Raw genomic sequence first — 231041 nt, forward strand, 5'->3', positions numbered from 1 at the left:
TCCATAATGAAGGGATGAAATGTCATGAGAAATATAAAATTTACCTTTAAATATTTAAAATATTTCAGAAAAAAATGATGGAAGATTAGTAATGGTTAAATCTAGGTAATGAGTATACAGGTGTTTCTTACAGTATTCTCTTTGCCATTCTGTACACCTGAAAATTTTCATAATACAAAATTCCAATAAAGCAGTTTGCTAACATAAACACAGTGCAATTATCAAATTCAGGAAATTATCGTTGCTGCAATTATCTTATGTACAGCCTATATTCCAATTTTGCCAATTGTCTAGTACTGCCTTTATGCCAACTTTTTATTTCCAGGATCCAATTCTGAGTCACGTTTTGCATTTACTCGTCATGTTTCTCTGCTTTCCTCCAGTCTGAAACAGTCTCTTGACCTATCTTTGTTTCTCATGGCCCTGACATTTTTAAAGAATAAGGCTCACTGTTTTGTAGAATGTCCCTTAATTTGCAATTATATGGTTGTATCCTCAGGATTTGGTTCCCAAATACTACAGGACTTTTGCAGGAGTACTACATGTAGTGACCTTCTCTCTTTTTTTTGAGACAGTTTCACTCTTGTTGCCCAGGCTGGAGTGCAGTGGTACGATCTCAGCTCACTGCAACCTCCTCCTCCTGGGTTCAAGCCATTGTCCTGCCTCATCCTCCTGAGTAGCTGGGATGGCAGGTGCCTGCCACCATGTTGACTAATTTTTGTATTTTTAGTAGAGATGGGGTCTCACCATGTTGGCCAGGCTGGTTTCGAACTCCTGACCTCAGGTGATCCACCCACCTCAGCCCCCCAAAGTGCTGGGATTCAGGCGTGAGCCACCACTCCCAGCCTGTTGTGACCTTCTCAGTACAACACGTCAGGAGGTACCACATGTCAGTTTGTCCTATTATTGATGATGTTGATCTTGGCTGTTTGGTGGAAGTGGTTTCTGTCGTATTTCTCCAATGTAAAGACACCTCTTTTTCTCCTCTGTAAATGATCAGTCATCTGTGGCAGCTTTGAGACTATGTAAACATCCTGTTCCCCAACATTTCACCCAATGGTTTTGGCACCCACTGATGATGCTTGCCTGAATCATTAGTACTTCGATGGCTGCAGAACAGTGATTTTCTAGCTTAATCTTTCCTTCTACATATATTGGTTGGAAATGGGCCTTCCAAAGTGTTTGCAAATAAGATTTAACGAGCCTAAAGTCTGGAGACGGTGGGATTGCCTGGTTGGATATGAAGATGGATAACATCTTCATATCAATAGGTATGAAGATTATTTTTTATAAAAACGGCATCCTGCCATGCTCACTGTTTTATAACCTGCTCCTTTCATTTAATGAGACCTTTCCATTGTATAAACAGGCCATGATTTGTTTAACCAATCCCTTACAGGCAGACACACAAGTCTTTTTCAATTTTCTTGCTACTGTAATCTTTATTTATTCTTCTTTTCCCATTTATCTGATTGTTTCCTTAGGATAAATTGGAGAGATAAATTTGACTTCCAAGATCAAAGCCAAATCAGAAGGATTCAAGTCCTGCTTGAGTCATAGGCAGCAGTGTTGGACAGCCTCTTGTTTTTCCTTATCCGTGTCTTATTCCTGCAGCCAGAATGAAGCTTGTTAGGAGACTGCCTCCCTGCCTGACTGAGCTGACTGTGTACCAAGCGTGAAAGCCAGGTTTCAACTAATGACTCACACCAACTATTGCCAATAAAAATGATGTAAGACTCCAGGTAGGCACATTGACATTTTCTAGACATGAATGTTAGAGCCCACGTGGTCCAATATCCTGTCTCCAAGAAGCCAGAAAGAAAAAAAAACATGAAGAATGGAAGGATTTAGAAGCCACTCCGCCTAGGGATAGGGAAGGAGATGGCCCGGAGATGCTGCACAGGGTTAGACAGCGCGATGGGGTAATACAAACACAAACTTTGCAGGCAGGTGATTCAAATCCTGTAATTTGGAGCAAGTGACTTCACCTCTTTCAGCCTTGGTTTTCTCGAGTGTAAAATGGGAAGATAATGCCTACATCATAGAGTTTTGAATTGGATAACAAGTCCCGTGGCTGGGCGCAGTGGCTTACGCCTGTAATCCCAACACTTTGGGAAGCCAAGGTGAGTGGATCACCTGAGGTCAGGAGTTCGAGACCAGCCTGGCCAACATGGTGAAACCCCATCTCTACTAAAAATACAAAAATTAGCCAGGCATGGGCGCCTGTAATCCCAGCTACTCGGGAGGCTGAGACAGAATTGCTTGAACCCAGGAGGTGGAGGTTGTAGTAAGCCAAGATGGTGCCACTGCACTACAGCCTGGATGAAGAGTGAGACTGCATCTAAAAATATATATATATTTTATATTTATATATATATTATATATGTATATTATATATAATATATAAAAATATGTTATATAATATATATGTTATATATAACATAGATATGTTATATAACATAGAGATGTTATATGTTATATATAACATAGAGATGTTATATATAACATAGAGATGTTATATGTTATATATAACATAGAGATGTTATATAACATAGATATGTTATGTTATATATAACATAGATATGTTATATAACATAGAGATGTTATATGTTATATATAACATAGATATGTTATATAACAGATATGTTATATAACATAGATATGTTATATAACATAGATATGTTATATATGTGTTATATAACATAGATAGGTTATATAAACAGATGTTATATATCATATATGTTATGTAACATATCTATGTTATATATCATGTTATGTAACATATGTTACATATATAACATGTAACATATATATGATATATGTTTTATATAGCGTATGGAACATATATGATATATATGTTTTATATAGCGTATGGAACATATATGATATATATGTTATATATAGCATATGGAACATATATGATATATATGTTATATATAGCATATGTAACATATATGATATATTATATGTTATACATAGCATATGTAACATATATGATATATGTTATACATGTTATATATACATATATATGTTATATGACATATATGTTATATATGTGTTTTATAACATTATGTTATATAACATATATGTTATATATAATATATGTTTTATAACATGTTATATAACATATATATGTTATATAATATATATTATATATACATATTATGTATGTATATAAAACGCACTGATATAGTGCTCTTCAGTTAAGAGTCCCAAGAGCAAATGTTATTCACCACAGGTGACTCGACTGAAGAGACTCCATTACAGGGACATCTTAGATGGTGTGGCAGAGTTAAGAGAACAGGCAAGGGGTGCAGAGGCACCCAGAGACTAGTGACAGTAGGAAGCCATTGTCACCTCTAGGGCTGAAGGAACGAGCAGAGGGAAGATGTTATCAGAACCCAGAAAGAGCGAGAGCCATAGAAGGAGGACCACTTAGCTGGAATTGTAGTTGTAGTTGCTGCTGGTGAAACAGCATCAAAGCAAAAAGAAAATGAAGAAATGCCCAGTGCTCTCTCTCCTCCTGCCCTCCAATCCCTTTCTAGGGCCTCCCAAGGCCAAGTTCATCCAGAAACCAGCTGACAAGGAATGCAGGGTGATGCAGACCCATCCAGATTCAGGTTCCTGTTTAACTGGCATGGCATCAGGGACACTGACTGCCTTCAGCAGCACACACAGCAGAAACCAGTCATCCTCCAAGGCTGTGGCAGAACAGGGTTCCCAGAGAAGCTATAGCATGAGAAAGGCAAAAACTTAAATGGTCTCAAGTGGATTCCAGCCAGAAACACAGGTAAACAAGCCATCAATTCAGGGACACCAAAAGGCGTTAAAATTCATTTAAATTCATCTAACTCAGCCACTCTTGTTTTAGAGATGAAAGAAGAGCAATTCAGCATGAGTAACTAATTTACCTAAGGTCATCTTCTACTTAGTTACAAATCCAGGACAAGAACTGAAATATTTTGATTCCACAATCAGCTTTTTTCCCTATAACCCTTAGTATTGCAAGCATAGATCAGAGTGAGTTGGTTTTTGCTAGAGCCATCAGTGCACTTGTTCCTAAAGCTGCTAAGCCAAAAAGGGTTAATTGTCCCTTGTAAACTTTGCCTGACATAAGCTATAGGAAACCAGAGTAGACTTGTCTTTTGTTGGCTCAAGCAAGTAAGAGGTGCGGTCTACAGATCTCAAGGAATAACGAAGGAGAAATCCGCTCCAATTTCAAGTTAAAATTAACAGCCCAAGTTCAAAGTGAAACTTGGTAAGGAGAAATGAAGCTGAGCATCCTTAAAGGTGGTGGTGGTTGCTTGTTGGTGTCATTGCTGGTCTGCTCATTTCATTTCTCTGTCACTGCAAATTGCAGCCAGGTTTCTTGACATTTATTGAGCACCTACCATATATTCAGCTCTGTGCTATATGCTGGGGATACCAAGATAAATAGGATTCCCGTCCTTGAAACATTCCTCTGCCTATTTCTTTATTCTCTCCCTCTCAACACATGTACATATACACACAAAAAGTCAACCCCAATAAGCACTTACATCTTTCTACTGATGACGGAAGCATCACTGGCATGAGTTTGCATCACATCCAATTATTTTTACAACGATTACCTATAGAGATGAGCCTGTGTGTCTTCATCCTGCAGGGCACGGAGATTATCACTCCTTCCTCTCATTCCCCTTAGCGCTTTATATAGACCTATGTTATCACATTTATCATCCTGTCTCCTCCATCAGAGTCCCCAAGGGCAGAAGTCACATCCTGGTTATCTTGTAGCCCCAGTACCCTAGTGCACTGCTTGGCACATAGTAGGTGCTCAATACATGTTTATTGATTACCTGGTGAGTGGATGAATTGTTGAATGAATAGATTATAAAAACATGGATGGATGCGTGAATGATCAGATGAGTAGGTAGATGAGTGGATACACAGATGTTTAGGTGAGTCAATGTGTGGAAAATATTTGAGTGGATGGATAGTTGGACGTTGGGTGCATGGATGGATGGATAAATGAATGGGTAGATAGATGGATGTTTGGATGGATAAGTAAATGGACGGGTAGATAGGTGAGTTGTTGGTGAATGCATAGATGGATAAATGATTTTAAAGATATTTATCTGGCCGGGTGTGATGGCTCAAGCCTGTAATCCCAGTACTTTAGGAGGCCAAAGTGGGTGGATCACCCAAGGTCATGAGTTTGAGACCAGCCTAACCAACATGGTTGAAACCCTGTTTCTACTAAAAATACAAAAATTAGCTGGGCATGGTGGCACATGCCTGTAATCCCAGCTGAGGCACAAGAAGCGCTTGAACCCAGGAGGCAGAGGTTACAGTGAGCCGAGATCATGCCACTGCACTCCAGCCTGGGCAACTTAGAATAATATCTACCCTACCTACCTCCTAAAATAATGCCATCCTAAGTAAGAGGTTATAATAACTGCATAGTGTGGTGAGAAAAAAGTGTTAGGATCAAAATCCCTGAGTCCTACCTTGGCCAAAATTTCCCTACCAATTTTGCCTCTTAGTAGCTGTGTATATAATAACTTGAACAAATTCTTTTTTTTTTAATTATGCTTTAAGTTCTAGGGTACGTGTGCACAATGTGCAGGTTTGTTACATATGTATACATGTGCCATGTTGGTTTGCTGCACCCATTAATTCGTCATTTATGTTAGGTATTTCTCCTAATGTTATCCCTCCCCCATCCCCCCACCCCACGAAAGGCCCCGATGTGTGATGTTCCCCGCCCTGTGTCCAAGTGTTCTCATTGTTCAATTCCCACCTATGAGTGAGAACATGCGGTGTTTGGTTTTCTGTCCTTGTGATAGTTTGCTGAGAATGATGGTTTCCAGCTTCATCCATGTCCCTACAAAGGAAATGAACTCATCCTTTTTTATGGCTGCGTAATATTCCATGGTGTATACGTGCCACATGTTCTTAATCCAGTCTATCATTGATGGACATTTGGGTGGTTCCAAGTCTTTGCTATTGTGAATAGTGCCACAATAAACATACGTGTGCATGTGTCTTAATAGTAGCATGATTTATAATCCTTTGGGTATATACCCAATAATGGGATCTCTGGGTCAAATGGTATTTCTAGTTCTAGATCTTTGAAGAATTACCACACTGTCTTCCACAATGGTTGAACTAGTTTACACTCCCACCAACAGTGTAAAAGCATCCCTGTTTCTCCACATCCTCTCCAGCACCTGTTGTTTCCTGACTTTTTAATGATCGCCATTCTAACTGGTGTGAGATGGTATCTCATTGTGGTTTTGATTTGCATTTTTCTGATGGCCAGTGATGATGAGCATTTTCTCATGTGTCTGTTGGCTGCATAAATGTCTTCTTTTGAAAAGCGTCTGTTCATATCCTTTGCCCACTTTTTGATGGGGTTGTTTGATTTTTTCTTGTAAATTTGTTTAAGTAAATTGTAAATTTCTTGGAAATTGTAAATTTCTTATAAATTTGTAAAGTAAATTTGTAATTTGTAGATTCTTAATATTACCCATTTGTCAGATGAGTAGATTGCAAAAATTTTCTCCCATTCTATAGGTTGCCTGTTCTCTCTGATGGTAGTTTCTTTTGCTGTGCAGAAGCTCTTTAGTTTAATTAGATCCCATTTGTCTATTTCGGCTTTTGTTGCCATTGCTTTTGGTGTTTTAGTCATGAAGTCCTTGCCCATGCCTATGTCCTGAATGGTAATGCCTAGGATTTCTTCTAGGGCTTTTATGGTTTTAGGTCTAACACTTAAGTCTTTAATCCATCTTGAATTAATTTTTGTATAAGGTGTAAGGAAGGGATCCAGTTTCAGCTTTCTACATATGGCTAGCCAGCTTTCCCAGCACCATTTATTAAATAGGGAATCCTTCCCCATTTGTTGCTTTTGTCTAACTTGAACAAATTCTTAACCTCTGTGGGCTACCTTCTGTTCAGTTCTAAAATGAAGGTGATACAGTAGACACTACCCTAAAAAATCTGGTGGTTATTGTGATAATTAAATGAGATAATGTACTAATAGATGTGGTAGTGCTTTGTCACAGCAAGCAATTATGGTGATGAGAATGGTGACAATGATGGATAATATAGGTGGTTGTCATCTGGCCAGTGTCCATAAGGTAGAAATATAGTGTCTTTCCCATTGAGCTTTGCCATTCTAGACCCAAATCCTCCAGCCTCAGCATTCCCAGTTCCCTAGACTAGAGGTGGTCCCACCTACTGCAAGCACTTCATCTTTCTCCTTCCCAGGATTCGGTCATTGTCTGCAGCAGCTGTGCCTGTGGGACCTGAGCCCGCTGTTACGAAGGAAAGCATGGGGATGACTCAGGGAGGGTACATCAGAGCAGTGTGGGTGGAAAAGCCTTCACTGATGAGTTACTTTCTGAAGTACTCTTGTATTTATTTTCTTAGATATCTGAGAAACACATCTGCAGTGCCAAAACATTCATTCAATACTTACTTAATGAATGCCTTCTTTGTGTCAAGCACTGTAATTGCTGGGGAAACAAAATTGAATGATACTTGCTCCTACCCTCAATTGACCCTGCTGGTCTGTGCCTTCAGGAGGTTGTAGGCATTCCAGGACTTAGTCCAGTTACCCAGGGCCCAGCACAATGTCAGAACATGACAGGTGCTCAGTTCACTTCTGTTGAACTGATGGATGTTAGTCTAATGGGGGAAGCAGGGAAGTTATCAACAACTTTAGAGAAAACTGGGAAAACAGAGGGAGAGAGCACGTACTGCAAAACAGAGCTCATGATCAGCTCCCTAGGGGAGATGGCACCTAAGCTGAGTTCTGAGACAAACAAGAATAAACCACAAGAAAAATTAGGTGGGAGGGGACAGAGGTTGGCAGAAAGCCATCTGATGCAAACTTAGCTTTTCCTGTCTTCTGGCTTTCTCTTCTACTTAACTTCCACCTGCCTCTCCCTGCACAGTGGATGAGGGTTTTGTTCTCCAATGGGAAAATAAGCTTCACTAAATACCACAGAAACATCACTGTGAAGCCTGCTCTGGTCTCCTGTATGGAGGGCAGGTGGGAAATGACGGTGGGCCTCCCTGCAGGCTTGACAAGCCAAGAAGAAAGGGGGCATCAGATGCCGACAAGGAGCAGGGACCAGAGAGCAAGAGAAGGTGGAGAGACTGCGGGCAGAAGCAGCTCCCATTCCTGCACGCACTCTGTGAGGAACACAGGGCCAGGGGCAGAGTCCACAGAGTCCCAGAAACAGCCTCTCCTCTGGGCTCAGGTTAACATTGGACAAAGGCACCGAGCCTTACGTGCCTAGGATTTCAGAGCAGGTGACGCAGCCACTTTTGACACCTGGTGCCTGTAAATCAGCCTGGAGCTGGGCTCAGGGCCAGCTGCATCTCTCCTGGAGCAGAGCATGTGCTCCTCACTGCTCAGGACAAATCCAAACCCCTCAGTATAACATGAGTGGCCTCCACCTACCCTCCAGCTCCATCTCTACCCACTTCTCAGCCTTCATCTACACTTGCCTCCAGTTCCCCAAACACCCCATTTCTCTTCCTCCAGACCTCTGCGTGGCTGTCCTCTCCACCTCAGACACTCCCCCAGCCCTGCTCCTTCAGATGGCTGATGCCTGCTCCTCTTCTAGGTCTCAGCTTAGAAATCTCTGCTTACAGAAGTGCCCATGATTCCACCTGCAGGTCCAAATGAGCTGCCTCTCCTTCACGCTCCCGTCGCATCCTCTGTCTCCTCTTCAATGCCCCTCACACTGAATGTTAATTGCCTCAATACGTGCCCTGTCCCCCACTAGGGCTCCCTCCGGGCAGAAGCCAAGTCTTTTTCATCCTTACATCCCCAGCACCTAGAGCAATGACAGGCCCGTGTGAATGTGCCAGGCTAAAGGAGCAAATGAATGTTCTCCCTCTTACGGGGGCCACTGAGGGATCAACTGATCAGGACAGAGAGGAACCAAGGCTGCACCTCAGTCTTTCTTTGGGGGGCCAAGAGTACTCCCTATACACGGAAAACCATGCCCTTATATTCACAAAGGGCTTTCACAAACCTGTCTATTCCGCTTTCCCACCACCCCCGAGGTAGGTATCAGTCTGTGCATTTTACAGATGGGGAACCTGTGGCCCAGAGAGGCCAGGTATGCTGCCCAAGCATGCACATTGGGAGATGGCAGAGACTGCTGGCCCCTGGGGCTGCCTGCCTCCAAGCTCAGCACTATTCTTCCTGGCTCCTTTGCTCTCCCATCACAGGGCTCAGACTTCTGGGATCACTGAGTGGAGCCCGCTAGCCAGAGATTGGAACACACAGTTGCTGCTCAGAGCCCTCCAGTGACAGGTTAACCACTCCACAAGGGACCCTGAGGGGCTGTCTGATCTGCCTCCTTAGTGTGGTGTGAGATGCTCAATTCTCCCACAGCCCTCCACACACACATATATCTAAACCTGCACCCCATGGCTCTCGGGATGCCCGTGGGTATCAGTCCATGTCCATTAGGAAAACAGGATGGGGATGATGACAGAGAATTCCTTACAAGTATCAGGAGGGCTGAAGCAGCAAGTGGAGAAAAGTGGCATTGGCCAGAGACCATAAGCGCCACTGATGCTGCTGCCAGGGGAGTGACTGTGACTTCTACATTCTTCCCCATTTCTGATATCATTGCATACAGGTGTCTTTATCTTATTTTATTTTAGGTAAGGTCTGGCTCTGTTGCCCAGGCATGTACAGTGGCACGATCTCGGCTCACTGCAACTTCCTCCTCCAGGATTCAAGCAATCCTCCCGCCTCAGCCCCACAAGTAGCTGGGACTACAGGCGCACACCACCACTCCCAGCTAATTTTTGTATTTTTTGTAGAGATGGGGTTTTGCTATGTTGCCCAGACTAGTCTTGAACTCCTGAGCTCAAGTGATCCACCTGCCTTGGCTTCCCAAAGTGCTGGGATTACAGATGTGAGCCACCACACCAACTCAGTGCCTTTCATTTGCAAAAAGTAACTGGAACCCAACTGAGAAGGGAGTCTAGAAGACACAGTTTCTCAGTGGCAATGGTACAGAAAAAAAGGATTAAAGGGCAGGTATGGAGCTGAACACCAACAGACAACAACTGACACAGCATTAGGGCCACTAGAGCTTAAGGTGATATCCCCAATAGGCCCTTGTTAATAAACATACGCACCATGGACCTTCGTCATGTTTTCTAGCTGTGCTGCACCTTTTTACAGTCTTCATACACTTGAGGCCTTCTTGCCTTCTATCCCAAATGGAGGCTATGATTTCACTTTGCCAGCCTCCCTTGCAGCTAGGAGTAGGCATCAGCTCCACAAATCAAGCACACAAGCAGGAGCTGCTGGAATGAAAATGAGCACGTGAGGAAAGAAGCACCATGCAACATCCGTGTTCTGGGAGGTGGCTGTGGCTGCAAAGCTGTGTTCTTGCTGGAGAAGGGGTGGTGGGACTGGGGCAGCATTCACATCTCAGTCCCATTGAGTCCCTGGTGCAAAAGTGGTCATGAGGGTACAACTATTCCATTTAATACTCAGTGGTGGCAGTTTCTTCATCAGATCAATTCTGCAGCAGAGTTATGAGTCTGATTCTCCAGCCTTCCCAGTGATTCTGAGTTACCCAAAAATCTTTTTAAACAAACATTAAAACTAAAGTATAATGTCTTTACAGAAAAGTAGGCACATCATGAGTATACAGCTCAATACATTTTCATACAATCATCACACATGTCAATAAGCAGAACATTACCAGTACCCCAGATATGCACCCACACTGGCCTCTTTCAGTAACTCTCTAAATGTAATCACTAATGTAACTTCTAATGCCTTAGACTTATTTTGCCTATTCTTGAATTTCATATAAATGGAATCATGCAGTATATGGTATACTCTTTTACAGATGGCTTATTTCACTCAACATTATGTTTCTGCTACTTGCCAGTGTTGCTATCAGTGGCAGTACTTTGTTCATATTCATAACTGTATAGTATTCCACTGTATGAGTAAGCTGCAATTTACCCATCCGATTGTTGTCGGACATTGGGTTATTTCTATTTAGCCTTATTACAAATAATGCTGCTATTTGCATTCTTATACATGTCCTTTTTGTACATTAGATTGCTGGGCAGCCACGTGAGGGGAGGCAAAACTGGGGCTAATTCAGATTTTTTTTTTTTACTTTAAGTTCTGGGATACATGTGCAGAAGGTGCAGGTTTGTTACATAGGTATACATGTGCCATGGTGGTTTACTGCACCTATCAACCCATCATATAGGTTTTTAAGCTCCACATACATTAGGTATGTGTCCTAATGCTATCCCTCCCCTTGCCTCCCACACCCTGAAAGGCCCCGGTGTGGGATGTTCCCCTCCCTGTGTCCATGTGTTCTCATTGTTCAACTCCCACTTGTGAGTGAGAACATGCAGTGTTTGGTTTTCTGTTCCTGTGTTAGTTTGCTGAGAATTATGGCTTCCAGCTGCATCCATGTCCTTGCAAAGGACATGATCTCATTCTTTTTTTATGGCTGCATAGTATTCCATGGTGTATATGTGCCACATTTTCTTTATCCAGTCTATTACTGATGGGCATTAGGGTTGGTTGCAAGTGTTTGCTATTGTAATTAGTGCTGCAATAAACATACGTGTGCATGTGTCTTTATAGTAGAATGATTTATAATCCCTTGGGTATATAACCAGTAATGGGATTGCTGGATCAAATGGTATTTCTGGTTCTTGATCCTTTAGGAATCACCACACTGTCTTCCACAATGGTTGAACTAATTTACACTCCCACCAACAGTGTAAAAACATTCCTATTTCTCCACAGCCTCACCAGCATCTATTGTTTCCTGGCTTTTTAATAATTGCCATCTGACTAGCATGAGATGGTATCTCATTGATTTGCATTTCTCTAATGATCAGTGATGATGAGCTTTTTTCCATATGTTTTTTGGCCGCATAAATGTCTTCTTTTGAGAAGTGTCTGTTCATATCATTTGCCTATGTTTTGATGGGCTTATTTGTTCATTTGTTTTTTATAAATTTGTTTAAATTCCTCGTAGATTTTGGATATTAGACCTTTGTCAGTGGGTCAATTGCAAAAATTTTCTCCCGTTCTGTAGGTTGCCTGTTCACTCTGATGCTAGTTTCTTTTGCTGTGCAGAAGCTCTTTAGTTTAATTAGATCCCACTTGTCTATTTTGGCTTTGGTTGCAATTGTTTTTGGTGTTTTAGTCATAAAGTCTTTGCCCATGCCTATGCCCTGAATGGTATTACCTAGGTTTTCTTCTAGGGTTTTTATGGTTTTGGGTTTTACATTTAAGTCTTTAATCCATCTTGAGTTAATTTTTGTATAAGATGTAAGGAAGGGGTCCAGTATCAGTTTTCTGCATGTGGCTAGCCAGTTTTCCCAGCACCATTTATTAAATAGGGGATCCTTTACCCATTGCTTGTTTTTCTCAGGTTTATCGAAGATCAGATGGTTGTAGATGTATGGTATTATTTCTGAGGCCTCTGTTCTGTTCCATCAGTCTATATATCTGTTTTTGTAGCAGCACCATGCTGTTTTGGTACTGTAGCCTTGTAGTATAGTTTAAAGTCAGGTAACATGATGCCTCCAGCTTTATTCTTTTTGCTTAGGATTGTCTTGGCTATATGGGCTCTTTTTTGGTTCCACACAAAATTTAAAGTAGTTTTTTCTAATTCTACAAAGAAACTTAGGAAATTTTAGGGAAAAAAAGGTGATTTGGGGACAAATGTTTCCTCAAACTGGCTTTAAAGCAAGTAGAGGCTGAGTGCAGTGGCTCATGCCTGCAATCCCAGCACTTTGGGAGACCAATCACTTGAGCCTAAGAGTTTGAGACTAGCCTGGCCAACATGGGGAAACCCCATCTGTATAAAAAATACAAAAAATTACCCAGGGGTGGTGGCACACACTTGTAGTCCAGGAGGCTGAGGTGGGCGAATCATCTGGGTCCAGGAGATCAAGTCTGCAGTAAACCATGATCATGCCACTGCACTGCAGCCTGGGGAAGAGAGTGGGACCCTAGCAGAAAGAAAAGGGAAGGGGAGGGGAGGGGAGGGAAGGGAAGGGAAGGGAAGGGAAGGGAAGGGAAGGGAAGGGAAGGAGGGAGGGGCCGGGTGCAGTGGCTCACACCTGTAATCCCAGCACTTTGGGAGGCCAAGGCAGGTGGATCACTTGAGGTCAGGAGTTTGAGACCAGTCTGGCCAACATGGTGAATCTCCATCTCTACTAAAAATACAAAAATAAGCCAGTCGTAGCGGTGCGTGTCTGTAATCCCAGCTGCTCGGGAGGCTGAGGCAGGAGAGTAGCTTGAACCCAGGAGGTGGAGGTTGCAGTGAGCCGAGATAGTGCCACTGCACTCCAGCCTGGGCTACAAAGCCAGACTCCATCAAAAAAGAAAGAAGGGGAGAGGAGGGGAGGGGAGGGGAGGGGAGAGAAAGAATCATTTCTCACAGTGGCCTTGGAGGCTGCTTCCCTGGGCCCACAGCATCCCCTACAATTAACGCCACATGCAGGTCAGGCTGGTGGTGAGTGAGGCCACTGGTCCTTCGCTGCCCTGGGACGAGGCAGAGTAAGCAGAGGCACTGCCTCCTTAAGCCTCAGTTCCCTCATCTGCAACAACCACACCAACCTCATAGGCTGCTGTGGGAATCCAGCTGATGACTGGTCTGAGGAAAGGGGAAGGAGGCAAAGAAACTAATGTGCTGGGAATGGTCTGTGCCAAATGCTTCCCAGCACTAGCTCGCTGAGTTCTCACGGGAATCTTACGAGGTGGTTCCCCTCCTGCTAGAGTTGAGGAAGCTGAGGCTGACCGAGGTTTAATAGCCTGCTGGAAGTTACAGAGCTGGCAAAGAGCAGTGTCCACGTCACCCAGGTCTATCGGACTTCCCAGGCCACTCTGAAGAGAGAAGGTCAGGGTTTAGTTTCTGGAACTACCTGGCTAGGGGAGCCCCTGGCTGCCCCTGAGCTCAACCCTCACAGGGTGACTGTGAGGACTGAATGAGTTCCTGGTTGTGAAGGGAAGGAGAACTAACATTTCTGAGGAGAGTCCAGTGATTTACACGTATGACCTGATTTAATTCTCACAGTAGCCTTGTAGGTGGGAGCTGTGCTTCCCATTTGGAAGTGAGGGCTGGATTGTTTCCTTCTAATTCTGGCTTTCCGGGTGTGTTATGAATGTGTAACACAGAAGACCCAGAGGGAATCCAGCCCCTAGCTGCCCTCACCCTTCCTGGAGTTTGAGTTCCTGGCCAGAAAAAGGCAGCCCCATCAGAATCACCCCGCGAAGTGGATGAGGAGGCTTGGTCGACCTGCCTTAAGGCCAGCCCTCAACTCATAACATTGTCTTTGTTCATACACACAGACACACACACACACATGCATACACACATATAGGCACACAGGCACATACGCACACATGCACACACAGAGATGCACAGGCATACACACACACACACGTATGCACACAAATACACATGCACGCACACACAGGCACATAAAAACACACATACACACACACAGGCACACAGGCGCACAAACACAGGCAAACATGCATGCACACACACACATGCACACACAGGCGCACAGGCGCACACAGGCACACACACGCATGCACACACAGGCATACAGGCGTACAAAAACACACGCATGCACACACACGCATGCACGCACACATATACATACACACATGTGCACCCAGCACAGCAAGCTTCCCTCCCAACTCCCCACCACCTGCTATCAAGAAAGCCATTGTCAAATACTCGAAATGCTAAAAGACTGCGTTTTTATTTTTCAAGGGCCCATTCCTAATCACAAGAGGCCACTTAGTCTGAGTGGGGCCCAGTAATGTTGATTAATGATTATGTATTTCTCATGAGAGTTGGGAACTCAACTTGTCTCTCGCCTCAGCACCCTCCCAGGGTGCACCATTAATCAGGATCGGCCACGGGTGGAGTTAGAGCAGTGACCATTAACCTTTTGGCAAGAGCGTGCCAGGTCCCCAGCATGGGAGCACCCCGGGTCCCCTCTGCAGTGGCCCCACTCCCGGCCCCTCCCACAAAGGGCCGGGGTGGGGAGTGAGGGAGCTTCCACCCCCTCCAGCTGCCTGCCTCTCCCCACGAGGACTTGAATATTAATAAGATCCTGCACTCCTCCAGATAGTTCATCTTAATGATTTTTAAGGGTTTTTCCTTAATTCCCTTTCTCTGTGTGACAGATACAAAAATTATTAATGAGTGAATGTTCCCAGCTTCTCCCACACACACTGTCTCTACAGGAAATTCGATCCTTGCGTATTCTGTGTCCCCCACAGGCCCCACTTCCTTCTGAGGAGAGCTCCCTTCTGGCCAGGCCTATTTCAAGTTTGAGGGATGAAGAATCCACACAATGGGGCTGACAGTGACCAAACTAGAGGTGAGGAAGTAGCAGGTAAAGGGAGAGAAAAGCTCAAATTCAAAAATTTGGGTGTGGGGAAGAGTTTTCTTGGAGGTGAGGAGTCAGGGGCTCTAGCACAGCCTCAGGTGTGAGGGTAAAATGAAACAAAGCAGAATGAGAATTTTAGGAAAACCAGACCACAAAATATTACATTGGTGCAAAAGTCATTGCAGTTTTTGCCACGTGATACTTGCATCCTCAGTTCATATCACCACTTTGGAAAGCTGATAGCTTCTACTACGGCTGAACATGTTGATACTCTGTGACCCCGCAATCCCCACTTCTAGGAATTAGGTACAATTAGTATATCCCCGTCAGATATGCATCCATATTCTCACTAAAGATGTATTCTAGAATGTTCATAGCGGCACTATTCGTTATATCTTAAAACTACCCAGCCAGGCGCAGTGGCTCACGCCTGTAATCCCAGCAATTTGGGAGGTCGAGGAGGATGGATCACCTGAGGTCAGGAGTTTGAGACCAGCCTGGCCAACATGGTGAAACCCCGTCTCTACTAAAAATATGAAAAAAAAATGAGCCGGGTGTGGTGACGCACACCTTTAATCCCAGCTACTCAGGAGGCTGAGGCAGGAGAATTGCTTGAACTCGGGAGGCGGAGGCTGCAGTGAGCTGAGATCACGCCATTGCACTCCAGCCTGGGCTACAGAGCAAGACTCCGTATCAAAAAACAAACAAACAAAACAAAAAAACACAACAAACTACCCAAATGCGCATCAATGGTAGAATGGATAAATAATGTCATATTCAAACCATAAAAGATGATACAGCAACAAGAATGAAAACACTGCAATTACATACAACAATGTGGATGGTTCCCACAAACATGATGTTCAATATTAACAAAAGAAGCCAAACACAAAAGAATATATATGGTATGAGTCCTTTTGTAGAATATTTAAAAACTAATCTATATGGGTACAAGTCAGGATAGGTGCTCACTTGGGGGGTTGATGATTGGAAGGGGGTTCAAGAGGCTTCTTCGGGGCTGATAATGTCACCTATTCTTTTTCCTGAGATGGAGTCTCGCTCTGTCACCCGGGCTGGAATGCAATGACACGATCTTGGGTCAATGCAACCCCTGCCTCCCAGGTTCAAGTGATTCTCCTGCCTCAGCCTCCTGAGTAGCTGGGATTACAGGTGCTCACCACCACACCTGGCTAATTTTTGTATTTTTAGTAGAGACGGGGCTTCACCATGTTGGCCAGGCTGGTCTTGAACTCCTGACCTCAAGTGATCCACCCGCCTCGGCCTCCCAAAGTGCTGGGATTACAGGCATGAGCCACCACACCTGGCCAATGTCACCTATTCTGATCAGGGTGCTAGTCGTACATGTGTGCTCTCTGTAAAAATTCATCAAGCTGCTGATCTGTTCGTTATACTTCTCCAAGTAAAGATGTGAATTGTTGTATAATTGGTTTTGTTGGCTGGGCTGTATTTATGTGAATGTGATACTGTGCTGGAACAATACTTTGTGTTTGCCAAACTCAATTTTCCTCCTATGCATGCAGAAAGACTTAGGTTTCTGGGCTTCCCTGTGGTTAGTGGGACCATGTGATGAGTGCTGTTAAATAGCATGTGGGCAGAAATGATGTATGCTGCTTTCAGCCTGGCCCCTTCAATCTCCTGCACAATCCTCCACTTAATCTTTCTCATTCTGTTCACTACCTGCAAAAAAGTCAGTGGAGACTCTGAGGTCCTGGGAGATGATGGAGCAATTGATAGTTCTTATTACAGCACACAAGAATTTAAAAATAATTCTCTGCAATAAATGAAAGGAGAGCTGGGCATGGTGGTTCACACCTGTAATCCCAGCATTTTGGGAGGATGAGGCAGGTGCATCACTTGAGCCCGTGAGTTCAAGACCAGCCTGGCCAATATTGTGAAACCCCATCTCTACTAAAATTCAAATAATTAACCGGCGTGGTGGCATGTGCCTGTAGTCCCAGCTATTTGGGAGGCTGATGCAGGAGGATTAATTGAGCCCGGGAGGTCAAGGCTACAATGAGCCATGATCATGCCACTGCATTCCAGCCTGGGCAAAAGAGCAAGACCCTGTCTCAAAAAAAAAAAAAAAGAAAGAAAAATGAAAGGAGCCTGAGTCCCTGAATAACTGCATGGAGCAGAGAGAGCCCCCTCCTGATCGCACCACCCCACCTGCCTATCCACATTGGACTGTGATTGATTGATTGATTGATTGATTGTGATTGATTGATTGATTGTGAAACAGAGTCTCGCTCTGTCACTCAGGCTGGAGTGCGGTGGCACGATCTCAGCTCACTGCAACCTCTGCCTCCCGGGTTTGAGCGATCCTCCCTCCTCAGCCTCTTGCATAGCTGGGATTACAGCCACGAGCTGCCACGCCCCACTAATTTTTGTATTTTTAGTAGAGAGGGGGTTTCATCATGTTGGCCAGTCTGAGCTCAAACTCCTGGCCTCAAGTGATCTGCCTGCCTTGGCCTCTCAAAGTGCTGGGATTACAGGTGTGAGCCACCATGACCAGCTTTGGACTCTGATTTAAACAAGAAATATATCTCTGTTGTAATATGCAATGGAGAGGGGATTTTTTGTTATAGTTATTGCCTAACTTGACTATCTGACTAATACCTAATATGCCTGACTTGGGTCCTGGGTCTCCAAGTGGAACCTTCTCTGTCTCATAAATGGGAATGGAAGTGAACATTCTTAGGGAGAAATACATATTCCTTACTCCTTGGGTTTCCAAAGAGAGGCAATTTCCTAAAAAGATAAAGTAAATAAGAAGTTCTTTTTTTTTTTTGTCCCAAGGGGAGGCAATGGGTGAGTAGATGAAAGAACCAAGCTCAGACTGTATAAAGCCATCTGGGCCTCTGGAAGCTGCCTTCTCTGCTTTTCCCCAGGGTGAGCCTGCTGCAGTACACACTGTCCTTGCCTAGCTGTGCCAGTGGCCAGGAAAGTCTTTCAAATTCTGGGGTTCAGTCTTAGAAAGTCCACATGGCTACACCCCTAAGTTATTATCTTCCAATCCAGCCTTTCTCAGAAATAGCACTAACATTTTTATCTATCTAATAATTGTGCTTATCTCAGTTGATTCCAAACTCAGAAAAAAAGGGGGATTTATTGACTCCCAAAAAACCAACAAAGACTAGGAAAGACGCTGTTCCCTGCAGCAGAGGCCCAGAAACTAGGACACATTAGAAAGAATCCTTTTTTTTTAAGAGACAGGGTCTTGCTATGTTGCCCAGGCTAAAGTTCAGTGGCTGTTCACAGGTGCAGTCATACGACACTGCGGCTTCAAACTCTGGGCTCACGCAATCCTCCCGCTTCAGCTTCCTAAGTAGCTTGGACAATGGGTGCACAACACCACACCCAGCTTGAAAGAATCCTTTTTAACAACAGAAGTCAGGAACGTTTCACAGGATTTGTTAAAGAACAGGGGCATAAAGCGACTGAAATGAGGGTTGGGATGGAGTTGAAACAGCACTAGCCATGACCCCTCTATTCCTTCCCAATTTAGATCAGCTTCACTTGTCTTTTACCTGTTAGGATTTAAAATTTCATTCAAGCAAAGAATACTGTGTCTAAAAATAGTTTGAAAATCTCTGATTTAGATCATCTTTTTGGTACCCTCTGGCCTAAAGGATCTTTGCACTTATATAAGAAATCCAAAATTTTATTTTTGCAATGTTTTGCCAATGACAGTGGTCTGTAACAAAAGTAGACCAATACTGGGATGTACAGAGAAGCCTAATGGTCAGCTTCTAAATTAGTTAAAGCTTCTTCAGGGAGCAAAGAAGAGATGCATCCAGGCTATCTTAGGTGGTGGAGTGATGGTGCTCAACCTTTTTTTAAAAATTTTTTTAAATTTTATTTTTAATCTATTTATTTATTTTGAGACCGGATTTTGAGACTGGCTAATTTTTGTATTTTTAGTAGAGACAGGGTTTCACCATGTTGGCCAGGCTGGTCTCGAACTCCTGGCCTCAAGTGATCCACCCACCTCGGCCTCCCAAAGTGCTGGGATTACAGGCGTGAGCCACCGTGCCCACCCATGCATGTTTCTGTGCTGGGCAGAGCCTGAATGGCTCACCTGAAGTGATGAAATGTGACTACCAATGTCCCTTGCCAGAGATAGAGTTGAGAGTGTGCCATGTCTGAAAGGCAGAAAGGGGCACGTTGCATTCAAGGAGCTGAGAGAAGATGGTGAGGAGGTTATACACTACTTTAAGGGGTGTATTAGTTTCCTAGGCTGCTGTAGCAAATTACCACAAACTTGATGATGTAAAACAATAGAAATTGTTCTACAGTTCTGGAGTTCTCCAGTTCTGGAGACCAGAAGTCTGAGCTCAAGGTGTCAGCAAGACCACACGTCCTCCAAAGGCTCAAGGGAAGAGTCTGTGCCTTGCCTCTTCCAGCTTCCGGTGGCCCTGGGTGTTTGGCTTGCTTGGCTTGTGGCCACATCACTCCAATCTCTGCCTGCATGGCCACATCACCTTCTCCTTTCTACATGCCTATGTTTTCTCCTCTTCTGTCAAATCTCTAATAGGACACTTGTCAATGGACTCGGGCCCACCAGGATAATCCAGGGTGACCTCTTCATCTCAAAATCCTTACCTGAATGACATCTGCAAAGACCTTCCATTTTCCAAATAAGGTCACATTCATAGGTTCTGGGAATTAGGACATGTATATGTCTTTTTTTTTTTTTTTTTTTTTTTGACAGTATCTCACTCTTTCGCCCAGGCTGGAGTGCAGTGGCATGATCACAGCTTACTGCAGCCTTGACCTCCTGGGCTCAAGCAATCTCCCACCTCAGCCTCCTGAGTAGCTGGGACCACAGATGTGCACCACCACGCCTGGCTAATTTTTTGTATTTTTTGTAGAGCTGAGGTTTTGCCATGCTGCCCAGGCTGGTCTTGAACTCCTGAGCTCTAGTGACCTGCCCTCCTCGGCCTCCCAAAGTGATGGGATTACAGGCATGAGCCACTGTGCCCAGCCTATATATCATTCAACACATTAGAGAGGGTATAGCAGAATTTGAGTAGTAGGTACATAGGAAATAATCTTAATTTTTTTTTTTTTTTTTTTTTTTTTTTTTTTTTTTTTTTTTGAGATGGAGTCTCGCACTGTCGCCTGGGCTGGAGTGCAGTGACACGATCTCGGCTCGCTGCAACCTCTGCCTCCCAGGTTCAAACAATTCTCCTGCCTCAGCCTCCCAAGTAGCTAAGATTATAGGCACCCACCACCACGCCTGGCTAATTTTTTGTATTTTTAGTAGAGACGGGGTTTCACTATGTTGGCCAGGCTGGTCTCAAACTCCTGCTCCCGCCTTGGCCTTCCAAAGTGCTGGGATTACAGGCATGAGCCACCGCGCCCGACCCTTAATTTTTTTAAAATAAAATCCACCTGCTTCCCTGAACTAGAGTCTTGCTCTGTATCTGGTGAGGAACTCTGATGAGCCTTTCTATGGCGGGTAGGTCCGACTCGCTGCAAGGCTTTTGTTTGGCTGAGTATAGAGGTTTGGGGCCAGAGAGCTAAACTGACCAAGACATTAGAGGGAGAGGCCACATGGGGGAAGGATTTGGAGAAGAAAGGGAGGGAGCTAGTTGATAGCTAAAAGGAATTTAGGTTATAAAATGTATTCATTTCTTCAACAAATATTTATCTCAAAAAGCTCACTCATGCCAAGCTTTCTGCTAGGTGTTGAGGATGTGATGATGAATGGGACAGACACAGCACCTGCCCTCAAGCATGGGAAGTCCCTTTCCCTGTGATGTTCAATGTCAACGCTCTCCACCCTCTCCCCCAAAATCTTCAGCAAAGCACACATTGCTTGCAAATGCTCAGCAGACGAGCTAGACTGAGGAGACAGAAGGAAATACTGTCTTGTCCTGGGCTGGAAGGAAGCAAAGCCAGAGGCTCCTCACAGGAGGCCCAACATGTGGCTTGCATGCTCTAGTGGGCCAGGTAGGGCTCTTTAGGCAGCCAGCATCCGTTTCCTCCTTCTTATGGCAAGAGCACTTTGATTTGCTTTTGGAAAATTTCCTCTCTCCTGTTGAGGGTAGCCATAATGGGACTGTCAATCAAATGTTTTTCCCTGAATTCCTAGCCACAGGAGAGGCACCAGGTCCAAGCTGGGTCAGTGAGTCTTGGGAGTCAAATCCTAAAAGGGAGAGATACAAGAATAGAATCAAAGACGAAGCTGGTTTAGCCCAGCAAGGGATGTGATGAGATCAATGCCTACTGCCTGAATCCCTGGTCCCCCATCCATGTGAGGGTTCTCAGCAGGCCCTTAGAATCTGTGAGCTATTCTATATCCTTCCAACAAATTATCTTTTGCTTAACTTAGCGAGGGTCCTTTTCGGGTACCTGCAGTCAGAAAACCCTACCTGATGCCTGTGATCACGAAAAGTCCCAATCCCTCCTCCCCAGTAAGGGGTCTGGGCACCTCCAAGAGAAAACTGGCTTACAGCAAATGAGGGCCTGGCTGTGGAGACAGAGGCATCTTGTTACATCCTTAGAGCCTACTTCTACATCAAGTCGGTAATGATCAAAATCCAGAGGCTCCCTTAAGCTAACAGTGACTGCCCTTAACCAACAAGGACACTTAGAGGATCAGTGCAAGCCCTCAGGAAAAGGCCAACACACTGACAGAGAAAAGAGAGATCAGATTCATCTGGGTCAGGTTAAGGCTTCAAATGACACACTGAGCTCAGTAAACATTTCCCAAGCAATCCTTACGCCTTGCACCTAGATTTAATTCTGTACTCCCTGTGGGTCTCTCTGGCCGTGATGACATGGCAGGGGTTTCTCCTTCTCTCTAAATACATGTGGATTTGTACGAGCCACTGGGGAATTCCTTGGGGGAGAGAAAGCTAAATTTATACCTTCAATTAATCTTCCCAAGTGTTCTTGCCCGCCTTCACTCTGTACCAAGTCTCCTTTTGCCCAAATCACCCCAGTACTCATACCCATTAGCAGATTACACAGTGCAGATAGAAGCTGCTTTGCTGCTCATTTATTTTAAGTATTTTAATTTTGAGTCCATTCTTCCCATTATCTCTAACCTGTTCTAATATCCTGTTTCAGGGGATTATGATTCCCTTAGATGAACAACAAAAAAATCATTCAATGCTCCTGGGAGACTTGGCCATTATTAGCTCTCTCCCTAAGCAGGACAAATTCCTACACAGGCCAAATTTCAGTTCAGTGCAAGAAACACTTAAGCACCTGTATGTGGCAGGCCTGTGCTACGCACTGGGAAACAGCTGTAAATAAGATGCAGTCCCTGTCCTGAGGATGGTTACAAGCCATGGGAGGGATATTAAGCAAATGATCACAGGTGGAACAAGCGTCAAAGGCAGAGATCAGGGTGCCAGTGGCTACGTGAGAAGACATTTCACCTTGCCTGCAGGTCTAATAGCCCTCTCCTTGATGAAATGACATTTAAACTGGGCCCTAAATGCTGGTGATAGAATCAAGAGAATTGCTTCTTCTTCACTGGGGCCTTCTGCAAAGCTGTTCACATTTCAGGAAGACATCATATTTTAAAAGTTCATTTTCATTCAAGTTGATGGATTTGGAGCTCAATGTTTTTTCCACAGAAATATACTTACAAATAGTGGCTAGGTTTCCAGGTTAGGATGCCAGCACCTAATTATCTACAATGGCTGCAGCACCAACAGCCAGAAATAGCATTTTACCCAGCTTGTGTGTGAAACACAGATCCCAGCCCTGATCACCAATGGAAACCCCTTCGAGAAAGCCCTCCTTTTCCTCACTGAGTGCCAGCAATTCTCTGTCTGGGGGGAGGTCCCTCCAATCCAGTCCCCAATCCCACTGCCTTGGTTTAAACCAACTCTTCCCTTAAACCTGCATCACAGCAACCAACACAAAATGTGGTCACTATCTCATTTCTCCTCTTTCCAGCCTTCTCCCTCTACTCCCCACGGGGCAGCCAGCTACTTTTTTGTTTTTTTGTTTTGAGAGGAAGTTTCACTCTTGTTGCCCAGGCTGGAGTGCAGTGGTACGATCTCGGCTCACTGCAACCTCCGCCTTCCAGGTTCAAGCGATTCTCCTGCCTCAGCCTCCCGATTAGCTGGGATTACAGGCATCTGCCATCAGGCCCAGCTAATTTTTTGTGTTTTTAGTAGAGATGGGGTTTTGCCATGTTGGCCAGGCTGGTCTCGAACTCCTGATCTCAGGTGATCCACCAGCCTCGGCCTCCCAAAGTGCTGGAATTACAGGTGTGAGACAGCACACCTGGCTGCCAGCTACTTTTTAAAGACCAAACATGAAGGCCTTTCAATGTTCCCCACTGCCCGCAGATTGAAGTTCAAGCAATCACACAAAACGATTTTCCTGATACAAGCCCCAATCTATCTTCCCAACCCCTTTCCCTGCCACTCCCTACCTGTATTCTACAGGTCCAGGCACACGGTTCTCTCTTCCCAAGTTTCTGCTCTTGCTGCTGCTGTTTCTAAATCCACCTAGAACAAGTGGCTTCCTCCATCTTGACCAGAACTGTCCATCAATCTTTCAAGACCTAGCCTCTCATCCAAGAAATTTACTTCCTTTTATTCTGGTAGTTTGGTGAATTGTATTATAATGACTTGTTTGCTTATTAAACAAATATGAGTACCTACAATGGGCCAAGCTGACTGCCTCAGTAGAAAGGACGCATCGTGAAGACAGAGACATCGTCTATTTGCATCTGCTTTGGCTTCCTTCACTGAAAAGCCACAACAGAGTTGGGTTCATATCCTGTCTTTGGCACCTTCTAGCTTTTTTTTTTTTTTTTTTTTGATACGGAGTTTTGTTCTTGTTGCCTAGGCTGGAGTGCAATGGCACAATCTCGGCTCACCGCAACCTCCACCTCCTGGGTTCAAGTCATTCTCCTGCCTCAGCCTCCCGAGTAGCTGGAATTACAGGTATATGCCACCACGCACAGCTAATTTTTGTATTTTTAGTAGAGATGGGGTTTCTCCATGTTGGTCAGGCTGGTCTCGAACTCCCAACCTCAGAAGGTCCACCCACCTCAGCCTCCCAAAGAGCTGGGATTACAGGCGTGAGCCACCGTACCTGGCCGCTGCCTGATTTTAATCAAGGGACTTGAAGCTTAAGTTTCCTCATCTGGAAAATGGGGATAATACTATTTCACAAGTTTGTTTAAACACAAGTTCCCAAATCCAGCTGAACGTCAGAATCAACTTCAAAAGTATGTAGAATGGGAATGAGCCAAGATACCTGCATTTTTTTAAAATCTCAAGTTTAATGCTTATGTATAGCCAGATTTTAAAAACCGTAAATTGGAGGCTTTTTCATAAAGTACCTGGCACATTAATGCTCAGTGCCCAGGTGTGCCCCGAACACGGCGTTCCTACTGGAACAAGCAGAGTTGATGTGAGATAAGGGGACCGTACGGGAAGGAGCCTAGGTTTAAACCACACATATAAATCGTGGGAAAGGCTGGGCACCGTGGCTCAGGCCTGTAATCCCAGCACTTTGAGAGGCCGAGGCAGGTGACTTGCCTGAGCTCAGGAGTTTAAGACCAGCCTGGGCCACATGGTGAAACTCCATCTCGAACAAAAATACAAAAAATTAGCCGAGTGTGGTGGCACACACTTGTGGTCCCAGCTACTCAGGAGGCTGAGGTGGGAGGATCATCTGAACCTGGGAGGCAGAGGTTGCAGCGAGCCGAGATCATGCCACTACACTCCAACCTGGGTGACAGACTGAGATCCTGTCTCAAAAAAACAAAGAAAGAAGAGACAGAGAGGGAGAGAGGGAGAGAAAGAGGGAGGGACAGGGAGGGAAGGTGGGAGGGAGGGTTAAGAAAGAAGTAAACACAGGACATGGTATTCCTGGCCAATTCTGATCACCAGTCACTCTGGAAGGCAAACAAGTGAACTGCCAGTAAACCCATTTGCTCAGCCCAGCCTTCTAAGAAAAAAACAGTATAAAGTCCAGAAAGGAGTAACTTCTTTCAAAGGTTAGTTATTCAGAGTGTTAAGTTACTGCTGAAAGTGTAAGAGGGGCAGGGACCTCAGAAACAGAGTTGGCAATAAACGAAGATGTTGGCAACTGCAACATTGCCTATTATTAGATCCATGTCATTCAAAAGGTAGCTTAGAACACAATGATACTGGCAATGTGTCCTTCTAAATAAGCGGGATCTTTTTCTATTGCTTCAGTATTTCCCCAGTAATAGAAGAGGGACATACATACAACCTGCTTCCTGTCACCTCACCTTGTGATGAGTGAAGTTGGCCTGTCGAAGGCCCAAGATACAGACTGGGATGTTCACCCTCGAGGAAAAAAAAAAAAAAGGGCTCAGGAATGTCATGGCACCTGCTATCTAGTCTGTGTGTGCCTTATGAGGAAACAGGATTAAACTAATTTTATAAAGTTCCAGGGCTCAGATCCATGGGTAGAAGCTATAAAAATGCCATAAAGCATGCTACAATCAGATATGACTCCTCACTCAAAGTTAGCAAGCATCCTCCTTCATTAAAATGAAAACCCAGGAATTCTGCATCCAGGAATTAATCCAGCAAAAAATACTGGGTACTTCCTAAATGCTCTTCAAGAGATAATTGGTTACACAAATTATGTGATATCTAAGAGACAGCAGAGCAGGGACATGGAAACTTAACACAGACAACCTTCAAGTTGCACATTTTAATTTACAATTTTTACCAATAAAAAGGATTAGTTTACAAAAAGGGAAGTCCTTTATACAAAATAAGGATTTTTTTTTTCCATTTGTAAAGAGAATCCACTGTCATGTTTTGCCTTGTCAAGTCAAAACTCAAATAGCTTGTTTTGGTAAAATTATTCCAGAAACATAATCCAGACAAAATCAATAACGTCATCAGCTTCCTAACCATGTTTAAGAGGAATAACTTCATGAACATTTTGCCCTGAACTGAAGAGTTCTAAATACTTGTAAACCTTTAGGAAAAAATGACTGCTCGCAGGCAGCTGACTGGTAAGAGGGTACACCAGAGACTCCGGGTCACTCACTGTCAGAATATTCTTATACATACAATGAGTCTCCACGCCTGTACAATGAGTGTACGTGCAACATAATTGGAGTAATGGCCTCTAAAATTTTACAAGTAAACTTTATTGTGGCCACAGATGAACAACAAAACATGACAGTTAAGGTTCAGACTCTCCCCACCTATTTTATCATATAAATTAAATATGGAGAGGTACACACAAACTCTATTCAAAATGAGAAGTTGTTTGCCAACTCTCATTTCCTAGGATAACACACATCACACTGTTTAAGAGTGGGGGAAAGAATAGTCATACTGTTAGAGCACAATGTTTCCTGAAAAGAAACTGATCAAAACGTTTGAAGCCTTTTTAGTTGCCTCAAAGTGTGACAGCCACTCAATACTGCTCCTAACAGTCTGCTTTCAGATAACGTCATAAAATAAAATAACTGTGTGAAAAGCCATGGCCTTCAAAAAACTTTATTTGGTTATGAGCCAAGCTCTGATAGGAAAAGCCCACCTACGAAAAAAAGGTGTGGGTATTTAAGCTGGTCTGATTCACAGAGCTTGTACATTCATGACTCAAAATAACACACCCTCAAACCCAAATGATTCTAAAGCCATTTCAACCTTAAATCATGTTATTCCCTTAGATGTGCTTACATTAGCTTTAAAAAATGATCTACGTGCAGAGAGGAGCTGCGCCTTCCTCACAATTAATTGAAACATGACCAAAAAACGGGGGATAGGCAAAAAAGTGACATTTAAATAGCGTATGAGGGTCTCTCCTCCTTTACTCAATGAACACATATCCAGAATGAGATTGAAATGGAATCAATGCCCAGGAGCCTCTCAAAGAGAGCATCTCCCTGTAGCCAACATGATCTGGATCCTCCTAACACAAAGCAACCCAACTACTCCAGCTACACAAAGCCAGTAGGCCTACATATGAAACGCAAAGGGGTTGCATCCCCCATGGTTTAAACCTAACCCATGTTAGCTGCAACTCCACTACAGTCTTGATCACTTAGCTCAGGAAACAAACACCCAGCAACAACCCTCGTATCTCATTAATACCAATCTGTGGCCCTCACTGACTCAGTGGTACTTTTTTATAAAAATATCTGAAGAAGTGGCAAACGGTTACAACGGATGTCAGGTCGAAGCAATTCCAAAAGCTGAGAAAACGCTTCATCCGCTGCTTGTCTTCTCCCCCTATTGCTACAGTTCTGCCACCAAAGGGGGAAAATTACGTGAATATGATTGTTGTGACCAAGCCTTGGCAAAAGTCAATAAATAACAGAACCTGTCAAGGGCAGAGCAATTTTATGGGCAACCTCTTCTAGTTGCAAATGTGGGGGTTGGGAAAAGTGGGAGAGAGGCATGTGTGCAAGAAAGAGATAAGGGTCCTTTTGGGAAGGGTTTGGTGACCCAGCCCCAGCTCAATGCCAGCAGACTAGGACCCGCTAAAACCCATTATTCAGACGGAAAGGGGAGAAGAGAAGACACCAAAAAATGTAGTCAGTTTTGCAATTTGCACAGTTGGTATTTGTTCTTCACAGCAGTAAGGACTTGAATGAGAATCGTGAAACTTGTGGAACACTTATATTTTTCTTCGGGATTTAAGAAACTTTGTCTCGTACTGAAAGACTACATTCAGTGTGGGTCAGGTCCAACAGTGTTAGCCAGAACGCAGTTGTTAAGTGCACCCAGCACTGGGAGGAAATGTGGCTTGAGAGGAGCGGCTGCCCGAGGCCGCCCCTTCACTGGTCTCCAAGTCGAAAGCCCTGGCCCCAGTTGTGTCTCCCGCCTCCGCCATTCTGATCAGCAGCTCGCCTCATGCTAGCAGGGGGCACACCAAATCCTGATACTCCTCCTCTCCTACTGGGCAGCCAGCGGTACCTGGTGCAGAAAGACGGGGACACAAACGGAGAGAAGAGAACAAAGTCACTTCCACATAGTTATCTGACCTCCGAGAACACCTCCCTCTCCTGCTGTTCCCATGGCACTTGTCATGTTGAAGGCAGCGAGGGACGTCTTATTTAACTTTGTCTTTTCTGTACTCAGCCCCATGACCTGACCACAGACGGCATTCGTTTTTCATGTTTCTTAAATGTATTCAGATTTCAGCTAAATTCACACTCTGAACGTTTTTTTCTCTGCTTATAAAAGTAATCCATGCAGAACAGTATGGAAACAAAAATATTACACCCACAAGCCCAGCAACCAAAGAATGACTGATAGCATCTTGGTATATCTAAATATGGCTCAAACTGGATCAAAGGATACAAAATACATTCACTTTCAAAGGCCAAATCCACAGCCTGCATGTTTGAGCCTTGCACAGCATTTCTAAAAGGCTCTCAGCTGAGCCCATCAAAGGAGACAGGGGAAGAAGGCTTTCTATGTTGGAAGTATGGGTATGTTTTAAAATTTATTCAGAATCTGCCTTCCAGGTACATTCTTCCCTTCTCACAGATGGTGGGAGAGCTGGGGCCCCAGACGGTTAGATGATTTCCCACCTTAAAATTAATAAACTAAGAGTTCACAGAACAGCTAAGAGAACTTAAACCCAAGCCTACACTCTCAATAGTATTTTCCAACTATTTCCCATCTTTGACTCTTTTATTAGTAAACTGAGAATGTGTTTAAACCTATTCCACTTAGCAGATCCTAATGTTTAAAATTTTGCTTGAAGGCAGAGAGCATGATCTGATACCTCCGCTTAAACCCTTCTTGGCAGCAAGAGTAAGTCATGACAGGTGACTTGTCCACAGCAGAAACCCTGAAGAGGACAGGCTTTATACTTGACCTTATACTAGAGCAGTTACTATGTGAATTTACTCAGTGATTATTGCCTTACACTAGGTGCTGCCTGCTTATAAATTCATCTGATCTTCACAATAACCCCATGAGGTAGGCATTACTATTACTCCTGTTTTATAAACAAGAAAATTGAGCCAACACTGAGTGAAGCGCTTCGAAAGTGACAGGATTCCAACCTAGTCAGCCTGGTTCCAGAGCCTGCGCCCTGCACTACTTGTTATACTACATGCATCCTGCCTGGGAAGGGACAGCAGTCAGTGACTGGAGTCTGTTTACATCATACTCGATACCTTCATGCCTCTTCCCAAAACAGACAACAACTCGGGTTTTTGTTTTTTTGTTTTTTTTTGAGACGGAGTCTCACTCTGTCACCAGGCTGGAGTGCAGTAGCATGATCTCAGCTCACTGCAACCTCCACCTCCCGGGTTCAAGCAATTCTCCTGCCTCAGCCTCCCGAGTAGCTGGGACAACAGGCGCCCGCTACCATGTCCAGCTAATTTTTGTATTTTTAGTGGAGCCAGGGTTTCACCATGTTAGCCAGGATGGTCTCGATCTCCTGACCTCGTGATCCACCCGTCGGCCTCCCAAAATGCTGGGATTACCGACGTGAGCAACCACGCCTGGCCAAAAACCCCTTTTAAACACAAAATTTAGTGTGTACAGAGAAGATATAACTACTCTAAATGGAATGGAAAATGGTGATACAAATGTATCAGCATTCCATTTAGAAAAGCAGTTATACCTTCCTATACTCACCTCCTCCATTTTAAACAAATACAGCTTTACCATTAAATCAAAATGTATTTTCCAAGTGCTGGTTTCTCAACATCCATGCCTTCTGGTACAATAATATTCCTCCAAAGTACATAATAAAATAGAACACTTGCTGGAGAAAATGCTAGGGCTGTCTTGCTTTGCTACTCACTCTAAGACAATATGGAAGCCATCTCCACTGCTTAAGTAGATAGTGAAATTAAATGCAAATAATTAGTATAAAAAGATACCCAATTATACATAATCAACAAAAATTTATGGTAATTTCAAAGCAGTTACTGCTTTTGCAAGGAGCTGTATTTTGTCATCTGATCTTTATGCAAAATTTAGCAGAAGGACTTCCCCCAACAGAGAAAGTTCAAGTGGAAGGCAGGCTCCAGGGCTCGCTGATTTTGCCACTAGAATCTTGTATCCTGTGTTGCCCACAACTGAGAAGTAGCTACAAGCCGTTAAGTTAGAATATGGCCATTTAAAGTAAAGTAACTGTTGGCTGCCCCCCAAAAGCACCAAGCTTTTTTTAATTGATGCATCTGCCATCCTACTTGATAAACCTAGATCAGAAAGCCAAACCTGCTGTTATTATGTCCTTTGATAATTAGAAACCAGATTGGTCATTTGTTTTTTTAGCCTGAAGGCAATTCAAGGCTCAGAAGAGAAACAAGTTTCTTTTTATTCTCTTAAAGAAAAACACACACACCACAACCACCAATATGGTATATCTCTGTATATTACAGTTCACAATTTGAAAAGTCTTTGAAAAACATACCCCTACCCTATAAAAGGAAGGGGAGAAAGAGGAGGCCTGCTCAAGTTTTACTGCCCTCACTGATCCCTTAGAGGAATGACAGAACTGCAAAACATTAAAATTAGCAAGATGTGGAAGGGTTTGGTTTGTTTGTTTTTTTAAAGCTTTCAAATGCAAGCTATTACTGCATATCCCTGATATGAGATTAGGCATGATTGTCAGGCAGGCTGTGACACCCAGATGGTGATTTAACTGGCCCGTTCTTCGACAGCCTTTTGCCTCACTGACAGAACGGTCACACGACTATTACATGCTTCTGGGTGTGTGCGCGTCTCCTCTCAGATCGTCAAAATCCTGCTCTCCTACCCCCACCTTTAGGAATATGGCAGCTAGCTTTACTTACCGAGAACCCGCTACTGTGCTTCCCAACAGTGTATCTTACCTCATGCAGTCCTGTGAGACAGGGGCTTCTCCCACAATTTACAGGCTTGCAAACTGAAGCTTGGAGGTTTGATTAAGTAACTTTCCCAGTATAAAAACTGCTATCTGAGGGGACTGGGATTCAAATCCAAGTTTGTCTCAAAAATCAAAGCTGTTGCCCTTACCAGCCCACTTCAGTAAACCCTAAAAGCAGATAAAGAGCACAAACTCCCAGGGGGTTGGGCCTATACAAACCTCAAGTCTCTCATTTTAACTCTGAACAGTCCTGTAAAATGTCTACTCCATAGTATTTAATATAAAAATGTTTAAAATTGCTGACCAACACGCTAACTTACCCTTCCTTGGGCAAAATCATGGGTAAAAACTGATGGGCCAAGAAAAGACACCCCACTAACCTGTGACTCTGCCCATTCACCAGCCTACTGTTTCGCACTCTGGAGTTGCATCAGGTCCCTCAGCAGGCTCAGAGAGCTGAGATGCCTCCTGTAATGTTGGAATCTAGTTGTCAGTGGTCCCTGGCTAAAAGAGTAACAGGAAGGCAACTGAGCCTAAGCTTTAATCCCTAACTTCCTGTGACTGTGTGACTAGGGTAAGTCACTTGTTGCCTCAGGTTTCTCCAGCAGATGGGGCATAGGGGTAAATCATACTCCTCATGGAGCTCTCATTAGGATGCACTAAGAACACAGGCAGTAAAATGTTAGATGAGACAGGACAAAAACACTTACAAAAACTGAGGTGTGGATAGAAAATTTCTTCCTCCCAAGTCCATTGGGTATCTGAACATTAGGAAAAAATAAAGATGTCCAACCAGATTTCCAATAAGCTCATTGATTACCCTGCAAAGAGAGCCAAATGAGTTTAAAGACATTCAAGCAATAGAGATGCACCAAGTTTTAACTAATAGCATAAGGAAGAGAGCCTTCAAGGCAGCCCATTTAGTCCCTGGGAGTCTGTGAGAGCTGACAATGAGCACTTTTGTAGTCTGAGTGGCAAATGCATTCTGAGGGAGACGGGAAATCAGTCCTGCTGAACCAATGAGGCCTGCCACTCTTCAAGGCCAGCAGCCCCTCTGACCTCTCTTTCAAGCACCAGCCCATCCTCAAAATATTGTTTTTGCTACTTCCTGCCTCAAGAGTTGGGGAAGTTGCAAAGCATGCTTCTGAATGCTTTCAGTCATGAATATTGTATTTATAAAATGTGGGCAAACATGAAGGCTACCAAGAGAGAAGCGTGGGAGTAAGGAAAAGAGGAACAATAAATGCCTGTTCCCCCTTTCCTGGAGCCATTAAGCACTTCTCCCTTGCCTCTTGTATCCTTGAGTGTAAGACACCACAGAGATCACTTAGGAAAGCCGACTTGCACCCTGAAATCAACGCTGACCTTCTTCAGTTTTCCCTTGGCTTACATACAGGTCACCTCAAGAGTGTATAGATCTACTGTTACTATTACAAATCCTCTTTGTCTTCACCTGCAACATGATTCCCGTCAGGGGCAAATCAACACCTGCAACTACTTCAGACTTCACCTTCCTGGGTGGAAGAGCAGCTTTGCCAAGTTCAGAACATGCTTTGCTCTAAACAGTCTGCTCCATCCATTCACTTCTCCCCAGCAATATGCAGAAGAAGTTAGGATCACACAGAGCAAATATGTCAGACACATGAAGAACCAGCAATATAAAAATGGATTGAAATATTAAAAGTAGTTTGTAGTATAAGAAATGGGAGTTCTGGCTGGGTGCAGTGGCTCATGCCTGCAATCCCAGCACTTTGGGAGGCCAAGGTGAGCGGATCATTTGAGGTCAGAAGTTTGAGACCAGCCTGGGCAACACAGCGAAACCTCATCTCTACAAAAAATACAAAAATTAGCTGGGTGTGGTGGTGCACACCTGTAATCCCATCTACTCGGGAAGCTGAGGCATGAGAATTGCTTGAACCTGGGAAGCAGAGGTTGCAGTGAGCCAAGATCACGCCACTGCACTCCAACCTCGGTGACAGAGCCAGACCCCATCTTGAAAAAATAAATAAGTAAATAAATAAACAGAAAAAATGAAGAAATGGGAGTTCTTAGAGAAGTTGCATCTTGGTATCCTCCCTTTAAAATTCTGACTGGATAAATTAAAGCTATTCCTATGTCTAGCTCTAATTCCTGACCAATAGACTAGATATTTGACCCTGGTTGGCCAAAAGTTCTGTATTATCATCCAGGCATGGTGGCTCATGCCTGAAATCCCAGCACTTTAGGAGGCCAAGGCAGGCAGATCATTTGAGGTCAGGAGTTTGAGACCAGCCTGGCAAACATGGCAAAACCCCATCTCTACTAAAAATCCCAAAAAAAAAAAAAAAAAAAAATAGCCGGGCATGGAGGCGGGCGCCTGTAATCCCAGCTACTCGGGAGGCTGAGGTAGGAGAATTGCTTGAACCCATGAGGCAGAGGTTACAATGAGCCAAGATCGCACCATTGCACTCCAGCCTGGGCAACAAAAGTGAAACTTCGTCTCAAAAAAAAAAAAAAAAAAGTTCTGTATCATCAAACCACTTGCAAAATTATATCCTATCTAAGAATCTGGATTTCTATGACCGATAGGCAGTTTCCAAGGCATTCTGGAAATGCCTTAAGAATATAAGACATAGTAATTTTATACATAGCTCTTAGAGGAGCCAACTCAGACAAAAATTAGGTCTCTGTTTGCCCAATCAGAATAGTGAATCCAGAAATACATATTTATTCCTGTACTATACACATAGGAACATACTGTGTGTAACAATAAGTTAACAAAATCACAACCATTCAAGGTTAAATATGCTTAAAGCCCTGCAATCTAATCAATTCAATCGAAGTGAAATTATTCCATAAATATAGGGTTCTAATGCGTCAATGTTGAGATTCTTTAAAGTTGTATAAAGGTTAGAGAAAGATAAAAACTAATGGAAATTTTCCAAGGATTAGTTTCCAATTAAATAAATCTAATATCACTTACGAGCCTCCGATGATATAGTTGAATCCAAGGATAACCCAGGGTAAATAGCAGGCCTAGGATGGAATGAATATATGCAAATGTGAGTAGCCACACCTGACGAGGACACAGCTACTACGGGGACTAAAGTGGGTAAGGATACACTGACAAGGGCTTTATATAAATCCTCTGGAAGGTCACTGCAAAATTTCTAGGATCAATCTAGCATTATTCCCACTATACTTAAACCTTCCTATCTAAAACTAGACTTAATTGTGTATTTGTAACTGGAAGGACACAGTACTTTGCCCACAGGTCTGATGCAATACAGGCCCTGCTGAACTGCTATAAACAGACAGCTTCAAAAAGCAGATGAGTGTCCTACAGATGCTACTAAAAGCAAGGCCCATGAGAGAATCACACTAAGATTCCAGCCAACAAATTGCTACAAATAAAATAAACATACCCCATCTTTTTAGGTTCTTCTTTTACATATCTTGCAAAATTCCTCTGAATTTTTATCTCATTATGCATTGATATCTTAAACTAATACTCTCCCAAATAAGAAAGCTCTCCAGATGAACTCAACATTTGAGCCCCTTACCAAATCCAAGACATCATACCAAGAGCTAAAGGAGTTGCAAGAAACTTCACAAACTAGGAAAGAGAGGGTTATACTCAAATAACTTTACAGCTACATGTGCTAAGTACTAAAGAGAAACACAAAGTATTGAAAAAGCCCAAACGTAAGACTAATTCTAGGCAGGAGATTCAGGAAATATGTTCAGTTCCAACTCAAATTAAGAATGGGTAGGATTTATACAAAGAAGAGAATCAAGATGTTACAGGTGGAAAATTGTGAAAGAATGTACAAAGAGAAGTGTTTGGGGGCAAAAACAATCTGTTTCAGCTACAGTATAAAGCAAATAACAGGGAACGAGGGAGGGATAAGAACAGATTTTTAAAGCAGGGTTTCACATGAGTTATCTCTCCTTCTCTCTAACACAGACACATAAGATCACTCAGGGACATAACCTTGAGGGGCCCGAGGTACAGAGGGAGTGAAGAAACAAAGGCCAGCAACGGACTCCAGGCTGGCTAATTAAATAGAGCTGGGATTGAGGAGGGCAGAAAGGGGCTTGCCTATGGTACACTGCTCTGCAGTGACCCCTTCTGGATGAGTCAGAAAGTACATCTCTGGACTGAAGAGGGATTTCTGCAGACAAATGAAAAGGACACTTTTCCAACCAAGGCAAAGTACCTTAAATCGTGTTCCAAACCAAAATGATACAATCATGTCTCTGTTCAGCTGGGCCCAGACATAAAGTACTGACATGATCAGAGGAATCATCAGCAACTGCAAAAGAAGTCGACATGTAAAAACCAGGCTCCAGAGGCACTTAAAAAAGGTGTACATCTACTATGCTTTTTACCCCTCCTCTTCACAACAATCCTCACCTGGGTAAAGGGAAACTCAACTGATCAGAATTATAAATTGATCCTATTATTTATCATACAATAAATATTACAAAATCCTATAATAAAATACAACAAAACTATATTATTTTAGATGGATTCAGAAATGTAAGAGTCAAGCTCTGTTATTTACAAAAAGTAAGCAACAAAGCATTACCATATAATCTCAATTTTTAAAAAACATCCATATACATGCCTAGAAAATACTAGACAACCACTGTTGTCACATGCCTAGAAAATACTAGACAACCATTATTGTCAATGTTCAAACACCAAAAAGAGGCCAGAAATGAGCAAGGAAAGCAATGATTTAGATAGCTCATGTAAGATCTTCAAAGATTTAGCTGACTTAAGATCCTCAAAATAAAACAGCTATAGGCCAGGCACGGTGGCTCATGCCTGTAATCCCAGCACTTTGGGAGGCCGAGGCAGGCGGATCATGAGGTCAGGAGTTCAAGACCAGCCTGGTGACATGGTGAAACCCCATCTCTACTAAAAATACAAAAATTAGCCGGGTGTGGTGGCGTGCATCTATAATCCCAGCTACACGGGAAGCTGAGGCAGGAAAATCACTTGAACCCGGGAGGCGGAGGTTGCAGTGAGCCAAGATCAAGCCACTGCACTCCAGCCTGAGCAACACAGCAAGACTCCATCTCATAAATAAATAAATAAATAAAACAGCTGTAATTCCATAATTTCAAAATACCACATAATTAACCCCATAGTTAATGCAATTTCAACTTCTGACAAAGGCCACTAATAGTATATTTGAAACAAATAAAAGGGCAAATAGATAGTTTAAATGGACACTTACCTGCATATCCATTGCTAAGCCAGTAATCTTGGTTTGTAAAGTTAAAGATCAGACATAAAAAAGCATTCTGTACCTAGTCAAGACTGATGTGGTTATTTTCCTCCCATTTAAAAGTTCACTTGGCCAGGTGTAATTTGGCTCATGCTTGTAATCTCTGTACTTTGGAAGGCCAAGATGGGAGGACTGCTTGAGGCCAGGAGCTCCAGACCAGCCTGGGCAACATAGCAAGACCCCATCTCTAATTTATATACATATTTTTTTAATTAAAAAAATTTTTAAGTTAATTCCAGTGTTCTGAAGGAAAATACTTTTCTATAGTTCAGATTGCTTAAAACATTCTACAACACAAAGGTATCTAATCTTCATTATGCATATTCCATTAGACGATACCATGACAAGGACATAGTAGAAATCAACAGCTTCCGCATATGACTTAGTCTGGTCATCTGGCATCCTTTTTCTCTGCTATTGCATTTTAACATCTCTCCTTCAAATAAAGGATGAAGATGCCTGTAGCCTTTGAAGGAAATAATCATTCTACTTACATTCTCAGGACTCTATAGCATGGTTAAAGTCCAAAATATTTTTTCCTTCCCTCAAAGGAGGGGGGAAAGGGCATCCACAGTGCCACATTTTCTGGCCCTCAGCCAAGTTTAAATGGCAGCTGAGCCCAAAGGCAATTTTGAGCTCACCAATTTTGCACAGGACCTGAGACATCGAGAGCTGCTGCTGCTCTCACCATCTGTAAGAGTCCTGCAGTTGGAGGGCTGCTGACAACTGCTATTGATACAAAGCAGAGAAACGTACTGTGTCCCTTCCCAGAGCTGGGTACTTCACAGAGGGACTGAATTACTATGTAGGACCCCAAGAGAAGGACAGCAATGAAGTCAGAAAAGGATGCTGGTTGTAAATTAATTTTCTGATAAGGACCACAGATTTCAAAAGCTGTCTCATGGCACGGACTCTCTTTGTGCCTCAGTCAACAAGCTGTCACACATGAGAACACAGAGAACTGGGAACAAGAAGAGGGAACAGTCATAAAACTACTCAACCAAAGGTGGAAAAAAATCCCACAAATGGTAAGAGAATGCATCACTCAAGGGCTATATGATTTACTACAGTTTTTTTTAAAAAACTATAATTATTCTTATTAACGGTAGTCAACCAAGATGCAAATATTGTAATTTGAAACGTTTACAGAATATGGTCTATTTCCCCAAACCTGGAAAAAAACTGGTTTATTTCTGGCCCAAAATCACAGACTGAAGGATACCACGATGCAAATCCAGTTAAAGAGGAGCATGAATAAATAGTCTGCTGGCCTCCCATCAAAAGCTCCTGGAAACAAAAACAAGCCAAATGTCATGGTTCAGAATTTCACAACAAAGTAACATCTACATAGAGAAACACTTCAAAAAGTTACAGAAAAAGCCAAAATGAGAACATTTTAAAAACCACTCCTCTCTAAAAAAGTGAATTTTTAAAAATATCTAAACAACGTCCCCAATAAAGCCCTGAATCAAAGTTACCTGAGTAAGGTTAATCTATGCTCTCCTAACTGAATTCCAGTAAGTGACATGCTCTGACTACCACAGGCTAAAACAGACCCAGAGAAAGTACAGTCAATTCCACAGCTTCTGAGCCCTGTATCCCAAAGACCAGTGAGGCCCCCCAAGCTCCCTCCCAGCCTGTCAGCCTTTCCTTCTTGGCTCTCGCCATGACCTGATGGCCGCATTCTGGATTACATGCTTGATCCCTGTCCTCCTCCACTAGACCGTTAAGTTCTGTCAGAGGAGGAACCATGCCTGTTTTGTCTCCATTGTGTCTCCTCCAGCATGGCTATGCTGGGAGGTACTTACCATTATTATTAGAAACACACATACACACACACAACCACCTGTACCACACTGGCCTTAGATACTGAAAAAGAAAGTCTCTGTCTTCCAGAGACGTACATTCTACCAAGGGAAAACAATGTGGGGGAAGGAGGGAATAAAGCGTCAGCCAAACCTTTCCATAGCCTCTGACTCAGTCCTCATACTGCATCTGGAAGGGAGAATGGAAAGACCTACGACCTGCTTCTTACAGATGCAGAGTTAAAGTCACATGACCAAAGTCACAGAGCTTGTTAGAACCAGAGTGACATCAAATTACTAGCACAGTGCTCCTGTCACTGCGCCATATGCCTTATTGGGCAGAATAATCAACAACGGCCTCCCGTGTAAGCATAATTCCTAATGCCTTCAGTTAGAAGACTTTAACAGAAGAAAAAAAAAAAAAGAAACAGAAATGACTGTAAGATCACTCTAGCTTGAAAGTTACTTTCCCTCCCCGTTCCACACCCCCTCACAGTTACATGATACAGCTAGTCAATTTAAAAAAAGAAACCCAACAAGTGTCAGTAAGGCAAAAAGATATAATTAAAAGAAAATAGGTTTCCAGCAAAAGTGTCTTCTACTCTCCTTTATTTCTCCCTTGATACCTCAAAGCACACTTCAGCCACAGTGTTAAGCAGGCCTAATGCTAGAGGATCACAATGATGAATCACAGCTGAAATTCTAACACAATTTCCCGATTTTAATAATAGCTGTGCTTCTTTTGATGTGGCTTTGGCTGTCTGATTCCTAAGGAGTCTTTAGACTGAGTACTTAAAATATTGTAATCATATAAATTACAGCACTATATTATCTGACATGCTTGCAACTGAGAATTTACAAATTAACTGGTTTCAAATTACAGTCTTCCAGTTCAAATCAGAAACCTCAAATAAGCCAACTCTGCTATATAACTAACAATTTAGCCAGGCAGGAAAATGTGCAGGTGGCAAACATTTTGTCAAGATGTTAACTTAAAGCTGTGTGGTTGACAGAAAACTGGGGATCAGTGAACCTGGGTTCCAGTCCTAACTGCGTTAACTCAAAGAGCTCTGCAACTTTTGGGACACGTCACCACCACTCTAGATCACTGTTTTCTTATCTATGAAATAAGAGTGTTAAATAGAATGATCTCAAAAGTTCCTCTCTACACGTTCATAGCAGCTATTATTCACAATGGCCAAAAAATGAAACCAAGTCAAATGTCTATCAACTGATGACTGAATAAACAAAATGAGGTATATCCATACGATGGAATCTTAATGGTAATAAAATGGAATGAAGTACTGATACAGGCTATATGGAAGAATCTTGAAAACATTATGCTACGTAAAAGACATAAGTCACAAAAGGCAACAAGATACTGTATGATTTTAAGAAATGCCCAGAACACGCAAATCTAAAGAGTCAATAAGATCAGTGGTTTTGGTCAGGTACAGTGGCTCACGCCTGTAGTACCAGCACTTTGGGAGGCTGAGGTGGGCGAATCACTTGAGGTCAGGAGTTTGAGACCAGCCTGACCAACATGGTGAAAACCTGTCTACTAAAAATACAAAAATTAGCCAGATGTGGTGGTGCGTGCCTGTAGTCCCAGCTACTCAGGAGGCTGAGGCATGAGAATTGCTTGAACTCGAGATGCAGAGGTTGCAAAGAGCCAAGACAGTGCCACTGCACTCCAGCCTGGGCGACAGAGTGAGACCCTGTCTCAAAAAAAAAAAAAAAAAAAAAAAAAATTTAGTGGTCTCCTAAGGGTGTGGGGGAGGAAGGGATTGAATGAAAAGGGAGAATGGCTGCTAATGGTAGGGTTTCTTTTGGGGGTGGTGAAATATTATAAAAATGGGTGTGATAATGACTGTACAACTCTGTCAATATACTAAAAACCAATGAATTGTGTATACTTTAAATGGGTACGTTGTACCGTACATGAATTACATCTCAATAAAGCTGTTAAAAAATGCCTCTCAGCTCAAGCCTTTCAAAATGCTCTGTAGTTGTTGAGTAGGGAATGAGGAGGCAACTTATAAAAATCAAAGCAAATAAAAGAGACCAGTGACCTAATAATCCCACAAATTTGTCCTAAATTGGTATTCAGAGAGAATAACATTACAATTTGTTGTATTACCTGACCAGGTAATAGGGTTGGGTAAAGGGATTCAAAGCACAAGAAGGCAATTAAAAATAAAAGTGGCCATTGGCCAGGTGCAGTGGCTCACGCCTGTAATCCCAGCACTTTGGGAGGCTGAGGCAGGTGGATTACCTAAGGTCAGGAGTTTGAGACCAGCCTGGCCAACATGGCGAAATGCCATCTCTACCAAAAACACAAAAATTAGCCAGATGTGGTGGCATGCACCTGTAATCCCAGCTACTCGGGAGCCTGAGGCACAAGAATCACTTGAACCCAGGAGGCAGAGGTTGCAGTGAGCTGAGATCACGCTACTGCACTCCCCCGACTGGGTGACAGAGTGAAACTGTATCTCAAAAAAAAAAAAAAAAAAAAGTGGCCATGGAATTATTGCAATTTAGGTTTAATAATAGCATTAGAATTATGTTTTAAGTCCTTATAGTTCAGAGTTAAATTCTGAAATATTTACAAATGAAATGCCTGGCATTTTGCTTCAAATAATCAGGGGTGGAGGACAGCAATAGATATAAATAAAACAAGATTGGCTATGAGATAACTATTAGAGGTGATAACCATTAGATGGTTAAGGAGGGGTTCGTACTGACACACACTATGACAGGAATGAACCTTAAAAACATTGTGCAAAGTGAAAGAAGCCAGTCACCAAAGGACATATGAAATGTCCTGAATAGGTAAATCCATATACACGGAAAGTAGATTAGTGGTTGCCAAAGGCTGGGAGGAGGGAAAGTGGGAGGTAAAGAGTGACTGCTTTGGCTTTTTTAGGGAATGATGAAACTGTTCTGGAATTAGATTGTGGTGATGGCTGCATAACATTGTGAATATACTAAAGACCACTGAATTGTACACCTTAAAATGGTTAAAATGATGAATTTTATGTTATGTGAATTTGGTCTCAGTAAAAAGAAAAAAGGTTCATTGACTTTTCCCTCCACTTTTGCATATGTTTGAAAATTTTCCAGAATAAAATTTTAAATAACTGATCATAAATGATCCACACTTAATCTATTTTACTATTGATATAACGTTTACTATCAATATAAAATAATTACTCCAGCTGGGCACAGTGGCTCACGCCTGTAATCCCAGCACTTTGGGAGGTCAAGGTGGGCAAATCTCTTGAGCCCAGGAGTTCAAGACCAGGCTGGGCAACATGGTGAAACCCCATCTCTACAAAAAATACAAAAGTCAGCCAGGTGTGGCGGTTTAACACCCATCCTTGTAGCTACTAGGGAGGCTAAGGTGGGAAGATCACTTGAACCCCGGCAGTCAAGGCTGCAGGGAGCCATGACTGTGCCACTATACTCCAGTCTGGGTGACAGAGCAAGACCCTGTCTCAAAAAAAAAAAAAATTACTCTAACAAATTAATGCTCAATTAAGTTATACCAGAAAGGCAGACTGCTAAGCACTCAGTATCATTATGGGTCCAACTGGAACAAAGGAGAATAAAAATCACATATTCTGGTAGATTTAAAGATCAAACCCCTAATATGGTGGTGAGAGGCCTAGTTGTCAGTTTCATTTCTGCCAAGTTACTTTACTTCCTTGAATCTCCTATTCATCTTTTGGTAAAACTCAGGAAATAAACTAGGTTCCTCCCAATAGTAATATAATAGTCTATGACCTTACACTTTGTATTAATACAATTTCTTTCTTTTTAAAAAGAACCTAAAAGCAAATGCCAATTTAAGGAAAAATGTTACTTGACATCAAATACCCATCCTACTATTTCCCTGCAGTGATGAGACTGATTCGCAATTCTCAACCATATGAGCACTGACTTACATACACTTAAGGGTAGTTCAGAGTTCTCTATCCTGAGGTAACAGCCAGCAAGTTTATAAAGTCTCTGAAGTCAGTCAGCCTTTTCAAAGTCATTTAAATTTAACAAAATTATATCCATATTGTAACACAGTGTATTGATGTATTGTTTCTTTAGTATAAGTGACTCAGACAGCATATAAGGTATTGTAGGAAATAAATGACAATTCAGTAAGACACTTTTACGAAAAGATTTTTCGAACTTATCCATAATATTACATAGGTTGGCTGGGCACGTTGACTCACACCTGTAATCCCAGCACTTTGGGAGGCTGAGGCAGACAGATCACTTGAGGTCAGGAGTTTGAGACCAGCCTGGCCAACAGGGTAAAACCCCATCTCTACTAAAAATATAAAAATTAGCCGGGTATGGTGGCAGGTGTCTGTAATCTCAGCTACTCAGGAGGCTGAGGCATGAGAATTGCTTGAACCCGAGAGGCAGAGGCTACAGTGAACTGAGATGGCACCACTGCACTCCAGCCTGGGCAACGGAGCAAGATTGTCTCAAAAAATAAATAAATAAATAAAATAAAATATTACATTGGTACTCATACCTGATAAACTACCATATATTATTAAATCTTGGCTATATACTGTATTTTAGAGTTGAGTTTTTCAATTAGAGAATAAATCTAGGCTTTTAATTACATAAATTGATGTTTTTCAACCCCAATCTAGGAGACATATATACTCCAGCCCAATTCTGCACTGAAGGACAAGGACTGCTGCAAAAGAAATGAGTGAGACCCTCAAAATAAATGAAAGGCACACAGCTCAGCCACTAAGGAGATGGACAAGCCATGTCAACCTCTGATCTGCTACTTTTTGCATCTATAAAATGGTAACACTGCTACTTATACCTCAGGATGTTGTGAGGATTAAAAATTGAGTAAGCTAAGTGCCTGGTGCAGTCCTGGCACAGTCACTAAGCATTTACTATCTTTATGCAGTTTCTTTTTGTAATGCTAACTGCCCTCCAAATTCCTCCAAAGTAAACACATGGATTAGTAAATGAGAAAGAAACAATGCTTAAAACAACTATGGGTAACATACCTGTTTCAAGTCGCGTAGAATACTGATATAAGAAATATAAATTGACCAAATAAAGAAATCCAGTTCCTGGACCCACAGGGAAATAAAAGGTGGCAGTGATTGGCCTCCAAATCTGTCCAGATCAAAATAAACACAGCTGTTAGTTTCTGTAAGCCTGGTTATTTCTTTCCCTTCTAACTAAACAAAATTAACAAAGCATCCTCCTCAATGAGAGGTGTGAAAGTGATCCTACCAACACAACTCAAGAAAACAACTGAAGAAAAGTGTTCACACCAAATACAATCACATCACTTTGCAAATCAATGGAATAAAACGACATCATAAAATAAGCAACAAATATTTCTAAACAAGTTGAAACAAAATCAATACTATATGAGTATATGGTTAGTCTTTGCTGAGATCAGGCATACAATTAAGCCTACATCAAAAAATGAATTACAAAGGCTTAATTTCCAACAGTACAGTAATGCCTCTATTTAGGGAAAGAATATTCTGGAATGACAAACCTTGTCCAAAAATGCCACATTCAAAGGCAGAAGTAAAACAACAATTTTTTATTCAAACCAATGCACTAAATAGGCAATAGGGGCACTTTTTCTTTAAAAACATTTCCCTGAAAAAACAAACAAAACATAAGAAGGGTCTAAAGTAACAAGCAGGCCAGGTTCGGTGGCTCATGCCTGTAATCCCAGCACTTTAGGAAGCTGAGGCAGGCAGATCACCTGAGGTCAAAAGTTCAAGACCAGCCAGGCCAACATGGTGAAACCCTGTCTCCAATAAAATTACAAAAATTAGCCAGGTGAGGTGGCGGGGGCCTGTAATCTCAGCTACTCGGGAGGCTGAGGCAGGAGAATCGCTTGAACCCAGGAGGCGGAGGTTGCAGTAAGCCAAGATCGCGCCACTACACTCCAGCCTGGGTGACGAGCGAAACTCCGTCTCAAAAAATTAAATTTAATTTAATTAAAATAAATTAAATAATAAAGTAACAAGTAAGCCTCATTCCCAACCTCCAGTCTCCCAGTTCCCCAACAACAGCTGATCAGTGTCTTGTATTTCCTCTAAGAAATACATGTTACTATTACTCATTCTTCTTTATCCTACTCTATACGGCACTGTTTTATACCTTGGTTCATTCCCTACAAAATATTTTAATTGGCTTCATAGTATTCCTTGTATGTGAATGTCTAAACTTTTGTTTAAACTGTTACAATGCCACAATGAATATTCTTGTATATCCTCTTTATATGTGCATATACAGAATAAGTTCCTGTCAATAAATCTGCTAGAGCAACAGACATAACCATTTATTTTGGTAGATACTGCCAAATGCCTACAAAAATGTTTGCTCAATTTATACTTCCTCCTAAAAAGTAGATGAATCCTGTCTTCTCTCCATACTCTCACCATTTCATGTATTATATATTCACCAATCTGAAAACTAATTTTTATTTGCATTATGAGAAGTCAAGCACCTTTTCACGTTTTAAAAACCTGAGCATTTCCTTTATTCATTTGTTTTTCTGGATTTACATTTTTTTTTTCCCCCCCGAGATAGGATCTTGCTCTGATGCCCAGGCTGGAGTGCAGTGGCATGATCCTAGCTCACTACAACCTCCACCTCCTGGACTCAGGTGATTCTCCCACCTCAGCCTCCCAAGTAGCTGGGACTACCAGCATGCACCACCACACCTGGCTAATTTTTATATTTTTTGTAGATACAGGGTCTCCTGATGTTGCCCAGGCTGGTCTCAAATTCCTGAGCTCAAGCAATCCACCTGTCCTGGCCTCCCAAAGTGCTGGGATTACAGGCATGAGCCATCGCACCTGGCTGCATTTCCTCATACATTATGAAATTTCTCTTTCTCATCATTGCAAGCATTTTCTGATGTCATTAGACTTTCATGGTGTTTTTGCCATATTTTGACATACAAAAGTTTAATTAAATGTAGGCATATGTATCCATGATGTGTCATGTTTAGAAAGTCTTTTCGCTCCAAGAATGTAAGTGTTCATGGTTTTATTTTAGCACTTTCAAGGTGCATCCAAGGAATGAGGAAGAGATCCAACTGTTTTTCTAAATAGTCACCCAGTTTTCCCAACCCCATTTACAGAGTAACCCACATTTTTTCCAATTATTTGAAAAACTACTTTCATTGAACGTTTATACTCTAGTCTCTTTTACATGTAGGTCTATTTTAACACCATTCTGTTTGGAATTGGTTCCTATGCCAATATCAAGTTATTTTAATTTCTATTTTCTTTTTTTTTTTTTTTTTTGAGACAAGGTCTCAGTCTGTTGCTCAGGCTGGAGCGCAGTGTTTTGACCACAGCTCACTGTAACCTCAAATTTCTGGGTTCAAGCAATTCTCCACTCAGCCTCCCAAGTGGCTAGGACTACAGGCATGTACCATCACACCTGGTAATTTTGTTTGTTTGTTTTTTGAGACGGGCTCTTCCTATGTTGTCCAGACTGCTCTCAAACTACCAGCCTCAAATGATGCTCCCACCTCAGCCTCCCAAAGTGCTGAAATTATAGGCATGAGCCACTGGGCCTAGCCTAGTTTCTATTCCTTTTATAACATATTTTAATAGCTGGTAAAGTTAAACAGCTAAATAATATCTCCCCCTTTTTTTCTTCAACAATTGTCACAATTTTCTTGGTTAGTCTCAATATTTTATTTTTCTAAATGAATTAGAACCATTCTTTTATTATATCCATGTGATATTGATATAATTCCCAGCCAAGAAGTTTTTCATAGCTTTTAGAGTTGTCTATAGAGCTATCTCTTTCTACCTTTTTATACTTAACCACAAAAGCTGAGTATCTTACTGCCTACAATATTGAAAATTGAGCTTCGGCCGGGAGTAGTGGCTCATGCCTGTAATCCCAGCACTTTGGGAGGCCGAGGTGGGCAGATCACCTGAGGTCGGGAGTTCGAGACCAGGCTGACCAAGGTGGAGAAACCTTGTCTCTACTAAAAACACAAAATTAGCCGGGCGTGGTGGCACATGCCTGTAATCCCAGCTACTCGGGAGGCTGAGGCAGGAGAATCGCTTGAATCCAGGAGGCAGAGGTTGCAGTGAGCCGAGATCACAACACTGCACTCCAGCCTGGGCAACAAGAGCGAAACTATGTCTTAACAAAAAAGAAAATTGAGCTTCTTGGGCTTTCCAAGCATACAACCCTAGCTGTAAATAAACTTTTGTATCTTATTTCATTCTTGTCTAATTCACTGGCTGGCACCCCCACCAGAACAATGCTAAATAGTGATTGAAGCAGATGGCCTTCCTAAACTTTTGGAAATGGCAGCAAAATGCTGGCTTTTGGTGTGAGAGATATGTGTCTATCTCATTGCACACTAGCATGTACCAAGCACAAAAGACATGGCCCCTGAATTCCTCAGAGTAGTGGGGAAGGCTGTCAAAGGAAGAAAGGGTTGGCACAAGGGAGGGGACATGTGGACTTGTTACAAAGGCCCCAAGAATTGCAAGAGCACAATAACTGAATGGGTACTGCTAACAATTCAAGTGTGGCTGGAATGGAGGACGTCAGTCACGGGGACTGGCCACATACAGACTGGCCAGTTCCATTCTCCAAGTACAGGAATGTAACCCTCAGAGCTTAATTCCTTGTAGAGGGAAATGCAATGTGCATACCAAAAAAGTGACTTTCCAAGAAACGTGTATTAAACCAGAAAAATAAAATAGTTTAACATTTGGTTTGATTCATTCACAACTTTATCACAGAAACAGGATAGTTTAGTGGAAAGGGAACTGGAGATGACTTGAGAAGACCTGGGTTTAAGTTTTTGCTTATAAGTCACCACTTCCGAGCCTCAATTTCCATAGTTAATTTTTTTAAAGAAATCAATAAATTAATGTGCTACTCAGCTTATTTACACGCACTGATTCAGGAGACGGATTTCATAGATGAGGAAACAGGATGAGAAAAGGTTAAGTATCAGCCAGTAAGTGGTGAAGCTAGAATTTTATCCCAGACAGTCTGACTCCAGAGTTTGTGATACTAAGCCCCTATTTTTACAATCCCTCTCACAAATGGCGTCAGTATTATGAGGTACAATTACAATTAGTGTAAGTGTTCACTACTACAGACACTTGTGTAATCCTGAAATAGACTCAGAGTAAACCTACTAATTAATTCTCTGTGCTTAAGAAAAGGACTGGGAGTAAAGACCAGAAGCAAACCCTCTAGGTAGCCCTGGACCCTTGGAAAAGTATGGACGTCAAATTGGCTTCATCATCTACCCAATGACATTATCCTATGACTTCTGCCTTCCTTATCTTACAGGATTTGTAAAAGGTTGGAATTAAGAAAGTGAATTAAAAAGATACTATGCAAAAAGAATTAATATGTGTGGGTGTGTTAATTGTATTATCACAATCTTTTCGGAAACACCCGCTAACCAGTTTTTATAAATTCATATTTCAACTACCCCCATATTCCTATAAGTTACTCAAGGCCTGGTTTTGGAAAAGAAACCTTGTTTTTGTCTGACTACATTTTCTCTAATGCTGATGACATAAGACTATTTTTAGTCACTGTTTGCACCTGTTCTTTGGAAATCAGTGTCTGTCAAAATATCTCACTTCTTTTCCCTGTTCATTAAGCCTACCCTTGAGTTATACTTGCTTTCATTGATCTAAAAGACTTAATATTATTTTTGTGTTACTTTAAAATTATAATCTGAAAACACCAGAAGACAGCTTATCTCTTTAGAAGGACACAGTGTAACATATTTCGGAAATCCCCATTGTAAGTATCCAACTAAATCCCATTTTTTCCTCGACCTGATATGTAAACAGTAAGGAGAAGGAACTGGCTTTACGTTCAGTGCCAGGAGTGAAGAGGCCCATTTTCAACCCTGGAAAGCCTAAGAGGCAGCCAACTGCAGCACAAAGAGCCACGACTTGCAGACAGAGGACTGCCTGCCTCACACTTACTGAGAGGACTCGTGGGGGAGTATCTCATTTTAAGTCCACAGCAACCTCAAGGCCAGGCCCATAATGATCCCAGTTTTTTCAGGAGGAAAGCTGGGCCCTAATTAGAGTTCCTCACTTAACAAGGACATGTAGCCCATGTGCTCACTGCTATATACACCCTTAAAGAAGACATAAGACATTGTTCCTCAGTTATTAGTCCAACAACTTCAGAGTGTAGGTTGCAGCCATCCTTTAGCTAAAATCTTCTAAACAATCTGCTACTGAAATAATTTGCCATCCAGAATCTAGTGTTTTTTTTTTTAAAGTATGAAAAGTGAGGATTTGTCTGAAATAATAAGGATCACTTGATTCGGACTTAAGTATATATCAGTCACCAAGCAAGAAAGATGATGAGCACCTGTGTGACAAATGCTAGTTTAGTAAACTGTGGCCTTTTTTGCTGGGTGGGGAGACACAACGGGTAGGCAAGAAAAGGCCCCTTCCATTCATTTAAACAAATGAAAGGCACTTAATCTTTAAAAAGAGCAATTAGAAGCCATCAAATCTACTCCTAGATATATAGGCAACAGAAATTACTATTTCTCCTCACCAAGAAGTACATATGTTCACCAAGACATGTATTAGAATGTTCATAGCAGCACCATTCATAATAGCCAAACTGGAAACTGCCCAAAAGGTCCATTAATAGCTGAATGAGTAAATAAATTGTGGTATGGTCCCATAATGAGCAACCTATAACCACATGCAACAATATGGGTGACTCTCATAATGTTGATAAAAGCAGGTAGACACAAAAGAGAACATACTTCATAATTCCACCTATAAAAAGCATAAAAACTGGCAACAACAATACATGGTATTAAAAATCAAGAGCATAGTCACCCTTAGAGAGGACAGTGACCAGAAGGAAGCAGGAGAAAGCTTTTAGAGATTCTGTTTCTTGATCTGAATGCTGGCTGTATACATGTTTTGAATTTTTAAAAACTCAAGCTATAAACTTATTATACATACACTTTCCTGCTTGTATATTGTAACTCAATAAAAAGTTTTTTAAAAAGCCACAATCTAATGGGCAACATTATTACAGAACACAGCAGAACTGTTCAACATGGACAGGACTACTAAGGAAAGATCTTAAATTACGTACCAGAACACTTGCCACTAGAGTTCTATAGCCAAACCTTGATGGATATAGAACTTCTATGCTCAGCCTATAGTCCAAGTTCATTCTCCTCCCTGCTATGTTGAAACGTCTCTCTTCCCCAATACACCCTTAAATCAGTCTCCTAAGGTTGCTGTCATCAGGTTAAATGTGATATATAAGCAAAAGCTTGGCAAATATAAGCACAAGGCTGAGTCACAGAATTGGTTGGTACCATTTCTTATTCCTGGAAATAAATTAGAGAAATCAAGAGTTCACATCTTCCCATTTCAAGTCAGGATGCTTTTAAGAAGACAAAGCAGAATAATCATCCAGCAGTTACATTTCAATTGCAATTACTAATTAAAATTAGAATCTTACTGTCCAGGAGAGAAGGAAATAAGGCATAAAGTATTGGCTGATAAATAAAAATTGGCAACTATTTTTTTTCCCATACCAACCACGTAGGAGGCAACTATTTTTGAATAGCTTATTTATCAGGCTACTTATTGGGTATTACAAACATTTTTCTATGTGTTCTACATACTAGAGGCAAGAAGTAGATAACATATTTCCTCAATTTGAAGGTACTCGTTCCTGTGTTTCTGAAATTAGAGTGTCTTACAATCAATACACTCGTTGAATGTAATTTCTACTCCCCTGTCCCCCAAAAAAGTTGCATTAAATTGATGGTGCATCGTATAATCAATGGAGTCTTAGAACAAAGTTAATATGCTATGATATTATCCTCAGATCCTAAAGAAATTGAGGCTCAGACAGGATAAATAACTTGCCTAAGGGTACACAACTAGCAGGGGACTGAGCCAGGCCTTGAGACCATGATTCAACTACTTGAAATCTAACAGCCTTTCTACTCGAATAGAAAAGGAAAAACAATTTGCTATGATTGATTTGGAAGAAATCACCTTCAAAAATGTTTTGCTACATACTTATTTTTTTCGTAGATATTATGCAAAGGAGTTAAACAAAACAGCTTAGAACTATCCTTGACTCAACGAAATAGAAACTGAAACTGAAGCTGTCTACAAAATGGGGGTAACACTTATCTCAGGATGACTGTCAGAGTTCAGTGACATGACCTCAGGGAAGTTGTAACAGGGTGATGTTATTTTGTCCAAAGAAATGAAGAAATATAGCCATGCAGGCGGCCCTGGGAGACATAACCTTAGAAAACACAAAGGCAGCAGGAATTGCCACCTCTTGTGTAGTTAATCAACGATTAATATGAAGACATTTCATTATTGTGAACTATTTGATTGATGAACATAAATCTGAGGGACTCAGAATAGGGAGAAATCGTAGACAACAGTATAATGAGTCTTAACACACACCTGTTTCAACCTATCCAAACTAAAGAAATAACATTATAAACCTCAGCGTTCTAAACCAACAAGCTACACACAAGAATCTAGAGCTGAGGAGGAAAAATAACTTGTCACTTCCAACATGAGCACACAATTCTAAATCAATCACTCCCCCATTTTTGTAAGTTGTGAAAGATTCAGCTTCTAAGGAAAAAAGGAACTTTCTAGCAGAACTCTGCTAAAGCACACCGCACACTGTCCGTGCACAGCAGCCTCTCAAATGCAGTTTTTCCTTGACTGCTTCATTTGCAAATGAGTTCCTCCAGGTGGGTCTGAAAGTTACATGTGTCCAAAATAGGCAAGAATCAGAGTAACAGGAAGAAAAGACAAGGTACAGCTGTTGGTCTTTTCACACCTGGGCAGTACACTGTCCTGCCTCCTGCTGGCAGCTGAGAAGAAATAATACAGGGAAGATGACAAAATTGTGGAAGATGTGACAAGAACGATTACTCTTTTTAATCAGTTCACCACTTTTAACCTTATACACCCGCAGCCTGTTAGGCTTATTTACATTGCTTCTTTACAATGTGCTTATTTACATCGTGTAGTCACTAGTGTCACTACACAAGTGAGGATTTTGCTAACAGGGACAACAAGCCGGTTTTGACCAGGTCCTTCTCACACATTAATATGCCACCATTGCTCCCCATGACCACACATTACCCAACAAGCCACCAGGGACAAAGTACACAACATTCTCTCAGCCAACAAATATTTAGTAAAGTAATAAACACAGAACAGTATGCAATTCCAGCTGCACTCCAGAGTCATGTTTTTATATCCAACTGCTCCCTTGGCCTCGCCACATGGATGCCTGAAAAGCATCTCAAGACTTAGCACAGCCAAAACCTAACTCTTCATCCATACCAGCCCCCACTCCCAACCCAGGTATCCCTGACCATTCCCCATCTCAGTCAAGGGCTCCGCCATCCACTCAGCTGCTCCTGTGAAAACAGTAGTATCTTTCAGTCCTGCTCGCTTCACCCATTCACTCTTTATATCCATTCGGCTGTAATCTCGTCCCCTCTGCCAAGTCTATGCCCTTTTCTCTATCTTCACAGCCACACTGATCCAAACCACCATCTCTCTGGCCTCCTAACTGGATTCATCTCTCTGATCTCATCACCTAGCCCTTCCTCCTTCAACCCCCTCCATACACACACAAAGTCCACTCCACAGAATAGTCGGGGCAATCTGTCAGTCCTTTGTTCACAAGGCTCCAAAGACTTCATAGTGCCCTCAAAATAAAGTTCAAACCTCTTAACATGACCTACAAGGCTCAACTATGATCTAGCTTTAACCCACCTTTCCATCTTAGCTTTACTACACCCAGCCCTGGCTATCTCCCTGCTGTCATCTACTAATCCTCACCCTACAGCTGACCCTGTGCCAGCTGGCAACCCAGTCTTCTTCCTGTTCCCAGCTCCTACTTCTGAGCCTTTCACTTACTAGTCCTTCCTGGAAGGTTGTCTCCAGAGCCAGATCTACCCAAAGCTGGCTGGCTGGCTCCTCAGTATTCCAATTTCTTCAAATGTCTTCTCTGAGGCCTTTCTGGGTGGAACACCCTATCAAATATTACACCCCTTAAAACACGTGCCTCTATGTCTTCACAGGCTCTGAAACCTTTTCAGTCCTATTTACTATTGTACCCCAGTGCCCAGCACACAGCAAGTGCCCAATTACTTCCAACAACTCAGTTAATATATAAGCACCTACTACGTCCCAGGCACTATTCCAGGTAACAAGGACAGTGGTGAACGGCTCTCATGGAGCCTTATTCTCTGAGGGGAAGCAGACTAATAAATACCAAAGGGTAATATGTAGCAAGAAAAATGAAGGATAAGGCCAGGCTCAGTGGCTCACGCCTCTAATCCCAGCACTTTGGGAGGCTGAGGCGGGTGGATCACCTGAGGTCAGGAGTTCAAGACCAGTCTGGCCAACATGGCGAAACCCCGTCTCTACTAAAATACAAAAATTAGCTGGGCATGGTGGTGTGCACCTGTAATTCCAGCTACTTGGGAGGCTGAGACAGGAGAACTGCTTGAACCCAGGAGACAGAGGTTGCAGTGAACCAAGATTGCGCCATATACACTCCAGCCTGGGCAACAGAGCGAGACTCCGTCTCCAAAAAAAAGAAAGAAAGAAAGAAAAATGAAGGATAAGGGATAAGGGAGTGGAGTGAAGGACGGGCTATTTTATGTACGGCCATCAGAGAAGGCCTTGTCAACAAGACGGCATTTGGGCAGAGATCTGAAGAAGGTTAGGAGGTAAACAACTGAGCCACGGTTATCTTCCTCAGGCAGAGAAACAACATGTGCAAAGGCCCTGAGGAGAGATCCAGATAAGCACTGAAGTAACAGCAAGGATCTCATTGTGGAGCCTAAGGTACAAGTTGGAGAGTAGTAGGAGATGAGGTCAGAGAAGCAGCAGGGGCCTTGCAGGCCACTGAAAGGACTTGGATTTTACTCATTAAGAAGACATGGTAGGATTCTGGACAGAGGAAAGACAGGACTTGATGTAGGTTTTAAAAGGATCACTCTAGCTGTCTAGAGAAAAGATGGAAAGGAACCAGATTGCAGTGATAATGGCTTGCAATGGAGAATGAAAAGGGATTGTATTCTGGATATATGTCTCAAGTAGAGTCAATAGGATTTGCTGACAGATTGTGGGGTGTGAGAAAAACAAGAAAAATAAAAGATGACTCCGACAATTAACTTCAGCTCCTCTAATAACGGAGTTGCTATTCACTTCTAAGGCAAAGGGGGAAAGGGGATTCAGTTTTGGACACGTTAAGATGAAGATGACTCTTAGTCATCCAAGTCGTGATTTCAAGTAACTGCTGGATGCACAAATCTGGAAATAGGGAGACAGATCTGGACTGAAGATATTTATATTTATATTTCAGAATCTCCAGTTTATAGAAAGTATGTAAAGCCCTGAGGCTGAATGAATGAGACCACCTAAAGCTAGGGAGAGTCTATAGAAAAGGTCCTATAACTGATTCCCAAGGCACATCCTAACATTTAAAAGTCAGGAAGATAAGGAACCAGCAAAGGAAACCAAGAAGTAACACCCAGTGAAGACAGGGAAAGACAAGAAAATGTTATCCATAGGCCAAGTAAAGGGCTGAAATTAATGCCAGATCTTGCTATCTGACCTGCCACTGATTGAAGTTTTAAATCAGAAATTGGTGAATACAGATAACCTTCAGAAAACTGGCACTCTCTTGACAGAAATGTTACTCTGGACTGTTTCCTTCATGCTTAAGAAAATAACAAGGCCTTCCATTTCTGGACAAATGTACTCTTTGCCCATTCCTTCGTACATTCTATTACTACGTGGGGGACACTAAATTAGGTCTAGAGGGAAATGCAGAACAATACACTCGTTCTTTGTATCTCTGACTTTAAATCACTCCTATAGGAAAACCAAAACAAAAAAACTCCATAAACGTGAAAGGAACTCAGCTATAAGTTGGTGAAGTTGACACCTACAGGCCACCCACGTGGGTGACAGAGGGAGGTCAGAGGGCAATGCTCCAGGCGGACCTAATCGCCAGCGTCCAACAGATTGACAACTACCAACGACTAATCTCACTGCTTCCTTCACTGAGTGCGAAGAGCGGGAAGCACAATCTCACTATACCAGTGAAGTCAACCCCTCCCCACCAGGCCAGCCCACAACTCCAGCTATCCAGCACCCCGCTCCAGATCCCAGAGCCTCCCCGGGCCCAAAGGACCCCGCCCTAAACCGCCGGCGCCGGACCCACTACAAATCCCAGCAGGCACCGCGCGCCCGCAACATGCCAGCCTACGCTTAGCCGCCGCTGGGCCTCCTGGGGCCTGTAGTCTCCACGCCCCCCGTCTCCGGTAAGTACCTGAAAGCGATAAAGGAAGGCTTCGGGCCAGAGGAAGAGGTAGGCCGGGCTGATGAGGCCGAGTTTGCCGACCAAGGGCACGGCGACGGTGGCGGCGAACCAATAGCGCGTGATCGCCGGGATGCTCCTGAACCAGTCTCCGATGTCCGACATCTTCGACCCACAGGTAGCCAAGATGCACAAGACCGCCCGACTCCCCGTGCCGACCCCCTCACGACGCGGCCGGCTCCGCGACTGTTAGGTGTCTAGGTGGAAGCCGCCGAAGCCGCGATGCAGAAGGCGGAGACGGGCGGACGTGGCGCCACCGAATTCGGACCAGCGAGGCAGCCTTCTGAGGCGAAACTTCCCCTTCCGGCGACCGCGGACGACGTGACCAGAAGTCCCGCCGCTTAAAGGGTAAGCGCCGATTTTACCGCCCGGCCGAGGCTCGGCGTCCTGGGGGGCGGAGCCAGGTAGAGCGACTACACGACTGGTGGGAAAACAGTGGTTGCCTGGATCAACGGCAAACGCTCCGGCCAGTGGCGAGGCCAAATGCCATTCACCTAGTTCTCAGAGTTTTAATGCGGCTGGGTCCACCTGGAGGGTATTTAAAGGGGACGAAGGCAAACGAAGTGTCTAGTTCCTCGTCTGCTTACTCATTCCACAAGTGTTTGTTGGGCACAGTTCTAGACACTGGGCAGCTGCGGCTGTCAGCGCTGTCGTGGTACCCTCTCTCCTGATCTTAACATCCTCATTGGGATAATTTATAAACAAATAGATAATGAAGTAAGATAATCTCAGAGAGTGATTAGAAAAATAGGAAAATGAAATGAGATGATGAGGTGGAGTGACGGGGTGGGGGTGCGGCAGTGTGAGGACAGATGGCTACCTTAGGTATGAACTGGGCCAGCCAGGCAAGAGATCTGGGGGAAGAATTTTCCATGCACAGAGAAAAGCCGCTCTAACTAGGTTGGAATGTTGGAGGAACTAAAAGCCAAAATGATCCATCTTGTCTAATTCAACTTGTATAAGAAGGAATCTTTAAGAAAAGATACTGGCCAGGCGCGGTGGCTCACGCCTGTAATCCCAGCACTTTGGGAGGCCGAGGCGGGCGGATCACGAGGTCAGGAGTTCGAGACCAGCCTGGCCAACATGATGAAACCCCGTCTCTACTAAAAATACAAAAATTAGCCGGGCATGGTGGAGGGCGCCTGTAGTCCCAGCTACTTGGGAGGCTGAGGCAGGAGAATCGCTTGAACCCGGGAGGTGGAGGTTACAGCGAGCCGAGATTGCACCATTGCACTCCAGCCTGGGGGACAAGAGCCAGACTCCATCTCAAAAAAAAGAAAAAAAGAAAAGATACTGAGTAGAGTTTCCCGTTGTTTTGGGATTTGGGGCCAGCAGTTTAAGATTGCTAAAGTCTTCCAATAAAGAGCACCAGGAACAAACCTGTAGTCAACAAAGTTAGATTTATTAACTTGCTGCAGCAAGGGAGACTGCACTCCAGAGGAACCTCAATGCCTCTCATCAAACGGAAGTGTCATTATTGGGTTATGGGAATGGGGGGATTTTTTGGTAAGAATTAACTGGAGCAGTGTTTGATAGACTCGAAGCAAAGCAGAGCTGTGTGCAGCATCAGGTTAACATCAGACCTGAGTAGGAAGCAGGCTCTTTCCTTGGAAATCTCAAAATTACGACAAATGTGAAACGTTGGGTCTGAAAACTCTATCTAAAGCTTTGTACCTGTATTGAAAATCCTGTGTCAAAGTGACCTGTATGGCTCAGATGCTCTGGACAAGAATGGGATGTTCCATTCACACGGAAAGGATGTCAGACAGCAGAGTTTCCAACATTCCATAATTTTAGAGAATATTTGTCAGCACCATATCCTTGATGTTAATTAATAAAAACAGTTTTTTCATAACAAAAAGGCATTAAATATTCCACAGTGTAATGAGAGTATACAACATTTGGGAACCAATGGATAGCAAATCTACGAAGAACACAGCTGGTGGGAATATAAATTGATACAGCCTTACAAAAAGATAATTTTGATATAAAAGCTAGATATTTATATAAATAACAGATAATACTTGACGATATTGCCTGAGGTTTATTCTGTTTATTTCCCTCTACTACCACCACCATTGTTTTGTACCCACTACTCATAACCAAGGTACAGTGAAAGAAAACAGGGGTTATCTGGCTTAGGTGGAGGGCTAAGGAAAGTTTCTCTGATAAACTTAAAAGTACACGTGCATGAGAAAAGACAAGAACAAGAAAAATGTACACCCAATATCTGGCAGTGTTTATTTCTTTTTTTTTTTTTTTTTTGAGACGGAGTCTTGCTCTGTCGCCCAGGCTGGAGTGCAGTGGCGGGATCTCGGCTCACTGCAAGCTCCGCCTCCCGGGTTCAAGCGATTCTGCTGCCACAGCCTCCCGAGTAGCTGAGACTACAGGCGTCCGCCAGCACGCCCGGCTAATTTTTTGTATTTTTAGTAGAGACGGGGTTTCACCGTGTTAGCCAAGATGGTCTCAATCTCCTGACCTCATGATCTGCCCGCCTCGGCCTCACAAAGTGCTGGGATTACAGGCGTGAGCCACCGCGCCCGGCCTGGCAGTGTTTATTTCTAAGTTGTGCTCTAGAATTCATAGTGAATGCTCTGGAATTCAACTTCGGCCTTTAGAAACACTGAAGTTTAAATCAGAGCAACGGTAGGCCAGGTATGTCTGGTCTTTTCTTGTAACTTTACATTCAAAGGCTTTCTGGCTGGTCCGATGGTAGTGATTTATCAGAACTTATTAACATTAGTGTCACTAAAGTTGGTATACAACCCCCCACTGCTAAATTTGACTGGCTTTTAAAAATATTTATTATTTTTAAATAATATTGAATATTTATTAAATTTATTATTAATTTATTAATAATATTATTTAAATAATTATTTTTTAAAGGCTTTCTCTTTCTACAAAGTCTTAATAATCATTTTAATGACTAATATTCTACTAGTGATGTGGCAGAATCTTTTGACCATTTTCCTATTTCTGATACCTGTTTTTAAATACTATATATAGTTCTATAATGAATACCTTTATGCATATACATTTTATACTAATAGCTAACTTTTTTATTTACTAATATCTAACATTTGCTGAGTGTCTACAGTTTGATTGGCACTCAGCTATGCCCTTTATGGGCATGGTTTTAATTAGTCTTTACAACAATGCTTCAACCCTATGAAGTACTTTTATTTCCATTTACAAATGAAGAAACAGCCTTAGAGAAGTTAAGTAACTTGGCACTTGCCGGCAGGTGCATATATAAAACTTCAACCCAGATCTATTTAAAGCCAAAGGTGGTGCTTTTTTTTTTCTTTTTTTTTCTTGAGACAGCGTCTCCCTCTCGCTTCTGTCACCCAGGCTGGAGTGCCAGTGGCGCAATCTCGGCTCACTGCAAACTCCGCCTCCTGGGTTCAAGCAATCCTCCTGCCTCAGCCTGCCAAGTAGCCAGAATTACAGGTGTCCACCACCATGCCTGGCTACTTTTTTGTATTTTTAGTAGAGACAGGGTTTCGCTATGTTGGCCAGGCTGGTTCCAAACCCCTGGCCTCAAGTGATCCACACACCTCGGCCTCCCAAAGCGCTGGGACTACAGGCATGAGCCACCACGCCCAGCCCAAAGGTGGTGCTCTTTCATTCATTTATTCAGCAATGCTTTTGTCCAGTGCTTGTTATATACCAATAACAGTTCTAAACAGTGAACTAAACTGACAATTATCTCCACCCTCTTGGAACTTACATTCTAGAGGAGGCAGAAAGACAACAGAAAGAGATAAAAGTAAGATGTACAGGCTGGGCGCGGTGGCTCACGCCTGTGATCCCAGCACTTTTGGGAGGCCAAGGTGGGCAGATCACCTGAGGTCAGGAGTTCGAGACCAGCCTGGCCAACATGGGGAAACCCCGTCTCTACTGAAAATACAAAAATTAACCGGGCATGGTGGCATGCGCCTGTAATCCCAGCTACTCAGGAGGCTGAGGCAGGAGAATCACTTGAACTCGGGAGGTGAAGTTTGCAGTGAGCTGAGATTGCGCCATTGCACTCCAGCCTGGGCAACAAGAGCGAAACTCCTCTCAAAAAAAAAAAAAAAAAAAGTAACATGTACAGTAGGTAAACTGGCAATAGGAATAGGAAAAGAAAAAAGAAGAAAAGGAGATTTGGGCTGGTGAGGGAAGGCCTCACTGCAAACTCAGAAGATATTGAGTACACGTCTCAGGGTGGTGAAAGAGCAAGCAGTGTGGAGATCTGGAGGAAGAACAGTTCAGATAGAAGGAATGGCAAAGACCTTGAGGTGGGAATGTGGCTGGCATGGAGACCTTAAACACGAAGACCCATGTGGCTGAGTGGAGCGAGAGTGGGGATGGAGGGTCAAGAGACAAAGGAAGGAGAGAGTCACTGGAATCATGGAGGACACTGTAGGTTATGGAAAGGACCTTGTATTTTACTGTTCTTACCCACTAGGCCACACTGCCTCTCGATCCTTTTGTTGAACTGATTTCCAGGAGTAGGATTTAAAATAAAAAGATATTAACAGCTCAATGACTTTTCCTCCCAGAGGTGGTGTGATTGTGAACCTAATCAAACTTAGGCTACAGGACCCCTCACTTGCACAGGCCTTTCCAAGGCTCTGTGCAAAACTTTGTAAATTTTTTTTTTTTTTGAGACAGAGTTTTCACTCTCTTGCCCAGGTTGCCCAGGCTGGCATGCAGTGGTGTGATCTCGGCTCACTGCAACTTCTGCCTTCTGGGTTCAAGCGACGCGCGTGCTTCAGTCTCCCAAGTAGCTACGATTACAGGCACCTGCAACCATGCCCAGCTAATTTTTATATTTTTAGTAGAGATGGGTTTCACCATGTTGACCAGGCTGCTCTCGAACTCCTGACCTCAAGTGACCTCCCCCCCTCGGCCTCCCAAAGTACTGGGGTTACAAACATAAGCCACCATGCCCAGCCCTGTATTCATAATTTTATATGATGTTTCTTGAAGTAGGTCCTCCAAACTGTATAAACTTTAGGCCCAAAAAAATCCAGATCTGCCCACGTACTTCATATTGCCATCTTGCTTTTCACCTTAGAAAGGTGACTCTGGGCCAAGCACAGTGGCTCACACCTGTAATCCCAGTACTTTGGGAGGCCAAGGCGGGTGGATCACCTGAGGTCAGAAGTTTGAGACCAGCTTGGCCAATATGGTAAAACCCCATCTCGACTAAAAACAAAAATTAGCTGGGCATGGTGGTGGGCACCTATAATCCCAGCTACTCGGGAGGCTGAGGCAGGAGAATTGCTTGAACCTGGGAGGCAGAGGTTACAGTGAGCTGAGATCACGCCACTGCACTGCAGCCTGGGTGACAGAGCGAGACTCCATCTCAAAATAAATAAATAAATAAATAAAAATAAAAGTCTCATTCCAGTCCTGCCTGCCCTTCCTCCCACTCAAGTCAAAGCCCTTCCCTCCCCTTCCTCTTTCTTTCTCTCTGAAAACAGTCAGATGCCCCAAGAGAATGGCATTCCAGAATCCTATGACTATAGCTTTACAACACCAATGAGTTATGTTACATATATACCATATATATATATATATATATATATATATATATATATATATATATAAATTGCTTTCACCAAAAACAGGAAGAGCCAACCTGCATAATATAGCAAGACCCCATCTCTACAAAAAAAGAATTTTTTTTAATTAGCAAGCATTATGGTATGTGCCTATAGTCCCAGCTACTTGGGAGGCTGAAGTGGGAGGATCACCTGAGCCCAGGAGGTCGAGGCTGCAGCAAGCCATGATCACAACACTGCACTCCAGCCTTAGCAACAGAGCAAGACTCTGTCTCTAGAGAAAAACCAAACAAAACAAGAAGAGGGTCTCAGATCGTGCCCTCTAGAATGTGAGCTCCATGAGGACAGGGACTTTGTTTTGATCACTTTTGTGTCCCCAGTGCCTAGAACTGTGCCCGGTACATAGTAGGTGCTCAATAAAGGCTTGTTCACTGCAATGAATTATGATTCATCCTAGAACTTTTCCCTACCCTTATCCCAGTCACCACCACCCAGGCTAGGTTAAATACCCACCACCAACTTCCTCTGTACTCCTAGAATACCCTGCACAAATCACCATCATTGCACTTAGAACATAGTTTGATAACTGTTTGTGTGTGTGGTAGCTGTCTCCTCCTCTAGAGTATAAGTTCCGCCCAGGTAGAGCCTGGATTTTATGGCTCCTCACACAAGACTAAATAGATTTCGTGAGCAAATCCTGACCCCTCCACCTTCAAAATATGTCCCAAATTAAACCACTTCCCAACTTTTCCACTGAGCTACCCCCTGGCCCAACTACTATCATGCCGGTGTCGGGACTTTTTTTTTTTTTTTTTTGAAACAGGATCTCCGTCTGTCACCCAGACTGGAGTCCAGTGGTGCAATCTTGGCTCACTGCAACCTCCGCCTCCCAGGTTCAAGCGATTCTCCTGCCTCAGCCTCCTGAGTAGCTGGGATTACAGGTGCATGCCACCACAGCCTGACCAATTTTTGTATTTTTAGTAGAGACGGGGTTTCACCATATTGGTCAGGCTGGTCTCAAACTCCCCACCTCAGGTGATCCACCTGCCTCAGCCTCCAAAAGTTCTGGGATTGCAGGAGTAAGCCACCACACCCGTCCTCAGTGCCTGGACTTCTGCAGTGGACTTCCAATTGGTATCCCTGCTTCCGTTGCACCCCTCTGCAGTCTGCAATCCCACAGGAGCCTAAATGAGACCCTGTCACTCTCTTGCTCAAAGCCACATTGCATTTTATTCTAGCTAGAGTGGAAAGCATGATGCAAGGTCCTTACCATGACCTTCCAGGCCCTATATGATGTGAACCTTGGCAATTTCTGTGACCTCTCACTTTTCCCTTGTCACTCTGCTCCAGCCTCAATACCTTCCCTGCATTGGACAGTTCAAGGCATTCATGTGATTGCTGTACCTTTAGCCTGGAACACACTTCCCCCAGAGGAGTGGTCCTCAACCCTATGAGGCCAAATGCTGTCTTTTAAAATATTTGCTATCCCAATGCCACAATGAAAACCATAGGTTATAAATTACAACTCCAATAAAATAAATATAATGCCCTAATTGTGATATAATGAGAAAAAAAGGAAACCAACTTCTACTATAATATAGATTTTAATGTTAATGATCAGGCACAACTATATTAGCAAACGTCATGAAAACGTCTGGTACTTGCAGTTATAGATTTATGGCGAGTTGAGAGCTATAAATGCAGACAGATATCCATGTGTTGTATTTGTGGCTCAAACACCACCAGCTGAATCGATTGGCATTGGTTACATGACTGTCCACAATGGTGGACAGCCCTTGGAAAAATTCTGAATATAATAGAGTGCATAAAAATTCAAATGTGATAAAAGACAGATTCAATGATATAAAAATAAAATGTGTTTGCATGACAAAAAATCACGTAGAGGTAAATGACTAAGTGGGAGAAATTATTTCCAAGATATATCATAGATAAAAGGCTAAAATAACCAAGTATATAAGAACTTGTAAAAAATGAGGGGGAGAAAGACCAAAAACCTGACAGAAAAACAGATAAAACACACAAACAGATAATTCACAAAAAAATTAAATTACCTTAAAACATTAAAAGATACTCAATTTTCTCATAATATGAGAAATGCAAATTAAAATCATACCGAGATACCATTTCTCACCTATCAGATTGGCAAAAAATAGTACAATAGGAAATATTGTATAACAATAGAAACAATGTATACATTTACTCTTTAACTCGACAATGGCAATTTTAGTAGTTTACCTTGAAGATAAACTTGTAACAGCATAAAATATTGTACAAAAAATGTCAGATACCCTAGTAAGTGAAGAAAGTAAAGTGCAAAATAGTATATAATATGTTACTTTTCATGTAAGAAAGAAGAGGAAATAAGAATACACACACAAGTAAAAAAGAATTAAATCGCGCCACTGCACTCCAGCCTGGGCGACAGAGAGAGACTCCGTCTCAAAAAAAAAAAAAAAAAAAAGAATTAAAAAGCTGGGTGTGGTGGCTCAGTACCTTTAATCCTAGCACTTTGGGAGGCCAAGGCAGGGGCATAACTTGAGGCCAGAAGTTTGGGACCAGCCTGGGTAACATAGCAAGACCCCGTCTCTACAAACATAAAAATTAAAAAATCAGCCAGGTTTGGTGGCACCCACCTCTATTCCCGGCTACTCGGGAGGCTGAAGTGGGAGAATCACTTGAGCCAGGAAGTGGAGGCTGCAGTGAGCTATTATTGTGCCACTGGACTCCAGCCTGGGCAACAGAGTAAGTTCCCATCTCTAAAAAGAAAAAAGTGAAAGGGAAAAATAGTACAGTCTTTCTCGATGAAAACAGTAGAATAGTTAAAAACAAAGAAAGAAAGAATATAGTAGAAGAGTGGTTGCATTTCAGGAAAATTTAGTGTATACTGAATCCCTATAAATATTCTTTATGTTTATATGTAAAACAGAGTTAGTTCTAGGTTCAGATATTACAAACAGGGTTTTTACTTACAGCAGTATCTTAGGAATTGACAAATGGGTGTGGGCCATCTTGCACATTGTGGAATGTCTTCCTAGCACCCCTGGCCCCTGCCCTACATGGCTGCATGTCCCCTAGTTATTGTGATAACTCAAAACAACACTGTTGCAAGTTGGATTGTGTTCCTCCAAAAGGTATGTTGAAGCCCTAGCACCCAGTACCTGTGAATGTCACATTTGGAAATAGAGTCTTTGCAGATGTAATCAGGTTAAGCTGAATCATACTGAATCAGGATGAGGCCAAATCCAATGACTGGTGTCTTTTTTTTTTTTTTTTTTTTTGAGACAGAGTCCAGGCTGGAGTTCAGTGGCATGATCTTGGCTCACTGCAACCTCCGCCTCCCAGGTTCCAGTGATTCTCCTGCCTCAGCCTCCTGAGTAGCTGGGATTACAGGTGCCCACCACCACACCCGGCTAATTTTTTATATTCTAGTAGAGACGGGGTTTCACCATATTGGCCAGGCTGGTCTAGAACTCCTGAGCTCAGGCAATCCACCTGCCTTGGCCTCCCAAAGTGCTAGGATTACAGGCGTGAGCCACCACACCCAGCCAACTGATGTCTTTTTTTTTTTTTTTTTTTTTTGAGACAGAGTCTCACTCTTGTTGCCCAGGCTGGAGTGCAATGGCACAATCTTGGCTCACTGCAACCTCCACCTCCAGGGTTCAAGCGATTCTCCTGCCTCAGCCTCCTGAGTAGCTGGGATGACAGGTGCCCTTTACCACACCCGGCTAATTTTTTTTTTTTTTTTTTTTTAGTAGAGACAGGATTTCACCATGTTGGCCAGGCTGGTCTCGAATTCCTGACCTCAGGTGATCTGCCTGCCTCGGCCCCCCAAAGGGCTGGGATCACAGGCGTGAGCCACTTCAATTGGCCTGACTGGTGTCTTAATATAAAAGAAAAAACGTGGACACACACAGAGAGAGGGAGAAAGAGAGAGAGAAGATCATGTGGAGACAGAGGCAGAAATTAGAGTAACACATCTACAAACCAAGGAATGCCAAGGATCGCCAGCAACCTCTAGAAACTAGGAGGAGGGCATGGAACAGACTCCCCTTCAGTGCCTCCAGTAGGAACCAGCCCTGTCAATACCTTGACTTAGGATTTTTTTTTTTGTGACACAGTCTCGCTCTGTTGCCCAGGCTGGAGTGCAGTGGCACGATCTCTGCTCACTGCAACCTCTGCCTCCCAGTTCTCCCAGGAGAACAGAGGCAGTTCTCCTGCCTCAGCCTCCTGAGTAGCTAGGATTACAGGTGAGCCTCACCACACCTGGCTAAGTTTTGAATTTTTTTAGTAGAGACAGGGTTTTGCCATGTTGGCCAAGTTGGTCTCGAACTCCTGACCTCAAGTAATCTGCCTGACTTGGCCTTCCAAAGTGCTGGGATTACAGGTGTGATCCCAGCCAACATGCCCAGTCTTGACTTAGGACTTCTGGCCTCCAGATATGTGAAAGAATAAATTTCTGTTCTTTTAAACCAAACCTCCACACAGTATAGTGCATTACTGAAAACCTGTCTTGGGCCAGGCATGGTGGCTCACACCTGCAATCCCAGCACTTTGGGAGGCTGAGGCAGGAGGACTGCTTGAGGTTAGGAGTTTGAGATCAGCCTGGGCAACATGGTGAGATGAGACTTTGTCTCTAAAACAGAAGAGAAAGGGAGGGGAGGGGAGGGGAGGGGAAGGGAGGGGAGTTTTTGGGTCTTCCTTCTGTACAGCTTAGACAACACCCTTCAGTGGTACATTCCCTGAACACTTTAATCAAAATACCATCCCATGCTATCAGTCTCATCCCTTTATTCTGCTTAAATGTTTCCTCACTTTTCATTACCCAACATACCATTTATTTATTTTCTTATTTGTTCATTGTCTGTCTCCCCAGCTAGAATGCAAGCTGCATGCAAGCACGACTTGGTTTTGTTCACTGCTGTAGCCCCCCCACCCAGAGCAGCTCTTGCGCACAGTAGGAGCTCAATTCATATTTATTGGCCAGGTGCGGTGGCTCATGCCTGTAATCTTAGCACGTTGGGAGGCCGAGGTGGGTGGATCACCTGAGGTCACGAGTTTGAGACCAGCCTGACTAACATGATAAAACCCCTTCTCTACTAAATACAAAAAACTAGCCGGGCATGGTGGCGCATGCCTGTAATCCCAGCTACTTGGGAAGCTGAGACAGAAGAATTGCTTGAACCCGGAAGGCAGAGGTTGCAGTGAGTGGAGATTGTGCCATTGCACTCCAGCCTGGACAACAAGAGTGAAACTACGTCTCAAAAAAAAAAGGAAAAGAAAAAAAACTGAGCTAATAAATGGGCATCCCTTTATAAAAAGAGCACAAAAGTGGCTGGGTGTGGTGGCTCATGCCTGTAATCCCAGTACATTGGGAAGCTGAGGCAGGCGGATCACAAGGTCAGGCGTTTGAGACCAGCCTGGTCAATATTGTGAAACCTCGTCTCTACTAAAAATACAAAAATTAGCCGGGAGTGGTGGCACACACCTCTAGTCCCAGCTACTCTGGAGGCTAAGCAGGAGAATCGCATGAACCTGGGAAGTGGAGGTTGCAGTGAGCTGAGATTGCACCACTGCACTCCAGCCTGGGCGATAGGGCGAGACTCTTTCTCAAAAAAAAAAAGAGCAAATGTAACCTTGGTATCACGAGGAACAGGAGAGAACCGTTTACCTGAGGAAGAGAGCAGAGAGAGGCACCAAGAACGCCTGAGAGCCAAAAGACTCAGAGGAAAAACAAAATAATTTGAGATGTCTCAGTAAAAGTTGAATGTGCAACCCCTTTTAGTCACAGAATATTATTGCTGCCATTGCAAACGTGATGTGCAAACATGCATATGCTTGACTGGCAAGGCATTTGAGCCAAAAATGCTACATCTGTCATATTTGTTTGAAGCCAAGCCAAATAGGCTGAACACACATTTAGAGAGCGCTAAGAGAATTTTATACCTTGTACTTGCTGTCAAAAGCAGCAGGGGAAAATGTGTTGAAAAGAGAAAGTGTACATACTAAACAGCCAAAATGGTGCATGTGTCAGGTTACGTGCAGAGTTTCTCAACCTGGGCACTGTTGACATTTTGGGTTGATAGTTCTTTGCTTGTGAGGGGCTGTCCTGTGCATTGTAGAATAATTTGCAGCATCTATGGCCACCCCATGACAGTAGAACCTCTTCCCCAGGTATGACAACCAAAAATGTCTGCAGATATTGCCAGATGTCCTTTATGGCAAAATCACCCCGGTTGACAAACACTGAGTTTGTTTGGGGTTTTTTATTTGAAATGCAGTCTCACTCTGTCACTCATGCTGGAGTGCAGTGGAACAATCTCAGCTCACTGCAACCTCCGCCTCCCAGGTTCAAGCGATTCTCCTGTCTCAGCCTCCCAGGTAGCTGGGACTACAGGCATATGCTACCATGCCAGGCCAATTTTTTGTATTTTTAGTAGAATCTGGTTTCACCAGGCTGGTCTTGAACTCCCAACCTCAAGTGATCCACTCATCTTGGCCTCCCAAAGTGCTGGGATTACAGATGTGAGCCACCACTCCCAGTGGAACATTTCTTAGATGCCAACAGCATGTGAAGAAGCTCAAGCTAGACTACTGAATGATAAGAGGTCATGTGGAGAGAGGCCCTGATGGATGAGAAGCCATCTTGGATGTTCTACCCCAGCTGAGCTTCAGCTGAATGCAACCATGAGAGGCCTTGGCTGTACCATGCAGGGCTGAAGAACTGTTCAGCTGAGCCCAGTCAACTCACAGAATTGTAAAAAAAAAAAAAAAGGAAATCACGGTTGTTTTAAGCCAGTAAGTTTTGAGCTGGTTTGTTGCACAGCAATAAACAACTAAAGTATTATCAAATGTCTAAGTTGATAAAGTTGAATGCACTGTTGTAGCCAGCTCACACCAGCTACTGGAGCCAAATGTTGAATTTTCTGAGTCAATTATTAAACACAGCTGTTATTAAAAATTAAATTAGAGAACAATTCGCAATTGCAAAAATGTAGAACTAGCCTAAATGTCTATCAATCAATAGGTAGATAAAGAAACTGTGGCATATATATATACGATGGAATACGACTCAGCCATAAAAAAGGAATTAATTAATGGCATTCACAACAACTTGGATGGAGTTGGAGACCATTATTCTAAGTGAAGTAACTCAGGAATATGTTACTCGTATGTTCTCACTCATAAGCAGGAGCTAAGCTATGAGGATGCAAAGGCATAAGAAGGATACAAAGGACTTTGAGGACTTGGGGGGAAGGGTGGGAAGGGGGTGAGGGATAAAAGACTACAAATTGGGTGCAGTGTATACTGCTTGGGTGGTGGGTGCACACAAATCACCAATAAAGAACTTACTCATAATCAATACCACTTATACCCCAAAAAACCTATGGAAACAAAAAATTTAAAATTATATTTTTCTAATTAAATTAGGCTGGGTGCAATGGCTCATGCCTGTAATTCCAGCATTTTGGGAGGCCGAGGCAGGAGGAACACTTGAGCCTAAGAGTTTGAGGCTGCAGTGAGCTATGATCACACCACTGCTCTCCAGCCTGGACAATGAAGAGAGACCCTGTCCCTAAAAACAAAATTAAATTAAATTATATAAACTTACATTAAAACACATTATATTTCAAAAGGTAATAAGTACCAACTTCCTATTTATTTATTTATTTATTTATTTATTTATTTATTTATTTATTTATTTTTGAGATGGAATATCACTCTTGTTGCCCAGGCTGGAGTGCAGTGGCGCGATATCGGCTCACTGCAACCTCCACCTCCCAGTTCAAGCAATTCTCCTGCCTCAGCGTCCCAAGTAGCTGGGATTACAGGCATATGCCACCATGCCCAGCTAATTTTGTATTTTTAGTAGAGATGGGGTTCCACCATGTTGGCCAGGCTGGTCTCAAACTTGTGACCTCAGGTGATCCACCTGCCTCGGCCTCCCAAAGTGCTGGGATTACAGGCATAAGCCACCACGCCCAGCCTTTCTAATTATAATGCTGTATTTTACTATTATCTATGCTCTTGAAGTTATTTATGTCTACTGTGTCTGTACAGTAAACATACTATATAATAGTGTACTGTTGCTTACCTCTGTCCAACTCTGCATTCAGTGATATTACATTGATAGCCTGAAATTGGCCATCACAGGAGTATTTCCACCACAGAAATTGCCAAATGTTACATACCAGAACTCTTTTTGTCCAGAGAGGCGGCGGTCATTAAACATTTATAGCACATCACTGGTACCCGCCTGGCAGGGCTTTAATAATAGCTAGCACCCATTGAGGACTTCTGTTTGCCTGATGCTGTTTAAACTTTTTGCAACTCTATGAGGTGAGTCCTATTATGATACTGATTTTACAGATGAAGAAATCAAGAAACAGAGAAGTTAAATACTTTGTCCAAGGTTATAGTACTATTACAGTAAGCAATGGAGTGGAACTCAGGTGTCTGGGTTTCATGCCTTTAAGTATACTACGCATATTTTCCCAACCATTACTCAGGGACAAGATCTAATAAATGCAAATGTATTTAGTGGGGAGAACAGAACAGAAAACATGAAATTGGAACTCTATGTTCACAGTACCTATGAGTTAGAGGTTTTAATATAATGCTAAATTCAAGTAGGACCTTCTACGGGATTTAAAAACAAAAAAGAGGCCAGGTGCAGTTGCTCACGCCTGTAATCCCCGCACTTTGGGAGGCCAAGGCGGGTGGATCACCTGAGATCATGAGTTTGAGACCAGCCTGGCCAATATGGTGAAACCCTGTCTCTACTAAAAATACAAAAATTAGCCGGATGTGATGGTGGGTGTCTGTAATCCCAGCTACTTGGGAGGCTGAGGCAGGAGAATTGCTTGAATCCAGGAGGCAGAAGTTGCAGTGAGCAGAGATCGTGCCACTGCCCTCCAGCCTGGGCGACAGACAGAGACTCCATCAAAAAAAAAAAAAAGGAAGCAAGGCCAAAGAACAAACTAGAATAAAGTGAAAAGCAGCTAACACATACCTGGCACAGATGTCTAGTCAATGTTGGTTCCATTACCCTCTCCATGCCCCAGATGTTCACACCTACTTCCTTGAAAAGAAATTCTCTGCAGGGTTAAGCTGCTGGGCCCAACTGCTGGGCCTGATTTCACTAACAGACAGTACTCTTCCAAAGTCTATAGAATAAATCAGTGATCTATTGTGCTTATCCTCTTATCTTTTTCTTTTCTCACATGGAAAGTTGCTTGCAGTATTTATCAAACCCATCAATATAATAAAAACAAAAACACTTGGAAAAAATGGTTTGTACTGCTAAGGCCACACAGAGAAGGAAAGAAACTGAAGAGCCAGTTGATGTGATGTTTGGCTGAGGAGGGGTCTGTTAGGTGCTGATTTCTTGCTGGTCATCCTTACTCCTCAGGGAGGGTGCCCGAGGAGGGATACTGCACTGCCCTAGAATACTTTACTGGACAATAAATGCTTAGTTCAATCACTTTGTCTTCCACCCTTACAGCAATTAGAGGCATTTTACTCATAGTTTACTGGCATTTTCTCATGCTTGATTGACAACTTGTCCTCTGAGCTCACAAATGTTATTGGGCACCTGCAAATCAAGGCTAATTATTCAGTCCTGTGGAGACAGTCCCAACATCTTTTGACCCCCACAGCCTTCTGCCCAGGGGGATCTTTGGAATAGGTCACTACCTGCAGATTATAATTTTACAGCCTAACTGATAGAATCTTTCCAAGCTGGTTTATACTAGTTCCTGCAATAGCACAATTAGATATTAATTTTTCTGGCACGCAGATGGCAAATTTTTTTTTTGACAGGGAGTCTCACTCTGTCGCCCAGGTTGGAGGGCAATGGCACAATCTCGGCTCACTGAAGCCTCTGCAGTGAGATTGTGATTCTCCTGCCTCAGCCTCCTGAGTAGCTGGGATCACAGGTGCCTGCCACCACACTCAGCTAAGTTTTCTATTTTTAATGGAGACAGGGTTTCACCATGTTGGCCAGGCTGGTCTCACACTCCTGACCTTAGGTGATCTGCTTGCCTCGGCCTCCCAAAGTGCTGGGATTAAAGGTGTGAGCCACCACCCAGACTGCAAATATTTTTTTAAACCCAACTGCCAACAACTGGGAGATTACAAAATTATGCCACATCCTATATGATGGAATATTATGTAGTTCTGGCTATGGCCCAAGTGGCTCTAGACTGTCTTCTTAGAACAGCTTTAGATGTCATAAAGGCTGATAATTCCACCCCCACCTCCTCTCCTGGCCACGTGGAAGGGCTCTAAAGACTCGAAACCTGCAAGCAGGGCTCATTCTGTCATGGGACTGGGAGCTTCACCGTTTGGGCTCCTCCTTCCTTTAGAGTGGAGAAACCCTTTTAGAAACCTAATCTATGTCAGCAGTTTTCTCATTGTATGTGGGCATGATCTTGCTGCCTGTCAACATCAACGTCACATTTCTTCCTCTCCTCTGATATTGTACTATTTTAGCTGTAGGTGCCAAATCCTTTTGATTATACATGAAACACTACCCTTGGTTGCTTTCATGTATGTTTTATGAGAACACCTAAGCATGAATATTTATTAAAGCAGCTTGGAACACATCTCTTTGATTTTTTTCTGTTCTGACTCATATTAAAGTGGGGAGAGAGGGAGGTACACTATGTCATAGTTCACCTGCAATGGTTTCTGCCTTCTTCCTCCCCCTCACAAGGCCAAATAGTTGAGCCATTTAGGCAATGGAAAGCATTGCCAAGTTTGCATCAGTTAGCAGCGTGACACATATTTCTGTTTTACTGATGAAACAGAACTATTTCTTTTGCAATGCCAACTTTCCTACACAATAGTTCCATAAATTTGTCACCTAACTGTTGCCTGACTTGGTCAAGGCTTCTTCACTTTTTGTGGAATAACAGCTCCCCTACTGTGAACTATGACGCAGTGTACCTCCCCTCTCCCAGTTTTAATGAGTCAGTACAGAAAAAATCAGAGTTGTGTTCTAAGCTGCTTAAATAAATATTCAACTTCTGCCTGCAGCCTCAGACTCCTCTGAGTGATCTTCCCACTGCAGTCAAAGGGATGTATTTAGAAAAAAAGGAGTTTCCTTAGAACCTTTCAGGATAAGATCCAAACTCCTTAGAAAGGCAGACTCGGTATATATATATACACATACATATATATGTATGTATGTATATATATGTGTATATATCTGTATATGTATGTATATGTATGTGTATATATATGTATATGTGTGTATATATATATGTATGTGTGTATATATACATATATATATATGTATATTTTTTTTTTGAAATGAAGTTTTGCTCTTGTTGCCCAGGCTGGAGCACAATGGCACTATCTCGGCTCACTGCAACTTCTGCCCCCCAGGTTCAAGTGATTCTCCTGCCTCAGCCTCCCGAGTAGCTGGGATTACAGGCACCCGCCACCATGCCCGGCTAATTTTTGTATATTTAGTAGAGACGGGGTTTCACCATGTTGACCAGGCTGGTCTTGAACTTCTGACCTCAGGTGATCCACCAGCCTTGGCTTCCCAAAGTGCTCGGATTACAGGCGTGAGCCACTGCGCCCAGCCCCTAAAATATATATATATTTTAAACACATTGTTTCCATGTGTTTCTTGTTCTAGTGATTTCTTTTTCTTTTTTTCTTTTTTTTTTTTTTTTTAAAGACAGTGTCTTGTTCTGTTGCCAAGACTGTAGTGCAGTGGCACCATCTTGGTTCACTGCAACCTCCACCTCCAGGGTTCAAGCTATTCTCCTTCCTCAGCCTCCTGAGGAGCTGGGACTACAGGCGTGTATCACCACGCCCGACGGATTTTTGTGTTTTCAGTAGAGACGGGGTTTCACCATGTTGGTCAGGCTGGTCTTGAACTCCTGGCCTCAAGTGATCTGCCCATCTTGGCCTCCCAAAGTGCTGGGATTACAGGTGTGAGCCACCATGCCTGGCCCCTAAAACACACACACATACACACACACACACACACACACACACACACATATAAAAAACACATTGTTTCAGTGTGTTTCTTGTTCTAGTGATTTTTTTCTTTTTCTTTTTCTTTTTTTTTTTAAGACAGGGTCTCATTCTGTTGCCCAGATTGTAGTGCAGTGGCATGATCTTGGCCCACTGCAACCTCCACCTCCAGGGTTCGAGCGTTTCTCCTGCCTCAGCCTCCTGAGGAGCTGGGACTACAGGCGTGTGTCACCATGCCCAACTGATTTTTGTATTTTCAGTAGAGACAGGGTTTCGCCATGTTGGCCAGGCTGGTCTTGAACTCCTGGCCTCAAGCAATCTGCCCATCTCGGCCTCCCAAAGTGCTGGGATTACAAGATTCAGCCACTGTGCTTGGCTGGGTCTTTTATACTCTAACTTCAGCATAACTCTTATTCCTCTGCCATTCTCCACATAGAAATAATAGTAACTTATTGTTATTATTGAAGGCTTTCAAAGTGCTAAGCATTGTATATGCCCAATGACTCCTTGTGCATCCTGCCCTTTAATTGAACAGAACTCTAGTTTCTGGAAGCTATCCTGTCGCTTCACAACCTCCTGGATTTTTACAGACGCTATTTCCTCCCCTAATGTCTCCTCCGCCTTGGTAAGCGCCACTCATCCTTCCCTACTGAGCTCATGCATCATCGCCTCCTGAAGCCTTCCCTCGCCCTTTTTTCTTCCAATTCCATCTACTCTCCAAATAAGAGGCAATGTTTTAGCTCCAGTACAGGAAAGTCAGAAGGCCAGATCAACTTCTGGGGCAATTAGAACAAGGGATGTGGCCGGGAGCAGTGGCTCACGCCTATAATCCCAGCACTTTGGTAGGCCAAGGCGGGTTGATCGCCTGAGGTCAGGAGTTCGAGACTATCCTGGCCAACATGGCGAAACCCCGTCTCTACTAAAAATACAAAAATTTGTCGGGTGGGGTGCCACATGCCTGTAATCCCAGCTACTCGGGAGGCTGAGGCAGGAGAATCGCTTGAACCTGAGAGGTGGAGGTTGCAGTGTGCTGAGATTGTGCCACTGCTCTTCAGCCTAGGTGACGACAGAGCGAGACTCTGTCTCAAAAGAAAAAAAAAAAAAAAAGCAAGGGACGTAAATACTGCCAGGATGCTCTCTTCCCACCGCTTTTTCCAGCTTTGTCCTGACCTTTAGCTATCCCCTCTCAGACTCATCACCACAAAGCTATTGCTTATGGCTACTCCCTGTCTTTGCTACCAGGGAGTACACACACACACACACACACACACACACACACACACACACACACACTCTCTCTCTCTCTCTCTCTCTCTCTCTCTCTCTCTCTCTCTCTTTCCCCCCCAGCACTGGGTTCTGATTGGCTCAGCTGAGTCAGGCCCCACCCCCATGCCAATCATACGACCAATGAGGGTGGGCTAAGGAGCCTGTCCAGGAAGGGTTTGGGAGAGGGCAGTAGGTAGGTTTGCCGGTGGAAGTAAGAGTGCTGGGCAGGCGGAACTATCCATGGTTACAATCCTCCCCCAGCCCCACTTCCTCTGTGCTTTACTATGTTTTAAAAATGCTCTCAGCATTGACAGCCTCTTTATGTACCAAGACTCCCTTTCATACGCAAAGGAACTCTTTTGCCTTGCCTTCCCTTTCTTTTCTTTTTAAAAATAATTTTTTTTAAATTTAATCCTTGCTTGGTTGAAACTTTTTTATTTTATTTATTTTTTTTTAAACAAGGTAGGCTAGACTAAGCTATGATTGACGTTCAGTAGATTAGAACAGAATTTTGTTATAAAGGTTCCCAGAAATTTTTAACCCAGGTTAGCAATAAATTGTTTTCTGGTCTGAGCGATGGGTCTTTTGGAAGAATTATAGAACTAATCAGTCTACCAGACTAGCAGACCCATCTACAAAGGCAGAGAGGCATAGGAAATGCAGAGTGAGACAATGGAGCCAGCTAGGTCTACATTTCAACCTTGGCTTAATGGCTGTATAACCTTGGGCAAGTTATATAACCAGTCCAAGCCTCAGTTTCCTCGTTAGTCAAATGGGGACAAAATTACTGCATTAGGTGGGATGGGCAGTGTGATGGTTAATACTGAGTGTCAACTTGATTGGATTGAAGGATGCAAAGTATTGATCCTGGGGGTGTCTGTGAGGGACTTGCTAAAGGAGATTAACATTTGAGTCAGTGGGCTGGGAAAGGCTGACTTACCCTTAATCTGAGTGGGGACAATCCAATCAGCTGCCGGCGAGGCCAGAATAAAAAGCAGGCAGAAGAACGTGAAAAGACAAGACTGGCTTAGCCTCCCCGCCTACATCTTTCGCGTGTGCTGGATGCTTCCTGCCCTCAAACATTGGCCTCCAAGTTCTTCAGCTTGTAGATGGCCTATTGTGGGACCTTGTGATCATGTGAGTTAATACTCCTTAATAAACTCCTCTTTATATATACATCTATTAGTTCTGTCCCTCTAGAGAACCCTGACTAATACAGGCAATAACAAGAAACCACCAAAACTCTTTCTTCTGTGTAGAAAGCCTTTTCCACCTCATCCTTCCAGGCCTAGCTCAAGTGTCACTCTTCTTTTTTTTTTTTTTTCTGAGATGGAGTCTTGCTGTGTCGCCCAGGCTGGAGTGCAGTGGCATGATCTCGGCTCACTGCAACCTCTGCCACCCAGGTTCAAGCGATTCTCCTGCCTCAGCCTCCCGAATAGCTGGGATGACAGGTGCCTGCCAATGCGCCTGGCTAATTTTTATGGTTTTTAGTAGAGACAGGGTTTCACCATGTTGGCCAGGCTGGTCTTGAACTCCTGACCTCATGATCCACCTGCCTTGGCCTCCCAATGTGCTGGGATTACACTTGTGAGCCTCTGTGCCTGGCCTGTCACTCTTCTTTTAACATCTCTCTCTCTTTCCCAGATAATTAATCACTCCCTTCTCTGAAATTTACCAATACCTCAGTTATAGATGGTCCCAACTTGTGACAGGTCAATTTATGCTTTTTTGCCTTTATGAATATTCAAAAATAATAGGCATTCAGTAGGAACCATACTTCAACCCATATAAGCATTGTTTTTCACTTTCAGTACATTACTCAATAGATTTCATGAGCTATTCATGGAATATTACTATAAATTTATTATAAATATTATTTATTATATAATAGGCTTTGTATTGGATGACTTAGCTCAAGCATAGGCTAATGTAAGTATTCTGAGCATGTTTAAGGTAGGCTAGGCTAAGCTATGATTGACATTCAGTAGGTCAGAGTTATTAAATTCATTTTTTGGCAGGCTGCAATGGCTCACACCTATAATCCTAGCACTTTGGGAGGCCAAGGCAGGACAATCACTTGAGCACAGGGGTTCAAGACCAGCCTGAGCAACATAGTGAGACCTTGTCTATACAAATAATAAAAAAAATTAGCCAAGCATGGTGGCATACACCTGTGGTCCCAGCTACTTGGGAGGCTGAGGTGGGAGAATCACTTGAGCCCAGGTGGTTGAGGCTGCAGTGAGCCATGATTGTGCCACTGCACTCTGGCCTGGGTGACAGAGCAAGACCCCAACTCAAAAAAAAAAGTATTTACTTATGATATATATTTTTTGAGACAGAGTCTCACTCTGTCGCCCAGGCCAGAGTGCAGTGGCGCAATCTCTTCTCACTGCAGCCTCCACCTCCCAGGTTCAAGTGATTCTCCAGACTCAGCCTCCCAAGTAGCTGGGATTACAGGCACTCACCACCATGCCAGCTCATTTTTGCATTTTTAGTACAGGCGAGGTTTCACCATGTCGGCCAGGGTGGTTGAACTCCTGACCTCAAATGATCCACTCACCTCGGACTCTCAAAGTGCTAGGAATACAGGCATGAGCCACCGTGCCTGGCCAACTTATGATATTTTTAAACTACATTGAATTTACCAGGATACAACTTAATCATAAGTTGAGGCACATCAGTATAACACTGATCACATGGTATTATAGTCACACATCTATTTCTCCCTAGAACTTCCCATTCCACCCTAAGCTGTGAGCTTTCCAAGAACATGAAACTCATCTCATTTTGTCTCTGCAACTCCAGGTACTTGTACAGGGCCTGATGCCTAGTTGGCATTCAAAATATTGAGTGAATGATCCACTGATGATTAAATCAATGAGTGACAAGAGCAAGATATGGCCTACCTATAGAGAGGAGAAGAGCTAATCCAGGCCCTTTTCCGATTTTGATAGAAAGGATTTTGCAGACACATTGAATATGGTCATTTATAAGCTTTAAGTTTTTCAGGAGTAGTTACTAAGCCAGCTTGTTTGAGAAGCATTGGGTTGCGCTGCTGTCTCCAATTTGGGGCATCAAAAGTTGGCTATACTTGGGTAACAAGAATAGAGGTGTGGAAAATAGGTACCAGGGTTTCTTTGTGACAAAAGTCAAAATGAAGTGACATGTCACATGTGTGTCATGAGAAATCCCAGAAGAAACAGGGAAATAAGTGATGAGGGAATCCTATTTCCCACAAAAAAGAAACCTCTTTCGGAAGTTCCAAACTTGACATTGACAATTTCAAGAGGTATTTTCATAAAATGCAGCCATGTTTTTATGTGTGTCAGGAAGAAAACTTGTGTGTAAACATAAATCATGTCTGCTTGTGGCCTTCTGAATGCATACCTAAAAATATGCAATAATATTTTCTTTGCAATTACACAGAAGAAAAATGTCAAGGGATGCATAAATGAGCTTCCATGTTGTATATTTAGCAGCATGGGATGTGGGAAATGGAAGGGGGTTAAGGGAGCATTTTTCCATTCCTGCTGTTTGCAGGTGAGGAAGATGAGACTCAGAGAGGTTGTGACTTACCCAAGATCATGCAACAATGTATTGACTGAGCTAGGATTAGAAACTCAGCCTCGTTTTGTTTTTTTTTCTTCTTTCCCACTATAGTTTGATAAATTATATATATATAAACATAGCCTGAAGTTGTTTAGGTTTAAATAATAGCTCAATTGTTCAATAAACATGTCTTAAGGGCTTACTATGTGCCTAACACTGTGCCAGATGCTAGGGAGCACAAAACAGGTAAAGTCCCCCACTCGACACATATATTTTGTCCACTTTTCTTTTTCTTTTGTAGAGATGGGGCCTTGCTATGTTGACCGGTTGGTTTTGAACTCCTAGCCCCAAGGGATTGTCCCACTTCTCTCTCCCAGAGTACTGGGATTACAGGCGTGAGTCACAGCACTGGTCTTTTGTCCACTTTTTCCATGCCATACTCTATGCTAGGCCCTGGGGAGCTCTGTCTTCATGAAGTTAACAGTCCTGTGGGGCAGGCAACATTAATCAAAGAATCACACAATTAATGAGTATCTGACATGGAGGGAAGAGAGTTCCATAAGTGTGTACTCTTCCTAATATTTTTACTTTTCTTTTTTAAATTTTTTATTTTATTTTATTTTTTTAAATAGAGACAGGGTCTTTGTTGCCCAGGCTGGTCTCGAACCCCTGGGCTCAAGTGATCTGCCCACCTCAGCCTCCAAAAGTTCTTGGATTACAGGCTTGAGCCACCGCACCTGGCCCTCAACATTCTCACAAGGAAAGATTCTAGTTTCTGGGTCAGCTTCTAGACTCCATTTGACTCCTGTTAATGAGAAAAAGAGCTAAATAAGCAGAAAGATAAAGCTGAGCTTCTAACAAAGAAGTTAGAGTCAGAAACCCTAGTGTTTATGGGCGCTGAGAAAAGTTTTAGAAGAGAAAAGGAGGAAGCCCTGAGGGTTGTGGAGATTTTAGGTACTGAGAAATAGGGATGGTGTGGGAGTTTTTAATGCTTTTCACCAAATATTTTAGGTTCTTCCCCCTTCCAAACACATGGTAGGTGTTGTAGATTGTATAATTGGTCTCCGTTCTCCACTCCTCCCTGGATCCATGAAACTTTTCAGTGCTCTCCTGCCATGAATGCAATATAATACTCAGCCCTTGGGCTCAGCCACATACTGGCTTTGGCCATTAAGAAGAAATGAAAGTGATGGTGTGCCAGCTCCAAGACTAGAAGAATTGCATGTCTGCTTCCTCACCTGCACCACTGCCACTGCCTTGAGAACATGCTTGGTTAGCGTGGGAGGATGAGAGCCACTTGGAATAGAGTTACTGCAGTTGCCCCAGATGAAGTCAGCCTACAAAGCTGAAAACCAGCTGGCCCCTAGATGTGTTTGTGAGCCCAGCCCAGATCAGTGGAGCCACCTGCTGACTCCAGATGCATGAGCAATAAATGCTTATCGTTAAATGCTAAAGAGGTTTGGTGGTTGTTTTCTTTTTTTTCACAGCTTTATTGCAACTATATATAACTGATTTAGCAGTATTGCACTTCCTAGCTCTGTGTTAAGGGTGTAGCCATAGTTCTGAGGCAGCATCATTGTCTGGGGTAAATACCCAAGGTTCATCGTCTTACCCGAGGGAAATCAAGTATGCAGACACAAGAAGTGGGTTTAGGAGCAGAGGTTTACTAGGCAAAAGAAGGAGAAAGAAGAACAGCTCTCTCTCTTGAAATAGAGTGGGGAGCCCGAATGGGACTTCCAGCCTTTGGCAGAGTAAACCAGATTTTATAGAAAGTCTTGAGGAGGTGGTGTCCGCTTTACATAGGGCCCACAGATTGGTTGGACCAGGTGTGACGTTTACATAATACCTGGGGAATGCTGGCCACACTACCCTAATCTTATTATGCAAATGAGCTTTCTACTTGGCCAGCACCATGTTGTGTGCTCCTTGCTGTATACATGGTTTGGCAAAGAGAAGGGACGATGGAGATGCCATTTTGAACATGCCTAGTCCCAGGTAGTCTTTTCCTATTGGCACAACTGCTGGCATTCACCCATGCAAGCTTCTAGCTTGCTTATCTATGTCTGCAGCTCGATTTTACAGGCTGCTCCTTGTTAGAAAAGAAAATGATTTGGGGGCTGCTTTTCATTAAAAGGAAAACCTTACCAAGGACTTCCCTACCCTCACTATCTGCCTAAATAATTTATTCTTAACTCCTACATCAGTTCTGGTCATGAGTTGGAAGCAAAAACAATAATGACGTTTCTGGGTTGGAACATTTAATTGCTGGTGTGAGAACCTCTAGAACTCTTTTCCTACTAACACATCAACCAAAAACTTTTGAAATATTAGCTGCTCCCTCTGTCTGGATCCCTGAGAGACTAAGATAAACTGAAAACCCAGCCAAAAAAAAGCTGTTTTAAGCCACTGAGATTTTGAAATTGTTCGTTACTGTGGCATAACTTAGTCTAGCCTCACTGAATAAGGTGGGAAGGGGATATTTTAAGAAGTTTGCTAAAGGTTATTAACTGCTTTCTCTTTGATGCTCTTAAAGAGATTATTTGAATTGTATTTATGTGAATAAAATTGTATTAATTTGAATTGTATTTTATTCTTATACAGAATATTTTAATTATATTTTCAATTATTGTTTGTTAACTTTTTTTTTTTGAGATGGAGTCTCACTGTGTCACCCAGGCTGGAGTGCAGTGATACAATCTTAACTCACTGTAACCTCCACCTCCCAGGTTCAAGCGATTCTCCTGCCTCAGCCTCCCAAGTAGCTGGGACTACAGGTGCCCACCACCACACCTGGCTAATTTTCGTATTTTTAGTAGAGATGGGGTTTCACCGTGTTGGCCAGGCTGGCCTTGAACTCCTGACTCAAGTGATCTGCCCTCCTTGACCTCACCAAGTGCTGGGATAGTTATTTTTGTTACTGTACTACTTTAATTTGCTTGCTAACCTGTTGACTGGCCCAGGTTTTTTGAGACTTATCAATATAGTTACCAAAGAGCTGGGAAAGAGAATAGCTTCACTTCTTTACTTCCAAATATCTTGACACTTTTCCCAGACCAAAAGGGTAGTCAGATGTTGGGCAATCTATATGTCCACTAAGCTCCCTCTAGCAAACAAATTAGAAGTACTCTTTTTCTGTCCAAATTATATATTATCATAGTAAAAAGAAAGACATCCTTCAGCTGCGAAAGTGTAGTGTGTGAGAGTACAAGGAGAAAGGGCTTTGCAAAGCAAAATCTAAAATACCCTTAGACACACACAACTTTCCATTCTTCTAAGAATATATTTGAAATACAAAGAAAAAAACAACGGAAGAAATCTTTGTGACCTTGGTTTGGGAAAATGTTTCTTAGATATGACACGAAAAGTACAATCCATAAAAGAAAAGATGGATTGATCTTTGTAGACATTAATAACTTCTGCTTTTTGACAGATACTGTTAAGAGAATGGAAAAAAAGGCCACAGACTGAGAGAAAATATTTGCAAAACATATACAGAATAAAAAGTTTGTATCCAAAATATGTAAAGTATTATGAAAATTTAATAAGTTTTCTTTAATAAGTTCAATAAAAACAAAACGATTAAAAACAAGGCAAAATATATGAACAAATACTTCACCAAGGATGTATGCAGAAGGCAAATAACCCCGTGAAAAGTTGTTGAACGTCATTTGTCATTTCAGAAATGGAAATTGAAATCACCGTGAGATACCACTACAACATGGAATAGCTAAAATTACAGACTCATCATAGATGTGGAGCACCTGGAACTCTCTCATACTATTGGTGGGAATGTAAAATGGCACAACTACTTTGTAAATGTTTGACAGTTTCTTAAAAAGTTAAACTTACTCCTACCATATGACCCAACTATTCCACTTCTAGGGTTTATCCAAGACAAATGAAAGCACACGTTCATACTAAGACTTGCATAAGAACATTCACAGCAGTGTTATTCGGAATAGCCAAAAACTGCAAACAACTCCAGTGTTCATCACCAGGTGGATCAGATGGATGGATAAACAAATTGTTGTATATTGGGCCAGGCATGGTGGCACACACCTGTAATCCCAGCACTTTGGGAGGCTGAGGTTGGTGGATAGCTTGAGCTCAGGAGTTTAAGACCAGCCTGGGCAACACAGTGAGACCCTGTCTCTACAAAAAATACAAAAGATTAGGCAGGTGTGACACCTGTAGTCCCAGCTACTCAGGAGGCTGAGGTGGGAGGATCCCTTGAGCCTGGGAGGTCAAGGTTGCAGTGAGTCATGGTCATGCCACTGCACTCGTGTCTGGGCAACAGAATGAGACCCTGTCTCAAAAAAAAAATTGTGGTATATTGATGTATTAGTCCATTTTCACTTTGCTTTAAAGACATACCCAAGAGTTGGTAATTTACAAAGAAAAGAGGTTTATTTGACTCACAGTTCCACAGGGCTGGAGAGGCCTCAGGAAACTTATAATCATGGTGGAAGGGGAACAGGTACATCTTACATGGCAGCAGGCAAGAGAGAGTGTTACGTGAAGGGGATAGAGCCCCTTATAAAACCATCAGATCTTGTGAGAACTCACTCACTATCATGAGAACAGCATGGGGGAAGCTGCCCCTCTGATCCATCCAATCACCTCCCACCTGGTCCCACCCTTGACATGTGGGGATTACAATTCGTGATGAGATTTGGGTGGGGACAAAAACCCAAACCATATCAATTGATGCCATAAAAAAGAATAACTACTGATACATACAAAAACACAATTGAATCTCAAAATAATCTCAAATTTATGATGAATGAAAGAAACCAGACCAACAAAAAAAAAGGAAAGACACCAAAGTACAATACATACACGTAGTCTATGAATCCATTTATATAAATTTCTAGAAAATGTTAACTAAAGAAAGGAAAACAGATCGGTGGTTGCTCATGGGCAAAGTGGGGTGGGAGTCGAAAGGTTACAAAGAGAGATGAGGAAACTTTTAGGGATGATGGATGTTTTCATTATCTTGATTATAGTGATGGTTTCATGGGGGGGTTAGCTACCTAAAAACTTATAAAACTGTACACTTTAAATATGTAAAGTTTATTGAATGTCAATTATTTCTCAGTAAAACTGTTTATATGTATATACTTGGAACACTAATTGGTAGTCCCTTCTGCTCTAGTTCCTTTCTGAATCATTAGTCACTCAATAACAGGTACATATGTGTATATATAATATATATATGTATATATGTACATACTGTTTATATATGTACATACTATTTATATAGTACATACTATTTATATGTACATAAATATATATAAAGGTACATATTATTTGTGTGTGTATGTATTTATATATATACACACATAAATATATATAGGCTAGGTGCAGTGGCTCACACTTGTATTCCCAGCACTTTGGGAGGCCGAGGTGGGTGGATCACTTGAGGTCAGGATTTCGAGACCAGCCTGGCCAACATGGTGAAACCCCATCTCTACTAAAAAAAAAAAAAAAAATACAAAAATTAGCTGGGCGTGGTGGCGCAAGCATGTAATCCCAGTTACTTGGGAGACTGAGGCAGGAGAATCACTTGAACCTGGGAGGCAGAGGTTGCAGTGAGCTGAGATCACGCCACTGCACTCCAGCCTGGGCAACAGAGCAAGACTCCATCTCAAACAAACAAACAAACAAATGTATAAAGGTCCATACTGTGTACCTTTATAAATACATATGAAAGTACATATAAATAGTATACCTTTACACTATACAAAGGTATACTGTATACTAAAGGTATATTTATATATAAATAGGTATATAGTATACCTTTATATATAAATAGGTATGTAGTATACCTTTATATATAAAGGTATAAAGTATAGGTATATAGTATACCATATATATAATAGGTATATAGGTATACTTATACTATATACTTTTATACATATAGATACCTTTATATATGTATATATATTTTATATATATAACATATGTGTGTGTGTATGTATATATATATATATATATATATATATATATATATATATATATATATAAAAATAGTATGTACCTGTTACTGAGTGACTAATGATTCAGAAAGGAACTAGAACATAAGGGACTACCAATTAGTGTTGTAAGTGTATACATGTGTGTGTGTATATCCATATATATACATTTGGATATCCAAATATATATGTATATATATTTATCTGTACATTATTTATCTGTATATATACAGATAGATACATATAAATAGTATGTACCTGTTATTGAGTGACTAATAATTCAGAAAGGAACTAGATCACAAGAGACTACCAATTAGTGTTGTAAAAACTGGGAGATCTAATGAGTAGAACTTTAGCAGCTGTGGGTACACATCTCTTCAGCCTGACCTTCAAATTGTGCCCCCTAAATCAAAAGATAAGTACAAAGTGGGAGTCCAGAAGATCTAACATATAAACCTCTTTATCACATATCTGAGATTGAATAGGATGGCCACATGGGCTGAGACAGCCCAAACTAGCTTAGCTGCAGACAGGTTAAGCTAGAGAAGTTAAGAAAATCATTCAGCAGATTCATCTTTGCTTCCGATAAAAAAAGGTTGTTTGGTTAATGGTGTGGGATAGAAATGTTGTGAAATAATCTGTTTCAGGTTAGGCACTGTATCTTAAATTTAAGATTCTAAGTTTCCTAAATAATAATGCAAACATTGATACATGTAGTTTATCTCCATCTCAAAACCAATAAATAAAAATAAGAGCTGCAGTTGCTTCCTCTGCAATAGGTCATTACAAGTTGTCTGATCTCTCAGAGCCACCCCTTGATAACAACATAAAGTTTAAAAACCTGCATTAGTATTTTTTTTGAGAATTTGCTTTTCTGATCAAGAGTTTGAACTTTTCAAATACCACGACCATATAATTTTTTTAACATCATTTTTCTGTTGTAGAACAACATAGAGACTAGGAATGGAAAGATTTAAGGTTTCCTTGTCTGCAAAAGTGGATAATATTAGTACTTACCTGTAACAGGTTGATTGGTGGCCCCCCAAAATATATGTCAACATACTAATCCCAAAATCCGTGACTGTTACCTTACTTGGAAAAAGGGTCTTTGCAGATGTAATCAAGTTAAGGATTTTGAGATGAAAAGATCATCCTGTATTCCTGTATTATTCATATGGACCCAATGACAAGTTTCCTTATAAGAGAAAAACAGAGGGAGATTTGAAACAGACAGAAGAGGAAAAGATACATCCAGGAGGAGAAAGACGTGTGAAGATGGAAGCGGAGAATGGAGCGATGCGATCACAAGCAGAGAACGCCAGCAACTCCCAGAAACTGGAATAGACAAGTAAGGGAATCTTGCTTAGAGCCTGAAAGGAGGCTGCAGACACTTTGATTTCCGATGTATGGCCTCAAGAACTTCCCAAGAATACATTTCTGTTTTTTTATGTCACCAAGTTTGTGGTAATTTGTGAGGGCAGCCTCAGGAAATTAATGCACAACCTCATAGAGCACTAAAAATGGAGATAATTAGTACTACCTAACTTGTAAATTTGCTACGAGGATTAATTGAGTTGATATATTCGGTATAGTAGAAAAGTGCCCCATACCTAGTAAGCGCTCCGGAGGCACTAAGTGAATTTTTATCAAAGGAACGCTAAAGTCGAGGCAGCCAGTTGTTGATATTATTGCTTTTCTGGACCATGATTGGTGGACTGGACATCATAATGCTGGAAGGCCTGTCAGATTACGAAACTGAAGAAACGAAACAAAACCATGAGGATGGTGAAAAGGTCAGGAAGAATGAACTATTTCATCTGTAAGTTTCATTTGAGCCCGAACGTTCTATGAAAGGAACCCATCAGTTCTCAATGTATTTGTCTCCTTGCTTCTCTGCACTTGTTTCCTTGCTTCTCTTAGTTATTTCTATACAATTCCTTAATCCCTAAAAGCAATTTAGAACGGAATGCAGGGACCACAGGAGAAAATGAGTTTTATTGCCTCTGATGGGAGCCTAAAACCCCACGAGGCTCCCAAAGGGCGGAATTCCCAAGCCAATTCCTCGCGTCTATGATCCACCTGCAAAAAACTACGATTCCCAGAAGGCTTTGGGTCCGGGGGCGGGAAGACTGAGCTCAGAAAGAGGTGGACTCTAAGAGAAGGTCTTTGGTCGATTACATTGTCCAGAGAGGGAGTGGCCGCTTGGGCGGATTTTGGGAGGGATCAGCCTTCCAATTGGTTGTTATTAGAAAGGGGGTTGGTACGGCCTGCTGGTGCTGGACCTAGGCCGCCGCGGCCGGAGCTCAAATTTCCCGGGCCGGGAGCGCTGGGCCTGCCGGGAAGGCGCTGGGACGGTTACCCAGCGGGCCGCCGGCGGTCGTGGGCAAGCTTCGCCATGCAGAGCACTGACCTAGGCAACAAGGAGAGCGGCAAGATATGGCACCGCAAGCCGTCCCCGGCCACGCGGGACGGGTAAAGGCCGTGGCGGGAGGGCGCGGGCTGTGGAGGGGATGGAGACCGGCGAGGAGGGGACGCCGGGCGTCAGGCAGCGTTCCGGGTTCTGGCTCTGACCTTGCCCCGCATCCCTGGGTTGGATGACCTGCGGTGGAACAGATGGCTCCGGACGCCAGGGTCCGCAGAGATCCCCTTCTGAGTTCTGGGAGCGGGGGTCTGGTCCGGGACAGCGCGGAGCAGGAGGAGGCCGGTGGTTCTCAGACCTGGGAACTTGCGGCTTTTGCTGTGTACCGGGACTCTCCTGCTTTTATGATCACGGTATCCCGCTAGTGTCCCTGGCACGTAGTAGGTGCTCAGTGAGTATTTAACAGTTGCAGCTGGAGCAGAACTCCAGGAGGAGATGCGGGGTGGAAGAGCAGGACAATTCTGCCTCTTCCAAAGGCTGCAGTTTATCCATCCTTAAATCCTTGGATGTGTTTAGACGCACAAGCATTCATCAACTATTTGTTGAGCTCCTACTGTGTGCCAAGCACGCCTCTAAGCGCTGGGGACGGCGATGGAACAAAACACACTTCCGGTTCTCTGGAGTTTACATATCGGCGTGTATGTAGGGGCTGGGGCGTTCATTATGCATTGCTGGGGGGCTTCTAGTACGGCCAGCGCTGCTTTTCATTCTGTTCCCAGTTACCTGTCCTGTTTGAGGCTCAGCCTGTCTTGTTTCCCTGGAAGCCTTTGCTACAAAGCGGTGCCATTTGGATTTCGATTTCTGCACGCAGAGTGATCTTATTGCTCCTAATTCCCTAGGATTTCACGGAAATTGCTTGAGTTCCTGTTTCAGTGTGTTTCTTGTTCTAGCAGTGATTTTTCTTTTCTTTGAGACGGAGTCTTGCTCTGTCGCCTGGGCTGGGGTGCAGTGGCGCGACCTCGGCTCACTGCATCCTCCACCTCCCGAGTTAAAGCGATTCTCTTGCCTCAGCCTCCTAAGTAGCTGGGATTACTGGCGCGCGCCACTACGCCCGGCTAATTTTTGTATTTTTAGTAGAGACGGGGTTTCACCATGTTGGCCAGGCTGGTCTTGAACTCCTGGCCTCAGGTGATCCGCCTGTCTCAGTCTCCCAACGTGCAGGGATTACAGGCCTGAGCCACCGCGCCCGGCCTCTAGTGATTTTTCTATTGATCCTTTGGTTGCTTCTTGACAAATCAGAATTTTTTTTTTCTCTTGAGACAGAGTCTTGCTCTGTTGCCCAGGGTCGGATGCAGTGGCGCGATCTCGGCTCACTGCAACCTCCGCCTCCCGGGTTCAAGCGATTCTCCTGCCGCAGCCTCCTGAGTAGCTGGGATTACAGGCGCACCACTCCCGGCTAATTTTTTGTATTTTTAGTAGAGACGGACCGTGTTAGCCAGGATGGTCTTGATCTCCTGATGTCGTGATCCACCCACCTTGGCCTCCCGAAGTACTGGGATTACAGGCGTAAGCCACCGCGCCTGGCCGACAAATCAGTTTTAAGTGCCTACTCTGTATATCCAAAGTGCGATGCGAGACGTTTTACCAGCAGCTTGTTTGGTTCCTGGTTACTGTCAGGCCTCTTTATCAATGCCGCTGCCTCAACTACATTGAATAAAAAATTTTCTCTAAAGTGGGGATTCCTCAAGTTTTTCATTTTCAAATTCTGAGTTTGTGTGAATACCACTCCCACCTCTGGTATTCTCTAAACATTCTAAAAGTTATAGCCCACTCGCCTTCTCTTTCTTGATGATACAAAATATCTAGATATATGTGCAAGATTCAAAAAGTGAAAGAAATGGGTTGATTATCCAAATGTCTTGTTTGCTTCTTCCACTAAAGCATAGCTTATCTTTGTGTTCGTTAAAACCCATTGTTCATGCTGTTTAGACGGGCAGAGAGCACTGACTTGGAGTCAGATGTATTTTGTTGAAGTAAATGTCCGTTTACCAACTCTGTGACCTTGGGGAAGTTAATCACTAAGGCTGTCAGTGGGGAGAATCAGATTTACCAGACAGGTTGTCTTACACATTTGGTGCTCAGTAAATATTTGATATTCTTCTTGTGTTTGAGAACTGAGGAACTCTGTCAGGCAATCTGTGAGAATCTGAAAGGAAGTTGCTCTAAAATAAATTTTTTACGTGTGATTTATATGAAAAATCGGAGGGGCAGAATGTCACTATTGTGATTACATCTACATGGTAGGATTATAATTGAGTATTTGTTTCTTAGTGTATTTCTATATTTTTCATATTTTGAACAATGATTGTGTAATTTTGTAGCCAGAACATGTAATAAGTGTTCTAGAAAATAAGACTGGAGGAAAAAGTTGTTTGCTCTGAGTTTAGTTGCCATGAAACATTTTGATATTGCTTGTCATTTCTGTATGTTTATTTTTGTGTTTTTAATTCCTTGGGGACTAGATAAAAATAAGCATTGTTAAGAATTTTGCTATTTCCTTTAGTGAGTCTAAAAAGCCTTATGTTTAGATACACATGGAGAAAATGTTTAATCCACTTAATTCAATTTAGTATACTTTAATGAAATTATAATGAAGATAGATGTTTCTAATATAAAATCCAAAAACTAGGCAAGGTGCAGTGGCTCACGCCTGTAATTCCAGCACTTTGGGAGGCCAAGGTGGGAGGATCACGAGGTCAAAAGTTTGAGACCAGCCTGGCCAACATGGTGAAACCTTGTCTCTACTAAAAATACAAAAAATTAGCTGGGCATGGTAGCGTGCACCTGTAATCCCAGCTACTCAGGAGGCTGAGGCAGGAGAATCACTTGAACCCAGGAGGTGGAGATTGCAGTGAGCCGAGATTGCACCACTGCACTCTAGCCTGGGTGACAGAGCGAGACTCCATCTCAAAAAAAAAAATAAAACAAAATCCAAAAATTTATGAAAAATCAATTAAGATAAAATTTTCATGATTAAAAACTATTGTTGCAATAAAGAATGGGATTATTCTGATCTTTGTGACGAGAATATACGCACATATATTATTTTAAGGAGTTATTTTGTGCTGTAAGTTAATTTTATAAATTTTCTTTCAACAGATACAGGGTATATAATCCTTCTCTCAAAAAGGGTAACTTTAAACACATGTATTCTTGTCTTTCCTGTTATGAAAATAGTATGTAATCATTAAATAACATGTCTAAAAGATAGAAAAGTAGAAAGGGGAAAAAAATTAACCATATTGCTATTACCTGCAGACAGCTGCTGTTAATATTTAGCTGTATTCATCTTTTTTTCCCTATACGTATTTTTCTTTTCCTTTGGAGACAGGGTCTTACAGTGTCACCCAGGCAGGAGTGCGGTGGCATGATCATGGCTCACTGAAGCCTTGACCTCCCCAGGCTCTAGTGATAATGCCACCTCAGACTCCTGAGTAACTGGGATCACAGGCACATGCACCATGCCTGGCTAATTTTTTGAAATTTTTCTGGAGACGTGTTTGGTTTTGATTTTTCTTCTTTATTTTTTCTTTTAATTGTGTGTATGTGTGTGTGTGTGTGTGTGTGTGTGTGTATCAGTGTTTAAAACTTCAGGTTAGAATATTTTCGTTTTCATTTAAGTTTAATCATTACATATGTGTCTCCAGAATAAGATTGAAAAATAAGCTCCCTTACTGTTTTATATGGCAGTATGATTAATGTGGGTTTTAAAGAATGATTTCTTAAAGCATTTGTTCATTCAGCAGGCATATTTTGAGTGTCTTTTGTGTGTTGTAGGCCAGGTGCTGGGGTACAGTAATGAGCAAGCAGTGGTCCTGTCCTTACAGAACTCGCCTGCCAGGGTATTCATGGTAGATACATTAGAAATGGAAGTAAAACTCATGCACGCGTAATTCACTGTGAAACATTCCATACACAAAAACAAAATCTCATACCCTGTTGTTATCACTTAATCACAGTTTATAAATCTGTTTATATGTGTGTTTATTTTTTTAATATCTGTCCTTACTACTAAATTGTAAGTGCCATGAAAGCAGGGACCATATCAATTATTCTTAGCACCTGGCTTGTTCTGTGTCTGACACAGTGAGTTTTCAAGTATTTGATGAATGAATAAACAGTAGCTATTTTGATAATGAGTAGCTTCTGACCTGTTTTTCTGAAATCCTGGTAAGATTGATTCTAGAGGAGCGGGGGTATAGCGGTAGCAGTAGGAGAGGGAAGAATGAACAGACGAAATGCTTTACTTGCCATATTTTTCATAATATCAAGTAATACGTGACATAGATTCAATGTTTGGGTTTTTTTCTTTGACAGAATTATAGTGAACATTATTCACAACACTTCCGATTACCATCCAAAAGTTTTGCGATTTTTGAATGTGGCTTTTGATGGCACAGGCGACTGCTTAATTGCTGGGGACCACCAAGGAAATATTTATGTTTTTGACTTACATGGAAACAGGTAAGCAGATACCATTGATATCTACGTTCTTTAACAAGTTATTAATTCACTGACTGTTTTCGTACCTGCTATTCATTATTCATTCAGAAAGATTTATTAAGTTCTATTATATTTCAGGTACCTTGCAAAATACTGTCATAAGTGCTAAAGGACGAAAGTGGGAAAAAACAGAATGATAACATGGTTCACATTTTAAAGAATTAAAGTGCTGGTTTTAATAGTATCTCTAGTAGTTTCCTTTTTTTTTTCTTAAATTTAAAAATTTATTATTGCTAATTTTTTTTTTTTTCTTCAGACGGAGCCTTGTTCTGTCGCCCAGGCTGGAGTGCAGTGGGATGATCTCAGCTTACTGCAAACTCCGCCTCCCAGGTTCCAGCTACCGCACCCAGCCCATAGTTGCTAGTTTGTCAATTTCTGGTACATCATGAGGCAATGTAGAAATAACACAGTTTTCTTTGCACATTGTTGTTGTGGGGTGCCAGATCTAAGAATTTTAAAGAATTGATTTTCAGCTGGGTGTGGTGACTCAGGCCTGTGATCCAGAAATTTGGGAGGCCAAGGCGGGCGGATCGCTTGAGGTCAGGAGTTCGAGACCAGCTTGGCCAACGTGGTGAAACACTGTCTCTACTAAAATACAAAAATTAGCTGGGTGTGGAGGTGCACGCCTGTAATCCTGGCTATTTGGGAGGCTGAGACAAGAGAATCACTTGAACCCAGGAGGTGGAGGTTTCAGTGAGCCGAGATCGTGCCACTGCCACTGCACTCTAGCCTGGGCGACAAAGCAAGACTCCATCTCAAAAAAAAAAAGTTGGTTTTCACTCTTCTTCCTCTTCTCTTCCCTTGTGAAACAATTTAGTCCGAAAGCAATTAGGTGGGATTGATGGAGATAGGTATTCATGCAGCGGGGCTAAGAGGGAAGGACAGCTGCAGCAGCCTAGCAGAGAGGCAGAGGGTGTCTGCATAGCGAATGGGGCAGTGATGGGAAGCTAGTTTAATACAGGGGGCTTTGATCAACTAAATATATTAGGGATAATGAGGGCCAAGTTTCTCACTCTTAGAAAAGAGACTTACATATATGGAGGGCAGAAAACTAGAATAAACCCCATGGTATTGTATTGGAATTAGATATATCAGTTTGAACCCCTGGTTTTGAATATATAGAGATAGATATAGCACTAAATAGAGGTATGTACACATATATGTACACATTCCCTAGCTTCGTACACCCAGAGGGCCTGGGAGCAACAGCATGCCAGCAGCAATGAATATACCCGGTGTTGAGTTCTTGTTTTCAAAATACCACTTTCTACTAAAAAGAATCAAGGATATTTGCAAAAATGGCCAATTTCAGAATGCAGACAGGGAAAGTACAGGATGAGCCTGTAACATTTTGTAGCCAGAAAGAAGGAATTGTTCAAAGAATGTTCGGGATGTGTCAAAAAGACACAGTTGCCAGCTTGAAGGAGCTCCCTCTGGTCATATTGGAGATGGGTCATGCATTGAATAAAATTGAAATCTATGAGTTCATGTTGTAACCAGTATACAAACAGTTTAGTAAGGCATGGATATTGAATAGTCACAAAGTACCCCCCCACAAAATACTTATTAATTATAGAAGAAAAAAAATTATACAATGAAGAAGCCTAGCAAACACTGCCTTAATCAAATGACTAAAGTTAATATAACTAGTAGTGGAATGAATCAAAATTTGTGTGCCACCTGATAGGATGCAGTGAAAAGAACACGGCATCATTTCTGTGATATTCCTCCCAAGATATATAACCTGAATCTAATCAGTGGGATCATCACACAAAGCTAAATTAAGGACATCTAATAACAAAACTGTGCTGATATCTCTACAAGGGACAAGATCATGCAAGTTGGGTAAAGACTAAAGAACTCCTAATCTGAGGGGGATGAAAGGGACATGACAAAGGCATGAATCTGGACTGATCCTTTTGCTATAAAGAACTTATTAGGAAAATTGGCAAAATTTGATTGGAGTTTTAGGATTAGATGGTGGTAATGTATAAATGTAATTTATTGGTGCTGATGGTTATATTGTGATTATGTAGGAGAGTTTTCTTATTATGGGAAACTTGATCTTGGTAACTTAAATAGTTAAAGAAAAGATGTGACATATAATTTACTTCTCTGTGATTCATTAGGTAAAAATCTGTAAATCATTGTTTCTGCCCTTTACCAAAAAAGTAATGGGCCCAACTTTTCTACCCTTTATTCTTGCTTAACTTACCTCACCAATTCCTAATCTTAAATCAGTACCACTGTCTATTTGCTAATACTTCTGAAAAAAATAAAAATAATTGTTGATTGATTTCATGACTAATGAACTTCAACATCGAGGACTCTTTGCACTTCATTTGCTTGTCTACGGTTACTTAACGTTTCCTATTCTCCACCAAGTGTTGCAAACCTTTACCAATTTCCTTGTCTCCTTGCATTGGACTCTACTGTTATTCTGACTGCCAGGCCTCCTGATTCATGGGAAAATAGATACCTTCAAGCTTTCCTTTCTCCTTCCCCATTGCAGCCTCAAGTATATTGTAAGTTCAGCCCCCATTACCTTATTCATAAAGTTCAGCCCTCATTACCTTATTCATAAAAACAGGTGATCTTAATTTCTTCTAGTGCTAATCCCTATCTTCGATAGCCTCTCCTGAGATATTGCACCATAAGTGTTACTATTTTGTCCATTCCCTTTTCACTGTTGGTTGTTGGGGAGAAAAAATAATTTTTCCTCTACCCTTCTAGATTCTCAACTGGACCCTTGTAACAAAAGATAGATTAACAAGAGAAGAATGAATAAGTTATTAATATCTATCATGCGTGTAACACATTAGAATACCCAGAGTATCCAGGTATTAGTATGAGATGTTATCAACTTGTGTCATGCATGTAACACGTGACAGTATCCAGGTATTGCTAACTCAAAAAGTGGCTTATGCTCTGGCTTATATAGCATCTTCATCAAAGAACAATACATTTTTAGAGAAGTGACAAGACAAAAGAAGAGGACCTTGAGTCTCTAGGGGCAGCAAATTGTGGGAAGGCAAATATATGGGAAACTAATGGTAGTTATATACATTTCTCTGGTGCTATTTTCAGGGTGATAAAGATCTAAAGTCAACTCCTGTGATCAACCGTTGTCCTTCCTGGTAGAGAAGGGAAGAGGGACCCCTTTGTAAATGTATGCAAATTTATGTAAACTTTTAGACAAGAGCAGAGAGCTTTTCTTTTCTTTTCTTTTATTCTTTTTTTTTTTTTTTTTTTTTTTTTTGAGACGGAGTCTCACCCTGTTGCCCAGGCCGGGGTACAGTGGTGTGATCGGCTCACTGTGCAACCTCTGCCTCCTGGTTTAAGCAATTCTTCTGCCTCAGCCTCCCAAGTAGCTGGGACTACAGGTATGTGCCACCACGCCCAGCTAATTTTTTGTATTTTAGTAGAGACAGGGTTTCACCATGTTGGCCAGGATGGTCTCGATCTCCTGACCTCGTGATCCGCCCGCCTAGGCCTCCCAAAGTGTTGGGATTAGAGGCGTGAGCCACCGCACCTGGCTGAGAGCTTTTCTTATATCTGCTTTTTCTCATTTACCTTTAGCTCAAAGTAATCCTTATGCCAAAGTGGGATGTTCGGGATGGCATATTCTGCCACCCTTCACTAAAAACATTTGTGGCTGAGCAGTTAGCAGCAGAGCTGGGACTTAAAAATCAGACTTGATCATAAAGCCCAGTATACTGGGCTCCCTAAAAATCTTCCTAATTGTTCAATCCATTGGTCACTTTTCAGTTCTCATTTTACTGAAACAGTAAATACTCTTGTCTTCCCATCCTGCCTGAAATTATTTTCTTTGGCTTCATGGTACAGCTTTTGCTGAATTTTCTACCTCTCTGATCATTTTTCCCCCTTATTTTACTGACTCTTCTTCCAGTGCCTTCCCCTTTCATGTTGTGCTCCCCAGACATCTTTCTTTGGCTTACTTCCTTCCATATTTCAGGTACTCTTTTCGATAATCACATCACCACCAAGCCTCAGGCTTCATCTGCCATGTAAACACTGTTGACTTAGACCTACTTCTGCTACTACTACCTACTAGAAATCTTCTAGATTGGGCTCCCAGGAGCCACTAGCTTGCATGTAAGTCTTGAGCCCTTGAAAAGTGATTGGTCCAAATTGAGATATGAAGCACATGTAAAATTAAAATACACAGTGGATTTTGATGACTTAATATGATAAAAAGTGTAAAATATCTCAATAATTTTTAATTGATTAAATATTGAAATACTAATGTTTTAGACACATATTGAGTTCATAAAGTATATTAGTCTGTTCTCATGCTAATAAAGACATACCCGAGACTGGGTAATTTATAAAGAAAAAGAGGTTTAATGGACTCTCTGTTCCATGTAGCTGGGGAGGCCTCACAATCATGGCAGAACGCAAAGGTACTTCTTACGTAGTGGTGGCAAGAGAGAAATGAAGACCAAGGGAAAGGGGTTTCCCCGTATAAAACCATCAGATCTCATGAGATTTATTCACTACCATGAGAACAGTGTGGGGGAAACTGCCCCCGTGATTCAATTATCTCCCACTGGGCCCCTCCCACAACATGTGGGAATTATGGGAGCCACAATTCAAGATGAGATTTGGGTGGGGACAGAGCCAAAGCGTATCATATATTATCAAGATTAATTTTACCTGTTTCTTCTTACTTTTCTAATATGGCTCCTAGAAAAATTTAAATTACGTATGTAGCCCACGTTGTATTTCTTTCAGACAGCATGACTCTAGATGAGTTTCACAAGGGCCTTAAACAACATGTTTAAAAGCAGGTTTATTATTTCCTACCCCCAAACTTATTCCTCTTTTGCCTAAGTTCAAAAGCTTAATTTTTTGTAAATTAAACTCCAGCTAGGTGCCCAGTACTCTACTGAGCACTCAACATGTATTCTTTCATTTAGTCATCACAACAGCCCTGTATCTATTCTTATCTTCATTTTACGCAAGATCGGGTCCTGATTCCCTCTTCTTCACTCCATGTTGAATCCATACCGAACCTCTGCTTGGCTTCTGAAACCTCTCCTATTTATGCTCCCATATCTCTGGCTGAGATTTTCTGTAGTAACTTTCTTAGTGATCTCCTTTATTCCTTGTCCCTCTATCCATTTGCCATTGCTGCCAGGATCGTCTTCCTAAAACACATACCTGATTGTGATTCTGCTGTGCTAACACTTACAGTGGTTTCCTATTCTGATAACATCCAAACTCCTTAATATGGCACATAGCACCCTTCATAATCTATTTTTGGCCTAAAATGGTAGCTCATTTTTCTGGGTTTCATTTTCTTCGTCTCTACGGACTCCTTCCACATGGAATTTGTAATTATTGGAAGAATTTGTGATACTAATGCAATGATCTCTTAATAGGTTCAATCTTGTTCAGCGAACAGCACAAGCTTGCACAGCTCTGGCCTTTAATCTTCGTAGGAAATCTGAATTCCTTGTGGCATTAGCTGATTATTCTATTAAATGTTTTGATACAGGTAAGAAGTTCTCCTATTTTTCTTTTGAAGCAGAGTAAAATATAAACTGAAGAACTGCAAGAACTTTATCACTCTGTACAGCTTGAGGGGGCAGTCCCCATGACAGCCCTCCCTTCAGACACTAGGTGCAAGCTGAGGGTCCTAGAAACAGCCTCACTTTAGATCAGTTGACTACAAAGTCAGGGTTTCCTGACTACTGTCAGGTTTGATAATTTACTAGAACAACTCACAGAACTCAGGAAAGCACTACACTTAATGACAGTTTTAATATAACAAAAGGATACAAAGTATAACTAGCCAAAGGAAGAGAAACATGGGGTGGAATTTGGGAGGCTTCCAAAAGGGAAGCCTCCATTGTCCTCAGGGATGCATTGCCCTCTCAGATGACACTCCCAGCATTGGTGTGTGGCTGGCCATCTGCGCCAAGCACTGTTGACGCAGGGAGTCGACCCAAGCTTTGGTGTTTTTGGTGTTTTCCCTACCAAGCTGTTTTCTCTGCTTACAAAGATACACACAAGTACATCAGAATCAAGTTTAAAAACCAAATGTATTATCAGTATCTCACACTGATAAACCTGTTCCTCCTCATGTATTTATTATTTTTTTTTATTTTTTATTTTTTTAGAGATAGGGTTTTGTCATGTTGCCCAGGTTGGTCTCGAACTTCTAGGCTGAAGTGATTCACCTGCCTCAGCCTCCCAAAGTGCTGAGATTACAGGCGTGAGCCACCGCCCGGCCCCTCCTCATGTATTTCCTACCTCCGCTAACAGTATCACCATCTGCTTAAATAACTAAGCTGGAACCACTGGAGCCTTCACTTCTCTTATATCTCAGGACATCAATTTGATCACTAATATTTTTTGTTTTTCTCCTTAGTAGCTCTTGGATTTGTTCTTTTCTCCATTGCCTCTTTCTTAGTTGAGGCCCTCCATATCTCCTGTCTGAATTATTACAGCAACATATAAATTAGTCTTTCTTGTTCAATCTCTTCCCCTCCACCAGATATCCTCAAAGTGCTCTTTCTAAAACATAGACTAGATATGGTACTCTTTTACATAAAATTACCTGCAAGAGAAAGCCCAAACTCACTAGCATCAATTTTGAAGTTATTCTTCATCAAAGCCTTTGTCAGCCTTGTCTCCTACATGAATGAGATGTTGCTAACATGTTCCGTCATACACTTTATCAACTAGCCACAAGCTTCCATTTTTGTGGATATTAATGGAGGTGCCTCATATAATACCTAACCACCCATTGCATCAGTTCATCTATGGTGTTTATATGTAATGTTACTTCTAGACGTACAGTGTTTTACCTGGGTAACAATTTTACTTTTTACCACAGTCACCAAGGAGCTAGTTAGCTGGATGAGAGGACATGAATCATCAGTATTTTCGATCTCTGTGCATGCATCAGGGAAATATGCCATCACAACTTCTTCTGATACAGCACAATTATGGGACTTGGATACCTTTCAGAGAAAAAGAAAGCTGAATATTCGCCAGTCTGTGGGTATACAGAAGGTCAGTGAGGGGGTACATCTTGGTCTGTTGTGCTTCTCGGGCTAATTTCTTGGTCAACAGGATGTATAGATGATATAAGAGTAATGATTCACTTTGTCCTTGTAGCTCTGTAACTCAGCAACAAGCAAAGCAAAGTGGCCAACACAAAGATGTTGCCTATAGCTACAATTTATAACTTAGTGAGCTCTTTTCTAAAATTATAGCTATGTAACTTCAACTGTCCTAAGGCGAAAGTTATTTAGTTGATTGCTTTTGTTTTCATTTTTAACCCTCTGACATTTTATTATGAAAAATTTGAAACATGCAGTAGATTTGTGAGAATTTTTGAACACGTGTACATTCAGTATCTAGATTCTACCATTAACATGTTACTGTACTATCCTTTACTCTACTTTACATGGTACCATACTCTCTTATGGGTCTATCCATCTTTCTTTTTTTTTTTGGTTTTTGTTTTGTTTTGTTTTGAGACAGAATCTCGCTCTGTCACCTAGGCTGGGGTGCAGTGGCATGATCTCAACTTACTGTAACCTCTGCCTTACAGGTTCAAGCGATTCTCCTGCCTTAGCCTCCCATGTAGCTGGGACTACAGGCATGTACCACCATGCCCAGCTAATTTTTGTATTTTTAGTAGAGACAGGGTTTCATCATGTTGGCCAGGCTTGTCTCAAACTCCTGGGCTCAAGCAATCCTCTTGCCTCGGCCTCCCAAAGTGCTGGGATTACAGGCATAAGCCACCATGCCCAGCTGTGTGTGTGTTTTAAAGTAAACTTTGGTCATCAGCATACTCCCCTGTGAATACTTAAGCCTGTACTTAATTAACTAGGGGTCAATATTTGTTGATTTAAAATTTATATATAATGAAATATGTAAGTCTTAAGTATTCATTTGTTAAATTTGACAAATACACACACCTGTGTAACCTATGCAGCTGTAGCATTACATTATCCCAGAAAATTCCATCATCTCCCTCCCTGGGTGACCACCACTCTTACGTTTTCCCACCATGGACTAGTGTTGCCTATTCTAAAATTTCATATAAATAGAACTATACAATAATAGTTTATGTAAGGCTTTTTTCACTCAGCATAATTTTGTTTGTTTGTTTGTTTGAGATGGAGTCTTGCTTTGTTGCCCAGGCTGGAGTGCAGTGGTGTGATCTTGGCTCACTGCAAGCTCCGCCTCCCAGGTTCACACCATTCTCCTGCCTCAGCCTCCCAAGTAGCTGGGACTACAGGTGCCTGCCACCAGGCCCGGCTAATTTTTTTTGTTGTTAGCCAGGATGGTCTCCATCTCCTGACCTTGTGATCCACCCGCCTTAGCCTCCTAAAGTGCTGGGATTACAGGCGTGAGCCACCGCGCCGGGCCCCACTCAGCATAATGTTTTTGAGATCCATCCATATTATATTTATTAGTAGTTTGTTCTTTCTTATTGCTGTTTAGAATTCCATTGTGTAAATATACCACCTTTTAAAAATCCATTTCTTTTGTTTTTTTCCAACTATGTAGAAACATATGGTATATAGGCCTCCAGTTGTACTCTTGTTCTGAGCCCCACAGATGCCCCAGTTTGGTTCTATCATTTCTTTTAACAGACAAGCCACATAACCAACCTCTCTGGGCTTCCGTTTCCTGAGCAGGAAAATGGGTCTGTGGTAACCACCTTACCAGGGCTGGTGAGAAAATGAGATAAAATAAATAATTCATGTCAACGGCTTGGCCGAGTGCCAGGCCCTTATATAGTAGCTCCCATTGTTATTTTGTCCTTTATGTCCCCTGGCTGTCATCTCCTGTGATTTCCTATATGACATCCAAACTGGTCTCTTTCATAGGGTTTCCACGCTGCTACCCCTCCTCCCTCCTTACCACACCCAGTAACCTTCCCATTCTCTCCACCTAGTCAAATCTAACCCTTTCTTCAATTGTGATAATAGTTACTGAAGCATTTACTATGCTTCAGGCATTGTATTAAGAACTTTCCATACATTATCTCAACTCAGTCCTGACACTGCCTCAATGAAGTAGGCAGTGTTTATTGCTCCCCAAACACAAAGACACGGGGTCTGGAGACTGGAAGCACTGGCGGCTGCAAGTGCCAGAGCCGGCAGGGTGTGAAGCCAGATTGGAGGCTTTCTGCAGAGTCAGGCCTCCCAAATCCTGGGATGGAGTCAAGGAGCTTTTGGCTGTCCCACCCTTTTGGTAGTGCCCCGGTCACTCTTCCTCCTCCAAGTCCCCATATCCAAGCCTGTCATATCTCTTCAGCTCTAGGGGCCTGTCTGTGACTTCCACCCTAAGGGAGCTGGCACTTTGTGTCATGCTACATTGTCCACATCACCGATTCCCCCTCCCTCTCTCCCCTTCCTTCTTCCTCCCTGTTCTTTTTTTTTTTTTTCCTTTGCAACGGAATCTGGCTCTGGCATCCAGGCTGGAGTGCAGTGACACAATGTCAGCTCGCTACAACCTCTGCCTCCCAGATTCAAGCGATTCTCGCCTCAGCCTCCTGAGTACCTGGGATTACAGTCGTGCGCCATGACAGCCAACTAATTTTTGTATTTTCAGTAGAGACGGGGTTTCACCATGTTAGCCAGGCCGGTCTCAAACTCCTGGCCTCAAGTGATCCACTCGCCTGGTCTCCCAAAGTGCTGGGATTACAGGTGTGAGCCACCATGCCCAGCCTGGGCACCTGTTCTGTGCCAGGCTTTGGTGTTCAAAATGTTAGAAGTGGAGAAGTCAGAGGAAGATGGAATTATAGGTCTTTCCTCTTCAAAGCTTTCTGTTTGGCTGATTTTATTCAAATGAGCACACAGGCCCTATTCCTCAAAGCCACTTCAAATGTGGCATTGCTAGGTTGTTTTAGTCCAAGGAAGGCCGTCTCCTTAACTCCCACTGTCTTTTGGTTTTCAGGTTTTTTTTCTTTCTATTTCATTAGCTAAATATTATTTTCAGGAGTATCTGAGTCTCTTGTGTGATTAATTATTTTGCTTCAGGTTGTATTATGCATGCAGTACTGCTTTTAATTTCTAGGTTATTAACATGAACAGCTAGCAATGCATGTCAACCAAAAATTTACTTTGTAGTCTCCATGGAAATCCCAGAGTTCTTTAATGTGCTTTTAACAATTAAAAAGAGATAAAAGTTGTGCCAGCTTATTCATTAGGGATTTAAGCCAAATGTCTTTTCTTCTTTAATTTAGGCCAAAGGTCTTTTCTTCTTTAATTGCTTTAGTACTTACATTTTGAATTTTAAGTTCCAAAGAAGAGAACATTGGGAGTTGAACCCACATGGAAACAGAGTTATGAAACAATGACACATGACACAAAAGCCATCTGTTCTTTTTACTATGAAATTAAAATGAGTATACGCTGAATAGTTGCCAACGCAAACCTTGCTTGGACATTTAGACATTTTAGTTTAAAAATTAGGACTGTGGAAAATGTATGTATAGTGTGATGTGTGCCTAAGTATATTAATGTTAGTGCTATAAGAATAAAACTAAATGTGAAAATGTATGTATAGTGTGATGTGTGCATATAGTAAATTGCTCTAAAATAATAAAACAGGACCGGGTACGGGGGCTTACGCCTGTAATCTCAGCACTTTGGGAGTCCCAGGCGGGGGGATCACCTGAGGTCAGAAGTTCAAGAACAGCCTCAGCCTGGCCAACATGGTGAAACCTCATCTCTATTAAAAATACAAAGATTAGCTGGGTGTGGTGGCACATGCCTGTAATCCCAGCTACTGGGGAGGCTGAGGCAGAAGAATCGCTTGAACCCGGGAAACAGAGGTTGCAGTGAGCCGAAATTGCACCATTGCACTCCAGTGTGGGCAACAGAGCGAGACTCTTGTCTCAAAAAAAAAAAAATACAATACAATAAAATACACTATAGTTTAAGTTATCAGCAAATTTTTCTTAAAGGGCCAGTAAATATTTTTGACTTTGCAGTTCAAGAGCAAAATTATATAACCATTCAGAATGTAACCATTTAAAGCCAGGTACCCAGCTACTCTGGAAGCTGAGGTGGGAGAATCCCCTGAGCCCCAGAATTCAAGACCAAGATGGGCAACACAGTGAGACCCATCTCAAAAAAAAAAGTGACCATTCTTAGCTCCTGGGCTGTACAAAGACTAGAGATGGGCCAGGTGATGACCACTTCAGTTGTAAACAGGAAATAACTGTAACCTTAATATTAAAGTAAAACGTTCGGTTTTTAAAAAATTTTTTTCCCCTGACACAGCCCTCAGGAGAGCCTGAGAACATGTGCCCCTAAAAACGTTAATTCTTACCAAATTCTTACTAAACTCATATTTTTATTACAGATTCTGATTCTATATTTTAAATAGAACTTTTATTTATTTGTTTGTTTTGATTGCACATGCGACCCTTCAGTAACTTGCTTTGGGTCTTTTGTTATGGATTTCATTTTTGATGGCTCTTTTAATCTCACACAGTCTTCTACTTTTTTTCTCATGACATTAATTTTCTGGAGAGATCAGACAGACCAGTTATCTCAGAAAATGCCCCACATTCTGGAGTTGTTTTTTCTGTTTCATCATTATTGTTTAATTTGTCTGTCTTTCACCTGCATTTTCTGTAAACTAGACATTAAGTCTAAAGGTTTGAGTAGATTCCTGTTAAACATTTTTGACAAGTTATTTATCTTATGTATGGGAAAAAATAGTAAACAATACAGGTTGAGGATTCCCAATTTGAAAATCTGAAATCCCAAATGCTCCAAAATTTGAAATTTTTTGAGTGCTAACATGATACTCAAATATCAAGCTCAAAGGAAATGCTCATTGGAGCATTTAAGATTTCAGATTTTCGGATCAGGGATACTCAATTGGTGAGTATAATGCAAATATTCCAAAGTCCAAAAAATCCAAAACATTTCTGGTTCCAAGCATTTTGCATAAGGAATACTCAGCCGTAGCACCTCCCTCAGGGTTGGTTTCAACATTAAGTGTGATAATCTATGCAAAGTTAGCACAGTGCTGGTTGTATAGTAAGTGCTTAGTAAAATTGCATCTGTTGCAATTTTACCATCAAGCCTATGATAGGATTATCTCAGTGCAGTTAGATAATTTGCTTAAGCTGTAGGGTGGCAGGCACATGGGCTCATGCCTGTAATCCCAACACTTTAACACGCAGGCTGATTGCTTGAGCCCAGGAGTTTGAGACCAGCCTGGGCAACATGGCTAAACCTTGTCCCTACAAAAAATAGCCTGGTATGCTGGTGTGTGCCTGTAGTCCCAGTTACTCAAGAGGCTGAGGCATAAGAATCACTTGAACCCAGGAGGCAGAGGTTGCAGTGAACCAAGATCACACCACTGTGCTGCAGCCTGGGCGACAGAGTGAGCTCCTGTCTCAAAAAAACAAAACTGTGGAGTAACTGTTATTTATTTTTTAGTTACATTATATTAACAATTCAGAAACCCAAAAGTATTTAAATAACTCAGTGGCAAAATGCGATCTGACCTCAATTCATTTGGCAGCAAAATCTGAACTGAATTGACATGAGGCTGAAATATTAATATATTTGAGTATGGGGCATTGCCCCAGGTCTCCTAAAGTTCTACATAATGTTATAGAATATACATCATACTACCTATCTAAAATTGGAAATCTGCATTCTGAAACACATCTGGCCCCAAGGGTTTCAGAAAAGGAACTATGGAACTTTGATTTCAGACTGTTTTTAAAGAACCTACCAGTCTAACCTCTTTCCGCTGATTTTTGTAAGCAGTAATAGCAGTAATTATTAGTAATAGTAATAGATACCCGTTATTTAGTATGTTCCATGAACCTTCATTTTAAATAGTTATTTTAAAGCTTTAATCCTAAAGGGTAGATATTATTATCCCCATTTTACAAGAAGGGAAACCGAAGTTCAGAAATATTAAGTACTTTGTCCAGAAATATTAAGTAATTTGTTCAGTATCACATAGTTTAGGAGAGAATTGCAGTTTGAATTCAAACCTGTCTTTATCTAAAGTCTTACTGCTTCTCAGGTAAACCAGTTACACCTCTTCAAATTAGTACATTTTTATTCTTTTGTTGATGTTTGGGGGTAAGATATTCAGCTCATTAGTTAAGGATTTTGGAATCCCCGGGATTTGTGATTACTGTGGTTCAGCAGGTATCAGAAAAGGCTTTGTGATGGATATCAGAAAACATCTAATAAAGAGTGTTTTGCTGAACTCAATTCAGCCTGTGTACCCAGGACACTCACTAAATACTAAATATACAAATAATACATTTGACCTTAACTTGCTAATATTAGTATCCTAAACTCTTTAAACCTTGAAAAAGGGCTGGGCACTGTGGCTCACACCTGTAATCCCAGCACTTTGGGAGGCCAAGGCAGGCGGATCACTTGAGGTCAGGAGTTCTAGACCAGCCTGGCCAACAAGACCAGCCTGGCCAACATAGTGAAACCCCATCTCTACTAAAATATACAAAAAATTAGCCGGGCATGTTGGCACATGCTGTAGTCCCAGCTGCTTGGGAGGCTGAGGCACGAGGATTGCTTGGGAGGTTGTAGTGAGCCAAGATCACGCCACTGCACTCCAGCTTGGGTGACAGAGGGAAGACTCTGTCTCAAAATAAATAAATAAATCAATAATAAATAAATAAATAATAAGGTAAAATAAACCTTGAAAAGAGTTCATCTACCTCCTAAAACTGAATTGGAAAGCTTAGGATTTTTGTGTTCTACAAGGAAAAACTACAGCTCCGTCCTTGAACCTAACCCCCCAAAAAGTATACTTTGTTAATGTTTTGAAGTTTTTCCTAAGGTTTTTATGTTTCTCAAGAGATGACACTATCTAAATAATAATGACATGCTTCATTAGGAACAATTTTATAATCATTAAAATATGGCAATTAAAATCACAAATCTAGTAATGAATAATCATGTAGGCAATAATCTATCACAGTTATTCTGCTAAAATAGCAGTTGATGCTCATTAACTTTTAAGCTTCTGCTTTTCCCAGTAGGAATAAACTTTATTACTTTTCCAGAAAAATGACTGCTAATTATAATAATAATTTTCTTAAGTCACTTTTTGACATCAGTTTTGAAACAGTGTTCTAATGCGTTCATTATAGATTATAGAAATCTGTAAGGCCTTCATATTATAAATCTTCCTAACAGTGAATCTAATAGCAAAAGATCTACCACAGATTGTCTTTAGCAAAGTGAGCCAAGGAAGAAGGGAGGAGCTTGATCAGGCCCTTGCCTGATCTGTCAGTATCTGATGTAGTTGAGTTCGTATTTTTTATTGTCTTATTGGCATTAATCCTGAGTAGATTATTTTTGCTAACCAGTCTGTTCTCTAGTGCATTATATATGTGTGTGTGTTGTACAGATGACACACAAAATTATATTCAAGGCCACTGAAACTTTTACGAGAAAATATTGGTTAATTTCCGTTAATAATTTTGCATTAACAAAAGGAAGCATTGTTTATGCTTATGTGATAGAAAAATGAAAATTAGGAGAATAAAGTGATGACATTTTCAACTTTACTATCAGTTTCATTCTCAGTTGTCCATTAAATGAACTGAATCTGTAATAAGATAGGATTATATATGCATTTGCACCTTTTTACTCATATAAAAAAATGGCTTAACACTTACTTATCCTGAAACACTTTGCCCAGTATTCCCAAAGGACTAACTTTTTTTTCTTGAGATGGAGTTTCACTCTTGTTGCCCAGGCTGGAGTGCAGTGGCGCAATCTCAGCTCATTGCAACCTCCACCCTCCAGGTTCAAGTGATTCTCATGCCTCAGCCTCTTGAGTAGCTGGGATTACAGGCGTCTGCCACCACACCCGGCTAATTTTTGTATTTTTAGTAGAGACGGGGTTTCACCATGTTGGCCAGACTGGTCTCAAACTCTTGACCTCAGGTGATCCACCCACCTCAGCCTCCCAAAGTGCTGAGATTACAGGTGTGAGCCACCGTGCCTAGCCAGGACTAACTTTTAAAAGCAAACTGACTAATTTGGGAAGATATATATTTTAAGGCTGTTGACACATATCATATAACATCTTTAAATAATTTTTACTCCCAGCGGCAGTGTATGACAGTGCCTTTTTTTACTCTATATATAGTATATGTAGAACTATATACTAATATAAACACTGTATTAAATACTAACTACTGATAGATGTTTAAAAAATATCAAATGTTGGTGAAAGTATAGGGAAAAGACACTGTCATACACTGCCACGGGGAGTAATAAATACATACACCCCATTTTGTGGGAGTAATATATATAGACAAACACCCCATTTTGTCTATGCATGTATGTGCTTTCTTTTTGAAGACAGAGTCTTGCTCTGTCACCCAGGCTGGAATGCAGTGGTGCAATCTTGACTTACTGCAACCTCCACTTCCCAGGTTCAAGGGATTCTTCTGCCTCAGCCTCCTGAGTAGCTGGGACTACAGGCACACACCCGGCTAATTTTTTTTTTTTTTTTTTTTTGAGACGAAGGCTCACTCCCTCACCCAGGCTAAAGTGCGGTGGCGGGGTCTTGGCTCACTGCAACCTCCACCTCCCAGGTTCAAACAATTCTCCTGTCTCAGCCTCCCAAGTAGCAGGGACTACAGATGCCTGCCACCATGCCTGAGTAATTTTTTTATTTTTAATAGAGACGAGGTTTCACCTTGTTGGTCAGGCTAGTCCCAAACTCCTGACCTCAGGTGATCCACCCGCCTTGGCCTCCCAAAGTGCTGGGATTACAGGTGTGAGTCACTGCGCCTGGCCTAATTTTTGTATTTTTTCGTAGAGATAGGGTTTCACCATGTTGGCCAGGCTGGTCTCGAACTTATGTCCTCAAGTGATCCGCCTGCTTCGGCCTCCCAAAATGCTGGGATTACAGGTGTGAGCCACCACACCTGACCAATGTGCTTTATTTTAAAAGTAAAATTGATACTCAAAATTATATCTTGTTTTCATTTAACTCTTTAGTAATATTAGGTGAAATTTTTTAAACTGTCATTTAGAATTTTGTGACTTGCCTAGTCATTATAGTGTACCTAGTTTTCGTTTGAAGGGTTTTTTTTTTAGTTAATAATAATTTATGAAATAATCAGTATTACTCCTTGTCATATATTAGAAATGTATTTTCCCCAGCTTAAGAAAATAATATTTTAATAAAGAAAAATAGACTACTTGTATAATTTTAAATTTAAAGTCTCTATGTGAACCTTATGTGAAAACTAACTTTCTCTATTCCTCCTTAGGTTTTCTTTCTACCATTAAGTAATACCATCCTCAGCTGTTTTAAAGATAATTCCATTTTTGCCTGGGAATGTGACACACTTTTTTGCAAATATCAATTGCCAGCTCCACCTGAAAGCTCTAGTATATTATACAAAGTGTTTGCTGTAACCAGGTAATGTGCATTTTAAGACACTAGGAATATTTAAGAAATTTAATTTCTGGTAAAAAATTACAAATTTTCATTTAGTTTTTATTCAGTATCTTTTTGTCATATTAGAAAAAGTTACCTTCAAATTTAGATATGATCTGCTAACTTTTTTTATTTTGCAAAATATCAAATATACACAAAAATAGAAAAATACATGAACCCCTAAGAATTTCTTCTTTTTTTTTGTTTGTGTGTGTGTGTTGTTTTATTTATACCAGCCTTTCCTCCATCAGAACCACTAAATATTTCCATAAGCTACAATAATCATCAACGAATGGCCATTTCTTTTCTTTTCTTTTTTTTTTAAATGGAGTCTCACTCTGTCACCCAGACTGGAGTGTAGTGGCATGATCTCAGCTCACTGCAACCTCTGTCTCCCGGGTTCACGCGATTCTTCTGCCTCAGCCTCCCGAGTAGCTGGGATTATAGGCACGTGCCACCATACTGGCTAATTTTTGTATTTTTAGTAGAGACAGGGTTTCACCATGTTGGTCAGGCTGGTCTCGAACTCCTGACCTTGTGATCCGCCCGCCTCGGCCTCCCAGAGTGCTGGGATTACAGGCATGAGCCACCGTGCCCGGCCATTTCTATTTTTATCAATAACTTCACCTACTTCTCCAATGCATTGTTTGAAGCAAAACCTAAGCATATCATTTTATCCATAAATATTTCAGTTTATCTCTGAAAGATAAGGGCGCTTTTGGAAATATAACCATAGTATTATCACACTTTATTTATTTATTTATTTATTTATTTATTTATTTATTTATTTATTTTTGAGACGAAGTCTCATTCTTGTCCCCCAGGCTGGAGTGCAATGGCACTATCTCAGCTCACTGCAACCTCCACCTCCCAGCTTCAAGCAATTCTTCTGCCTCAGCCTCCCAAGTAGCTGGGATTACAGGTGCCTGCCACCACACCTGGCTAATTTTTGTATTTTTAGTAGAGACGGGGGTTTCACCATGTTGGCCAGGCTGGTCTCGAACTCCTGACCTCTGGTGATCCGCCTGCCTCAGCCTCCCAAAGTGCTGGGATTACAGGCGTGAGCCACTGCACCCGACCTATTATCACACTTTTTAAAAATTAATAAGAATGTCTTAATATTGTCATATATCTAGTTATTGTTCAAACATCCTTGATTGGTCTAATAACTGGTTTTTATGATTGATTTGTTTGAATAAGAAGCAAAACAAGGCTCACAGATTGTATTTTGTTGATATATTCGTCTTTTTTTTTCCTTATAGTTTATTCATTAAATAACTGGTCATTTCTCCTCTAGAGTTTTCTATATTCTGGATTTTGCTCTTGTCTTCATGTGGTATTGTTTAATATGATCCTCTGTTACCTGTATTTTTCCTGTATACTGGTTATACCTGTATTTTCTAAAAACTGGAGGCTTGATCTGATTTAAGGACAAGAAGACATTATAGGTGGTTTGTGTACTTTCATAAGGAACAACATAGAACAGTTTTCTTTTGTGACGTCAGTAGCCATTAGTGATCATTCCCTAGATCTAGTACTGCCTTAGAAGTTAGCAAAATGCTGCTGTTCTAATTCTCTCATTTCTTCTTCACTTATTAGTTAATAACCTTCTATAGAAAGAAACTTCCTCTCATCAACCCTTTGGTTATTTTGATGTACAGTTGTAAAGGAAAGGCAGGATAAATGCTTAATTTTCCCCTCTTTTTTCTTAAACTAGTTTTTGAAGTAATGAATTGGTTTATTAGCATCTTTCAAAAGTGGCTAATGAAGATTTTTGTCTTGAATCTTTGTAAACTCATAGGCTTAGAGTAGTTGACAAGTTTTAATACATTGCAGCTGTCATTCTTAGAGATGTTCCAATTCTCTCATCTTTGACTAATAGGATCCTCTTTTCGCTGACTTTGGCATCCTTTTACTACAACTCCAGTTGCCTGTGATAGCTTTCATGCTTTCTGGTATGACAAGATGTTCCAAGCTTATCTTGTACAATTCCCGCCCTAACCCTGGAATCAGCCATTTCTCTAAAGAGTCTGGGTTCTTTTTTGGGAAATGGTATTTCAAGACCCTAATCCGGATGCTAGGGGTTCTCATTTTGACTGGGCCAATCATTGTTTCTAGTCAGGGGAAAGAGTTACAAAATAGATGTTAATTCCTCTCTTTTCTCACGCTGTTCTTCTAAGTCATCAGTAAATACCATCAACTCAACCAAACCATATAGCAAATTGGTCAATTTGTTTTTATTCATTGCTGTGGTTATTACCCTAATCCAAGCTACCCTAGCCTCTTTTAGACTACTATAATAGCCTTCTTATTTGTTCTCCCTGTTTTCAATCTCATTTCCTATAGTCATTCTCTACACAGCAGATAAAGTGGTTTTTATAAATCAGTAAGTCAGATCATGTCACTTTCCTATTTAACCTCCTTCATCACTTAGAGTAAAATTCAACCCCCCACCCCTCATTTCCCCTGAGGCCTTCTGTCACCTGGCCTACGCCTCCCTCGCTTCATCTCATTTCCTTCCTTAGTCTGCTCTAGCCACATCCGAGTATAGCAGTGTACTTTCATATGGCAATGCACTTGAGTATGACCTCTTACTTACTTTTCCTTATATACTAACCTTATTGCTTTTTCAGCACTTTTGTACCAGCCAGTCTGGAATACTGATCAGGATAGAATTCTTCCTCCAAGTCATCCCATGACTGGCCTATTTGTGTCATTCAGGTAGCAGATCTTCCTCCTTTCCCAGCTTTCATCACCTTATTTTATAGTTCTATATAGAACTTATCACCTGCTGAGATCAAGTTCATTTATTTGTTTGTTTGCCTTCCTCTAGACCAGAAGTCCTGTAAGAGCAGGATTACTTGGCTTGTGCAGCCTTAACTGACTGTGTCCATGGCTTCTGGGACCATACCTGGCTTATAGCAGACACTTGAAACATAACCATAGTATTACCACACTTTTTAAAAATTAGTAAGTCCTTTACAAGTTCTTGTTGAATGAGTGAGCAACGGCCTTGCAAGTCAAAACAACTTACTCTTTTTGTATCTTATTAAGGTAGCTTTCTTTGAGCAGGAAAAAAGTTTGGGCTGTTTTGTTTTTTTCATATAGCCATGTACCACCAATTCTATATAGCTGTACGTGAAATATAGAAAGTTGGATAGTGATAAGTGACTTTGAGATTATGCTATAAAATATAAGTGTTATGTGAAAAACCCACAATCAGGTCATTAAACAAGTGTTTGGTAAACTGGTGCCTTAGCACAGTAGGTAAAAAAAATATATACTATAAACCTGAGCTGTCCATGCAAGTATTTGAATTAATACAAATTAAATAAAATTTAAAAATAAGGTCCTTATTAACATTAGCCACATTTCAAGTGCTCAATAATCACATGGGACTAGTGTGACCATATTGCATAGCATAGACACAGTACATTTCTGTCATCATAGAAAGTTCTGTCGGACAGTGCTGCTACAAACAATTGAACCCGTTTTTCTTTCTCACTTTTTTGTTTATATAGAGATGGCCGAATCCTGGCTGCTGGAGGCAAGTCAAATCATCTTCATTTGTGGTGCTTGGAAGCTAGGCAGCTCTTTAGAATTATCCAGATGCCCACTAAAGTTCGAGCCATTCGCCATCTGGAATTTCTTCCTGATAGTTTTGATGCTGGTTCTAATCAGGTTAGTAACATAAATGTAGGGCACTGTACTTTTTGAGAAAGAACGCATCCGTCTCTGAACTATATTAGCTCTTATTTATTTAACTTACACCCTGGCTGTTACAATAATTTGAAATTACAAATATGTTATTTTTGTGAAGAGTCTAGGATTGAAAAAAATTTCAAAATCTTGTATTCTTTATACCATTGACAATTTGCTCTTTTTATAAAATCAACATACTGTAAATTTATATTGTACTTTATGGTTTGCAGTGTGCTTTAGCATGCAATTTTTCATTTGATCCTTAATTCTTTGGCATAGGCAGGAAAGATATTCTCCCCATTTTACAGATTATAACACTAACGACCAGAAACATTGACTCGTCAACATTCCTGTTAATTGTAAGGATTAAAGATTGGACTAGAACTAAAATGTTTTTATTGTGTTGTTATTTTATTTATCTTAACTGGTTGCTCACTCCTGTGAAACATGTTTTTATTGGTATCTTTCCTTAGTTTACAGAGTGCTTCTTCCTTCATCCCCCTTCGCTTATTCCTTTTTAAGACTTGAGTTCTGTCAAACCTTAACTTTCTTGTTTCAAATAGACTGTCGTGGATCTTGTATTTTAACAGATTAGATATATGTTTTACATATATATGTATACATATGCATGTATGTATATATCATGTCCATTTTACTTACTTTTTGATTAGGTAATATATTAACATGGTTGAAAACATAAAACAGCATACAGTAGGAAGTCTGTCACGCCTTTCTACCATTTGTCTAGTTGTTCACCTCCCCCCATATCCACTGTTGTTATATATAGTGTTATGTTTTTCCCATTATTTTATACAGCCTTGCACCTTCTATTCTTCCAGTTTTTTTGTTGTTGTTTTGAGATGGAGTCTAGCTCTGTCTCCCAGGCTGGAGTGCAGTGGTGCAATCTTGGCTCACTGCAACCTCCGCCTCCCAGGCTCAAGTGATTCTCCCGCCTCAGCCTCCCAAGAAGCTGGCACTACAGGCATGAACCACCATGCCCAGCTAATTTTTGTATGTTTAGTAGAGACAGGGTTTCACCATACTGGCCAGGCTGACCTCAAGTGATCCACCTGCCTCAGCCTCCCAAAGTGCTGGGATTATAGGCGTGAGCCACTGCGCCCAGTCTACCTTTTATTCTTAAGTTGGAAATTGTTCTATATCAGTGCAGAACTTCTTTCTTTTTCACAACTGCATAGTGTTGCAGTTTATTTTTTAAACCAGTCTCCTATTGGCAGTTAACCTATTTTTAGTCATTTTCTGTTACAAATAATGCTCACTGAATGACTTTTCACAAGTGTCATTTCACACATCCTCTTTGTAGGATAAAATCCCAGAGTTGAAATAGTGGCATAAAGGTTATGTGCATCTGTAATTTGGGTAGATCTTGCCCAGTTGACTTCCAGAGGAGTTGCATCAACTGCAGATGAGGGGCTTTGTTTCCTACAAGCCAACCAACAGGAGAACTTTATAGAGTGTCACCTCCAAACTGCCTTTTACCATCTTTTGTATGATAAGTGACATCAGCATTTCAAGCAATCACATGGTGGCATCACTTACCAGCCACTGCCACTGGGAAGAGAACCTGCACTTAGACAAGGCAGCATGGGGGTTTATTTGCTTAAACTTTTTTATTACATTTTTTTTTGTTTTGGTTTGGTTTTTGGTTTTTGGTTTTGAGACGGAGTCTCGCTCTGTCACCCAGGCTGGAGAGCAGTGGCATGATCTCGGCTCACTGCAAGCTCCGCCTCCCAGGTTCACGCCATTCTCCTGCCTCAGCCTCCCGAGTAGCTGGGACTATAGGCGCCTGCCACCACGCCCGGCTAATTTTTTGTATTTTTTAGTAGAGACGGGGTTTCACCGTGTTAGCCAGGATGGTCTTGATCTCCTGACCTCGTGATCCGCCCGTGTCGGCCTCCCAAAGTGCTGGGATTACAGATGTGAGCCACCATGCCCAGCCTTTATTACATGTTCTTAATTTTTGAAATTATGAGTTAAAATTTAAACTTTTCTCTCCCCTTAAAAGCCTAGCTTCCCTCCTACCCCTCCACTACCCTTGCAACTCACAAACTCTCCATTCTCCAAATGTTACTTAAAATATTTGCTGAAAACAGGCAGACAGTGGGGAGCCTCAGTGGGAGTGACAGGTTTGTGTGGGGGTAGCAGGGCTGTTAGCTTTGATTAGCTATGGAAAGGGTACAGGAAGGCAAACCCTCCACCCTCCTTGTTTCTGATAGCCAGTGTGGAGGCAAAAGTTGGGAACTGTCTGTCTTAGTCTGTTTTGTGCTGCTGTATTGGAATACCACAGACTGGGTAATTTATAAACAATGTAAGTTTATTTTTCACAGTTCTGGAGGCTGGGAAGTCCAAGATCTAGAGGTTGGCATCTTTTGAAGGCCTTTGTTCTCTGTCATAATATAGTAGAAGGCCTCATATGGGTGAGAAAGGGAGGGAGGAATGGGAGGGGACAAGAGGGAGCCGAACTCATCCTTTTATACCAAACCCACTCCCACAATAACAGCATTAATCTTTTCATGAGGGCAGAGCCGTCATGCCCTAATCACCTCTCATTAGGCCCTATCTGCCAACACTGTTGCATTGAGCAAGTTTCCAATATTTGCTGTTGGAGAGACGCATTCAAATTATATCATTGTCTAATCCTCTCTGTCCCCTGTATATGTCATCAGTGGGCATGATCTGCCTGTGGGAAGGGAAGATTCTTAGGGCACCTTTCCATAGTCTACCATGATAGGTTCCCTCCTGGTTCTGATTAGAGCCAGGGCATAATCAACATGAGCCATAAGTTGTGATTTTAAAATAGGTAATATCAGGCCAGGTGCAGTGGCTCATGCCTGTCTGTAATCCCAGCACTTTCGGAGGCCGAGGCAGGCAGATCACCTGACATCAGGAGTTCGAGAGCAGCCTGGCCAACATGGTGAAACCCCATCCCTATTGAAAATACAAAAATTAGCCGGGCCTGGTGACACATGCCTGTAATCCCAGCTACTCAGCAGGGTGAGGCTGGAGAATTGCTTGAACCCAGGGGGCGGAGGTTGCAGTGAGTGGAGATCGTGCCACTGCACTCCAGCCTGGGCAACAAGAGTAAAATTCCATCTCAAAACAATAATAATAATAATAATAATAAAATAAAATATATAATATCTCACTGAGAATAGAATTTCCTCTAGGTGTCCCTCTCAAAATATATATATTTATACACACATACACACATATACACACACACATACATACACAAACGTTGCATACACGTAAAGACGTGTATATAGTAGGACTTTCAGACATTGACTATCACATGTTTTTAGGAATTTATATTTTTTCTCTCTTAGGTTCTTGGAGTACTAAGTCAAGATGGTATTATGAGATTTATCAATATGCAGACTTGTAAACTTCTCTTTGAGATTGGGAGCCTCGATGAAGGAATTAGCTCATCAGCAATTAGCCCACATGGACGGTACATTGCATCTATTATGGAAAATGGAAGTCTAAACATATATTCAGTTCAGGCTTTAACACAAGAAATAAATAAGGTATGTATGATGAAGTAATCAACATCAGCTTTTTATAAACACTTATATATTATATCATCAAGAATAAAATCTTTATGCTACTATTTCTAACTTACCTGGAACTTATCCATTTTTCTGGATATATTTTGTTGCTCTTACTCCCAAAGCCACATCTCTGGCCTTGATTTCTCACGTATGCTCCATTCTTAAATTGCTGCCTTCCTGAGGGACATCTCCGTTTGATGTCTCTCATTTAGGTGTTACTCATTATCTCGTTCCCAAAAGAGTTCTTTCTGCAATTCTCTCTCATGTTTTCTTCCCATCTCATAGGCTAGAAACCTTGAAGTTCTATGACTTCCTATGCCTTTATTTTCTAAATCCAGTCAATACTAAGTCATATAACTTGTTTGTTTTTGTTTTGTTTTTGTTTTTGTTTTTGTTTTTTGAGACGGAGTTTTGCTCTCATTGCCCAGGCTGGAGTGCAATGGTGCGATCTTGGCTCATTGCAACCTCTGCCTCCTGGGTTCAAGTGATTCTCCTGCCTCAGCCTCCTGAGTAGCTGGGATTACAGGCGCACGCCACCATGCCCTGCTAATTTTTGTATTTTTAGTAAAGATGGGGTTTCACAATGTTGGTCAGGCTGGTCTCAAACTCCTGACCTCATGATCCACCCACCTTGGCTTCCCACAGTGCTGGGATTACAGGTGTGAGCCACCACGCCCAGCCCAACTTCTTAAATTTGAAATATCTGTAAATGTGCTGTCTGTTCTCCACTTCCATAATTGCTATCCTTGTATTGGTCTTCATTAACTACTCTGGACTAATGGTAATTTAAAGAAATATCTTAAACTCAGAGCCCTCAGTGCTTGCCCTGCCCATCCTTCCATCTTCTAAAATAATTCATCATCATTTCTTAACTAGTGCTACTTTAGTGGCTTCCTTCCTTCGCCTGTTGAATTAAGTCCAGACTCTTCTGCCTGGCTCTCAGTGTTCTCTCTAATCTTGTCTACCTGTCTAACTTATTTCCTCGAACTTATAGCTTCCCTCATTATCCCCATAGACACCATCCTTATTTCTGCATCTATTATCCACACCATCCATTTCACGAAAATGCATGCCTCACTTCTCTTCTCTGGTTATCTAAAATTCCCCCAGCTAACCAGTCATATTGTCCGTGTGTCTTCCAGTCTGAAATTGCACCTTGGTAGCTCTAACAGAGACTTTGATGATCACCTGGTCTAACCCTTTCATTTTACACAGGAAGAAGTTCGTGCTCAAAATTAATCACACAGCGAGTAACTAGCAGTTCTGGGTGTTCCAATTCTTCCAAGATTACATGAGATTGGGTGCATTTGGAGTGGCGTTTGCCACCTTTTTTTATTCTAAAAAAAAGTTTGTGCCTCCTCCTTTTTGTTTTATCTTTTAAAAAATTATACAAGTAGTGTCTTATTGCAGAAAAAAATAAGAATGTACAGAATAGCAAACAGACAAATACAAATCACTGAAAGTCTCACCATTCTCAGAAGATTCTGATTTATATGTTCCCAATTTCTTTTCTATGTGTGTAAATATATATAGTCACTCCTCATTATTTGTGCATTCTATACATGAGAATTCACCTGCTCACTAAAATTTATTTGTAACTTCAAAATTAATAGTTGCAGTGCTTTCATGGTCATTCAGGGACATGCACAGAGCAGTGAAAATTTGAGTCACCAGATACCCTTTTTCCCAGCTGAAGTCAAATGAGGCAACACTCTGTCTTCTTATTTCAGCTCTCATAGTGTAAACAAGTATCCTTTTTGTGATCTACTTAATACCATTTATTTTTTTGCATTTTGAAGCTTTTTGTTAAGATTCTACTGCTTAAAGTGGTCCCCAAGCGTAGCGCTGAAGCGCTATTTATTGTTTCTAAATACAGGAAGGCTGTGGCTTACCTTACAGAGAAAATACATGTGTTAAATAAACTCATTCAGGAATGAGTTATAGTGCTAAGCTGTGAGTTCAATGATAAGGAATCAGCAATGTGTATTAAATAAGATGTCTTTAAACAGAAACACACATATATGTATTGATTGATTAATGAGGCTCTCAGGAACCTGACTCTGTGTTTCCCCTAGGAGCAGTGTTTCAGTATTCACTAATCGAGTGTTCATGGTGACTTTATAGAACCACTGCAAATAGTGAGAATTAACTATACATATATGTTTCTGTGTGTACGCACATGTGTGTGTATGCATACTTGTCTCTAAACATATGGGATTATACTCTGCTGCTGTTTTGCTCTTTATGTCATTATGTATACTATATAAGTATATTTTTACATTATAATATGTGCTATATATTAATAAATTTTTTTAAATGTATTAATATCTGCTCTTACTGAGAGAGTTTTCAGCCTGCTGAATAGTCAGTTTTACAGTACTAGCTAAACCTTCTTTTCTTTTTTTTTTTGAGATGGAGTCTCACTCTGTCTTCCAGGCTGGAGTGCAGTGGTGTGATCTTGGCTCACTGCAGCCTCCGCCTCCCGAGTTCAAACAATTCTCCTGCCTCAGCCTCCCTAGCAGCTGGGATTACAGGCGCGTGCCACCACGCCCAGCTAATTTTTGTACTTTTAGTAGAGATGGTGTTTCACCATGTTGGCCAGGCTGCTCTTGAACTCCTGACCTTGGTGATCCACCCGCCTTGGCCTCCCAAAGTGCTGGGATTACAGGCATGAGCCACCGTGTCCAGCCTTGCAAACCTTCTTAATAGAGGCAGGCAGAGAGCTGAGAAAAACTATGGTAAGAATGAGTCATTGAGTTCCTTTCTGCTTGTTATCTGTTGAGCAAATTGATATCACATGAATAGAAAAGCTAGCTTGGAAGTAGAATGATCTTTTTTATTTTTTGACACATTCCCAGTACCATCAGTGTCTTTATGGCTGTTCCAGGCTACATTAATGTTCAATTCTATATTCTCTATAAATCATAACTCACCTTTGTCTCATTTTTACCAGTTTTATTTTCTTGTCATTGGAGAATTTCTGGTATTGTGGTAATAGAGTAAATGAATTCTTAAGTGTTGAAGGTTTAACACTACAAAGGTATGTCAAGTCAGGTTGTTTCTCAGGTTCTTTTTTGGGAGGTTATACTTCATGGTAGAGGATAAGGCTCAAACGGGAAATTGTGACATTTTAATAAATTTTAATTTTAATAAAATTTTAGTAAATTTCAGCTCTCATGGTGTAAACAAGTATCCTTTTTGTGGTCTACTTAATGCCATTTTTTTCTGTGTTTTGAAGCTTTTTGTTAAGATTTTACTTGTTAAAATGTTCCCCAAGCGTAGCATTGAAGCGCTATTTATTGTTTGTAAACACAGGCTGTGGCTTACCTTACAGAGAATATATGTGTTTTTAATAAAAATTTAGAAGAATGGATTGAAGTCAAAAAATAGTTTAAGGATATTAAATATGGGTAATATTCATAAGTCAGACCACTATTAATCCCATCCCATAGATGAATTGAAGAATTGAATCATAAACTGTAAATGGTCATTGTGTTTTAATTGTATTTAGAACTTAGAAAGCCTGAGTTACCTTATTTGCTCACTTCCTTTGAAGAAGGAAGATCTTTTGATTTCAAAGAGAATATTGTTTATGGAGAAAATGTTCTAGTGAGTAATGTTACTTTAAGTAAATTGAAGTTGTTCAGGTTTTTTTCCGTGTTTGATGGGCCCCATAAAAATGAAGGTATAGGTTCTAAGTCACATTGTCTGAACTGCTTAAGCTGTTGATACAATAAGGAACTAATAGTGATCACTAAGCAGATTAAAACATTTAACCAAGGGATAGAGGGGCAGAGGTTCCATGCTTCTAGAAGAAAGTCATTTGGCAGTTTCCTCTTAGAAATTTCACTTGACCCCAAAGAATATTAGGGTACTTCTGTCAGAATTCTAGAGGGCCATACCTCTAACTGTACCTTTTTTGCTGTAGATAATAATCACCATACTAACTTTACCATGTATGTGTAAACATGATTTGGTATTAAATGATTTAAGGCCAGCTTTCAAGGAATAATTATATTTATTGCTATTGTTAATCATGTATCTTTATTATGTTCTTCAAAAGGATTCAGCAGAAATTTGCTTTGATTTATTAGTCAAAGCAAATGTTCCTAGACATTTTACTTAAGTTTTTTGCCTGAAGAATAATTCTACATATTAAGGCATGTTATTAAAGCAAATTTTGAAAATCATACATTAACAGGCCTGTCTTCCAAGGATATCCATTAGAATATATATATATTTATTTTTCCATTTAGCCACCTCCGCCTTTAGTGAAAGTTATTGAAGATTTGCCCAAGAATAAACTGAGTTCCAGTGATCTTAAGATGAAAGTAACATCAGGGAGAGTACAGCAGCCAGCAAAATCTAGGGAAAGCAAAATGCAAACTAGAATATTAAAACAAGACCTGACTGGTGATTTTGAAAGTAAAAAGGTAAGAATATTTGGTAATTAAACTTTGTCATGATTCTGCTGTAGACAAGTCTTGTGATTTCTAAGCCATCACCACTCTTCTCTCTCTTGGGAATTAAAGAAAGAGAATAAAATGAAGAGAATAAAGTTGTAACCTAAATTATGCACAGGCTGGTCTCAATCCTGGCCTCAAGTGATCCTCCCACCTTGGCCTCTCAAAGTGCTGTGATTACAGGCATGAGCTGCCACACCCAGCCATATGGCAGCTTTGAGAAAGAAAGAAAATATAGCTATTAATAGAGAAGTGACATTATTTTCAAGGGATTTGAAAACTTTTTAATGACAAATATAATCACACACATATACAAAGTACACATTAATATAGAGCTCAGTGAACTTTCACAAAATGTACACACCATGTTACCAGCACCCAGATCAAAAACTGGAACATTACCATCAGCTTATTGCTCCACGCTCTCTCTCCCTCACCCCCACCCACCCCAGAATAACTACTCGACTGATACACTGTAGATTAACTTAGTAAATACTGTCAGTTTTCCTAAGTGGTTGATTGAAAAGTAGTTGATTTACATCCCTACCAGCAGTATTTGAGAGTTCTAGTTGCTCCATATTCTCACTAATAATACCTGATATTTTTCACATTGATTTTAATACAGTGTCCTTCCTTATCCATGGTTTTACTTTCCATGGTTTTGTTTACATGTAATCAGCTGTGGTCCAAATATATTCAAAGGAAGATTTCAGAAAAAACAATTCATAAGTTTTAAATTGCACACCGTTCTGAGTAGCATGACGAAATCTCCTGCCATCTTGCTCTGTTCCACCTGGCACATGACCATCATTCTGTCTAGCATAGTCACTCAGTAGCCTCTTGGTTATCAGATCTACTGTCACAGTATCACAGTGCTTGTGTTCCAGTAACCTTTATTTTACTTAAAAAACTTCTGTAGAGCACAAAAGTACTGATACTGACATATTGTCAGAATTGTGCTATTTTATTATTAGTTATGATAATCTATTGTTGTGCCTAATTTATAAATTAAACTTTATTATAGGTATGTATATATAGGGAAAAACATAATATATTTAGGGTTCAGTGTTATCTGAGGTTTCAGGCATCCACTGGGGATCTTGGAACATTTCCTCGTCAAATCAGTGGGGACTATTGTAACTTCTTTTTTCTTTAAGCATTTTTTAATTGTAAAATTTGCAACACAGAAGAGTGTCTAAAACAGATTACAGCTTAATGAAAAGTAATAAAAAGATTACACATGTATCCTGTGTCAGGTAGCTGCAAGACCATCCTTAGGTTTGATGATTTATTAGGACTCAGCATGTAGCCATATTCATAGCTATAATATATTAAAGTGAAAGGATGCAAAGCAAAATCAGCAAAGGGAAAAGACACATGGGGTGAAGTCCAGAAGAAACCAGGCACAAGCTTCCGGGAATCTTCTCCCACTGGAGTCACAGGACATCCTTGATTCCTCCATCAATGAATATGTGTGGCAATATGTGTGAAATATTGTCTACCAGGGAAATTTATTAGAGACCTGGTGCCCAGGATTTTTACTAGAGGCTGGTTCTGTAGGTACCCTGTTTTAACAGGTTTCAAATTTCAGACTCCCAGAAGGAAGGCGGGCATTAAGCATAAACCACATTGTACAAACAGTTTAAGCACAATGAGCCACTCTTTATTGGTTCTAGGGGTGGTGAGAACTTTCCTGAAATTCAACTTCTAGACACCAGCCAAAGGCTGACCTTGCAAGTAAGCCTTCTGAGGGTAGCAGGCTCAGACCGGCTTGTGTTCACTTTTTTCTGCACATACCCATTTCCACATGAAGAAATAGAGCATTACCGTAGCTTTGGAGCCCCGTGTGTGCTTATCCCCCATCACATTTTTCTCCCTACCCCATATATATAACCATTGTCCTCACTTTTGTGTTAATTATGCCGTTGATTTTCTTTATAGTTTTATAACTTCTTCATGTAACTCTAAACAAAATATTACTTCTTTAAAGAAAAAACTGAATAGCAGACACAAGCCTAGCCTAGTTGTGTAAAGACTGGGCAATGTTGCTCCTATTTAATGAATGCTTTAATGCAAAGATAAGCTGAATGGTATCTCTGAGATGTTCTGGCTTCAGAGTTTGCAGGACCTTTTCTGGGAAAACTGGTGGGAATGGTCATGAGCAACTTTGGGAAGTAAAAGCCTCATCATGTCAGGGTATCTGGCAGCATTGTAGTGTGGATCCAATGTGGATATCCTACAGAAATATGTCAAGGAATGGAGCTGCTTCCAAGGAAACCATAGCCAGTTCTAAAAAGTAGGTCAAAGTAGAACACTTCTATGGCATGAAGTGCAAGTCCTCAACTAATCTTTGCATTAGCACGTGGAAAGAAAAGAAGGAACTTTATCAGCTCATGGCCAAGACAAGGACAGGTCAAATTGAGGCCAAACTCCCCAGGGCATCTTTTTCTTTGTTTAAAAAGAAGCTTCAATGGCAGCAGGTATCTTGATGATGAAGTCAGTCTTCCTGGATCATGTTGCTCTCATTTGTTCTAGTTGCCCTCTATACCTTTAATATGGCACTCAAGTATCTTCATTCACCATCATCTTAGGTTTTCCCTTCACCCTTCTCTTACATTGGACTACCTGTTTCTTCTTGTAAAAAGAGCACTAAACGAAATCAGAAAGTCTGGCTTCGAGTCTTGAGCCAAGATTTAGCAGATTTGTGACCATAAGCAATTCACCAAACTTCTCTGATTTTCCCATTTTTTCAAATAAAGGAAGACATTTCATCTGTTTCATATAGTTGTTAGATCCAGTTGAGATAATATATGCAAACAGCTTTATAATCCTAAATTCTATAAAATATTTTTTATTAAGATAAAAATTGACTTTAAAGTCTTAGATATAAGGGACTATCAGCAGGAGCTGATGTCTGTTAGGATAAAATGATGAACTCCCACATGTTTTTCTGCCAGACTTGTCCTTGATGCTTTAATGCTAGGAATTGCCTAGAATTTTAAGGAAAGAGAGAGGTGGGGGAGGAGCGGTCAGAGTGGATTGCTCTTGATGCAGGAGTCCCAGATGACAGCCGATGGGCCTAATTCGGCTATTCAAGCTAAGAATGGTTTGTGCATTTTTAAGTAGTTATATATAAATATATAATTTTGATTTTTCTTCTTGGCCCACAAAACCTAAAATATTTACTAACTGGCCTGTATTAGTCTGTTTTCACACTGCCATAAAGAATACTACCTGAGACTGAGCAATTTATAAAGAAAGGAGGATTAATTGACTCACAGTTCCACATGGCTGTGGAGGCCTCTGGAAACTTACAATCATGGCAGAAGGTGAAGGGGAAGCGGGCACCTTCTTCACAAGGCAGCAGAAGGAGAGAGAGGAATATGTGGAGGAGAGACTGTCAAACACTTAACAAAACCATCAGATCTCGTGAGAACTATCATGAGAACAGCATGGGGGAACTACCCCCGTGATCCAGTCACCTCCCACCAGGTCCATCCTTCAACACGTGGGGATTGTGGGGATTGTAATTCAAGATGAGATTTGGGTGGGGACACAGAGCCAAAGCATATCATGGCCCTTTACAGAAAAAGTTTGTCAAGCTTGTTTAGGGAAGGTACTATATCATGAACTTTATTGGCTATGTATATGCATGCTCAAGAGAGGGAGAGAGGGGAGTGGGGAAAAGACCTATGATACACAAATATGTCTTACTATGTGTTGTTTTCTAAAGTTGGGAAGTCACTGTGGACTAGATTACCTTTGTCACCTTTTCAGTTTTAATGATTGTGTCATTTATTAATATTGTCTTTTTCTTTGTAGAATGAATTACCAGATGGATTAAACAAAAAGCGTTTACAAATCTTATTAAAAGGCTATGGTGAATATCCAACAAAATACAGGTACAATTTAAATTCTGTATGTTACATCAGTTTTACTCAAAAAAAATTGGGGGGATTAAAATATATTTTTATTTCAGAATGTTCATTTGGCGCTCTCTGCTACAACTGCCTGAAAATCATACTGCGTTTAGTACCCTCATAGATAAGGGGACTCATGTGGCATTTCTCAACCTTCAGAAGAAATACCCCATCAAAAGTAGGAAGCTACTCAGAGTATTACAGAGGTATGTTCTATATATTGCAGCAATGTGTATGAGACCTGTAACTAATAATTGCAATGTTATAAAATCTCCTGTTTATAAAATATTGTTTTGTCAGTTTGATTATCCTTATGTGATATGTTGGTTTAATTTTAAAAATGTACATGCACATATATTACATGTGAATATTAGTTTGTGTTGTGTTCTAGAAAATAGGACTCTTTCAGTTAATCTGAAAGAACATCCCAGCACTTTGGGAGGCCAAGGCGGGCAGATCAGCTGAGGTCAGGAATTGGCGACCAGCCTGGCCATCATGGTGAAACCTATCTCTACTAAAAATACAAAAATTAGCTGGGTGTGGTGGCGGGCATCTATAATCCCAGCTACTCAGGAGGCTGAGGCAGGGAGAATCGGTTGAACCCTGGAGGCAGAGGTTGCAGTGAGCTGAGATCACGCCATTTTACTCCAGCCTGGGCGACAGGGCAAGACTCCATCTCAGAAAAAAAGAACAGAGGCATAGTGGAAAGAGCTTTGAATTTGAAGGCAAAAGACCTAGTTTTGAATTCTTATTCTACCACTTAATGATTGTGATGTAAGACGTGTTATTTTACTTCTTAGCCTTAATTTTTTTTATCTAAAAGTGGGGGTAATAACACCAACATCATAAGACTATTGGGAAAGTTAGATGAGAATCTCTTTTAGAATGCATATGCTAGAGTCCATTCCTAGGAAGCATCCAGTAAATGTTAATAATAACAGTAGCTCATCCTTTAACCTGCTTTTCATGTGTTAGGCACATTTGACTTATAGGTAAAGAAACTAAGGCATAGAGAGACTAGGAAATATGATCAAGTCACAGCAGTGATAGAGCTAAGATTAAGCCCAGGTTCCAGAGCCGAAGACTTTTTTTAAAAATAATTTTTATTATGAAAAATTTCAAGCATAAATAAAAAATAATGTAACAAATATCCCCATGCCCATCACCCAGCTTCAACAATTGCCAACTCATAGCCAATCACGTTGGGTGAATATTCCCACTCACTCTACACCCCACATCCCAACATACACACACTCCCCTTGCTAAATATATACATATGTATCCCTAAAGGATAAGGACTCTTTTTCTTTAACATAAGTACACTATCATACTGACACACAAAAAAGAATTAATAATTCTTCAGTATGTTCAAATATTCAATCAGCATTCCTCTGATTGTCTTAAAAATTTTCTTATGTAAACTTGTTCAAATCAGGGTTCAAACAACATGTACACATTACATTTGGTTGATACCCCACTGAGATTAATCTATAGACTCTGATACCTCTTTTTTTCTTACAATTTATTTGTTGGAGAAACCAGATCGTTTAACCCATACAGCCCTCTATGTTCTGGGTTTTGCTGATTTTATTTCATAGTATTGTTTAACATGTTTCTCTATCTCCTGAATTTACTATAAACTGGCAGTTAGAGCTAGGGGCTTGATCTGAGTCAAGGTTTTTTTTTTCCCCCCTTTGGTATTTGTTTCTTTCACTTGCAAGAAAACTTCCTAGGTGGTTTTATGTACTTGTTAGGCGGATTATAATTAATACCTGGCTGTCTCTCTTTTCGTGATGTTGTCCATTGATGATTATTGCCTACATCCATTATTTCACCAGAGATTAGCAAAACAGTGATAATATAATTCTGTTCCTTCTCATTTTATAAACCGGGAAATTTCTCCAAAGAAAAAGTTCTTAGGATCAACTACTTGGTTACCGGAAGATACAACCCATGTAGGAAAAGGCAAGTTAAATGCTTGGTATCTTTTTTTTTAAACAGTTTTCAGAATAGTAAACTTATTACCTTGGAGCTCCCCAGAGCAATCAGTGTATTGATTATGAACTCAGATTGAACATATAGACCTTTTCAGTACATAGAACCAGGAGTTCATACTAATATTTTCAATTCAGATTTAAGATTACAAATTTGCATAGCTGCTTTGATTTTATATTTGTATTTTTTTCTTATGCTAAAAATCTTGATTTCTAACAGCATTGACATAATTCCTTATTTTCTTTAACACACATACACACACACACACTCACACAATGGTTTTTAAGCTCCATATATTTATGCTGTATAATAAAAACTATATAACTATAAATAATAACAATGTGAATATTATGATTATTGAAAGCAGTCCAAAATATCTTTTATAGTTCTTTTTGTCCTTAGGTTATATCCCACTAGGCATATATAATCAAATTATTGTTTTCATTTTTGTTTTTGTTTTTTGAGACAGGGCCTTGCTCTGTCACCCAGGCTGGAGTACAATGGCATAATCATAGCTAACTGTAACCTCGAACTCCTGGGCTCAAACGATCCTCCCCCCTTAGCCTCCCAAGTAGCTGCTACAGGTATGCACCGCCATGCCTGGCTAGTTTATTTATTTATTTTTAAGTAGAGATGAAGTCTTACTATGTGGCCCAGGCTCATCTGGATCTCCTGGGCTCAAGTGATCCTTCTGCCTCTACCACCAATGTATTGGTATTAATGTATTGGTATTACAGGTGTGAGCCACCACACCCAGCCCAAATTATTGTTTTAAAATGACTTGAAATAACTCCTCTTCATATGATAATGCCACTAGCTCACTACACAGGTTAATTTGTTTCATTTGTTTTCAGTTTTTTGAAAAATTTTTGTATTTAATTTAATTTGTTTTATACTTTTATAAAACATTTACATGTTTTCTAAATCAAATCTACAAAATAAGGTACATTCAGAACAGGCTGACTTCTGTTTCCTTTGTCCTGTTACTTCTCCTCCCAATAAGTCATCCTTTTAGCAAATATCTTATTTGTATTTACAAATATGTTTGTATTTACCTCCTTAGGTAAATGGTTGTATACTATTACACTTTTCTGTACTCTGCTTTTTAAATTTAACAACGTATTTTGGATATCATTTTAAAGCAATGTACAGAAATATTCATCTTTTTTTTATACCTGCATTATGCACCATTATTTATTTGGCCTGTCCCTTAATGAACATGTAGATTATTTTCAATCTTCTGCTGTCACAAGCATGCTGCATTAATTAGTTTGGCCCATAAGTCTTTTTCTATTAAGTGTATCTTTGGAATAGATTCATAAATGTTAGATGCTGAGTCAAAGGGTAAATACATAATATACTGCCCTTTTCAATTAGAGAAAACATCAGATAACTTTGTTAAGAGATGACTTAGAGATGGGAATTTGCTTACTTTTTCTATTTGGTCTTCACACTTACTATGCTTCCTGTCTGTGTGTAAGATAACATCACAGTTCAGACGTTTGTCAGAATACCAGTGTAGACTGTCAGTGCCTTGCCTTTGCTTTTTAGGTTCATATTCTAGGTTGAGAGCCGTAAATATCTTGGGTAGAGAGTGAAGTCTCTCATCAGATGCCGAAGGAATTAAAAGAGGAGAGTACATTACTTCAAAAATGATGATTTTGTGCATTCTTCTGAAATAATAAATTTCCTGAGTTCAGAGGACAAGGTAGAAAACATTTTCTCCTTCTGTTGACCCCCTCACTGTAGGGAATGAAGAACTGATTTTATCAATAAGTAAAAGTTACTCAAGTAACTGTTTAAGGTATCTAAAATTTCTTATAATTTTTCCGTATCCTAGGATTTTAGACTTTCTAAATTATGAATGCTTTTCTTGGGTACTTGTTGATGCTTCTTCCTTATCCCCAGTAGTACAACTTAAAAACAGAATATTTTAGGATTTTTTCACTCTTTCATTAAGTTCTGTTCACATTCACATTAAGAGCAAATAATACTGCTCTGCTTTTTGGGAAAGAGTGAGGTAACACTTTTAATATCATAGTGTAAGCTATAAATTTGATTAAAAATTCAAATTATCAGAGAAATAATTTTGATGTTTTCTACCTAAATACAGTGTATACATGGGGACCTTCTTGAGATGTATTTTCCAAAAGATCTTCCTAAAGTGACAAGAGGTTGCTCATATCATTTGAAGTTTCTCATAAAATGTAATAAGCTGTTACGCTTTATATACTTATATGCCTACTAGTACATTTACAATTAAAGTTACCATTGTAACTAATTCTGTGTAGGTGTACTTTAAATTATAATCCTAGTTTAGTTAAAGCTTCAAAGCAATTTTTTTTGTTGGTTCTGAAATTTCTGTTTTTCTAAATTTTTAAATTTAAATTTTACATTTCTGTTTCTACTAAAATTCAAAATTGTAACTTAAAAGGGAGGGATTATTCTACATTAAAAGAGATAGAGATTTAAGGGCGATAACCAAATTCAATGAGTGAGCCTTTTTTTTCTGCTACAAAAATGGATCAATGAATGAGTCTTGTTTAGACAATTGGGGAAATTTGAGTCTTGCCTGATTATGAAACAATACTACAAAATAATTGTTAATTTTATTTACGTTACAGTGGTGTTGTGACTATATAAGAAAATCATCCCTCCCCCACTTTTTTAAAGAGTTGTAGACTTCTGTATTAAAAGAATAAAGTGGCATGATGTCTGGGATTTGCTTTATAATAGTCTAGCCAAAAATTGAGGGGATATAGTCAATGAAAGAAGTATAATAAAACATGGATTTATTGTTGTAGCCAGGCGACAGGCTCATGGGGCATGATCGTGCTTTCTAGTTTTATATATGTTTGGAATTTTTTGTGATACAGTTTTTTGTTGTTGTTTTCTGTTTGTTTGTTTTTTGTTGTTGTTGTTGTTGTTGAGACAGAGTTTCCACTCTGCTGCCCAGGCTGAAGTGCAGTGGTGCCATCTTGGCTCACTGTAACCTGCCCCTCCCAGGTTCAGGTGATTGTCCTGCTTCAGCCTCCAGAGTAGCTGGGACTACAGGCACCCCCCACCACACCTGGCTAATTATTTGTGTTTTTAATAGAGACAGGGTTTCACCAAGTTTGCCAGGCTGGTCTGGAATTCCTGACCTCAGGTGATCTGCTCGCCTCGGCCTCCCAAAGTGCTGGCATTACAGGTGTGAGTCACTGCACCCGGCCTGTGATACAGTATTTTTAAAAGTAACTTTAAAGTATTCATTTTCAATGACAAAAAGAATATTCCTTCTTTGTAAAATAATTCAAACAGTACAGAAGATTATGAAGAAAAAATCAGCACCTCTTCCAGCCCCAATTTGACTTGCTAGAGGTAATTGTTTGGTTTACTTTTGTATAGATATTTTTGTATGTATATAATGCAAAAGTATTCACATACATTTAACAAGAATGGAATCATACTATACATACTATTTTGCCGCTTATCTTCCTTTTTACTTTCAAGTCTATCATGGACCTCTTTCTCTCAGTATATGTAGGTTTACTTCTTTCTAAAAAATGCACATGGATGGATGTTTCAGGATTTAAGTCTTCATCTTGTTAATTGACATTTAGGTTATTTTATGTTTATTTGCTTTTCAGACAATATTATAATAAATACCCTCATAAATATCTTGTGTGAATATTTTTGTGTAGACTTCTAGAATTGAAACTACTAGGTCAAATCATTCATTTTTTCTTTCTCTCTCAGAAAATTCTGCCAACCCTGGGAAATGCCAGTGTTACTGTGTTTTCACCGACACTGGATGTTATCAGTCTTTATTTGTTGTCAGTCTGAGAGTCAGTCAAAAGATGGCAACTCAGCATTGAATATGTAACTTCTGTAATTATGAAAGTACTATCCTTAGGAGAATATGTTCTTGTATTTAGGTTGATTTCTAGCCCTTCCAAAAATGAGGATTTCCTTACATTCTCTGGAATTCCATGTCCTAGGCTCAGTAATGAAGCTAATCCCTCCCTCCTGGGGTTGTTCTGAGTATTGTATCGAATAATAAAAAATGTCTGACATAGCTTATTAACTCCATTAACTATGTTAGTTCTCTATTGCTGCTATAACAAATTACCACACATGTAGTGGCTTAAAAACAACACAAATTTATCCTTAGAGTTTGGTAGGCAGAAGTTCACCATGGGTTGGATCTCACTGGGCTAAAATCAGAGTGTCAGCAGGGCCACATTCCTTTCTAGAGGCTCTGGGGAGAATCCTTTTCTTTGCCTTTTCCAGCTTCTGCAGGTTTCCCATATTTCATGACTCAGACCCACCTTTTCTGTCTTCAAAGCACCTCTCTAACCATTCCTCTGTAGTCGTATCTCCCTCTGACCGCAACCAGGAAGGGGTTCTTTGATATTAAGGACCTATGTGATTAGATTGGACCTACCCAGGTAGTCCAGGATTAATGCCCTCACCCCAAGGTGCTTAACTTAATCATATCTGCAAAATCTCATGTAAAATAATATCTTCATGGATTACAGGGATTAGAGCATGGACATCTTTTGGGGAGGGGGACAGTTTTCATTATTCTGCTTGCCACATTAACTATAAAGTATACTCAGAAAAATAATTTATATTTAAACAGTAATGAAAGGGAATTAGCCTTAAAAATATTAAAAGCTATTATAAAGCATTGAAATTGCTGCTGACATATAAATAGATATGCAGAGTCTAACAATAGACCCAGCTACATTCCAAAATTGACTTGTTTTTAAAGATGTCATTTCAAAGTAATGAAGAAAAGATAGGTTATTTAGTAAATGACATGGAATAACTAGCTAGCCATCTAGAAAAAGTTGAAAGCATACCTCATATCTTACACCATATAAATTCTGCTTGAACTAAAGATTTAATTCCTTTTTAAAAAAACAAAACCATCAAAGTATTAGAAATAAATGTGGAGTTAGCAAGTCTGAAACTACTTTATGTGTAGAAGCCACTTTTTGTATACAAATAGCTCAATAGAGACGAGAGCCAGGTTTCTTACTCTCAGAGAAAGAAGATAAATAAGCAAAAGGGCTAGAATGAATCTTGCAGTAGTTGATTGGAATCGATAGTGTTAGTTCTTAACGTATATGCAGATAAATAGACACAGAAAGGAATATAGATATGCATGTATGCAGGAGTTAGTATACATGCATATATTGCCAAGCTCTTTCTACCGAGAAGGCCTAACAATGACACCCTGGTAACAGTGAGCGCACCTACTGGTGTGGGGAAAATACAAGATGAACCTGAAGCATCTTTTAGTGCCATAAAGTAAGGAAATGCTCTGAAAGGATGGGCATGTCACAAGGGCACGTGACTCAACCTAAAAGTTTCCAGTGGCCAAAGCTGGAACAATTTGAGGAACAAAATAAATAACAATCAATTATAACTTGTAGAATAAAATAAATATCCATGAGTTCATCCTGACATAAATAATTGAATAAATAAAGATATAAATGAGGGAGAAGGGACAGTTCTAATAAATATAGAAGGAATTAGAGATATAGAAAATCACTATTGGGACACCACGGTGATAATTGTTGGAGGCAAGATCCACCAATTGATGCTAAAATTACTGGACAAAAGTTCTAGGAGTGCCTGGGCACGGTGGCTCACGCCTGCAATCCCAGCACTTTGGGAGGTCAAGACGGGTGGATCACCTGAGGTCAGAAGTTAGAGACCAGCCTGGCCAACATGGTGAAACCGTATCTCTATTAAAAATGCAAAAATTCGCTGGGCATGGTGGCATGCACCTGTAATCCCAGCTACTTGGGAGGCTGAGGCAGGAAAATCGCTTGAACCTGGGAGGTAGAGGCTGCAATGAGCCCAGATCACACCACTGCACTCCGCCTGGGTGAAAGAGTGAGACTTTGTCTCCAAAAAAAAAAAATTCTAGGATTCACAGGATATTTGCATAGTCTTAAAATATCTCCCCCAAGACAGTTATTAATGGCAAATGGAAAAATAGTAATTTTGTAGTAGATAAACTCAGCAGATAACAGCTTAACCAAGTAAGCACATTTAAAATCACTAGTACACCAGGCGTGGTGGCTCACGCCTGTAATCCCAGCACTTTGGGAGGCCGAGACGGGCGGATGACGAGGTCAGGAGATCGAGACCATCCTGGCTGACACGGTGAAACCCCGTCTCTACTAAAAATACAAAAATTAGCCGGGCATGGTGGCGCGCGCCTGTAGTCCCAGCTACTCGGGAGGCTGAGGCAGGAGAATGGCGTGAACCCGGGAGGCGGAGGTTGCAGTGAGTCGAGATCGCGCCACTGCGCTCCAGCCTGGGCGACAGAGCGAAACTCCGTCTCAAAAAAAAAAAAAAAAAAAAAAAAAAAATTAATTGAGCGTGGTGGCACACACCTATAGTCCTAGCTACTTGTGGCTGAAATGGAAGAATTCCTTGAGTGTGGAGATTCAAGGCTGCAGTGAGCCATGATAGCACCACTACACTCCAGCCTGGGCAACAGTGTGCAAACCTGTCTCAAAAATTAAATAAATAAAATGACTGGTAATAAGATGTCAATATGATGCACATCACTTTTGTGATATTCTTTCCAAAAATATGTAACCTCATTCTAATCATAAGTATCAGACAAACCCAAATTGAGGAACAATCTAGAAAATAACTGATATTCCTCAAAAATGGCATCATCATGAAAAATAAGGAAAGACTAAGGAACTCTCATATTGGAAGAAACTAGAGAGACAAAACACATGTAATGTTGAATCTGGGGTTGGTGAAATGAAAGAAATAACGGAAAAATGATATCAGTGGAAAAACGGTAAAATCTGAGTAAAGTCCATAATTTAGTGAATAGCATGTGCCAGTGTTAATTTCTTAGTACTGATCATTGTACTATTTGCAAGCTGTTAACATTAGGGGAATTTAGGTCAAAGGTATACAATAACTCTACTATTTTTGCAGTTTTTTTTGTAAATCTAAAACTATTTCAAAACAGAAAGTTAAAAAAAGGAAATTAACAGTACAGGTATTAGAAGTACATGTGGGAGAATTATAATCCCAGAGGTAATGAAGGCCTTTCTGAGTATGACATATCCAGAAGAGGTTGATAAGAATAAAAATCTCTACATGTAAAAATAATTTCCAAAACAAAGACTCATGTAAAACTGAAAAAACATATGCAAAACCTGACAAATGAAACGCTGGTTTCTTTAATGTATGAAGCGCTTATATAAATAAACATGTAAAGGACCAGCCAGTAAAAAAAAAAAATGGATAAACAATGTAATATACAGTTTACAGTGGTAAAATGGTTCTTTCTATTTATTTTAGTTTTTTGTTTTAGAGACAGGATCTTGCTCTGTCACCCAGGTTGGAGTGCAGTGGTGTGACTATAGTTCACTGCAGCCACAAACTCCTGGACCTAGGCAATCCTCTTGCCTCAGTCTCCTGAGTAGTAGGCGTGTGCCACCACACCTGGCTAATTTTTAAAAATTTTTTGTAGAGATGAGGTCTCGCTCTGTTGTCCAGGCTGGTCTCAAACTCCTGGGCTTAAGCAGTCCTCCTGCCTCAACCCCCCAAAATGTTGGGATTACATGCATGAGTCACTGTGCCCAGCCTAGAAATGGTTCTTAAACATGAAAAGATGCTTAATCTTTCTCATAGAAAGAGTAATGCCAATTGGAACTACGTTGAAGTACCATTTCTCACCTAGATTAAAGGTTTTTTAAAAATCATTGATAATATGCGGCCAAGAGTATGAAAAACAGGCATCCCTTTACGCGAGTCATAGGAACGTAAATAGACACTTTTTGTGGGGGCTAATTTGGCACTGACTTTCGAAATTGCAAATGCACGTATTCTTGACTCAGCAATTCCACTTTAGGAATTTCCAAGTCTGTATTCTCATGTGAAGAATGATACACACTGTGTGGCACATACAGTGGCATTAAGCACAGCATTGCTTATAAAAGACTGAAAGCAAATGCCCTACGATAGAGATCATGTTAAAGAAATGAAGGTGGCTGGGCACAGTGGCTCACGCCTCTAATCCCAGCACTTTGGGAAGCTGAGGCGGGAAGATCGCTTGAGCCCAGGAGTTTGAGACCAGCCTGGGTAATATAGTGAGACCCTGTCTCTACCCGCAAGAAAGATTAGCCAGGCATAGTGGCATACATACACCTGTAGGCCCAGCTACTCAGGAGACTGAGGCAGGAGGACCACTTGAGCCTAGGAGTTTAAGGCTGCAGTGAGCCATGATTATGCCACTGCATTCCAGTCTGGGTGACAGAGCAAGGCCCTGTTTCGGGAAAACAAAAGAAAAAAAAGAAATGAAGGTGTATCGGTACGAAGCTATCATATCCATCTGTAAAATGTAAGGAAGTTCTGCATATACTGATATAAACTATTTCCAAGATACCATTAATTGAAAAATGCAAAGTACAGAACAATTTTTATAATATACTACCATTTGTGGTTTTTTAAGAAAGGATTTATACTTTTAACAATGGTTACTTCTGGAGAGGTGAACTAGATGATAGGGGTACAAGGAAGAATTTTCACCAAATATACTTTTTGTATCAAATTTTTATCATGTGAAGATATTATTTATTCAAATAAATTTTAATGCTAAGTTATTTTATTCACAGAACCTTATCTGCATTAGCTCACTGGTCTGTCATTTTTAGTGACACACCATATCTTCCACTCTTGGCATTTCCATTTGTAAAATTATTCCAGAACAACCAACTCATCTGTTTTGAAGTTATTGCTACTCTCATAAGTAAGTAAATACTTGTTAAAGTATAAGATCAAGAATGGATTCTTATACATTTTCCTGATGTCTTTGCACCTTTGCAACATTTAACAATTCTAGATGTCTCTACTTTTAAGTCACGAAAGTGTGAAACAATAAGGTATCAAACATAAAATAGACAATTGAAGCATTTATATGTAAACCTTTTTATTTAGAAGAAAATCTGGAGGCCGGGCACGGTGGCTCATGCCTGTAATCCCAGCACTTTGGGAGGCTGAGGCAGGCGGATCACCTGAGGTCAGGAGTTCGAGACCAGCCTGGCCAACGTGGTGAAACCCTGTCTCTACTAAAAATACAAAAATTAGCCGGGTGTGGTGGTGCATGCCTATAATCCCAGCTACTCAGGAGGCTGTGGCAGGAGAATCACTTGAACCCAGGAGGTGGAGGCTGCAGTGAGCTGAGATTGCTCTACAGCACTCCAGCCTGGGCAAGACAGAGCAAGACCCCGTCTCAAAAATAAAAATAAAATAATAATAATAATTTATTGTCTGCATAATATAGTATTTCATCTTATGAATATATCATTTATATATTCCCCAAGTGCAAGAATTTTATTTTTCTAATTTTTCCACACTTTTAAAGCAGTTTTTTGTTGTTATACTACTTTTACTTCATGTTATATATATTTCCCTTATTTTTATAAATTAAATTTCATAAACATTTTTTATTGGCTATTATTACATAATGTGCATGTACTAGTTTAATCTTCTTGGATATTTAGATTGTTCCTAATTTTAACCTCTTTTTTTTTTTTTTTTGAGACGGGAGTCTCACTGTGTCACCTAGGCTGGAGTGCAGTAGTGCTCACTGCAACCTCCACCTCCTGAGTTCATGTAATTCTCCTGCCTCAGCCTCCCAAGTAGCTGGGATTACAGGCACCCGCCACACCATGCCCAGCTAATTTTTGTATTGTTTTAGTAGAGACAGAGTTTCACCACATTGGCCAGGCTGGTCTCGAACTCCTGACCCCAAGTGATCCGCCCACCTCGGCCTCCCAAAGTGCTGGGATTACAGACGTGAGCCCCTGGCACCCGACATTTTATCTATTAAAAGTAACAATGTTGTAACTATCTTCGCATGCAAACATAATAGTTCCCTTTGCGTAGATTTCCAGAATTGGTGTTATCGGGTCATAAAATGTGAATAATTGATTCCCCAAAAGGGTTGTCATATGGTTTGGATGTGTGTCCTCTCCAAATGTCGTGTTGAAATGTGATCCCTGATGTTGGAGGTGGGGCCTAGTGGGAGGTATTGGACCATGAGGGTGAATCATTCATAAATGGCTTAGTGCCATTCCCTTGGTTGTAAGCGAGTTCTCGCTCAGTTAGTTCACACGAGATCTAGTTGTTTAAAAGAGTGTGGCACCACCTGCCCTGTGCTCTCGTTCCTGCCCTCTTCCAGAGGCCCTCACCTCATCTGTCGCTCCTGCTCTCTTCACTTCCTGAAGCAGGTGCTGGAGCCCTGCTTGCACAGCCTGCAGAGCCATGAATCAATTCAACCCTTTTCTTTATAAATTAGCCAGTCTCAGGTATTTCTTTATAGCAATAGAAAATCAAACTAATACAAGTATTAGTTTACCTGCCAATAGCACTACCGTGTTTTAAAAGCAAAAGAAACACAATAACAAAAAGACAAACAAGCCAATTAAAAAATGAGTAAAGGACTTGAATAGACATTTCTCCATAGGCAGTATACAAATGACCATCAAGCATATGAAAAGATGCTCAGCATCATTAGTCATTAGGGAAATGCAAACCAAAACCACAGTGAGATGCCACTTCATACCTACTAGGACAGCTGTAATTTAACAATGTTATATACATGTTAATGAGGATGTGGGAAAATTGGGACCTTCATTTATTGCTGGTAGACATGTAAAATGGTGCAGTCACTATGAAAAAACAATTTGCCATTTCTTCAAAATTCCAAACATAGAATTACCGTATAACCCAACCATTTCACTCCTGGGTATATACCCAAAAGAATTGAAAACTGAGACTTAGACAGATACCCACGTGTGAATGTTCATAGCATCATTATTCCCAATAGCCAAAAGATGGAAACAATCTATTAACAGATTAATGGGTAAGCAAAGTGTGGTAAATACACGCAATGGAATGTTATCCAGCTGTCAAAAGCAATGAGGTCCTGCCACATGCTAGCTACTACACGGGTGAACCTTGAGAACATCCTGCTTAGTGAAATACACTAGATACAAAAGGACAGTTATTGTATGATTTCACTTAGGAAATATCTAGAATAGGTAAATTCATAGACACAGAAAATAAATTAGAGGTTACAGGGGCTAGGGAAAGTGGGACAGAGAGCTAGTCCTGAATGGATACAGAGTTTCTATTTGGGGTATTGAAAGGATTTGGGGAATAGATAGTATAACCCTGAATGGGATCATTGTATAACCCTGAATGGGATTAATACCTCTGAATTGTATATTTAAAAATGGTTAAAGTGGCAAATAACATCTATTTTACTATAATTAATAAAGAAATGGATTGTAGTTAATTTAGGTATGTATGCCAAACTAAATTTTTTATTTCTGGTAAAATCTTGTTACATAGCTAAAATGTTTTATACCAAGGAAATTGATTTTTCTCTTCTAAACAAACATGCCTGAAATCTAAATTTGGGAGATTATTGTTTCCTCTTGGATGGTCAGCATGAGTGGTGGATTTTTATCAAGGGTCTCAAAGTAGTTTTACTCAATAAACATTTATTAAAGAGTAACATTTCAGAGGGGAGCAAGTGAGGAGGCTGCGTCTGACTCCTGCTTTCACGGCCATTGCAGTACCTGGAGCTCCACTTGCACAGATGCAAGCCCAGTGGACACTGGGTGACTCTACCCTTGCTGAGGAAAAAGAACTAAACACTGGCAAGGCAATTCCAAGAAGCTGAGAGGCAGAATGTCATCACATGCGTTCTTTGTGCAGATTTGCCAGGAGAAGCATAAGAAGCACCCAGATACTCCAGTCACCTTCTCAGAGTTTTCTAAGAAGGGCTTCAGAGAAATGGCAGGCCACGTCTGCTAAAGGGAAGGGAAAAGTTGAAGACATGGCAAAGGCAGATTAAGTTTCATCATGAAAGAAATGAAAACCTACACCCCTCCTAAAGGGGAAACAAAGAAGTTCGAGGATCCCAATGCATCTCACAAGAGGCCTCCTTTGGCCTTTTTCTTGTTCTGTTCTTAATATTGCCTTGAAATCAAAGGAGAACATTCAGCCTATCCATTGGTGATGCTGCAAAGAAACTGGGAGAGACGTGGAGCAACACCACTGCAGATGACAAACAGCCTTTTGACAAGAAGTATGCAAAGCCAAAGAAAAAATGTAAAAAGGATATTGCTGCATACCAACCTAAAGGAAAGCCTGATACAGCAAAAATGAGAACCATCAAGGCTGAAAAAAGCAAGAAAAAGGAGGAGGATGAGGAAGATCAAGAAGACAATGAATAAGTTGGTTCTGGCACAGAATTTTCTTCTTGTCTATAGAGCACTTAACAGTCCTGTACACACTCACTTCTTTTAAAGAAAAAATTTGAAATGTAAGGCTCCAGAACATTTGTTTAAACTGTACAGTGTCTTTTTTTGTATAGTTAACACCCTATCGAATGTCTTTGGATAGTCTTGTCCTGGTGATATTTTCAATAGGATTAACTTCGCTTGGTACACTATGGGGATTATAAATTGGCATGGAAATTTAAAAGCAAGTTTTTGTTAATCCACAGCACAAATTAGTTATTTTGAATGGGGATAGTAGTTTTTCATCTTCAGTTTTCTCTAATGTAGCTTATACAAAATAAATGTTTTGTTAACTGAATACCACTCCATAATTGAAAAAAAAAAAAAAAAGTTGCAACTGTTTTGTTGACATTCTGAATGCTTCTAAGTAAGCACAATTTTAAAAAATTTACTGAACTTCAGCTAAGCACTAGCACTGCTGGGATATGCCATCGTTTTGGCTTTTAGGTTTGTAGTCTAGTTGGGACTTAGAAGACATTTTGAAGGAAAAGTCACATCTACATATAATTTGGAACGTATTTGTAAAAGTCTTTTTTAGACACTAGAGTCTCTTTTATGACCAGACATAAAGTCTTTTGGTTTAACAAAGACTCTCCACACAATTATCATTTCTCTGTATTTTGCTATCTGTCAGTTCTCTCTCTAGGTCCTCTACCCATGCTTTTGTGGTGGCATCAAAGCAGAATAAAAATACTTAAGAGCAGGCAGACGGTTACTGTATGCAGTAGGATATCCTCTTGCTAAGGAAAAACAGCGCTCTCTTAATGAAGATTGTAAGGATCAGGCCTTTGGGTATATGTGTGGTGTTTTAAGTTCTCAGAACTACCAGTGTCAGAGACATAACAAGTACTCAGGTGCTGAACCATATTTTTCCACTTAAAATTAAGAGCTGGGCTGGGCGCAGCGGCTCACACCTGTAATCCCAGCACTTGGGATGGCCAAGGTGGGTGGATCAACTGAGGTCAGGGGTTCGAGACCAAACTGGCCAACATAGTGAAACCCTGTCTCTACTGAAAATACAAAAAAAAAAAAAATGAGCTGGGCATGGTGGTAGGTGCCTCTAATCCCAGCTAATTGGGAGGCTGAGACAAGATAATCACTTGAACCCGGGAGGCAGAGGTTGCAATGAGCCGAGATCGCGCCACTGCACTCCAGCCTGGGCCACAGAGTGAGACTCCGTCTCACAAAAAAAAAAAAAAAAAATTAAGAGCTACAGAGAATTTGAAATATTTTTTAAAGCTCAGTCTTTGCAAGATTTTATTTCTGACTTCATTATTAACTCAAATTTAAATAATCAATAATAAGTGAAATAATGGAACTCCAGAATTGGAAAGTTCTTATAAACCACTGTAATCTAATATTCTGCTGATAAAGCCTTCTTTTGCTATTTTGAGATAGGAGATCTTATTATCAAAGGATGAATCTACAACTCAATATTTAAAATTAAAAAAATTTTAAAATTAAGTTAAACATAGTCTTATTGAACAAAACAAACCGATGGTCTTATATACGGCTTTGAGAACAATCTGTGGGTCGTTCTACTGATTACAGAGTGCAAGTGAGTCAAAGTCAGCCTTAGAGTTAGTTGAATATATTCTACTTTGGACTAACTGACTTTCAAAGAATGCCACTGTTACCGATTGGTTGGTTTTCAAGTCAAGTTTACTGAAACAAGTTGTCAATGATCAGTTAGATATAAAACCAGTCCTGGTGGCTATTCCTGGTTATTCCTTATTACCATGCTTATAGAACAATCAGTCTTTTCCTCAGAATGAGGACATTTTTATTGTCATTATAATGTTTAAGGGATTAGGGATACAGTATATACACATTTGTTTTTATATATTGCTGATGTAATTTTGAACATTTTCCTTAAGTTTTCTAATTTTGATTACATGTGAATTTTAGTAGATTTGAGGAGATTGGCATGCTAATGTTGATTACATTTAATGAAGGGTTAAATAGGGGCCCTTTTTAAAAAGATCATTTCGTTAATCAGGTGATGAACAAAGCAGGAGTCAGGAGCCAGAATGCCATCAGGAGTACTTTGGGAAGTTGTGATTGTTTGTTTTAATTAACACTTTTTCATTGACTACTGTAAGGAAATTTGCAAAATTTCTGTAAACATACTATGTTAACATGATAGGATTTTAAAATCGATTGTCATACAATATAAAGAGTTTTTTTTTATTATTCATGGACATATTGAGAACATAAAGATTGGATACATTTAAGAATTGCAAAGAGTTTTGATAACATGGAAAGATATTTAAAGATATGTTTTCTTTTTTTTCCTTCATAGTCAATTGGTGTCAACACTGGTTTGAATATTTTCCTAATCCTCCTATCAATATTCTTAGCATGATAGAAAATGTTTTGGCATTTCATGACAAGGAACTGCTGCAACACTTCATAGATCATGATATAACCTCCCAGGTAAGAAGCATAAGGTTTTTAGAATAACATGCCTTATTTTGTAAGCTAACATTGGTTCTGGTATAAACAGTCTTTTCTTGAAGGAGTATAATAAAAAGCATACTACATGTTGTATTTTTAACAGTATTCCATTCTTTTTCTTCATTAAACTGCCTTCCTGAAAGTCTGTAAAGAAGGGTCCAAATTAAGGTAGTTATTTTCATAATTATGTATTTAATATGATTTTCATAGCTTAAATCGAATGTAAGGGAATATTACCAATGACTCCCTTTTTACTTTTCCCTAGAAAAATAATAAATTTTTCCTTATCTGTTTTAGCTATATGCATGGCCTCTTCTTGAAACTGTGTTCTCAGAAGTGCTGACAAGAGAGGAGTGGCTGAAATTGTTCGATAATATCTTTTCCAACCATCCTTCCTTCCTTCTGATGACTGTTGTAGCCTACAACATATGTTCTAGAACGCCTCTGCTCAGCTGTAATCTTAAAGATGACTTTGAGGTAACGGTCCTTGTTCTTAAGAGAAGGTTCTCAAATATCAGTTATTTCTCTCTATTTTTTTTTTAATTTTTTGAGACAGAGTCTCGCTATGTTGCCCAGGCTGGAGTGCAATGGCGCGATCTCAGCTCACTGCAACCTCCGCCTCCCAAGTTCAAGCGATTCTCCTGCCTCAGCCTCCTGAGTAGCTGGGATTACAGGTGCGCACCATCATGCCCAGCTAATTTTTGTATTTTTAGTAGAGATGGGGTTTCACCATGCTGTCAGGGTGGTCTCAAACTCCTGACCTCGTGATCCACCCACCTCGGCCTCCCAAAGTGCTGGGATTATAGGCGTGAGCCACAGTGCCAGGCCATATCAGTTATTTCAATTGAAAAATCCATTTATTTATTGAGTCCCTGTTATATGTCAGACACTGGTGCTAGGTAGTAGGAATATAAAGGATAACAAGTTAGACCACATCCCTACCTGTGTACAGTTTATAGACAATAAAGTAGGCAATTATAGCAGGCTAGTAGTCTTATAATCATAGCTTAAGAAAAGAATCATGATAATATTGGGGTTTGTGCTTTTTGCATTTTTTTTTTTTTTTTTTTTTTTTTTGGAGACAGAGTCTCGCTCTGTTGCCCAGGCTGGAGTGCAATGGCACAGTCCCGGTTCACTGCAACCTCTGCCTCCCGGGTTCAAGAGATTCTCCTGCCTCAGCCTCCCGAGTAGCTGGGATTACAGGTGCCCGCCACCACGCCCAGCTAAGTTTTTTATATTTTTAATAGAGACAGGATTTCACTAGGTTACCCAGGCTGGTCTCGAACCCCTTACCTCAGATGATCCACCTGCCTCGGCCTCCCAAAGTGCTGGGATTACAGGCATGAGCCACCACGCCCGGCTGCTTCTTGCTTTTATAAAGGATGTTTAACAGGTTATTCTGTTATTCTGTGCATAATCTTATCATGACCCATCTGGTCTTAGAGGGTCTGAATGCTTATTACACATGCAAAAGGTAACTATGAGAGTTTTGAGACTTGGCAGGAAAGTGTCTGAAAGAAAGCATTAAGATCATTATAAAAAGTAGACGCTCTTTTGGTAGACAAGATGAATTAGTTGGGTTCTTGTGTGTGTGTGTATGTGTTACTTATTTAGTGGTTACTGTCCAATTAAACTTTATTTTTACTTCATGATCCTGTGATACATTAATTTGGATCTTCCAGCAAAACAAGATAATGTGGAAACTTTTTAGATATTTTTAAAGAAGCAAGCTAATTTATTTTCAAAGGCTAATTTATAATTTATTTTGGATTTTGAAGAAAAAAAAAATCCAAGCAGAGTTTGTTCCATTGTTGAAGCATTCTTTTTCTATTGTAAGAAAAGCCTTCATTTTTTAATTTTATGTCAGAATTTCTTATGATTGTGAAACTCTTACATTTTTTAAATAAATTGTCTTTGTTGTAAAACTTGAGTAAAGAAAAGCTTTAATGAATTTGCAAAAAAATATATATTCTTAAAGATAGATACACTTTTTTTAAATTCTTGTTTTAATTCTACCTCATAATTGCTTTGTCAGGTAAATCTCGATTTAAACACCAAGTTTTCTTACAGTTTTTTTTTCACCATCGGAATAACCTGGATATAAATGTTGTGATTAGACAAGTTTATCATCTCATGGAGACCACGCCTACTGACATTCATCCAGACAGCATGCTTAATGTTTTTGTTGCACTGACAAAAGGGCAGTATCCAGTATTTAATCAATATCCAAAGTTTATTGTGGACTATCAAACACAGGAACGAGAAAGAATAAGGAATGATGAATTGGATTACTTAAGAGAGAGGTAATTATGGAATAGTTTTTCTTTTTCTGATACAATGAAATATGTTATAAACATAAGAAAGTTTTAATGAAAAATACATTTGGCTGAGCGCGGTGGCTCACGCCTATAGTCCCAGCACTTTGGGAGGCCAAGGCAGGTAGATCACAAGGTCAGGAGTTCGAGACCAGCCTGGCCAACATGGTGAAACCCCGTCTCTACTAAAGATACAAAAAATTAGCCAGGCATGGTGGCACGCCCCTGTAGTCCCAGCTACTCAGGAAGCTGAGGCAGGAGAATCACTTGAACCCAGGAGGAGGAGGTTGCAGTGAGCGGAGATCATGCCATTGCACTCCAGCCTGGGCGACAGAGTGAGACTTCATCTCAAAAAAAAAAAAATGCATTTAAATTATGAGTATTTGTGTAAAATCAGAGTTTGAAGGCTAGAAATATTAAAGATAGTTAATTCTTGCATATGGAAATAAAATAGATTATACATTAATCGGTATACATTTTGTGTTTTGATGATTCTTAGCTTTCTTCTTTGTGTTTTCATAATAATATTACCTACTTAAGGCAGACAGTTGAAGATATGCAAGCTAAAGTCGACCAGCAAAGAGTTGAAGATGAAGCTTGGTACCAGAAACAGGAGCTGCTTCGTAAAGCTGAAGAAACAAGAAGAGAAATGCTCTTACAAGAGGAGGAGAAAATGATACAACAAAGACAGAGGTATGTGTTATCACTTTAAAAAAAAATCTGGACATATAAGTTAGTTGAATAATTTTTATGTTCTTTCATTTTTTCATTTTAGAAACAACATTATATATAGGATTACCCAGCTGTAGCATTTCTATAAAGCAACTATTAAGTTAATAAAAAGAATCTTTATATACCACTTTTCAAAAAAAATTGCTATGTAGTAAAATGTAATTCTGAAGCTATGCTGAATATAATATAGCTTTGCATGGATTAATGTTCCTTGAAGGACATTATTTAGAAACATTATTCTATAGTGGGCAGAAATGCTTTGTAATAGAATGCTAGGTACATCACCTTTAGTAGAGTATAATTTTTTTAATTGTGTTTTAAACATACCTGTGTGACCTGACAGTTGTAACATAGAATGATTATGTCATTACCCATTTAACACTTTGGAGGACAGGGGAATGAGTATTAAATGCGTATTCAAAAGTACGTTAGCTGGGTGTGGTGCCACATACCTATAGTCCCAGCTACTAGGTAGGATCACTTGAGCCCAGGAGGTCAAGGCCAGCCTGGGCAACATAGTGAGACCCTGTCTCTTAAAAAATAAAAAGAAAAAACTTAAAAATAAATACATAAAAGTATGTTAATAAGGTAAAATGTGTAAATTAAGTAAAGTAATGGGATAAACATTGAGACTAAGCCCAATAGTTGGGAAACTCACTTCTGTGTTTATTGATTCCTATTCTTAGATGGAACTTTATGTAACAGATTTATAGTGTGGGTTAAAAGGAATTACTGAACTGAGCCAGTGAGCTTTCTACTAAAATTCTTAAAGCATAAGTATACATCATCTTTGGTAACGGTGGAGCAGTTCTCGCATTCTTCTTTCAAATAAAGGATATCAATTGTATTGAAATGATCAGCATGGCAGACCTGTTATGAAAAAACTAAATCATATTAGGAATTGCTGTATTTGTTCCACTTGATGTATTTTGTATTTAAGGCTAGCTGCTGTGAAAAGAGAGCTGAAAGTAAAGGAAATGCACTTACAAGATGCTGCAAGAAGGCGTTTTCTGAAGCTTCAGCAAGATCAACAGGAAATGGAACTAAGAAGACTGGATGATGAAATTGGGAGAAAGGTTTATTATTCTTAACTTAGTTCTCATACATCATCTCCATTTACTCTCACTTAAATGTAATGAACACCTTCAAATTAAATAATATTCTTAGAGTCCACCATGAATACTAAATAGCCGCTTTAATTTTATTTACTTTTCCCCTCAGCTTTCTCATTCTCTTTTGTATTTCATGAATGGCTAAATATTTAAGAAATGCCAGGAAAATTAGTCAAGTGTCCTTGGTGACTATTTCTCTAAAACTAGAAATATCAGTATCAGTTAGCCATTAAGTTATTTTTTCTTTTCTTTTCTTTTTTTTTTTTTTTTGAGACAGAGTCTTGCTCTGTTGCCCAGGCTGGAGTGCAGTGGCGTGACCTCAGCTCAGTGCAACCTCCGCCTCCCGGGTTCAAGTGATTCTCCTGCCTCAGCCTCCCAAGTAGCTGGGATTACAGGTGCACGCCACCACACCCAGCTAATTTTTGTATTTTTCTTAGAGACGGGATTTCATCATGTTGGCTAGGCTGATCTCAAACTCGTGACCTCAGGTGATCTGCCCACCTTGGCCTCCCAAAGTGCTGGGGTTACAGGCGTGAGCCACCAAGCCCGGCAGTTAATTTTTAATTAGGGGACATATTCTTTTTTCATATAAAAATTATCTGTGGCCAGTATAAAAATAATTTCCAGTACAAAACATACAGAATTAAAAATTGACCTTCTCCATTAGTTCTCATGTCATCCCCAGAGAAACACTATTAAAAAATGGTTAATTGGCTGGGTGCGGTGGCTCATGCCCGTAATCCCAGCACTTTGGGAGGCCGAGGCAGGCAGATCACCTGAGGTCAGGAGTTCGGAACCAGCCTGGCCAACATGGTGAAACCCTGTCTCTACTAAAAATACAAGAATTAGCTGGGCATGGTGGCAGGCGCTTGTAATCCCAGCTACGCAGGAGGCTGAGGCAGGAGAATTGCTTGACCCTGGGAGGTGGATGCTGCAGTGAGCCGAGATCATGCCACTGCACTCCAGCCTGAGCGACAGAGTGAGACTCAGTCTCAAAAAAAAAAAAAAAAAAAAAAAGGTTAATTACATAGACTTTCAGGTATGTTCTATAGATAGAGGAGTAATTATAGTCATGTTTTCCTATATTTATACAAAAATGGGATTATTCTCATTATACATTGTTTTTGTAACCTGCTTTTTAAAATTTCATATGCTGAATATCTTTTCATATTTGTTATATGTGTATCTATTTCTCTTTTTGTGGTTGTATAATATTCCATTGAATTAATAGCTTATTTAATCCTTTGCTATTGGACATTTCGGTTATTTGCAGTGTTTTGCAAATTACAAAACCATGCTACATTGTAAAAGTCTTTGAGTACTTGCACACATACTTTTGTTGAGTAACTTCTAAATTATGACAAATTGTTCTCTAAAAATGAAACAGTTTCAGCTGTTTTAAGTCTGTAAGAGTACCCACTCCCTAGTATAGTCAATTGTACTGCATCAGTCTTAATATTTGCCAAGCAGATAGATGACAAATCGTCTATTTTAATTTGCCTTTTTTTATTGTTAGTGAGGTTAAGTATCTTTTCTGTTACTTATCTTCCATGTGTAGAATTACACATTACATATTTGTATCATTTGTCCATCTTTTTGTCAAGTTAGACTTAACTTTCTGTCAGGTTAGCTTACTTATTTCCAAAAGGCAAGTCAATTGTCCCAACACCATTTGTTGACTATTATCCAAGTCATTTGCCAACTGATGGTTTTTACATATTAAATTCTCTTACATATTTGATCTCCTTCCTCGCTTTTTCTATTCCTAAGCCAGTACCACACTGTTTGAATGACAGTAGCTTTGAAGTGTTTTACCAACTAGGCCTAGTTCTCACTCATTAGTCTTCCTTTTCAGAGTTTTCCTCAGTATTCTCAAATGTTTATCATTCCAAGTAGACTCTAAGAATTGTTTCACTTTTGGAATTCTCACCTCTCCCAATCCTATTGGAATTTTTATTAGGATTACACTGACTTTATGCACTAATTTAGAGTTTCAAGCCTAGTTTTGATAAAATACTAAGTATTTTTTAAGTCTTTTTTTTTTTTTTTTTTTTTTTTTTTTGAGACAGGGTCTCATTCTGTCACCTGGGCTGGAGTACAGTGGTGCGATCCCGGCTCACTGCAACCTCCACCTCCCGGATTCAAGCAATTCTCATGCCTCAGCCTCCTGAGCAGATGGGATTACAGGTGCCTGCCACAACACCCATCTAATTTTTGTATTTTTAGTAGAGACAGGGTTTCACCATGTTGGTCAGGCTGATCTTCAACTCCTGACTTCAAGTGGTCTGCCCACCTTGGCCTCCCAAAGTGCTGGGATTACAGGCACCTGGCCTAAGTCTTTCAAAGTATTTTTAATTCAATAGTATTAGAAATCTATCATCTCTTTATAGCATGATACTTCTTGTTTTGTTTAAAGCTTGTTAATTTTAAATTGGTTTTCAAAATCCAAGATTTCTTTTAATTTTCTCATCTAGTGAATGACATTGATATTTCATTACTGTAGAAAAGTGTATGTTCTTCCCGCAAAGTAAGCTCAGAACTCTGATGTCTTTATTCCAAACCCCTTTGAAACAGGAGGAGGCATTTTTTGGTCCAAGAATTCTATAGACTCCTTTCAGCAACATGATCTGGCCTCCGCCTACCCTTGCAGCCTCCTGTCCTCCCAGCTACCTGTTCTGATGTTGTGCTCTGACCCTGCCAAACTGCAAAAGCTCTTCTCATGGTTCAGACTCTAGCAGGAAAGGCTGCTTGAATCTGAAGTGACAAGTACATGTGACTGTGAACATCTGTTAGCAGCAAGCAAAGCTGATCGGTTTTTGCTGTGGCACATAGCTGTTTGTATCTCTGAAAATTCATAAGCAAAAGAGCTCTGTAATTGAAATTCCTAAAAAGCGTGATTTGCTAGGCCACACCTCTCCTCCACTTCCTGGCATTATTACTGTTCTTGCTTCACACAATCAAGCTTCCCCCAACCTTTGAGCTAGCTCCTTTCCCAATAACCTCTTTAAATTGAACTGGTCCTGGTCCATGTTTCTCTTTTAGTCTTTGGATATATATGTTTGCACATCCAACTGTATTCTCATTTAGTGTTTCTCCTATTTTAGGTATTCGATAGCATGTCTTTTACCATAATGACAATATCTAACATTTCACTTTATATCTAAGATCATTTCTAAGAGTCTCTAGAGAGTTCCATATCCCATATCCAAAGCCTCTAGTATATAGGAATAAAAAGCCTCCAACTAATCAAATTTTGGAAATAGGTGAACTCTAAATTAATTCACTTGGAGCAGAACACATACAGGTTGAACCATCTGCAAGAAATTTAAACCTAGAATTGTTAATTGTCAAACCATACTTATAAAAGTAGAGAAGTTTAGTCAAAAAGAGCATTAAATAAATGTTATATTTTTATCTACCCCAGATTTAAATTGCTCAAGTTTTTCTAACTCATGATATTGGTTACTGTAATACTGTAAGAACTGCTATCTGTTCTTCCAGTCTGAGTAGATGGGCATATGGTATTGTGCTTTTTATTTTTAAATTAAACTTAACTTTAACTGAGAGATTATTCCTAGGTTCTGCAGTGAATATTAATCTTTGTCTGTTACTCTGGTTTCAAAAACCCAGTTGCTGTTATTTTAAATACTGTTAGTAGGTCGTTCAGATTACAGGATTACTAAATATATTAAAAATTATTTTGTAAATTCTTTTTGGTATTTACAGTTTGTTGTTTGGCCATAGGTATATATGAGAGATCGAGAAATTGCTGCCACAGCCAGAGACCTAGAAATGAGACAGCTGGAACTCGAATCACAAAAGAGACTTTATGAGAAGGTATAATTCAGTTATTTCCAACATAAGAAAAGCAGGTTTTGGCCAGGCTCAGTGGCTCAAACCTGTAATCCCAGCACTTTGGGAGGATGAGGTGGAAGGAGGATCACTTGAGCTAAGGAATTCCAGACCAGACCTGGGCAATATAGTGAGACCCCATCTCTACTAAAAGTTTAAAATTTAGCTGGTTATGCTTACCTGTAGTCCCAACTACTCAGGAGGCTGAGGCAGGAAGATCACTTGAGCCCTGGAGTTCGAGGCTGCAGTGAACCATAATCACATCACTGTACTCCAGCCTGGGCAAACAGAGCGAGACCCTATCTCCAAAAAAAAAAGAAGGAAAAAGAAAAGCAGGGTTTGTATAAGCCCATTTTAGACTGTATTTATTCATGGTTTTCTAGCGTTCATTTTATTCACTTTTTAAGCAGAATATAGTGCCACACAGGATTGTAAGGTAGCCAAAATGTCTGAATGTACAGTTTGTTGTAATTATTTAATTCATGTTTCTGTTAGCAGCTTAGTCTAGTGTCTGAAGCACCAGATGTAGGCCCCAGATTTTGCCTCAGGATTTTTTACCAACTTACTAAATTTTCCTGTAATTACGTAATAGTGACTACAAAATTATCTCAATACCTCACAAGGATCCTGAAAGGTAAATCAGTCAGGAGCTGTAAAGTACTTTCTTTCTTTATTTGTATTTTTATGTATTTATTTTTGAGACAGTCTTACTCAGTTGCCCAGGCTGCAGTGCAGTGGCACCATCTCAGCTCACTACAACCTTCACCTCCCCTGCTCCAGTGATTCTCCCACGTCAGCCTCCCCAGTAGCTGGGACTACAGACGTGCGCCACCAAGCCTATCTAATTTTTGTGTTTTTTGTAGAGATAGGGTTTCACCTTGTTGCCCAGGCTGGTCCCAAACTCCTGGGCTCAAGCAATCTGCACACCTCGGCCTCCCGAAGTGCTAGGATTACAGGCATGAGCCACCACGCCTGGCCTGTAAAGTACTTTAAATTGGAATCTTCTGGAGTTAACTCAGCAAATATCTGCTTAGTACTTACTATTCAGTTTTCAAGACACTGGAAAAAAGGAGCTTTGTTAATATAAATTTTTATTATTTAGGAAAAATGTTTTGTTACTCATTTAGTGTTGAAACTGTAAGTTTTCACTTCTTTCAGCCCACTTAAAAAGTCAGACCTTTTAGCCTGGGCAACACAGCAAGACCCCATCTCTACTAGAAATACAAAGAAATAGCCAAATGTGGTAGTGCGCACCTGTGGTGCCAGCTATTCAGGATGCTGAGGTGGGAGGATCACTTGAGCCCGGGGGACGGAGGCTGCAGTGAGCCAAGATTGTGCACTTCAGCCTGGGTGACAGAGTGAGACCCTGTCTCAAAAAAAAAGTCATACTTTTAGTTTGAAATTAGTGATAACTGTGAATTCACAACACATAACATATATGTTTGATATCCACATTAGGTGAGATTTAAACCATATAGCATCCATTTACACCTATAACACTTTTAAAGTCTCCACACTGAATTTCTTCTAGAACAGAGCAAGGGATTTACAGTTTGGCTGAGTCTCCCATGATTTGGAATTAGATGTAATTCATTTGGACTAAGCTAAACTTTACTATATTTTCTTTGGGGGTGGAGGATAGTGGCAATCGAAGGGTATAATTTTAGAACTAACAGGGAATTTGCAAGAAAAATACTAAAAATTTCCAGATATTTGTCTCTCAGATTTTTAAACACTAACATTCTACTAAATTTGCTTTCTCTTCCTCTTTTTCTTTACCTATGCACATATATACACACAAACATATACTTGTTTTTCTGAACTGTTACAGACGTGATGCTCCTTTACCTCTAAATACTTCAGTGTATATTTCCTAAGACTAAGGAATCCTCTTATATAACCACCGTACAGTTCTCAAAATCAGAAATTAACATAAGATGATCTGATATATAAACCTTATTCAGATTTGATCCATTGTATCCAAAATGTCCTTTAGAGCAAAAGAAAATCTGAGATCTCATCCATTGTTTTGTTGTTGTCACTTTAGTCTCCTTTAAAATAAGAAATGTTCGTGACTCTGTCTTTGTATTTTATGACATTGATATTTTTTGAAGCATGTAAACCAGATAATTTGTAGAATGTCCCTTAATTAGCATTTGGCTGTTGTTTCTTCATGAGAAGATTTAAGTTACCCATAGGAGTGCATAACTTTAATCTGTGGCATTCCTGCAACAGAAGTTATGTTTTGAGATGGAGTCTCGCTCTCTCACCCAGGCTGGAGTACAATGGCGCGATCTCGGCTCACTGCAACCTCTGCCTCCCGGGTTCAAGAAATTCTCCTGCCTCAGCCTCCCGAGTAGCTGGGATTACAGGTGCCCACCACCGCACCTGGCTAATTTTTGTATTTTTAATAGAGATGGGGTTTCACCATATTGGCCAGCCTGGTTTCAAACTCCTGACCTCAGGTAATCCGCCCGCCTCGGCCTCCCAAAAGCTGGGATTACAGGTGTGAGTGACTGCTCCCAGCCTATGCTGAGTTTTTTTTCTGTGTATCAGAATGGGAGGCAAATGTTTGTTAATCTCTTTTTGCTGTCTTTTGAAGGAATTATTTATTTAAACAAACCAATAGGATTAGAGAAGAGTTAAACTATTCATCAAAACAAATATATGAAATCCTGAACTTTATCTGGTCAGTTAGGTACGGATGTGCTGCCACTACCTTTTTCAAATTGGCTGTAGTGATTGCCACTTTACCTGCCCAATTTATCTCTTACATTAGGTTGATTAAATGTGTCTATTTCTAAAGAAATTATGTCCCAGAAAACCAACAATATTATGATTACCTCCACATGAGCTCAACATTCCATACGTATCTAATTTGAATCAAATTATTGTTCAACAAAAGAATGAAACTAAGTATAAACTAAAAGAAACAAGTAAATACTAACCTGTACTCCAGATCCCATCCCCTCATAATCTTCTAGGACCTCATTTATCAAGTCTGTTTTCTATCTGTCTTTCACATGTATGTACCTTCTCCTTCGGATAATACCAGTCTTGCAAAGATTGCTATAAAGATTAAATGAGTTAATACGTATTTGTCTGTGTCAGGGGTCCCCAAGACCACCCTCAGGTTCAGTGATTCACTAGGACTCACAGAACTCCAGAAAAGCTCTTATATTCATGGTTACATTTTATTATAGTAGAGGAATACAGATTAAAATCAGTAAAGGTAAAAGGCACATGGAGTGGAGTCCAGGAGAGACCAGGCAGAAGCTTCTAGTTGTCCTCTCCCAGTGGAGTTGTACAGACAGCATTTAATTTCCTGCAAAGATGTGCGACAGTATGTAAGACTATTGCCTACCAGGCAAGCTCACTCAAGCCTTGGTATCCAGGGTTTTACTGGGGGTCATGTAGACATGGAGTGCATATGTGGCTGACTTTAGTTACTTTCTCTACAACCCATCCAAAGGTCAAACTGACAGAGCATGGCCCATGGTTCCCACCAGATCCCATCATTTAGCAGAAACCAGCTGGCATGGCCAATATCTCCAGGTATACAGACACTCTTATCAGGCAGAGTATTCCAGGGGCTTAGAGATTATCTCCCAGGAACTGATCAAGGGCCAGTCTTTTCTTTAGAATGTGCAGGTTTTTAATTACTCAGGCCTACTGAGTTAACCCTTTATTGCACAGTGTCTGATGTATGATACATATTGGATAGATACTAGTTTCCCTCTTTTCCCTTTGGCCTAAAAAGCTCTATTATTTTAAAAAGCTAATGGACAACTCCAGTATGCACACGTCGTCCAATATGTTTCTTCATACCACTACCCAATCTTTGATCCTCTTCACCATTTTTAGAGTTCCATTGTTTCCTCTTAGTCCTTAATCTCTACACATACATGATTTTACTTCTTTATGGAGTAGCTAAAATTCTATGTTCTGCTTGTCTTCTTCGCTTAATAAAATTCTTTTTAAAATTCTTTTTCTAAATGGCTACATATTTTTGTAACTGTCATTGGTAGTGGCTGCTGGTGAACCATAACTTATTTAAGCTTTCTTCTGTTGTTAGATGTTTAAGTGGTTTACAATTTTTGATAATAAGCATCTTCACATATATATCTTTTTGCATATAATTGAAAGATATTTTTATTTTTAGCAAATTATAAGGTAATTATGCTGTCTATAGATGATTAGAAAAGTAGAAAAAATCCCTCGAGAAATAACAACTGCTAATGTCATTAATAGTGATATGAGATTATTTGGTACATACAATTTGTGTTTGGCTTTTTTAACCTACATTTTCATGAAGGCTGTTTACTATCCTTCTCCCAACTACTGTACCTGTTAGCATTTACTCTCCTATATCCCTGCCCCTGGCAGCCACGAAGCTACTTTCTGTGCCCATGGATTTGCCTATTCTGGATATTTCATATAAATGGAATCATACAATGTGTGATTTTTTATGACTGGCTTCTTTCACTTAGCATGTTAAGCATCTTTTCATATGTTTATTGGCCATTTTGTATTTTCTTTGGAGATAGTGTGATTAATGTTTACTTAAAGTATGTATGGGTCATATTTCTTGTTTTGTTTTGTTTTTGAGACAGAGTCCCACTCTGTCACCCAGGCTGGAGTGCAGTGGCGTGATCTCAGCTCACTGCAACTTCTGCCTCCCGGGCTCCTGCAATCTTCCTGCCTCAGCCTCCCAAGTAGCTGGGACTACAGGCGCACACCATCACACCCTGCTAATTTTTGTAGTTTTTATAGAGAGGGTTTTACTATGTTGCTCATGCTGGTTTCAAACTCCTGGGCTCAAGCAGTCCTCCCACCTTGGCCTCCCAAAGTGCTGGGATTATACGTATAAGCCACTATGCCTGGCACATATTTCTTGTTTTTTTTTTTTTTCAAACAGTCATGTGATTTTTTGTTGAAAACTAGACATTTTAAATACAATGCTCCTCAACTTATGATGGGGTTATGTCCTGATAACTTATAGAAATATTGTAAGTTGAAAATTCATGTAACACCCTGATAGACCCATCATAAAATCAAAAAATCATTACGTCAACTCAAAGACCGTCTGGAATATAATGTAGCAATTTTGGAAATAAGATTGTCTCCCCTCCCCAGGGTTTCTTCTTGTTTCTTTGCTTAGTGACTTTTCTGAACTAATTTTGAAAGTCCCTATTCTTTGTTGTATATAACCACTGATGTCTCTACTCAGGTAGTTTGGGGGTCAGCAAATGATTGAACAGAGATTTTAATATATTCTTTGAACCAGTAAGCTTCTAGTAGTTGTTGAGGGGCTCTGTGTGCATGTTAGGGCACGCCTTTATCACTCAGCTAGGCAGTTTATACTTTCTAGATTCCGCTTCCTGGTTATGCAAAACCTCAGAGTTGACCAGAAGTGTGAGATCTTAGGTCTTTCTGTGGTCTGAGAACACAGCCCGTAGCATATACACAGCCTTACACATGCACATGACCTTCCAGGAACCTATCAGCTTTTTTAAGCCTCCTGTGGACATCTGATTCTCCAGTTTTTCCTGTTAAGCTTTTTACTTAGCCTATTGGTTGCTCTTCTAAGATCTACTGCCCCAAGTAGCCAAGATACTCAACAGTTTGCTCTAATTGTTTTCAGCAACTTCCCCAGGGATAAGGCTATTCTGCACTAGGTGAGCTCTGAGTGAGATCAAAAAAGACAGCCTTAGGAGTGGTCTTTCAGGGACCACCAGACAGGTCAAACAGTGACAGTTCTCCAGCAATGGTGGTTTGAAGGATCTCCGTCCAACCCCCTTTTGCTTGGCTTCCTTCCTTGGCTTCCAGGCTGCTGGTTTTCAAGACTAATGTATAGGCTGGACATGGTGGCTCACACCTGTAATCCTAGCATTTTGGGAGGCCGAGGCAGGCCGATCACATGAGGTCAGGAGTTCAAGACCAGCCTAGCCAACATGGTGAAACCCTGTCTCTACTAAAAATACAAAAAAGTTAACCAGGTGTGGTGGCATGCACCTGTAATCCCAGCTACTTGGGAGGCTGAGGCAGGAGAATCACTTGAACCCGGGAGGTGGAGGTTGCAGTGAGCTGAGATTGTGCCACTGCACTCCAGCCTGGGTGACACAGTGAGACTCTGTCTCAAAAAATAAAAAGACTAATGCATAGCTTGGGAGTGGGGTGGGAACAGGAAAAATGCAAGATGAAATGTCAGAGAGCTAGCTGTTCTTACCAAGATTCAGCCATTTTTATAAGTAAATGCTCCCCAGATAGCTCCAAGCCTTTGGTTAATTTCCAGAATGCTGAAGAAGTTCATTTTGACATTTTTTTTTATCAGTGTTCTCAATGCTTTTATGGATGAGAGGATTTCCAGGGGTCCTTACTCTGCCATTTTTGCTGATGTCTCCAGTCGTTGAATTTTACTTTGAAAATTAGATGATTACAGCTTTTATTTGTGTGCATATTACTATTCTGAAAAAAGTCATTTTTGTATTCTAGCGTTATATAAATTAGTGATTTTTTTTTACAAATGATTTTAACAGAATCTTACTGAAAATCAAGAAGCTCTTGCAAAAGAAATGCGAGCAGATGCAGATGCCTATAGACGAAAAGTGGATCTTGAAGAACACATGTTTCATAAGCTGATAGAAGCAGGTGAAACCCAGAGCCAGAAAACTCAGAAGGTAAAAATATGATCCATTTAGTATACATGCAGAGGAGAAATTTTCATCTGTCACCCTCTTAAGAGAACAAAATCGAAATTAAACTCTGTGAAGTTGAGTTAGTTTGTTTCTTTGCTTCAGTTGTCACAGTTCCTAGAATCTCACATTGCTTCCTTTTATATATGGGATGCTTACTTCACTGACAATCACATGATATGCATGTCTTTTTCCTACAGTTTGAGGAAATACAAAGGAATAGTGACTTACAAGAAAATACAAAGGAGTAGTGACTTAGAAGAAAATACGAAGGAATAGTGACTTAAAAGAAAATGCAAAGGAATAGTGACTTTACAAATTTTACTGTCCTTCTGTGTTCTGCCTCTGAAATTGTCCCTGTGTTGATTAGGTTCAAAGCATCAGGTCCCTGCATGGTATGTAAGCCAGCACTTCCAAGTGTATTGTGTGGACTATTAACTATTATTCAATAAGATGGGGGATGGTCAAATAAGTATTGGAAATGCTGTCTTAAAGTGAGGTATTTTTCACGCCAAATTTGAGGATTTAAGAGAATTTCCAAGATGTATTTCAGAGAATTTCTTACGGAGTACACTTTCAGAAATGCTGACTTAAGTGAATTGAAATAGAACTTGAGACTTTCAAAGAAGAGCTTTCTCTATTATCTCTTTAACAAAATGTTAAATGGGTATGTGTACCGGTCTGCTCCTATTCCAAAAACCAGGAATAGTGTACCGTAGATACCTTCTGTTGTACAACAGTCTCTTAGGTGATTTCCTCAAGATATTCCATTTTTTTTTAATAGGCTTGTGTCCAGTCTGTTAAAATGGGCTCTTCTTCAGAGTCTCCTCTTCAGAGTGCTGAAAACATGGAAATTGTTGAATCCCACCCATACCCTAGCCGATAAGTTCTTAACCTTGGCTGTAAATTAGAGTCACTTGAAGAGCTCTTTTTTTTTTTTTTTTTTTTTTTTTTTTTTTGTAGAGATGGAGTCTTACTCTGTTACCCAGGCTGGAGTGCAGTGGCACAATCTCAGCTCACTGCAACCTCCACCTCCTGGGTTCAAGCAATTATCCTGCCTCAGCCTCCTGAGTAGCTGTGACTACAGGCGCGCGCTGCCACGCCCAGCTAATTTCTACCTGAAGAGCTTTTTAAAGGTGCTGGTACCCCGCTGTCCAGTGATTGGTTTAATTGGCTTGTGGCAGGGCCCAGTCATCAGCTTATTTTAAACACTCCCAGGTGATTCTAATATGCAGCCAGAGTTGTGAACAACTGCCCCAGACACTTGGATACATTGAATGGTTATACCTTCATTTTATGTACTAGTAGTTTGACCTTGTTTCTGAAATGTATAACTTTTTCCTAGGTGATTAAAGAAAATTTGGCAAAGGCTGAACAAGCATGCCTAAATACCGACTGGCAGATTCAGTCTTTACATAAACAAAAATGTGATGATCTACAACGAAACAAATGTTACCAGGAAGTAGCCAAACTCCTTAGGGAAAACAGAAGGAAAGAAATAGAGATAATAAATGCAATGGTGGAGGAGGAAGCCAAGAAGGTAAAAAATAGTGTTATAAACTTTTTAATATCAAGCATTGATTTTTTTTTTTTTTTTAAAAGACAGAGTCTCACTTTGTTGTACAGCCTCGAAATTCAAACTCGGGGCCTTAAGCAATCTGCCTGCATCAGCCTCCCAAAGTGCTGGGATTACAGACGTCAGCCCCTTTATCCAGCCTAAGCACTGAAATTTTGAAATAGTACAGAGTCAAATGACAAAAGCATCATACCAAGTCGTTTTTGCTGGAAAAGATAATCTGATTTTAATAGGTGTTTGTCAGAGACGTCGTCTAATATTGATTCTACCTAAAAATGACTAAGCGTCTTTCTCATTTACATTAGTGTGCTTCAATTTCTCAACTTCCTGGATTTTTGTTCTGGCTGATTGAATAATATTAGTACTTTAATTTAGCTAATTCTTTATACTTACAATGTAAAAGATGCTGAATAGGTAGAAATGGTACGTAGCTGCTAGTAACAAAACCCCAAATTACAGTGACTATGAACAGGATAGAAATATAGTCTGGAGGTAGGGAGTCTAGGGTTAGTATTGTGGCTCCAAGGTTATCAGGGAAATGCCATCTTTCAGCCTTTCTGCACCTCTTCTTAGTGTATGGCTTTCATTTTCAAGGTTACCTTACCATCCAAGATGACTCCTGGAGTTCCAGCCATCACATACACATTCCAGGCAGCGGGGAGAAGGGAGAGCACAAGTGCGAATGTTCTGCCTCCCATCTGAGTCACACTCCCTTCTAACTTCTTTCCAGGAGTTCCATATCATATTTCAAGCCACATTTGTCAGCAAAGGATGCTGAGAAAAATAGTATTCTTCACAGGGAGCATTATCATCCCAAATAAAATTAAGATTCTGTTCCTATCAGTTAATAAGATAGCTAAAAATAAAAACAAAAGATTCTACTGCTAAAGAAGAATCAAAGAATGGAGTCCGAGGAGGTAATTAATAGTATATGTCACACGTGTGTATCTTTTGGTTGATCCTCGCAAAGACTCTGGGATCTGTGCTCTGGAGATATTATCGCAGGTACCATAGACTTTCCTAAGGACCCTGAGGAGCTGGGGAAAGATCAAGATGTAGATACCTGGCTTAATTGCTTCTCTCTGTTGCTGTATCACAATGTCTATTCTGAAAGCTGGCTTCTTACAGTGTATTTCCTTCAAGTCACTATTCCAGATTCATTTTCCTCCTACCCCATCCCAGTGGCATGGAGCCTTATCTTATAACCCTTCCATTCTAGGACAGGAAAGAAGGGCTTGGAGAGGGTGGGGGTAATATCCAGAACCCTGAGGCTGTTCTCAGGAAAACAGGGGTGGAAGCTCACATTCTCATCCTAAACATTGCTGACACTAGGGCTATACTGTGTGAAATTCACTGCTGCTGGACTTTGGGTAAAATGGTACTTTTGAGAATTGGCTGAGAATCATTGTAGGGGCCCTTCACGTTCTGCAGAAATCCTTCCTTGTGTCTAGTGTCTTGCGTTGTAAAGCTGACTTGACTACTGCGTGGCCTTGGGAAATTGCTCAGAATCAGCCCCCTCATCAGTAACATGAAAGGGATGGATTTCTGTGATCCTTCCTTACCCTATTTTGTGATTTTTTAAAAAAGTTTTTGTTATTTAATGCATTATTATTTCTATAGCATAAAAATTATGTGTTTCCATGTAAAAGCTGTAGCTTTTCCAGAATTTCGGCAAACTTTAGGAGTTGGATTTTAAATTTATTTTAGTTACCTTCTGAGCTAATTTTAAGATTATTATTTTCTCATTTTATGGAGAAGAAAATAAGGGTGAATAGAAATCACTTGACTTCCCTGTGGTCATCATGTGGACCAGAGCTGGGCAAAGAGTTCATTCTCTGAATTTTGTAGATTTTATTATTAAGATAGAGCATTCAAATTAAATAAAATGCAATTGCCACTAATTCAAAACTAGCTTAGTCTCATAAGATTTGAGATTTGAAACTTATTGAAATGCATTATTATTTCAGCAATTATTGGGATATAGTTGTGTGCTTTGTGGCACTCTGCAATACTGGGGGTTGGATAAAACCTGCCTCTGCTTTCAAGGCTCTTAATAGCCTTGGGCCAACACAGGCACCCCAGTTACCATAACACCAAACAGATCCTACTTGCCATGGGAATATAAAGGAAAGTGGATAGAGAAGACAGAAGTGGCTCATTCCACTGTGAAATGTGTATTACTATACTTTTTATGTAATCTTTTTTTCCATTTATTTGAATTTAGTGGAAGGAAGCTGAAGGAAAAGAGTTCCGTTTGAGATCAGCAAAGAAAGCTTCTGCTCTTTCAGATGCGTCTAGAAAGTGGTTTTTAAAGCAAGAGATAAATGCGGCTGTAGAACATGCTGAAAATCCATGTCATAAAGGTGAGTGTCTGAGAGGCCTTTCTCTCCATGATGTTACAGATTTATTCTTTTAGTAGGGTCTATTATTATGATTTTTTTTTTTTTTTGAGATAGGGTCTTGTTCTGTCACCCAAGCTGGAGTGTAGTGATGCAATCATGGCTCAGTGCAGCCTCGACCTCCTGAGCTCAAGCAGTTCTCCCATCTCAGCCTCCCAAGTAGCTGGGACCATAGGCGTGTATCCCCACACCTAGCTAATTTGTTAAATTATTTGTAGAGATGAGATCTCACTATGTTGCCCAAGCTGGTCTCAAACTGCTGGGTTCAAACCATCCTCCCGCCTTGCCTCTCAAAGTGCTGGGATTATAGGCGTGAGCCACTGTGCCTGGCCAGTGAATAAATTATTGGGATGTATTTTGGCACTTCTATTCAATCTACTGCTCAAGTAAAAGGTAATCACTGGTTACCATATTTTTGGTGGGAAAGGGTGGGCTGAGGTGGGACTATTACAGAAACAGAGTCCCAGTCGAGGAAAAAGTTTGTGCAGACTGTCCTGTGGAGTTCTGTTTGATTCTGTTGCTCCAAGGTAAAATATGTACTTTGCCAAAAGCTGGTCCTCAGAACAACAGTATATTCAAGTATCACATGGAAACTTCTCATAGGATTTGATCCAACATTAGGTTTCGATACAAGGCTTACAGTGGCATCAACTGAAAAATCAAAATTATAATTTAAAACTGTAAAATACCCTGGAGGCTGAGGCGAGAGGATCTCTTTGAGCCCAGGAGTTTGAGGCTGCAGTGAGCTATTATCACACCACTGAACTCTAGCCTGGGCAACAGAGAAGACCCTGTCTCTTTAAAAAAAAAAAAAAAGATTTCCAAAAATTATAGAGTACAGTTAACAAGGAGCTTTTATTTTACTGTGTTTTATTTTGTTTCAGTCTTTTATAATGTGTATACATTGCTTTTTAAAATAATAGCTTTGTTGATACATAATTCACATGCCCTATAATTCACCTTTTTTCTTTCTCTTTTTCTTTTTTTTTTTTTTTTGAGACAGAGTTTCGCTCTTGTCTCCCAGGCTGGAGTGCAGTGGTGCGATCTCAGCTCACTGCAACCTCCACCACCCAGGTTCAAGTGATTCTCCTGCCTTAGCCTCCTGAGTAGCTGGGATTACAGGCCTACACCACCATGCCTGGCTAATTGTTTTATTTTAGTAGAGATGGGTTTTCGCCATGTTGGCCATGCTGGTCTCGAACTCCTCACCTCAGGTGATCCACCCGCCTCGGCCTCCCAAAGTGCTGGGATTACAGGCGTGCCCAGCACCGCACGCAGCCTAATTCACCTATTTAAAGTGTATTATTCAATGTCATTATATTATCATGTACTAAAAAATACACTTACATAGTCATGCAGCCATCACCACAAGCAAGTTTAGAGCATTTTTCAGCACTTCAAAATAAACCCAGTACCCATTAGCAGTCACTCCCCATTTCCACTCACTCCCCCAAGCCCCTGGCAGCTACTAACTACCTTGTGTCCACTCACCTATTCAGGAAGTTTCATGTAAATATAATCATGTAATATATGGTCTTCTGTGTCTGGTTTCTTGTACTTGGCATAATGTCTTGAGATTCAACCATGTTGTAGCATGTACCAGTACTTCATTCCTTTTTATTGCTGAATAATATTCCATTGTGTGGATATTATGTATTTTTTTAATCTATTCATCAGTCGATGGACATCTGGATTCTTTCCAATTTTTGGCTTCATGAATATGCTATGTGCATTACTTTTACATTTCACAAATTTGAAGAGTGAAAATATAGGTTAGGTCATTTAATTATGCCTACCTTTTTTTTTTTTTAAAGACAGAACTTCACTCTGTTGCCCAGGTTGGAGTGCAGTGGCACGATCTTGGCTTACTGCAACCTCTGCCTCCTGCATTCAAGAAATTCTCCTGCCTCAGCTTCCTGAGTCGCTGGGACTACAGGCGCATGCCACCATGCCCAGCTAATCTTTAGTAGAGATGGGGTTTCGCCATGTTGCCCAGGCTTGTCTCGAACTCCTGGCCTCGAGTGATCTGGCCACTTTGACCTCCCAAAGTGCTGGGATTATACCTCACCCGGCCAAATCATGCCGACTCTTAAAACCACTCATTACCGCTCATACTTGAGATTTAGTGGTCCCAAATAGCACCAAGAGTACTTCAGGGAGGTGGAGAGGAGTAGAATGTGACTCTGCACGAATTAAATATTTAAAACTGGCTTACAAAAGATACTAATCATGGGAGCTGTCACTTCTCCCTCACCCTCTCACACTTACCCTTGTTTTTTTTTTTGGTTGTTTGCTTTTTTGAGACGGAGTCTCGCTTTGTCGCCAGGCTGGAGTGCAGTGGCACAATCTCGGCTCACTGCAACCTCCACCTCCTGGGTTCAAGCAATTCTCCTGCCTCAGCCTCCCAAGTAGCTGGGACAACAGGCGCCCACCACCACGCCCAGCTAATTTTTGTATTTTTAGTAGAGACGGGGTTTCACCATGTTGGGCAGGGTGGTCTCAATCTCTTGACCCTTGTGATCCTCCTGCGTGGCCCTCCCAAAGTGCTGGGATTACAGGCGTGATCCACCGCACCCAGCCTTACCCTTGTTTTAGAAAGAAAAATAGAAAATCTTTAGAGAGCTATCTACGTAGAAATAGAGAAAGGTAAGAAACTGTGAAAAGCTTTCGTCATCGGTAGTTTTCCTACACCTTTGCCCCTCTGCCTCCATGATGTCTTCCCTTCGTGCTAAATTTTTTTTGGCAGACCAGTCAGCCATGTATGTTTTTTAACCTTGCTGAATTTCACCAATAGAGATAATTTGATTAATAAACATCCAGTTTTCAAAAGTCTTAAGTTTATGACTGAATGATGTGTCAGTCATGTTCTTAATCAGGGTATATAGATTTAATCAGATTCATTTAATCCTAAAAGCAGGAGATAATCACCTACCATTAAGAAAATGACATTTTTGAGCCCGGCGCGGTGGCTCACTCCTGTAATCCCAGCACTTTGGGAGGCCAAGGTGGGCAGATCACAAGGTCAGGAGTTTGAGACCAGCCTGGCCAATATGGTGAAACCCCCGTCTCTACTAAAAATACAAAAATTAGCCAGGCGTGGTGGTACACACCTGTAATCGCAGCTACTCAGGAGGCTGAGGCAGGAGAATCGCTTGAACCCAGGAGGCAGAGGTTGCAGTAAGCCAAGATCGCACCACTGCACTCCAGCCTGGGCGACAGAGCGAGACTCCATCTCAAAAAAAAAAAAAAATACAAACCTATATGTGTTCAAAAAATACACATGTTCAAGACCTCACCAATAGTGATTTAATTCAGTAGATCTAATAATAGTAATAATTCCGTCAGTAGCTCTAGGGTAGAAACTAGGGAGCTAGATTTTTGTTTTAAAGTTTCACGAGTGAATATCCCCAGCCAGTGTTTGAAACATTGCTGGAGACAAAAGGTAATCATTAGTTGTTTGAACAGAGATAATATTTACAACACAGCCCTTTGGGAAGATGAATTGAACAGGAGTGGGCAGGTTGAATTTTGGAGGACAGATGAGAGGGAGCTGTGAGATCTCAGCTCTGGCTGGGCACGGTGGCGCCTGTAATCCTAGCAATTTGGGAGACTGAGGCGGGAGGATGGCTTGAGCCCAGGAGTTCAAGACCAGCCTGGGCAACATAGTGAGACTGCCTCTAAAAAATAAAGAAACAAAAAGATCTGAGGAACCACACCTGATTCGCGTCTTGTCTGTGCAGCAAATGTAGCAGTGGCCAGCGTGCTTGTGCCAGAATGCTGGTAGACTGGGAAGCTCGTGACCTTATTCCATTTGCTACAAGTATTTTATTTTGGAGTTATTTCTGGCCAGGCGCAGTGGTTTACGCCTCTAATCCCAGCACTTTGGGAGGCCAAATCATGCCTACTTTTAAAACCCCTCATACACCTGAGGTCAGGAGTTCGACCTGGCCGACATGGCCAACATGACCAACCTGGCCAACATGGTGAAACCTCGTCTCTACTAAAAATAGCCGGGCATGGTGGCGTGAACCTGTAATCCCAGCTACTCCAGAGACTGAGGCAGGAGAATCGCTTGAACCCAGGAGGTGGAGGTTGCAGTAAGCCGAGATCACGCCACTGCACTCCAGCCTGGGGTGACAGAGCAAGATTCCGTCTAAAAAAAAAAAAGTGTTATTTCTTAGTAAAATAGTTCAATCTGCTTTTTCTTTTCTGTTTTTCTTTTTCCGCTGAGTTCTGTCCGCAGAAACCGTTCTCTGGAACAGTGCAGATTGCAGATTACGTTTACTACCTCCGCCATGTCCCGCCCTTCAGATGTTTGAAGATGACTCTTAGATTCCAGTCCCCCACCAGTTCAAATTAGTCATTGGTGATTAGTCACATTACTTTAATGACTCATTGAGCTAAAACTATGAGGTAAAACCATTAGCTAAAGCTTTTCAGAGAGGTAAAAGGCAGACATCTTACCGATTTAATGAGACTCCCAGCATTCTGGGCTCGACACATGGAGCTTAGATGCTAGCGGTGGGAGTAGAAAGGAAGGGACCATTATAAGCCATGTCAGGATGCAAATGTTTTTAAAAACACCTTGGTGTCATACTGGATGTGCTGCTGTAGGAGTTAGGGAACAGTGAAAACACAGCTGAGGGTGAGTGTAAGTTTTGAGATGAGGAGAGTAATTGATAAAAGTAGGGGAGGCACCACTAGTTGCTAGGGCACTGCCCTGCCTGCTACTCTAAGAAGGGTTCGGGTAAAACTTGCCTATGGCTGGCTCTGATTTGCTGTATGTTGTGATGAGGCCCTGCCTAGCTAAAACCAGTAGTGATCAGCTCATAATAGTTTCCAGGGAAGCCTTGCTGATCACATTTCGTAATCTCTATCTTAATATCCATATTTTTGAGTTTGTTGGCTTTTTGTTTTAGCTGAAAGTGTTTTTAAAGTACGTTTTACAGAAATCAGCTCAGCTCTTAATTCTCACTAATGACACTTCCTTGCCTTTTGAATGTTGACCGCATTCTTCTTAAAATAGAAAAGAAAGGAGTTTTTAGCCATCCTTGGTGATTGTAACTTACTAGGGACCATTTGGAATTAGTAAGCCTTTCTACTCACTCCCAAACATCATCTTAATCTCCTCACTTTTATAACAGAAGAACCCAGGTTCCAAAATGAACAGGACTCAAGCTGTTTGCCTAGAACCTCACAATTAAATGACTCTTCTGAAATGGATCCCTCAACACAGAGTAAGTTGATAAGCAAGAAAATGTTATTCTGCCATTTTAAATTTCACAATATTTAAGCAAAATTGTGGCTTAAATTATATTTATAGCATGTGGACGCCATTTTCCCAGGGCACTGATAATGGAAATCCTAAAAGGGAGGCAGCAAGATTCTCTCAGATTCCTCAGTGGGAGAACTGGGTGCAGACCAAATTCCAAGTAAAGAAAATGTGCTGAATCCACTAAAGCCACTCCAGTTCTTGAGCACCAGCACTGCTGCCCAAAAACATAGTTGGAGGTTCTAACAGAAGTCTCTAACTAGGTTGATAATATGAAATTCATAACTATTTTGACATCCTTGTGAAAAAAAATCTCAGCGTTGTTTTTCAAAGCTATTGCATAGTTGAATTTTCTTGACTCTGTTCATTTGGGCTGGGCTCCCTCCAACAACCATTGAAAACATGTGTCTGCCCTGGGCACTCCGATGGAATTCTGGGCCCCAGCAGCAGTAGAATGGCCAAAGGCAAATGGCTTCATGCTGATGAGCTGACTTTTGATCCCTGGACGTGGTTCATTGGAGGGTTTGGGGTTTTTTAGAAGGGACAGGGTAGAAACATCTTACAGAAATGTAATCACAGCATTAGGCCATCCATAAAGAAGCTAACAATCTTCCCAGTAAAGTATATTATTTATTTTTAAAAGGGAGGAGGAGAAAAGACACTCTGTTAAACTTACTTTCAACTATTTTTTTTCAATAAAATTGCCATATAGATGAAGCAGTATTTAACAAGATCTTTTGACTTCTTTTGGAAGAACAAACTTTTATACAATGTCCCAAAAAGACGAGCTTTATAAGAAATATGCCTAATACCAAGTCATGAGATTCCAGTATTGTGTAAAATATTTTTGCTAACTCACATTTTTATATGCATCTATAAATTCTGTGCCAGAATATGAATTAAACCAAAAATCATTCAAGAGTCAGATGAAGTATGAGAGATTCTCAGCTACTCTCTATTCTGACATATCAAATGGTTATTTGGCAGCAAAATACAAAAGCATGAAAGTTGTATTTCTTTGGGAGGAAAAACAGTTTTTCAGAAATTGAAGCTGACTGACTATTTGAATATGTAACTAAATTTCAGAGAAGTATATTTTTAAGGGCTTTTAAAAAAAATTTCAGTGTTCACTAGCCCCTCTAAATCAGTAACGCTCTTACACTTGGACATGTTGTAGTATTTTAATCTTGATTCTGGACCTTCCTGATATTAGCCAATATTAAAAAGCATTTGATTTACTTATTTTTATTTATTTATTGGAAAGGTAATCATGGTGTATATTTCACAGTTTTATGACTTGGAATGCCTTTTCTCATTACTATTAAGCATCATTGTGAGGAAGCTTACAGTTGCACAAACTCAAATTCTCTCTTAAATTAACAAGCTTTGTTTCTAACTTAAGATTGTTTGTATCCCAAGTATTTCAAAGCAGAGAAGTTCTCTGTTAGCATTCATTCAGTCCAACAAATAATTATTTGGCTTGTAAATGGAACCACCTAGGGCCAGGTTATATGTAAAATTTAGGTTTTAGAATTGCATTTCATTATTTGTTTTTACAACACATTTATCTTTAAAATAAATGCTGTATCACCGCTAACATCAGAAAACTCAGCTTTTCTAAATTTTAAATTTCGTTTTCAAGTTTCTTTAAATAGAAGAGCAGTAGAATGGGACACCACGGGACAGAATCTTATTAAGAAAGTGAGAAATCTTCGCCAGAGACTCACTGCCCGGGCTCGTCACAGATGTCAAACCCCTCATCTTTTGGCTGCATAGAATGCATGTCACCTTGAGACGGTCGAGAGAGAGACCTATTTTGCAATCAGTGACATTGATTTTTAGATTATTTATTTAAAATTCCTATAAAGATCAGCCCTTTGTACAGAAAAATGTGTCTATAAAAATTATGTGTTATTTAATTCTGATACTTTTTGGCTTGTAAATGGCTTCTTGAACTTTTTACAATAAAAATGTTTTAGAAACTGTTAAAGCTGTGTTAAGCTTTCAGGTTGCAGGGACCAGCATAAACCTCAGTAACTTTAGTTGATAAAGGTTTATCTTAAAGATGAATAGAGAAATAAAGAACAGGAAACCATCTCAACAGCTCTATAGCCTGGACTGAGGGAGAACTCAGCAGCAGGTGGAGAGCGCCAGCAGCGTGGAGTGGCCTATATCACCATCTTCCTGCCCACCCCCGCCTCTGCCAGCGGGACCCCCTCTTTGTCAGGGACCCCACCGGACTTGTAACATCTCATCTCTGCCCAGCTCCTTCTGCCCTCTGCCTGCTTCTTCTGGCAGCACCGACTGCTCTTCCTCCCTCCCTCCACTTCCTAGCTCCAGAGTGGGGCTGCTTGTGACTTCCTGAACCTTACTCTCTAAAAGGAGGGTAGAAATACTTGATATGACGATTCAGTAAGATCAGGCAGGCCAGACGTGGTGGCTCACACCTGTAATCCCAGCACTTTGGGAGGCTGCGGTGGGTGGATCACTTGAGGTCAGGAGTTCGAGACCAGCCTGGCCAACATGGTGAAACCCTTTCTCTACTAAAAATAGAAAAATTAGCCGAGTGTGGTGGCACATGCCTGTAATCCCAGCTACTTGGAAGGCAGGGGGAGGGGAATCACTTGAACCCAGGAGGCGGAGGTTGCAGTGAGCCGAGATCACGCCACCGCACTCCAGCCTGGGCAACAGAGTGAGACTCCATCTCAAAACAAAAACAAAGATCAGGCCTAAAAAGTTCCTGGCCCAGTGCTTGACACATAGTAAGTATATAATATGTAGTACTAATTATTTTTTCTGGGGCCACGAAGCATAATCTTATGGTTTATCAAATATTTTCAGCAAAGTGCTCTCTTGCCCAATAAGCAAAGTTCTAAAATGATCTCCTGGCATTATACACGGCATTGGTTTCCCAAGAGTATTTTTCTCAGCCTAGTTTTCCATACGTTTTTAGGTGACTGCAAACATATGCCTGCATGGGCCAAGCTGGTGTGTGTTTTTTGACAACAGGAATCCCAGGATATAGAATATGTAGAGTGTGATGGGAACTTTGGTAGACTAGAATTGCCTGCTCACCGGAAAGCATTGAAATTCTAAAATTCTGTGGTTCTGCCACCCAGAAACAGCTGTCTATTGCAGTTTTTTACCTCTATTTCAGGTCCTCTTTGACTAGGATTTATACCTAGTCAGGTCTCTTTTGCAGCTACACACGCCACATACGCATACAAAACCCTCTTTTTTATATATAGAACTGCAGTAGTTAATTTTTGAAAAAAGTTCCTGTTCATTCAGTGAAAGTGCACTATGAATGCTCTCACCCAAATGAAGTTCTTTTTATCACATGCTTCCAGTTGTCTCTGAGCCTACGTTTCTCCAGTAATCTTGATGCAATCACTGCCTTAGCACGTTTCAGATACTTGGTTGAATCCCCTCAGTCATATGTGCTTGGTTGACATTGCAAAGGTTATCACATTTAATGAAATATGTGAAAGACATTTCTGATTATTTCTTCCTGCTTCTTGACATTATATCTTCAATCTTCAATTTCTTTATAATGTGAATTCTCTGGAATTGAATAGGGGCTGAACTTGGCTAAAATTCCTTGCTACATTCAAAAAGTTTCTCTCCATTACTCCCTTGAGTTTGTTAAAGAAGAGCGGTCCCTATAGGCCTTTTCATATTTATTACATCCATAAAGTTTCTCTCTGGTGTGAATTCTGCAATGTTGGCTAAATGTTGGGCTTCAGCTAAATCACTCTCCACATTGGGCTACATTTGGAAAGTTATTTTCCAATATGAATTCAGTGGTGCTAAATAAGTTATTAAGTTGGTTAGGGGCCTTTTCAAATTTATTTACATTCATAGAGTTTTTCTCTAGTATGAATTCTCCCAGGTTGAGCAAGATTTCGGCATTTGTAAAGGTCTTTCCACAGTCATTGCATGTGGGTCGTTAACAGCAGTTGACTGCAAGGACTGCATAAGGCTTAATTTATTAATATGGGTGTGCTTATCTGAGAGTCTGGATTTAATGTTTAATCTCATTGTATCAGTCTGGGTCCAGTCAGGAAGCAAACTACACAGTTGTTTGGATAAGGAAAGTTTAATGTAAAGACTAAACTATGATGGGAGCAACTATGAAGACGTAAAGAGAACTCTACAGGGTATGTAGGACTGAGGAGAGTACTCAAGGAAGGACAGACTTGGAAGGGAGGCTCCTCCCTCCCCCAGGCTTAGGTCAGACCTGGTCAAAGAAGGTGTGGTTGCAGACCACTGGATACTGGGGAGGGTCTCAGAGTTGGCCAGGCCAGGGGTAGTCCATGTCCCCAGGCAGCAGGAAACAAATCTGGGCACAGAAAATCCAAGGCTGGTAAAAATGCACAGGGAGGCAGGGCATAAGGACCCCGCTTGTCAGGGTAGTGTGCAGGCTGGCCATATCCAGAGAGCCACAAGAAACCACCCTCAGGCACAGGCAAACAGGCCAGCAGGCAGGTGCTCAGAGTGCATCAGGGTGGTACTGCTGGCATGAGACCCGGAACATGCCAGTGTCCATGCTGGGAAGACTATAGTGACATGGTCATTGGGCTAGGACTGTGAAGTCATAAGGCAATTGTGCACACTAGGCACATGGTTGGGGCAGAGCACGACTAGATGTCCCCCATGCACACGCACCACTGGTGGGCCGTGAAGCAAGAGCAAGAGTAAGCCAAACAGCACATTGGAGCAAGGAAGAGAAGCCTTGTTTCTCCTGCAGTGTCCTTCCAGCACCCTCTATTGACAGCTCAGCATCATGCGCATTGTAAGGAGAAATACCTCAAGAGCCCAGCCCATCACTGCAGACCTGAGATGATTGATAACTGCCACGCTTATACCATTGAAAGTGGCTCCACAGTTTACTTGGTTGGTTGACAGGAATGTGGACTCAATGTTGGCCTCTATCTAATGAGACAGATGCCAGAATTTCCCTGGCATGATGTGGATGCAGGTATCCAAAGGCTCAGGGAGGTAGGAATGTAGGGGTGGATTGATCACATCTGGCCTCCTCACTCACCTCCCAATGCCATGCTCTGGGCCCAAAAGCTACTTCCTTTATGAAGGCACTGAACAAGGAGCACCCCCAAACCTGAAAAACTCTGTGGTGACTCATGCAACAAGACATGATGGTGAGAGATGCCACCACCACAGATGTGTTCCCTGGTTTCAGTGGGAATAATGGAATTCTGGGGCAGCAGAGGCCAGGCAGAAGCATTTAATTACCAGACAACCATTTACAGTAAAGGGCAGCAGGGCGGTAGTAGTAGTAAAGGATTTGGGGCTACTGGTAATTGACTACACTGTCCCTAAGAATGAAATAGATAGGCAGCCTACTAAAATGTTGCTTGAGATATGTAACAGGAAAAACTCCAGACCTGGTAGCCGAAAAACTGACTCGAGTCATCACCATGGAGAGTCATACCTGTCACCCAGTTTCCAGTATGAAAATAATTCTCAGATCCAAAGCCTCTTGATTGAAGGGGAGGCCAGGTCCCCCTGAGGAAGGACCCTGAAGCAGTGCCACATATACATGCTTACGAGTATTCTTTAACCCTTCCCCAAAGAAACCTCTTGCCATTTACTTGAAGGATTGCATACTAGGGAAAAGAAAACACCCATATCTCACAGGGATTACTAAACATGGTTTCTGAATTGACACTAATTACTATGGCCTACCAGTGAAAGTCACAGCTAATGGTGGTCAGTTGATCAAAGGAGTCTTGAGCAAAGTTTGAATTACAGAGGGTGAATAGGGCCATGAAACCAACCCGTGGTTATTTTCTGAGTACCTGAATATATCATTGAAATAAACATACATGAAAAATGGCAGACTCTCCTCGTTGGCACTAAGACCCATTGAGTAAGAGCTATTATCCTAGAAAGATTCAAGTGAAAGCCCCTGGAATTTCCTCCTTACCAGGATAGTAAACCTGGTTAGTAAAAAGTTATCGCAATTATCCCCAGGGGCCGGGCGTGGTGGCTCACACCTGTAATCCCAGCACTTTGGGAGGCCGAGGTGGGCGGATCACCTGAGGTCAGGAGTTCGAGACCAGCCTGGTCAACGTAGTGAAACTCCGTCTCTACTAAAAATACAAAAATTAGCCGAGTGTAGTGGTACGTGCCTGTAGTCCCAGCTACTCGGGAGGTTGAGGCGGGACAATTGGTTGAACCTGGGAGGCGGAGGTTGCAGTGAGCCAAGACCATGCCGCTACAGTCCAGCCTGGGCAACAGAGTGAGACCCTGTCTCAAAAAAAAAAAAAAAAAAAATACCCCAGGGAAATTGAAGAGACTCATGCCACCAGCAAAGAGTTGAAAGATGAAGGGCTGGTTATAGCTATTCCATCATAATTTAATTCGCTGTTTGACCTGGGCAGAAGGGAGATGGATCTTTGAGAATGGCTGAGTTATCAAGAACGTAGCAGGTGAGGACCGCAGTAGCAGCGTCTGTTTCAGATGCAGTCATGACACAGCTTCCGGCATATGGTATACCGCAGCTGCCTGCATGAGCTCCCTGACACCCCTCTCCCAGACCCTATCATGACCTGCATTTCCGGATAGGTTCAGTGCCCACCGCTGGCCTCTCTCATCAATGCTGCCTACCCATCCCGCAGCTCCCTCGCCGGCCCACACCGTGTTCCCAGCCACTCCTCTGTTGCCTCCATTAGACGGCCTTGAACTCGGCCGCGCTCGCAGCGCCGTCCTGGACTGTGACCACCCGGACTCCTACCCTAACCCAGAGCTGTGCGCGACACCCCCTCCTCCCCCCCGCGACGGCCAGTGCCCAAGGGCAAGGGCAAGGGCAAGGGCGAGGGCAGGTCGAGCAGTCGGGGACTGCTCCAGGCCCTTACACGTGCTCTTTCCTGGACACTCGGGCCGCAGTGCGAGGGTGGTCTTGGCGGGGGTACTTATCAGGTTCACCTGGTCCCAGGACACTCGTCGCAGATATGTCTTTTCCCCTTGTTGTCACCCCCGGACTTTGACAAGCAAACAACGCTTCTTTCCGGCGGGGTTGTACGGACAGCAAACAAAATTATTGTGCCCCGTGTGAGGATCGAACTCACGACCTTCAGATTATGAGACTGACGCGCTACCTACTGCGCTAACGAGGCACCTAGTAAGGGTTTCCGGACGGATCATTCTGAGGCTATACAGCTGGTCTGCTGCGCATGCCCACTTTTACTTTTACTGCTGCTGTAAATCCCGTCCAGAATACTCGGAATTCTAGTTCCGCTGCGTCCTGCCCCTGTCCCGTTTGTCAATTAACAAACACTGTGGCTGGCTTGTCAATGCCTCACTGGGTAGCGACGACACGGAGAAGGGGGATTTTTCCTCCTATTGTTGTGAACCGTTATTTTTGTGTAGTGCGTACAAACCGTTTGCACACTCGTGAACGCATGAAACACTTATCAGGCACCCACTGTGTTCCCGGCCCTGTGCTGGGTGCTGCGTTCACAGGAACAAACCCAGGGTCAAGGAGTTGGGCGAAGATGCATAACGATTGGAAAACACACACGGGCGCGCGCGCGCACACACACACACACACACACACCCGCTGTTACGGCCCCCACTGCAGACCCCAGATCCCGCCAGTCCCCGGACTCCTCCCGGCGCCCCAGGTTTCCACGGCCGCCTGCAGCTCCTCGGCTGAGGCTGCGCTTCGTAGGGGCTGCCGGGCTCCGGGACGCAGTCCTGCAGTCTTTTTCTGACTGCAGGACTGACTGCAAGACTTTCTGACTGCAAGACTGCAGGACTGCAGTCTTTTTCACCACCATTCCTGTGGCCAGTGCCCTGTTGCACACTTGAGCTGCTTCTGATTTTTTCTTCCTTTTTTTTTTTTTTTTTTTTGCTGTTCAAACAGGACTTCAGGAATAACCGTGGAAGCGGTGAGTTAATGTGTTAACTGGGAAGCCCGCTCTCCTTTCCCTTTCACTCCCCTCCCCTTCCTCCCAGCCCTTTATATAAGCTCATTTACCTACATTATTGCTAAAGGAAACTGCGTGCCCCTATCATAAATGGAAAACAGGTAAGGGTTTTTCCCTAACACATGTTCAGATAAATACATACATAACTATTATAATAAAAAAAAAGACTCTTCCACTTACTGTCTAAAATCAGCCAGACAGTGGCACATTGAGGATTTGTACTTTTCGCCGTATGTACATTTATACGGCGTTTATACGGTACATTTATAAAAGGAAATTGAGACAGAACTCTGGGCAAGGCCAGGCGTGGGGACCCCTGGGGAGAGTGTGTGGACGCCCGCGGGTCTGGGTGCCTCCCAGGGAAAGGACGAGTGATGGACAGACCGACGGAAGGACAGGGAGTGGGGAGAGGTTCGTGTGGACCTAGGTGGGTGTGCGGATATTCACGGCACAACTCTGTCAACTTTTCTGTTTGTCTGAAGTTTTTCCTTAGAAAATATTGGGGGTGGAATTTTGTTAATCACCTAGAATTTGAGAGATACGGCGGGGTGTTAAGGGGGCAAAAGGCAGTATGAGTACAAGCAGGTAGGGACATACCATCTTGACAGCAGGCACCACAATTGCTGAGGATAGGCGAAGAGGAATCTCGGAGTGGATGGGGGTGGGGCCTGCTCCACCTCCCAGTGGGAGAAGGACTGGGAGCTGCCGGGCGGGTGGCCGAGGGGCGAGGAAGGAGGAGTTGGAGGTGGGGCAGGCTGCCGGGACCCCAGACCCGGAGACTGACACCCAGTCCTCGGGAAGCTCCTGGATCCCACGGTCTAGGGTGGGAAGCCCAGGACCTCTGCCAGCCTCGGGAAGCGCGCATCCACACGCACCGGCGGGAATCCGACCCAGGGGGCTTACTCCCTGGTAAGGTTGCTGGGGCATCCCCTGCGGACTGCGGACTGGGAGTGTCACCTAGATCCAGCTGTTTCTCCCAGATCTGCAGGCCCGAGGAGATGCTGATTAACATGCAGATTAAATCCCAACGGTCCTGTCTACCACAATTACAAACAGCCCCACTTTCGGGTGTAGCAGTCCCAGGACTGGCAAGCTACCCAACATATTAACTCACCACTTCCACAGTTATTCCCTGAAGTCGTATTTGAACAGGAAAAAAAAAAAAAAAGAAAAAGAAAAAACGAAAAGGAAACAACCCAAGTGTACAACAGGGAACTGACTGGTCACAGGCATAATGGTCTGTCCAGGCTGTAAACAAGAAAAAGGGATGCTGTATGTTGTGACATGAAATGAGCGAAGAACACAACTGCAGAACTAACAAGAGTATGAGACTATTTCTGTAGAAAGGGGTAGATGTTTATATTTGCTAGTATTTGCACACAGAAAGCTAAGATTGCCGGACGCGGTGGCTCACGTCTGTAATCCCAGCATTTTGGGAGGCCTAGGCGGGAGGACCACCTGAGGTCGAGAGTTCGAGACCAGCCTGACTAACATGGAAGAAACCCCATCTCTACTAAAAATACAAAATTAGCCGGGTGTGGTGGCGCATGCCTGTAATCCCAGCTACTCAGGAGGCTGAAGCAGGAGAATCGCTTGAACCCGGGAGGCGGAGGTTGCGGTGAGCCGAGATCGCGTCACTGCACTCCAGCCTGGGCAACAAGAGCGAAACTCCGTCTCAAAAAAAAAAAAAGCTAAGATCAATGATTAATACGCTGAGGGGTGGCAACTGTATGGTTGGAGGTAGGGGTGAGAGGAAGACTCTTTTTAAAAAAAATACACTTTATTTTCTAAACAGTTTTAGCGTCACAGAAAAATTGCAAAGATAATAAGAGTCTCCATAAAGCCTGCACCCAGGTTCACATATTATTAGCATTGGTCGTTGGTATGGGTTGTTTGTTACAAGTAATGAACTGGTGTTGATGCTTTAACTAAAGTCCATCTTGACTCAGATTTCCTTAGTTTTCACCAGGTGTCCGTTTTTCTGCTCCAGGACCTCATCCATGACACATTACATTTAATGGTCCTGTCTCCTTAGGCTCTTCTTGGCTGTGACAATTTCTCAGATTCTTCCTGGGTTTTGATGACTTTGACAGTTCTGAGGAGTACTAGTCGGGTATTTTGTAGAATGCCCCTCAATTTTAACATTTGGCTGACAGTTTTTCTGGGATGAAGACTTTTCACTGTATACCTTTGAACAGGTTTTTTAAAAACATACTTGAACTATGTTAATCTATAAGCTATTTAAATGTTGACGTACCTTAATTTAAAAGGCGAACTGTAGGAATTAGAAGAAAAGGGAGGAGAGGAGGGGAGGGAGAGGAAGAAGGGAAGTTGGGGAGGAGAAGGAGAAAGAGAGAGAGAAAGGGGGCAGGGGAGCAGGAGGAGCAGGAGGAGGAGGAGGCTACCTGGAGGGGCTGGGCTGATCCTGCCTTGGGCCCACTCTCCCGGCGACCTCCCGGCTCCCAGACCTGGCTGAGCCCGGCGGCCGCCAGGGGACGCTGTGCCCAGGGGTTGCCGCCGCTGCCCCGCAGGTTTCGGCTTTTTCCAAATTAGCCTAGGGACACACCGCGCCACTAGCCGGTACAGGGTACCAGGCCCGATCCCCACGCCAAGGTGGCCCCATCACCCAGACCTGCCCAGGGAAGGGAGGTAGAACAGGAGTTGGGGGTGGGGGCGGTGCAGATATTTCGCTCCGTAAAGTGTCTCCAGCTTTTAAAGATGTATGTCCCCAATTTTCCAAGACCTTCTGAGCCTTCGAGTGGAATGAAACTCGAACGGCTTCCCAGCTGCGGCGATGAGGTCCCGCTCCTGCAGAATCCCGGCAGGAGCGGAGACTCGGGAGGGGACCGCTGGCTGCAGGCGCCCTGCTGGAGTCCGGAACGAGGGTGGTCAGGGTCGCCTCCCCACGGGGTCGCAGATGAGGGAGTGGGGCCGCGCAGGGAGGCTCCTGCAGGCCGTGACCCCCAGGCCTGGCCCGTAGAGAGTGACTGATGGCGAGGACCCGCTGGGGACCCGAGGGCCTCAGCCTGCGCCTGCGCCGGGGCTCCCCGACCAAGACCTTCCGGCCCCCAGGCCTTTGCACCGGCAGCTCTAGGCCTGATGTGTCCTGCCCTCAGGCCCCTCTGTAGAGACGGGGATGTCTTCCTTGCCCTACGTCAGCCGGGTCGGAGGTCACCTACCCCCGCGAAAACCTGATCCCCATTGCCTTCATCTGCCTCCTTCTCCCACCCTCCTCCCCAGGCTGAACGCGCTCCTTCCTCCCAGCTAAGCGCCTTGCCGGCGGTGGCTGATTTACTTCCACTCCTAGAGCAACCCGAAGGGCTCAGTGCTTCAATTGCCCCTCACTTACGAAAGCGAAACTCAAACTCAAGGTCAGGCGACCTGACCAAGTTCAAACGATCACCGCCCCCCTTCTCAGCAGTTTCCAAATCCTTTTCCTCACTTGCATTCCCTAAAATAATGTTGAAAAACTTCTGGGCATCTCCTCTCATAATGTTAAGTTGATATCAAAACAGTTTCATTATAAACAATTGCAAAAGACGTAATTACCAGTGTATGTAAATGGTGATTTTTTTAAAATATAAAATTGAGTATATGACATTTAAAAATATACCCAATGGGCCCGGTGCATTGGCTCACACCTGTAATCCCAACGCTTTGGGAGGCCGAGGCGGGCGGATCACCTGAGGTCAGAAGTTTGAGACCAGCCTGGCCAACATGGTGAAACCCCGTCTCTACTAAAAATACAAAAAATTAGCCGGGCGTGGTGGTGGGCGCCTGTGATCCCAGCTACTCGGGAGGCTAAGGCAGGAGAATGGCTTGAACCCGAGAGGCGGAGGTTGCAGTGAGCCGAGATCGTGCCACTGCACTCCAGCCTGGATAACAGCGTGAGAGTCCGACTCAAAAAAAAAAAAAAAAAAAAAAGTACCCAATGACATCTATATATGCTATGGATTCCATACAAACCAAAATCTATTTTGAATATATATAAATATGTCTCCCAACATTTGGAAAGTTTACATTTAACTGCCTCCTTGAACTCATTTCCATTCTACTTCCCCCCACAGAATACTATCCCCCTACAGTACATATTTTATGTTTGAATGCGTTCATTGATCACCTAGCATGCCTCTGAGCAACAAAAAATAGAGTTTATTAGAAGCCCATTTTACAGAGTGGAAAGTGTATCTGTGTGTGTGTGTGTGTATGTGTGTGTGTTCTGGGAGGCGGGCTCCTGGCTGACTGAGCAGGGTAACTTAATGGAAACCTGTTGAGAGTGATTCCTTTTCCCTTGCGGCAAATGGACCCAGGCAGGGAGACCCCCAGCACACCCAGGCAACCATCCAGGCCCAGGTGATGAAAACACATCCTGGCAGGTGGTTACAGAGAGCTAAAGGAGGGAGCCATGTGGAGGCACATTCCACAGACACAGGACTTGGGTCTGGCTGTCAAGAGAAGCCAAGTCACTCCAAACAGGGATGAGCAATGTCCAGAAACATTCCAGTGCCACCGCCGGGGAGGAAAGCAGGAAAGAGGGGCCTGTTTGGATGAATGCAATAAATTCTGGTTTTGCTTATTTTCAATTGCACGAATAATATGTACTAATTATAAAATATACGCATACAGCCATGCTGTATTAGTCAGCTCTTACTGTGCTAATGCCGCTTAACAAACCACCCAAAACGTAATGGCTTAAACAGCAAGCATGTGTTTTCCTTTTTCTTTTCTTTTTTTTTAGATGGCGTCTCACTCTGTTGCCCAGGTTGGAGTGCAGTGGTGCAATTTCAGCTCACTGCAACTTCCGCCTCCCAGATTCAAGCGATTCTCCTGCCTCAGCCTCCTGAGTAGCTGGGATTACAGGCGCGCCACCACACTCAGCTAATTTTTGTATTTTTAGTAGAAACAGGGTTTCACCATGTTAGGCGGCTCTCGAACTCCTGATCTCGTGATCTGCCCACCTCAGCCTCCCAAAGTGTTGGGACTACAGGTGTGAGCCACTGCGCCCGGCCCATTGGGTATATTTTTAAATGTCATATACTCAGTTTTATATATACTCGGCCTCCCAGAGTGCTGGGATTACAGGCATGAGTCACCGCACCTGGCCTTTTATTTTTTAAACAGCTTTACTGACATATAATTCACATACCATATAATTCACCTATTTTAAGTGTACAAGTAAATGAGTTTGGTTATCCTATTTTTTTTAAATTGTGGTAAATATATGTAACACAAACTTTATCACTTTAACCTTTTTTTTTTTTTTTTTTGAGATAGAGTCTTGCTCTGTCACCCAGGCTGGAGTGCAGTGGTGTGATCACAGCTCACTGCAACCTCCACCTCCCCAGCCTTAGTGATCCTCCCACCTCAGCCTCCCAAGTAGCTGGGACCACATGGGCGTGCCACCACACCCGGTTAATTTTTGTATTTTTTGCAGAGACAGATTTTTTGCCATGTTGCTTAGGCTGATCTTGAACTCCTAATCTCAAGCCATTTGCCCACCTCAGCCTCCCAAAGTGCTGGGATTACAGGTGTGAGCTACTGCACCCAGCCCATTTTAACCATTTTTAAAAATTTTTTATTTCAATACCTTTGGGGGGTACAGGTGGTTTTTGGTTACATGGATAAGTTCTTTAGTGGTGATTTCTGAGATTTTGGTGCATCCGTCACCCGAAGGAGTGTACCCAAAGTGTAGTCTTTTATCCTTCACCATTTTAACCATTTTTAAAGTTTATAATTCAGTGACACTAAGTACATTCATAGCATTGTGAAACCATTGCTACTTTCTAGCTCCAAAACTTTTTCATCACCCCAGACAGAAACTCTGTGCTCATTAAGCAATAATTCCTCATTCCTCCTCCCTTAGTGCCTGGTAACCTCTAATCTATTTTCCATCTCTATGTATGTATTCTAGATATTTTATATAAGTAGGAGCTTGCCATATTTGTCTTTTTGTGTCTGACTTGTTTCACTCAGCTTCAGGTAAGCACGTCTTTTTCTTGCTCATGAATCTGTGTATCAGCTGGGTTCAGCTCCAGGCTGAGCCTGGGTTCAGTCTGCTCTTCAAGTCTTCGCATTCTCCTTGGACCAGCCATTCACTAAGGTATATTCTTCTGAAAGAGTCACAACAGCCCAAGGGACAAAGCCATGCCAAGGAGGCACATTTAAGGCCCCTGCTCTGGGTATATACATCAAAACTCCCTTGGCCCAAGCAAGTCACATGGCCAAGTTCAACATTACTGGGGCAGGGAAAAATACTCAGCTTACTGTGGCAGAGGGTGCAGAGTCTCAGGCCAAAGGAAAGGAAAAAGAATGAAGAATAATCCAGGCCAGGCGCAGTGGCTCACATCTGTAATCCCAGCACTTCAGGAGGCTGAGGTTGGCAGATAGTTTGAGGTCAGGAGTTCGAGATCAGCCTGGCCAAGGTGGTGAAACCCCACCTCTACTAAAAATACAAAAATTAGCTGGACATGGTGGCATGTGCCTGTAATCCTAGCTACTCAGGAGGCTGAGACAGGAGAATCTCTTGAACCCGGGAGGTGGAGGTTGCAGTGAGCTGAGATAGCGCCAGTGTACTGCAGCCTGGGCAACAGAGCGAGACTCCATCTCAAAAAAAAAAAAGAATAATCCAATGTGCCACACATATAGATGTACACAAGTCAAGTCCCCTCAAGTCACTCCTAATACTGTTCCCCTTCCATAGGGAAGCCCTGTGAGTGGTCTTCCTACACACAAACATAAAAATAAACACTTGGGTTTTAGGTATCTATGTAAGATCATATGGTACTTATTGTTCTGTGACATTTTCCACTTAACAGTAAGCTGGACCTCTTTCCTTGCCAATACATAGATATCTTCCCTGTTCTTAGTAACTGCAGTAGTGTCTCTGAGGAGAGGAGATCTGGATACAGATACACACAGAGAGAAGATGATAAGGAGACCCAGGAGGAAGGCGGCCATCTACAAGCCAAGGAGAGAGAATGCAGAAGAAACCAATCCTGTCAACACCTTCAACCTAGCCTCCAGCATTGTGCAGGAATAAATTTCTGTTGTTTAAGCCACCCAGGCTGTAGCATTTTTGTTATGTTAGCCCTAGCAGCCCTAGGTCTTCTAATTCTAGAACATCTCATTCTTCCCAATTAGTAACAAATACTAAGTGAACATCTTATGCATGTATTTGATAACAAATGTCTACGGAGCTTGTGGACAGCCAAAAAATCTGTGCTGTCCTAGATTCGGCAGGTTTGCTCTTTCACCCCAGGGAACCCAGAATAATTTTCCGTCTCCCTGAGGGTGAGGACCGGAAGCCCCGAGAATGGCCTAAGCCGAGCCAGGGCATTCACAGGCATCAGGAGCTGGGGCTTCGCTTTTCACTCCCGGCCTCTTCCTGCACTTCCATCCCACCCCGCCACAGGTCACTGTCTCCATCTGCTTGGCAGGGGTCACAGCTGGACTGTGGGCTGCATCTGGCCTGGCCACAGCCACAGCCTGGCTTTCTTGAAACAGTTCTCTGCAGGGGCTGCTCCAGCTGGAGGGACGTCAGGGTGAGTTGGCTCCAGAATCTATGCACACCATGACTCCCCTCTCCTTTCCAGTTCTCTCTGCTTAAAATAATAGCCGGGCGCGGTGGCTCACACCTGTAATCCCAGCACCTTGGGAGGCCAAGGCGGGCGGATTGCCTGAGCTCAAGAGTTCGAAACCAGCCTGGGCAACACGGTGAAACCCCGTCTCTACTAAAAATACAAAAAATTAGCTGGGCGTGGCAGCGTGCGCCTCTGGTCCCAGCTACTCAGGAGGCTGAGGCAGGAGAATTGCCTGAACTCGGGAGGCAGAGGTTGCAGTGAGCCGAGATCACGACACTGCACTCTAGGCTGGGCGACACAGCAAGACCCCATCTCCAAAACTAAAAATAATAAATTAAAATAAAATAAAATAATAAAAATAATAAAGATACAGAGGGAGTCGGGGGCTGGGTGAGGGGAAGGATTATCAGGGCCGGGAGGGGGCTGGGGAGGAAGGGCCTGTGGTGGGTTTCAGTTCTCCTGTGGAGCTTTGGGAAGCAGCGAAGGTTTCCCGGGTCTGGCCTTTTCCCCGTAGGCCTTGGTGACATGGCAGGACTTGGCGGTAAGCCCAAGTGTCTCAGCTCCTCATTCTGGCTGTGACAAGCCAGCTGGGCAAGCTGAGGGAGGCCCAGGGAGCCTGGATGTACAGAGCAGGGAGCAGGGTTTTCTCCAGACGTGCCCTGCAGGAAGCAGCCAGCAGTTCTTTTGCCATCTGTGCAGGGGAGCGGAAGGCCATGGTCCTCCCAGCTCAACTTCCTACTCAACAAGTGGCCGGCGAGGTGTGAGTCAGCCTGTTGTTGCTGGACGGGTCTGAGAGCCATCGCTCTGCGTGGTGCTGACAGAGGACCCAGAAGAAGAAGGAAGGCCTCGCCCCTGCAGGCCCAGATGCTCCCAGAGGGGCTCCATTGTCCCCACACTGTGGCCAGAGGGAGCCGTCATAAAAGCTAACGTGTCCTGCTGAACAGCCTCGGAAGCTCCCGCTGACCATGACATCGAAGCCAGGGTGCCCACGTGCCCTTGCGGGCTCACCTCCCAGCCCATCTCTTCCCACTCCTCCCCCACCCCATACCCCACGGAATCCCCATTCCCTCCACCCCACCCACCCGGCTGATGACTGTCCTGCTGCTCTCCTCTGTGGCCACAGAGAGGCCTCCTGAGCTGGCTCCCTGCTGCTCACCCTCCCAGCCCTGTACTCCCCAGACCTTAGCCTCATCACCGTGCGGTGCCATGATTTCTCAGTTACTGCCGTTCCCACCGGATCACAAGCACCAGGCACACAGCAGGGGCCATGCGGTACCCACTGTGCAGAGCCCATGGTGGGCCCTCGAGCATTTGTGTGTTTGATGACTGCATGCAACATTTTCCACCCTGCACTGTAATGGCTCAGCTTTTCTTGAAGGCAGGGACTGTTGTTGATTCATTTCTGCATCCCCAGGTTTTAGTCTGATCAGACTTATTTTCTAGTTCCAAAGGCGTGCAGGCTCTGATTTCTGTAACTGAGTAAACCTTTCCATGGACTGGCCCAGAGTGGGCTCTAAGGCCATTGCCCTCTCTCAGTATACTTGGTGGGGAGACAGCGAGGCCCCCTAGCCAGAGGAGAGGAAAGAGTGACAGGACTCACCTCACAGGGCCCTTCTGACACCTTCTGACTCACCTACTGACAGATGAGATAAGTCGGAGTGGGTGTGTTCCCAGCAGCCCTGGGGCCCCAAGGAACTGTGGGCCTGCTCCTTCCAAGTTCAGGCCTAGAACAACACAGTGGTTCTGCCCACAGTTCCAACAGGTATAACAGCAACGGGGTAATAGTATGTGTCCCCATCACCCCAGGCCAGAGCCATGAGAACACAGAGCCATGAGGCCCCCTCCTTCACAAGGCTACTGGGTCTCATGGTTCTTATCTCCAGGAGCCAGGCACACAGGGACTGGGCTGTCTGAGTACCAAGCCTTTGAAATCATATCACGAAAATCTATCCCTGAGCCTATATCTCAAACATAGCGTTTGTGCCTGAAATTGCACAATTGGATTGTGGCAGTTGCATCATCTGGCTCATAGTTTAAGGCTTAGAGGTTTCACTACTTTAGATGACAGCTCGATGGCCCAAGGGAGAAAGTCTGATTACAAAGTGGCATTTACTGGGAGGTCCAGGCCCCCAAAAGGGATTGATCTGGGGGTCCCAGAACCAGGACTCCAGCAACCCCCACATACATACACAGTAGGCACTCACTGAGTGTGGAATGAATGCATGATATAAGTTTATAAGTGAATGCATGATATAAGTCCATCGGCCTTTTAATATTCAAACATCTGCCCCCACTTCACACACACACACACACACACACACAGAGAGAGAGAGAGAGAGAGAGAGAGAGAGAGAGAGAGAGAGAGAGCAGGTCTTTTCTTATTGAAGGGAAGCAGGGAATTGGTCACAGTGAGTTGATTCATCCTTACAATTTGCAAGTGACTAGAGCCAAAGAGGGGTGTAAACCAGAATCTTCTAGAGCAAGTTTGTCCAACCCGTGGCCTGAGGACTGCATGCAGCCCAGGACAGCTTTGAATGCTGCCCAACACAAATTCATAAACTTTATTAAAACATTATGAGATTTATGCACGGACCCTTTTTTTTTTTTCTTTTTTTAGCTCATCAGCTATTGTTAGTGTCAGTGTATTTTATGTGTGTCCCAAGACAATTCTCCTTCTTCCAGTGTGGCCCAGGGCAGCCAAAAGATTGGACACCCCTGTTATAGAACATTGCCTTTCTCTGCAAAAAGAGGCAGTCGGCAAGAGTTGGCAATGAGGGTGGCGAGAGGTTGTACAGTACACATAAAAGGAATACAACCCACTTGGTCCACAGAAGGGGCTGAAGCTGGTATTCTGTTCTCCCTTGGGACAGAGGCTGCTGGAAGGTGACCAGATGTTTCACTCAACAGACATTGATGAAGTGAAGCTATGAGACAGCCACTGGGATTAAACTGGTGAACAAGACAGACATGGTTCCTCCCTCATTAAGAGACATTATGTAGGTAAACAAATACATAAATGAGCTAATTCCACATTATGGTAAGTGCTGTGAAGGAGGTGATGAGAGTTAAGCTGAAGCCTAATGAATAAGTTCTTTGTTGCAGACAACAGAATCCACTCTAGCTAGCTAAGCAGAAAGGGATTTGTTACAGAGTGTTAATTCATTACAGAATTTCCAGGAGGATCAGGGAACCATGCTTGGATGCCACAAAACAAGGACAACCCAGCCAGGAGGAGGCCCAGCCACACCATGGGACCTCCCTGCTTCGACTCTCACCTCCCCCTCTGACACACGGCCTGGCACCAGCACTTGCTCCTGTCTAAGCTGCTGAAGAAGAACCAATACCTGCATGTGACCTGCTCAGATGGCTCATGTATGCCTTCCAAGTCATGCGGGGATGCTCCTGCTTGTCAGACCCAGGTCCGTAGAAGAGCTCTGGCTTTGGGGAGGGCTGGGAAAAGGCTTTTTTTTTTTTTTTTTAATGGAGTCTTGCTCTGTGGCCCAGGCTGGAATGCAACGGTGCGATCTTGGCTCACTGCAACCTCCGCCTCCCAGGTCCAAGCAATTCTCCTGACTCAGCCTCCCCAGTAGACGAGATTACAGGCATGCATCACCACGCCCAGCTAATTTTTGTATATTTAGTAGAGACGGGGTTTCACCATGTTAGCCAGGCTAGTCTTGAACTCCTGACCTCAGGTGATCCACCTGTCTCAGCCTCCCAAAGTGCTGGGAATACAGGCATCAGCCACGGTACCCCACCAGGGAAAAGACATTTTGAGCTTCTCAGATGCCTTGGAAGAGAACCCTCGAGGGAGGTTGCAGGGAACCCCAAGGTATCTAATCTACACTGTTGCTGCAACACACAGCAAAATGGTAACAGGTTTTTGTTGTTGTTGTTGTTGTTTGAGACGGAGTCTCGCTCTTTCGCCCAGGCTGGAGTGCAATGGCACGATCTCGGCTCACTGCAAGCTCTGCCTCCCAGGTTCACGCCATTCTCCTGCCTCAGCCTCCCGAGTAGCTGGGACTACAGGCGCCCGCCACCAGGCCCAGCTAATTTTTTGTATTTCTATTAGAGACGGGGTTCACCGTGTTAGCCAGGATGGTCTCGATCTCCTGACCTCGTGATCCACCCGCCTCGGCCTCCCAAACTGCTGGGATTACAGGCGTGAGCCACTGCACCTGGCCTGTTTTTGTTTTTTTTTTTTTCCGAGACGAAATTTTGCTCTTGTTGCCGAGGCTGGAGTGCAATGGCGCGATCTCGGCTCACCACAACCTCTGCCACCCAGGTTCAAGCAATTCTCTTGCCTCAGCCTCCCAAGTAGCTGGGATTACAGGCACGAACCACCACGCCTGGCTAATTTTGTATTTCTTAGTAGAGACAGGGTTTCTCCATGTTGGTCAGGCTGGTCTCAAATTCCCAACCTCAGGTGATCTGCCCACCTCAGCCTCCCAAAATGCTGGGATTACAGGCGTGAGCCACCACACCCAGCCTAACTATTTTGATGTCCAGTGGTGCAGCTATGAAAGATGTTCTGTTGCTTTTTAAAATTTTTATTTTATTTGTTTTTGCTTGTCTGTTTTTCCCAAATTTTTACAATGAACATGTAATATTTACAAAACAAAGTGCAAACGCCAGTAGTGTTATTTTCAAGGAAAGGAGACACAATGGAGTCCTATGGAAGAAGGGTTTCCCAGCCCAGCTTGGAGGGACAGGCCTTCTGATTACCCCTGCCAGCCTGAGGGCCACTTTGGGCAGGTTCTGACTGTTTGATGGCCTGAACTATTTACTATTCATGAGAATCATCTCTAAGTTGTTAACGAGATGGCGTTGGGATGAGCTCCTTATACATTCCTTCCTGTGCCGTCTGACATCTTCAACCTTTCCTCGCCCCCACTCACAGCTGTATGTGTGTGTGTGGTGCAGGGGGCTTCAGTGCTATTGCTCCCCACCCAGCACCCAGACAAAGCTAGGGTGGCTCTGGGAGCTTATTCCAGTACAGTGTGTGTGAGACGTTGTGATACAATAAGAAAGACATATTTGGTCTTTGTTTCCACTTCCCAGCACAGAGCTCCTGAAACCCTGGAATTTCCTGAGTGACAGGGGTGATAGGAGTACCTTTTGTTGTAATATTTGGTCTTAGTCCTCCGTTCCTGATACAAGAGCTTCTAAGACCCTAGGAATCTCCAGAGTGACAAGGGTACCTTTTTGATGAAAGTAAGATGACTGGTGGCTGGGGGCCCCTAGATAGCTTCAGAATGGGAGCTGGTCATGAGAAAGATCAAGACATGATTAGATAGCTGGAACTTTCAGTTCCTACCCCTACCCTCTGGGGAGGACAGAGGCTCCACAAAAACCCTAAACCCAGTTGGTAAACACATCCATATTCGAGGAATAGGGTGCACCCCAGCTCCACAGGGGCAGAAACTCCTGTGGGTGGGACCCTTCTGCACCTCACCCTTTGTACCTTTTCATCGGACAGTTCATTTATATCCCTTATGATAATCTAGTAAGCATAAGTAAAGTGTTTCCTTGAGTTCTGTGAGCCATTATAGCAAGCGACCAAATGAGAAGAGAGGATTGTGGGAACTCCTGATTTGTAGCCAAGCCAGACAGAAATGTGGGAAAACCTGAGGCCCCACTGCTTGCAGCTGGCATCCGAAGTGGGAGTGGTCTTGTTGGACTGAGCCCTTAACCTGTGGGGTCTGTGCTAAGTCCAGGTACTTAGTGTCAGAGTTGAATTAAATGGCAGGACACGTCTGGGTGCCGTGGCTCATGCCTGTAATCCCAGCACTTTAGGAGGCTGAGGTGGGTGGATCCCCTGAGGTCAGGAGTTCAAGACCAGCCTGGCCAACATATTGAAACACTGTCTCTACTAAAAATGTAAAAACTCAGCCAGGCTTGGTGGTGGGCACCTGTAGTCCCAGCTACTCTGGAGGCTGAGGCAGGAGAATCACTTGAAGCCAGGAGGCAGAGGCTGCAGCGAGCCAAGATTACACCATTGCACTCCAGCCTGGGTGGCAGAGTGAGACTCTATCTCAAAAATAAAAGTAAATTGCAGGACATCCAGCTGGTCTCTGCAGAGAACTGGATAATTGCTGGGTGTGGAAAAACCCACACTTTTGGTGTCAGAAGTTTGCTGTGGGTGAAGAAACGGTCTTCCTTTAGTGGACTTCCCCAAAAAGCAGTTAGTCCCTTCTGAATTCCTGAGCTTCTGAACTGGGTCCTCTGGTCTCGGCCAGGTGCTATGCTGGATATGAAAGAGCAGAAGTTATTATCTTCGTTCTAGAAAAAGAGACAATTTCACCAGAGAGACAAGGCACAAGTTAGATAGATAAACACAAAAAACTCCCCAAATGATGCAACTAGATGGGACTTCGGGGATTTAATATTTTTATATTACAAAAAATATTTTAATTTGGTTTCACAAATAATGCAATGTGAGAAAACTAATTTCCTTATGCTGTCACCCAAGGCTGGCTTCATGTGTGCAGTCCCACAGGCCCCACATTCAGAAGGACCCCACACTTGGTTTAATACTCTGTTGCAAATGTCTCAAAATTCTCGATGATTTGATCATTGAACTTGGATTTCATAAGTGAGGTCTGATGCTGGTGTGAACAGAAGGATAAGTGAACTCGGGCATCTAGAGTCCCTTGCTGACCCATCCCCATATAGCATTCACATTGTCCTGTGAGCACTTAATTCCAGGAGACCCATGATGCATGGGAGGTCAGCGAGACTCAAAGTGAGCACAAGGTAAGTGTTCTACCTCTGTGACTCAGTGGGTGTGACAGAGCTGAGAAGCCACACTTTCTGTTCAAACCGCAACTTGCCTAAATGCAGAAAAAAGGCAATGGCGTTCCAAGAAACATAAATGACCAAGGAATTCTACCATATGCTTTCTTACTTGTGTTGTTTCCTCACACTGACCAACCAGGTTACACTCAAAATGATGACACAGAAAGACCAAGAAAGATAAGGCTGCCAGGCCTGGTGGCTCACGCCTGTAATCCCAGCACTTTGGGAGGCCGAGGCAGACAGATCACCTGAGGTCAGGAGTTCAAGACCAGCCTGGCCAACATGGTGAAATCCCATCTCTACTGAAAATACAAAATTTAGCTGGGTGTGGTGGCTTGTGCTTGTAATCCCAGCTACTCGGGAGGCTGAGGCAGGAGAATCGCTTGAACCCAGGAGGTGGAGGTTGCAGTGAGCCGAGGTCATGCCACTGCACTCCAGCCTGGGTGACAGAGCAAGACTCTGTCTCAAAAAAAATTAAAAAGATAAGGCAACCCAAAGTTTCTTTTCTGCTCTGCCGTTCTTATTCATCAGTAAGCCAAAGGTAGAGAGTGTTGGTAGAATGTGTGCATATCAAGAAGTGAAATAAAAATAGTTGAGCTCATTTTGTGAAGCATTTCTACTTTCTGGTAAGAATGAAATACATATGCATGTACAAACAAAATATGGGTTGTGTAATTTCAGTAATTCCATGTACAAGTTAAACACTCTGATATTTGCATTTAAAATGTCATTGCACAATGTAAACATGAATGCTAACAATCTTTTTTTTTTTTCCTGAGACGGAGTCTTGCTCTATCGCCCAGGCTGGAGTGCAGCGGCACAATCTCTGCTTACTGCCACCTCCACCTCCCGGGTTCAAGCGATTCTCCTGCCTCAGCCTCCTCAGTAGCTGGGATTACAGACATGCGCCACCACACCCAGCTAATTTTTTGTATTTTTAGTAAAGACGGGGCTTCACCATGTTGGTCAGGCTGGTCTCGAACTCCTAACCTCAGGTGATCTGCCTGCCTGAGCCTCCCAAAGTGCTGGGATTACAGGCATGAGCCACCATGCCCCGCCATATTCTGTATCTCGACCATGGTGGTGGTTACACGACTGTATGTGTTTCTCAAAACTCAGAGAGCTGTACACTAACAAGGGTACATTTTATTGCTAATAAGTTATACTTTGATTTAAGTTTCTGCAATGTCCTAACCAACCATCAGAGGTCCCACGGTTTTTATGCATGTCGGAAATTCTGAGCAATGGAATGGGGACTCTGAACTGGGAAACTCCAGAGGGCAAAGGCATTTGCAGCTGTGGCTCTCTGGGAATGGAGCAGTGCTTTTGCCAGATGCTGAAGATGGAATCGCTGAGGACAACCCTGCAGAGACACGGCTCCCATGAAAAGCAACTGTAAGGCCAGGTGTGGTGGCTCATGCCTGTAATCCCAGCACTTTGGGAGGCCGATGTGGGCAGATCACTGGAGGTCAGGAGTTCGAGCCCAGCCCGGCCAACATGGTGAAACCCCGTCTCAACTAAAAATACAAAAATTAGCCGGGCATGGTGGCATGTGTCTGTAATCCCAGCTACTCAGGAGGCTGAGGCAGGAGAATCACTTGAACCTGGTAGGCGGAGGCTTCAGTGAGCCTAGATTGTGCCACTGCACTCCAGCCTGGGCAACAGAGTGAGACTCTGTCTCAAAAAAGAAAAAAAAAAAAAAAAAGCAACTGTAAAGGACCTGTGGATGGGGGAGTGGGGTCTAGGGTGCCCGGCAGGACACCCTGGCCTGTTCCAGCTGCCACTCTCTGACCTTGCCTGCCAGCAGAGGCCAGCGCTGCAGGGGCTCCTTGGCCTGCCTTCGCTGAGCTGATTTTAGGCAGAATGGATTGATTGATGTTGACAGGGAGCTATTTACCCGTCTAATTAATTATGCCAACTAATTTTCAACTTAACTGCACTTCTCGGGTCATTGGGTAAGGAGACTGTATGATTTTCATGCTGCTGCAGGCCTTGATGAGGAAGTGGCAGGAGAGGGTGGCAGCTGCTCCTGGAGGTCAAACAGGCACCCTGTTCCTCCACGTCGCTGTGTCCCTGGCCTGACTCCTGCCCCGTGGACAAGCTCTGGAGTCCTATTTGTGTGCATTCTATCCGCGTGAGCTGGCCTGTGATTCAGGAGCTTTTTGCTGTCTATTCACCTAAGTGCTCATTCGGTGCCTTCGACGTGCCAGCCCCAAACTGGGATAGGCACTTGGAGTTCCAAGAAGCTAAGTCATGCCTGACCCCACCCCCACCCCAAATTGCTCACAGCCTAAAGGAGGAGATTCCCGCTTAAACCAGCAGTTACAGACAAACGCAATCCAGGCTCTGTCATGGGGCCCTTAAGGAATTTACTTAACCTCCCTGTGCCTCAGTTTCCTCATCTAGAAAAACATTACCGGGCTGCGCCAGGATGCAGAGTATATGCAACAGGACTATCCGTCCCTGCTGCTGCCCTTTCTACCCGCCCTGCCCGTTGTCTTGTAGATTGTCCCATGTTCTGGATTTTTCTGATTGTTTCCTTCTCATGGGATGACCTAAAAAACATTTTTTTTTTTGAGACGGAGTCTTGCTCTGTTCCCCAGGCTGGAGTGCAGTGGCACGATCTCGGCTCACTGCGAGCTCTGCCTCCCGGGTTCACGCCATTCTCCTGCCTCAGCCTCCCGAGTAGCTGGACTACAGGCGCCCGCCACCACACCTGGCTAATTTTTTGTATTTTTAGTAGAGACGGAGTTTCACCGTATTAGCCAGGATGGTCTCGATCTCCTGACCTCGTGATCTGCCCGTCTCGGCCTCCCAAAGTGCTGGGATTACAGGTGTGAGCCACTGCGCCCGGCCTAAAAACATTTTTTTAAATCAAAAGCTTATTGAAGCAGTGCAAAACCAATACAAAGTATTTCCTTTCTCCTTCTCCTCCTCCTCCTCCTATTTCTTTTTCTTCTTCTTCTTCTTTTTGAGACAGGGTCTTGTTTCTTTTTTTTGAGCAGGGTCTCACTCTACCACCCAGGCTGGAGGGTGGTGGTGTGATCATGGCTCTCTGCAGCCTCACCCTCCACGACTCAAGCAGTCCTCCCACTTCAGCCTCCCAAGTTGCTGGGACTACAGGTGCATGCACCACCACACCTGGTTAATTTAAAAAGAAATTGTAGATATGAGGGTTTCACTATATTACCAGGCTGGTCTGGAACTCCTGGCCCAAGCCTCCCAAAGTGTTGGGATTACACGTATGAGCCACTGCGCCCAGCCATTTCCTTTCTTTTGAACCATTGAGAGAAAGCTGCCGACAGAATGTGCCATCATCCCTATTATTTTTTGTGTGTTTCCTACAAGCTAGGATTCTCTCTTACAAACTACAAATCAACCATCTATATTGGGAAATCAACAGTGATAAATTGCTGCCCTTTAATCCTCAGGTCCCCTACAAGTTCTGCCAACTGTCCCAATATGTCTTTCGTAGCAAAAGAATCCAGTGCAGAATCACACGTTACATTTAGTTATCAGAGCTCTTTAGTCTCCTTCAATATGGAGCAGTTCCCCAGACCTCCCTAAGATAATGGCTTTGATAGCTCTGAGATGAGAGGGCAGTTACTTTGTAGGATGTCCTCGCATTTGGCTTTGTCTGATATTTCCTCCTAATTCTATTCTGATCATGTATCTTTGCCAGGAACATCACAGAAGCGATTCTGTCATCTTGTTGCATCCTCTCAGGTGGCTCAAGATTTCAGTTTGTCCCTTTTTGATGAGGGTCACTTTGATCACTTGATTAGGGTGGTGTCTGATAAGTGTCTGTGTTGTAAAGTTTCTTGTTCCCCTTTGTAATTATCAAGTATTTTATGGGGAGTTTATTTTTATTTTATTTTATTTTTTTGAGACAGGGTCTCATTCTGTTGCCCAGGCTGGAGTGCCTTGCACGAAGATGGCTCACTGCAACCTGGACCTCCTGGGCTCAAGTGATCCTCCTGCCCCAGCTGCCCAAGTAGCTGGGACTACAGGCACGCACCACCACACTAATTTTTTTTTGGTAGAGTCGAGGTCTTGCCCTGTTGCTCAGGCTGGTCTCGAACTCCTGAGCGCAAGCAATCCACCCACCTTGGCCTCCTCAAATTCTGGGATTACAGGTGTGAGCCACCACGCCCTGTAGGGAGTTTATTTGAAACTTTATCCCATTCCTTCTCAAACTTTCAAAATCTGTATTCATTTGTATTAATCTGGTCTTGTGGTTTCCTACTTTATTTCATGCATTATAATCCTTTATGGCCATGATTTTCATGCTCAGATTGTCCCAGGTAAGCCAGTGGGAACCCCTTCAAGCTGGCTTCTAGGTCTTTTTGACATGGCCTCATCACTCTTTGAACTCCTTCCTGCTTTCTGGCATCAGATGCTCCATGATCACTTTGTACTTTGTCTGCTCTGGACTTGAAATTGGCCATTTCTCCAAGAAGCCCTGGGCACTAGGTACACACATTGCAGTCTGAGCATCGCTGTTAGCAGACAGAACAGGAGAATATATATATATATACACACACACACACACACACACAGAGATATGTGTGTGTGTATATATATAAACACGTATATGTATATATATTTCTAGAATTTGTTTTCTGTATTTATATTCTATTCATTTATAATATATATTATATATTCAGATTTATTTTTTATCTAAGTTTATCTATCTGTATTGAAAGCTGTGAGTTCAAATCTGTGTCTCCAATTCATATCTAATAAGTCCATTTCAGTTTCCCCCTTTTCTCTACATGCTCCCTGCTCTGACAATAAGAAACCTGGTTTCCCTTACCTTTAATCTCTTTATTTGCTCAATGCTCCTGTATGTAACCAATCTCCCACCTTTCCCCACCTCCTCCAGCTAGAGCTCTGACACCCCTTACAGGCAGCTCCCCTGCCCACATGGACACCCTCTTTGCCCTGTTTGGGCTCTGACTGGCCCCTGTGAGGACACACCCTCACACCCTGTGCAGGCATTCCCTCAACCCCTCAGCCCCCTGCACCTCCTCACCTGGCCTGGGCTCCGACACATGCTCTGAGCCACCAAGCCCATTCCCACCACTGACACCCATCTTGCTCTGACCCACCCAGTGGCTTTAGGACTGAATTGTTCCAGAAGAAAAGAGAGGGGAGGTGTGGAGCAGGGAAGCGTGCACACTTTTAATGACATGGAAAATACACTTCTGAGTAATGCTAAGCAAAAAAGAAGGCAAAATATATAAAATTGCACAGAGAGTACAATATCAATGATGTAGAAAGCTCAGAAACATTGGCACTCTCTCCAGCTAAAGAGCCAAGCAGAAACTGGACAAGGTTGGTTCACTGACCACCCAGTGCAGCGCCCTAAGATCTCACGTCCTTTGAGGTTACCGCTGTGCCTTATTTCCTTCATCCATGAAACGGAATGCTGGTAGCACTTACTCACAGGGTTGTCGTGAGGCTGAAGTGAGTTAACACATGAAAAGCACATAGGACACCACCGCACACACATGGGACGTGCCCCACAAATGTTACTATAGGGATGAGGAAAGTGAAGTTCAGTAAGGTCCTCTATGTTACCTTCCTGAGGTCCCCTATCATAGGCACAGTCTGGACACAGTTGTGCCCAACTCAAAGTTCATGTAAGCCTTTTGCTGTTGCACTGCTCAAGGAATTAGAAGCAGTGGGAGATGGGGTAATACACCAGTAACCAGGACAAGACTCCCTGAGACATATTCTACAAGCGCCTTGCGGACCAGAAGAGGAGTAGTTACAGTCACTTGGTAATTCACCACGAGGGCTTCCCAGCATAGGTCGGATTCAGGATATAGACCTTGAACGCTGGGAAAGATTTGAATAAGTTATGATGGTGGAAGGAAAGACTGGAGAACAGACTGAACAATGGCAGGGGACTGGGATCCCCACATCAGTCACCGGGTGAGGGCCCGTCACCTGTGAGTGTGTTCCTCAGCCTCAGCGCTGCAGGTGTTTTGGGCCAGGCAGCTCTGTATTGTGGGGGACTTTCCAGTGCGTTGTTGGTTGTAGCAACACCCCTGGCTTATTCTCACTAATGCCAGTTAGCAACCCAGGCCCCCAGAATGACAACCAAAAATGGCTACAGATGTTGCCTGATGTCCCCTGGATGGGGGTCCAAAATCATCTCCAGCTGAGTGCCACTGTCCTAGATAAATGGAATTTTCAGGAAGCCCCAATGCCACTCATTTATTAACAGGAGCCCGGCTTCTCATCCTTTCTCTTATTGTTGGATGACCTCATGAAAAGGAGACAACCACACTTCAGATGGCCACAGGAAGGAAGAAGGGAAGTGGAGTCCTCCATAATCCACAGTGCCTGTCACTGAGGGCTCCTTGATAAGGATTTTTCAAGGTATGAACGTGCAGTTCAACAGCTGGCCAGACTTCCTGGTTCAGAAGTGTAATCCTAGGTGGGGAAGTTTGTTATTACAGCCGGCAAGAACGAGGACACTTCACAGGGCTGGGCTGCCGAGGAAAGATGAGAGACTAAACTGATGAGAATCACCAACCAGTTTGATGACTTGGAGAACAGTCACTTCCTCTTTCTGGGCTACAGTTTTCTCATCAGTAACTGAAGAGCTTGCAGTACCTTCAACATTCCTTCAGGTGAGGACTTCTCTTTGATCACTGCTATGGTTTGAATGTGTCTCCTAAAGTTCATGTGTTGGAAGCTTGATCCCCAGTGCAAAAGTGTTGGGAGGTGGGGCCTAATGAGAAGTAATTAGGCCATGAGTATTCTGCCCTCATGTATTCATGAGATTAATGTCATTATCATGGGAGCGGGTTTGTTAAAATGAGTTCGGCCCCTTCCTTCTCTCTCTTTCTTCTGCCATACAGTATGGGATGCACAGTGCAGAAGGTCTTACCAGATACTGGCACCATGCTTTTGGACTTCTCAGCCCCCAGAACCATGAGCCAAATAAATTTCTGTTCATTATAAATCACCCAGTCTGTGGCATCCTGTTAGAGCAGCATAAATGGACTAAGATAATCCCTATAAAGAGTGGCAACAGAACAGTTCCCAGCTCACTGGCAGAATCCTATGATCAACTAGTAATGTCTGCCAGGGAAGGAGGATGAGTGGCACTAACATGTACGGTGTGTTTGCTCACTGTTCTACAGGATTCAACTAGAATCTCTGGGTCTGTGTGAAGACCAAGAGCTGGGAACAGAAGCAGGGCTCTAGAGGGAAAAGTTTCTTTCGGATTCCTTTTTTTTGTTTTGTTTTAAAGAGCTGCTCTGTGAGAAGACAAGGAGAAAATGGTCCCTACAGGATACTCACCTCTGTCTCAGGGAGACACTCAAGCATTTATTCAACCAAGAAAGAGAATTAGTTCCAGGTGAAAGGAGAACCCCAGAATACCCACCTACTTTTAAAATTCTCCCCTATGCATATTCAGGAACCAATCAGAGGATCTGTAATGCGCTGTGAGTAGAAAGGGAAGGGGAATGGGAAAGAAAAAAGTGAAGCTTGGAATGGTGGAAAGTACATGGGCTCTGCCATTTACCAGCTAAGTGATCTTGGGCAAGTAACTTGACCTTTCTGAGCCTCGGTTTCCTCTTTGGTGAAATGAGGACTAATAATCCATTTCTCCCTCAGTACAGACAGCCAGCATGCAGTGAGCACTCAGCGATGGCCAAGTATGGGAGAAGCCATGCTGGAATGAACATGTGGGACCATTTTGTGCAGTTTCTCAGGTAGGCTCAAGACTTGGTACTTAGTTTAACAGGCAATGGGGAGCCATTGACAACTTAAAAAAAAAATAACATAAATGGGAACCACTCAGACTGTGTCCTCTTCCTCTTCCAGAGGAAGATAACAACCATCTTCAATGGCACATGGCAGTTGCCAAATTGCCATGAAGCAATATCTAAAGCCACCTCATGCTCAGGAGAAAACGCTCACCTTCCCCTCCTGGCTCCCCGTGCTCTACACGTTCAGAGAAACTTCTCTAGTAATGAACTCAGGAACTGGTCACTGAGAGTATAGTCTCTATGGACAGCTTCGGAGCCATGGAGTGAAGCCGAGCAAATCCATGGACCACTGCCCTGCCCCCGGTCTATCTCGCTAGACTAGGGACAGGACTTGGGTGATGCAGGAACAGAGAATGGCCTGAGGAGGACACAGACCAGACCAGAGAGGAAGGAAGATGAGAGGAGGATGCGGGAAAGGGGCTTACATCAATCTCCAGAAGCAAGAGTTGGCAAAAGGCAGAAGGGAAAAGGCATAGATCCAAAAAGGCAATGGGAGAGAGGGTTTATTGGATTTGTCCTCTTTGACCTCCAGGGATTGTAGGGAGGAGATAAAATGGAATAAAGAGAGGATTGCTCAAGATTGTGAATTGGATTCCTTCGATGTTCCAAAAAAAAAAAGAGAAAGAGAGAGATTCCTTTTATTTTATATTATTTTATTTTATTATTTTATTTTTTGAGACAGAGTTTCGCTCTGTTGCCCAGGCTACAGTGCAATGGTGCGATCTTGGCTCATTGCAGCCTCTGCCTCCTGGGTTGAAGCAATTCTCCTGCCTGATCTCCTGCCCCAGTAGCTGGGACTACAGGCGCATACCACCAGGCCCGGCTAATTTTTGTATTTTTAGTAGCGACAGTGTTTCATCATGTTGGCCAGGCTGGTCTTGAACTCCTGACCTCAAGTGATCCACCTGCCTTGGCCTCCCAAAGTGCTGGGATTACAGGTGTGAGTCACTGCACCCAGCCGCGCCACACTTTAAAAAATACTGTGGTACTGCTGGGTTCAGGCACAAGGGCCACAGCTACAGTAGGGTTACAGGTGTTCATAGCTGTTTTTCTCCAAAGAATGGCTCTGCCACTGACAGACATCAGGTTCTTACCATATCCTGGCTCTTTGAAGACCACACAATCCTGATTTCTTGGTGTCGTCCCTGAGCAGATAGCGTCAGGGCCTTGCTTTCATTTCTTTACTTTCATTTATTCGCTCCTCACCACTCCCACAGCACTCTGCCTGTAGCACCTGACACTGCCTGAAGGCTTTCTCTGGGTTCAGGGCTGTGCTTGGTGAACTGGCCCCGGGAGCAGCCCTCAGCCAATGATAACTAGGACTCCTTAGATAAACTCCGCAGCTTTCTCACCCTTTGGGCAGGAAAACCTTGAGATATATTTGGCACCATCACCCAGAGGTTCCCACAGGCTGGAACCCCCTGATGTCCCCAGAGATGTCCATGAACCCAGATGTCCACAGCAGTGGCCTGCTCCTCAACTTCACCTGGCCTGGCTTCCTTCCCTTCCCGTTTCTCTTCCCCACTTCTCTCTGTACTTCTCAGAATGATCTTCCGACCAACCACTTGTACTGAAATCCTAGTCTCAGAGCCTGTTTCCAGCAGAGCCCACCCAAAGAGAGTCAGGGTTCTAGGCAGTCCATCCCATTGCCAGATCACGATCTGATCTGGAAAGAACACGTGGTCACTCCCCTCAGAGTTCATAGATTTCAAACCCACGTGCTGCTCCTCTCACTCCAGCGCCAACACTGACTGGTCCCCTGGGCTCGTGGGCCGCCGGCAGCCTCGGCTCGTTCTCCAGACAGTGTTCCAAGAAGCCACTTCCAGCGAGGAAGCGTTGGCCTGAGAACTGGAACCTCTGCGGTCTCTGCAAACACGACAATGACAAACACTTGAGAGGGCATGGGAGAAAGGAGCTCCTTCATAGGGCAGGGAGGGGTGGGCACTTGGGTGTGACCAAGGAGAGGAGGCGCGCCTGGTCAACAGCTCTCCCTGGCCCGTGTCCAGCTCCCTCCTCACACAGAGAGGGGGGCGCATCTCAGGGATGGCATCTTTCCCCCCCACAGGGAAATTCTTATCTTTGAAACAGCATGGGAATCGAGGCACCCAGGAGGGGAGCAGAGGCAGGCAGGCCTCCTTCAGGCCCATCCTCCAGCTGGGCTGGTGGTGCCAGGGAGGCTCCCTGCTTGGTAACAAAGGCCTGAGGGAGAGTTGCGAAACCCAGCAGGAAAGCCGGCTCACCTTCGCCTCCCCCTGCGGCTGGGAGGAGAGGAAATATCCCATGGCTGACTGTGCCAAGGAGGTGTCTGAGCCAGCCCTCCCGGCCCGAGGGCAGGGCAGGTGGCCCTGAGAGATAAGCCAATCCCGCAGCTGCAGATGAGGAGTTCTGAGAAGCATTGCTCAGGACAGCGGTAAATCACTTCTTGGAGGTGCCCTGCACGCCGGTCCTGGGAGCAGGCGGCCTCCCGGGGGTGCGGGAGCCCCACTCCTCCGTGGTGTGTTCCATTTGCTTCCCACATCTGGAGGAGCTGACGTGCCAGCCTCCCCCAGCACCACCCAGGGACGGGAGGCATGAGCCGGTCAAGGCACCTGGGCAAAATCCGGAAGCGTCTGGAAGATGTCAAGAGCCAGTGGGTCCGGCCAGCCAGGGCTGACTTTAGTGACAACGAGAGTGCCCGGCTGGCCACGGACGCCCTCTTGGATGGGGGTTCTGAAGCCTACTGGCGGGTGCTCAGCCAGGAAGGCGAGGTGGACTTCTTGTCCTCGGTGGAGGCCCAGTACATCCAGGCCCAGGCCAGGGAGCCCCCGTGTCCCCCAGACACCCTGGGAGGGGCGGAAGCAGGCCCTAAGGGACTGGACTCCAGCTCCCTACAGTCCGGCACCTACTTCCCTGTGGCCTCAGAGGGCAGCGAGCCGGCCCTACTGCACAGCTGGGCCTCAGCTGAGAAGCCCTACCTGAAGGAAAAATCCAGCGCCACTGTGTACTTCCAGACCGTCAAGCACAACAACATCAGAGACCTCGTCCGCCGCTGCATCACCCGGACTAGCCAGGTACCGATGGCAAAGCCCCTGTCTCCGTGGCCAAGTAGCAGGGAGGATCGGGGGCTGATAGAGCAGGGAGGGGGGTGCATTTTGCTCCCAGGGCGAGAGTCCAGATAATTGGGGCTTCGGATGGAGGGGCTTTGCTGTCCGCCTTGCCCTGGACCACTGACCTCCTGATCCCACCTGTCACAGCCAGGGTCCAGGCCACCAACACTTATCACTGGAACTCCCGCAATCGCTTCCTGCCTGGCCCCCTCTTCCATTTTGATCCCCAGCGTCACAGTCTCCATACTGCAGTAAAGTGGCTTTTCCTCTCTTTCTTTTTTTTTCTTTTTTTTCTTTTCTTTTTTTCTTTCTTTTTTTTTTTCTTTTTTTTTGAGACAGAGTCTTGCTCTTCTTGCTCTGTTGCCCAAGCTGGAGTGTAGTGGCACTATCTCGGGTCACTGCAACCTCCAACTCCCGGGTTCAAGCGATTCTCCTGCTTCAGCCTCTTGAGTAGCTGGGATTACAGGCGCATGCCACCACGCCCAGTTGATTTTTGTATTTTTAGTAGAGAAGAGGTTTCACCATGTTGGCCAGGCTGGTTTTGAACTCCTGACCTTAGGTGATCTGCCCACCTCAGCCTCCCAAAATGCTGGGATTACAGGTGTGAGCCCCAGTGCCCTGCAACCTTTTCTGTACGACAAATCTAATTTGGTCTTTTCCCTGCTTAGAGCCTTCGGTAGCTCCCAGTTGCCCATAATGGGAAGAACAAACTCCTTAGCATGGCTTCCACCTCCTCCTGCTCCATACCAAGTGCCCTGTAGAGCTTGTCTTTGGGCCTTTGCGTGTGCTGTTCCCTCTGCCTGGCCATGCTTGCCTGCCCTGCTTTTCATTTGATACACACCTACTCCTGCTTCAGGACCCAGCATGAAAGCCTCTTCCCCAGAAAACCTTTCCTGAATTCCCCAGGCTGTGTTAGGTGCCCACCTCTGCGCTTCCAAATGTAACGGGGCCACTCCGCTGGGCTCACCTTTGCCCCTTCTCCTCTCAGACTCTGCTAAGACCTGTCTGCCCACAGATGACCTTGTGGCTCTTGAATCCAGCCAGTGGCCAGGCAGAAGATGGAGTAGGCAGCAGAGGGGGTTTCTCTCTCCCCAGAATATTCACACTTTGATAAGTATCTTTAGATAGAAGAGAAAAACCCTTCAAGCCCAGAGCTGGGCTGGTAGGATTTCAGGCACCGTGAGAGCTGGATCAGGAGTTCTCCCAATGCCCCGAGATCTCCACCCTCAAGTGATATCCTGCTGTCAGCCGGAGACAAGTGAAGGGACTTGAGCTCAGGGGTCTTGTTCAACCCCAGGTGCACAAAATGACTCCAGCACCAGGCTGTGGGTGCCCACACCTCACTCCTGCTGCTGCAGAGGGGCAGGGGAGAATGGACCCCAAGGAAAAACATTCATCATCTGTAAAATCCTCTCTGTCTCCCTCTCTCCCTCTCTCTCATTCAAATTATTTATTTTGTTACACTTAGAAGAAGTCATAAAAGAACATGCTGATGTTTGGGTTGGTTTTTTGCTAGGGTCCCAGTCTCATAACTGAATTCCCTCCCAAGTTCAATACCGTGTGAAATCTTAAGCTTCCAGATAAACCATCCAAGGGTGAAGAGGCCATGTGTGGAGGAGGAGGGAGGGAGCAGAGTTCTGGAAAATTTAGTCGAAGGTAACAACAGGTGGGGCATTGGCTTTTAGTGTGGCTGGGCTGCTTGGAGCAGTATTTCATGTTTCTGTGGCAGGGCGGCATTTGAGGATGCATCCAGGCAAGCGGCCAGGAGTGCCCACGCTGCCTTTGTGGCCCGGCGCTGGCTGTATCCCCTCAGGCAAGTCCCTGGACTCCTTAGGGCTCAGCTCCTATGCCGGACTAAAGTCCCTCCAGGCTCCAAAGGCCTGTTCCTGAGTGTGCCAGTTCTGGTCTTTCCGCATGAAGTTCAGTGCTCTCCCGAGGGGTGGGGACCAATGCTGTTGGGGGAAATTGTCAATCGCAGCTGCTCGAAGGGTGAGGAAGGATCCCTGGAAGGAAGCCTGGTTAGGGCTTGTAAAACACAGTCCCCTGGCTGAGTCCCTCTCCTCCCCACTCCACACCCAGTGAGGCTTCTGCATCCACCTCTAGGACCCTGACACCGCTGATGTCCTTTGGACCAACACAGCGTGTTACGAACTTAGGACAACACTTAAAAATCTGAAGATTTCACCTGAAAGTTAGAACTTCCAGCTCCTCTTAGCAGGTGGGCTCTGCTGGCATGGAGTTTGGCTGCTTCGTTGGGTGGGTCCCCTTTGCCACAGTCCCCACCATTCCCTGTTGTCCTGGGACCCTCAGGGGTTCACCCGTTTGGGTGTCTGCCAGGCACCCAATAATAATTAATTGGTTATAATTATTGGTTAACAGGCACTCTATTAATAATAAAGAACTATTTCAAACAATTCACAGTTTTAATTTCATTTTGAGACGGAGTCTCACTCTGTCGCCCAGGCTGGAGTGCGTTGGCTCGATCTTGGCTCACTGCAACCTCTGCCCCCCAGATTCAAGCGATTCTCCTGCCTCAGCCTCCCGAGTAGCTGGGATTAAAGGTACCTGCCACCGCACCAGGCTAATTTTTGTATTTTTAGTAGAGATGGGGTTTCACCATGTTGGCCAGGCTGGTCTTGAACTCCTGACCTCATGATCCACCCACCTCGGCCTCCCAAAGTGCTGGGATTACAGGCATGAGCCACCGTGCCTGGCCAGTTATAGTTTCTAATATGGCAAACATAAATAGCTATAATCCACATGAAGAAAAGCTCTTTGAGATCACCAATAATTTTTAAGAGTGGAAGGAAGGGTTTGTGATGTCCCTGTCACACACACATGCACATATGCACACACAAACACACACACGAATGCACACAAATGCACCTACACACCCCCCCACGTGCAGGGACTCAGGGACAGCCAGTTCCCATAGACACAGCTGGGGAGCTGGAGCCTCAGCCTAGGCTGTCCTTGGAAGTAGGTGATGAGAAGAATAGGAGAGAGTGGGGAAATATATTTGAATTCTCCCTCTCCTAAGCCTCAGCCCCCGAGCGGAGCCGGAAGGGAACCAACTGAGAGTCCCAGCATGAGAGATGTTTCCTGGAGCAGTTTCAGCTCTGGAAGAAGCAGGAATTCTCTTTCCTTCCCTTCATGCCCAAATTCCTTTATTCCAGGCTGGGCACGGTGGCTCTCACCTGTAATCTCAGCACTTTGGGAGGCTGAGGCAGGTGGATCTCCTGAGGTCAGGAGTTCAAGACCAGCCTGGCCAAGATGGTGAAACCCCGTCCCTACTAAAAATACAAAAATTAGCTCGGTGTGGTGGCAGATGTCTGTAATCCCAGCTACTCAGGAGACTGAATCAGGAGAATCGCTTGAACCTGGGAGGCGGAGGCTGCAGTGAGCCAAGATGGTGCCACTGCACTCCAGCCTGGGCAACAGAGCAAGATTACTCTGTCTCAAAAAAACACTTCCCTTATTCCACAAAGCCTAATGTGCCCCCACACCCAGGACGGCAGAGTGGACCAAGAGGGATCCTTCCCTCTGGGGAGCTCCCTGCCAACCACCTGCTCCTTAGGAGAGAGGAGAAAGAATTAGACGATGGCAGTCCCAGGCTTGGGCAACCCTCGGTGCCTGGAAGTGGAGGAAGGGATTAGGGCAGGCTTCACGGAAGAGGTGGTCTCGGAGTAGAGTCTCAAAGGCTGAGTAAGCGTTTGCTGGGCAGAGAAGGAAGGGAAAGGAATTCCAGGCCTAAGGAGGGTCACATGCGAAAGTCAGGAGGTTTGAGAGGGCCCATGTGTCTTGGAGGTGATGGGACCAGAGCTTGGGGATGTGATAAAGGGTGAAGACAGGAATAGAGGCTGTCGGGGCCAGAGCCAAAGACTGAGAGCAGCGGTTCCCAAAGCATGGTGTGGGGGATCCCTGAGGTCCCTGGGGCCCTTTCAGCGGCCGTAAGACCCTGCCCTTTCGAACCACTTATCCCATGTGGGGCTGGATTATTCCCATCCACTTCCTCCCAGACAACCCTTCGCAGCAGATTCACGCAGAAGCGGCTCTGACCAGGTGAAGGTGCGGACATCAGAGATTTGCAAAAACGCAAAACAGTGCCGCCCTGCTCACCACATTTTTGTTATTGTTTTGGAAAATGCATTTCTTTTTCATTAAAATTGTTATTTTATGTTAACATACGATGGGCTTATTACTGATATTTTAAAATAACTATTAATAGTAAAGAACTATTTCAAAAACTATTCAGTTTTAGTTTCTAATATGGCAAACACCAATAGCTGTAACCCACACGAACAAAAGCTCTTTGAGATCAACAATAATTTTTAGAGTGGAAGGGGGTCCTGACACAAAATGGACAGGGAGTTTTTCAGGCAAGTCAGGGCCAGTGGAGAAAGTGAAGTGGGGACGAGGCAGGATGATGTTCCTGGCAGGGAAACTAGGGGCTGGAATTATTGCTCTTTTATTTTTATTTTTTATTTTTTTATTTTTTATTTTTCTGAGACTGAGTCTCGCTCTGTTGCCCAGGCTGGAGTGCAATGGCGCGATCTCAGCTCACTACAACCTCCGCCTCCCAGGTTCAAGCAATTCTTGTGCCTCAGCCTCCCAAGTAGCTGGGATTACAGGCGCATGCCACCACCCCAGCTAACTTTTGTATTATTATTATTTTTTTTTTTAGTAGAGATGGGGTTTCACCATGTTGGCCAGGCTGGTCTCGAACTCCTGACCTCAAGTGATCTGCCCACCTCGGCCTCCCAAAGTGCTGGGATTACAGGCATGAGCCACTGCACGCTTCTGGTAGCTCCAGGCATTCCTGGTTCATGGCCGCATCGCTCCAATCTCTGCTTTAGGCTTCACACGACGGCTTTCTCCTCTTCTCTCGGTGCTTCTTTCTGATATCTCTCATAAGGACATGTATCATCGGATTTAGAGCCCACCAGATAACCCAGGATGATCATCTTGAGATCCTTTACTGAATTACATCTGCAAAGAAGCTTTTTCCAAATGAGGTCATATGCACAATTCTGGTGTTTAGGGTTGGACGTATCTTTTGAGGAGACACCATTCAATGCACCTTCTTTTTCTTTTTTCGTTTCTTTTTCTTTCTTACTTTTTTTTTTTTTGAAACAGGGTCTTGCTCTGTCACCCAGGCTGGAGTGCGGTGGTGAGATGTCGGCTCACTGCAACCTCTGCCTCCCAGGTTCAAGCGATTCTCCTGCCCCAGCCTCCCAAGTAGCCGGGATTACAGGCGTGCGCCACCACACTGAGTTGATTTTGTATTTTTAGTAGAGATGGGGTTTCGCCAAGTTGCCCAGGTTGGTTTCAAACTCTTGGCCTCAAGCAATACACCAGCCTCGGCCTCCCAAAGCGCTGGGATTATAGGCATAAGCCACCGTGCCTGGCCTTCAACCCACTATACCTTCTTAGGAAGAACAGTGGTCCAAACCAGTTACTGGCTTCAAATTAATCCAGCTGGAAGACAATCCCAACAGGAAGCAAACAAGATAAACCTAGACAGGGTGAGCCTGTATTTCCAAGCATCCTTTAATTCAAGATGCTGGGTTATTTCCAAACCTGCCCCTGTCTCTGTTCAATCACCAGCTCACCAGCCCTGTCTCAGGAAAATGATGATTCATTGGCATAGAACTGGAAGTACTTACTGACCTATCAGGGAGGGAGGGAATTGTTTCTTTTGTCAATACCTTGGAAGAGGAGGCATTTATCTTTCAGCAAACAGGGAAAGCCTAAGCTGCTTTCAGTGCTATAAGGCTAAATGTGTGCAAGACAATTAATTGTGTGATTACAGGGCCATGGTTCTAATGATCACAGCCTCATTATTAGAACATCTTTTCCGATTTCCTGCCCAGGGTGAGCAATCTCTGAGGAGTTCCCTCCCCTGTCCAGCTATCCATCCACATCACAGAAAGTTGATTCCAAGTGGATACCAGCCATCAGTTTGGCCTGCCAGTAAGACACCTCTCTTTCCTTGGCTACTTCCCAGATGGCGGTGGTTTTAAAAAATATATTGCAATGATTAGAAAGATAGTGGAAACTTATTATTACAGGTAATCTTGAAGAAAGGGAATGGCCGTATTCCCTGTGAAAGGAAAGTATCTTTGGCCCCCAAAATCACTAAGGAAAACTCAAGCTGGAAACTGCTTAGGGCAAACCTGCCTCCCATTCTATTCAAAGTCACCGCTCTGCTCACTGAGATAGATGCATATCTGATGCCTCCTTTGGAAAGACTAATCAGAAACTCAAAAGAATGCAACAGTTTTTGTCTTACTTATCTGTGGCCTGGATGCTCCCTCCTGGCTTTGAGTCTTCCTGCCTTTGCTTCCAGTTGTCCCACCTTTCCAGATTGAACCAAAGTACTTCTTACATCTATTAATTGATGTCTCATGTCTCCCTAAAATGTATAAAATCAAGCTGTGCCCCGACCACCTTGGGCACATGTCGTCAGGACTTCCTCGGGCATGTCCTCAACCTTGGCAAAATAAACTTTCTAAATTAACTGAGCCCTGTTTTATTTTCTGGGTTCACATCCCCCATCCTAACATGACTGTTAGTTTTTGCTTTGGGCTTACCTACAATCATGTACGGAATAATGACATTTTGGTTACTAACAGACCACATCTATGACAGTGCTCCCATAAGATTATAATGGAGCAGGTGGGGTGGCTCACTCCTGTAATCCCAGCAATTTGGGAGGCTGAGGCTTAAGGATTGCTTAAGCCCAACAGTTCGAGACCAGCCTGGGCAACATAGTGAAACCCCATGTCTACAGAAAAAAAATGAAAGAGAGAGAGGAAGAAAAGAAAGAAAAGAAAGAAAGAAAGAAGAAAGAAAGAAAGAAAATTAACATTTTAAATTTTTATGTATTTTCTTATTTTTTTATTTTGAGACAGAGTCTCTTTCTGTCACCCAGGCTGGAGTGCAGTGGTGCGATCTCGGCTCACTGCAACCTCTGCCTCCTGGGTTCAAGCGATTCTCTTGCCTCAGCCTCCCCAGTAGCTGGGACTATAGGCGTGCACTACCAGTCCAGCTAATTTTTTTTTTTTTTTTTAGTAGAGACGAGCTTTCACCATGTTGATCAGGCTGGTCTCGAGCTCCAGATCTCAAATGATCCGCCCGCCTCGGCCTCCCAAAGTGTTGGTATTACAGGCGTGAGCCACCGCGCCCGGCAGTAATTAACATTTTTAATGACTGCCTAATAAGCTGCTTGTCAGTATATCACAATTAAGGTATTAGAAAGGACTCATGACTGGGTGACAGAGAGTAAACCCAAACAAGCTTAAGAAGAAGAGAAACATTCATTAACATCCACAGTGGAAAAGTCAAGGGTGGCACTGGTCTCAGGCATGGCTGGAACCAGGTGTCCAAATGACAATGCTGGGACTCTGTCTCTACCTCCTGGCTGCTTTCTCCAGGGATGGCTTCATTGTCAGGCAGGCTCTCCCCAAGAGGTAGCAAAAATGGTTGCCAGCAGCCATTGCTTATAAAATACCAGCTAAGCAACCTCGTAGAAAGAACACCTCCTTTTCCCAGGAGTCCCAGCTAAAGTCCTGGGCTGACTCTTATTAGAATAACTTAGATCATGTGACCACCTCTGGACCAATGTCTGTGGCCAACAGGGGATGCCATGCTCCCATTGGTCTAGCCTTGGTCATGTGGTCTCCCCATATCCAGTCAAAGAATGGCAATAGACCCTTCCAAACCACATTGATTGTGGAGGGGAGGCAATTACTTAAAGTCAGATTGGGATGCTGTTGACAGAAGAAGGGAGAATGAATGCTTGGCAGGAGGAACACAGATGTCTCTCCTGCTCACTGAAGGTCTAGAACTCCCCTCCCCAGTTTCTACTGTGACACATGATGCAGTAGCTGTGGGTAGAGCGTGACTCCCTTCTCCATCCCACGGGGAGCAGCTTGCTCTAGGCGCTTATATACGGTGCCTCCACATGGGATTTTGTTTGAGGATAGGATTCCACGGCTTAACAGCATTTGAAAATCAGTGGCCATAGTGTGCCCTCTAGCTCCAAGTGGCTGAGAATCCATAACCTTAACTTTATTCCTCTTCTGGAACCGGTTGAGATGCTTCTTCTTGTTCTTCTCTGCTCTCCTTCTCTTTCTAGACTTTTCCCTTCCTCCTCTGCACTCCCCACTCCCACAATGGGCATAGGGGCCAACAGATAGGTGGTGGGACTGGAGAGATGGTATCAGGACAGGCGCAGGGGCCTCCACTCCAGCTCTTCCTTTTCCTTCCATTAATCCTGCCCAGTCAGACCCACTCTACCCCATCCTCTCCCCTCTGGCCCAATGGGAACAGCTCTCCCAGGCCCACTGGGACTCAGGCAGTTTGGGTGAAACCAGTTAGCACCTGCCCCTGACCTTTCTGGTAACTGAGCACTCTGCCCTGGCCCAGGTCCTGGTCATCCTGATGGATGTGTTCACGGATGTGGAGATCTTCTGTGACATTCTAGAGGCAGCCAACAAGCGTGGGGTGTTCGTTTGTGTGCTCCTGGACCAGGGAGGTGTGAAGCTCTTCCAGGAGATGTGTGACAAAGTCCAGATCTCTGACAGTCACCTCAAGGTAGGGGCCCCAATGAGAGTCCTAAGGGTACTCATATTAGCCCAGATAGGATAGTCTATGCAATAGTAACAAATGTCCCTCATCTTGTGTTAATAGCTTAACACAATAAAGGTTCATTTCTTGCTCAAACAAACTCCTATGTAGGTCAGATGGCCCTCCTCCATATTGTAGCTACATCATGAGAAATACACGGCCTCTAAGATAACCATGACAGGGAAAGAGAAGGCTGGGAGACTCTGCAGGATGTTTCCAGGATCTGACCTGGAGGAGATTTCCATCGCTTTCTCTTATAACTCATTGACCTTACCCAGATGCACGGATGCTGGGAAATGTAAAGGGTCATGGGTATCTGGTGAGCAGCATCTCTGCCATGTACTCCAGTTCTCCTCTCAGCTGGGGAAGCCCAGGGATTGCATCTTACAGGGCAGGCAACCTCCAGGGTCTGTGGGTGCATGTTCAGAACTCCCTGGTCCCAACAAGACATTGATCCTCTTGGACTTAACTGAACCCCGTACTTCCCTCTCCTGGCAAAGAGAAAAGAAACCCAGCGATAAGGGTTTGATTCATCACATAAATTTGAGGACAACTAATTCAAATGTGAACACCACCCATAGCTTTCATGAGTAGGCCTGGGTGAACAGCTGATTGGTGGCCCTCAGAGTTCTTTTGATCAGTCTCCTCTAGTTCAGGCAAGAGAGGTTCTGTCCTCTGGGAGAACCTCCCAGATAAGAATGAAGCCTCCTCCCTCCCTCCCTTCCCCTCTGCACAGATGCAGCTGAGTTCAGTGCTGCCTCCTGCTGCCACAGGCCTTGGGACCTCTGGCTGCTGGTCTGTTTGGCATGACGTAGATCATACCTCCTTGGCACGAGGCCATTGAAACAGGTCAGAAGTGTCAGAACTGGCCTTGCTTTCATGGCCTATGCTGGCCACACCTGACAGTACTCTGCTCACCATAGGACAATGGTGTCCCTCCTCTCAAGATCTCACAGAGCTATGGAGAAGCCCAGGGGAAGCGGCTGGAGGCAGGACTGCCCTTCCCAGGACCTGCCAAGCCACCAGCAGTCTTTTGAGGAATCCAGACAGTATTCCACCTCCCTCAGCCTTAACCCTGAGACTCCCACACTTTACCCACTCTTCCATTTCTCCAGCCTTCCAGCTGTACGGCGGGAGCAGCAGGTGCTACAGGGAAGACAAGGGATAAATAGAGCCATGGTAGGGTTGCAGACTCACCTTTGCTTAAGACAATACAGGGTCTATTGCTACCTCCACAAAACCACCTCCTCTGGCTGCACCGAGCCTTCCCTCTGAACAGCTTAGGGTCAGGGACTCAGGTCAAGCCACTTACAAGGCAGGGCTGGGCTTGCCTCCAAGTAACTGCCAGGCCACCTGTGGCTCATGGGGGCCTAGACTCGGGGCTCCATAGGCATTAGGCCCTTGCTTTTCTTTTATTTGCTGCCTTATTTGAATTCTACCACCTTCCTTTTTTTTTGTTGCCAGCTGATGCCAGGACAGTGAAGACAATTTAGACAATTCAGCCCAGGGAAAATATTAATATGGTCCAGAATCCCACCAACCAGAGATAACACATTTCCATCTTGATGAACATTCTACCAGACATTTTCATGCACAAATTGTCTTAGTCCATCACAGCTGCTATAACAGAAGTCCATAGACTGGTGGTTCATAACAACAGAAATTTATTCCTCATGGTTCTAGAGGCTGGGAACTCCAAGATCAACGTTCTGGCAGATTCGGCGTCTGGTGAAGCCCACTTCCTGGCTTATAAATGGCTGTCTTCTTGCTGTGTCCTCACATGGCAGAAGGAGTGAGGCAGATCTCTAGGCCTCCTTTATAAGGCACTCCTCCCATTCATGAGCACTCCATCTTCATGACCTAATCTCCTCCCAAAGGCCCCACCTTCTAGTACCGTCACCCTGGGGATTAGGTTTCAACACAGAATGGGGGTAAAGGGAACATAAACATCCAGCCTAAAGCCCAAATGTATCTCTATAAACAGAATTAGGAAGTGACACCTTGACTTTCCCTCCAACAGAACATTTCCATCCGGAGTGTGGAAGGAGAGATATACTGTGCCAAGTCAGGCAGGAAATTCGCTGGCCAAATCCGGGAGAAGTTCATCATCTCGGACTGGAGATTTGTCCTGTCTGGATCTTACAGGTGAGCCTTGGATTCATCTCCTGTCAAGGATTCATGGAGAACAAGGGCTGAGTGAGGTGCAGACCAGCTCCCGCTGCTCAGACACAAACACCCCCAGCAGCTCCCAGAAGGTCTCCCTCTGCCCGGAGCTGGAGCTGCATCACATAGATGGGGTGAGAGGCAAGAAATGTGGACCCTTTCTGGCAAGAATTCCAGGTAGAGAGGCATTTCCAGGTGCCTCCGTTTCCCTTGATATTGCAATAGGACGTAGAATCCTCTTCTTTTCCCTCCTCGGATATCTTAGACGTGATTATAAAGTGATGCAATTTGTTTAGTTGTGTGTGTGCACATCCCATTGCTTTTTTTTTTTTTTTGAGATGGAGTCTCGCCCTGTCACCCAGGCTGGAGTGCAGTGGTGCAATCACAGCTCATTGCAACCTCCGCCTCCAGGATTCAAGAGATTCTCCTCCCTCAGCCCCCCAAGTAGCTGGGATTGCAGGCACCCGCCACCACGCCCAGCGAATTTTTGTATATTTAGTAGAGACGGGGTTTCATCATGTTGGCCAGGCTGGTCTCAAACTCCTGACCTCAGGTGATCCACCCATGTGGCCTCCCAAAGTGCTGAGATTAGAGGCGTGAGCCACTGCACCCAGCCCCGTTTTATTTTTTAAATTTTTATTATTTGCTCAAGCAACCCACCAGCCTCAGCCTCCCAAAGTGTTGGGATTACAGGCATGAGCCCCTGCGCCCAGCCTCAATTTGTGTTTAGACCCTCACACATAGACTCCTACATCCAAATGACTGACCACCCATTTATTCTAACAATGCTACCTTGCCTGAGTCTGCCTTTGAAACTTGACTTCAGAGCTTAAAAGATATTCTTTGAAATGTTCTCAGTGGCGGCGCTAGGGAAGTGGATTTGATGGTGGATTTTGTGAGAGGGATGAAATGAGAGAGCAATTGAGGAAGGGAGGAACAGCCGAAGGTCATTTGGGAACATTTGTTTAGGAAGGTGATGAGTGTGACAGAGAGTGCAGAGGAGGGCAACTGGTTACATCTTTTCTTGCTTCCTCTGCTGCAAACACATAGTAGTGACCAGTGAAATATGAGCACAAACATTGGGATAAGCTGGGAGTGGAAGGCAGGTTTCCAGGGGGTGTTAAGGATGCAGTCTTTCCCCAGGGAGCAGGAGCCCGCAATGCTGTTCCAAAGCTAGGTGAAGCCAACTGGCAAATCTCTAGCCAGAGACAAATGAGCATAAAGGGAAAGAGAGAAGGGAGGGCGGAAAAACCCCTACATTTAAAATGTGCTATCTTTCTTTAGCCTTATTAGTGCCGTTTAGCTGAAATTCCACTTTTAATGATATTAACATTGCTACCTCCAGTCTTCCTTGGGCTTAAATTTGTACAGTGTCTTAGTCCATTTGGGCTGCTATAATAAAATCCCATAGACTGGGTAGCTTATAAACAATGGAAACCCATTACTCACAGTCCTGAAGGCTGGGAAGTCCTAGGTCAAGGTGTGGGCAGATTCAGTGCCTGGGGAAGGCCCACCTTCTGTCTCATAGACTGCTGCCTTTTCACTGTGTGACACAGTGAAAGTGTATCTTTATCCCTTCATGGTAAAAAAAAAAGGTGAGGGAGCTCACTGGGGCCTCTTCTGCAAGGGCACTAACCCCATTCCTGAAGGTTCTACCTTCATGACCTAATTATGCCCCAAAGGCCCTACACACTAATAGCATCACATTGGGGATTAGGATTTCAAATATGAATCTGGAACAGAAACAGACATTCAGTCTACAGCACAGAGTATAACTTTCTCTCCATCCCATTATTTTCAAACTTGCTGATAGATTTTAAGTGTGTCTTTTGTGAACAACATATCATTAATTTTTGTTTTTTTGAGACGGAGTCTCGCTCTGTCACCCAGGCTGGAGTGCAGTGGTGCAATCCCAGTTCACTGCAACCTCTGCCTCCCAGGTTCAAGTGATTCTCCTGCCTCAGCCTCCCTTGTAGCTGGGATTACAGGCACCCGCCACCACGCTCGGCTAATTTTTGCATTTTTAGTAAAGATGGGGTTTTGCCATGATGGCCATACTGGTCTCGAACTACTGACCTCAGATGATCCACCCACCTCAGCCCCCCAAAGTGCAGGGATTACAGGCATGAGCCACCGCTCCCAGCCTCATTAAAGTTTTTAAAAGTATAGTTTTATCATCTCTGTCTTTTAATAGGTCTAATCCAGTTAGTTATTGTGATTGCTGATGTATTTGGATTTATTTCTAATATTTACATTTTGACTTTGCTTTGCTTTTCCCCTTTTGTGTTTGCAGTTGAATGGAGAGGTTTTCATATTACTTCTTTTTTAGATAGCTCCTTTTTTTCTCTGCTTGCTACGAAGCTTAATAATTTATATTTTTACTCTTTTCTTTTAATGGGACTCCTTCAGTTTTTAAAATACTTTACACATTTTCCAAACAAAGTCCAAAATTGTGTGATAATTCTCCTCTCTTCCCAAATACAACAAGGACCTTCCTGCACTGTTTTTCGACATTTTGGTTCCTATTAAGTTCGTCAAGGCTATTTCACCGTAAGGCACAGAAAATCTACTTAAACTGGCTAAGTAAAGGCAGAAGGGAGGGGGTGTTGTAAGGCTGTGGCAATTAATCTCAGGCACAGCCAAGGGCAGGACCAGGGGCTGCCAGGCCTCCCCAAGTCTGGGAAAAGCTAGGGTAAAAGCTGCTCACTCTGGCTTTCATGGGTCCACAGGCCTGTTGTTTAGCTACTTTTCCTGGTTCTCTCTCCTGCCTCATGGATTGTATAAGTTAAATCTGACCTCCTCATCCCTAAACTTTGGGGCTGCCCAGCCCAGCCCCCACCACCATCACCCCTGGTCCAACCATTCTGTCAGCCCAGATCACCCACCAGTGGATGAGCTGTCTCTGAGTCTGGTGTCCACCCCTGAGCCAGTTACCTGTGGCTGGGGCAGGGGTGGCAGAAGGGAACTTGGCATGTGGCAAAAACATGGCTGCCCTTCACTCAGGCCTAGGGTGGGGCAAGTTTTCAGAGAAGAATCTCTAAAATATGTCATTCCGTCCTCAAACGTTATAGAATTTGAAGGTAGGAGAACAAGGCTATGGGAAAAAAAGAGAATGTGGCTTAGGAGGCACATTCACACAAGTGCAGTTCACACCTTCCTTCCCAGCTTGCCTTGAGGTCTGGAATGTCCTTCATAGCACCGAGGGTCCCCATGTAAGTGCCTGTCTCATGTAAATGGAATTATCATTCAATATGTGGCATTTTGTGGCTGGCTTCCTTCACTTAACATAACGTTTTCCAGGCTCATCCGAGCTGTAGCGTGTTTCAGTGCTTTCTCCCTTTTCATGGCTGAGCAAATATTCCATGGACAGGATGGACCACAGTTGGTTTATCTGGTCACCAATCAATAGACATTGGGTTGTTTCCCCCTTTCGGCGATTGTGAATATTAGCTGAGGAATTCTTGCAGCGCTCTTGACACTCCATTTCAAGGCACACATTCTTCCCTGGGGAACTCAGGTTTTGCATCACTAAAGGGAAGAAGGAGGTTGAGCCAAGGGCTAGAATAGCTGAGGATTCCCGAAGAAATCAAAGAACAGGTGCAGTTTGAAATCAAAGAACAGGTGCAGCTGAGCTGTCTCCTCAGTAGCCCCAAAGCACATGATACACTTTAAAGTGATCTGGGCCGGGTGCAGTGGCTCACGCCTGTAATCCCAGCACTTTGACAGGCCAAGGCGGGTAGATTACCTGAGGTCAGTAGTTTGAGACCAGCCTGGCCAACATGGTGAAACCCTGCCTCTATTAAAAATACAAAAATTAGCTGGGCATGGTGACAAGCACCTGTAATCCCAGCTGCTGGGGAGGCTGAGGCATGAGAATCACTTTGAACCTGGGAGGCGTAGGCTGCAGTGAGCAGAGATCGCACCACTGCACTCCAGCCTGGGTGACAGAGTGAGACTCTCCCTTAAAATAAATAAATAAATAAATAAAGTGATCTGAACTTCAGTAGATCAAGGTTTGGATGTTTTTTAAAAAAAGTCTTCTTACCCGGAGGCTCTTATCTATAATGTCCTGCCCCAAAGTTCAAGATTAGGCAATTATTTTTGAGAAACGTTACGCCCTCCCAGGACCCACTAGCTGCATTGCACACGACCATGGGGCAGTTATCTCTGTGGAAAAAAGGAGAAGGCCTGGGAACACAGGCATTTGGAAACAAAGATGTAAAGATAAAAGGCTGAGAAACAAGTTCTTATTATCTGTGTGCATGATGAAAACTGATGAAGGAGCTTAAGCGACCGGGAGGGATTTCAAACATTTCAGGGAGATCAGAACTGCGCTAGGAGTGGGGGCTTCCTCCCTCTACCAAATGGTGTCAAATGCTGGGCAGATTAAGCTGAAACACATTCCCAAGATAAACTTCCCTTTAACACCTTCAGGAAAACAGAATGTCTGTCTTCAGCTTCTCGAAATATGAATTGTTCCACCCTCGAATCCTCAAATCCATATCATTTCACTTTTAAACCAAACAATATCTCATACATTATGCTTTCTCCTAGAAGAAGAATAATTTGAATGTGTTAGGTCGTACCCCACTCTTTTTTTTGAGACGCTCTTTTGCCTAGCGTGGTGGTGGCGTGATCTCGGCTCACTGCAGCCTCAGCCTCCTGGTTCAAGAGATACTTCCACCTCAGCCTCCTGAGTAGCTGGAATTACAGGCGTGCACCACCACACCCGGGTAATTGTCTTGTATATTTAGTAGAGACGGGGGTTTCACTGTGTTGGCCAGGCTGGTCTCGAACTCTTGACCTCAATTGATGCGCCCTCCTCGGCCTCCGAAAGTGCTGGGATTACAGGCGTCAGCCACTGCTCCCAGCTTCTATACCCAACTTTTAATAGCTGTGTACCTGCCATCTCTCTGGGCCTGTTTCCTCATCAGAACAAAATGGAAAACAATAACGCACTCCATTTGTATTAGAATTGTTGTAAAATTAAGTAAAACAGCAAGTGTAAATACTTCGCTGCTGGGCATCTGAGATGCACTAAAAAAAGGTCACTTGAGAGTGTATTGTTAAGACATTGGTATTACTTATACTTTCAAATTTATTTTGATATTAATAATTATAATTCCAAGCAGGGTCTGTTTGAAAAGGATTCGTGAGTTTTACCAGGCAGGCCGTGATTATTACTGTTACCAGCATTTTTATGCTTAACTAACATTGGTCTGTTGTATAAAGTGGTTTGACCTCACTTTCCAGTGGGTTTCTGTGAATTAGAAAAGAGCTATCATTGACCAGGCGCGGTGGCTCACGCCTGTAATCCCAGCACTTTGGGAGGCCAAGGTGGGCAGATCACCTGAGGTCAGGAGTTCGAGACCAGCCAGACCAACATGGAGAAACCCCATCTCTACTAAAAATACAAAATTAGCCATGTGTGGTGGCCCATGCCTGTAATCCCAGCTGCTCAGGAGGCTGAGGCAGGAGAATAGCTTGAACCCAGGAGGCAGAGGTTGCGGTGAGCCAAGATTGCACCATTGCACTCCAGCCTGGGCAACAAGAGCGAAATTCTGTCTCAAAAAAAAAAGAAAGAAAGAAAGAAAAGAGCTATTATTATGAAAGTATACTAATTTTTTTATTTGTGAAGCATTATTCCAGGAAGTAAGGGCCCTTCCTGTGTGTTATCCTTCTGCAGGGTTTGTTAGAGGGAAAGTGCTGGAAAACATGCCTTCCCCCAGCCCTCAACCCTTAACAGCTCTCAGCCCCGCTGCCCAGCCCACTCTCCAACTAAAGAAGCCAGCAGAGAAGTCTGAAACCATTTCCACACAAGACAGATGGGAGTGGAGTTCATCTCTCCCTGTCTTATGGGAGCTACTGGGGAATTAAAATGAAAAACAAAATCTTCTCTCAGAAAACTTCCCTACGAAAGTAGAAGTGAAGGAAAACAATTGTGTTATCAAGTAAGCATTGGACCAGAATATGATGCACATGATGGGCAACTCACTACAGAGACAGCAGGCAGAACAAAACCTCTCTTTCATATAGCAAAGTGGATCCAACCCATTACAGTAGGGAGGTTCTGCTTGTGGAGTCAGAGGACAGCTGCAGTCAGGCCCACCTTCTTCCAGAACACCGGAGGATGGAGTGTGATTTACATACAGCTAAAATTTTTGAAGTAGAAAAGGAAGAAGGGGAAGGTCTCTTCCCTTATTTTCAGTGGGAAGAATTAAGCATCTCATCTTTAATTTGCACTTGCCCTTCCAGAGTCCATCACGCAGCTGGGGGGCCCTCGCCCTGGGCAGGGGCAGGAGGAAGCAGAACTAACATTGCTGAAGGATGTCAGGGACTGGGCCAGGTGTGATCAGAACTTTAATAAGGGCCAGGTGTGGCGGCTCATGCCTGTAATCCCAACACTTTGGGAGGCTGAGCGGGGTGGGTCACTTGAGGTCAGGAGTTTGAGACCAGCCAGGTCAACATGGTGAAACCCCATCTCTACTAAAAATATAAAAAATCAGGAGGGGCGCGATGGCTCACACCTGTAATCCCAGCACTTTGGGAGGCCGAGGCGGGTGAATCACCTGAGGTCAGGAGTTCGAGGCCAGCCTGGCCAACATGGCAAAACCCTGTCTCTACTAAAAATACAAAAAATTAGCCAGATGTGGTGGTGGGTGCCTGTAATTCCAGCTACTTGGGAGGCTGAGGCAGTAGAATTGCTTGAACCTGGGAGGCAGAGGTTGCAGTGAGCCGAGATCCACTCTAGCCTAGGTGACAGAGCAAGACTCTGTCTCAAACAAATAAACAAAAAAAAAAAATATATATATATATATACACATATATACAAAAAAAAAATTAGCTGGTGTGGTGGCACGTGCCTGTCATCTTGGCTACTAGGGAGGGTGAGGCAGGAGAATTACTTGAACCTGGGAGGTGGAAGTTGTAGTGAGCCAAGATGCACTCCAGCCTGGGCGACAGAGTGAGACTGTCTCAAAAAAAAACAGAAACAAAAACAAAAACAGACTTTAATAAGGATTTAATCTTTATGACAACACTTTGAAGAAGGCATCATCCTCCTAATTGACAGAAGTGGGGTGGGGGATTTAGGCACAGAGAGGGGAGGCAACTGATCCAGGGTCACCAGCTTCCTTGACTAGGGTCACCAGCTCTCCAATCCCTGTGAAGCTGAGGGCTGGGCTTGTTAGCCTGATGTGCAGCCCAGGAGGAAGGCTGCCACAGCCGGAATACATGCAGGGCCGTCTGTGTTTACTGTCATTCCTGAGAGCTGTGGAGGAGCCAGCTCCTGGAGGGAGAACAGGACACCAACAGTGATTTTGCCCTTGACATTCAAAGGTGACCTGCTTACTAGCCTTTCAGGGGATCATCTTCACTGGGACCAGTCTCCCCTTAGAGTTGTTTCCAGTAAAAACAAAAACAAACAAAGAAAAAAAACCAGAAGAGGCCATTTATCCCTTTCTTTTAGCCCCGCTACCTGGGGGCTTCAGATATTTTGGCCCCTTCTTCTGGTTGTATATGGTTCTCCCAAACTGAAGAGCCCTGCTTCCTCCGCTGAGGCTAGAGGGCTGAGGTTGTGCATTTCAACACTGAAGGGCTGGTTGAGGGTCTGACCCCAGCATAGGTGCCATGCCAGGGCCATCAAGAAAAATTGCTGAGTGGCCAGAGTGGATTGGTGTGTGTGCTCTGAGATCAGCAGGAGCTAAGGAAGTGCTCTGGGGTCAGCTGAGAGGGAGCCACCACTTCTGCCTAGCAGGTCCAGGAGGTCGGTGCCATTGGCTGGAGTTGGGCCTTGAAGGATGAGAATTATTCAGCCCTGGTGGGGAAGAGGCAGGCAAAATTGGGCATTGGGAACAGGATGGGGAACAACAGCAAGACATCATCCTGGCTTCTAATTGGCCTCCTGCCCCGCCCCCACTGCCATCCATGGGTTTTCTCTCCCAGGAACAGAAACACAAACCAGATCAAACCACTTTAAAATCCTTCAGTACTCGCCACTGCTCCTAGGAACAACAACAACAACAAAAATCTACATCCTTACCAGGGCCTCTATCTCAGTAGGATCCCCCCACTCCTCCACTGTGTTGGAGCCACACTGGCCGCTTCCTCAGTCTTTCATGCTCTTTCGAGTCGCAGGGCCTTTGCACTTGCTGTTCATGCCCTCCGTCGGAGAGCTCATTCCTGCTGTCTCTATCTTGCTTACTCTTTATCTTGTAGGTGGCAGCTTCCAGATCATTGCCTCAGAGACCTCTGATCACCACCCCGAGCCCTCTTATCCTCTATGGCTTCACTCCCATCATGATTTGGAATTATTTATTTGTGAACTTGATTAGCCGAGATTGTAAATGACATGAGGTCAGGGACTGGACTGGGTATGTTTTCTTCTCTGTTGCTTTCCTGGCATGAAGTACAGTAAATACAGCACCTGATACATTATACATGGCCACAAATATTTGTTGAATGAATGAATAAAAGCACATTGGGTTCTGACCATTCAGTGTCCTGAAAGAATGCAGTTTTTCAAACTGTGCCTCACCATCCATTAGCGGGGTGTGAAATCAATTTAGTAGATGATGTCTAGCATTTTTTTTAAATGACACGGAATAGAATAAAAATAATCAGACCACGCTGAGGTAAAGGATGTTCTGGAAATTATTGTGTGGTTATGTACTTGTGGGTCATGATGTTAAATGTGCTTTTCCAAGAATAGCCAAGATAAATCCGAAAAAGAAAAACAAGCAGGGACGACTTGCCCTACCAGAGTTCAGAACTTGTCATGAAACTGCAGTAATCAAGACAATGTGTCATTGGAGGAGGGACAAATTGACACACAGAACAGAAAGCTCAGGCACATATTCACACACCACAGGGCATGACAGAGCAGTGGGGAAAGGAGGAACTGGAAAAAATAACTCCCCGTATGTAAAATGGGATTACTACCCACCATGCACGCATTTGTTTACAAATCGACTTGCAATAGTTGAAAAGAATTTGAATGTTGAAAATAAACTAAAACTCTCAGTAGATTTCTTTAAAAGGAAAACATACACACATTAAAAAAAAAAAAGCAGTGACCATAAAAGTTTGCTTAATCTGACTATATTACAATTAAGAATGTTGGTTCATTGAAAGACATCTTGGCTGGGTGCGGTGGTTCACATCTGTAATCCCAGCACCTTGGGAGGCAGAGGAAGGTGGATCACCTGAGGTCAAGAGTTCAAGACCAGCCTGGCCAACATGGTAAAATCCTGTCTCTACTAAAAATACAAAAATTAGCCGAGTGTGGTGGCACGTGCCTGTAGTCCCAACTACTCGGGAGGCTGAGGTGGGAGGATCACTTGAATCCAGGAGGCAGAGGTTGCAGTGAGCTGAGATCAAGCCACTGCACTCCAGCCTGGGGGACAGAATGAGATCTGTCTCAAAAAAAAAAAAAAAAAAAAAAGTAAGAAAAGAAAAGAAAAAAAGAAAGACATCTTAAAGGAAGTGAAAAGTCAGTTACAAACTGGAAGCAGCTATTCAAGATGCACACCCCTGACAGAGATTAGTGCTGAGACTCACAAGAGCACAAGAGCACAGCAGAAAAGTGGGTGGGAGACATAAGCAGGCGTTTCACCAAAGAGGCAACATATGGTTAAAAAAACAAAACAAAAAATTAGCCAGCATTGTTGTAACCCCAGTTACTTAGGAGGCTGAGGCAGAAGAAGCGCTTGAACCCAGGAGGCAGAGGTTGCAGTGAGCCGAGATCACGCCACTGCACTCCAGCCTGGGCAACAAGAGTGAAACTCCAACTCAAAAAAAAAAAAAAAAAGGACAAAAAAAAATTCTATAATTATGGAAAAAGGAAAGCAAGGGCGTTATGATCACAGGATTCATGATGTGCTGAGTTCTAGTTCAGGGGTCCTGGGAAAGGGATGCAAGAAGGGACCCTATGGCTAGATGTGGACTATCCTCAAGATGCTACCTTGGCCAGGTGTGGTGGCTCATGCCTGTAATCTCAGCACTTCGGGAGGCCAAGCAGGGAGGATCACTTGAAGCCAGGAGTTCAAGACCAGTCTGGGCAACATAGCAAGATCCCATCTCTGCCCCCAAAAAAATTTTTTTAAGAGAAAAAATTTTTAAAAAAGATGTGACCTTTTCTTTTAGGTAGTGGGTTCATAAGTGCTTACTATATTACTTAAAATCACCAATTAAATAGTTAAATAAGTGAAAATGGGTGATGAATAGACCAATGAGTAGAGTTTGGTCATGAGCCAAAGATGATTAAGTGAATGCTACGTACTTATGGGCCAAACAACAATAGAAATAAAATGTATTGGCCGGGCGCAGTGGCTCACGCCTGTAATCCCACCACTTTGGGAGGCCGAGGCGGGTGGATCACGAGGTCAGGAGATCAAGACCATCCTGGCTAACATGGTGAAACCCCGTCTCTACTAAAATACAAAAAAATTAGCCGGGCATGGTGGCGGGCGCCTGTAGTCCCAGCTACTTGGGAGGCTGAGGCAGGAGAATGGCTTGAACCCAGGAGGCGAGCTTGCAGTGAGCCGAGATCGCGCCACTGCACTCCAGCCTGGACGACAGAGCCAGACTCTGTCTCAAATAAAAAAAAAAGAAAGGAAACGCCTCTCTGCTCATGGGCTGTGATCAAAAGTATAAAAGCTAAAGCATGGCCAGGTGCAGTGGCTCACATCTGTAATCCCAGCACTTTGGCAGGCCGAGGCAAGTGGATCACAAGGTCAGGAGTTCAAGACCAGGCTGGCCAAGATGGTGAAACCCTGTCTCTACTAAAAATACAAAAAATTAGCCAGATGTGGTGGTGGGCACCTGTAATCCCAGCTACTCTGGAGACTGAGGCAGAGAATTGCTTTAACCCAGGAGGCAGAGGCTGCGATGAGCCGAGATCACGCCACTGCACTCCAGCCTGGGCGACAGAGCAAGGCTGCGTCTCAAAAAAAAATTTTAAAAGAAAAGAAAAAAAAAGCTAAAGCATGAGATGCGCGGGTGTGCAGGTGTGGCGGGGCTCTGGGGCGGGGCACAGTGCAATCGGGGACACAGGTGCTGGGGACCTGAGGAGTTGCCAGGAAGTCTTTGGACTTGTTCTTTGGACTTGTTCTTGTTCTGTTGAGCAAAGCAGCAGCTATGTTGCCCCATGCAGCCTGATTCAGACAACAGAGGGCGACTGGCTTCTGAGTGCAGTGCGGCCCTTTGTCCCTGCGCTTGCCTCCTGTCCCGTGGCGGGGCTGGCGCTTGGCTCGGCATCAACTGCTCACCTCTCTGGGGGTGTGGGTGGTTCCCGGCGGGAGGTGAGATTTAAACAAAGCCTCATTGCTGTTCCCAGGATTATCCGAGCCTTGTGCGGCCCCGCCCTGCCTCACAGAGCAGGGAACTCCCAACCCTGGGCTGAGGCCAGGCCTTTGGGTGGCAAGACAGGTGGGCTGGGGGCTGGGGGCTGCGATCCTATCTTTGACGGGCCCGTTTCTGCTTAGCTCTGGCGCTGTCCCGGCTCGGCGACCATTCCCCCGACCATCCTCTCCCTCTTGCTTCAAGTTCACCTGAGCAGGAGCCCAGGAGCCTCTAGCCTGCTGCTCTCGGGAGGTCTATGCTGTTACCAGAGTTTCAAGCATTGAGGGGGCGGGGGGAGAAACGAAAGGAGTTTTCCATCGGAAACAGAAAAGAGTTGGGGTTAAATCTGGGAAACAGGCCGGGCGCGGTGGCTCACGCCTGTAATCCCAGCACTTTGGGAGGCCGAGGCGGGCGGATCACGAGGTCAGGGGTTCGAGACCAGCCTGGCCAACATGGTGAACCCCTGTCTCTACTAAAAATACAAAAATTAGCTGGGCGTGGTGGCGGGCGCCTGTAATCCCAGCTACTTGGGAGGTTGAGGCAGAATAATCGTTTGAACCTGAGAGGCGGAGGTTGCAGTGGGACGAGATCGCACCATTGCACTCCAGCCTAGGTGACAGAGTAAGACTCTCAAAAAAAAAAAAAAAAATCTGGGAATCATACAAAGTAATAACTGCCTTAGGCATTTTGTTTTTCCCTAAAACCTGTAAGTGGTGGCCCCAGGCCTCTCCTTGAGGGTGTCTTCCACCACCCCTCGCCCCGACAGCCTCGGCCCCGTGTCTGGGTGCTTCCTCCATAAACCACTCCTGTCAGCGTCAACGGGAGGCGCACGGTGCTCCTCCTCCACTCATCCCTGCTGGGTCCCTGTGCCTGAAAATGGAGCCGAATCCTCTTTCAGGAACGCTTTAGATTTTCGTGAAAACACAGTCCGGCTTCCCAAGAGCAGCCGCCTTTTGCAGGGGCTTTCCCGACCCCTGTGTGGTTAAAGGCGCGCTGGCCCTCCACATTCCACAGGTGGAGACGAGAAGGCCCCGGCTGCTGGGTGACTACCCTAAGCGCAGACTCTGGGGGCCTGAGACTCAGCTCCCTTCTGCCTCCTCAGGGAGCCTCTAAGGGGCTGCAATCTGAGCACCAGGAGGGAGCCTTGAGACCAGGGATTCGCTCTGGCATCTTAATTATTCACCCGCAAACACATTCTGGCCCCTGAGCCTCAGTTTTGTCGTCTGTAAGAGAGGTGTCGCAATGTCTCTCTCTCAGGGTTTCTGCCAGGATGAAATGAGCCCAAGAGGAGGGGCAGTGGGCATGGGTTGGTCCCCTTCCGTCCCTGCCCCGAGGGGACCCACAACTCCCAGACTGGTCCCCCAGGAGGATCTTGGGGCCTGGGCCGGCGAAGCCTCCTATCTGTCCTCCTCCTCCTCCTCTTCCTCCTCTTCTTCCTCCTCCCCCTCCCCTCCTTTTCCTCCTCCTCCCCTTCCCACTTCCCTTCCCCCTCCCCTCCTCCTCTTCCTCTTCCCCCTCCCACTTCCCCTCTCCCTCCTTCTCCTTCCTCCACCTCCTCCCTCCCTCTTCCTCCCCTCCCCCTCCTCCTCCACTTCCCCTCCCCATCCTTCCCCCTTCTCCTCCATCACTCTCTCTCCTCTTCCCCTCCAGCTTCACCTGGCTCTGCGGACACGTGCACCGGAACATCCTCTCCAAGTTCACAGGCCAGGCGGTGGAGCTGTTTGACGAGGAGTTCCGCCACCTCTACGCCTCCTCCAAGCCTGTGATGGGCCTGAAGTCCCCGCGGCTGGTCGCCCCCGTCCCGCCCGGAGCAGCCCCGGCCAATGGCCGCCTTAGCAGCAGCAGTGGCTCCGCCAGTGACCGCACGTCCTCCAACCCCTTCAGCGGCCGCTCGGCAGGCAGCCACCCCGGTACCCGAAGTGTGTCCGCGTCTTCAGGGCCCTGTAGCCCCGCGGCCCCACACCCGCCTCCACCGCCCCGGTTCCAGCCCCACCAAGGCCCTTGGGGAGCCCCGAGTCCCCAGGCCCACCTCTCCCCGCGGCCCCACGACGGCCCGCCCGCCGCTGTCTACAGCAACCTGGGGGCCTACAGGCCCACGCGGCTGCAGCTGGAGCAGCTGGGCCTGGTGCCGAGGCTGACTCCAACCTGGAGGCCCTTCCTGCAGGCCTCCCCTCACTTCTGAAGGTCCCATCCCCTGCTGCCCTCCGCAGGCCCAGGGCTGGGCACTCCCTGAGACCCAAAGACCCACCTCAACGACGAGTGGCGTTGAGCCACTTCCCTTTGAAAAGACACTCAAAATCACTGCCATGGTTCAATGTTCCCAGGCCCCAGGCCATCCACTTGCCGGCCCCCACCAGTTCTTGGGTTCCCCGCTCTAGTTTGACCTGTGCAGCACATTCCAGAAGGTTCCAGGGAGGTTGTGGGGCAGCTAGAGGACAAAATCATGAAAACAGAGTCCCTGTCTTCCAGAGATCATCCGGGGCTTTAATATTAATGGCCCCCAAAACTCCGTAAGAAGCAGGAAATGCAGCCCAAGTTTTACAAATGGGTAAACAGAGGCACTGAGAGATAGATGGTAGTTTGGTACTTCTGGTTCCCAGTGCCCAGGAATGGTCCACTCCCAAGAAATTCAGGAAAGAAAGACTGAGGAGAAGGTGTGGGAACATTCTGGATGTTTCGGGAGAGTTGGGGAAACTCCTCCTCTTAGGAAAGGCTAATACTAGGGTATCCTTGGGCCCAATGAATTAGGGGTGAGGCCCCAGAACCCGTTATCTATGAGTTGTATGGGGGAGCCATCTGAAGCTGTAGCCACCAGGGATGCAGCTAGCTGAGGAGTTTGGGGTGTTGGGTTGGACAAGGCAGGTTAGTAGACTCAGATTCTTGCTTCAAAGAGCCTTGGGCTGGCCTGGAGGTCCCTGGAGTCTAGACTGGACCTAGGAGCTTGAGTTGTCAGGGGCCAGGACTGGCCCCACTGCAGTGCCCAGGCCAGTCTTGAGCAGCAGGGAGGGCTCAGCTGTCCCCAGATCCAGGTGCCTCTGACCAGCCTGGTCACCTCCTGAGGAATAAATGCTGAACCTCACAAGCCCCATCATTCATTTCTTCTCAATTCACAGTGCCCCTCTTTGTTTCTGGGGTGGAACTAGGTCCTGAGGGCACAGCCTAGCTGAGTGCAAAGAAATATAGGATGCTTAGAAAGCATACAGGAGGGGCCAGGCGTGGTGGCTCATGCCTGTAATCCCAGAACTTTGGGATGCCAAGGTGGTTGGATTACCTGAGATCAGGTGGATTACCTGGTCTCGAGACCAGCCTGACCAATATGGTGAAACCCCGTCTCTACTAAAAATACAAAAATTAGGCTGAGACAGGAGAATTGCTTGAACCCAGGAAGCAGAGGTTGCAATGAGCTGAGATTGCATCACTGCACTCCAGCATGGGCAACAAAGCAAGACTCCGTCACAGAAAAAAAAAAAAAAAAGAGAGAGAGCATAGAGGAGGGTTGGCCAGCCCTGTGGTGGGTGGGATGTCAGAGACACTTCCCAGATAAAGTAAGAGTTAACCCTGCACCTCAGGTGTGATAGTGGGGTCAGTGGTATGTGATCCAGGCTGGGGAGCCAGAGGGGAGCAGGTGCCAACTCCACATCCTTCTCCTGTTTCTAGGCCCTCTCCTCCCTTGTCGGTTTTTGGCGGGGAAGCTCAGCCTTCGCTGTGGAGGGACGAGAGCACAGAGCTCTTCCTCCTGGTGGCCTCTGACCCCTGACGGCCTGTGGCATCCTCCCTAGTCCCCTCTGCCCATCCATCCCTCTGTTCCAATTCTCCACTGCTCCCAGCATGATCTGGGGCATCTTGGCTTCTGGTTTCTTTTATTATTATTATTATTATTAATTATTGTATTCCTGTCCTTCACTTTTTTCCTCCTTAGTTCCTGAAAGTAAACAAAACAAAACAAAAACAAAAAAACAAACAACACTTTGGTTCCTGATGGCTTTCTGAACCCAGCCCTGACCTTGTTGTTTCACAGCTGACGGCTGAGATGAGGTTAGAATGACTGGGCCCGGCTGAACATTCCAAATTGGATTTCACCATCTGCTGAGAAAGTTTAAGGAAGGCAAAGCTTGCCAGGTCACAGAAGCTCCCAAGCCCAGCTTTCCAAAGGCCTCAGCCTGTGCCTGTGTCGAGCTCAGTCCTGGGAGATAGGGGAGAACCTGCAGGCAGGAACAAGCCCCCCTACTCCTGACCACCCTCCATCAGCAGTCTCCCCTCCGTGGTCGTCTTTGTTGACAAAGGTGCAGTTTCTCCTCTCCTGGGCACCTGTAACATGTGATGCGCTGCCTGCTGGGAGGTTAGGTCGGGGCTGCCCCGGCGAGTGGAGCATGAGCAGAACCGCCGAGGGTCACTTCTGGGCAGAAGCTTTGAGAGCCTGGGTCCAGGTTGCCACATAGAAGCAGCTCTCCAGTTGAAACCCTCCTCTGCCAGCCTGGGGTCCTAAGCGATGAGCAGAATCCCCCACTCCCACCCCACCAACCCACAATGGATATGTAGTGAGCAAGAAATAAACCTTTGTTGTTTAAGCCACTGCGATTTGGGGATTGTTTCTTCCTGCACCATGATCTAGCTTTGCCCGAGTGATACAGCCTCTGAGACCCCCCAACTCCAGGCTAGGCCATTGCTCTGGATTCCCAAGACCCCCCGACACATACACTATTTCCACCACAGGATTAGGGGTGGTTTGACACACCTGGCAATTGTCTATCTGAAAGCTAGAAGAAGTCTTTATCCAACTTTCAAATCCTACAAAACCGGGTCACGTTCCATCTTTAATTCTGCTCTGGGTTATAATCACACCTGTACCTCCCTCACTGCGGCCTGCTTGCTAGAGTGTCACTCCGTGTCTTTAAACATATGGAGTCTCTACTACAGTGTGAATTTCAACAGCTGCAGCTTAGCATCTCTTATGTGCCAGGCACTGTGTCAGCTCCGGAGAGGGCTGGGAGGGACCTTCATGTGAACAGCCACCATGAAGAACATGAGAGAATGAAGAAATACTATGATCTTCATGTCCTGGGGTACCTCACCTAAGGTCAAACACATCCCCCAAACCAGGGACTTTGGATCATAGGACCTATCTACAGGACAGTCAGCCAACATGGACTGAGGTGTGGGTTGCTAATGATCAACGCTGCTCCTCAGAGCCCCTGTCTCCTAGGAATGATCTGTTACCTGCACTTGGTCCTCATCAGATACTGCTCTCCTGTCTCTCCATTTACATCATAAGAGCCCAGAGACCAAAGGTATCTCTCTGGACCCACAGGTCCAGAGCTACATTGGTGCCACAGACAGTCCAAGGGCACAGTCAGTCCTCCCTGGTTGAACACTGGTGAGGAGCTTTGCTCCTACAGGGGAGACGAATAATCAGATACCCCAGACCACCTTCACTCTCTGTCCCTCCAGAATGTAGGGGAGGAAGGGCTGCCTCGCCTTCACTTAGTCTTCGTGCTGACCCTGCTAGCCTGTCATGAAAATGTCAAAGCAGCTTCTTCAAATAATTCACTTTTTTTTTTTTGAGACAGTCTTACTCTGTCGCCCAGGCTGGAGTGGCGCGATCTTAGCTCACTGCAACCACTACCTCCCAGGTTCAAGCGATTCTCCTGCCTCAGCCTCCCAAGTAGCTGGGATTACAGGCGCCCGCCGCCACATCGACTAATTTTTGTATTTTTTGTAGAGATGGGGTTTTGCCATGTTGGCCAGGCTGGTCTCAAACTCGCGACCTCAGGTGATCCACCCACCTCAGCCTCCCAAAGTGCTGGGGTTACAGGCGTGAGCCACTGTGTCCGGCCCAAATATTTCACTTTCTGAACTTGATCCAAAAAGCCGGTGGACACAGAGAAACTGTCACTCACTTTCCTAGCTTCCTCTTGAAGAGTGTCTCTGTGTTGGAACTGTTATTAGAGGATGTAAATACTGCAGACACACGTGCAAACATAAACACAACCTCCTCTTGCTGTTGTTCACTGTATTTCGTTTGACCCAGGCATTGCTTCCTAGGGCGCTCCATCCTTCTTTCCTCTGTAGCGTGTGGTGAAGGAGAGCATGAAACCATGATGCAGCACACGGGGCGGATGGAGAGACGCGGCGCAGACGACGGCGGCGCGCCGGGGAGGCTGAAGTCCACCATAGCTATGCTTGCCAAGGCCACCTTCCCCTACTGCCCACTCCCTGAGTCAGGCAAGGACGCCCTTCACAAATTCACACAAAGACACTTTCTAGGCTAGTGGCCTTGACTTGAGAACAGAGATTTTCAGATTCTCCCACTGACATGGTGGTGAGTGAAGAATCCCCAAGGTCGTTGAGCCCTATCTTCCCAGTCTCCCCGGAAAAATACAAGCAGGCCTTTCCCTTGATTTTCAGGAACGTGGAGGAATAACAAATGCAAACCCTGGAGATAAGGAAGATGCCACCGACGAAGCACACAAAGCAGCCCAGAGAAAAGGGAAGAGTAAGAAAAATCCTCTGCAGGGGGCTTTCCCTGTTTGTGTTTGGAAGGGCAGTGTGTACCTAGCTAGGGCTGCTGAAACATAAACACCACACAATGGGCAGCTTCAACAACAGAAATGTATTCTCTCATAGTTCTGGAGGCTGGAAGTCCAAGACCAAGGTGTCCACAGAGCTAGATTCTTCTGTGGCCGCTCTCCTTGGCTCACAGATAGCCTTTCTCCTTTCTTTTGCTACCCCTTCATGTGGCCATCCCTCTGTGTGCCTGCACCCCTGGGGTCTCCCTGCATCTCCAATTTCCTCTTCTTATAAGGACACCAGTCAATTGGATGAAGAGTTTAAGGAGCTGTGCACTGATGCCAGGTGGACTTATGATGGTTAATTTCATGTTTCAACTTGGCTACGGAGCGTCCAGATATTTGGACAAACATTCTTCTCGATGTTTCTGCGAGGGTGTTTCTGGATGATACTAACACCTGACTTTGTAGATTGAGTAAAGCAGATTATCCTTCCTAATCCGGACGGGACTCATGCAGTGGTTCCCCTGCTGAATATCCTATTCCAAATCCTGGATTTGCAATTAAAAAGGGGGTGTAGAGCCCTGGAGGTCTGGGCTTGGTGAGGCCAGCCTTGGGTTCCGCTTCAAAGGGGCCTGCATTCATGTATTTCATCACAATTGTGGCCTACAACGTGCCAGGGGAAAGAGAATGGTGCTGGCACTCAGCTCACATGAAGGTGTCCGGAGCCTTGCTGCCTCTGGGGTTTGCACTGCCCTGATCTGAGGTTTGTTGGACTGAGAGAGAATGATATGGAGCAGTGACAGGGGCCAGGGAAGGTCTGTATGAGGGGAGACATCAGTGCTGAGCCCTGGAAGGGAGACAGAGCCAGCCACACAAAAGGCAGGCAAGGCATGCCAGCCAGAGGGGAGAGCCTTGGGGAAGAGCTTGGCTCTGTTCAACAGCAGCCGAGAGTGATGCCCTCTCCATCAGTGTGGATCCCCAAGGCACCTCTTCTTGGGTGTCTTGAGCTCACCTCCACCCTCCAGGTGAGCACTTATACCTGGGGCTCTCCCAGAAAACACATACTGCTTGAAGCTCAAAGGTAGTTTAACATTTAGAAAGTAAAATCAGATTTGCCATTTAAAGCACAGCCCAATACCAGCCATTCTCCTGTTCACAAGCTTTCCGTCTGACTACAGCCAAGCTGCTCACCAGGGTATCGATGGGGCCTCGTGATTCAGCGCTGGCTCACCTGCCAGCCCCATTCCCCACCACCTCCCTTCCGGCCGCTCAACTGGCCACCAGCCTCCACTTCCTCTCTGCCTTTGCTCTCCTTATCCCTCAGCTGAGGACCCTGACACGATACCTCTCATTCTCCACCGAGCCTGCTGCAAACCTTCGTCTCTCCTGAGGCCCAGCTCAGATGTTACCTCCTTCCTGAAGCTTCTTTGAGAGCCCTAGCCCTTGTCTGCATGCTGCACTATCCAGGCCTCGCTCCCTCCTGCCCTCTCGTAAGTGCCACTTCTGGCCGGGCGTGGTGGCTCACAACTATAATCCCAGCATTTTGGGAGGCCAAGGCAGGCGGATCACCTGAGGTCAGGAGTTTGAGACCAGCCTGGCCAACATGGTGAAACGCCATCTCTACTAAAAATACAAAAATTAGCCCGGCGTGGTGATGGGCGCCTATAATCCCAGCTACTTGGGAGGCTGAGGCAGGAGAATTTCTTGAACCTGGGAGGCAGAGGTTGCAGTGAGCCGAGACCGCACCATTGCACTCCAGCCTGGGCAACAAGAGCAAAACTCCATCTCAAAAACAAACAAACAAAACAGTTCCACTTCTGTGGATGTCCTGAACTCTAGTAGATGGGAGCTGCCTAAAAGCCAGTGTGGCCTCTGATCTTTGATATTGCCTACAACAATGCTAAACCAAGGTTTACCATTAAGCCGATGAGTGAAAGTATGTCATTTATAAAGAGCCTTCTGAGACACGAAGTGTTATCCTCAAGCCAAGGTTAGAAGGATTCAAGTGGCCCATATTAGGATTCTTGAGTTGCAAGGACTGGGTTACTTGGTGTGTTGGTTTCCTATTGCTGCTGTAAGAAATTACCACACGCACAGTGACTTAGAGCAACACATTTTCATCTACAATTCTCTCATTCCGACTCTCAAGACGGGTCTCACTGGGCTCGAATCAAGGTGTCTACAGGGCTGTGCACTTTCCGGGACACACTGTAGGAGAGAATGTTTCCTTGCCTTTTCTACCCAAATTTCTTGGCTCATAGCTCCTTCCTCCATCTTTAAGTTAGTGCCGTAGCATCTTTCCAACTCTGATTCTCTCCACCTCGACCTTCCATTTTTAAAGATCTCAGCAATGACATTGGGCCCACTTGGATGACGCAGGATAATCTACCTATTTTAATGTCAGCTGATTAGAAACCTCAATTCCCCTTTGCCATGTAACCTAATGTATTCATAGGTTCTGGGGATTAGGATGTGGGCACGCCGACCACACTCCAGGGTTCTCATGGAGGCCTCAGGCCCTAGAGACCAGGAAGAGCCTGGAATCCTAAGTAGTAAAGCAGACAGGGGTGGTGGCTCACACCTGTAATCCCAGCACTTTGGGAGGCCAAGGCGGGCGGATCACCTGAGGTCGGGAGTTCGAGACCACTCCGTCTCTACTAAAAATACAAAATTAGCCAGGCATGGTGGTGAATGCTACTCAGGAGGCTGAGGCAGGAGAATTGCTTGATCCCAGGAGGCAGGGGTTGTGGTGAGCCGAGATCGCACCATTGCACTCCAGCCTGGGCAACAGGAGTGAAACTCTGTCTCAAATAAAGAAAAAAGAAAAAAAAAAAAGTAGCAAAGCAGAGAACTGTCCCTCTGCCCCTTTGGGGCATCTCCTTCATTTTGCTTCTCTGCAGTCCTGCCCTGTCTATTCCTCAGTCACTTTGGCAGAACACAGCCACCCCCCTACTTTTGAGCTTGCTAGGGTCAGACCCATGAGAAGAATCATTTCTGAACCTCTGGGAGAGAATCTGATTAGCCAGGTACAGCTTGGGTCAGGTACACCCCCCGACTCCCGCATCAGTTAAGGTAGTTGAGTACAAACATGATTGCTAGGTACTCACCCCTGTGAAAGAGAGAGGAGGGGGGCAAGGGTGGTGGTTAGCTCAGAAGCTGGGCAGATACAACACCAAAGCGCTAGGTGATGAAGCCACCCCGTGCGAAGGAGGGAGAAAAGGACAAGGAGGACAAATGCCTTTCCTCTCCAAACTTCTTTAGCAAAGTCTCCTGATGGACACATTTTGACTGGGAAAACAGAAATGGAGCTGCCACTCTTCGGAATGTTCTTCTGCAGGTTCGGGGGGCATTCTCTTCAGCTTCTGACCCTACAGCACAGGGCCAGGCACAGAGAAAGCGAGCGCGTGTGGATGACCGAGTCCGACTTGACTGCGTGTGCAGCCACACTGGCAGAGTTCTGGGCTCTTCTGCACATCCCTCTCTGTTTGCTCATTGTTTTGTTGTTTTGATTAATCCCCTGGAAAGCAGGGTGTAAACAGACTACCTAGATTCAAGTTCAAAAGCACTATAAAGCTGCCCTTTAAAACATCTTTTAATAAATGGTGGCCTTAGATTTGTTTTGTAGAGATTTTTTGCCCAAGGTTTTCCTAAAAGGAAGCACATTTTTTTGAAACATGGTTCTGTGCAGGGTACAGGGCCACCTCTGGCACCAGAAGTGGGGTTTGGTGGGGACAGGCTGTGCGCTTGTGGCTTGCCATGCCTCAGACTGCCTCTGCAAGGGCCTGAGCTCCAGGAAGGCAGCAATGACAGATGCCACTGCACGTCCATGGAGCTCAGCTCCACCACAGAAGGCAAACCAGAGACACCGCCCTAGAGCTTGTGATCTGGCCAGGAGGAATTATACAATAAATTAATTACAATTCCAATAAGCCATTAAAAAAAAAAAAGCACAGGGCATATGATGACATTTGAAGGGGAACCCGAGCCAGTCTGGGGATCGGGAGCATCTTGTCTGAGAGTGACCTTTGGGTGGAGATCCACAGGAAGGGGACGTTTAAGGCTGGGCTGGGGGAGTGCAGGGGAGAATGTTCAAAGTGGAGGTGACTGGATGGGCAAAGGCTTGAGCAAGGGCAAGCTTGAGGAGTCAAAGAACAAGAGAGGAAACCAGGGTGGGTACAGTACCAAGGGAAGCAAAGCGAGTTGGGCTGGAGTGGGTCAGGGCCAGGCCATGTGGGGCCTCGCAGGCCTCATGAAGGACTATGAGAATGATGTGTTCTTCGTTTTTTTGAGACAGAGTCTCACTCTGTTCCCCAGGCTGGAGTGCAGTGGCGCGATCTCGGCTCACTGCAATCTCCGCCTCCCAGGTTCAAGCAATTCTCTGCCTCAGCCTCCCGAGTAACTGGGATTACAGGTGCCTGCCACCATGCCCGGCTAATTTTTGTATTTTTTTTAAAAAATTTTGTATTTTTAGTAGAGATGGGGTTTCACCATTTTGGCCAGGTTGATCTTGAACTCCTGACCTCGTGATCCACCCACCTCGGCCTCCCAAAGTGCTGGGATTACAGACATGAGTGAGCCACTGTGCCCGGCCAGGACTGTGAGAATATCTTTCCAAGATCCCTCTGACCCAGTGTGAGGATGGTAGGGGTGTGAGAATATAAAGGACAAAAGATGGCCAGGCGCAGTGGCTCATACCTGTAATCTCAGAGCCTTGGGAGGCTGGGGCAGGCAGATCACCTGAGTTCAGGAGTTTGAGCCAGCCTGGCCAACATGGTAAAACTCCCATCTCTACCACAAATACAAAAATTAGCTGGGTGTGGTGGTGCGTGCCTGTAATCCCAACAACTACTTGGGAGGCTGAGGCACGAGAATCGCTTGAACCTGGGAGGGGGAGGTTGTAGGGAGCCGAGATCGTGCCATTGGACTATAGCCTGGGCAACAGAGCAAGACTCCACCTCAAAAAAAAAAAAAAAAAAAAGACTCTTACCCGCTCAGACATCCAGCATAGATTCCCCTTGAGGAGCAAATGTTGAAGACAGGCCTTTTGAGAGTGGAAGAGGCAAGAAATTTCCCTTAGGTCCCACCCCATGCACCTGGAGTGCAGTCACATCTGTGGTGCACATTTGCTCACCTTCTAAGTGACTCACTCACTGTTAAGGGTAGTGATGTCTGAATTGGCAGGCCTGAAGGTTTTTCTTTAGTGTAATCATTGCTCAATTACCTTCACCATCTGTGCTGGAAATGATTGTGATGACTTTGTGTGATGAAACCCAGAGGTGCCCAGTATTCCTGGGTGTCCTTTCCCACCCTTTATTACAGCAGAGGCATCAGAGTTCAAGAGGCCAGGTTCTCACTTGCGTCAACACACTGCTGCCAGGAAGGCGAGGCGGGGCGGAAGTGAGGTGTGAGTAGGATCTGTGAAGACCACTTGGGCATTCAGGATGATGCAGACAGCAAGTTGGAGAGGAAAGCCAGAAGATGAAACGCTCAAAGCAAGGGCCAAGTTGGCAAGTGGGCTAGGATACAGACCAGAAGCCGAGAGGGGTTAGAGGAAAAAAATGGGGCATTTCTAGGGAGATCACATGGACAGAAGGAAGAGGTTTAGCTACAGACAGAAACAGGCAGAGTGCTAGGACTGCCTCAGCACAGTATCACATCTGCAGGGTATTAACCTTTTGCAAAATTAAGATGCTGGCCAATTCATTCAGTAATTCTTCCAACAAATATTTAGTGAGATGCCAGGTTATTCTGCCTTGGGGACACAAATATATACAAAACAGTCACAGTCCCTGACTTTAAAAAATTTAGTGGCAAACCATCAGGCAAACATGGAATACAAAACACAGGAATAAGAGTCAGTATAGGACTGAACCAGCAGTAAGGGAGCACAGAAGTGGGAAACCTCCCACCACTGGCAGGTCAGAAAGACTTCCAGGAAGCTACATCTAAACCAGACCTGAAAAATGAATGTGAATTAGCCATTGGATGGGGGCGGGGATGGGTTGAGGTGAAGGTCACAGTCCATTTAAAGGCGAGCAGCAGTGAAGGATGGGGCTCTAGGTAGCCAGAGCTGTACCACGAAGGGCTTGGCAAGCCATGCTAGAGTCTATGTCCCATCCCGAGGGCAATCCACAGCTAGATCACAAACTCCACGATAACCAGCGTCTCCCCAGCAACCACACAATGCTTGACACATCATAGCTCAATACTTGATAGCTAACGACCGAATGCATAGAGGGACAGCAATGAGGTGCTGTGGAAGGATCTTCACAAT

At 43.2% G+C, this 231041-nt stretch overlaps 3 protein-coding genes, 3 long non-coding RNA genes, 3 other non-coding genes and 2 pseudogenes across 45 annotated transcripts, besides 16 other annotated features; 5 read left to right on the top strand and 6 right to left on the bottom strand.

Annotated features, from left to right (window-relative positions):
• Nucleotides 925–2124: an enhancer, noted in NCBI's record as "P300/CBP strongly-dependent group 1 enhancer chr8:124000413-124001612 (GRCh37/hg19 assembly coordinates)". NCBI's record gives its function as "activates an origin of replication core promoter dependent on BRD2, BRD4, P300/CBP, MED14 and CDK7 cofactors, with strong dependence on P300/CBP, by STARR-seq in HCT116 cells {active_cell/tissue: HCT116}" and the evidence as "EXISTENCE:reporter gene assay evidence [ECO:0000049][PMID:35650434]".
• Nucleotides 15312–43508, top strand: LOC124902013 (uncharacterized). The gene is made up of 2 exons (XR_007061083.1): nucleotides 15312–15414; nucleotides 42982–43508. It is a non-coding gene; the product is annotated as an uncharacterized LOC124902013 (long non-coding RNA).
• DERL1 (derlin 1) lies at nucleotides 25922–55054 on the bottom strand. 4 transcript variants are annotated; one of them, NM_001134671.3, is made up of 8 exons: nucleotides 54722–55054; nucleotides 43357–43468; nucleotides 37738–37802; nucleotides 36465–36491; nucleotides 35436–35531; nucleotides 34199–34251; nucleotides 31947–31997; nucleotides 25922–28337 (listed from the first exon to the last, which is right to left on the bottom strand). In NM_001134671.3, the coding sequence occupies exons 1-8, from the start codon at nucleotides 54872–54874 to the stop codon at nucleotides 28199–28201; spliced, it is 696 nt and encodes a 231-aa protein (NP_001128143.1). In that variant the 5' UTR covers nucleotides 54875–55054; the 3' UTR covers nucleotides 25922–28198. The 4 variants fall into 4 exon arrangements, with proteins under 4 accessions (NP_001128143.1, NP_077271.1, NP_001317530.1 ...); NM_024295.6 differs by having other exon boundaries at nucleotides 31947–32057; NM_001330601.2 differs by lacking the exon at nucleotides 43357–43468 and having other exon boundaries at nucleotides 31947–32057.
• Nucleotides 50415–50544: an enhancer, noted in NCBI's record as "active region_27865". NCBI's record gives its function as "activates an Ori minimal core promoter by ATAC-STARR-seq in GM12878 lymphoblastoid cells {active_cell/tissue: GM12878}" and the evidence as "EXISTENCE:reporter gene assay evidence [ECO:0000049][PMID:35858748]".
• Nucleotides 54464–55003: an enhancer, noted in NCBI's record as "active region_27866". NCBI's record gives its function as "activates an Ori minimal core promoter by ATAC-STARR-seq in GM12878 lymphoblastoid cells {active_cell/tissue: GM12878}" and the evidence as "EXISTENCE:reporter gene assay evidence [ECO:0000049][PMID:35858748]".
• Nucleotides 57469–57563, top strand: RNY4P5 (RNY4 pseudogene 5; annotated as a pseudogene).
• Nucleotides 85362–85511: a silencer, noted in NCBI's record as "silent region_19493". NCBI's record gives its function as "represses an Ori minimal core promoter by ATAC-STARR-seq in GM12878 lymphoblastoid cells {active_cell/tissue: GM12878}" and the evidence as "EXISTENCE:reporter gene assay evidence [ECO:0000049][PMID:35858748]".
• TBC1D31 (TBC1 domain family member 31) lies at nucleotides 85459–177925 on the top strand. 28 transcript variants are annotated; one of them, NM_145647.4, is made up of 22 exons: nucleotides 85459–85598; nucleotides 89863–90009; nucleotides 95454–95569; nucleotides 96914–97092; nucleotides 106343–106494; nucleotides 110034–110193; nucleotides 113559–113759; nucleotides 118040–118216; nucleotides 122069–122148; nucleotides 122226–122372; nucleotides 132807–132940; nucleotides 138808–138941; nucleotides 139260–139439; nucleotides 141033–141265; nucleotides 141818–141970; nucleotides 142950–143085; nucleotides 146866–146958; nucleotides 153513–153653; nucleotides 155014–155208; nucleotides 157469–157607; nucleotides 162788–162880; nucleotides 164558–164905. In NM_145647.4, the coding sequence occupies exons 1-22, from the start codon at nucleotides 85522–85524 to the stop codon at nucleotides 164689–164691; spliced, it is 3201 nt and encodes a 1066-aa protein (NP_663622.2). In that variant the 5' UTR covers nucleotides 85459–85521; the 3' UTR covers nucleotides 164692–164905. The 28 variants fall into 28 exon arrangements, 27 of the variants coding, with proteins under 27 accessions (NP_663622.2, XP_011515681.1, NP_001350077.1 ...); NM_001363149.1 differs by lacking the exon at nucleotides 85459–85598 and adding an exon at nucleotides 86001–86183; XM_011517379.3 differs by lacking the exons at nucleotides 162788–162880; nucleotides 164558–164905 and adding an exon at nucleotides 177734–177925.
• Nucleotides 95761–96055: a silencer, noted in NCBI's record as "tiled region #15016; HepG2 Repressive non-DNase unmatched - State 15:Elon". NCBI's record gives its function as "represses a minimal TATA promoter and a strong SV40 promoter by Sharpr-MPRA in HepG2 cells {active_cell/tissue: HepG2}" and the evidence as "EXISTENCE:reporter gene assay evidence [ECO:0000049][PMID:27701403]".
• HMGB1P19 (high mobility group box 1 pseudogene 19) lies at nucleotides 135862–136436 on the top strand (annotated as a pseudogene).
• Nucleotides 161377–162576: an enhancer, noted in NCBI's record as "BRD4-independent group 4 enhancer chr8:124160865-124162064 (GRCh37/hg19 assembly coordinates)". NCBI's record gives its function as "activates an origin of replication core promoter dependent on BRD2, P300/CBP, MED14 and CDK7 cofactors, and independent of BRD4, by STARR-seq in HCT116 cells {active_cell/tissue: HCT116}" and the evidence as "EXISTENCE:reporter gene assay evidence [ECO:0000049][PMID:35650434]".
• Nucleotides 167771–167820: an enhancer, noted in NCBI's record as "active region_27867". NCBI's record gives its function as "activates an Ori minimal core promoter by ATAC-STARR-seq in GM12878 lymphoblastoid cells {active_cell/tissue: GM12878}" and the evidence as "EXISTENCE:reporter gene assay evidence [ECO:0000049][PMID:35858748]".
• Nucleotides 167941–167990: an enhancer, noted in NCBI's record as "active region_27868". NCBI's record gives its function as "activates an Ori minimal core promoter by ATAC-STARR-seq in GM12878 lymphoblastoid cells {active_cell/tissue: GM12878}" and the evidence as "EXISTENCE:reporter gene assay evidence [ECO:0000049][PMID:35858748]".
• Nucleotides 169606–169915: an enhancer, noted in NCBI's record as "active region_27869". NCBI's record gives its function as "activates an Ori minimal core promoter by ATAC-STARR-seq in GM12878 lymphoblastoid cells {active_cell/tissue: GM12878}" and the evidence as "EXISTENCE:reporter gene assay evidence [ECO:0000049][PMID:35858748]".
• On the bottom strand, nucleotides 169982–170054 carry TRM-CAT1-1 (tRNA-Met (anticodon CAT) 1-1). The gene has a single exon. It is a non-coding gene; the product is annotated as a tRNA-Met (tRNA).
• Nucleotides 173241–173470: a silencer, noted in NCBI's record as "silent region_19494". NCBI's record gives its function as "represses an Ori minimal core promoter by ATAC-STARR-seq in GM12878 lymphoblastoid cells {active_cell/tissue: GM12878}" and the evidence as "EXISTENCE:reporter gene assay evidence [ECO:0000049][PMID:35858748]".
• Nucleotides 178974–180703: a transcriptional cis regulatory region, noted in NCBI's record as "candidate enhancer chr8.2957 targeted for multiplex CRISPR interference". NCBI's record gives its function as "positively regulates FAM83A gene expression with high confidence in K562 cells {active_cell/tissue: K562}" and the evidence as "EXISTENCE:mutant phenotype evidence [ECO:0000015][PMID:30612741]".
• Nucleotides 179371–179871: an enhancer, noted in NCBI's record as "H3K4me1 hESC enhancer chr8:124178859-124179359 (GRCh37/hg19 assembly coordinates)". NCBI's record gives its function as "activates a minimal SCP1, AML or CMV promoter by ChIP-STARR-seq in naive H9 embryonic stem cells {active_cell/tissue: H9 hESC(naive)}" and the evidence as "EXISTENCE:reporter gene assay evidence [ECO:0000049][PMID:30033119]".
• Nucleotides 180001–180295: an enhancer, noted in NCBI's record as "tiled region #4427; K562 Activating DNase matched - State 5:Enh". NCBI's record gives its function as "activates a minimal TATA promoter and a strong SV40 promoter by Sharpr-MPRA in K562 cells {active_cell/tissue: K562}" and the evidence as "EXISTENCE:reporter gene assay evidence [ECO:0000049][PMID:27701403]".
• Nucleotides 187047–187546: an enhancer, noted in NCBI's record as "H3K4me1 hESC enhancer chr8:124186535-124187034 (GRCh37/hg19 assembly coordinates)". NCBI's record gives its function as "activates a minimal SCP1, AML or CMV promoter by ChIP-STARR-seq in primed H9 embryonic stem cells {active_cell/tissue: H9 hESC(primed)}" and the evidence as "EXISTENCE:reporter gene assay evidence [ECO:0000049][PMID:30033119]".
• Nucleotides 191799–222831, top strand: FAM83A (family with sequence similarity 83 member A). 7 transcript variants are annotated; one of them, NM_207006.3, is made up of 6 exons: nucleotides 191799–192981; nucleotides 194778–196088; nucleotides 204555–204722; nucleotides 206776–206900; nucleotides 219909–220168; nucleotides 222178–222830. In NM_207006.3, exons 2-6 carry the CDS (start codon nucleotides 195609–195611, stop codon nucleotides 222246–222248), a joined length of 1104 nt encoding a protein of 367 aa, NP_996889.1. In that variant the 5' UTR covers nucleotides 191799–192981; nucleotides 194778–195608; the 3' UTR covers nucleotides 222249–222830. The 7 variants fall into 7 exon arrangements, with proteins under 7 accessions (NP_996889.1, NP_116288.2, XP_011515640.1 ...); NM_032899.6 differs by having other exon boundaries at nucleotides 192884–192981; nucleotides 219909–222831; XM_011517338.3 differs by lacking the exons at nucleotides 191799–192981; nucleotides 219909–220168; nucleotides 222178–222830 and adding an exon at nucleotides 212605–214579.
• LOC124902101 (small nucleolar RNA U3) lies at nucleotides 193062–193277 on the bottom strand. Its single transcript, XR_007061225.1, has one exon. It is a non-coding gene; the product is annotated as a small nucleolar RNA U3 (small nucleolar RNA).
• Nucleotides 193674–195540, bottom strand: FAM83A-AS2 (FAM83A antisense RNA 2). Its single transcript, NR_189631.1, has 2 exons — nucleotides 195279–195540; nucleotides 193674–194904 (listed from the first exon to the last, which is right to left on the bottom strand). It is a non-coding gene; the product is annotated as an FAM83A antisense RNA 2 (long non-coding RNA).
• Nucleotides 210013–210757: an enhancer, noted in NCBI's record as "OCT4-NANOG-H3K27ac-H3K4me1 hESC enhancer chr8:124209501-124210245 (GRCh37/hg19 assembly coordinates)". NCBI's record gives its function as "activates a minimal SCP1, AML or CMV promoter by ChIP-STARR-seq in naive H9 embryonic stem cells {active_cell/tissue: H9 hESC(naive)}" and the evidence as "EXISTENCE:reporter gene assay evidence [ECO:0000049][PMID:30033119]".
• Nucleotides 213924–215495, bottom strand: FAM83A-AS1 (FAM83A antisense RNA 1). Its single transcript, NR_024479.1, has 3 exons — nucleotides 214960–215495; nucleotides 214396–214734; nucleotides 213924–214206 (listed from the first exon to the last, which is right to left on the bottom strand). It is a non-coding gene; the product is annotated as an FAM83A antisense RNA 1 (long non-coding RNA).
• Nucleotides 219989–220741: an enhancer, noted in NCBI's record as "H3K27ac-H3K4me1 hESC enhancer chr8:124219477-124220229 (GRCh37/hg19 assembly coordinates)". NCBI's record gives its function as "activates a minimal SCP1, AML or CMV promoter by ChIP-STARR-seq in naive H9 embryonic stem cells {active_cell/tissue: H9 hESC(naive)}" and the evidence as "EXISTENCE:reporter gene assay evidence [ECO:0000049][PMID:30033119]".
• Nucleotides 222832–228539: 5708 nt separating the features above from the next.
• Nucleotides 228540–228615, bottom strand: MIR4663 (microRNA 4663). Its single transcript, NR_039808.1, has one exon. It is a non-coding gene; the product is annotated as a microRNA 4663 (primary transcript).
• Nucleotides 228616–231041: the final 2426 nt, after the last annotated feature.

This window comes from Homo sapiens, chromosome 8, assembly GCF_000001405.40.
Source record: "Homo sapiens chromosome 8, GRCh38.p14 Primary Assembly".
In the NCBI taxonomy this organism is placed as follows: Eukaryota; Metazoa; Chordata; class Mammalia; order Primates; family Hominidae; genus Homo; species Homo sapiens.

Bases quoted from the DNA above. Each gene is read 5' to 3' on its own strand.
- DERL1 (NM_024295.6), bottom strand. From the start codon at position 54,874: ATGTCGGACATCGGAGACTGGTTCAGGAGCATCCCGGCGATCACGCGC. The intron at 43,469-54,721 runs GTACTTACCGGA...TGATCTGGACAG, and splicing joins CCTTCCTTTATCGCTTTCAG to ATTTGGAGGCCAATCACTGC. The intron at 35,532-36,464 runs GTAAGTGTCCAT...CTTCTTTTGCAG, and splicing joins GCTTAGCAATGGATATGCAG to TTGCTGATGATTCCTCTGAT.
- TBC1D31 (NM_145647.4), top strand. From the start codon at position 85,522: ATGCAGAGCACTGACCTAGGCAACAAGGAGAGCGGCAAGATATGGCAC. The intron at 118,217-122,068 runs GTAAGAATATTT...TTTTCTTTGTAG, and splicing joins GTGATTTTGAAAGTAAAAAG to AATGAATTACCAGATGGATT. The intron at 138,942-139,259 runs GTAAGAAGCATA...TATCTGTTTTAG, and splicing joins ATCATGATATAACCTCCCAG to CTATATGCATGGCCTCTTCT.
- FAM83A (NM_032899.6), top strand. From the start codon at position 195,609: ATGAGCCGGTCAAGGCACCTGGGCAAAATCCGGAAGCGTCTGGAAGAT. The intron at 196,089-204,554 runs GTACCGATGGCA...GCCCTGGCCCAG, and splicing joins GCATCACCCGGACTAGCCAG to GTCCTGGTCATCCTGATGGA. The intron at 204,723-206,775 runs GTAGGGGCCCCA...TCCCTCCAACAG, and splicing joins TCTCTGACAGTCACCTCAAG to AACATTTCCATCCGGAGTGT.